This window comes from Salvelinus namaycush, chromosome 36 (genome assembly GCF_016432855.1).
Source record: "Salvelinus namaycush isolate Seneca chromosome 36, SaNama_1.0, whole genome shotgun sequence".
Taxonomy (NCBI): Eukaryota; Metazoa; Chordata; class Actinopteri; order Salmoniformes; family Salmonidae; genus Salvelinus; species Salvelinus namaycush.
In genome coordinates this window covers 14319721-14592358 of record NC_052342.1, presented here as the reverse complement: position 1 = coordinate 14592358, position 272638 = coordinate 14319721, and the positions used below count along the sequence as shown (strand labels likewise).

The following is a 272638-nucleotide window of genomic DNA, read 5'->3' as shown; positions in this document are numbered from 1 at the left end:
GAAAACAACCTCGGCCTGAGGTCAGTGTCACACTCGCTGCTATGAACAGGGATGGAAAACAACTCGGCCTGTGGTCCTGTGTCACATCGCTGCTATGAACAGGGGTGGATAACAACTCGGCCTGGGTCTATGGTCCAGTGTCACCTCGCTGGTATGAACAGGGATGGATAACAACTCGGCCTGAGGTTCAGTGTCACCTCGCTGCTATGAACAGGGATGGAAAACAACTCGGCCTGTGGTCCTGTGTCACCTCGCTGCTATGAACAGGGGTGGATAACAACTCGGCCTGTGGTCAGTGTCACCTCGCTGGTATGAACAGGGATGGATAACAACTCGGCCTATGGTCAGTGTCACCTCGCTGATATGAACAGGGGTGGATAACAACTCGGCCTGTGGTCAGTGTCACCTCGCTGGTATGAACAGGGGTGGAAAACAACTCGGCCTGTGGTCAGTGTCACCTCGCTGCTATGAACAGGGATGGAAAACAACTCGGCCTGTGGTCAGTGTCACCTCGCTGCTATGAACAGGGATGGAAAACAACTCGGCCTGTGGTCAGTGTCACCTCGCTGGTATGAACAGGGATGGAAAACAACTCGGCCTGTGGTCAGTGTCACCTCGCTGCTATGAACAGGGATGGAAAACAACTCGGCCTGTGGTCAGTGTCACCTCGCTGGTATGAACAGGGATGGAAAACAACTCGGCCTGTGGTCAGTTGTCACCTCGCTGCTATGAACAAGGATGGATAACAACTCGGCCTGTGGTCAGTGTCACCTCGCTGGTATGAACAGTGATGGATAACAACTCGGCCTGTGGTCAGTGTCACCTCGCTGCTATGAACAGGGATGGATAACAACTCGGCCTGTGGTCAGTGTCACCTCGCTGCTATGAACAGGGATGGAAAACAACTCGGCCTGTGGTCAGTTGCACCTCGCTGGTATGAACAGGGATGGATAACAACTCGGCCTGTGGTCAGTGTCACCTCGCTGGTATGAACAGGGATGGAAAACAACTCGGCCTGTGGTCAGTGTCACCTCGCTGGTATGAACAGGGATGGAAAACAACTCGGCCTGTGGCCAGTGTCACCTCACTGCTATGAACAGGGATGGAAAACAACTCGGCCTGTGGTCAGTGTCACCTCGCTGCTATGAACAGGGATGGAAAACAACTCGGCCTGTGGTCAGTGTCACCTCGCTGCTATGAACAGAGATGGAAAAGAACTCGGCCTGTGGTCAGTGTCACCTCGCTGCTATGAACAGGGATGGAAAACAACTCGGCCTGTGGCCAGTGTCACCTCGCTGCTATGAACAGGGGTGGAAAAGAACTCGGCCTGTGGTCAGTGTCACCTCGCTGCTATGAACAGGGATGGAAAACGACTCGGCCTGTGGTCAGTGTCACCTCGCTGCTATGAACAGGGGTGGATAACAACTCGGCCTGTGGTCAGTGTCACCTCGCTGCTATGAACAGGGATGGAAAACAACTCGGCCTGTGGCCAGTGTCACCTCGCTGGTATGAACAGGGGTGGAAAACAACTCGGCCTGTGGTCAGTGTCACCTCGCTGGTATGAACAGGGATGGAAAACAACTCGGCCTGTGGTCAGTGTCACCTCGCTGCTATGAACAGGGGTGGATAACAACTCGGCCTGTGGTCAGTGTCACCTCGCTGCTATGAACAGGGATGGATAACAACTCGGCCTGTGGCCAGTGTCACCTCGCTGCTATGAACAGGGATGGAAAACAAATCGGCCTGTGGTCAGTGTCACCTCGCTGCTATGAACAAGGATGGAAAACAACTCGGCCTGTGGTCAGTGTCACCTCGCTGCTATGAACAGGGATGGATAACACCTCGGCCTGTGGTCAGTGTCACCTCGCTGGTATGAACAGGGATGGAAAACAACTCGGCCTGTGGTCAGTGTCACCTCGCTGCTATGAACAGGGGTGGATAACAACTCGGCCTGTGGTCAGTGTCACCTCGCTGCTATGAACAGGGATGGAAAACAACTCGGCCTGTGGTCAGTGTCACCTCGCTGGTATGAACAGGGGTGGAAAACAACTCGGCCTGTGGTCAGTGTCACCTCGCTGGTATGAACAGGGGTGGAAAACAACTCGGCCTGTGGTCAGTGTCACCTCGCTGGTATGAACAGGGATGGATAACAACTCGGCCTGTGGTCAGTGTCACCTCGCTGCTATGAACCGGGCTGGATAACAACTCGGCCTGTGGTCAGTGTCACCTCGCTGCTATGAACAGAGATGGAAAACAACTCGGCCTGTGGTCAGTGTCACCTCGCTGCTATGAACAGGGGTGGAAAACAACTCGGCCTGTGGTCAGTGTCACCTCGCTGCTATGAACAGGGATGGAAAACAACTCGGCCTGTGGTCAGTCACCTCGCTGCTATGAACAGGGATGGAAAACAACTCGGCCTGTGGTCAGTGTCACCTCGCTGGTATGAACAGGGATGGAAAACAACTCGGCCTGTGGTCAGTGTCACCTCGCTGCTATGAACAGGGATGGAAAACAACTCGGCCTGTGGTCAGTGTCACCTCGCTGGTATGAACAGGGATGGATAACAACTCGGCCTGTGGTCAGTGTCACCTCGCTGCTATGAACAGGGATGGAAAACAACTCGGCCTGTGGTCAGTGTCACCTCGCTGCTATGAACAGGGGTGGAAAACAACTCGGCCTGTGGTCAGTGTCACCTCGCTGCTATGAACAGGGGTGGAAAACAACTCGGCCTGTGGTCAGTGTCACCTCGCTGCTATGAACAGGGATGGATAACAACTCGGCCTGTGGTCAGTGTCACCTCGCTGATATGAACAGGGATGGATAACAACTCGGCCTGTGGTCAGTGTCACCTCGCTGCTATGAACAGGGATGGATAACAACTCGGCCTGTGGTCAGTGTCACCTCGCTGGTATGAACAGGGATGGATAACAACTCGGCCTGTGGTCAGTGTCACCTCGCTGGTATGAAAAGGGATGGAAAACAACTCGGCCTGTGGTCAGTGTCACCTCACTGCTATGAACAGGGATGGAAAACAACTCGGCCTGTGGTCAGTGTCACCTCGCTGCTATGAACAGGGATGGATAACAACTCGGCCTGTGGTCAGTGTCACCTCGCTGGTATGAACAGGGGTGGAAAACAACTCGGCCTGTGGTCAGTGTCACCTCGCTGCTAAGAACAGGGATGGATAACAACTCGGCCTGTGGTCAGTGTCACCTCGCTGGTATGAACAGGGATGGAAAACAACTCGGCCTGTGGTCAGTGTCACCTCGCTGCTAAGAACAGGGATGGATAACAACTCGGCCTGTGGTCAGTGTCACCTCGCTGCTAAGAACAGGGATGGATAACAACTCGGCCTGTGGTCAGTGTCACCTCGCTGGTATGAACAGGGATGGAAAACAACTCGGCCTGTGGTCAGTGTCACCTCGCTGGTATGAACAGGGGTGGAAAACAACTCGGCCTGTGGTCAGTGTCACCTCGCTGGTATGAACAGGGATGGATAACAACTCGGCCTGTGGTCAGTGTCACCTCGCTGCTATGAACAGGGCTGGAAAACAACTCGGCCTGTGGTCAGTGTCACCTCGCTGCTATGAACAGGGATGGAAAACAACTCGGCCTGTGGTCAGTGTCACCTCGCTGCTATGAACAGGGATGGAAAACAACTCGGCCTGTGGTCAGTGTCACCTCGCTGCTATGAACAGGGATGGATAACAACTCGGCCTGTGGTCAGTGTCACCTCGCTGCTATGAACAGGGGTGGAAAACAACTCGGCCTGTGGTCAGTGTCACCTCGCTGCTATGAACAGGAATGGATAACAACTCGGCCTGTGGTCAGTGTCACCTCGCTGCTATGAACAGGGATGGAAAACAACTCGGCCTGTGGTCAGTGTCACCTCGCTGGTATGAACAGGGATGGATAACAACTCGGCCTGTGGTCAGTGTCACCTCGCTGCTATGAACAGGGATGGAAAACAACTCGGCCTGTGGTCAGTGTCACCTCGCTGCTATGAACAGGGATGGAAAACAACTCGGCCTGTGGTCAGTGTCACCTCGCTGCTATGAACAGGGGTGGAAAACAACTCGGCCTGTGGTCAGTGTCACCTCGCTGCTATGAACAGGGATGGATAACAACTCGGCCTGTGGTCAGTGTCACCTCGCTGATATGAACAGGGATGGATAACAACTCGGCCTGTGGTCAGTGTCACCTCGCTGCTATGAACAGGGATGGATAACAACTCGGCCTGTGGTCAGTGTCACCTCGCTGGTATGAACAGGGATGGATAACAACTCGGCCTGTGGTCAGTGTCACCTCGCTGGTATGAAAAGGGATGGAAAACAAGTCGGCCTGTGGTCAGTGTCACCTCACTGCTATGAACAGGGATGGAAAACAACTCGGCCTGTGGTCAGTGTCACCTCGCTGCTATGAACAGGGATGGATAACAACTCGGACTGTGGTCAGTGTCACCTCGCTGGTATGAACAGGGGTGGAAAACAACTCGGCCTGTGGTCAGTGTCACCTCGCTGCTAAGAACAGGGATGGATAACAACTCGGCCTGTGGTCAGTGTCACCTCGCTGGTATGAACAGGGATGGAAAACAACTCGGCCTGTGGTCAGTGTCACCTCGCTGCTAAGAACAGGGATGGATAACAACTCGGCCTGTGGTCAGTGTCACCTCGCTGGTATGAACAGGGATGGAAAACAACTCGGCCTGTGGTCAGTGTCACCTCGCTGGTATGAACAGGGGTGGAAAACAACTCGGCCTGTGGTCAGTGTCACCTCGCTGGTATGAACAGGGATGGATAACAACTCGGCCTGTGGTCAGTGTCACCTCGCTGCTATGAACAGGGCTGGAAAACAACTCGGCCTGTGGTCAGTGTCACCTCGCTGCTATGAACAGGGATGGAAAACAACTCGGCCTGTGGTCAGTGTCACCTCGCTGGTATGAACAGGGGTGGAAAACAACTCGGCCTGTGGTCAGTGTCACCTCGCTGCTATGAACAGGGATGGAAAACAACTCGGCCTGTGGCCAGTGTCACCTCGCTGGTATGAACAGGGATGGAAAACAACTCGGCCTGTGGTCAGTGTCACCTCGCTGCTATGAACAGGGATGGAAAACAACTCGGCCTGTGGTCAGTGTCACCTCGCTGGTATGAACAGGGGTGGAAAACAACTCGGCCTGTGGTCAGTGTCACCTCGCTGCTATGAACAGGGGTGGAAAACAACTCGGCCTGTGGTCAGTGTCACCTCGCTGCTATGAACAGGGATGGAAAACAACTCGGCCTGTGGTCAGTGTCACCTCGCTGCTATGAACAGGGATGGATAACAACTCGGCCTGTGGTCAGTGTCACCTCGCTGCTATGAACAGGGGTGGAAAACAACTCGGCCTGTGGTCAGTGTCACCTCGCTGCTATGAACAGGGGTGGAAAATAACTCGGCCTGTGGTCAGTGTCACCTCGCTGGTATGAACAGGGATGGATAACAACTCGGCCTGTGGTCAGTGTCACCTCGCTGCTATGAACAGGGATGGAAAACAACTCGGCCTGTGGTCAGTGTCACCTCGCTGGTATCAACAGGGATGGAAAACAACTCGGCCTGTGGTCAGTGTCACCTCGCTGGTATGAACAGGGATGGATAACAACTCGGCCTGTGGTCAGTGTCACCTCGCTGCTATGAACAGGGATGGATAACATCTCGGCCTGTGGTCAGTGTCACCTCGCTGGTATGAACAGGGATGGATAACAACTCGGCCTGTGGTCAGTGTCACCTCGCTGGTATGAAAAGGGATGGAAAACAACTCGGCCTGTGGTCAGTGTCACCTCACTGCTATGAACAGGGATGGAAAACAACTCGGCCTGTGGTCAGTGTCACCTCGCTGCTATGAACAGGGATGGAAAACAACTCGGCCTGTGGTCAGTGTCACCTCGCTGGTATGAACAGGGATGGAAAACAACTCGGCCTGTGGTCAGTGTCACCTCGCTGCTATGAACAGGGATGGAAAACAACTCGGCCTGTGGTCAGTGTCACCTCGCTGGTATGAACAGGGATGGAAAACAACTCGGCCTGTGGTCAGTGTCACCTCGCTGGTATGAACAGGGATGGAAAACAACTCGGCCTGTGGTCAGTGTCACCTCGCTGCTATGAACAGGGATGGATAACAACTCGGCCTGTGGTCAGTGTCACCTCGCTGCTATGAACAGGGATGGATAACAACTCGGCCTGTGGTCAGTGTCACCTCGCTGCTATGAACAGGGATGGAAAACAACTCGGCCTGTGGTCAGTGTCACCTCGCTGGTATGAACAGGGGTGGAAAACAACTCGGCCTGTGGTCAGTGTCACCTCGCTGGTATGAACAGGGGTGGAAAACAACTCGGCCTGTGGTCAGTGTCACCTCGCTGGTATGAACAGGGATGGATAACAACTCGGCCTGTGGTCAGTGTCACCTCGCTGCTATGAACAGGGCTGGATAACAACTCGGCCTGTGGTCAGTGTCACCTCGCTGCTATGAACAGGGATGGAAAACAACTCGGCCTGTGGTCAGTGTCACCTCGCTGCTATGAACAGGGGTGGAAAACAACTCGGCCTGTGGTCAGTGTCACCTCGCTGCTATGAACAGGGATGGAAAACAACTCGGCCTGTGGTCAGTCACCTCGCTGCTATGAACAGGGATGGAAAACAACTCGGCCTGTGGTCAGTGTCACCTCGCTGGTATGAACAGGGATGGAAAACAACTCGGCCTGTGGTCAGTGTCACCTCGCTGGTATGAACAGGGATGGAAAACAACTCGGCCTGTGGTCAGTGTCACCTCGCTGGTATGAACAGGGATGGATAACAACTCGGCCTGTGGTCAGTGTCACCTCGCTGCTATGAACAGGGATGGAAAACAACTCGGCCTGTGGTCAGTGTCACCTCGCTGCTATGAACAGGGATGGAAAACAACTCGGCCTGTGGTCAGTGTCACCTCGCTGCTATGAACAGGGGTGGAAAACAACTCGGCCTGTGGTCAGTGTCACCTCGCTGCTATGAACAGGGATGGATAACAACTCGGCCTGTGGTCAGTGTCACCTCGCTGATATGAACAGGGATGGATAACAACTCGGCCTGTGGTCAGTGTCACCTCGCTGCTATGAACAGGGATGGATAACAACTCGGCCTGTGGTCAGTGTCACCTCGCTGGTATGAACAGGGATGGATAACAACTCGGCCTGTGGTCAGTGTCACCTCGCTGGTATGAAAAGGGATGGAAAACAACTCGGCCTGTGGTCAGTGTCACCTCACTGCTATGAACAGAGATGGAAAACAACTCGGCCTGTGGTCAGTGTCACCTCGCTGCTATGAACAGGGATGGATAACAACTCGGCCTGTGGTCAGTGTCACCTCGCTGGTATGAACAGGGGTGGAAAACAACTCGGCCTGTGGTCAGTGTCACCTCGCTGCTAAGAACAGGGATGGATAACAACTCGGCCTGTGGTCAGTGTCACCTCGCTGGTATGAACAGGGATGGAAAACAACTCGGCCTGTGGTCAGTGTCACCTCGCTGCTAAGAACAGGGATGGATAACAACTCGGCCTGTGGTCAGTGTCACCTCGCTGCTAAGAACAGGGATGGATAACAACTCGGCCTGTGGTCAGTGTCACCTCGCTGGTATGAACAGGGATGGAAAACAACTCGGCCTGTGGTCAGTGTCACCTCGCTGGTATGAACAGGGGTGGATAACAACTCGGCCTGTGGTCAGTGTCACCTCGCTGCTATGAACAGGGATGGATAACAACTCGGCCTGTGGTCAGTGTCACCTCGCTGCTATGAACAGGGCTGGAAAACAACTCGGCCTGTGGTCAGTGTCACCTCGCTGCTATGAACAGGGATGGAAAACAACTCGGCCTGTGGTCAGTGTCACCTCGCTGGTATGAACAGGGGTGGAAAACAACTCGGCCTGTGGTCAGTGTCACCTCGCTGCTATGAACAGGGATGGAAAACAACTCGGCCTGTGGCCAGTGTCACCTCGCTGGTATGAACAGGGATGGAAAACAACTCGGCCTGTGGTCAGTGTCACCTCGCTGCTATGAACAGGGGTGGAAAACAACTCGGCCTGTGGTCAGTGTCACCTCGCTGCTATGAACAGGGATGGAAAACAACTCGGCCTGTGGTCAGTGTCACCTCGCTGCTATGAACAGGGATGGATAACAACTCGGCCTGTGGTCAGTGTCACCTCGCTGCTATGAACAGGGGTGGAAAACAACTCGGCCTGTGGTCAGTGTCACCTCGCTGCTATGAACAGGAATGGATAACAACTCGGCCTGTGGTCAGTGTCACCTCGCTGCTATGAACAGGGATGGAAAACAACTCGGCCTGTGGTCAGTGTCACCTCGCTGCTATGAACAGGGGTGGAAAACAACTCGGCCTGTGGTCAGTGTCACCTCGCTGCTATGAACAGGGGTGGAAAACAACTCGGCCTGTGGTCAGTGTCACCTCGCTGCTATGAACAGGGGTGGAAAACAACTCGGCCTGTGGTCAGTGTCACCTCGCTGGTATGAACAGGGATGGATAACAACTCGGCCTGTGGTCAGTGTCACCTCGCTGCTATGAACAGGGATGGAAAACAACTCGGCCTGTGGTCAGTGTCACCTCGCTGGTATCAACAGGGATGGAAAACAACTCGGCCTGTGGTCAGTGTCACCTCGCTGGTATGAACAGGGATGGATAACAACTCGGCCTGTGGTCAGTGTCACCTCGCTGCTATGAACAGGGATGGAAAACAACTCGGCCTGTGGTCAGTGTCACCTCGCTGCTATGAACAGGGATGGAAAACAACTCGGCCTGTGGTCAGTGTCACCTCGCTGCTATGAACAGGGATGGATAACAACTCGGCCTGTGGTCAGTGTCACCTCGCTGCTATGAACAGGGATGGATAACAACTCGGCCTGTGGTCAGTGTCACCTCGCTGATATGAACAGGGATGGATAACAACTCGGCCTGTGGTCAGTGTCACCTCGCTGCTATGAATAGGGATGGATAACATCTCGGCCTGTGGTCAGTGTCACCTCGCTGGTATGAACAGGGATGGATAACAACTCGGCCTGTGGTCAGTGTCACCTCGCTGGTATGAAAAGGGATGGAAAACAACTCGGCCTGTGGTCAGTGTCACCTCACTGCTATGAACAGGGATGGAAAACAACTCGGCCTGTGGTCAGTGTCACCTCGCTGCTATGAACAGGGATGGATAACAACTCGGCCTGTGGTCAGTGTCACCTCGCTGGTATGAACAGGGATGGAAAACAACTCGGCCTGTGGTCAGTGTCACCTCGCTGCTATGAACAGGGGTGGAAAACAACTCGGCCTGTGGTCAGTGTCACCTCGCTGGTATGAACAGGGATGGATAACAACAAACACCTCATTCAAAGATCTCTGTGGTCAGAAGTTTCCACTGTCGTGACTTGACTTACATTAATCTGATGACATATTTATTTAATCAACTAACTATGTTTAATTGTTACCCGATTAAACAATTACAACAAGATCGTAATTTACAAGTTAATGGCGAGCTAATTACAGAAAATCGCTTAAGGTTGTGAGTGTGACTAAATAAAAGCAAGGCATTATACTAAAGAATTTTAGAACTTGGTCACTGTCTCGCTGGCCTAAAGTTATATCCTAATTTGACTTTGGTGCAGGTCATGTTGTTCTTCACATTGCTGTCTCCGGTTAACACACACTATATCAAATAAAATGGAGGTTTATTTGTCACATGCACAGGATACAGAAGGTGTAAACTGTACAGTGAAATGGTTACTTGCATAGTGGAGTCTTTCATTTACACATGTAGCCAGCTAGATAGCTAAACAATGTACCATAATCCCAACTCATAATGTTACTACCCTGCATGAATCTAGGTAGCTAAAGCTAACCAACTAGATTCAATGTTATCTAGCTAGCTAACATTAGGCTATAACTAGCAATGGAAATCGCTCTGAATAATATTACTACACAGATCATATACGTAACGTTAGCTAGCTAACAGTATGCTTTAACTTGCGATGAAAACTACTTTCTGACAAAATTAGAAATGTATAATATCTGAAAATGTAGCTAGCCAGACTTTCTTACCCGTATGCATGGATGAAAGCTTCTCCCTCCCTGTCATGGATGTCAAGGTTGCCCGTAGTTATAAGACATAATCCGGAGACAAGTGTTTTATACAACAGTCTTTGTGTTTTCTCTTTTCAACTCCCTCTGCATTATCAAACGCCTGAAATTTCTCCATCTCCTGAGCTATCATACTCTGCTTCCACCAGGCATTCCACTGATTCCAAGGCTCGTTCCTCCAGAAAGTGGAGACTGGAGAGCATTAGCAACAATATCAAAGTTGTTTGTTATATAGTAAAAAAAAAAAATGTGTTAGAAAAGATTACCTACACATACTGAGCAGCTCAAATTATAGACAGAAGTCTGCTACATGGCAGACCAATCCAAAATCATCTCTCGGCAGGTCCAGCCCATCCATTATCTCAGACGAATCATGGCTAGTGGGAAGATTACAGTCTTTTTCCGTGGCTAAACAAACTCGACTCGTAATGTAACCATTTTATTTCGTATTTACAGATGGCATACAAGTTTGTTATTAAGGCACATGAAAGTTCTCATGTTCCAGAAGACATTTCCGCCCAAAAAAAGCATTTTGATGTAAAAAATGGTTTACTTTCATATGCTTCTATTGTGAAGTAGTAAGGTGCGACATGCACCTAGTTTCCCTAAACGAGTCACATTTTTACAAAAACGTATGGAAACTTCTGCCTTTCTTGAAGGCCGTCAAGTCTCTACGCAATAGCGAGCAGTAGTTTTCCCACAGTCTAAGCTAGCTAGTTTTTGTTGTAGGATAGTTTGTGGCGGTTGCTCCTTTAGCATGTGTTATCAAAGAGGATGTTGATGCTAAATCGTTTTTCAAGATGAACTTTGAACAAGAAGTTGTTTCAAAATGATCATCACCTGGTGCTTGGAACAGTTATTTTATTGCAGCCAGCTTGCTGTTGTTAGCTAATTGTTTGAAAATAATGTGCTATGAGTTTGAAACATTGTTGCATTTAACCATTAGATCGCTTGTTAGTGTGTTTGCTTAATGTGATAACGATGTTTGCAATGGGAAGTAATAGTTGTACATTTCGATTGGGAAATGCTTAGCCTAATGGTTGTGTTTTTGTGATCTTATGATTGGGACCTACTGGCTTATTATGTCCTAATGAATGGACTGCTTATTCTATAACATCATGCTGTGTGTGACTGCTGTCTTTCTATCAGTCTATGTGTTTTACAGAAAGTGTGCGCTCTCCTACATGGAGTGAGCTGGTAGGAATTATGGTCGCTGTCGTTTCAGCATCCCGAGCCTGTCAAACTCACACCCTTTGATGTGAGTTTGACTGGCTATCAAAGGGTCCTACCATGGGTTGTCACAGTGAGCCAGCCCACCAGCCTACCCAGCCTTCCGCCCAGGTCAGCGATGCCCGACTGTCCCTTACAGATAAATATGACGGTACTCCATCAAAATGATGTGGCTTCCTACTCCAGTGCTCCCTCTATTTCGACTATCAGACAGGAGTCCCCACTACCGAGAAGTCCAAGGTTGCCACGCTCATTTCCCTGCTGACCGGACAGACTCTGGATTGGGCTACGGCTGTCTGGGAGAGAAGAGAGGAGGAACTGGGTTCCTATAAGAGATTCATGGCTCTGTTCAGGGTGGTCTTCAACCATCCTCCAGAGAGCAGAGAGGGAGGTGAGCAACTTTTCCATCTCCAGCAGTGTGCCAAGACCACTGCGGAGTACGCAATCACCTTTCGGACTGTGGCAGCTTCCAGCGGATGGAATGAGCCGGCCCACCGCACTCTATTCCGCAGTGGACTGCGCGAGGAGGTCCAGACACAGATGACGAGATGACAACATATCCTTGGACGGTCTCATCTATTTGGCCATCTGTCTGGATAACCTTCTCCAGGAGCGCCGGTGTCCACCTCGCCACTCAACCCTGGATACACGACCATTGGGATCCGGCACAATTACGCACATAACCGCACCACTCACCCTCACCGTGGGACTCATGAACCAGGAAAGCCTTCTTCTTCATCACCACCGCACCCGTACACAAGGTAATCCTTGGCGTCCCGGGGCTCCAACATCACAACCCCACCATATAATGGACGAGCATGAAAATCACCGCCCGGGGACCAGGATGTCGGACGACCTGCTTCCCCATACCCTGTGGTTCTACGCTGGTTGAGAGGCCTGTAAGTGCCCACCAGCCCATCAATCGGTCCTCCCGTATTATTGGCCCAGTGTTTTAGGATGTAGATGTGGACATCCTCCAAGCTCTGGAGAGGGAACCCGCTCCTACTACCTGCCCTCCAGAATGCATCTACGTCCCCATGGGGGGGAAAGATCGGCTGTTAACCTGGGTATTTACATCCCTCGCCGCTGGACACCCAGGTATCATCCGCACTATCCAATCCCTCTCAGAGAATTACTGGTGGCCACCTTGGCGCAGGATGTTGCTATATATCAACTCATGGTCCCTATGTACCCAATCCAAATCTCCCCGGCATGCTTCAGCAGGGAAACTGCTTACCCTTCCTGTGCCTCAGCCGCCTTGGTCACATCTGTCCATAGATTTTGTTACTGATCTTCCCTCGTCTGATGGTTTCACCACTGCTCTGGTTGTTGTGGACAGATTCTCTAAATCCTGGCATTTTATTCCTCCTCTCTGGTCTCCCTACCGCTCTCCAGGTTGCTGAGGCATTGTTCCAGCAGGTTTCCTGACACTATGGTCTTCCGAAGGACATCGTCTCCGACCGTGGCCCCAAATTCACGTCACGGGTATGGAGAGCCTTCATGGGGAAGCTGGGGGTCACGGTCAGCCATACAACCGGGTACCGGCCTCAGTCCAACGGGCAAGTGGAGAGGACCAACCAGGAACTGGGGAAGCAGGGGGGGTGGTTCGGTTCCTTCCTTGGACGGAGTACGCTGAGAACTCATGTCGTCACTCCTCCACCGGGCTGTCTCCCTTAGTAAACTGTTGCCGGTTAACTAACCACCAGCCCTGGCAACCCTTCAATAAGCACACCTAGCAACCATCATTACGCACACCTGAGCATTAGGCACACCTAGACTTTATCAATACCCTGATTACTCCCCCTTTATTTAGTCTTCAGTTGTCATCAGTCGTTAGGTGTTGTTTGTTTTGTCTCACGTTCAGTAAGCTTCCTATGTCTGTTCTTTTGTGTCTATTCAGTATTAAACTCACCTTCTGTACCTGCTTTCTGACCCCAGACGTATACGTTACAGGTATACTATGGGTGAACAACAAGTCACTGCTCCTGCCAATCGCAAGAGTTCCTAAATTCAGTGATCTATTGGTGTAGTCAAAAGAGTGCCCCCTATTGGCAAACCACCACCAATTCCAGCCAATAGTTAGCCACTCTAGGAGGTCCTTCTGCCCACGACAATAAATAAACCCAACCGTGAGGAGAATATCACAGTGGGAACATATTTAGATTTATAATATTTACTGAAGTCCAGACCCTTATCAAATGTTATTACTTTAAAATGGACTAAATATGTTTGACCAAATGGTCTGTTGGAATACATTTGATCAATTCTGACTATTTAAAATTCTGAGAACATCTATGATGATAAACTACAGTCTATAATTAAAATGTCTTATCATTCTCTCTATCAAACCAAATGCCTCCCGGGTGGCGCAGTGGTCTAGGGCACTGCATCGCAGTGCTAACTGCGCCACCAGAGTCTCTGGGTTCGCGCCCAGGCTCTGTCGCAGCCGGCCGCGACCGGGAGGTCCGTGGGGCGACGCACAATTGGCATAGCGTCGCCCGGGTTAGGGAGGGTTTGGCCGGTAGGGATATCCTTGTCTCATCGCGCTCCAGCGACTCCTGTGGCGGGCCGGGCGCAGTGCGCGCCAGCCAAGGGGGCCAGGTACACGGTGTTTCCTCCGACACATTGGTGCGGCTGGCTTCCGGGTTGGAGGCGCGCTGTGTTAAGAAGCAGTACGGCTGGTTGGGTTGTGCATGGCTTTCGACCTTCGTCTCTCCCGAGCCCGTACGGGAGTTGTAGCGATGAGACAAGGTAGTAATTACTAGCGATTGGATACCACGAAAATTGGGGAGAAAGTGGGATAAAATTTAAAAAAAAAATAAAAAATAAAAAATAAAAAAAATGCAAGAGTGGAATGTCAGTAATATTTATTTGTGGTCATTATAGTCGGCTATGGTTGTCATATTATGTCCCGCCCATAATCACAAATTACTTTGATCTCTCTTATTTGAAGATTCGGTCCTTCCTTCATGGTCTGGCAGTGCAGATCTTAACACAGAATGGAACGCATGTATATACCAGCTCTCGTCCTCTGCGGATTCTGTAAGTGACTGTATCTTCAGTTCAGATTTTGTGATTCATCAATAGATTTGGTCTCTCACATAGTTGTTCCTGTGTTTAGGTGTGTATGTCATGTGCATGAAGAATACGTTTTACTCAAAACTCTCCCGTAACTTTTGTTCTCTTTCAGATCTGACCCATGTTGTGTCTGTCTCTCCGCCACACTTAGTGGTGGTCAATTCAGGGGAAAAGGTCACCCTGCAGTGCGTCAATGTCCTTAAAACCCCGGGACAAGTTGGCTGGTTCAAGCAAGTCAACAGCTCAGAACCCCTGTGCATCACATCTATGTGGAGCTCTCTGCCAACTGTTCATCATCAAACTGAATTGCAGAGCAAGCGTATGAAAATGTTCATGACCAATATAACTATCATTCTCAAAATCACAGAGGTGGATGTACCATGAAAGTACCCCAGAATATAAATAACGTATAACAGCATCTGATAGCGACCTGGTAATTCTCCATTGGTAGCAAATGGGGTAAAAGTTTTTATAGTTCTGATTCTAATTTAAATCTGTTTTGTAGGAGAGGAAGATGGAACCATGAAGCTCTTCCTATTGGTTGTGATCCTGGGTGTTGTAACTGCTGTTCTATTGAAAATCATCCTCATCCTGGTCCTCAAGGTCAGAAGAGATGCAAACAGACTAAAACACAGGTATGGAGTCCATTTCATATGGGGCCGGCTATTAACTACACTTACATAGTGAAAATGTTTCCCATGACATACTGCAGGGGTAGGCAACCCTGGTCCTGTAGTGCTGCTGCACCTCATGTTTTTGATGTAACTAACCTGTGTTCAATTTAGGCAATCACTGAACTGATCAATTAGCTCATTTGGGCAGGTATGGTGATTATTTGGAACAAAATTCTGCAATACCTGTGGCACTGCAGGAACAGGGTTGCCTACCCCTAACATACTATATACTGAGAATTGAAAAAGTCATTAAAAGTTATATTGTGAACCCTACAATGGAATCAGTTGATATCTTCTCTCATCTCTGTTTTATATCATATCAGGACCTGACTCGCAACGACAACCACAAAATGATCAGGTAAGTGCTATTTGTTCAGTGACATTATTTTGAAAATATGAGCAATATGAGCAACAAGTATTTCATGTTGTTTCCAAATGTACAGAACCAAGATCCTGATGCACTGAATTATGCCACCCTGAATTTCACCTCCAAGAAAAAGAAGAGGGAGAGAAGAAGAGAGAAGGAGCTAGACACCCATGTAGTGTGTGCTGCTACAAGATGACAAAGTGGAGGATGGAGAGGTGGACAAGTGGTTTGCCATATCTTTGAATACAAGTTTAAATCTTCCTATATTGAATGTGTAGTTAAATCAAATGTATTGAAATGTAGATCAGTAAATATCTCTGTAGTTTCTGTACATTGTACCTCAGGGCCTCTGTAGCCCTCTTCCACTCTGTAAAGGACAAAGTACCCAGCATAGAACAATTGTATTACATTGATTACTCAAAAAACTAGAGAGTTTAATCAAACTGTCACATTGTTGTTTGTCATGATGTTATTCGCCGCTTAGTATTTCCTGTCTTCACTGCACTGATCACAGCCCCCTTTTCTGAAAAGCAGCTAGTTGCCTTATAAGGAGAATATGATTGGAGTCTGAGGTAGAGGAGGGGCCAGAGAGGAACTCATCACTTCCTGTGGTGTGAGTGACAGGGAGGAGCAGCTCCGTGATGAGCGAGACCTGCTGAGATAAACATCTCTGGGCCTCTCAGACTAACACTGGGGGATGAGACTATCTCTCTCTCTCCTCACCAATCAGGCATTACATCTATTTCCATCCATACCGCCAGACTATACAGTTGAAGTCGGAAGTTTACATATACCTTAGCCAAATACATTTAAACTCAGTTTTTCACAATTACTGACATTTAATCCTAGTAAAAAGTCCCTGTCTTAGGTCAGTTAGGATCACCACATTATTTTAAGAATGTCAAATCTCAGAATAATAGTAGAGAGAATGATTTATTTCAGCTTTTATTTCTTTCATCACATTCCCAGTGGGTCAGATGTTTACATACACTCAATTAATATTTGGTAGCATTGCCTTTAAATTGTTTAACTTGGGTCAAATGTTTCGGGTAGCCTTCCACAAGCTTCCCACAATAAGTTGGGTGAATTTTGGCCCATTCCTCCTGACAGAGCTGGTGTAACTCAGTCAGGTTTGTGGGCCTCCTTGCTCGCACACGCTTTTTCAGTTCTGCCCCAATCAAATCAAATCAAATTGGTCACATACACGTGGTCAGCAGATGTAAATGCGAGTGTAGCGAAATGCTTTTGCTTCTAGTTCCGACCGTGCAGTAATATAGTTCCGACCACACATTTTCTATAGGATTGAGGTCAGGGCTTTGTGATGGCCACTCCAATACCTTGACTTTGTTGTCCTTAAGCCATTTTGCCACAACTTTGGAAGTATGCTTGGGGTCACTGTCCATTTAGAAGACCCATTTACGACCAAGCTTTAACTTCCTGACTGATGTCTTGAGATGTTGCTTCAATATATCCACATAATTTTTCTACCTCATGACGCCATCTATTTTGTGAAGCGCACCAGTTCCTACTGCAAAAAAGCCCCCCACAACATGATCCTGCCACCCCCGTGCTTCACGGTTAGGATGGTGTTCTTCGGCTTGCAAGCACCACCTTTTTTCCTCCAAACATAACGATGGTCATTATGGCCAAACAGTTCTATTTTTGTTTCATCAGACCAGAGGACATTTCTCTATAATGTACGATCTTTGTCTGGCTTTTTTATGGCGGGTTTGGAGCAGTGGCTTCTTCCTTGCTGAGCGGCCTTTCAGGTTATGTCGATACAGGACTCGTTTTACTGTGGATATAGATACTTTTGTACCTGTTTCCTCCAGCATCTTCACAAGGTCCTTTGCTGTTGTCCTGGGATTGATTTGCACTTTTCGCACCAAAGTACGTTCATCTCTAGGAGAAAGAACGCGTCTCCTTCCTGAGCGGTATGACAGCTGCGTGGTCCCATGGTGTTTATACTTGCGTACCATAGTTTGTACAGATGAACGTGGTACCTTCAGGCGTTTGGAAATTGCTCCCAAAGATGAACCAGACTTGTGGAACTCTACAATTTTTTTTCTGAGGTCTTGGCTGATTTCTTTTGATTTTCCCATGATGTCAAGCAAAGACGCACTGAGTTTGAAGGTAGGCCTTGAAATACATCCCGGGTACACCTCCAGTTGACACAAATTATGTCAATTAGCCTATCAGAAGCTTCTAAAGCCATGACATCATTTTCTGGAATTTTCCAAGCTGTTTAAAGGCACAGTCAACTTAGTGTATGTAAACTTCTGACCCACTGGAATTGTGATATAGTGAAATAATCTGCCTGTAAACAATTGTTGGAAAAATGACTTGTATCATGCACAAAGTAGATGTCCTAACCGACTTGCCCAAACTATAGTTTGTTAACAAGAAATGTGTGGAGTGGTTGAAAAACTAGTTTTAATGACTCCAACCTAAGTGTATGTACACTTCCGACTTCAACTGTTTATACCTGACCAAAACCAACCTACATCTAGACTAGACTTGTGCCGTCTGCTGTTTAGTACAATAACAATACTTTAGTGGGCTATGTTCAAAAATACCATAAATGTGTTGTTTTCAACATCTTCAACACTTTGGAGCACTTGTAGTCCTACTTCAGTCATAGTGCATCCATGATGTATTTGCATGCACAGTGAATTCACCATAAACAATAGACCTGCTGCTCTGCAGACTCTCATCTGTTGCATTCGCTGCCTACGTTACCTCGGCCTGTGGTCAGTGTCACCTCGCTTGTATGTATAGGGATGGAAAACAACAAACACCTCATACAAAGATCTCTGTGGTCAGAAGTTTCCACTCAACAACTAAACAAACAGACATTATGCTTTCACACATTTGGTATAAACTTTTCTTTCTTAGGTACTTTTGAGTTGCGGTGACTGTATTACTGCCACACAGGTAGTCACGAGTCATGAAGGCAGTCAAATTCCACATGACCATTTAGTCACGGTAATTAGGCTTCTCCAAGCTCTGATGCTGCTGCTGTTCATTAGTAGCCTACCAAACTTGTTAACTGGCAATCAGGACTCTGTTGTCCCTCTAATCACTCTGACATCAATGCAAACGTGTTCGAAAATCGAATCAAACACTTCATGAGAGCCCATGACCTCATTTTGCGCAGCATTTCTATAGGCTATGCAATTGCAGGAGAAAACAGAGTGGTGGCCCGGATAAAAATACAAAGATCCCATCAGCTTTCTATAGGCTAGGCCTACTATATTTATTTAAGCCCATTGCTCATATTTACAACAGGAGTATAGCCTACCTGGCTGGCATGAAAATAAACCACAGGAAGAAGCGTCCTCCATGCGCTATTTAAGTGCATAGATGACATGTCGTTTTTTCCCGTTGCCCCTGTTTCCATACAGGTGCATGTTGATGGTCCTATCTAAATCAAAACAAATGTCACACATACAGTACCAGTTAAAAGTTTGGACACACCTACTCATTCAAGGGTTTATCTTTATTTGTACTATTTTCTACATTGTAAAATTATAGTGAAAACATCAAAACTATGAAATAACACATATGGAATCATGTAGTCACCAAAAAAGTGTTGGAACAAAACCAACATTTATTAGAACCTTGGTTTAATTGTGTAAAAGTTGCAGATTGCAGGAACCAGCATCTTCATTTCTGCAAAGTAGTTTAAACGGTGTAAGTTCCACGTTAAGTTGTAGGGATGAACAGTTTTTTTCTCTTCTCATGCCACTAACACCCCCTCACATACACAGCAACCAATTATCAGGTACTCTGTGGTCTGTAGCTACGCTGTGTTAGGGCCTGCTGGCCTATTGCACACAGGACACTTGTCTCTCTCTCTCTCTGTTTTTTCTCCCTCTTTCTCCCCATCTCTTTCTCTATCTCTCTCTCTCTCTGTTTCTTTCTGTGGTTTTCAGCTGGCTGTCTCAGAGCTGTTACCTCTCTCATACTGAACTTGGTCTATATTCCACTTGCTCTTCAAGTTAACCATTTTAGTAACCAACAGTAAACCAACTCTTGATGAGGCAGCTTTATCTATTCATAGTCGCCTGAAATCTGTGAAAATACACAAATAGATATTTATTAGGTAATTTGACTTAGTGATCATTAGTTCTTAGTCAAACACAAACCCTGATTTTAAGTGTGATGTTAGACTACTAGAACCATGGACCTACTCAATAACAATATCATGGGAGGGTATTCTATCCATCTATTCTACTGAGTGTAAATCCTGAATGAGAGATCACTAAAAGAAGACTACTGTATTGTGTTTGCTGTGTGTTCTCCATATATGTTTTTAGTGAGGTGAAGTGGCTGTGTGGTGATAGAAGCCTTAGTGAATGACAGTGTCCTAGCATGCATGTTTCAAAAAGGTCACAATCTCTTATCACAGCTACTGTAGTAAACAGAATAAGGGATGCCAAACTTCAATAATAAGTACTTAAATTGTAATAAATCTATAACGATCAGAATCTACCTATAAAACAACTATTCTGAGTCAGTCCAGCCAGGATGATCTGTGAGACAGAGGTGTACTATACACATGAGAAGGACATGGGCGCGCCTGAATGAGAAGTGCGGTACATAGGGTCTTTCCACTCAAGACCCAAGTTGTGAAGTGGATGACTACTTTAAAGATGATCACACTGTGTCTGATATTTCCACTTCTCGTAGAGATGGGTAAGTCAATCTTTTATATTTCTCTGCTTGCAGTATGTGATGTCCAATGATTGTTCTACAGACACTTTGACAATCTAAAGTTTTATTTGGGGTAACTTATAGCATACTTAATATGTTTTCATGTTCTCTAGTTGATGTGCTAGCTGGAACTGAGTCTTCATCCATACGTCAAGAGAGTGTTCTCATGTCAGCCAACGTTGAAGACATAGTGATTTTCCACTGCTTTCATGAAAGTGACAAGGCAGTATTGTTCTCTTGGTACAAGCAAACCTTGGGAGATAAACTTCAGTTCTCCTCAACTGTCAATAAGTTTGAAAGGAACGCAACATTCTACCATGAGTTTAAGGATAACCCTCGCTTCTCGGTGGAAAATGGCCAAGAAAAGAATCACCTAAGGATCTCAGACATGCAGCTGTCAGATTCAGGCACATACTACTGTGGGAGCTTTTATAGCAGTAAGATGGAGTTTGGAGAACGGGCAATTCTCATTGTAGAGGTTAAAGAGAAAGTTTGTTTTTTAAATCTGAATATAGAGATATATGGTGTAAATATGAGGTATTCTCTAAATCAGATGAGATTTTATTTTAACAAATCATCAGTTAAAACACTTGCTGCCGTGATATTCTAGAAATTCTATGGGTTAATGGACCTTTTTGTCAGTTTCAGGTTCCAGAAACATGACTGTGCTCTAGCAATCTGTGTCTGAGTCAGTCCAGCCAGGAGACTCTGTTACTCTGAACTGTACACACCGAGACGTGTGCAGGAGAACACCGTGTCTATTGGTCTATCAGACATGGCTCAGGAGAATCCCCTCCAGGAATCATTTACACCAATGGAGACAGGAGTGATCAGTGTGAGAAGAGCCCTGAGGCTGGGTCTCCTACACAGAGCTGTGTCTACAACCTCCCCAAGAGGAACCTCAGCATCTCTGATGTTTGGATTTACTAATGTGCGGTGGTCACATGTTGGGAGATACTGTTTGGGAATGGGACCAAGCTGGATTGTTAGTGATATTTCTGACATTTCTAAAATGTTCTAACATTTTATGCCTGCTTGAACAAAATGTCCTGAGTCTCCTCTATCACTGTCTGTATTTCTACAGATGGTTGTAAGGAGGTCCATGTTCTCTTGGTGTACTGTCTGGGTGTAGCGTTGGCTCTTTGTGTCATCCTCATCATTGTCCTTGGTTGTGTTATGTATAAGATGACCAAGAAAACCTCTCTGCTGTCCAGAGGTAAGCGTTATCATTGCCCACAATATATGCTTAATCTGTAGGTGCAGTATACATTACATGTTTTAGTAATGAAACTGGGTTGATTCATTGTATACTGATGATGATCATGATGATGTTTATGATTCCTTCATGTTTATCGAAAAGGAATGCATCCTCAGCCAAGTGGTCCGGTAGTCCCCAGTTCTCATAAACAGGTATGCAGACCTTATAGTGAACCATTCTATGACTTTGATTAAGTGTGAACAATTCCTTTTATAGAATTATCAGGTCATTTCCTGATGTCTTTGGAATTTGTTTTGCTATTCCTCTTAGGATCAAGAAGATGATGACACAGTCACATCGGTCCATTACGCTGCTCTGAATGTCATCCACAAGAAGCCAAAGACCAGAGACAGAGTATCGCCATGGAGAGAGACACTGAGTACTCTGGGCTGAGGTGCCAAAACATGGACTGAAACATAGATTTACCTCCTTAAAGACTTGCATTGATTTTCTGTTACACACTGTGTTTTTATCATTATAATTGTGTTACAATTGCTTGTATTCTGTCAAACTCCTTTTAACATTACTGGTGTGATACTGTGGTACATTTTAGATCACATAAAACATGAATTCACTGTAATTTAGATGTATTGTTTGAATTTTGCTCATATTCTTAAGTTATACTGGTAAGTTTGCATGGATGGACAATGCAACCTGATTACATGATGTGCATAGTACTTTACAGTTAAAGACGGAAGTTTACATACAGTTGAGTTGAAGTCATTAAAACTTGTTTTTCAACCACTCCACAAATTTCTTGTTGACAAACTATAGTTCTGGCAAGTCGGTTAGGACATCTACTTTGTGCATGACACAAGTAATCATTCCAACAATTGTTTACAGACAGATTACTTCACTTATAATTCACTGTATCACAATTCCAGTGGGTCAGAAGTTTACATACACTAAGTTGACTGTGCCTTTAAACAGCTTGGAAAACTCCAGAAAATGATGTCATGGCTTTATAAGCTTCTGATAGGCTAATTGACATCATTTGAGTCAATTGGAGGTGTACCTGTGGATGTATTTCAAGGCCTACCTTCAAACTCAGTGCCTCTTTGCTTGACATCATGGGAAAATCAAAAGAAATCAGTCTGGTTCATCTTTGGGAGCAATTTCCAAACGCCTGAAGGTACCACGTTCATCTGTACAAACAATAGTACGCAAGTATAAACACCATGGGACCACGCAGCCGTCATACCGCTCAGGAAGGAGACGCGTTCTGTCTCCTAGAGATGAACGTACTTTGGTGCAAAAAGTGCAAATCAATTCCAGAACAACAGCAAAGGACCTTGTGAAGATGCTGGAGGAAACAGGTACAAAAGTATCTATATCCACAGTAAAACGAGTCCTGTATAGACATAACCTGAAAGGCCACTCAGCAAGGAAGAAGCCACTGCTCCAAAACTGCCATAAAAAAGCCAGACTACGGTTTGCAACTGCACATGGGGAAAAAGATCGTACTTTTTGGAGAAATGTCCTCTGGTCTGATGAAACAAAAATGGAACTGTTTGACCATAATGACCATCATTATGATGGAGGAAAAAGGGGGAGGCTTGGAATCCGAAGAACACCATCCCATCCGTGAAGCACGGGGGTGGCAGCATCGTGTTGTGGGGGTGCTTTGCTGCAGGAGGGACTGGTGCACTTCACACAATAGATGGCGTCATGAGGTAGAAAAATTATGTGGATATATTGAAGCAACATCTCAAGACATCAGTCAGGAAATTAAAGCTTGGTCGCAAATGGGTCTTCCAAATGGACAGTGACCCCAAGCATACTTCCAAAGTTGTGGCAAAATGACTTAAGGACAACAAAGTCAAGGGATTGGAGTGGCCATCACAAAGCCCTGACCTCAATCCTATAGAAAATGTGTGGGTAGAACTGAAAAAGCATGTGCAAGCAAGGAGGCCTACAAACCTGACTCAGTTACACCAGTTCTGTCACTAGGAATGGGACAAATTCACCCAACTTATTGTGGGAAGCTTGTAGAAGTCTACCTGAAACGTTTGACCCAAGTTAAACAATTTAAAGGCAATGCTACCAAATACTAATTGAGTGTCTGTAAACTTCTGACCCACTGGGAATGTGATGAAAGAAACAAAATCTGAAATAAATCCTCTCTCTAATATTATTTTGACATTTCACATTCTTAAAATAAAGTGGTGATCCTAACTGACCTAAGACACTACTAGGATTAAATGTCAGGAATTGTGAAAAACTGAGTTGAAATGTATTTGGCTATGGTGTTTGTAAACTTCCGACTTCAACTGTATATTGACTAGCACTTCAGTTGTCTCAAACTCTCCTTTTTAAGCTGTATCCTGTATCAGATCTCTGTGATGTTCTGACGTCCCTAAACTAATCTCTAACCCCCAGCCATGACCATCAGTCCTCACCTCACACTGTCTTCACACACCTCAGTGCATCAAAACCACAACACACCCATGTCACTAAGATCACAACTCAATCTCTTCATGAGAAAAGCCTGAACTAAAAATAGACTTCTTAGCTGAGTAGATTTTGAAGAGAGCTGATATTGTTGAAAATACACTGCTCAAAAAAATAAGGGGAACACTAAAATAACACATCCTAGATCTGAATGAATGAAATATTCTTATTAAATACTTTTTTCTTTACATAGTTGAATGTGCTGACAACAAAATCACACAAAAATTATCAATGGAAATCAAATTTATCAACCCATGGAGGTCTGGATTTGGAGTCACACTCAAAATTAAAGTGGAAAACCACACTACAGGCTGATCCAACTTTGATGTAATGTCCTTAAAACAAGTCAAAATGAGGCTCAGTAGTGTGTGTGGCCTCCACGTGCCTGTATGACCTCCCTACAACGCCTGGGCATGCTCCTGATGAGGTGGCGGATGGTCTGCTGAGGGATCTCCTCCCAGACCTTGACTAAAGCATCCGCCAACTCCTGGACAGTCTGTGGTGCAACGTGGCTTTGGTGGATGGAGCGAGACATGATGTCCCAGATGTGCTCAATTGGATTCAGGTCTGGGGAACAGGCGGGCCAGTCCATAGCATCAATGCCTTCCTCTTGCAGGAACTGCTGACACACTCCAGCCACATGAGGTCTAACATTGTCTTGCATTAGGAGGAACCCTAATGCTACCACTAGAGTGAAAGCACCGCCAGCATTCAAAAGTGACCAAAATATCAGCCAGGAAGCATAGGAACTGAGAAGTGGTCTTTGGTCACCACCTGCAGAACCACTCCTTTATTGGGGGTGTCTTGCTAATTGCCTATAATTTCCACCTGTTGTCTATTCCATTTGCACAACAGCATGTGAAATGTATTGTCAATCAGTGTTGCTTCCTAAGTGGACAGTTTGATTTCACAGAAGTGTGATTGACTTGGAGTTACATTGTGTTGTTTAAGTGTTCCCTTTATTTTTTTGAGCAGTGTATAATCTGAATATGACAATGTACATTGTAATTAAGACGTGTTCACAAACAATACAAAATGTGAATATGTATATGTACTGCACTTCATTTCTCTTTGAATAGGGTACATGGAAGTCCCCATAACTGCTTTAACTTTAGAGTTGGCAGAAACTTTTAGAATTGACAAAATGTTCAAATTGTTCACTAAGAATCGTAGAAAAAGGACTTTCCTATGATAGCTCATGTGTGTAGTCATATTATCTGTCAATAAAGGCACAACAAAGACACTGTGTGGCTGTGAAGAATCTATAACAAGGTAATATATACATTTATTACATACATATTACACATCTGTATCATGTTATAAATCCATTTCAGAATAATAGAGTCACTTGTATCAAACAGGCTAGGTAGTCATCATCACTGGATCATTACTACTAACATCAACTAAGTTATTATTAAGTGTAGCTTAGTTACCAGGAGGAGCCACACAATCATTCTAAATTAAATGGGTAGCAGAGTGATCTCTATATGACGAAGACAATGACTCATGTTTGTCTGTAGTTTTGTATTGAGTTCCAGTGTGTAGTTGAACAAGTATGGGAAACAACCTATTTATTCAAGTCCTCTCTCTGCACTGTGTTGTCTTCTTTTAGTTGTGTTGATAGCATGTCATTCACACCCACCCCCACACAGTGAACAAGTTCACAGGTACTCTGTAGTCTTCTGTAAGCCTCAGACAAGGCCATATCTACGCTTTGGTCAGGTGGGCCTCCTGGCTTTGTGCACACAGGACCCTCCTACCTGCTCTCTGTGTTTCTGTGTGTGTGTGGTTTTCAACAGGATGTCTATGTAGTGTCACTGTTGTTTTCACTATCTTTACATAGAGGGAATGTAAGACTGACTAAAATGTACTTGTTTCATTCTGTAGGTGTATCCCCCACATATACTCATGACGCTCCACCCCTGTTCACTCGTATACTGTAGATGACAAGACAAGACATGCTCTGTGCACTACAGACCTCCTATTGGTCGTCTGGAGTATTGTAACTGTTGAATGACATGGTCAAAATAGTGTTAGTTTCCTTTCCAATTCTTTAGGTACACTTGTTTAGCTTGACCGGCGCAATGGAGGCCAGATAAATCAAGTGCACCTAAAGTAAGTGTGAGAAAACAAACCGTCTACTATTTAACCCAGGTCTATCCAAAGTGGTGAGACAACCACAAACCACCAAACAAGTAAAACCTTCAAGATAATTACTTACAAGACCATTCTACAGCATCCTGTGTCAACAACTTAAACAACTGATACCAATTGAAATTGAATTCTTCCTGTTCTTGTGTTCTGTACATACAGTATGCCTCTATGCAGTGTCGTTTTTGGGGGGTGTCGTTTTTACTTTTACTTCACTACATTCCTAAAGACAATTATGTACATTTTACTCCATTCATTTTTCCTGACAGCCAAAAGTATTTGTTCCATTTTTTCTGTTTAGCAGGACATGTCACGCCCTGATCGGTTTCACCTGTCTCGTTATTGTGTCCACCCCCTCCAGGTGTCGCTTGTTTTCTCCTGTGTATTTATCCCTGTGTTTCCTGTCTCTCTGTGCCAGTTCGTCTTGTTCGTTTTCAAGTCTACCAGCATGTTTTTCCCTTGCTCCTGCTTTCTATTTTTCTTTGCTAGTCCTCCCGGTTTTGACCCTTGCCTGTTTTCTGGATTCTGTGCCCGCCTGCCTGCCCCTGAGCCTGCCCGCCGACCTGTACCTCTGCCTGCCCGCCGACCTGTACCTCTGCCTTCCTCTGCCTGCCCGCCGACCTGTACCTCTGCCTGCCCGCCGACCTGTACCTCTGCCTTCCTCTGCCTGCCCGCCGACCTGTACCTCTGCCTGCCCCCGAGCCTGCCCGCCGACCTGTACCTCTGCCTTCCTCTGCCTGCCCGCCGACCTGTACCTCTGCCTTCCTCTGCCTGCCCGCCGACCTGTACCTCTGCCTTCCTCTGCCTGCCTTGACCTGTCTTCTGCTTGTCCCTGTTGGAACATTAAATGTTGTTACTGCATCTGGCTTTGATTCCTGATAGGACAGGAACATGGTCATCCCTATTGCCTATGATCTGTTGGAATCACGGACTCACAGAACATAAATTCTTTGTTTGTAAATTATGTTGGAGTGTGCCCCTGGCTATCCGTAAATTAAAAATATTTGCTTAATATAAGGAATTTGAAACGATTTATGCTTTTAATTTTACTTTTGGTACTTAAGTATATTTTAGCAAATACATTTAATAATGATACTTAAGAATATTAAAACCAAATGCTTTTAGACTTTTACTCAATTAGTATTTTACTGGGTGACTTTAACTTGAGTCATTTTCTATTTAGGTATCTTTACTTTTACTCAAGTATGACAATTGGGTACTTTTTCCACCACTGCCTGTATGAATGTTTGTCCAGAGGGCTTCTGCAGAGACAACCTACTGTTACCATGCTAAACACACCCTCACATCATGCACTCAGTGAGCTGTTCACAGGTATCTGAACACTTTGGTCTGCTGTGAGCTCAAAATGACGCTGTATCTACGCTTTGGACAGGCCTGCTGGCCTACTACACACTCTGTGGTTTTCAGCAGGATGTCTATGTGGTGTCAGTCAGTTGCTGTCATTCTTCGTTGTTCACGTCCATCACAATTAAAAACATAGACCACTGCCATGCAGACCCACACAGTATCTTATTACTTATAAAATCATAGGTTTAATTAATTATTGAATGGTAATTATTAGTTTACAGAGTTTAGAGAAGAAGGTGTATCCAGGCTACAGCCAAGAGCCCTACCCAGCCAGGTAAATGCCTGACCCCTACTAAACTCTATGGTGACACACTTCAGTTAGTAATGGATATTTATGTGAATGATAGGGAATGAGACTGATATACAATAGACTTGTTCATTCTGTAGGAATTTCCACCATATACACGAATGATGCTCTCAACCCCTTTCCACCTCTATGCACAACAGACCTCCTATGGGTCATCTGGAGTATTGTAACTGTTACGAATTCCCTGCAGGTGACTCTTAGCACACCACCTCATTCTCAGAGACCTCTCTCAGGGACAAACTCTGTAACTCTCTAACTCCTCGTAAACTGGCCCCTCACACCTCTGGCCAAAGCCAAACTGATTGGTTGCCCTGGGCCTTATCACACTGTGGGGTCAGCCAATCACAATGTGTCATCTTGGGTCCCAGATCCCACACTCCTGCCTCCCCCTCTCAGTCTCCTTCAAGCAGTCACAGAAAGAGCAGCAAGATCATCTCTGTCCTTCAAAACAAAAGCTGGACTCAATCATGTCTTTTGACATGTGGGATGGTGTGCATGCACAAAGTGAGTTGTAGGACATGACTATATTTTAATTTAGCTATTGTTGCATTATGTATGCTGCCTCTGTACAGCTTGTAACCTGTAAACATGTTCAGGGATTATATGCCATTTATATATTCCTGTATTACTGTTATTACAGCTCTTGTGATATCGTATGTTCAGTATACTCATTACCTTTCATTTCCTTCTACTAAAGAACCACTGCCACTTTCCCACTTTCCAACCCCATGTACATCTCCTGTGTGTGTGAATAAAGCTCCTGTGTGTGTCAACTCTTGGACTGCCTTATTCCCCTCTAACTGGGAGCGCTGTCAGATGGTCACAGACCAACACATAAAGCCGGTTGTTCTTTTTCAGTAACTGTTGAATGTTCTGGTCAAAATGTCCTGGTTTTCTTTTAAATACGTAGGGTACACTTGTAGGGTACACAAGGGGTTGTGTGTGGCTGTCCATGCGGGTGTTTGACTGGGAAAGAGAGAACCTACCAGTAAAAATCACAGCCCCCTTCATTATTGACGCATTGTGTCGACATCATGAAACAGCCTCCAGACTCTGAAGTCAGGAGGTTTTCTAGTTAGGTGTAAAAAGGAGGTAGCCTAGCATGAGCCTTGGCTTTTGCGAGCCGGAACGGAGCAGCAGCCTATATCCTGTTTCTGTAGCTGGAGGCAACTTGATGTCCAAGTACAACCCCTGAACAGGACTCTAGCCCTGGACAGGACTCTAGTCTCTCACAGGTCCTTATCCCCAATCTATCTCCATAATGCTGAGTGCATAATGCTGATGTTGATGTGGAATGTCGTTGGAGGGAATAGCGGACATTATACGGGCTCCTTACCAATTGTGCTATTTTTTGTATTATTTGGAGCTGATCTTAATATTTTTTTAGATTATGTTTCCACCACGGTTTCCTATGACGAAAAGAGCTTCTGGACATCAGAACAGCTATCACTAACCTGGACAAGGACTTCTACTTCAATGAGGTTAACATTCATAAGGCCGCAGATCCATACAGATGACCAGAAAATGTGCTGACCAGCTGACAGGTGTCTTCACTGACATTTTCAACCTCTCCCTGACCCAGTCTGTAATAGCTACATGTTTCAAGCAGGCCACCATAGACCCTGTGCCCAAGAACGCCAAGGTAACCTGTCTAAATCACTATGGTCCGTCACTATGGATCACATCAACACCATCATCCCAGACACCCCGTACCCACTCCAATTCACAGATCTACACATGATGCAATCTCTATTGCACTCCACATTTCCCTTTCCCACCTGGACAAAAGGAACACCTACATGAGTATGCTGTTCATTGACTACAGCTCAATGTTCAACACCATATTGACCTTCAAACTCATCATTAAGCTAAGGACCCTCCCTATGCAACTGGATCCCTGGCATCCTGACGGGCAGCCCCCATGTGGTGAAGGTAGGCAAGAACACATCCGCCACGCTGACACTCAACACGGGAGCCCCTCAGGGGCGTGTGCTTAGTCCCCTCCTGTACATCTTGTTCACCCATGCCAGTGTGGCTGCGCATGACTCCAACACCAAGTTTACTGACGACATGACCGTGGTAGGCCTGATCACCAAAGACTATGATACAGCCTACAGCAGGGCTGCCCAACCCTCTTCCTGGAGATCTACCATCCTGTGGGTTTTCAGTCCAACGCTAATTTAACACACCTGATTCTACTAATTAGCTGCTCAACAAGACCTTAACTAGCTGAATCAGATATGCTAAATTTGGGTTGGACTGAAAACCTACAGGACAGTAGATCTCCAGGAAGAGGGTTGGGCAGCCCTGGCATACAGGGAGGAGATCAGAGACTTGGCAGTGTGGTGCCAGGACATCAACCTCTCCCTCAACGTCAGGAAGACAAAGGAGATGATTGTGGACTACAGGAAACGGAAGGCCAATTACGCCCCCATCCACATTGATGGGGCTGTAGTGGAGCAGGTCAAGAGCTTCAAGTTCCTGTGTGTCCACATCAATAAGGAATTATCATTGTCCACACATACCAACACAGTCGTGAAGAGGGCATGACCACGTCTCTTCCCCCTCAGGAGGCTGAAAAGTTATGGCATGTGCCCTCCGATCCTCAAAACGTTCTACAGCTGCACCATTGAGAGCATCTTGACTGGCTGCATCACTGCTTGGTATGGCAACTGCTTGGCATCCGACTGCAAGGCGCTACAGATGGTTGTGAGTACGGCGCAGTACATCACTGTGGCAGAGCTCCCTGCCATCCAGGACCTCTAAACCAGGCGGTGTCAGAGGAAGGCCCTAAAAATTGTCAAAGACTCCAGTCACCCAAGTCATTGACTGTTCTCTCTGCTACCGCACGGCAAGCTGGTACCGGTGCACCAAATCTGGAACTAACAGGACTCTGAACAGCTTCTACCCCGAAATCAATAGTTTAACAATAGATACCCAGACTTGACCCATGCTTGACCCTTTTTGCACTAACTCTTTTGACTTATCACATACGCTGCTGTCACAGTTTATTATCTATCCGGTTGCCAAGTCACTTTATCCCAACCTTTACGTACATATCTACCTCAATGACCTCGTACCCCTGCACATCAACTCGGTACTGGTACCTCATGTATATAGCCAAGGTATCGTTACTCATTGTGTATTTATTCCTCATGGTATTATTTTTCTACTTTTTTATTATTTTATTTTATTTCCCCCATCTTGTCCTCAGGGGTCCACCACCCTGAAGCGCCCCAAACCAACACACCCCACTCAACTTTAGGATCTTAGTTAAACATTAATTATTGGTTTTGTGTGTTAGGGCAAGGCCAGAGTGGCAACCCACTGGACGGCAGACCCTCAGGGCCAGGACTGAGCAGCCCAGCAGCTAGGAATTGCCTAAATAGATATTTCTCCTGACGTGGGCATGTTTTCAATACAGACTCCTTAATTCGTACCGTATTACACATAAGGCATACCTTATGGAAGTTGCTCAGTATACCCTTAACATGGTAATAAAATTAAAGCTAGTGATATATAACTTCACATTTTGGGATGATAACCAACCCTCCAATTAATGGCAATGCATTTGTTAGCCGCTATAAATGCTTGGTTACACAGTTTCTTCTGATACAGTATCCAGTATCAACAATTCCAAGCAAGTAAAAACAGGGAGAAGGGAGAAGCTGTAGACATACTATGATAAAAGAACATACTCTTTGCCAGAATTCATCCAGCCTTCACAAGAGCATAACAAATGAAAATATGTCCCCTTTTGTGTTTTACACCTCCAGCAGAGGAATAACATTTCTAAGTGCCTGATATTCAGTTTCACTGGCATATAGTACGTTCTATGGATGGTCTTAAACTGCAGTAATTTATGTCTGAGATGATATGAACATGACTGGGCATTCTAACATATCTGTGTCCATACATCATCATCAATAGCTTCTTCCAGGTCTACCTCACATTTTTGTTTTACATGTTTTGTGTAATTGGAAAAAGTCTCTATCAACCCTTGATACAGTTTGGAAATCAACTTTGGAGGTTTGTCAGACTGCCTTAATATAGCATCTGGCTTGTCCAGTGTTTGTTGCACAGAGAAAATATACTGTTGAATCTGGCAAAAAAATCCTCAGCTCTGTCACAGACTGGTCTTCCCTGGCAGCCTGACCCTCCTCACGTCTGTCACCATCTGATCCTTGTAAGATGAAGCATGACAAATAATTACCTTGATGTACATTTATACATTATTTTTATTTTATTCACAGATCCCAGGCTCTAATTTTAAGCTTACACTGCTGTTATATTATTTTATTTTATTTCACCTTTATTGAACCAGGTAGGCTAGTTGAGAACAAGTTCTCATTTACAACTGCGACCTGGCCAAGATAAAGCAAAGCAGTGCGACAGAAGCAACCACACAGAGTTACACATGGAATAAACAAGCGTACAGTTAATAACACAATAGAGAAAAAAAGAAAGTCTGTATACAGTGTGCGCAAATGGCGTGAGGAGGTAAGGCAATAAATAGGCCATAGTAGCGAAGTAATTACAATTTAACAAATTAACACTGGAGTGATAGATGAGCAGAGGGTGATGAGCAGATGATGGTGTGTAAGTAGTGATACTGGTGTGCAAAAGAGCAGCAAAGTAAATAAAAACAATGTGGGGATGAGGTAGGTAGATTGGGTGGGCTATTTACAGATGGACTTTGTACAGCTGCATCGATCGGTTAGCTGCTCAGATAGCTGATGTTTAAAGTTAGTGAGGGAAATGTAAGTCTCCAGCTTCAGCGATTTTTGCAATTCTGTCTTGTAACTACTGTAGGTCTACCCATGAATTCAAGATGGAACTTTGCATCATCACATTGCTAATATATTGCAAAATTCACCTGAGCTCAGTAGACTGGTCTTCCCTGGCTGTCTGACCCTGCTGGGACACCTGTCACCATCTGATCCTGCTAAGACATGATGAGCATAGTGTTGTCTACTGACTGTGCACTAGAGGGCTGCATTCTAGCGGGATGCCACAAGGCACTTCACATACTCAGAATTTGCTGCTTCAACAGTAGCCTTCCTCTCCTAGCTGGGCATGAGAGTGCAAGTGCGCTTAGTGTGTGTTCTCATTGAAATAGAGCCGGCTGCCTACGTGGGTGTAGAATCACGTTGCAGTTCACTTATATGAAATTAACTTAAATATGATTAGATTGTAGTTTACTACAGTGTCTATAAATAAATATTGACAATGGAAAGAAGTGGAGGGTGCTTAACCAACGTGAGTCGCAAATTGTTCTCCTAAAAGGTAGGCTATGTCCTATAGGCCTATGGAAAAAAGGAGCAAGTGTCACTGTCGTTATTCTTGCTGCTTCAAGTCATACCTGCACGATCAGGTGTGTGTGTGGTCTCATTTAAATAGAGTAGGCTATAGCCCAAGCATGGGTGGAGAAGCACGGGGCAGTTATCTTTCCAAGGAAATGCACTTCTTAAATAAACCTATGATTAGGCTATAGTTTACTATAAGGCCTAAATATTGATCACCCATATTTCTCCATCGGAAAATCTTCCCACTCCTAAAAGGTAGGCTATAAAAAAGTATTTCCAACTCTGGTATTTTCCAACTAAATCTAGCATATTGGCAATTTGGGGGTGGCTGGTAGCTTAGTGGTTAGAGCATGGGGCCAGTAACCAAAAGGTTGCTACATTGAATCCCTGAGCTGACAAAGGTAAAAATCTGTCATTCTACCCCTGAACAAGGCAGTTAACCCACTGTTCCCCGGTAGGCTGTCATTGTAAATAAGAATTTGTTCTTAATTGACTTGCATAGTTAAATAAAGGTTGAAAAAATTCAGATAGCCTAATATAAGGGCCATGTGAGAATCTCTGGTAAATTAACCTATTTCTGAAGTTATTTTTGTGCATTTGTTATTGACTATAGAGCGCCAAATTGCTGAGACCATGGTTGACAAGTGAGCTGCATCACATACACCAAAATTAACATTGAGGGACTGCAGTTGGGTTTGGGACAAGATTTTGCAGTAGCGGGTGGGAGTCGGACAGAAAGCCAGCAGGTGCTTGTATGAAAAGCAGCTGAAAAGCTGTGGGTGCAGGCAGGAGCAGGATTAAGAAATCGGTCTGGCAGGAGCGGGATGAAGAAATCGGTTCCCCTACTATGCACCATGACAGTGAAGCCTGTAACATTAAAGCTGTTTATTACTGTGTCAGTGTGAAGAGTAGGGAATTAGCTAGGGAAACTGACAGATCAATAACATTACATTGCCATACTGACTAAGAAAAACTCACATTGCACTGTAAAAACAATATCAATCTACAATCATTTGGCTGATGGTTTCATCATTTGATTCAGGTCTAGTGTGATTGAGGCAAAAATAATAGCTAATGTTAGCCAGCTTTTGGCCAGGTCTCTTTCCAACGGTACATCAACTGGCGAAATCTTGCCAAGTTCATTTACTTCTGAAACGGGGCAAAACAAAGGCTATAAAACAATTCCATACAACAACAGCTGTTTGGTAGTAATAATAGCCACCTCATATTGCTATTTGACAGATAACTAGAGTCCAGAGCTGACCTGGCTGTGGTAGCTACTCGCTAGCGTAGCTTATTCATTCACCTCAGTCGAGAGGGGATGAAACATTAGCTAACATTACACGTCAGTTACAATACTAGCTCAGCACTGCGAATAAACACTATTTTTGTTTTTTTCTCTTAAGTTAAACAGCAGTTACCTTGCCAGCTACATCAGTAAACTAAAGAGTAACCAGTTTCTGCTCTGCTTGCTTTTACAACTCGGTGAAAGAGTGCAACAAATACACTCTGAACTATGCTCAATGCTCCCATGCTTTTCCTTTACACAGCCTGTGAGCCCGCTCTGTGGTGTCCATGCTCCTAAATCCGTTCTAAATCCGGTCCTAAATCAAAAGACTGAACACTCCACACAGCCTACCCCAACGCTCTGAGGCGTCCACATGGTCCTAAAGCACAAAGTCATTGGTTTTGTATCACATTGTAATTTCAGAATGTGGGCGGGCTATGGCCCCCCGTCCCCCCATCCCCAGTGAAAGTTGCACCCCTACCCATCATGAGGTTGCTACAACCTAGCCTATGAATGAAAGTTTACAATGTAGGGGCACACAGGTCGAGATAACATTTTAAGTTGACAGACCGTGACAGATGGACACAGTGACACATTCAATACCGCCTTAAACACTTCTTGCCTGCATCTAGCTGAATTAGGGTGTAATCATCAGTACAACAGTTGCAAACTAGAGTTTCTATTGGACAAATTCAGGTATGTTTATCCCTGTTTCATTGCATTTACTTCCGTTTAACAAACGATTTTCAACAGAATCCGCGAAATGAATACACCTGTCACGTTCTGACCATAGTTCATGTGTGTTTTGCTTGTTTTAGTGTTGGTCAGGACGTGAGCTGGGTGGGCATTCTATGTTGTGTGTCTAGTTTGTCTGTTTGTATGTTTGGCCTAATATGGTTCTCAATCAGAGGCAGGTGTTTTGCGTTGTCTCTGATTGGGAATCATATATAAGTGGCTTGTTTTGTGTTGGGGTTTTGTGGGTGGTGGTTTCCTGTCTTTGTGTTTTCTCTGCACCAGATAGGGCTGTATCGGTTTGCCACATTTTGTTATTTTATATCATTGTAAGGGTTCTCTGTTTAGTTTTATTAACTTCTTGTCAATAGGGGGTGCTGTTAGCACTTTGTAATCGTACTCAATTCTTGCTCGTACAATATGCATATTATTATTACTATTGGATAGAAAACACTCTCTAGTTTCTAAAACCGTTTGAATTATATCTGTGAGTGAAACAGAACTGGACTTGAAGCAATTTTCCTATGTGGATGTGAGAATGCATAATTCTGCAAGCTGTTCTGAGATCTGTTTATAAATCTGCCTGTCTTCTATTGGTTGAGATGCACTGCATACGCCTTCCCCTGGATGTCAGCGAATAGTGAGACTTGAAATGGAGTCTCTAGGCAGATCTGAAAGGTTATAAATGGCTTGGGAAGGAAAGGTCCGGTCTTTGCCCTCTTCGCTCTGACGCAGGAAGGAGCTTGGCATATCGTACTAGAAGCTCCGGTTATAGCTCTTAGATAATTCCAGCTGTGTTTTTATTCGATATAGGCGTTAAAGACATCATAATGTTGTTATTTTAAACCGAATTATATCAGTTTATGTCAGTATATTGCGATTTTCGGGTATTTCTTTTTGTGGCGTTCTAGGGACTTGGTGATGTCTGGCCCACATGCTAATGTTTACTGCTAATTGCAACGTTGAAGACGACATTCTACAACCGAGCAACGATTCTTTTGGACAAAGGACACCTTTCCCAAGATTCTGATGGGAGTTCATCAAAAAGTAAGAACTATTTATGCTGTTAATTCGTTGTTCTGTTGAAAAATGTAAAATGCATAAGCCGCCTTTAATTTCAGTGCAGCCTCGCTTTAACGCACGCTGTATGTTGTAGTAACGTTAATTTTAAAAATGTAACACGGCGATTGCATTAAGAACTAATTTATCTTTCTTTTGCTGTCCAACCTGTATTTTTTAGTCAAGTTTATGATTATTTATCGATTAGAATAGGTGCCTCTCCCAAGATTTCTCCCGACATTTTCTTGGCAGCTTGGCTACTTTTCTCATTGTATAACCACGATTTGTGCCGCTAAATATGCACATTTTCGAACAAACTCTATATGCATTGTGTAATATGATGTTATAGGACTGTCATCTGAAGAATTCTGAGCAGGTCAGTGAAAAAATTAATATATTTTGGTGGTTTATACGTTATCGCTATTTTTGGCTTGAATCAATGCTGTTGTGTGGTTTGCTATTGTGGTAAGCTAATATAACGCTATATTGTGTTTTCGCTGTAAAACACTTAAAAAATCTGAAATATTGACTGGATTCACAAGATGTTTGTCTTTCATTTGCTGTACGCTGTGTATTTTTCAGAAACGTTTTATGATGAGTATTTAGGTAATTCACGTTGCTCTCTGTAGTTATTCTAGTCGCTTTGGTGAGAGTTGTGATGGTGGCTGCAATGGTAAACTATGATTTATACCTGAAATATGCACATTTTTCTAACAAAACATATGCTATACAATAAATATGTTATCAGACTGTCATCTGATGAAGTTGTTTCTTGGTTAGTGGCTATTTATATCTTTATTTGGTCGAATTTGTGATAGCTACTGATGCAGTAAAAAAATGGTGGAGTAAAAAAAGTGGTGTCTTTTGCTAACGTGGTTAGCTAATAGATTTACATATTGTGTCTTCCCTGTAAAACATTTTAAAAATCAGAAATGATGGCTGGATTCACAAGATGTGTATCTTTCATCTGGTGTCTTGGACTTGTGATTTAATGATATTTAGATGCTAGTATTTACTTGTGACGCTATGCTAGGCTATGATAGTCAGCTTTTTTACTGATGGGGGTGCTCCCGGATCCGGGTTTGGGAGGAATTAGAGGTTAAACATGTTGAGCACTGGCTACGCTGTGTGTTGGTCCGATCCCTGTTACACCCTCTCTTCTCGTGAAGAGGAGGAAGGCTGCCGTTACAGAACCACCCACCAATCTCAGACCAAGCAGCGTAGCAACGGGCAGCAGCGGCAGCAGCAGCGGCAGCGGCAGCAGCAGCAGCAGTGGTACCAGGAGGAATGGACTTGGGAAGAGGTGTTGGACAGAAAGGGTTGCTACACATGGGAGGAGATCCTGGCTGGTAAGGATCGCCTTCCATGGGAACAGGTGGAGGCAGCTAGGAGAGCGGAAGCAGCCGCGAAGGGGAACCGGTGTTATGAGGGAACACGGCTAGCCAGGAAGCCCGAGAAGAAACCCCAAAACATTCTTGGGGGGTGGGCTAAAGGGGAGTGTGGCGAAGTCAGGTAGGAGACCTGCGCCAACTTCCCGGGCTTGCCGTGGAGAGCGAGAGTACGGGCAGACACCGTGTTGTGCGGAAAGGCGCACTGTGTCTCCTGTACGTGTGTATAGCCCGGTGCGGTACATCCCAGCTCCACGTATCGGCCGGGCTAGAGTGGGCATCGAGCCAGGTGCCATGAAGCCGGCTCAACATATCTGGTCTCCAGTACATCTCCTCGGGCCGGTGTACACGGTACCAGCCTTACGCATGGTGTCCCCGGTTCGCCAGCACAGCCCAGTGCGGGCTATTCCACCTCGCCGCACTGGCCTGGCTACGGGGAGCATTAAACCAGGTAAGGTTGGGCAGGCTCAGAGCTTAAGAGCTCCTGTACGCCTTCACGGTCCGGTATATCCGGCGCCACCTCCTCGCCCCAGCCCAGTAACACCAGTGCCTACACCACGCACCAGGCTTCCTGTGCGTCTCCAGAACTCTGTTCCTCCTCCACGCACTCTCCCTGTGGTGCGTGTCTCCAGCCCGGTACCACCAGTTCCGGCAAAACGCACCAAGCTTACTGTGCGTATCCAGAGCCCTGTACGCACTGTTCCTTCTCCCCGCACTCGCCCTGAGGTGCGTGCTCTCAGCCCGGTAGCACCACTGCCGGTACCACGCACCAGGTGTATAGTGCGCCTCGAGAGTCCAGTGTGCCCTGTTCCTGCTCCCCGCACTAGCCTTGAGGTGCGTGTCTACAAACCGGTACCACCAGTTCCGGCAACACGCACCAGGCCTACTGTGCGCCTCAGCAGGTCTGAGCTGCCTGCCTGCCCAGCGCCGTCTGAGCTGCCTGCCTACCCAGCGCCGTCTGAGCTGCCTGCCTGCCCTGCGCCGTCTGAGCTGCCTGCCTGCCCAGCGCCGTCTGAGCTGCCTGCCTGCCCAGCGCCATCTGAGCTGCCTGCCTGCCCAGCGCCATCTGAGCTATCCGTCTGCCCAGCGCCATCTGAGCCATCCATCTGCCCAGCGCCATCTGAGCCATCCGTCTGCCCAGCGCCTTCTGAGCCGCCCGTTTGTCCCGAGCCGTCAGAGCCGCCCGTCTGTCCCGAGCCATTAGAGCCGTCCGTCAGTCAGGAGCCACTAGAGCCGTCCGTCAGTCAGGAGCCCGCAGAGCCGCCAGCCAGTCAGGGGCTGCCAGAGCCGCCAGCCAGTCAGGAGCTGCCAGAGCCGCCAGCCAGTCAGGAGCTGCCAGAGCCGCCAGCCAGTCAGGAGCTGCCAGAGCCGCCAGTCAGGAGCTGCCAGAGCCGCCAGCCAGTCAGGAGCTGCCAGAGCCGCCCGCCAGTCATGAGCCGCCTTCCAGTCATGACCGCCTTCCAGTCATGAGCCGCCCTCCAGTCATGAGCCGCCCTCCAGTCATGAGCCGCCCTCCAGTCATGAGCCGCCCTCCAGTCATGAGCTGCCCTCCAGTCATGAGCTGCCCTCCAGTCATGAGCTGCCACTCAGTCCGGAGCTGCCACTCAGTCCGGAGCTGCCATTCAGTCCGGAGCTGCCATTCGTCCGGAGCTACCTCTCTGTCCTGAGCTACCTCTCTGTCCTGAGCTACCTCTCTGTCCTAAGCTACCTCTCTGTCCTAAGCTACCTCTCGGTTCGGAGCTGTCTCCTCAGTCTGATGGGGCCCTTTGTGAGGGTTCCTAGGCCAAGGTCGGCGGCGAGGGTCGCCACTCAAAGGACGCTAAGGAGGGGGACAAAGACAATGGTGGAGTGGTGTCCTCGTCCAGCGCCGGAGCCGCCACCGCGGACAGATGCCCACCCAGACCCTCCCCTAGAGTTTTAGGGGGTGCGTTCGGAGTCCGCACCTCAGGAGGGGGGTACTGTCACGTTCTGACCATAGTTCTTGTGTGTTTTGCTTGTTTTAGTGTTGGTCAGGACGTGAGCTGGGTGGGCATTCTATGTTGTGTGTCTAGTTTGTCTGTTTCTATGTTTGGCCTAATATGGTTCTCAATCAGAGGCAGGTGTTTTGTGTTGTCTCTGATTGGGAATCATATATAAGTGGCTTGTTTTGTGTTGGGGTTTGTGGGTGGTTGTTTCCTGTCTTTGTGTTTTCTCTGCACCAGATAGGGCTGTATCGGTTTGCCACATTTTGTTATTTTATATCATTGTAAGTGTTCACTGTTTCGTTTTATTAAACATGTTGAGCACTGGCTACGCTGCGTGTTGGTCCGATCCCTGTTACACCCTCTCTTCCCGTGAAGAGGAGGAAGGCTGCCGTTACAACACCCCTGGTCAGGCGTAAAAACAGTTCAGTTTCATAGCATCTATGCGCTCTCCTCGTCTCACATTTTTCCTTCACTTGTGGACTTCAATGCACAACACATCAGCTGTATGTGACAGGCGAAAAAACCTGTCCAAGCCAAACCATATCATAACCGCCACACACAGCCTACATTGTTGTCACCATATTAGCTAAATTAACATCATAGTCAACATAGCTAATAGAACTAAAGTGTTTGTAAACCTGCTACAATCATGCAGTAAAGCTACAGTGTGCAGACAGTAAGCAGTATAGCACGTACACCAGCGGGCCCCGGTGGCAATACATTAGTAAAACCAAAAGCTTACCTTGACTTGGAAGAGATCCAGTGTTGTGTTGGATAGTCATAGCCAGCTAGCTAACATACCATACCTCTGTTTGAGCAGTGTGTTTGAGTAGGCTAAACTAGCTAGCTGCATTTGCTAGCTAAGTAAGTGAAACTGAAAGTGAAAAAAAAGGACAAATCTCTATCTCTCTCTTGCTTCTCCTTCATTTTGGAATAAATGTATTTGTTCAAAACTGTTAAACCATTGTCTTTCTCTCTCTTTGAATCAACTACTCACAACATTTTATGCACTGCAGTGCTAGCTAGCTGTAGCTTATGCTTTCAGTACTAGATTCATTCTCTGATCCTTTGATTGGGTTGACAACATGTCAGTTCATGCTGCAAGAGCTCTGATAGGTTGGAAGAGTCCTCCGGGAGTTGTCAGTTACTGTGTAAGTCTATTGAAGGGGGTGAGAACCATGAGCCTCCTAGGTTTTGTATTGAAGTCAATGTACCCAGAGGAGGACGGAAGCTAGCTGTCCTACGTCTACACCATGTTGCTACCCTACAGAGTGCTGTTGAGGCTACGGTAGACCTTCATTGCAAAATAGTGTGTTTTAATCAATTACTTGGTGATGTGATTATATTTAGTATAGTTTTATATAAAAATGATACTTTTTAAATGTTTTAACATTTTTATTTTTATGAAATTGACTAAGGAGGATGTATTTTCCTTCCTCTTCTGAGTAGCCTCCACTGGTAGCTCTGAATTTGAGTAACAAGAAAAACAGGTCGAGAAGACATTGAAGCAACATGAAAGAAGATGAATGTGACTAGATGAATAAAGCGTTCAACAATAATCAATTATTTAGGCCATACTCAGGCATCTTTAGGTTGTAGTGTTGAAAAGTGTTTTCTATTCTCATGCCACTAACACCCCCTTACACACACAGGAACCTATTTCCAGGTACTCTGTGGTCTGTGATGAAAACAAGATGAGGATATGTCTACCCGTTGTTAGGGCCTGCTGGCCTATTGCACGCATGACCCTTCTCTCGCTCTTTTTCTATTTCTGTGGTTTTCAGCCAGATGTCTCAAAACTCTTAGCTCACTCATGCTGTAGGCTATACTAGTTACTCTTCCAGTTGACAATTTTAGCTACAATTAACCAACTATTTTAATGAGGCAGCATATCTATACCAAGTCAACTGAAATCTGTGAAAAAACACAATGAGTTTTGTATTAGGTAATTTGACGTAGAGATCAATACAGTATGCTCAATCAAACACAAACCCTGATTTTCAGTGTGATGTTAGATGACTAGAACCATGGACCTATTCAATAACAATGTCATAGGAGGGCATTCAAACTATCTTGTCCTTTGAGTGTAAATCCTGAAGGGGAGATCACAAAAATAAAACTACTGTATTGTATTTGCCGTGTTTGTCATGTTTTTTATTTTTTTATTTAGTGAGGTGAAGTGACTGATAGAAGCCCTAGTGGATGACAGTGTCATAGCATGCATGTTAGAAACCAGGTCACAAATGAGTCTCTTCGACAACAGTAGCTGCAGTGATAAAGATTGAGGGAAACCTTGCTTCAGAAATCAGTGCTCAATTTGTACATATCTAATTTATGAGACTCTACATCTAGGACAATTCTGGGACTCTGAACTGTAAAAAATACACATAAAGACCACAGTCATGCCTGAGTGAGGCGTTAACAAAAATTATGCGGTCCAGTCCGACCAATCATCTGTAACTCCATTGTTGAAGCGTTGTCTACATGGGTGGACTCTTTCCACTCAAGACCCAAGTTGTGAAGAGCTGACAACTTTAAAGATGATCTCACTGTGTCTGATATTTACACTTCTTGTAGAGATGGGTAAGTCAATCTTATACATTTTACATTTCTTAATTTGGAGACACAAAGTATCCCATTATTGTTCTACAGACACTATGACAATCCAAAGTTGTAATTGAGGTATGTAACAGCTAACATATTTTCTTGTTCTCTAGTTCATGGGGTAGTTAGGACTGAGTCCTCATCCATCAGTCAGAAGAATGGTCTCATGTCAGCCAACGTTGGAGACACAGTGGTTTTGCTCTGCTTCAACAAAGGCGACGTGGGAGTAATGTTCTCTTGGTACAAGCAAACTTTTGAAAATATTCCTCAGCTCATCTCAACCATCTATAAGTTGGACAAGAATGCAACATTTTACCAGGAGTTTAAGAATAACCCTCGCTTCTCAGTGGAAGGTGGCCAAGGGAAAAATAATCTAATGATCGCAGACGTGGAACTCTCTGATTCAGGCACATACTACTGTGGAAGTTCTTATGGAAACAATTTGGAATTTGGAAAAGGAGTCATTCTCATCATAAAAGGTAAAGAGAAAGTCATTATTATTTTTTACTTTTTGTAAATCTGAATTTACAGATATACAGTGTAAATATGATGTATTCTCAGATGAGATCTTTATTGAATAAATATTGAGTTACAACACTTGCCACAGGGATATTCTAGAGAGATGAAATTGGTTTATTGGCCTTCTTGTCAGGATCAGACTCCAGAAATATGACTATACTTCAGCAGCCTGTGTCTGAGTCAATCCAGCCAGGAGACTCTGTGACTCTGAACTGTACAATACACACGGAGACATGTGCAGGAGAACACAGTGTCTATTGGTTCAGACATGGCTCAGGAGAATCCCACCCAGGAGTCATTTACAGGAGCCATGGAGACAGGAGTGATCAGTGTGAGAAGAGCCCTGAGGCTGGGTCTCTTACACAGAGCTGTGTCTACAACCTCCGCAAGAGGAACCTCAGCCTTTCTGATGCTGGGACTTACTACTGTGCTGTGGCCTCATGTGGGGAGATACTGTTTGGGAATGGGACCAAGCTGGATGTTGTCCGTAAGTGATAATTCTGATATGTTCTGATATTCTTTCATGGTGCTGTGAATAAACTCAATGACTGGTGGAGCAAAATGTCCTGAATCTCCTCTATCACTGTCTGTAATTCCACAGATGGTTGTAAGGAGGACCAGGTTCTCTTGGTGTACTGTCTGGGTGTAGCGTTGGGTCTGTGTGTCATCCTCGTCATTGTCCTTGGTTACGTTATGTATAAGATCAGCAGGGGAGAATGTGAACAGTGCAGAGGTAAGTGTTATCAATGTGCACAATATGCTGAAACTGTTGGTACAGGAAACATGACATGTTTTTGATCATAAAACTTTACTAATTTATTGGTTGATGATGATGATGTTGAGGCGGATGTCATTGATGTTGATGATAACGATGATGATGATGATGTTATTGATGATGATGGATGATGATGATGTTGTTTTTGTTGATGATGATGATGATAATGTTTGATTAAAAGGGACGCCCCCTCAGCCAAGTACTCCAGAGGTCCCCAGTCATGACCAGGTACACACACCTGGCATTTGTTGAGCTGTTGCTGAATCAATGTTTTTTTTTATTTAATCAAAATATTAAAATATTCACGTAAATTATTTTGCTTCACTAGCAATGTTTTAGTCTAATACCAAATATTTGGATTTTATTCGTGTTATTCCTCTCAGGATCAAGATGTTGACACACTCCATTACGCTGCTCTGAACGTCGTCCACAAGAAAGTGAAGACCGGGAGACAGAGGAGCGCCATGGAGAGAGACACTGTTTACTCTGGTGTGAGATGACAAAACATGGACTGAAACGTAGACTTTAATAACTTGCATTGATGTTATGTGTTTCCCACTTCATAAAGCTTAATATCAGTGAAGTTTCCATTGTAAGTGTCTTACAAGAAAACATGGACTGAAATGTAGACTTTAATAACTTGCATTGATGTTATGTGTTTCCCACTGCATAAAGCTTAATATATCAGTGAAGTTGTCATTGTAAGTGTCTTACAAGAAAATATGGACTGAAACGTCAGCTTTGCCTCTTTATTAACTTGAACTGCTTGTATGTGTTTCTCACTGTATATAGCTTTATATATCAGTGAAGTGTGTTACAATGCCTTGTATTCTGTCAAATTCCTTTTTACATTGGTAATGTTGTGCAGATTAAATAAAGTACTAAACTGCTGTCATACAGAGGTATTGTGTGATTTTCTCTCTGATTTTTCCCTTCATCTTAAATTTCTACAGCAGTTTCACTGGTAGGTTTGCAGGGAAGAACAATAACCCCACAACTGATTTTGGGCAACAACATCAGAGTAGATTGAGGTTTATGCTCAATGTAACATTAGCTCATCATGATGACAATATGTGCATATATGCATGCATAGAGTCCATTCTATTGACTAACTCTTTCAGTCATCTCTCCTGTTTAGCTGTATCCTATATCACATCTCTCTGTGGTGTTCTGAATACCCTAAATAGATTTTCCACTCATGTAAACTCATCTCTAACCCCAAGCAATGACCGTCAGTCCTCATCACACGCTCTCTACACACACCTCAGTGCATTGTAACCACAACACACCCGTGTCACTGAGGGCCCATTTCAGGAAATACACACCTCTCCAACACATTCCTTTCTTACGTACTTCCCAGTAGTTGGTATTCAGACTTACCTATGCAGGTGTGTAACGGGCTTTGCAGATCCCTTGTGTTTGTTGAATAAATAAAATGTAACCGCTGAAAACCCTCCCACTTACTGGCCAAGTGAATTTCTCATGGTTTTCATTCAATCAGGTATTAAGTACATTTGTTTACAGCTATCCCTAAATTTGGTGTACCTTTAATTTGAATATCTTGCCAGACTCACTAAAATATAGAGAGGAAATGGTTCAGAATATTAGGGATTTAAGATAGCCATGTAAATACACACATATTTGTCTCCTTTTCAGCACCACTTGGTAGATAAAACATTTTATCTGATCTTGTATATTATTTAGGGTTAGGAAAGTATTCATTAATAAAATAAAACTGGTTTGGAGAGCCTTTACACTCTAAATATATTGGTGAATCAAAATACAGTAGTTTGATTCATCCTGAAAGTTGCCATGTTCATTTGTTCAATCCATGAAATATTGGAAGGTGAGAGAAGTGTACAATAGGGGTTGACCAGTAGTCCTATAAATCTACCCTAATAATCCTCACTTATCATGGAACTGTGATGACAGCGGTCCAGTCGTCTCCAGGCTCCAGGTCTAAACTGCTACACGTAGTCTGTGTTCCATAATTATTCAAATAGGTTAAATGTTCCAGACTATTTCCAAACTTGTCATACATTAGCCTAATATGATCCACTATTGCTAGCGATCCTCAGGAACAACCACACGAACGTGACAGAGGAAAGAAAGGTAAACTAACGATGTAATGGAATGATGCAAAAAGTAAGGAAACTGACATTAAAGTGACAGTTATAAATGTATGCTTGTATAACACGATACAAATTGTAAAAAATACAGGGAACAATTTGGGCATCTAATTAAAACACTCTAGAAATCATGAATCAACTCGGTAAGTTTGGCACTATACTGTCATTTGCACATGACTACAGAAGCCTATAACTTGACATTTCATATTTGCAAGTTATAAGTCCAGCATTTCATAAACTTCACTGTGGAAAAGGTGATATGTGACTGGTTTCGTATTTGTCTCAAGCGATCAAAAGGTAAAATAGATATAAAACAATTGTAATGTATATTTACAATCCCCTTATCCAAAAATATTACTAATTTATCTAGCTCTTTAAATACTCTTATCAATATGTAAATTACAGTACATGGGAAATTGTATTTCTATCAGAAAAAAAGTAGATGTTGTTCCACTTGGAACTGATAGGTTGCTAGACCTTATTAAACTTTTCATTGTGCATAAAGTTGGTGAAATTATGAGGTCAGAATACGGCGTGTCTGTAGACACACCTTAATTTCTTTGAACTCCACCCAAAACTAATAGTGGAGGAATAGCATGCTTTTCTCAAGCTTAAGTTCAAGGTCAGAATACGGTTCGAGAGAAAGGTGCATAAAAAGGGAATTATGTTCCATATACCCGAGCTTAAGTTGGGTCGGAATCGGCCCCTAAAACCACGACTCTCTTTTACTAAGACAAGACTGAAATAAAAAGAAATATCTTATCTGGGGCTTCCGGGTGGCACAGTGGTCTAAGACACTGCATCTCAGTGCGAGAGGCGTCACTGCAGTATCTGGTTTGAATCCAGGCTGCATCACATCCGGCAGTGATTGGGAGTCCCATATGGTGGTGCACATTTGGTCCAGCACTGTCTGGGTTTGGCTGGGGTAGGCTGTCATTGTAAATAAGAATTTGTTCTTAAATGACTTGCCTGGTTAAATAAAATATAAGCATGTTTTATATTGTTGAGAGACTGGTTTCAAATATGACAATGTGCACATTGTGACTGAGCAGTTTTAACAGGACTTCACATAACCTTGCGGTTAAGTGTGTTAAGCTTTGGGCAGGTTACTGAGCCAAATTTGTGAAAACATCTGTTGATGTGCCTTCGAGCAAGGCAGTTAACCCTAATTGCTTCTGTAAGTCTTTCTGAATAAAAGCATCTGCTATATTACTCAAATGTAAAATGTTAACTATTGACAGAATGTGAATATATAAGTCCACCTTGCAGGACTGCAATTCATTTATCTTTCAATAGGGAGCAGCAGTGCATATACAAGTCCCTGTCACTGCTTTACCAGTAGAGTCGCAGCAACTTTAAGAAGTTGTCAAAAGGTTCAAATTGTTCACTAACTTGATGAAGTATCTTTGAAAACTTGCTTTCCTGTGATGGTTCATGTGCGTAGTCGAAATAGCTGTCAAACAAATGCAAATGCCCAACAAAGACAATGTATGTTAGACTCTATAACATGGGTGATATAGTTCTTACATTCTTATTACACATCTATAACATGTTATAAACCCCTTTTCAGTGTCATAGAGTCACATGCATCAAACAGCCTAGGTAGTCATCATCGCTAGATTATTTCTACTGTTGGGTTCTGAGAATATGAAATACACTTATTCATGTCACTGAGGGAGAGAGGGTAATGTATAACGTTTACATTATATCAGGTATCCTACTGAAATATTGAGTGCAGGGAAGCAATCACATTTGGCAGGCATTGATAAGGGGAGAGAGCCATGGATTAGTGATGAAGGGGGGTCGAGTTCAGGTCAGGTCACGTTAAGGGAGAAATAACTTAGTGTCCTGCCTAGCAATAAAATATACAATGTTTGTACAGATGTGTAGGAGGAGACTCAGCCTAGGAGGAAGGGTTAACTACTAGTGCTTGTGTGAAAATGTGCTTTTCTAATGCAGCTGTATTGATCCTCTGGGAAGAATAAACTTGGTTAAGCTTTCATAGTGTCCGTTGAGTTTTTTACTCTGAGAATTAGAACCTAACACTACTAACATCAGCTAATTAATTATAAGTTTAGTAACAAGGAGTCACAATTACTCAAAATAAAATGGGTAGCAGAGTGATCTTTATAATGACTCATGTTTGTGTGTAGTTTTGTATTGAGTTCCAGGGAGTAGTTGAATAAGTATGGGAGACAACCTATTTATTCAAGTCATCTCTCCTCTGTAATGTGTTGTCCTCTTTTAGTAGTGTTGATAGCATGTCACTCACACCCACCCCCACACAGTGAACAAGTTCAGAAGCACTCTGCGGTCTTCTGTTAGCACAAAACAAGGTCGTATCTACGCTTTGGTCAGGTGGGCCTGCTGGGTTTGCGCAGACAGGACCCTCCTACCTGCTGTCTGTGTCTCTGTGTCTCTATGTGGTTTTCAGCAGGATGTCTATGTGGTGTCACTGTTGTTCTCACAATCTTTACATCTCACAATTTTTTACACAATCTTTGCCTCAGACCGCTTGCAGCCACAACAAATTTGCTCTTTATAAAGTGACACTGATATATATACAGTATTAGTTATCTGATACCAGTTACAAACCACAAAGAACTGCTGATTAACCCTATTTGAACTCTCTGAGTTAACAGTCTAATGTGTGACACCATCTATTCTAGATCTATGGACAAGGGGGGAGGGGCCAGTTTATGATGATGTCGTCTGAGAACTTTCAGTATATTCACAATCAGACAATCCTTATAAGACTACTGCAGGATGTTCTGCCAGAAGGAGACCAATAGAGGAGGATCCTCATTCTGATAGATTGCTATCTATGAGAATCAAATCAAATTTTAAAACACTAAACAGAGAGTGAAACAGACTAGATGAAGTGTGTCATGTATTGGTTGGCTGGTTGACTGGTTGACTGGTGTCCAATCAGACATGCACTCTCGGGTGTTACACATCAGCCAGTGCATGTTTCTGTGAAGGATATAGAGGGAATGAGACTGACATACAATAGACTTGTTTCATTAAGCTGGTGTTTTCCCATACGCACTCTGCTCTACCCCCCTTCACCTTTATACTGTACATGACAAGACATGTTCTAGACACAACATACCTCATATGGGAAATCTGTTGAATTACCAGCTGGACAAAATAATATTTATTTTCTTTAGAATACTTAAGGTACACTTGTATCAAAGAAAGACATGTATTACAAAGACAAAGTATTACAGAGATGTAATACACTTATAAGGGGCATGCAAAGTGCAGTGGCACTACTGAGGTTAGAGTATATGGGCTGACATATAAAAAACGGGCAAAAATGGAGCCATGACATATTTAAAAGGGCATTGGTAATCAACAAAGATCTGAAATTAATAGACCATATTATTGCCACAACTAATAATAATATTTCATGTTGGAGGCCTCAGATGAAAGCCAAGAGCCAAAAATGCAGGGTGTACAGTATATGCTGTGGTGGAGAAACATACTACGTTATGGAATCAATTAACCTCTGAGCTGGGCTGGGTTGGGATGGGCTCAGTATCAGAGGCACTAGAGAGGGGAATGGGATCCTTTACTGTTTGTCCAAACATCAAAAGAAAAATAGTCTTAATAAGTTTCATTTCCCTGACTTGATTGTCTTCTTCAAAGTCTGTCTGGGCTTCTCAAACTGTTGTAAACACACTTGCTAGACTGTAGCTTTTATTCCTGTTCAGACAGCCAATAAAGTCTCTCAGTTCAGTGTTCCCTCCTACTGTATGACGGCTACATGAAAAGTGTCATCATAAAAGAGGTTTCCTGTTGTCAGACCTTCACACTATACAATGCTTAAAGGATTGACATTACAATGAAGATCAGACATTGGTCAATGTTTTTGTTTTACACCAACTTTGGTAAGAACTAATTTTAAATGTAGATGCTTTTTCAAATAATTTAATGTAATAGTCTTTTGAATCCATTTAAATGACTTGCGAAAAGTATAATGAGATGTACTGTCTCTATAATGGGTAGAAATCATTTTTGATCAGATCTTTTACAGTTTGTGCATTGTCTAAGGACATTATTCAACCAGACCCTGGGATTTGTGCTGGGATGGGAGGTAGGGTGTTTCTCCCTTACTTTTGTTAATCTGATATGGTGACCTACCCTACATGGCCAAAAGTATCTGGACACATGCTCGTCGAATATCTCATTCCTAAATCATGGGCATTAATATATTAATATGGAGTTGGGCCCCCCTTTCCTGCTATAACAGCGTCCAATCTTCTGGGAATGCTTTCTACTAGATTAGACCTGGCTCCAATTCAAAGTTACAATTCAACCCAAAGGTGTTTGATGGGGTTGAGGTCAGGGCTCTGAGAAAGCCAGTCAAGTTCTTCCACAACAAAATTGACAAACCATTCCTGTAAGTGCACAGGGAAATTGTTATGCTGAAACAGGAAAGGGCCTTCCCCAAACTGTTTCCACAAAGTTGGAAGCCCAGAATCGTCTAGAATGTCATTGTATGCAGTACCATTAAGATTCCCTTTCACTGGAACTAAGGGGCCTAGCCCGCACCTTGAAAGACAGCCCCAGATGGCACTATGCATTGGGGCAAGTAGCGTTCTCCTGGCATCCGCCAAACCCAGATTTGTCCGTCGGCCTGTCAGATGGTGAAGCGAGATTCAACACTCCAGAGAACACATTTCCACTGCTCCAGAGTCCAATGGCGTGGAGCTTTACACCACTCCATATAAAGCTTGGCAATGCACATGGTGATCTTAGGCTTGTGTGCAGCAGTACCAGCAATGGAAACCCATTTCAGCTCCAGACGAACAGGTATTGTGCTGATATTGCTTCCAGAGGCAGTTTGGAACTCGGTAGTTGCAACCGAGGACATACAATTTTTACGTGCTAAGCGCTTCAGCACTCGGTGAGAAGAAAATATAGAAAATATGACACACATGGTATGTTTACAGTACCATTCAAAAGTATGGACACACCTACTCATTCAAGGGTTTTTCTTTATTTTTACTATGTTATACATTGTATAATAATAGTGAAGACATTAAAACTATAAAATAAGACATGGGATCATGTAGTAACCAAAAATGTGTTAAACAAATCAAAATATATTTTATATTTGAGATTCTTCAAAGTAGCCACCCTTTGCCTTGATGACAGCTTTTCACACTCTTGGCATTCTCTCAACCTGCTTCATGAGGTAGTCACCTGGAATGCATTTCAATTAACAGGTGTGCTTTGTTAAAAGTTAATTTGTGGAATTTCTTTCCTTAGTAATGTGTTTGAGCGAATCAGTTGTGTTGTGACAAGGTAGCCCTATTTGGTAAAAGACCAAGTCCATATTATGACAAGAACAGCACAAATAAGCAAAGAGAAACGACAGTCCGTTATTACTTTAAGACCTGAAGGTCAGTCAATCCGGAAAATGTTAAGAACTTTGAAAGTTTCTTCAAGTGCAGTCGCAAAAACCATCAAGCGCTATGATGAAACTGGCTCTCATGAGGACTGCCACAGGAAAGGAAGACCCAGAGTTACCTCTGCTGCAGAGGATAAGTTCATTAGAGTTACAAGCCTCAGAAATTGCAGCCCAAATAAATGCTTCACAGAGTCCAAGTAACAGACACATCTCAACATAAACTGTTCAGAGGAGACTGCGTGAATCAGGCCATCATGGTCGAATTGCTGCAAAGAAAACACAAACAATGGACATTAGACCGGTGGAAATCTGTCCTGTGGTTTGATGAGTCCAAATTTGAGATTTTTGGTTCCAACGCTGTGTCGTTGTGAGACGCAGTGGAGGTGAACGGATGATCTCTGCATGCGTGGTTCCTACCGTGAAGCATGGAGGAGGAGGTGTGAGGTGAATTCAAGGCATACTTAACCAGCATGGCTACCACATTCTGAAGCGATACGCCATCCCATCTGGTTTGCACTTAATGGGCCTATAATTTGTTTATCAACAGGATAATGACCCAACACACCTCCCGGCAGTGTAAGGGCTATTTGACCAAGAAGGAGTGATGGAGTGCTGCATCAGATGACCTGACCTCCACAATCACCCAACCTCAACCCAATTGAGATGGTTGGGGATGAGGTTGACCGCAGAGTGAAGGAAAAGCAGCCAACAAGTGCTCAACATACAGTGGTTCCCAGCGTTACAGCTTCATTGCTCCAGACCACCGCAATGGGGAGTTAGAGCACTCATTATGCATTTGTGTCCCAAGGTTTATATATGACCAATCATATCGAGTGGTTCCAATGACGAATTAGACGCGAGCCATCCTTTGCTGGTGACTTTCTTCAGCAAAGATGGCTGACAAAATTTTATTGTGGAAGCAAATGTAAATAATTATAACGTCATTATGAGTCAAGCAAAACATGTACAATTGAGAGGAATATGTGAGTTAATGTAGAGACAAACGAATGTGGATATTATTTTGTCATAAAGTTAATTTACAAAAATAGTTATTTAGCAAATTAGCTGACTGGCTAACATTAGCCAGCTAGCTAGCTAGTGTTATGACATGAGTATGAATTTGTAATTTGTGTTGTTTAATGTTTTAGTGACTCCTGAGAAAACCAGCAAACCAGGCTGTCGTCTTGTGAAACAATGGATGTAAAGAACCTTGCTTATATTTGCCATGCAATGCAGCTGATGTAACATAGCTAGCTAACTATTTATTTGCTTAATGTGTAGTGGAGGATAAAAATAACTATATGCCTATGGATGTGGAGCTAGCTACAGTATGTAGACGATCTGTGTATGGACCCTAAAACATTTGGTATGAATATTAGTTCAGAACCTAGTGAACCTCAGCTATCATAGTTGTTGTATATGATTAATGAATTACAGTGCTACCCTAATATTCTCTCAGTTCATCACAATTACATAGTGTCTTTAGCGGTGTCTCCTAACCAGCCGTGGGCTCCCAGTCGGCCCAAAGGTTATCTTAAGAGCGGGTGAGGTGGCGATGACGGGACTGGCTTCCTCTCTCACATCAAAACATACCTGCAGACAAGAGACAAATGGATAGAGAGAGAGCATGATAAAGCTTTGTTTTTTTTATTCTAACACAGTCAGTCATCATAATCATCAAGAGGTGAAATGCAAAACTGACCTAGGATCATTAACTCTGGGACTACTACATCTCTATTCCAACTCTCTGTGAAATGCTGCAGATCTGCTCGCAGATGAGGTAGGAACACATATCCCACACAGAAGAGGTGGATAGAATTTGACAGGTCAAGGTAGCCTTCTTCCTCCAAACTGTGCAGCAAGTTGTAGTACTGACATGTCACAGCACTCCAAACATCTCTCCATAAGCGTTCCACTCTAACAGAGAGAAAGAAAAGGTTTTGTGGGTTGGGAGGAACCTAATCTCGGTGATCCTGTGGTTTTCCTCCATGAATAGTGAACACTGAGGTGGGTCCTAGGTTATAGAAATGCAAGTTGTTTGTGCCTCTGAGTGGTTACTGACTGTATGTGACGCAGACACCTATCTGAGTGTACCTGAAACATTTAAATATAGAGGGCTATGTGTCTCACCACTTGGTGATTGCAAGGCTAACCCCCATGGAAATCATGACTTGCAGCAACAGGGCCCTGATAGTCCACTGAAAATGGATGAGTGTTTATGTGGAGTAAATCTGAAAATTAGCAGCTGACATCTTAAGGATTTTTTCATTAATGCATGTGAGACAGGTTCCCATGTACAACAAGGCAGGCAGAGAGGAAGAGAGAAAAAGAACACAGAACAGTTTAATTACCTCTGGTTATGGACACTTTTGCCAGCAATAAAGCTTCCACGGCCTGTTCCTCGGACAGTGAACATACATATGGCAATATCTACATTTTCGACCCCTTGATCAGCTCGCACTCTGAAAGTAAAGAAAATAGCTTATTTTTTGTAGATATGAAAACAATAACTGAGATATGACCATTCAATTTAAAGCAGCAGATGTCATTTTCAGGATACGTCAATACAGCACAGAAAGCAATCTTACAAGGTTTGATGAGGAAGATGTCAAGTTTTTTTTTACAGAAAGTAACTGTCACAGCCGTGAAAAGAAGAGGACCAAGGTGCAGCGTGGTCAGCAAACATTTTCTCTTTATTTGGAAAAAAGACGCCGAACTAAACAACAAACACTACAAAAACAAACCGTGAAGCTAAAGGCTATGTGCCCTAAACAAAAGTCAACTTCCCATAACCACAGGTGGGAAAAAGGGCAGCCTAAGTATGGTTCTCAATCAGAGACAACGATAGACAGCTGTCCCTGATTGAGAACCCTACCCGGCCAAAACATAGAACTACAAAACATAGAACATAAAATACCCACCCCAACTCACGTGACAGTAACTCCTCACAAGATGTTACAATATGCATAATACAAGTATGTGTACGAATAAGTAAGAATAAAACAATTTAAATAACTTCTTAGATTTGATGGAGACATTAGTACCTTATCAATTTATGATTTGTATCAATGTGGATGAGAGACAGGGGAGCAGGAACAGAGTATTTTTGCCGAGCAATGCAACGAAGCTGGATCATTCTGGCAATGATACCTGCACACGCTGCAAAGACTCCCTAACTCTTCACCATTGTACACGATGGCCCATTGCTTGGAGACTTCCTTTGACCATTCTAAAGCTTGCATGGGGCATCCTTGCCTTAATGGCCCTGACTTTACGGTCTATCTCTTCATCTGACATATCTGAATAGCATTCCCTGACAGACATATTGTGTTCTTTCATCCTTCTGTAAAAAAAGTTAACCGTTACACTGTCATGAAATATGATTATATATTGACTATGAAACAAATATGACATGGCCTGCTTATGAGTTGCCATGAAAGAAAGTTAGATTAATTCAACTGAAAATGGTGAGAACAGGCGTTCGTAGCTAAATGCTTTTGGTTAGCTTGAGAATAATAATTGCATGATTTATCATTTTATGGTATGTACAGTGGTGCAAACAAGTATTTAGTCAGCCACCAATTGTGCAAGTTCTCCCACTTAAAAAGATGAGAGAGGCCTGTAATTTTCATCATAGATACACTTCAACTATGACAGACAAAATGAGAAAAAAAATCCAGAAAATCACATTGTAGGATTTTTAATGAATTTATTTGCAAATTATGGTGGAAAATAAGTATTTGGTCAATAACAAAAGTTTATCTCAATACTTTGTTATATACCCTTTGTTGGCAAAGACAGAGGTCAAACGTTTTCTGTAAGTCTTCACAAGGTTTTCACACACTGTTGCTGGTATTTTGGCCCATTCCTCCATGCAGATCTCCTCTAGAGCAGTGATGTTTTGGGGCTGTTGCTGGGCAACACGGACTTTTAACTCCCTCCAAAGATTTTCTATGGGGTTGAGATCTGTAGACTGGCTAGGCCACTCCAGGACCTTGAAATGCTTCTTACGAAGCCACTCCTTCGTTGCCCGGGCGGTGTGTTTGGGATCATTGTCATGCTGAAAGACCCAGCCACGTTTCATCTTCAATGCCCTTGCTGATGGAAGGAGGTTTTCACTCAAAATCTCACGATACATGGCCCCATTCATTCTGTCCTTTACACGGATCAGTCGTCCTGGTCCCTTTGCAGAAAAACAGCCCCAAAGCATGATGTTTCCACCCCCATGCTTCACAGTAGGTATGGTGTTCTTTGGATGCAACTCAGCATTCTTTGTCCTCCAAACGCGACGAGTTGAGTTTTTACCAAAGAATTCTATTTTGGTTTCATCTGACCATATGACATTCTCCCAATCTTCTTCTGGATCATCCAAATGCTCTCTAGCAAACTTCAGACGGGCCTGGACATGTACTGGCTTAAGCAGGGGGACACGTCTGGCACTGCAGGATTTGAGTCCCTGGCGGCGTAGTGTGTTACTGATGGTATGCTTTGTTACTTTGGTCCCAGCTCTCTGCAGGTCATTCACTAGGTCCCCCCGTGTGGTTCTGGGATTTTTGCTCACCGTTCTTGTGATCATTTTGACCCCACGGGGTGAGATCTTGCGTGGAGCCCCAGATCGAGGGAGATTATCAGTGGTCTTGTATGTCTTCCTGTTCCTAATAATTGCTCCCACAGTTGATTTCTTCAAACCAAGCTGCTTACCTATTGCAGATTCAATCTTCCCAGCCTGGTGCAGGTCTACAATTCTGTTTCTGGTGTCCTTTGACAGCTCTTTGGTCTTGGCCATAGTGGAGTTTGGAGTGTGACTGTTTGAGGTTGTGGACAGGTGTCTTTTATACTGATAACAATTTCAAACAGGTGCCATTAATACAGGTAACGAGTGGAGGACAGAGGAGCCTCTTAAAGAAGAAGTTACAAGTCTGTGAGAGCCAGAAATCTTGCTTGTTTGTAGGTGACCAAATACTTATTTTCCACCATAATTTGCAAATAAATTCATTAAAAATCCTACAATGTGATTTTCTGGATTTTTTTTTCTTATTTTGTCTGTCATAGTTGAAGTGTACCTATGATGAAAATTACAGGCCTCTCTCATCTTTTTAAGTGGGAGAACTTGCACAATTGGTGGCTGACTAAATACTTTTTTGCCCCACTGTGTATATATATATATATATATATATATATATAGGAAGACACGAAAAACATTGAGTAGAAAAATGTGTTTCCATTTTTTTTTTCTCACTAAGAATGTCTACATGTTGTGTGGTTCTCTTTAGCCAATGTATCTACTCAAGTGAAAGGAACCAAGCCTGACATTGAAGGTAAGACATTTGAAAAGATGGTCTCTAAAAAATTTTACATGAAATGTTAAAAATATTCTAAACGGGGCTCCACATGGAGGTACAGTATTGTAAATGATATGTCTCGAGAATCAACCTGAATTGCTGAACTACATAACATTTGTTCTGGTTGTTATCATTATTATCCTGATAGTAACAAACATTCTCCTGACAATCTTGCAGAGGAGAGCGCTGCAAGTATGTAAGTAGTGTTCTAAAGTTTATCTTTAAAAAAAATGTATTTAACCTTTATTTAACCAGAAAGGGTACATTGAGATTTGAAATCTCTTATTTTCAAGAGCATCCTGGCCAAGATAGGCAGCACAGTCATTACACAATTACAGACAGACAACATGAAAAACTATAAGTAATCTAGTAAAAACCATAGAATTCACAAGAGTATAACAAAATCATAAAACAGCAAATTAAAAACATTGACAGGTCAGGGAATCAGTCTCAAAATCCTTAATCAGTGACTTAAAAACACCAAGTGTGACAAGTGACAAGTTCTTCCAGTTTAAAAGTATTTTGTAAGGCGTTCCAAGACGATGGCGCAGAGTACATAAAAGTCCTTTTACCAAATTCAGCTCGGACATTTGGAACAGTCAGCAGGATAAGGTCCTACTAACGAAGAGAGTATCCACCACATTTCTGAACAATAAAAATGCCCAAATAAAATGGTAGTAAACCCAAAATGGCTTTGTAAATAAAAGTATACCAGTGACTGAGCCTACGAGTGACTAGAGAAGGCCAGCCAACCCTGGTATACAAAGTGCAGTGGTGCGTAAGGGTTTTGCAGTTTAAAATAAATCTCAAAGCGCCATGGTAAAGGGTGTCAATTGATCTCAAACACTGAGCGGAAGCATTCATATATAAAAGTAGCTGATACTAGCCTCCTTCTGGCTTCAAAAGAAAAACAGAATTTATTCCTAAAATAATCCCAACTTCAGCTTAAACTTTTTTGTAATTTAAATATGCAATTTAAAAGAGAACGTCATCAATTAAAATTCCAAGATATTTAAGTGAGGTTACAGTCTCAATCTCATTGCCCTGACAGGTAGTAATAGGTGAAAGGTTCAGCGATCTGTTTCTTGCTTTAGAAAACACCATAAGTTTAGTTTTGTCAGTATTGAGGATCAGCTTCAATTGACACAAGGTATGTTGAACAATATAAAAAGCAGTTTGCAAATTATGGAAAGCTTTTGAGAGAGACTTTGTCATGCGTTATACAAAATATATGATATATGAATGCCATATATTAATAGCATAAATTAATATAATGTATGAATGGTAAACAATAATATACAAAGAGTATATGTTTTGTTTTTTAATTAAGAGTGACCAAGCACACTTCACCCACAGTCCAAGTGAGTAATTTAGTAATTGTGGATGAAGCATGTATCTCTCTGTCTTTATTTTAGAATCTGAACATGACACCGAGAATTACGCTGCACTGAGCTTCTCAATGAACAGATCTGAGCGTGGAAGAGGGAGAGGGCAGGGTGGAGACGTTTCTGAGAAGCTCATTGTGTATGCTCCCTTAAAGCAACAGCTGTGAAATAGTCTTGTTTGAATATATTATCCCATCATACTGTATCCACTGTAGAATTGTCAGTATTGAATAAAAATGTGCATATTATTTCAATAAAGATGATTTCATTTATTGAAAATCTGAACAGCAATATCTGCATCTTCAACGTGTCGAAAGGCTGAAATATGGACATTTAACTTTACATTATGTTACCAAAGCTGACGAGCACTGAAACATTTGAAAAGACAGTAAACCACGTTTGCATTTGTAACAGCTAAAGGACTGAGAAACTGAATTATTGATTTAATCTATTTCCTGATGAGGTAGATGATGAAGAAGATGGTCAGACAGCAGAGGAGAAATCCAGTTCTTATGATGGAGAAGAGGACAAGGATCCTCATATCCGCTTCAGTCGCCACCTGGATATCACCCCCTGAAAGAATGTCATATTTTCTATTATACAGTAGAGGCTATTACAGTGTAATAGCATGTATTTTATTTTGCCTTTAATTGATCAGGTAAGTCATTGGGAACACATTGTGTTTTACAATAACTACCTGTATAACTAGAGTAAATATAACGTTTATGTCATTTTATTAACAAAGAAGCATAAGAGGTTTACCTTGAATGTCCAGCTTGGTCCCTTTCCCAAAGAGTATCTCCCCACATAAGGCCACAGCACAGTAGTAAGTCCCAGCATCAGAGAGGCTGAGGTTCCTCTTGGGGAGGTTGTAGACACAGCTCTGTGTAGGAGACCCAGCCTCAGGGCTCTTCTCACACTGATCACTCCTGTCTCCATGGGTGTAAATGATTCCTGGACGGGATTCTCCCGAGCCACGTCTGAACCAATAGACACTGTGTTCTCCTGCACAGGTCTCCATGTGTATTGTACAGTTCAGAGTCACAGAGTCTCCTGGCTGGACTGACTCAGACACAGACTGCTCTACAGCTGTCTCGCTGTTGGAGCCTGAATCTGAAAAGAGGGTTTAAATATGTCAGCAAATCTGTGTTAACTATCTATAACTTCCCGTAGCAAGTGTTCTTACTCATTGAGAGAATCATCTGAATGAGAGAACACCTGATATTAACTGTAAGACGCTTTTACAGAAAGTTTTTTTAATTTTTATTCTTAGGCTATCTAAGTACTACTCTTTATCTACAAATTCAGACTTCGTCTGAAAATATTTAAGGATTACTGGGGAAAATAAATTCTCAGTACTGTACCTTTTATATTGAGAAAGGTTCCTTTTCCAAATTCCAACACATTCGAGTGTGCGCTCCCACAGTAGTACAAGGCTGAATCCGAGCTATTTATGTCTGAGATGCTGAGGTGATTTATTCCTTGGCCGCTTTGCACTGAAAATCGAGGGTTACCCTTGAATTCATGGTAAAATGTAGGAGCCTCGTCATACCTATAGACTGTTGAGATGACCTGAGGTTTTTCTCCCAAGGGTTGCTTGTACCAAGAGAAATGCATGGCCACGTCGCCTTCATAGAAGCACTGCAAAGTCACTGTGTCCCCAACATTGGCTGACGTGAGACCACTCGACTGTTGTATGGCTGAGGGCTCAGTCCCAGCTCGTGCATGAGCTACAACAAAAGAAAATACAACATCTTACAAATATATTAACTGTTATATATTTATTAAAATACAATATTGGAATGCCTCAAAGTGTCAATCAAAATAAATGATATCATTGTACTCACTGATGAAGGCAATCGCTAAACGTGGCTGAGTAAAAAATTATATGTAGAAACTGAACATGCCATCATAATAAAAGTAAATAGAACATACCCATCTCTCCAAGAAGCAAACATGTGTACAGTGGTGCGAACATCTTAATAGCTGTCATCTTGTGTCTTGAGTGGAAAAATCTACCTCTGTAGAACAACACTTCTCAAATGAGGTTATTTCGTTTCTGAGACGCATTGAATAGTCTGCGGTATCTTATTTAGCATTTCAGCAGATTACAGGGTTTCCACAGTGAGCAGCGAGGATATGCTGAAGATAAACTGAGTGCTCCTGTGGTGACTTGACCTAACCCAGATTACAAGAGACCGGATGGACAGAGCTGAGCATCCTGTTGGGCTGGCACTACTGTGTTTATCTTCTATGATATATGCTTTAAAATTGAATGCAGCAAAGGTCAGAATTTCACTTTTTGAATGAAGAACCAAGTTTAGCAAAATCCTGGCCTTCATTTTCTGAGGACAGATATTGTTGTCTTAACAACCCACTCCCCTTTAAGGACTGGGGAATGATCAAGGCCTTTTACGACTTGAGAAGGCCCAAGGATTTATAAAGTAATTGTTGTATACTTTAAATATCAATGTAGTTTTAATTTCTATTTCATCTTTTCAATAATATCTCAATGATATTCTGATTATATTCTTCTTTTCAATGACATTCTGATTTAATCTCTTCAGTTTGCATTTAAAAGGAAAGGTTTAAAACTGAGGAGATAAAATATCCAAACATAATTTTTCTTTGGTAGTCTCTGGGGAGAAATGTAGCTAGATAGCTCATCATTGGCTAGGCCCTCAGAAGCTCGATAGAAGGCATCTGCCATTCAACCATATTAGAGCAGAATTTTGGAGTGACAGTAGAATCAACCAATCACATTTTGACTTGTAATGGATGGGACCATTTTGACAAAAACGTATGGGAACTCCCGCCATTCTCAAAGACCGACAGGTCACCACGCAATAACGAGCAGTAGTTTTTCCAGTCTAAGCTAGCTAGTTTTTTGTAGGCTACTGTGCGGCGGCTGCTGTAGAATTTGTTATTGAAGATGATGTTGATGCTAATTTGTTAACGTGACCCTTTTTGAGATTAAGTTTCAACAAGAAGTTGTTTCAAATGATCATCATCTGGTGCGTGGAACTGTTTTTTTTATTGCAGCTTGCTTGCTGTTGCTGGCTATCTGTTTGAAAATAATGTGTTATGCGTGTGAAACATTGTTGTATTTAACCTTTAGATCACTGGTTAGTGCGTGTGTTTAATGTGATAACGATGTTTGCAATGGGAAGTAATAGTTGTACATTTCGATTGGTAAATGTTTAGCCTAATGGTTGTGTTTTTTTGTTCTTATGATTGGGACCTACTGGCTTATTATGTCCTCATGAATGGACTGCTTATTCTATAACATCATGCTGTGTGTGACTGCTGTCTTTCTATCAGTCTATGTGTTTTTTACAGAAAGTGCACTCTCCTACTGCTATTGCAGTCGAGAAAACAGTTTCAGCTGTTTTCTCTTTTGGTGATAGTGTGATAGTGATGGTGTTAGGCTACCATACTGTAGGTTGTGTAAGCAATGTGGTTGTTGTTGGTAACATTAGTGCAGGTTCTGTGTCAGTTTTTCTGGATCTTTGAGTTCAGTACAACTTTGTGGAAGATTTTCCCCCTCTGAAGGGCTAGGTCCAGTAGCCACGGTTTGCCACTGCCTTCAGTAAGGTATACTTTGCATGAATTACAAGCCACTGCTCCTGCCAATCGCTACAGTTAAACAAACAACTCAGAAAATAGAGCATGCTGGGAAATATGATATATTGTTCTATGTAGAACACACCTTGCTTTCCAAAGAATCATCAAAAAACGGTTCTTAGGATAATAAAGTGCAACGATTCTCGTCCTGGGAAGATGAGGAGGAAGGATCGGACCAATACCCAGCGTGGTATGTATCCATAATACTTTTAATAAAGATGAACACGCGAACAAAAACGACAAACGAACAGTCCTGTAAGGTGAACACACAAAACAGAAAACAACCACCCACCAACACAGGTGGGAACAGGCTACCTAAGTATGGTTCTCAATCAGAGACAACGATAGACAGCTGCCTCTGATTGGGAACCATACCAGGCCAAACACATAGAAATACAAAACAAGGACAACATAGAACACCAGACATAGAATGCCCACCCAAACTCACGCCCTGACCAACCAAAATAGAGACATAAAAAGGATCTCTACGGTCAGGGCGTGACATAAAGGTTCTAGCTATAGTCTTTTAAGTTACAAAGAACCCTTGTCTTTCAAAAATAGATATTCTAATCAAAATTGGTCTTGTTAGAATCCTATTCCTCCGCAAAGAGCCCTTTCGAAAATGTTTTTTCTAAGAGTGTAGAATATATAAACTCATCCGTTGGGGGTGTCTTACAATGAGAACAGATTTAGATCCCTTTTAAAACGCTGTTATTTTAAAATGAACTAAATATGTTTGACCAACTGGTCTGTTGAAATACGTTCGATCAATTAAGAGCATTTACAATTCTGGGAACCTCTATGATGATAAACTACAGTCTACATCTCAAATACCTTATCATTCTCTCTATCAAACCAAATGCAAGAGTTGAAAATCAGTGGTTGGTGGTAATTTAAAAAATGTATCTGTGGTCATTGTATGCAGCTATGGTTGTCACACTATGTCCCGCCCATAATCACAAATTACTTTCATCTCTCTTATTTGAAGATTCAGTCCTGGTCTGGTCTGGCATGGTCTGGCAGTGCAGATCTTAACACAGAATGGAACACATAAATATACCAGCTCTCGTCCTCTACTGCTTATTGTATCTTCAGTTCACATTTTGTGATTCACCAATAGATTTGGTCTATCACATAGTTGTGACTGTGTTTACAGTGCCTTCGGAAAGTAATCAGACCCCTTGATTTTTTTCTCCACATTTTGTTACGTTACAGCCCTATTCTAAAATGGATTAAATTGTTTTTTTAATCATCTACACACAATATCCCATAATAACCAAGCAAAAACATGTTTTTAGAAATGTTTGCTATTGTATTAAATATAAAAAACTGAAATATTACATTTACATAAATATTCAGACCCTTTCCTCAGTACTTTGTTGAAGCACCTTTGGCAGCGATTACAGCATCAAGTCTTCTTGGGTATGATGCTACAAGCTTGGCACATCTGTATTTGGGGAGTTTCTCCCTTTCTTCTCTGCAGATCCTCTCAAGCTCTGTCAGGTTGGATGTGGGGCATTGCTGCACAGCTATTTTCAGGTCTCTCCAGAGATGTTCGATCGGGTTCAAGTCCAGTCTCTTGCTGGAAATTCAGAGACTCGTCCTGAAGCCACTCCTGCATTGTCTTGGCTGTGTGCTTAGGGTCGCTGTCCTGTCGGAAAGTGAACCTTTGCACCAGTCTGAGGTCCTGAGCACTCTTGAGAAGGTTTTCATCAAGGATCTCTCTGTACTTTGCTCCATTAATCTTTGCCTCGATCCTGACTTGTCCTTGCTGCTGAAAAACATCCCCACAGCATGATGCTGCCAACACCATACTTCACCGTAGGGATGGTGCCAGGTTTCCTCCAGATGTGACGCTTGGCATTCAGAGAATCTTGCTTCTCATGGTCTGAGAGTCTTTAGGTGCCTTTTGGCAAACTCCAAGTGGGCTGTCTTGTGCCTTTTACTGAGAAGTGGCTTCCGTCTGGACACTCTACCAGAGAGGCCTGATTGGTGGAGTGCTGCGGAGATGGTTGTCCTTCTGGAAGTTTCTCCCTTCTCCACAGAGGAAATCTAGAGGTCTGTCAGAGTGACCATCGGGTTCTTGGTCACCTCCCTGACCAAGGACCTTCTCCCGATTGCTCAGTTTGGCCGGGTGTCCAGCTCTAGCAAGAGTCTTGGTGGTTCCAAACTTCTTCCATTTAAGAATGTTGGAAGCCACTCTGTTCTTGGGCACCTTCAATTCTGCAGACATTTTTTGGTACCATTCTGCAGATCTATGCCTCGACACAATCCTGTCTCGGAGCTATACCGACAATTCCTTTGACCTCATGTGTTGGTTTTTGCTCTGACATGCACTGTCAACTGTGGGAACTTATATAGACAGGTCTGTGCCTTTCCAAATCATGTTCAATCAATTGAATTTACCACAAGTGGACTCCAAACAAGTTGTAGAAACTTCTCAAGCATTTTGGGGTGGCAGGTAGCCTAGTGGTTAGAGCATTGGGCCAGTAACTGAAAGGTTGCTAGTTCGACTCCCCGAACTGACAAGCTCGTTCTGCCCCTGAACAAGGCAGTTAACCCCCAGTTCCTAAGCCGTCAATGTAAGTAAGAATTTGTCTTAAAATTTCTTAAGGATAGGGGGCAGTATTTTGACGTCCGGATAAAAAGCGTGCCCAAAGTAAACTGCCTGTTACTCAGGCACAGAAGCTAAAATATGGATATAATTTCTAGATTTGGATAGAAAACACTCTAAAGTTTCAAAAACTGTTAAAATAATGTCTGTGAGTATAACATAACTGATTTGGCAGGCGAAACCCCATGGACAAACCATCCAGGGGGAAAAAAATTGAGGTCATAGGATTTCCCAATGGTTTTCCATGGGAAGCCCTATTTATGAGGAACCTGGTTGCAGTTCCTATGGCTTCCACTAGATGTCAACAGTCTTTAGAAATTGTTCAATAAATTAATCATTTAAATGATCAATGGAACCAGGATGCACCGGAGCTCAATTTCAATGCTCATAGCAAAGGGTCTGAATACTTATGTAAATAAGGTATTTCTGTTTTTATTTTTAATAAATTAGCAAACATTTCTAAAAAACTGTTTTCGCTTTGTCATTATGGGGTATTTTGTGTAGATTGTTGAGGAAATTGTGTTATTTAATCCTTTTTAGAATAAGGCTGTAACATAACAAAATGTGGAAAAAGTCAAGGGGTCAGAATATCTTCCGATGGCCCTGTAGGTGTTTATATCATGTGCATGAAGAACACTTTTTATTCACAACTGTTTCTAAACCTTTGTTTTCTCTCTTTCAGATCGGACCCATGCTGTGTCTGTCTCTCCGTCACCGTTAGTGGTGGTCCATCCAGGGGATAATGTCACCCTCAGTGGTGGTCCAGCCAGGCAGTGGTGGTTCTAGCGTGTATGGCTCCCTGGGCGAACCCCCTTTTCAGCTCCCCCCCACGCAAAAAAAAGCACCATTCTGCACTAACTGTCATTTTTATTCAGACATTTGGAACAACACAAATAAATAATCATAACATTTAAAACTATATAAAAATATATACAAAAATAAGACTCATAAATATCAAAAATAAATAAATATAATATAAATAATATAAATATCAAAAAGAAGTAACAAAGACAAATAGAAACAAATTTTAGTATATAAATACAAATAAAAAAGAGAATTTAATTATTACACTATTACCCTATTGCTAATAAAAAACACACAAATAAAGCTAAACTGCACAAATCCTATATCACACAAATACACAAATAGAATAACACATGTCATGACGTTGGCCTGGGGGTAGGTTTATGACAGTCATAAATACCTCTTCCCCCCCCTTTCCTCTCCCTACTCTACTGATGTGACATTAGAAAACCCCTTGGGTTAACATAGAGATTCTGGGAACATCAGAAGTTGGGGGAAATGAACTATATTCTGGTAATCCGACCAAGTGAACATATGCGGTGGTACTTAAGGTATATTATGTCAGTTCGGTTGTCATCTGACACATTCTCATCAATGATAGAATGACATAAACTCTACTGTGGAAAGTCTGCACATCAGAGGTATCGGATTCACATGGAATTGTTGTTTAATTCAAATGTTTGAATATGAAATTATTTGTGAAGAGATTAAATGTAATTTTAGCTTCCAAATGAGAGATTTGGGTTTTCATAAGTTTAGGGCTCTGTTCAACCAGTGGCCCGCCCGTGTGAAGAGACATGGGTTATAAACTTTTCAGACACACCCTTCTCCCTCCACTATATAAGCCATTGACAAAAATGTAACTTCCTGTTCCGAGGATGTGAGGACGACGGTCCTATGTCAGAATGGTTCAGATAATAACTACAGAACGAAGCCAACATCAGCATGAGCTTTGGTTGCGAATGGTATGAACTTTGAACTCTTATTCACTACAGAAGTGATATCTCCTAGCCGTTGAGTTAGCAACAGCTGCTGCAAACGCAGGTTAGGAAGGACAGACAGAGTATCCCGTCTACTACACAACGCCGTTACTACAACGTATCCAATTTACCAGCAGAGACATTCTTCAAAGGACAAAGGACTCGGTTGGGCAACACGGCCTTCCATCTACCACCAACCTACCGAAGCGCAGCTCAGAGGGAATATTTATTGCATTTTCCTTTTCCAAATGGGCGGTAATTTAGAATGCATAAGATATTGTATTTATGAAAACACAGCTTCGCCCTTTGTTCCTCAGTCTTCCTGCTCTTTCACTCAAACCCAGCCCCTTTTCTTTTGTGTAACAAGCTGTCATATCTGTTCCGCCCGCTAGGGACGTTTTCCTTTATGACGTAATTTGTAATCAAGGTATGATTTATTCTGTGTATATGTAATTCTGTGTGATTTAGTTAGGTATTTAGTAAATAAATAATTAACCCCAATTTTGTATTGCTGATTCAACTTGTTAGCCAGGGTTCGTGAAGATGACCAAGAATTTACAACTTTCAGATGAGACTGAAATAAGGTAACGATTAATATTGACTGCTATTGATGTAAAATATTACTAGGTCTTTAAGAGTTTTTTCGGAAGATAACAGCTCTATAAATATTATTTCGTGGTGCCCCTCCTCTCTAGTTAATTACATTTACATGATTAGTTCAATCAGGTAATATTAATTACGGAGAAAGTGTTTTATAGAATAGCATGTCATAACACTTAATCCGGCATAGCCAAAGACACGACGCACACATATAAAGAAGATACCTGATTATTACACTACTGCACTTCAAACAAGAAACACCAGACCCCTACCAAGTTTAAGTTTTGTCACATGCACAAGTACAGTGAAATGCTTAACTTGCAGGCTCTACCCAACAGTGCAGTAATCAATATCAAAATAGTACAAATAATAAACAATTATATATAATGATAAAGAAAACACAAGAAATAAGAAATAAAAGAGGGACAAAACGAACTATACTACTACACTAACTATATACAGGGTCAGTGCATATACCAAATGTACAATGTGTAGGGTTTCTGGAGTAATTTGAGGTAGATACACTATGTACACGTAGGTGAGGGATTAGGAGAAAGTTACTGGTAGCAGGATAAATAATAATAATAATAGTAAACATTATGGCAGCAGCATAAGTGGTGGGTGGGGGTGTGCGTGGTGGTGAGTGTGTGCATGGTGGTGAGTGTAAGTGTTTGGGTGTTAGTGTGATGTGAGTGTGTATTTGTGCCAGAGTGTCAGTGTAGGCGTGATCTACTCGTGGTAATATATGCATGTGAACAGGAGTAATAGTGACCAGTAGCAGGATAAAATATATACTAATGTTAATGCCAATAAATAATCAATGAACAGCAGTGTAGTGGTGGTAATATAAATCTAATCAATAATCATTTTAGCAGCAGCGTGGGTGTGAGGGGGAGCAGTAGTTGTTAGTTATTTAACAGTCTTATCGCCAGGGGATGGAAGCTTTTTAGGTGTCTGTTGGTCTGAGCCTTGATGCACCAGTATCATCTGCCGGACAGGAGCATGGAAAACAGTCCATATCTCGGGTGGCTGGAGTCTTTGGCAATTTTTCAGATCTTTCTCAGATAATGTGCAACATTTTCCGGGCCTTTCTCAGTTTGATGTGCAAAGTATGTGTAGAATACAAACAAGGTAAAAGCATTTCCATAAACCTAAAGCAGAGATTATCAACGAGATTCAGCTGCAGGCAAAAACAAATCTTAAGGGAATGGTCAGGGGGTTGGAACAAAATTACAAATCATTTGTAGATTGCAAATTGAATGCAAGAAGCCCAAACACTAAAACATAATTATCACTTTGAGCTGATTTGCTGGTGTTTTTACAGTATTTTATGTCCAACAATAACAAAATTGATGCAGCATCCTGTAAAGACACATGACTAACTGGTGTGAGGAAGTAGTCCTTGAGGTTGTTGCGCACGTCTGTAGCAACTCCAGATGCCCTGTCTGCTGACATGTTTCTTTGGTCCAGGAAGCTGGATATAGGTGCGTGCGGTGGATGTACCGTGTTGATGACTGAATTGTCAGTTTCTGTGGTGCAAAGGAAGTTGTGGAGGGCCACGCCGACATTCACAATGGACTCTGCTTTCTCTGGGGCAACATCAACGGCTCGTCCCAGGAGCCTCCATCTTGCAACAAGAATCCCAAAGCGGGTTTCTGAAATTATTTTTGCTTGAGTGGCAGTAGTTGTAGATATTCTTGGCTTCATCAAGGGCAGAGGAACCTGAAGAAAATGTCTATTAGTATTGCACAGGAACATGAAGGCTATCAAATGTGTAGTGTAACAACTATAGCCTATGCTTTGGACATAGGCACCCATCCTCTTACTGGGATGCCAGATACATTTTATGTGAAGCATATAATTACCACGTCTATATTGGTATAATTTTCACATCATATGTAGTCACATGTATTTAGCCTATCTTACCTGGATATGGTCGCATCAGGTTTACCCTCAGAGGGAATGCCTCATCTCCCACTAAGACATAGGGGTTTGGTGTTTGGGTCCCCGGCAAGCATGCTGGCCTTAGCGGGAGTGGGCCTGCAATGAGTTGAGAGCTGAACTTGCTTCTTGAGAAGATTCCCGCATCTCTCTCCTGACCATATGCACCCCGTCGATCATGGTGGAGCGGTAATTTGCATCGCAGACTGCACTACACAAGGCGGACTTCCTCTCTGGGTGGAATGCAATGACAATGTGGACAAAAGTGCGCGCTGCCCCAAAAAACATGACTCTGCCCTTGCACTTGCACACACGTCGATCGACGGAGGGTGGACAGGAGTGGAGCATTATGTTATGGGGGAAACACCAACAGAATGAAACAAGTAAATTATATGTGAGTCTCATTCACTATCATTCACACAAACATGCTCTAACTGACGTGTAACACCTGACAGTTTAGTATGGATCACATGAGACACTCCAATTAGATTGATATGTTACGTTTTGTATGGTATGTATTAATTTGTGGGTGTCCATCATCCATGGTGTATGTTACAAATTGCAATTCGTACAATATGTTACAAATTGTAATTCGTACAATATGTAAACAATTAGCTAAATGTATGATATGTTGCGAATTCCCATTTGTTGTGGCTAATGTTAGCTAACGAGCTGGGTGACTATCGCTAATGTTAGCTAGGTGGTTAAGTTGCTAAAATGCTAAAGTTGTCCGTGATGAGATTCAAAAACGCAACCTTTGGGACGCGAGACGTTCAAGTTATACGCCTACCCATCCAAATCGACCAACCACCCTACTTTTGTTTTTCCTTTAAGTATCCTTCTTATGTAACCATACCAAATGTTACATATCATACTAATTTGAGTGTTACGGATTTACAATGACTATGTTACATCTAGTCTATGAGACCAGGTTGACCTGGGTGGGTAGGCCTCTTAGCTGTAAACATTGATACAAATTATGTTATAAACTGTAAACAAATTAGTGTAGTTCAAGAATGAACATGTCATTTTAGTCCAGGACTAGGCATAATCTGTGTCTGGGAAACTGGCCCATGTGATAAGATAGAGGCTATATAGCATGCAGTATGTCAGTGGACTGTGTTTCTAATTGTCATGGTCATGATCAACAATGTAAACATGAGAGAAAACACACTGACACCACATAGACATCCTGCTGAAACTACGTAGTGAGTGAAATGCCAACCAGGCCTGTCCAAAGCAAAGAGATGGCCTCATCTTGATGTCACAACAGACCAGTGTTCAGGTACTGGTGAACAGCTCACTGAGTGAATACTGTGTGGGTGGGTTTAGCATGGTATCAGTAGGTTGTGTCTGCAAAAGCCCTCTGCATACACATTCATACAGACATACTGTATATACAGAACACAAGAGAAGGAAGATATTTATTAATGCAAGAAGAAGGCACATTCTGTATACAGGGATTTCAGGAGAGCAGTTCAATCAATTAACACATACAGCATAATGAAGGATGCTGATGATCAATTGAATTAGAAGTCGCAGGCTAATATTTTTAAATGCAATACGAGCAACAAAGCAATCTCAATGAATCATCATTTACAATGCATAGTGATGATACAGTATCTCCTACTTTACTCCAAAACCCATCTCTAGTCTATTGACACTGTCCTTAGCTTTATCTATTTCCTGGTGAGGTAGATGATGATGAAGATGATCAGACAGCAGAGGAGAATTCCAGTTCGTATGATGGAGAGAAGTACCAGGATTGTCATCTGTGGATCAACGTCACAATATGAAAGAATAAAATATACTGTACCACTCCAACATAGTGCTGTGGGCAGTAGTTGATACAGCGAATCACTCATTAACTGTAATGTCTGTCTTTTTAAAATAGCATACGGATTAGGAAAGGGAGTCTACCTTCAACATCCAGCTTGGTCCCTTTCCCAAAAAGTATCTCCCCACATGAGGCCACAGCACAGTAGTAAGTCCCAGCATCAGAGAGGCTGAGGTTCCTCTTGGGGATGTTGTAGACACAGCTCTATGTAGGAGACCCAGCCTCAGGAATCTTCTGACACGGATCACTCCTGTCTCCATGGGTGTAAATGATTCCTGGATGGGATTCTCCTGAGCCATGTCTGAACCAATAGACACTGTGTTCTCCTGCACAGGTCTCAGTGTGTATTGTACAGTTCAGAGTCACAGAATCTCCTGGATGGACTGACTCAGTCACAGGCTGCTGGAGCTAGACACAACCTGAACATCCTTCAACGTCTCTCTCTCTGGTCTGGTGTAACAGAACAACTGAGATGAGGGTCAAGAGACAAAGTGAAGTGACAGAAATGTGTATCTACATTTCTACATAAAAAGGTGCGTTATTAATCTTTAAATGGTGGAAAGTCAGAGTTACTGGTTTGTATTTTTTCATCATTTGGGTCGGTGGTTGAGACTACTGGTACATATGTCCTCTTTGACATACACAGGGTGTTTACATTGTATTTCTCACTTCAGGTCTGTAGAAGGCAGTTCAAGCTTTCAGGAGGAAGTGAACTGGTGAGGTTGGCACCTTTTTGACAAAATAAAGATGTGATCCTTTGATACCTGGTGCAAATAAGTGGTAAGAATTGGGCAAGTCATTACACTAGGAAACAAACAAGCATAAAGGCAGGTTACAGACTTCCATGTAACAACTATTATCATGAAAAGGACGAATTCAGACATTTGCAAAATCATTATATACATTTTGTTGTACACTTCTACAAAACAAATGTATCCAGTCAGTCAACCTCAGCCGCTATTGATGAGGATTTGAGACTTCTGAAACCATCCTAGTATCAGCTTTCATACTTGCTGGACATTTATGGGAAAGGGATAACCTAATCAGTTGTACAACTGAATGTATTCAACCGAAATGTGTACTCCGCATTTAACCCAACCCCTCTGAATCAGAGAGGTGCGGGGGCTGCCTTAATTGACGTCATTGGTAGCCGGGGAGCAGTTGTGGGGGTTAACTGCCTTGCTCAAGGGCAGAACGGCAGATTTTTCTACCCTGCTGGCTCAGAGATTCAAACAAGCAACCTTTTGGTTACTGTCCCAATGCTCTAACCACTAGGCTACTTGCCACCCGTGCTCTGCACCTGAGTGATTCTTCGTTGATATTAGGAAAATATGCCAATGCAGTGACAGTCTCTTCAGCTAGGCCCCTGCAAAGGCATCTTACAGAAATGAGAAATGTGCAAAATACTGACACAGTCAAGCTGAAAGTGGAGGTCAGAAGAGGGGTGGGGCTTAACTTAGAATGATGCTGATTGGAGGACTGTCACATCCTGTCTATATGACACACCAGAGTAGATGGTTTCTTCCTCTCTCTGTTCTCTCCTCTGTCTCCTGAGCTAGTACTGTTCTTTTCAGTGAACATCAGCGCAGCGTAGTTCAGGCCATCATCGTCACCGTGGAACTATGGGGATGAAACACAGACTCACTCAATTCAGACTCTGGGTTAAATCTAATGCTGTAATAGTTTGCTTTAATACTATTATCCAGTCTCACTCTTGATACAGCAATTCTGCTAACCTGTTGGTCTGACGTGTTGGCATGAGGATTCCCATACTGGCTGTGCTGAGAAGGGGTCCCTGCTAAAAGATGAATGACAAAACATTCAAAACACTTGAAACATACTACGTATGTCATATTTTCTGCTTCAAAATGAAGTAGCTATGAAAGATTATTAATTTAAAATCTACTATGAAAGAAAGGTGATAGATTTACATATTGATATTTCCTACCATTTGAGAGAAAATGTGTGGTGAATTTTGATTATGCACAGCTTACCTTCGATGTCCAGCTTGGTCCCGTTCTCAAACAGTATCTCCCCACATGAGGCCACAGCACAGTAGTAAGTCCCAGCATCAGAGATGCTGAGGTTCCTCTTGGGGAGATTGTAGACACAGCTCTGTGTAGGAGACTCGGCCTCAGGGCTCTTCTCACACTGATCACTCCTGTCTCCATGGGTGTAAATGATTCCTGGATGGGATTCTCCTGAGCCATGTCTGAACCAATAGACACTGTAATGTACAGTTCAGAGTTACAGAGTCTCCAGTCTGGACTGACTCAGACACAGGCTGCTGGACTCTAAACCGCAAGAGAGTGATGGAGTAAGATCATAGTGTGTAAATTGTATTGGTCTGGTATATTCATTCAGCGCCAAAGTCTAAAGTATATTTCTAATTTAATGGTGCAAAATTTAAAATCCAAAATTAGGGAAGGAAGTTAAGTTGCCTTTGACAATCAAAACAGTTCCTTCTCCAAATTTGACTTCACCCACTAACATAGCACCACAGTAGTATGTCCCATGGCTTTGTCTTGGAGATGGTCAGGTTAAAGCTGTCAACTCCTCTCTTCACACTCAGATGTTTAGTCTCAGTAAAGTCATTGTTAAAGTAAAAACTACTTTGGCCACTGTAAAGTGATGATGCCATGAGAAGTGGTTTCTGTCCAAGAGTCTGCTTGTACCAAAACAACATTGGTATTCACGTCAGTCGGCCAAAAGGAAGTGATATTCCCACTACCTCCCATCTCAGTAACCATAACAGCGTCTGGTTGAACAACGTTCTTGGTAAATGCAAAAACTGTCAAAGCAAACAAACAATATAGATCATCAAGATGAAGATTGAAAAACATCTAAAATACTTGCTACAAAGTCATTCAAATGGTTTATAAACGCCAATAATATGTAGATTTAAAAAAATATATATATGAATTCAAATTTCTTACCAGAGTTGGCATAAAACAAAAAGATGTCCCAATGTCTGATCATCATTGTAACGTCAACCTTGCTGCACTGTATAGAATGAGGGTCTGACAACGGGGCACCTGTTATATTCACAAGCATTTCACTACACTCGCATTAACATCTGCTAACCATGTGTATGTGACCAATAAAATTTGATTTGATTTGATATGATGACACTTTACATAGCCTTTATGAAATGTAGGAGGGAACACTGAAACGAGAGATTGTATTGGCTGTCTGAACAAGAAAAAAAAGTACTGTGTAGCAAATAGGTCATCTGGTTTAACACAGTTTGAGCAGCCTAGATATTTTGTTTTAAGATGACTATGTAAAGCAACTCAGAGTTATTGGATCAAGGCAATAAAATATTGGTTTGATACGTCTGGTTATACTGTATATAAAAACCTTTACTTCAATCAGTTCTCTTTGGATGTTTGGACAGGAAACAGTGAAGTATCTCTACTGAGTATATCTACTGCCTCTAATACTACAGACCCCAACCCAGCCCAGCTCAAGGGTTAACGTTTTCCGTAATGTAAATAAGCCCCCCCACTGCATAAAAGCTGCATTTCTGGCTCTTGGTTTTCGTCATAGGCCTCCAACATTAAATACTGTTATTAGTTGTCATAGCATTAGCATTGAATAATATTTTTGTTGGCCTAATTTCAAACCTGTGTTTGTTACCAATATATTTTTTGTTACTCATGTAAAACCAAATCCTCTAACTAGCCTCACTAGTGCCACTCTGCATGTCCCCTATACATTTCCTACGAGTGTAATGCAAGGCTTTGAAAACTTAGCAGATGTCTTTTTTGATAATTGCAAGACACCAGAATGGTTTACAGTTCACTTACCAGGTATTGTGTTGGGAGAATTCCGTTGGACCTCTCACAGTGGAGGTTCTCATCACCTTACCAATGCCTCACTGCTTATGACCCGGTGGCTGTATAAGGCACTACTGCCATCTGGAACAACACAACACAGAGAAGATTGACATTTACATCTCCAATGTTTTTTATTTATTTGAGCAAATACATGGTATGGGTAGGCCTTCTATACCCCTATTGGTACAATTAATCCTCAAACACATTCAGCCCACAGATATAAATAGTTGGATGATGACAAGGCATAGTGGCATCAGTGCCATTAGGATGTGGCTCACATACTTCTCTGAATCACGTTATCCAGAAACGAACTGTTTGTCTCTTGGTTGCCTTGACTTTAATGGCTTATGTGGCTAATCGGAAGCAGGCAAACTTAGCACTCAGAACAACAGGCCTTGTGTTCTGGAATCTAATCTGATTACTAGAGAGCATGTGGTATGACCTCTTATGAGAGTAATGTAATTAAATACCATTATTAAATAGGCTACATGTACACTATTAACTATTAGTTGTTATGAGTGCAAATCAATTTAACTTTTTTTGTAATCATTCGGGGTCTGAAAGAAGGAAAATATAAATAGTTTAAACCCTACAGAATTTGAACTGTATGACTGCTGTGGTTCTCATCTTTGTCCACTAAAGAGCGACATTCTCTCATATATAATCTATGAACAGATGATGATTTTCTCACTTTTTATGCCCGGGTTGGTGTATAGATAATACGAATTTACTCCTGCAACCTACCCAAAAATACCAATACGATAATCTCCAATGAAAAGGAGGCAAACACATACCATTATAGTATTACAATAATGACCTAAACTTTTCCATCCAAAAAATACAATTCAACTGTGAATGTATCCTGAATATTAGTACAGGTGATCATGCAATTTGTAGTTGACCATTTCTCACAGTGGTTAGTCAGGTAGTTGAGGTGTGCACCAATGGTGTATACCTATCCGTCTCAGGGAGGAGAGAAGGGAACAGGCAGAAGGAGGCGCACGAGATGCTCTAGAGCCTGTTCGGTCCACCACCAGCCCCGCCTCACAACGCCACCGCTGCCTGACCCACCCGCCCCATCTGTCAGTTATACCGGGACTTAGGTGGTGGTTTTCACGGGAAAGATAGCTATGTCGGAGGTACGGAGATTTACCAAAAGGTTGAGTAAACCTGGAACGGCGGCGGAACTCAGGCAAAGTGTCTCGGAGGCTGTGAGGACATCGGTGATTGTGGTTAGTATGGTGGCTTATTATCTCAACTTCAGTTAGCTGGTAGCTAAGGTACCTTGCTGTCCATACCCGCTCACTTTACTACGGAACCATAGCGCCAGAGTCCGGTCCGGTTTCATCCAGAAAAGTCTTTGTATACGTTTAGTTTATAACGTTACTTTAATGTCCGAACGACATTGTTTCCAGTTTTATCGAAGACGCGTGTCAGCGAGTCTCACCATTCCCCATATGTCACCCACTGAGCAGAGCTTGACACATTTGATTACAAGTGGCAATTTAAACTTGCGTATAATGTCGTAATTATCTGGAAATTAATACATTTCGTTAGGCAGAAAATGACGATATTTTAAAAAGGATCATGTGTATATATAAAGTAAATATCGTATTGCGATATATGTGTCATTTTTCTGTGGCTATGGTGTGTAGAGCACAAGAGAGAACACATGGTATCCCATGCCTCTTGGCATCAGGTCTTGGCTGCAGCGCCTTTTGTGCGCTCGCAGAATGTGCAGTGCCAATTCTGAGTTGGCCAGCGACACTGCATGGTTACCCAAGATCCCATTCCCTTTTCTTGCATCCTGCTCCTTTCTATGCTGGGTGGGTGGAATTCATATTTTTAATGCCCCAAGCATGTACAGGATTATTGATCCTGATGGTCTTTGATGATATACCTACAATAACAGTTCAGTCTTTACAGGAGCTTTTTCCCTTTCTTTGTTGAAAGGACAATAGTGCTGTAGGCTATATCATGGATCGTGATTTGAGCACTAGTTGTGGTTTGTAGTTTGGTTGGCTGCTTGTAGCATTGGCTTAAACCCTGCTATGATGCAGGGAATTGGCTTGAGATAAATTGCACACAAAACTGATGAAGCACTTCAGATGTAATCATTCACAGAGGGCTTCTTTGGGTTCTGTGTGTGTGTGTTTCTTTCTGATGTCAGTGTTTTTGCAAGAGATTGCTCTCTGACATCAAAAGACGCATGACCTTTCGGGGTGACTCATGACCTCGTGATTTGTCATCATGGGATTTCTCCACTGTAAAATCTCCCACACTGTCGATGTCATCTGATTCACCAGGTCTCTTTCTCATATGTGACACAACCAACACACAAACCCAGCCAAGACAATGCCAAGACAACATTCAGTGGACTTTTGTAAACCTGCCTTCGCCCAGACCTTTTTTTTATTAACAAACATCTCCAGTCAAGTCTTATGACAATGACGCAGTGAAGGCAACAGGCGAAGTCATCTTGTGATGAGATTTGATGCTGCCTGATGTGTGCTAGGCAACACAGGTTCCCGGAGTGTGTGTTGTGTCTGGTTAAGCGGATGATCCTCGGGGTAACGGTCGACGTGGTAACAGAGAACAAGCGCTGTTTTGTGGAGGTTGCCTAGCCAGCAGTGATTCTCTGGAGGCATGCTCCAATCATGCTTCGTGTGTGTGTGTGTTTGGTCTGTCTTTATCTGTCACATTTGTCAATGGGGTTTCTTGTTTTATTCTTCTTCCTGGCAATCCACGTTTTCTGCTCTTTCCATACTTTCCACTCTCCTTTTTTAAACTGCCCAGCTGGTGCGTCTAGGAACAACTTTTCCTACGTTCAGTTGGGAGGGCTAGGTAGCCTATTCCTTTTATTATGGGGTCTGTTCTCTGTGATCTGAAAAGGAGTGGATTGGCTCAAGTAACAGCTTAACATAAGCCTAGTAGTAGTATATTACTGAGGCCCACCAGCTTCAACTCGCAGTCCTTTCAGATCATAAGACATTGGGACGTTTCGAACAGTAGCTGAAGTGAAACTACTGTACGTGTCTGAGGTCGCAAGAAGGCTCTTGGCGAATCACAAGGTGTTGTTTTGATCAAATATACAGTGCCTTCAGAAAGTAGACTTTTTCCACATTTAGTTGTGTTACAGCCTGAATTTAAAATTGATTAAATGTAGATTTTTTTTTTGGGGGGGGGGGGGGGGGGTCACTCGGCTACACACAATACACCATAATGTTATAGTGGAATTAAGTTCTTTGAAAATGTTGCACATTCATAAAAAATTAAAAGCTGAGATGTACTGAGTTAATAAGTATTCAACCCCTTTGTTAAGGCAAGCCTAAATAGGTTCAGGAGTAAATATTTGCGTAACAAGTCACATAATAAGTTGCATGGACTCACTCTGTGTAATAATAGTGTTTAACATGACTACCTCATCTCTGTACCCCACAAATACAATTATATGTAAGGTCTCTCAGTGAATTTCAAACACAGATTCAACCACAAAGACCAGGGAGGTTTTCCAATTCGACACAAAGAAGGGCACCTATTGGTAGATGGGTAAAAAATAAATGAAATAAAGCAGACATTGAATGTCCCTTTGAGCATGGTGAAGTTATTAATTACACTTTGGATGGTGTATTCACTACAAAGATGCAGGCGTCCTTCCTAACTTGCCGGAGAGGAAGGAAACCGCTCAAGGATTTTACCATGAGGCCAATGGTGACTTGTTACAGAGTTTAATGGCTGTGAAAGGAGAAAACTGAGGATGGATCGACAACATTGTAGTTACTCCACAATACTAACATAATTGACAGCATGAAAAGAAGGAAGCCTGTACATGATAACAAATATTTTTTTCAAAACATCCTGTTTGCAAAAAGGCACTAAAGTAATTCTGGCAAAGCAATTAACTTTTTGTCTTGAATACAAGGTGTTAGTTATGTTTGGGGCAAATCTAATACAACACATTACTGAGTACCACTCTCTATATTTTCAAGCATACTGGTTGCTGCATCATGCTATGCTTGTAGTCGTTAAGGACTGGGGAGTTTTTCAGGATAAAACATAATAGATCTAAATGGAATGGAGCTAAACACAGAGAAAATCTTAGAGGAAAACCTGTTTGTCTGCTTTCCACCCGACACTGGGAGATTAATTCACCTTTCAGCAGGACAATAACCTAAAACACAAGGCCAAATCTACACTGGAGTTGCTTACCAAGAAGACAGTGAATTTTCCTGAGTGCCGAGTTACAGTTTTGACTTAAATCTACTTGAAAATCTATGGCAAGACCTGAACATGTTTTTCTAGCAATGATCAACAACCAATGTGACAGAGCTTGAAGAATTTAGAAAATAATAATGGGCAAATGTTGCACAATCCAGGTGTGGCAAGCTCTTAGGGACTTACCCAGAAAGACACAGCTGTAATCGCTGCAAATGGTGCTTCTACAAAGTGTAGACTCGGGGTTGAATACTTATGTAAATTAGAAAATGTCTGTATTTCATTTTCAATACGTTTGCAAAAATGTCTAAAAACATGTTTTCATTGTGTGTAGATGGGTGAGAGAAAAAATGTGAATTAAACCATTTTAAATTCAGGCTGTAAGACAAAATGTGGATAAGTCAAGGGGTATGAATACTTTCTGAAGGCACTGTATCTATATGAGAGTGTGTATTAGTGCTGAGCGATTAACCAAAATGTTATTTATTTTCTTGTTTTTTAAAACTAATTGACCAACTCGGTTCAGTTATTTGAATTCCATTTAGTTTTTTTTTCTTTTCGTGAGGGCAATGCATAGTGTTTCTAGAGATTAATCAAATCAAGCCTGAACTGTGCGATGTAGTAGGCAGTTGTAGTTTCCAACAGGTCAATATTTTACATAGTTTAGCGCAGAAAACATGCTAATTATCTACAATTAACTTAATCCATTGTGTACCTACTTGTTCGGTCTGAGACGGAGAGAAGAGAGTGTGCGATGGGGAGGGAGTTGTGCGATGGGGAGGGAGTTGCTTCGTGAGGTATCTCTACCTGAAAATACATGATCTAAGATTGATAGTTGCTTTTCAGCAGTCATATTCCTTATTTACTTTGAAGAACTGCTAAAATAGTGATTTTTGTCAGACAGCATTATCACGTTTTAAGGTATCCCAGGTGCAGACAGTGTTGAAGAAACAGAAGTTTATTCTTTAAACAGGGGCAGGCAAACGACAGGTCCAGGAAGGCAGGGGTCAATAATCCAGAGAGGGTGTAAGGCACCGGAACAGCAGGCGGGCTCAGGGTCAGGTCAGGCAGAGGTTGGTAATCCAGAGTAGAGGCAAAGGTACAGGATGACAGGCAGGCTCAGGGCAGGCAGGAAATGTCAAAACCAGGAAACTAGAAAACTGGGACTATAGCAAAGACAGGCAAGGGAAACCGCTGGTAGGTTTGAACGAACAAAACGAACTGGCACACACAGACAGACAGAAAACACCGGTATAAGTACCCAGGAGATAATGGGGAAGATGGGCGACACCTGGAGTGGGGTGGAGGCAAGCACAAGGACAGGTGAAACAGATCAGGGCGTGACAAGCACAGGCAGCAGCTCTATAGAGATGGAATGAAATAATAAAGTCATCAATAAAACAAATGTAATATACAACAACTGAAGTATTTTATTAAAGTGAATAAATGATAGTTAATAAGTGATAAGCAGTAATGGACAGTCACTACCATCATGGGACTTTTATTCATTGTTTTATTCTGTGCTGTTACAGCCTTCAACCCAAATAATCTGAAACCGAAATCAAAAAGCACTAATCGCTCAGCACTAGTTTGTATATACAAATTGAAGTCAGGTCAATGGATGTGGGACATGGGGAGTATCTGTGTTCACTATTGATGGGGAACTGTTGAGGTCGATGAGGACGCTAAAGGTGAGGTGAGTGGGACTTGATCTAGAATAGTAAACAAACAAAAAGTTGACCAACTGGGGACATTTTGTTAGTCCCCACAAGGTCAAATGTTATCTCTAGGGGGTTTAGGGTTAAGGTTAGAATTAGTGTTAGGATTAGAATTAGGGTTAGGAGCTAGGGTTAGTTTTAGGGTTAAGGTTAGGTTTTCAGGTTAGGGTTGGTTAGGGAAAATAGTATTTTGGATGGGACTGAATTGTTTCCCCCACAAGGTTAGTTGTACAAGACTGTGTGTCTTTGTGAACAAATAAACACCAGTACTAAAGCTCCCATCTGCTAGAGTTAGACTTCTCCTCTGTCTTTCCACTGAACCGTAAGAGACAGACACCTGGAAAGTACTCTCTCTCTCACTGACATTGTAGCCAAAGACCCCTGAGGCATGTTGGAGTGACGGTTTATGTACGGTGATGGTGTTTGGAGTGTCCAGGGCCAGATTGATTGCCAAACCCCTTCCTTCGTTCCTTTGTGTGTTTCTCTCTCTCTCAGGCTGTGGTTTAGTTTCACAGGGGCCTGTGAAACTACTATGTTGTTTACCGTGTTTGTGTGACAGAGAACAATGAATGGGGGGAGGGGAGGAGTGAGAAAGAGAGAGGGAGAATCACTGTGCACCAGCTGAAAGGGAAGTAGTTGACCTAGTTGGTCTCCTCTCCACTCACTCACTAACTCCCTCAACAGAAGTACAAAGACCCTCTGCTCCAGCTGTGCTGCCTTTAATGGAATTATAAATGTGTGCCAGGTGGGACACACACACACACACACACACACACAGCTGTACACGTTGGCTGAATCCTTCCCTCCCTTGAAGTTCTCCCAATGTCTTTGGTCACTGACGGGTAGCCACTGCAGAATGGGTAGTTCCATACCACAGGCTGCCTCTGCATGAAACTGCCCTGAGGCCCAGGAGTTTATTACTGTAACATAGAGATGATGACATATTATTCAAAATAAGCTTATCCTATATGCCTATTACCATTATCAGTAAATTATTACGGTAGCTTCTGCTGAGTCTTGCACTATTATTAGAATTAACGATTGACTTTGCCTAGTTGCTTCTCCTTGCCTGAGTTGCTTTGTCCCGGACTGACTCACATGTCTTAGTTCTAGTATAGTGGGTTTTTGTAGTGTTTATTTTATCTGATAATTCCTCAGAATATAGGATTTGAAATCATCCACTTCTCTATGAAACTCTCAACAGGATGTAGTGACTTTATAGCAGATATGTGGTGGAGGTGGAGCCGCCATCTTTGTTTTGTGGTTGTGTTGCCTTGGTAACATGTCAGACTGAGTCACTACTCAATGGCTGATGAAGTTACAACTCCTGCTATAACTTGTGCCCTGCTGCAAGCAACCTAAAGTCAAACGAGAAACAGTAGCCAGGAACTTAGACCCAAAGGTTAAAAGGTTATAAGGAATTATTCAAACCCTGTCCGGTGCCTAACCCTTCTGCAGAGGACTCCTCTGTAGGGGGCCATGTAACATTGCAACCTCTGGGGCCAGAGTGTTGGACATCAACCCCTAAAGGACATTCTGTTGAACTAGATTACTAAACCCTGTGTTCACAGTGGTATAAGAAGATATGTTTTAAACTCTCCTCCAGTCCAGCAGTCACTCTAATATTTCTCTGTTCTTTCCTTCTATGTTTGTCATTTGTTTTTCCCTCCTTTCTCTCTCTCTTTCTTTCTTTCTTTCTTTCTTTCTCTCGCTCACTGTCGCTCTCTAGCTCTCTCTCGCTCTCTTCCTGGGGTCCAATAAACATAAAAATACTGTTTGTGTGAATGGGCAGGTGAGGGTTTGTGCCTCTGTTTCTGTGTCTGTCCGAATGTATAGCACCAGTCAAATTGTTAGACAAACCTACTCATTCAAGGGTTTTGCTTTATTTTTTACTATTTTCTACATTGTAGAATGATAGTGAAGAAATCAAAACTAGCATATGGAATCATGTAGTAACCAAAAAGTGTTAAACAAATCAAAATATATTTTATATTTGAGATTCTTCAAAGTAGCCACCCTTTGCCTTGATGACAGCTTTGCACAATCTTGGCATTTTCTCAACCAGCTTCACCTGCAATGCTTTTCCAACAGTCTTGAAGGAGTTCCCACATATGCTGAACACTTGTTGGCTAATTTTCATTCACTCTGCGGTCCAACTCATCCCAAACCATCTCAATTGGGTTGAGGTTGGGTGATTGTGGAGACCAGGTCATCTGATGCAGCACTCCATCACTCTCCTTCTTGGTCAAATAGCCCTTACACAGAGTGGAGGTGTGTTGGGTCATTGTCCTGTTGAAAAACAAATGATAGTCCCACTAAGCGCAAAGCAGATGGGATGGCATAAGTGTGCATTGCATTCTAAATAAATCATTGACAGTGTCAACAGCAAAGCAACCCCACACCAGCACGCCTCCTCCTCCATGCTTCACGGTGGGAACTACACATGCGTAGATCATCCGTTCACCTACTCTGCGTCTCACAAAGACATGGCGGTTGGAACCAAAAGTCTCACATTTGGACTCATCAGACCAAAGAACAGGTTTCCACTGGTCTAATGTCCATTGCTCGTGTTTCTTGGCCCAAGCAAGTCTCTTCTTATTGGTGTCCTTTAGTAGTTGTCTTTGCAGCAATTTGACCATGAAGGCCTGATTCACACAATCTTCTCTGAACAGTTGATGTTGAGATGTGTCTGTTACTTGAACTCTGTAAAACATTTATTTGGGCTGCAATTTCTGAGGCTGGTAACTCTAATGAACATATCCTTTGCAGCAGAGGTAACTCTGGGTCTTCCATTCCTGTGGCGGTCCTCATGAGAGCCAGTTTCATCATAGCGCTTGATGGTTTTTGTGACTGCACTTGAAGAAACTTTCAAAGTTCTTGACATTTTCAGTATTGACTGACCTTCATGTCTTAACCTTTTCACACGTACCAACACATGGGTGTGATCATTCTACAGTGTTCCCTGCAGCGTACAATCAAACCGGTGTGGTTAGAACGCTGATTTAGAACGTCCATTTTCAATTGACGCAACAATCAGCATTTGAGCTGGCAACACTGTTTTTTTTCAGAAACATTTTGCACAAACACAGTCCTTACAAAGTGTCCAGAATGTCCAGAATGTGAGCAGTTTTATTTTTGGATGCAATGTTCAGACATTCACAGAAGTAGCTACAGCATAACACAATCATCCAAACAGGAAAATGTAGGCTACATTTGTCCTAGTGCTAACAGAGGAAAGATTGACATAACACAAGCGGTCATATTTTTATAACTCTCGACTGACAGAAACGACAATAGGAATTAGCTAATAGCAATTACTATTTATAATTAATCACATAACGGGAGAGCTCACCATGGATTGAAATAATTGAGTAAAACACGTTCTAGAAATTGAAAGTAATCCGACGATGGGTAGTTTCTGCGCTCCACCATGTTTGTTTTTTCACAGAAACCAAAGATAATAAGAGGAGACCAGATGCGTTTGGTCTGTTTATAGTATGCATGTTGAAGGGGGTGTGTCGTCTACCATCGTTCACATCCCACCATTCACTTCCAGAAGGTCTGAAACCCAGAATGCATTGTATGTCAACAAACATGGCTCCACACATAGCTGGAATTAGCTTAGCTTATCATAATCAGTACATACTTCAAAAAAGTATTTTACACACAATGTGTTCATTACTGTCTATGCAAGAATCGGAATGGATGTTTTGTCACCAGTACTTGAAAACATGTGAATAAAACAGTAAATATATAAATAATTACCACACCAAACATTTTCTGATAGTGATTTAATGATACAAGTGGCGCGTGCCGTCAGTCAATCAAATCAAATCAAATTTATTTATATAGCCCTTCTTACATCAGCTGATATCTCAAAGTGCTGTACAGAAACCCAGCCTAAAACCACGTAACAATCACGTAACATCACACTCCCACTCTAAGAGATTCAGTGGTGTTGTTTATGTATGTAGCTAGTGAGCTGAGCTGTAGCATTAGCAATGTCTTTCAAAAGGAGACAACTCACAAATGCGGAAATTCTGGAGTTTTTATAAAATTCTGACAATGAGTCTGAGTATGAAAGTCAGGAATCCGATTCTGACCGTGACAGTGAGGAGCTGCCCCCCAACCTTGTAGCTAGTGGGAACCCTGAATCTGTGTCTGTCTGAATGTATATGGTAACCTCTGTGTCTTTGACTCGCAGAGCTGTCTATTTATTTCTGGAGCAGCTTATTTCAATGTTTCTCCCCTGTGTGAAGGAGTGGGTGAGGGTGTGTGTACATTATCTTCGTGTCTCTTGATAACTTGACTACAGATGTAGGATCTTAATTTGAGCCAGTTTGCTACAGCAGGAAAATAATCCTGCAGCAACAGGATATATGGATTCTAATTCATTTAATTTTCCGTTGGAGAAAGTCACATCTGAAATTACAAAATGCAAATTACAAACTTCAGAAGCCTTTTTAAACCTCAAATACTCTCCAAGTTAGAAATTTCCCCTGCAACAGGGTGATTAAATTAAGATCCTACATCTGTCTGTGCGCCTACAGGAGCAGCCTAAGGTAATTGAGCCTTTGGACTATGAGAACGTGGTGTTCCAGAGGAAAGCCCAAATCCACAGTGACCCTCAGCGAGACCTCCTGCTGTGTCCTGTCGACGACGTCTCGGTACACACGCGCGCACACACACACACACATGGAAAAGGGCACATGTAGCGCTAAATAGGGTGTTGCAGCACTGGAAAGAAACACTGCTTGTTTTGTTTGTTAAAATTCCCACAAATGTTTTATTAGAGAACATTTATACAAGTGACACACTCTTTCAAATATGCTTCTAGAGTCACTGGATACCAGACCCACATTTGAAGAGTTTCATTCCAAAACGATATATATCAATTTTCAGAAATGTTGGTAAATTAGCTTTTATTTTTCAAATAAATTATGAAAGATATAGTGGGAAAAAACACAATCTAATCATGGCATGGGGTTGTTCAATGACAGACATGTATTTGTTTCAAATCTATCACTTGATGGTTTAATTTCAGAGAAAAATAATAATGTTTCTGCTATATACAGTATCCACTTCACTCTCAGAGAGAAAAGTAGTATTGCTAGGTTTTACACCATCAAATGTAACAAATAACTATACTTAATTTTTATAAAGAAATTTATAAATGATACATTTGTGACATCAATATTTAATTTTATAATTATTCAATACAGTAATATGAGAGCTGTATGTAAATAAAACATTTACATTTTTTAATTTTTTTTATTTATTAGATGAACTTGTCCAGAGTTAAAGTTAGTGCATTCACCTTTAGATAGCTAGGTGAGACAACCACATATCAAAAACATAAAAACTAATTTTCATACACATTCAAAATCTATGAATTCAAAATCTAAGAACAGTAATATTTTAACCCCACATTAAGGTGCCCATAAGCAATAATTTCTGGTGAATATAGCGTTTTGGAAACACAGTTGTTACTGCAATGGAACCTGTGGTATGAATATGAGGAAAAACTGCAGAAATGGTGATTAGTTTAAAACCGCAACATCAGCAAATTCTAGAAGAAGTGGCTCAAGGTGGGCATTTTTATAGATTTCCCTTTCTATAATTAATGTTTCCCTTTAAATTACTACTTCAAGTCCTAACACACAGCCTTGCTTCCCCCTTCAAAACCAATGTATTTATTGCTGAAAACAAAGCGAACAAACTACAGTAGTCCAATCCAGTCTAACCAAACTCATTCACAGACATTATTGGGACTCATTCAAATACAGATTATTGGGACACTTTCAAACATGTAGTTCTGCTCAGAAATCATAAAGCAGCATGACTTTTCCCATTCTAAGAGACTGTTCTCCATCATCTCTCTCACTCTGTCTCTCTTTCTCTCTCTAGGAGTCTCAGATCTCTCGTCAGAGGAGGACCGTGGTTCCCTCAGTGCCCCAGAATGCAGAAAGGGACGCCAAGAGGCTGTTTGCCAAAGAGGTACTCATTCAGTCTACACTAGTACACAACACATGCCTATAGACTTGACAAGGATATATGGTAACCTGAAGTTAGATCACCTTTTCTGTCACTATGTGCACTCTCTATTTACCTGCTTCCCTGGTGTTGAACTCTAATGTTGACCTGTTGGGCAGTGCATCAAGACGTACAACATGGACTGGCACGTCATAAACTACAAATATGAAGCCTACTCTGGTGATTTCCGCATGCTCCCAAGGTAAGTCTTTAATAGAAAGCCATCATTAGAAACATGCTTCCAAGGTGCTGTATATCAGGAATAGAAAGAAGCCACTGATAGAAAGAAACGGCATAGGACTGACCATGTGGAAGACCTGAAGCAAGAAGTAGATGTGTTGACGATATACCGTAGACCTAGCTTTTGATACATTGAAGATAAAGGAGTTACTGTGAATTTGACGGTAGCTTACAGGCAGCTTGGTGGCAAGTGAAATTTGGGGTCACCAAAGCAGAAAGAAACTTAACTGTTTTGTCAATCACTAAACGATTATCACATTGAAATGAATTGCCCGAGAGGGGGGAGATGAGGTTGCACGTCCTTTTAAAACTAACACCGCTCAAAAACCACATGGAATCTGGGAATAATGTGTACATCACTAGATAGAGGACAATTTTGTACATTTTGTAGTGTTGCATTTTGAGTAGAAAGTGGTCCGCCAACATGGTAATTGTAATGCAACACTTTTCTTGATAACGGGGGGCAAACGATTGGGGTGTAGTGCTGTTTAAACTAACACTATTCAAAGGCCACATGTATAGGTTATTCCAAGTTTCCATGGTTGGTTAGTTAAGATCTTATAAAAGGCTTCTATCTATATTTTGGATGTTGATTTTGGGAGGCTGCCATCATGGAAAAGGTAACAAACAACTTTTTCTGTTAACTTGAAAGTGACAACGGTTGGCTGCTATTTAAATGATAGTGTATTGTTGTGTGGCCAGCGACTTTTATAGCGAGACCACCCCGAATTATCAGTGCCATTTGAGAAAGAAACTGCATGGCTGCGTTCTAAGTCCTGCGACCCCAGCGCGTATGACAAAATCAACCGTACAAAACCAACAATATTGATCTGTTTTAAGCAATTGATCTTGTGTCATCGTGTTGACTATAAACTTTTATACTAACATCACCAATCTGAGGTCAAAATTATGTGTGATTTTCCCCCCCCCCAATTCGATGTGGTCATGGAAAGTAGTGTAATATACATGAATGAATTATGACAAAATATCTAAATGTCTTAATTTAGGATGATAGTAAATACAGCAAACTCAACAACAACAAAATGTCTCACTTGTTTAACTATTTAGATTTTTTTTTTAAATCCGAAGCACAATTTAACCAGGTGCTCTAGACTTGAGCGTTCATATGGTCTGTGCAGCAGGCTGAACGTTTGACGTTCCTAATTTTAAATTGATGGGCCAATATAACCACAAAGGAGTTAAGTTGGTACAGCATTCTCACTCATGGGTACAACAAATATAGCCTCTCACAAGGCCCTGCCTCAAAATATGTTATGAACCAGAAACAACAATACCATTCACCCACTACGGTCAAAAAGATTTTGGCGCACCAAAGATATGATACGGTACTGTATTCTGTGGTGTGGAATTACAGTACCATTCGGGAAAATAGCAATTATTTCCCCGCCCACAACATTTTCCCACAATGCACCATCATTTACAGTATGCTGCAGTAAAATGTTGAAAATACATAAAAAGCTGTTGGTCCGTTGAGGATATGGACTGGCTGTTGGTCCGTTGAGGATATGGACTGGCTGTTGGTCCGTTGAGGATATGGACTGGCTGTTGGTCCGTTGAGGATATAGACTAGCTGTTGGTCCGTTGAGCATATAGACTGGCTGTTGGTCCGTTGAGGATATGGACTGGCTGTTGGTCCGTTGAGGATATGGACTGGCTGTTGGTCCGTTGAGGATATGGACTGGCTGTTGGTCCGTTGAGGATATAGACTAGCTGTTGGTCCGTTGAGGATATAGACTAGCTGTTGGTCCGTTGAGGATATAGACTGGCTGTTGGTCCGTTGAGGATATGGACTGGCTGTTGGTCCGTTGAGGATATGGACTGGCTGTTGGTTCGTTGAGGATATGGACTGGCTGTTGGTCCGTTGAGGATATGGACTGGCTGTTGGTCCGTTGAGGATATGGACTGGCTGTTGGTCCGTTGAGGATATGGACTGGCTGTTGGTCCGTTGAGGATATGGACTGGCTGTTGGTCCGTTGAGGATATGGACTGGCTGTTGGTCCGTTGGTCCGTTGAGGATATAGACTGGCTGTTGGTCCGTTGAGGATATGGACTGGCTGTTGGTCCGTTGAGGATATGGACTAGCTGTTGGTCCGTTGAGGATATGGACTGGCTGTTGGTCCGTTGAGGATATGGACTGGCTGTTGGTCCGTTGAGGATATGGACTAGCTGTTGGTCCGTTGAGGATATAGACTAGCTGTTGGTCCGTTGAGGATATAGACTAGCTGTTGGTCCGTTGAGGATATGGACTAGCTGTTGGTCCGTTGAGGATATGGACTAGCTGTTGGTCCGTTGAGGATATGGACTAGCTGTTGGTCCGTTGAGGATATAGACTAGCTGTTGGTCCGTTGAGGATATGGACTAGCTGTTGGTCCGTTGAGGATATAGACTAGCTGTTGGTCCGTTGAGGATATAGACTAGCTGTTGGTCCGTTGAGGATATGGACTAGCTGTTGGTCCGTTGAGGATATGGACTAGCTGTTGGTCCGTTGAGGATATGGACTGGCTGTTGGTCCGTTGAAGATATGGACTAGCTGTTGGTCCGTTGAGGATATGGACTAGCTGTTGGTCCGTTGAGGATATGGACTGGCTGTTGGTCCGTTGAGGATATGGACTGGCTGTTGGTCCGTTGAGGATATGGACTAGCTGTTGGTCCGTTGAGGATATAGACTAGCTGTTGGTCCGTTGAGGATATAGACTAGCTGTTGGTCCGTTGAGGATATGGACTAGCTGTTGGTCCGTTGAGGATATGGACTAGCTGTTGGTCCGTTGAGGATATGGACTAGCTGTTGGTCCGTTGAGGATATGGACTGGCTGTTGGTCCGTTGAGGATATGGACTGGCTGTTGGTCCGTTGAGGATATGGACTGGCTGTTGGTCCGTTGAGGATATGGACTGGCTGTTGGTCCGTTGAGGATATGGACTGGCTGTTGGTCCGTTGAGGATATGGACTAGCTGTTGGTCCATTGAGGATATGGACTGGCTGTTGGTCCGTTGAGGATATGGACTGGCTGTTGGTCCGTTGAGGATATGGACTGGCTGTTGGTCCGTTGAGGATATGGACTGGCTGTTGGTCCGTTGAGGATATGGACTGGCTGTTGGTCCGTTGGTCCGTTGAGGATATAGACTGGCTGTTGGTCCGTTGAGGATATAGACTAGCTGTTGGTCCGTTGAGGATATAGACTAGCTGTTGGTCCGTTGAGGATATAGACTAGCTGTTGGTCCGTTGAGGATATGGACTGGCTGTTGGTCCGTTGAGGATATGGACTGGCTGTTGGTCCGTTGAGGATATGGACTGGCTGTTGGTCCGTTGAGGATATGGACTGGCTGTTGGTCCGTTGAGGATATGGACTGGCTGTTGGTCCGTTGAGTATATAGACTAGCTGTTGGTCCGTTGAGGATATGGACTAGCTGTTGGTCCGTTGAGGATATGGACTAGCTGTTGGTCCGTTGAGGATATGGACTAGCTGTTGGTCCGTTGAGGATATGGACTGGCTGTTGGTCCGTTGAGGATATGGACTAGCTGTTGGTCCGTTGAGGATATGGACTGGCTGTTGGTCCATTGAGGATATGGACTGGCTGTTGGTCCGTTGAGGATATGGACTGGCTGTTGGTCCGTTGAGGATATGGACTAGCTGTTGGTCCATTGAGGATATGGACTGGCTGTTGGTCAGTTGAGGATATGGACTGGCTGTTGGTCCGTTGAGGATATGGACTGGCTGTTGGTCCGTTGAGGATATGGACTGGCTGTTGGTCCGTTGAGGATATGGACTGGCTGTTGGTCCGTTGAGGATATGGACTAGCTGTTGGTCCGTTGAGGATATGGACTGGCTGTTGGTCCGTTGAGGATATGGACTGGCTGTTGGTCCGTTGAGGATATAGACTAGCTGTTGGTCCGTTGAGGATATGGACTAGCTGTTGGTCCGTTGAGGATATAGACTAGCTGTTGGTCCGTTGAGGATATAGACTAGCTGTTGGTCCGTTGAGGATATAGACTAGCTGTTGGTCCGTTGAGGATATGGACTGGCTGTTGGTCCGTTGAGGATATGGACTGGCTGTTGGTCCGTTGAGGATATAGACTAGCTGTTGGTCCGTTGAGGATATGGACTGGCTGTTGGTCCGTTGAGGATATGGACTAGCTGTTGGTCCATTGAGGATATGGACTGGCTGTTGGTCCGTTGAGGATATGGACTGGCTGTTGGTCCGTTGAGGATATGGACTGGCTGTTGGTCCGTTGGTCCGTTGAGGATATAGACTGGCTGTTGGTCCGTTGAGGATATAGACTAGCTGTTGGTCCGTTGAGGATATAGACTAGCTGTTGGTCCGTTGAGGATATAGACTAGCTGTTGGTCCGTTGAGGATATGGACTGGCTGTTGGTCCGTTGAGGATATGGACTGGCTGTTGGTCCGTTGAGGATATGGACTGGCTGTTGGTCCGTTGAGGATATGGACTGGCTGTTGGTCCGTTGAGGATATGGACTGGCTGTTGGTCCGTTGAGGATATGGACTGGCTGTTGGTCCGTTGAGGATATAGACTAGCTGTTGGTCCGTTGAGGATATGGACTAGCTGTTGGTCCGTTGAGGATATAGACTAGCTGTTGGTCCGTTGAGGATATAGACTAGCTGTTGGTCCGTTGAGGATATGGACTAGCTGTTGGTCCGTTGAGGATATGGACTGGCTGTTGGTCCGTTGAGGATATGGACTGGCTGTTGGTCCGTTGAGGATATAGACTAGCTGTTGGTCCGTTGAGGATATGGACTGGCTGTTGGTCCGTTGAGGATATGGACTAGCTGTTGGTCCATTGAGGATATGGACTGGCTGTTGGTCCGTTGAGGATATGGACTGGCTGTTGGTCCGTTGAGGATATGGACTGGCTGTTGGTCCGTTGGTCCGTTGAGGATATAGACTGGCTGTTGGTCCGTTGAGGATATGGACTGGCTGTTAGTCCGTTGAGGATATGGACTGGCTGTTGGTCCGTTGAGGATATGGACTGGCTGTTGGTCCGTTGAGGATATGGACTGGCTGTTGGTCCGTTGAGGATATGGACTGGCTGTTGGTCCGTTGAGGATATGGACTGGCTGTTGGTCCGTTGAGGATATGGACTGGCTGTTGGTCCGTTGAGGATATGGACTGGCTGTTGGTCCGTTGGTCCGTTGAGGATATAGACTGGCTGTTGGTCCGTTGAGGATATAGACTAGCTGTTGGTCCGTTGAGGATATAGACTAGCTGTTGGTCCGTTGAGGATATAGACTAGCTGTTGGTCCGTTGAGGATATGGACTGGCTGTTGGTCCGTTGAGGATATGGACTGGCTGTTGGTCCGTTGAGGATATGGACTGGCTGTTGGTCCGTTGAGGATATGGACTGGCTGTTGGTCCGTTGAGGATATGGACTGGCTGTTGGTCCGTTGAGTATATAGACTAGCTGTTGGTCCGTTGAGGATATGGACTAGCTGTTGGTCCGTTGAGGATATGGACTAGCTGTTGGTCCGTTGAGGATATGGACTAGCTGTTGGTCCGTTGAGGATATGGACTGGCTGTTGGTCCGTTGAGGATATGGACTAGCTGTTGGTCCGTTGAGGATATGGACTGGCTGTTGGTCCATTGAGGATATGGACTGGCTGTTGGTCCGTTGAGGATATGGACTGGCTGTTGGTCCGTTGAGGATATGGACTAGCTGTTGGTCCATTGAGGATATGGACTGGCTGTTGGTCCGTTGAGGATATGGACTGGCTGTTGGTCCGTTGAGGATATGGACTGGCTGTTGGTCCGTTGAGGATATGGACTGGCTGTTGGTCCGTTGAGGATATGGACTGGCTGTTGGTCCGTTGAGGATATGGACTAGCTGTTGGTCCGTTGAGGATATGGACTGGCTGTTGGTCCGTTGAGGATATGGACTGGCTGTTGGTCCGTTGAGGATATAGACTAGCTGTTGGTCCGTTGAGGATATGGACTAGCTGTTGGTCCGTTGAGGATATAGACTAGCTGTTGGTCCGTTGAGGATATAGACTAGCTGTTGGTCCGTTGAGGATATGGACTAGCTGTTGGTCCGTTGAGGATATGGACTGGCTGTTGGTCCGTTGAGGATATGGACTGGCTGTTGGTCCGTTGAGGATATAGACTAGCTGTTGGTCCGTTGAGGATATGGACTGGCTGTTGGTCCGTTGAGGATATGGACTAGCTGTTGGTCCATTGAGGATATGGACTGGCTGTTGGTCCGTTGAGGATATGGACTGGCTGTTGGTCCGTTGAGGATATGGACTGGCTGTTGGTCCGTTGGTCCGTTGAGGATATAGACTGGCTGTTGGTCCGTTGAGGATATAGACTAGCTGTTGGTCCGTTGAGGATATAGACTAGCTGTTGGTCCGTTGAGGATATAGACTAGCTGTTGGTCCGTTGAGGATATGGACTGGCTGTTGGTCCGTTGAGGATATGGACTGGCTGTTGGTCCGTTGAGGATATGGACTGGCTGTTGGTCCGTTGAGGATATGGACTGGCTGTTGGTCCGTTGAGGATATGGACTGGCTGTTGGTCCGTTGAGGATATGGACTAGCTGTTGGTCCGTTGAGGATATGGACTGGCTGTTGGTCCGTTGAGGATATGGACTGGCTGTTGGTCCGTTGAGGATATAGACTAGCTGTTGGTCCGTTGAGGATATGGACTGGCTGTTGGTCCGTTGGTCCGTTGAGGATATAGACTGGCTGTTGGTCCGTTGAGGATATGGACTGGCTGTTGGTCCGTTGAGGATATGGACTAGCTGTTGGTCCGTTGAGGATATGGACTGGCTGTTGGTCCGTTGAGGATATGGACTGGCTGTTGGTCCGTTGAGGATATGGACTAGCTGTTGGTCCGTTGAGGATATAGACTAGCTGTTGGTCCGTTGAGGATATAGACTAGCTGTTGGTCCGTTGAGGATATGGACTAGCTGTTGGTCCGTTGAGGATATGGACTAGCTGTTGGTCCGTTGAGGATATGGACTAGCTGTTGGTCCGTTGAGGATATAGACTAGCTGTTGGTCCGTTGAGGATATGGACTAGCTGTTGGTCCGTTGAGGATATAGACTAGCTGTTGGTCCGTTGAGGATATAGACTAGCTGTTGGTCCGTTGAGGATATGGACTAGCTGTTGGTCCGTTGAGGATATGGACTAGCTGTTGGTCCGTTGAGGATATGGACTGGCTGTTGGTCCGTTGAAGATATGGACTAGCTGTTGGTCCGTTGAGGATATGGACTAGCTGTTGGTCCGTTGAGGATATGGACTGGCTGTTGGTCCGTTGAGGATATGGACTGGCTGTTGGTCCGTTGAGGATATGGACTAGCTGTTGGTCCGTTGAGGATATAGACTAGCTGTTGGTCCGTTGAGGATATAGACTAGCTGTTGGTCCGTTGAGGATATGGACTAGCTGTTGGTCCGTTGAGGATATGGACTAGCTGTTGGTCCGTTGAGGATATGGACTAGCTGTTGGTCCGTTGAGGATATGGACTGGCTGTTGGTCCGTTGAGGATATGGACTGGCTGTTGGTCCGTTGAGGATATGGACTGGCTGTTGGTCCGTTGAGGATATGGACTGGCTGTTGGTCCGTTGAGGATATGGACTGGCTGTTGGTCCGTTGAGGATATGGACTAGCTGTTGGTCCATTGAGGATATGGACTGGCTGTTGGTCCGTTGAGGATATGGACTGGCTGTTGGTCCGTTGAGGATATGGACTGGCTGTTGGTCCGTTGAGGATATGGACTGGCTGTTGGTCCGTTGGTCCGTTGAGGATATAGACTGGCTGTTGGTCCGTTGAGGATATAGACTAGCTGTTGGTCCGTTGAGGATATAGACTAGCTGTTGGTCCGTTGAGGATATAGACTAGCTGTTGGTCCGTTGAGGATATGGACTGGCTGTTGGTCCGTTGAGGATATGGACTGGCTGTTGGTCCGTTGAGGATATGGACTGGCTGTTGGTCCGTTGAGGATATGGACTGGCTGTTGGTCCGTTGAGTATATAGACTAGCTGTTGGTCCGTTGAGGATATGGACTAGCTGTTGGTCCGTTGAGGATATGGACTAGCTGTTGGTCCGTTGAGGATATGGACTAGCTGTTGGTCCGTTGAGGATATGGACTGGCTGTTGGTCCGTTGAGGATATGGACTAGCTGTTGGTCCGTTGAGGATATGGACTGGCTGTTGGTCCATTGAGGATATGGACTGGCTGTTGGTCCGTTGAGGATATGGACTGGCTGTTGGTCCGTTGAGGATATGGACTAGCTGTTGGTCCATTGAGGATATGGACTGGCTGTTGGTCCGTTGAGGATATGGACTGGCTGTTGGTCCGTTGAGGATATGGACTGGCTGTTGGTCCGTTGAGGATATGGACTGGCTGTTGGTCCGTTGAGGATATGGACTGGCTGTTGGTCCGTTGAGGATATGGACTAGCTGTTGGTCCGTTGAGGATATGGACTGGCTGTTGGTCCGTTGAGGATATGGACTGGCTGTTGGTCCGTTGAGGATATAGACTAGCTGTTGGTCCGTTGAGGATATGGACTAGCTGTTGGTCCGTTGAGGATATAGACTAGCTGTTGGTCCGTTGAGGATATAGACTAGCTGTTGGTCCGTTGAGGATATGGACTAGCTGTTGGTCCGTTGAGGATATGGACTGGCTGTTGGTCCGTTGAGGATATGGACTGGCTGTTGGTCCGTTGAGGATATAGACTAGCTGTTGGTCCGTTGAGGATATGGACTGGCTGTTGGTCCGTTGAGGATATGGACTAGCTGTTGGTCCATTGAGGATATGGACTGGCTGTTGGTCCGTTTAGGATATGGACTGGCTGTTGGTCCGTTGAGGATATGGACTGGCTGTTGGTCCGTTGGTCCGTTGAGGATATAGACTGGCTGTTGGTCCGTTGAGGATATAGACTAGCTGTTGGTCCGTTGAGGATATAGACTAGCTGTTGGTCCGTTGAGGATATAGACTAGCTGTTGGTCCGTTGAGGATATGGACTGGCTGTTGGTCCGTTGAGGATATGGACTGGCTGTTGGTCCGTTGAGGATATGGACTGGCTGTTGGTCCGTTGAGGATATGGACTGGCTGTTGGTCCGTTGAGGATATGGACTGGCTGTTGGTCCGTTGAGGATATGGACTAGCTGTTGGTCCGTTGAGGATATGGACTGGCTGTTGGTCCGTTGAGGATATGGACTGGCTGTTGGTCCGTTGAGGATATAGACTAGCTGTTGGTCCGTTGAGGATATGGACTAGCTGTTGGTCCGTTGAGGATATGGACTGGCTGTTGGTCCGTTGAGGATATGGACTGGCTGTTGATTCGTTGAGGATATGGACTGGCTGTTGGTCCGTTGAGGATATGGACTGGCTGTTGGTCCGTTGAGGATATGGACTGGCTGTTGGTCCGTTGAGGATATAGACTAGCTGTTGGTCCGTTGAGGATATGGACTAGCTGTTGGTCCGTTGAGGATATGGACTGGCTGTTGGTCCGTTGAGGATATGGACTGGCTGTTGATTCGTTGAGGATATGGACTGGCTGTTGGTCCGTTGAGGATATGGACTGGCTGTTGGTCCGTTGAGGATATGGACTGGCTGTTGGTCCGTTGAGGATATGGACAGGCTGTTGGTCCGTTGAGGATATGGACTGGCTGTTGGTCCGTTGAGGATATGGACTGGCTGTTGGTCCGTTGAGGATATGGACTGGCTGTTGGTCCGTTGAGGATATGGACTGGCTGTTGGTCCGTTGAGGATATGGACTGGCTGTTGGTCCGTTGAGGATATGGACTGGCTGTTGGTCCGTTGAGGATATGGACTGGCTGTTAGTCCGTTGAGGATATGGACTGGCTGTTGGTCCGTTGAGGATATGGACTGGCTGTTGGTCCGTTGAGGATATGGACTGGCTGTTGGTCCGTTGAGGATATGGACTGGCTGTTGGTCCGTTGAGGATATGGACTGGCTGTTGGTCCGTTGAGGATATGGACTGTCTTTTGATACTGTACAAAGACACGATATGGAAATGACCAGAAGCGAGATACAGTAGGAAAGAGTTGATGTATTGAGTGTGTGTTGTCAGAAACCCAGGAATACAATCACCCTTTCTCACACATCTCACTCTTGTTTTGACAGTAAAGGCCTGAAGACAGACAAGCTTCCAGCTCACGTGTTTGAGATCGATGAAGACGCTAAAGATGAGGTGAGTGGGAGTTGATCTCTCTCTTTGTGTGTGTGTGTGTGTGTGTGTGTGTGTGTGTGTGTGTGTGTGTGTGTGTGTGTGTGTGTGTGTGTGTGTGTGTGTGTGTGTGTGTGTGTGTGTGTGTGTGTGTGTGTGTGTGTGTGTGAGAGAGAGAGAGAGAAGAGAGAGAGAGAGAGAGAGAGAGAAGAGAGAGAGAGAGAGAGAGAGAGAGAGAGAGAGAGAGAGAGAGAGAGAGAGAGAGAGAGAGAGAGAGAGAGAGAGAGAGAGAGAGAGAGAGAGAGAGAGACATTGATTATCAGATGATGTTGAGTGGTCTAGTATTGACCTAAGGTCTTCTGTGTGGTCAGTTCACTCACGCCTTCTGGCCTTGTTGGCTTGGTGGTGGTCCTGTTTGAAATACCCTTTTGACATAATGGGGCCAAGGATTGGTTGATAAAGAGAAGGACTTTGATAGTCAACTCATCCATTTGATACTGTATTGGCTATAACCCCCACCCAAAGTATTTAAGAAAATATGCCTACAACGAGAATGCAGTACATCAAATAACAGCAATTCAATACAGACACCGTAGCTTACATCCAGACAACCCTAACCCCCCACTGTGCCACTACGATGTGGGTTTGTGGTGAGAAAGGACAGCTGTGACCAGTAGTAAGGTCTACAAGCATGGCCTGGTCCCAGATCTCTTTTTTTTCTCGGTCTTGCCTACTTCTATGGTCATTGTGACATTAGGAGGAGGCAAGACGGCTCAAACCTATCTGGGACCAGATCCAGACCTCGCTGGACTTAGAAACCAGAGCTCGTCTCCTCTATAAATTGCTCTCCCCCCCAAAACACCCAATCCCCACCTCTCAACGGCCCAGCCGGATGTGAATATTCTTGGCATTAAAAAGGTTTGTAATTGAAGGAAAATAAATGGCTGCCAGCCATGGTCCTCTGATGGAGGGAGCAGAGAGCACGGAGCCGAGGCTACCACTGAATCATTCCAGGGCTATGTCTGTGACGACACCCTATTCCCTATATAGTGCATTACTTTTGACCAGAGCTCTATGGGGTAGTGCAGCATGCAGGGAAATTGGCTGCCGTTTGGATACAGCCCCAGTACTCAAGAGAGAGGGAGAAATTGAGCATAGCAGAGGCTATCAGTCCAGGCAGCTCTAAAAGAGGCTGGCTAATGTTACATGACTTAGTGTCCTTCATAGCTGCAACACAGGCTGTTGACTCATCTCAGAGGGAGGGAGCAGCCATGGTGTATCGCTGGTAGCGCTACAGTATATGTCTATATGTAGTCTATTCCTTTTGTCTCAGCGTGCAGGCTTCTATAACCACTAGAGAGAGAGAGAGAGAGAGCTAGAGGGTGGTGTATAGCGATGGAGGGCGGTAGAGAGAGAGACTGAGATGGAGGGTGGTGTAGAGAGACCGAGAGATAGAGGGTGGTAGAGAGAGAGGGAGGGAGGGAAAGCGAGAGGAGAGCAATGACCATAAGAATTAATCAATGATAATGCAATCTGGGAGATTGGTGAGCGGTGGAGGGGGGTCTCAGAGGAACACTCAGAGTGAGGGAGGGGGGGGGGGGGGGGGGGAGTGATGAGGGCGGAGAGCAGAGAACCCAGCCAATTGGATTACAGGACGGCGCTGGAGCGAGGCATATGTACGATCGGACGAGCGCAGAGGACAGAGTACCACTTCAATGTGATTAGAGCTAGGACACACATGCGCGCACACACACACACCTGTTAACTGAGCTGTGTGTGATAGCTATGGGATTTCTCTGTATGAATTTCTCTGTATTTCCCAGCAGAAGTAAGTGAATTAGGTTATTTATTTGCCCAGTCATAGTCAGAATGTCCTGTGCTGTGGGATGGGATACGTCTTTGCTGTGACTATGTTCATTGAGTTGCCATGTCCTCCTCCTCGTGATGGATATCAGTGTTGTGATGAACGGTCCCATGGGTATTCTCTCTGCAGATGAGATGAGTGGTTGAACTGTGATGGTGGGGGTTAAATGGTTGGGGTTTAATGGGTTAAATGACTCCCACCTGTTCATGGGAAGCCATATCTTTCTGTATGAATTGGGTGAGCATTGTGTGTGTCTATTTGACTGACTGACACAGGTACGTTTGTTTGTGAATGTGTGGTTATTATTTCTGTGTGCGTTGTGCGTCTGTGTGTTTGCATATGTGTCTGTGTTAGCCTATAGATATATCCACGCTTATCATCAATATTAACCCTTCCTGTGTGTGTGTGCCAGGACTCGTCCTCTCTGTGCTCTCAGAGAGGGGGTATCATGAAGCAGGGCTGGCTGCAGAAAGCCAACATCAACAGCAGCCTGTCTGTCTCCATGAGGGTGAGTCAGAACAGCTCACCCATCAGCCTTGTCTACTGCCTATAGACGGGTTGGCTGACAACATCAGGAAAATGTGGCCGGAGGACGTGCGTTATGATTCTGAACGGTCAGATATCTAGCAGCAATGACAAGAAGCTGCCGTGTGGGGAATCATTGGTGGCTCGTTTCAGCTTGTTGTGTCTTGTTATTGATACCGTGTCTTGTTTTGAGGTGTTTTGACGGATGTCATGTCTATGCTATATACACAACACTTCCTCAACACAACAGATTTACTAGGATAGATCATCCCAACTACTAATATACACAACACTTCCTCAACACAACAGATTTACTAGGATAGATCATCCCAACTACTAATATACACAACACTTCCTCAACACAACAGATTTACTAGGATAGATCATCGCAACTACTAATATACACAACACTTCCTCAACACAACAGATTTACTAGGATAGATCATCGCAACTACTAATATACACAACACTTCCTCAACACAACAGATTTACTAGGATAGATCATCCCAACTACTAATATACACAACATATCTGTACTATAATTGATCAGCCCAACTACTAATATACACAACACTTCCTCATCACTGTGGATTGTACACAACTGGCGACCAACTGCGGTACTGTGCAGGCTCTTGTTCAAGACTAACATAGAGTACCTGATTGAGCTAATACAAAAAGATATCTACGCAATGCCACAACAATAGATTTAATAACCAACCTCCTCTACCTCTGTACACACGCATCGTTCAGCACCAGCCTATACAGCAGATATGAGAGAGGCTAAAGACGGCGTTGCTATTGGATTGATTTTTGAATTGAACCTCTCTACCTCTGGCCCTCAGGTGTTTAAGAGGAGGTATTTCTACCTGTCCCAGCTGCCGGACGGCTCCTACATCCTCAACTCCTACAAGGATGAGAAGAAGTGCAAGGACACCAAAGGGTCCATCTACTTGGACTCCTGTATAGATGTCATTCAGGTCATTATCCCATCTGGACATTACCAATACCATGAAGTGTATCTGCTGTTCTGTGTTTTTGTGTTGTTGCTTGCTCCTAATGTTATCGGAATAGATAGTTTGAAAATGTTATTGTAGAAGTACACCCTGACTCAGGGCTTTATACAGATGTAGGATCTTCATTTGAGCCAGTTTGGTACAGCAGGAAAATAATCCTGCGGCGACAGGAAATGTGAATTATTATGTGGATTATATAATTAATGGACATTTTTCTAGGGGTTGATCCATTTTATTCATAAGGGTAAATCAAGTCTGAAATGTAAAACTCAAATACAGTACAAGTTTGCATTTCCTGCTTTGCAGGAACATTCTAAGCAACAAATGAGTGATCAAATTAAGATCCTACATCTGTAGATTGACCATTTGCTTACAGAGGCACATCATGTGCTCTGGGCTTTGTGTAGACCAACACATCTAGATATATTGTCTTGCCTGTCCTAGACGCTAGACTTCCTTTATTCCTGCCAGCCATAAAAGGACGTCTGTGATAGTCAAATATATAATTCTATGCTAATACATTGAATAGGTCATCTCTGGTCTCTAAAGAGGCAAAGACGACAGCAGCACACTCAGAATCAGGCTTGTAACACAACAATAGTTGCTGAGAAAGAGGGATCCCCAAAAAACATGAAATATTTAGCTCTTTTTAATGCTGGAACACAGTGCTGGAACAACAGTGGAAAAATGCTGTCTCAGGAAAGCTACAGTATGTATAACTCATAACTGGAAGGAAGTCTGCTGGTTTTGTGTCTCAACATTCCAGTAAAAGGGAACTCCTTTGGGATCGGAAAACCACCACTGTGACCACATGAACAAGTCCGTTTTCAGCTCTCGCAACACTCGTGAAAGTTAGGTCAGGATTCCTCTCCTCCACCTTTGCCATCCTTCAGGAACTGATTGGATTTTTTGAACTGCATTCCAGTTGCTGGGCAGAAAAAAATGGGTGCTTGCATTTTTTTCTCCTAAAAATGAGAGAATCTTCTGAGTGTTGGCACTGTGTGGTACAGTAGACTGGAGAGGCTGCCAGGAAGCTTTCCATTGGTTAAAAGTATTTAGGAGCTATGAGTGTTTTTAGATGACTTTGTTTAGATGCCTACAACCAAACTTCAATATTTTCACCCCAGTGCCCTAAAATACGTCGTAACGGCTTTGAGCTAAAGATGCAGGAGCGCTTCAGCCACTTCCTGGCTGCGGACAGCGAGGCGGAGATGGAGGAGTGGGTGATCACCCTGAAACAGGCCCTGCAGAGCAGCACTGAGGGAGGAGACCGGAAGAACGGAGGAGACAGCCTAGACTGTGCCCTGGGTGAGGAGGGAGGGGACTGGACTGGACACACACACATATACTTATAATACACATACACACTCTGATATACATACAGTGTATGCTGTACTCTCCTACTCCTACACACTTGCATTACAAACAGACATGTTATTTAGCTACTCCACTCCTGTCATTATTCTCATAGCAAAGTTTCACCTGTCTTTCAACGCAGTAATCTCTAGGAGATTCAAATCCCTGCTACTGACCTGTAAACACACTGAAAACCTTAACAGTCAGTTACAGGATGATACACAGTTGGTACCAGAACGCAGCACTGTTTCACTTGGTTTCTCCAGTAATTTGATCTGACTCAAATTCAGTTCCCCTTTCACAATTCTTTGGAATTGTTTGTTGACATAGAAGGAAGTTATTGTGAACTATTGAACTCAGCGTATTACGGCTGTTACATTAGTGGAGGAATGCCAACATTATGCGGCTGTGTGTGTGTGTGGAAGTGCGTTGGAGGAATTTCACAGTTGGGGGAATGTATTTTCCAATTAGGAAATTGTCCTTTTGAAAACATTATGTTCTCATATGCCCCTGAAATGCAGAGAGATCTGGAAGGCTTGTACAGCAGAAAGCTGTGGGATTCAGCCTGGCTACTCTCCAGTTTCCCCTGCAACACAGTGAAGGGAGTTAGAAAGACAGCAGAGTTAGTAAGAAAAGCTGCATTTAAAAGGAAATGCCTCCCTCAGCTCATTAGGACATTGCTCAAGTTGGAAGAGTGGAACATAAAGTACACTCATCCAAGGTTTTTGTGCAGTTGCGGAATAGCCAAGTACATAACTCTAGGAGTATCAGATATCACAGAATTTCCACTAATATCAGATGTCATTATACTCATCCGAATCATACAGTACGCTATATGGTAAGTACTCGTTTCGACTGACACCTCTCTCGCCCAATCAGATGAGGACAGCAGCAGCCAGGGGAAGGGAGAGAGCCTATTGGAGAGTCTGGGGAGGAGCCTACACCCTGAACTCATAAAGGTCAGTGTTATCAGAGTAGAGATGTGATGTAAGGCTACTGTCAGCTATGCTTATAGCTGCTTGCATAAAAAATTAACAGTATGCATGTATCCTTTTTGCCTTATTTTTGTACTAAGCACCAGGGCCCGTATTCACAAAGGGCTGATCTAGGATCAGGTTTTGCCGTATAAGAAGGGGGACATGATCCAAGATTGGCACTCCTACTCTTGAGAAGCTTGATGCATGCGGGCCCTGATAAATAATCAATGTTTGGCACTCCACTAAGACATAGCCTCCAGTGCTAAAAGATTCAGTCTGGTGTGTGTTGGTAGTGTGTTTTAGTCTGACTTGCTCTCTTCACCTCTGGTTTCATTAGTGGCTGTGCTGTATTGTAGTAGTAGTGAATATGTATTGCCCCTCATCTACTACACACAAGGTAGTGAACCTAGCCAGGTACATGGTGGAAAAGGTTTTATAGGGTTATTCAGACTCAGAGCACACAGATGTAGGATCTTTAATTTGAGTTAGTTTGCTACAGCAGGAAAGCGAACAACTATCCTGCAGCAGCAGGAAATGTGGATTATAAATCATGGACATTTTTGTAGGGGTTGATACGTTTTTTCATAAGGGAAAATCAAGTCTGAAATGTCAAAGTGGAAATGACAGACTTCAGAAGCCTTTTTAAACCTCAAATACACTACACATTTTAAATGTCCTGCAACAGATCAAATTAAGGTCCTACATCTGTATCCTGTTTCTCTTGGACAAAAAAGAAAAGCCCTCTTAAATAGTTGTATTCAAATACTGTATGTGTAAGCAGTAATATAAGCAGTAATGATTATTGATAAGGCATGTGTACTAGATAATTCATTCTCTAGTCAATTAGAGAAACACAATACCTCCACCTGACATATATAGGCTATAGTATGCCTAGTCATTTATGTGACGCTCACTGAGCTTTGATACCGTTACACTATCAGGGAACCACAGTTTACAAGCTCCCTTTATCTGTAGCAGGTCCCTAATGTAACCTACATCCTGTAACCCTGGACATAACAACAGTACAGTATCTTTATCCCATAGAGACCTCACTGCTTTAATGTATCTATAAACCCAGAGCAGCACACGGAGAACAAAGAGAGCTGTAATCTCTGTATGATGAGGCTTTTAACTGGCTCCTCTGAGATGTCCCAGCTCTCCTCTTCATAGAAGGCCTGGTTATCTCTACTGTCTGTCTGGGGCTGGGTGGTGTGAGAGGAGGAGAGTAAAGGAGAGAGGGATTTAGGACAAGAGGGGGGGGTGGCGGAGTTCTCTGTTGAGCTCAGCTGTGACCTGAAGCTGTTATTTGTCTGTTCTTTCTGTCTCTCTGCAGTATGCTAGGGAAACCGACCAGCTCAATAAATTCAACAGGAATGAAGGGAGACTAAAGCTGTTCTCTCTGGACCCTGAAACACAGGTTAGTACTGTTTGTTTTACTCTATTCATTTCCAATAGGACTGGCGCCGATACATAGGGCAGCCGTGCTTCTAGCCCCAAGGCAACTTTTTTATGTGTTATATCTTACATTATTAGCCCAGAAAATGTTTTGTGTTATTACATACAGCCGGGAAGAACTTTTGGATATCAGAGCCGCGGTAACTCACCAGCATTACGACCAGGAATACGACTTTCCTGAATCGGTTCCTTTGTTCGTACCCTCCAGGGCAATTGAACTGATTCCAGAGGCTGATCCAAAACACCACCGACAGAGAAGGGATATTCAGAGTGGACTTCTAGTCCGACTCAGGAGGCGCACACAACACCCACCGCTTCCGATTATATTCCCTTCCTATAGGCAGGAACTCAAACCGGAAGTACCCATCCTAAGGACTATTCAACGCTGGTCTGACCAATTGGAATCCACACTGTTTTGATCACCCGTACTGGCATATGTTACGGGTAGCCTCCGAGAATAACATACACTGATACGATGACTGAGTTTTTTTGTCTATCAGGAAGTGTATAGGAGATCTTGTACCCACTGTGCCTATTAAAACCTACCCTAACCAGAAACCGTGGATAGATAGCAGCATTTTCACAAAACTGAAAGCGCGAACCACCGCATTTAACCATGACAAGGTGACTAGGAATATGGACGAATACAAACAATGTAGTTATTCCCTCCGTAAGGCAATCAAACAAGCGAAATGTCAGTATATAACAAGCGAAATGTCGCCCGCTTTGAGGATACGACGCGGCCCGCTACCAAGGACTGAGAGCCCTCTCCTTCTCTGTGGCCGACGTGAGTAAGACATTTAAGCGTGTTAACCCTTGCAAGGCTGCCGGCCCAGACGGCATCCCTAGCCGCGTCCTCAGAGCATGCGCAGACCAGCTGGCTGGAGTGTTTATGGACATACTGTATTCAATCTCTCCCTATCCCAGTCTGCTGTCCCCACATGCTTCAGATGGCCACCGTTGTTCCTGTACCCAAGAGCGCAAAGGTAACTGAACTAAATGACTATCACTCCGTATCACTCACTTCTGTCATCATGAAGTGCTTTGAGAGACTAGTCAAGGATCATATCACCTCTACCTTACCTGACACTCTAGACCCACTTCAATGTTCTTACCTTCCCAATAGATCCACAGACGATGCAATCGCCATCACACTGCACACTGCCCTATCCCATCTGGACAAGAGAAATACCTATGTAAGAATGATGTTCATTGACTTTAGCTCAGCATTCAACACCATAGTACCCTCCAAGCTCATCATTAAGTTTGAGGCCCTGGGTCTGAACCCCGCCCTGTGCAACTGGGTCATGGACTTCCTGACGGGCCGCCCCCAGGTGGTGAAGGTAGGAAACAACACCTCTACTTCGCTGATCCTCAACACTGGGGCCCAACAAGGGTGCGTGCAAAGCCCCCTCCTGTACTCCCTGTTCACCCATGTGTGGCAAAGCACGCCTCCAACTCAATCATCAAATTTGCAGATGACGCAACAGTAGTAGGTCTGATTACCAACAATGACGAGACAAACTACAGGGAGGAGGTGAGGGCCCTGGGAGTGCAGTGCCAGGAAAATAACCTCTCACTCAACGTCAACAAAACAAAGGAGCTGATCGTGGACTTCAGGAAACAGCAGAGGATGGCACCCCCCTATCCACATCGACGGGACTGCAGTGGAGAAGGTGGAAAGCTTCAAGTTCCTTGGCGTACACATCACTGACAAACTGAAATGGTCCACCCACACAGACAGTGTGGTGAAGAAGGCTTCAATTTCAGGAGGCTGAAGAAATTTGGCTTGGCACCTAAAACCCTCACAAACTTTTACCAATGCACAATTGAGAGCATCCTGTTGGGCTGTAATCACCCCCTGGTACGGCAACTGCACCGCCAGCATCCGCAGGGCACTCCAGAGGGTGGTGCCGTCTGCCCAACACATCACTGGGGGAAAACTACCTGCCCTCCAGGACACCTACAGCACCCGATGTCACAGGAAGGCCAAAAAGATCATCAAGGACAACAACCACCCGAGCCACGGACTGTTCACCCCGCTATCATCTAGAAGGTGATGTCAGTACAGGTGCATCAAAGCTGGGACCGAGAGACTGAAAAACAGCTTTGATCTCATGGCTATCAGACTGTTAAATAGCCATCACTTGCATATTAGAGGCTGCTGCCTATAGGCATAGATTTGAAATCACTGGCCACTTTAATAAAGGAATACTAGTCACTTTAATAATGTTTACATATTTTGCATTACTCATCATGTATATACTGTATTCTATTCTACTGTATCTTAGTCTATGCCGCTCTGACATTGCTTGCCCAAATATTTATATATTCTTAATTCCATTCCTTTACTTAGGTTTGTGTGTATTGTGTGAAATTGTTAGATATTACTGCACTGTTGGAGCTAGAAACGCAAGCATTTCGCTACACCCACAATAATATCTGCTAAACACGTGTATGTGACCAATAAAATTTGATTTGATTTAATGTTTGAGTCTATTAAAGCAGACCTATGGTATGATGAGTATAGATGTGTATACCTGTAGATGAACAACATGTCATGTCTGTCTGGGCAGTCCCAGGGCCCTGATGGCTTCACTGGCATCAAGTGAACGTCTCAATTAGAGAATGTCTGTGTATGTACATTGGATGTGTTTCCATGGAAACCAGAAGCTAACCAACATTCCCTATTTAATCTTTCTTCCTGACCTCCTTCCCCTCCACATCCTCCTCTCCTCTCTCTCTTCCCGCCTCTCCACTTCTTCCTCCCCTCCCCCCCAGAGGTTGGTCTTCTCGGGTATAGAGCCTGACGTGAAGCCATTTGAGGAGCGTTTCGGCCGACGCATCGCCGTCAGCTGCCATGACCTCACCTTCAGCCTGCAGGGTTGTGTCAACGAGAGGGGGGACGGGGTTCTCACCAATGTAAGGTCACATAGACACACACCCTTCTGCTCCAGCGTAGGTCACCGCTACAGCTCGACACTCCGTCTGAGAGAGGGACATTTGTGTGCTACATGAATTATGCATAACAGAGAACACCAGATACAAAATTAACATCAGGCTCTTTGTGTTTCATGCTGTATATTCATCTTATGTTGATATCATTATTTGATATAAAAAGTATTATCCTAAAATAGTACATATTTTAATGTAAATACTTGTAAATGTAAATACAAATTACACTACAGAGACCTATGTCATGATCCACATTCACATTTCCTGATGACTGTAGTTAGTGCGCAATCTGCTATGAGTGTGAGATGAATGCAGTGCCTCTTTGGCGTCAGCCAGCAGTATAGAGAGCACACTAGTGAGTACTCCCTCTCCCTCCTTCAGAGTGGATTATCGTAGACATGAAACACAGTGATGAATAACTTCATGCCCACTAGAACATTTATAGAGCTGGGGGGGTTGCGGATGTTGGCTGACCGACATTTGCGTGGTTAGGAAATAGTTCTACTCTCCTCCTCCCATCTTAAACTCAAACTTAGATAGGCTTAATGGTTCCTGAAAGGAATGGCCATCATTCAATATGCTTATATCTACATAAGTGCACATACACTCATACACACACGCTCTTTGTTTTTACCTTGTAAATACACACAGACACGCTCTACCCCACACACATACTCCCTTTCCCATCTCTGTTATCCAGGTGGAGCCGTTCTTCATCAGCCTGGCTCTGTTTGATGTGTCTAAGAGCTGTAAGATCTCCTCTGACTTCCATGTGGACCTCAACCCCCCCTGTGTACGAGAGATGCTGAACGACACCTCTCAACTCTCCCCTACATCAGAGGGAGGAGGTGGTGGTGGTGGTGGAGGAGGAGGAGTGAACAGTGATGCAGGGAATGGGAATGGTCTGCCCATTCTACAGAGGGTGTCTGAGTCTCTGCTGCGTTTCCCTACTCAGGTAGGACCATAGTGACCTTACCTGCCCTATACCCTGTGTGTTGGCTTGTGTTGAGGTTTGTTTAAACACACACATACACACATGAGTAGGCTAAATCATGCTTGTGTTTCTGTAGAAATTATGGTGGGATCACAGAATCCCAAGATTAGAAACTTAGTCTGTCTCTCCCTTATTTGATATAAATACTTTAAGGTAAAATTCTTAATTAGTGAAACTGCCACGACAGTTTGGTATATTACAACAACAAAGAAGTTACTGCAAACAACGAACACTATTTTTTCCCCCTCTGACATCATTACAGGCTTGATAGAACAACAGAATATATGCTGCAATTAGTTTTCACCATGCTGCCGGAGGCTCCTCTCCTCCGTTTCTCCTCCCTTTCAACAACAAGACAAAAACAATAACTGTAACATAGACACAGGTAGTCAGGAAGCAGGTGCAGTTAGTGAGTTTGATAATAGCGAACATGGAGCGATACAAAACAAGAGAAGCGTCTGACATAGAAACATTAACAATACTACCTGATGACTGATAACAAAAGAGTGCTATACAAAGGGTAAATAATCAAGTGAGTAATGAAGGCCAGGTGTGACTGATGATGAGACGCAGGTGTGCGTAATGATGGTTGCCAGGTGTACATAAAGATGGGTTGCTAGGACTAGTGCTTAAACAGGTGACGTCAAACGCCTGAGCGGGAGTAGACGTGACGATAACAAAGGCGCTGGGGCGAACAGTGGGCTGTTTCACTTAATACAGATTCCATCTTTTAGATGTTCAGTTGATGAGACAGGGAAGAGGCTCCCCTTTTGAAGACCCTCTGATAAACTCAGTCGGAGTCTCAACTTACTGTTACAAGGTAGAATACACAAGGTGCAATTTCGAAACTTGGTTGTGCATCAGCATGATAGTCACTTAATTAGTACATGTCAGCAAAACACATTTTGATTAGTAAGTTAGTCTAGCGGCCAGCTATCTAATCCTGTGGTAATTACGGTCGATTAGAGCCTGGGGGGCCCCCATTTTTTTGGGTCATTCTCACTCAGGTGTCATGTTAAAAACTGCAAACATTTCTCGCCACCGTGCAGGACATAAGCTGTAAAACTGCTCATTTTCTTCTCCGCCACATGGCAAAATGAGTAGAATTACATGATATGAACACTAAAACTGCTGACTGAAGACGGAACGGCCAGGCATCCGTGCGATTGAGTCCGTTTCTGCGTGATGAAACTTTCTTGCTCCTTTCTGAAACAAGGGAGAGGGTAGTCGAGTGGATTTGGTTCAGTCAGTCATCTTAATGAACCCTTCCCAGCTAGCTAGTTTACTGCTTGTGGCTAGAAACTTGAGCGAGGAAAAAGTTGTGACTTGGGAGTGTTCAGAATCATATTTTTTTTCAGTAATTGTTTCAATTTTTTAAACTAAAATATAACATTAGACGTTAATGCCGTAGTGAAGGTTACTACGACACAGTGCTGTTGTGTTGTCGGCTTGCAGCACAAACTCTACCCATTGAGTAGTGTAGACTGTATCACAGTGACATCCAGATGGTTACTTCCAATATTACAAGTTATTTATCGTGTAGACTGCTATCCTACTCAACATAAAATCAAGTAGGATGGAACAAATTGGCGATGGTGACACGGACCAGGCCCAAATCCCTGACATATGACGAAGGAAGAGGTGGCGTTATAGAGGCCGGCGTGCGGGATACCTGACAAGACTACGGCGAGTGGACAGACCGCCTCTACCCTCTGTTCTATTGGCCAACGTGTAATCACTGGAGAATAAGCTGGACGAGCTCTGTTTGAGACTATCCTATCAAAGGGACATGAAGAACTGTACTATACTATGCTTCTCGGAGTGATGGCTGAACAAGGACATGGATAAAATACAGTTAGCTGGGTTTCCTGTGCATCGGCAGGACAGAACGGTAGCGTCCGGTAAGCTCTGAGGGGGAGGGGTGTCTCTTTGTTAACAACAGCTGGTGCTCAATCTCTAATATTAAGGAATGTCTCTGGGTTCTGCTCGTTTAAGTTAGGATACCTCATGATAAGCTATAGACCATGCTATTTACCAAAACAGTTTTCAGGTCATAGCACACACACACACACACACTCCTGCTGGGCCCATTAACAGGATTACCCAGCAGCATTACTGACGGTGCCCAGCAGTAAATCACAGTACACAATCAGACCACTGCAGTTCTGAACCTCCCACCCCTAGACTTGAAACATAACAGCAAGAACATAGGCAAGGGAGAGTGGAACACGGCTGCAGAATACCCTGTGAAATGGAAATAATGGAAAATAACTGTGGATAACATCTAGACCCAGAAACAGAATGAAGAACAGAGCATCAAACAATAGAATCAATCAAGATGATGGTCATTCTCACTCTCATTGGTCAAACAATGCATGCTGATGACACAAAAAATGGAACTTGATTAAGCTCTTGCCCAGTGTGTGTGTTTGTGCGTGGACCTAGCAAAGACTAGCAGGACACAGAGAAATAGATGGCCTACTTCTGCGATTACTGTCTGATTATAGACAAGGAGGCCAGCAGATCACAGTGTAATTGAGGTGCTGTGTGGGTGTAGTCCAAGGACAGCCTCCTTCAGCCCTCAACTCTCTCTACTGCATCGGTCAGTAGCAGCAGCACAACGGTAGTCAAGGTGTGGTACTGGTACTGGTACAGGTACTGATACTGGCAGGCTCGCCTTAGTCAGGTCCCTTATTAATGTCCCATCTCTCTGGTACTGGAATTGGCAGACTTACTTCAGCCAGCTTTAGACATATTTATATTGTGAATAAAGTGTCGTTTTAAGGGTATCGCCCATGTAACTGTGTTGTGGTAGCAGACATTAGCTAGGCCACGCCATTCTGTCATTAGCCAAGCCACAGCTAGAGCATTTTAATGGAACTCATTATGTCACAGCTGATGTATATTTACTGATTCAAATGTCCCATTCATGTCTCAAGAACTCCACTCTTACTGTCCTGCCACTCCCAGGAATATCATGGATTTGTGTGTGTGTGTGTGTGTGTGTGTGTGTGTGTGTGTGTGTGTGTGTGTGTGTGTGTGTGTGTGTGTGTGTGTGTGTGTGTGTGTGTGTGTGTGTGTGTGTGTGTGTGTGTGTGTGTGTGTGTGTGTGTGTGTGTGTGTGTGTGTGTACATGACACTGTGAGAGCCACGGTTGGCTTCATATCACTGACCCCATAATAGTTTGAGTTCTGTTTGGGTTTCCTCTAACTTCAACCACAAACGACAGCCAGCCAGCCACTTCCCTGCCCCAGGCCCTGTATAGGAGACAGTGGATAAACTCTCACTATGACTAGGACCTACTATACGTATAACAGATGTCACATTCTCAAACTGTAAAAAGAATACTGAAGTTTAATAGCAATGTTTTCCACCACTAAGGTCTGCATCATGTTTAACAGCCTCATCCTCCTCCCTCCATCTGTCTTCTCCTCTAGGGTATATTAGATACACAGTCTTAAACCCTTATCCCTCCTTCTGTCTTCTCTTCTAGGGTATATTAGATACACAGTCTTAAACCCTCATCCCTCCTTCTGTCTTCTCCTCTAGGGTATATTAGATACACAGTCTTAAACCCTCATCCCTCCTTCTGTCTTCTCCTCTAGGGTATATTAGATACACAGTCTTAAACCCTCATCCCGCCATCTGTCTTCTCCTCTAGGGTATATTAGATACACAGTATTAAACCCTCATCCCTCTGTCCCTCTCCTCCCCTCCAGGGTATCTTCTCAGTGACCAACCCCCATGCTGATATTTTCCTGGTGGCCAGAGTGGAGAAGGTCCTACAGAATGGCATTACACACTGTGCTGAGCCCTACATCAAGACCTCAGACATCAACAAGGTTTGTCTGTGTGCGTGTGGTGCGCGTGTGTGTCTGCGCGTGTGTCTACGTGTGTGTGCATGTGGTCAACAAGGTCCTTTCCTTCGCGCCTCTCTCACCCATATTACTGCTATTGCTATTATTAGACCATGTGTCAGAGACAGGACTTACATAACCCCCCCCAAAACCAATGGTTCGAGAGCTACTTTTAAAGTGTCTTTTTAAATTGAATTGCTTCCTATTTTGGTCTTAGTTCCATCATGATCAATTGAGTAGCTGTTCCACTGTTATAAATCATAAAGCCTGTGTTATTACCTATACATTGGACTCATTCTGTGTTCCCCTCCAGACTGCCCAGAAGGTTCTGAAAGCTGCCAAGCAGACGTGTCAGCGCCTGGGCCAGTATAGGATGCCCTTCGCCTGGGCTGCCAAGTAAGACACAGCTTTTACACACCAGTAACTCATACACACTACCGACTCACGTTGTGCTATCATACGGCAGATTAATGGAATGTACATACCACAATCTCAATGTGCTCTCCTACACTAAATGTAATGTATCCAATATAATAAGAAGTGAAACAAATCAATTAAAATGTTATTATTCACATGCCCCGAATACAACAGGTGAAGACCTTACAGTGAAATGTTTACTTACGAGCCCCTAACCAACAATGCAGCTTAAAAAATATATATATTCGTAATAATAAGAAATAAAAGTAACAAGTAATTAAAGAGCAGCAGTAAAATAACAATAGCGAGACTATATACAGGGGGGTACTGGTACAGAGTCAGTGTGCGGGGGCACCGGTTAGTTGAGGTAATATATACATGTAGGTAGAGTTATTAAAGTGACTATGAATAGATGATAACAACAGAGAGTAGCAGCAGTGTAAAAGCAATGCAATGCAAATAGTCTGGGTAGCCATTTGATTAGATGTTCAGGAGTTTTATGGCTTTGGGGTAGAAGCTGTTCTAAAGCCTCTTGGACCTAGACTTGGCGCTCCGGCACCGCATGCCGTGCAATAGCAGAGAGAGCAGTCTATGACTAGGGTGGCTGAGTCTTTGACAATTTTTTAGAGCCTTCCTCTGACACCGCCTGGTATAGAGGTCCTGGATGGCAGGAAGATTTGCCCCAGTGATATACTGGGCCGTACTCACTACCCTCTGTAGTGTCTTGCAGTTGGAGGCCGAGCAGTTTCCATACCAGGCAGTCATGCAACCAGTCAGGATGCTCTCGATGATACAGCTGGATAACCTTTTGAGGATCTGAGGACCCATGCCAAATCTTTTCAGTCTCCTGAGGGGGGAATAGGTTGTCGTGCCCTCTTCACAACTGTCTTGGTGTGCTTGGACCATGTTTGTTTGTTGGTGATGTGGTACCAAGGAACTTGAAGCTCTCAACCTGTTCCACTACAGCCCCGTCGATGAGAATGGGTGTGTGCTCATCTCCTTTGTCTTGATCACGTTGAGGGAGAGGTTGTGGTCCTGGCACCACACGGTCAGTTCTCTGACCTCTTCCCTATAGGCTGTCTCATCGTTGTCGGTGATCAGGCCTACCACTGTTGTGTCATCGGCAAACTTAATGATGGTGTTGGAGTCGTGCCTGGCCGTGCAGTCATGAGTGAACAGGAAGTACAGGAGGGGACTGAGCACGCCCCCCTGAGGGGCCCCTGTGTTGAGGATCAGTATGGTGGATGTGTTGTTATCTACCCTTACCACCAGGGTGCGGCCCGTCAGGAAGTCTAGGATGCAGTTGCAGAGAGAGGTGATTAGTCCCAGGATCCTTAGCTTAGTGATGAGCTTTGAGGGCACTATGTTGTTGAACGCTGAGCTGTAGTCAATGAATAGCATTCTCACATAGGTGTTCCTTTTGTCCCGGTGGGAAAGGGTAGTGTGGAGTGCAATAGAGATTGCATCATCTGTGGATCTGTTGGGGTGGTATGCAAATTGAGTGGGTCTAGGGTTTCTGGGATAATGGTGTTGATGTGAGCCATGACCAGCCTTTCAAAGCACTTTGTGGCTACAGACGTGAGTGCTACGAGTCGGTAGTAATTTAGGCAGGTCACCTTAGTGTTCTTGGGCACAGGGACTATGGTAGTCAGCTTAAAACATGTTGGTATTACAGACTCAGACAGGGATGGGTTGAAAATGTCAGTGAAGACACTTGCCAGTTGGTCAGGGCATGCTCGCAGTACATGTCCTTGTAATCCGTCTGGCCCTGCGGCCTTGTGAATGTTGACCTGTTTAAAGGTCTTACTCACATCGGCTGCGGAGAACGTGATCACACAGTCGTCCGGAACATCTAGTGCTCTCATGTATGTGTCAGTGTTATTTGCCTCGAAGCGGGCATAGAAGTAGTTTAGCTCGTCAATGTGTTTACTTTGAGACAGTGTGATGATCATTTATTTGCATCTAAGGTGTTCCTGTACGGTGCACATCCTCTTCACACCAAGGTAAATATGAGTGTGTTTTACACAGTGGAGGCTGCTGAGGGGAGGACGGCTCATAATTAAGGCTGGAACGGAGCGAATGAAATGGCATCAAACACATGGAAATCGTGTGTTTTGATGAATTTGACACCATTCCACTCTATTCCGCCTCAGCTATTACCACGAGCCCTTTAAGGTGGCACCAGCCTCCTGTGCTTCTACACAGTAAATATGATCCTGTCTGTGTGTGTTGTTCTCCAGGCAGGTGTTTAATGATGCCCAGGGCAGTCTGGACATGGACGGGAAGTTCTCTCCTCTCTATCGCCAGGACAGCAGCAAGACCTCCACCGATGACCTCATCAAGATGCTGGCTGACATCAGGAAGTGAGTCATCAATAAGACCTATGATGGCTGTGACAGAACACTGTAGGGGGTTTGGCGTGCTGGCTGTGCTATATGTCAGTCGGTATCCTAGTGTCTGTTTACACTGCAGGCGTACTCTGGTGTTCTAGTGCTTTGACTGTTTCATGCACGTTCACCCTTTAGGCCAGAGAAGAACAAGCTGCAGATGATCCCTGGACAACTAAATGTCACCATCGAATGTGTGCCTCCAGACTTCTCAAGTGGGTAGTTTTATTCAGATATGTGCACCATCCATATTCAAACATTTGCCTTAACTAGTGTTGTTTCAGCCTGTCGTTTACATTAGATTGAATGATAAGTCAAAGTGTTAGTGTTTTCATTTAATTAGTTGATGACGAGTTATATTGATTAGTTGCACTAATGAACTCTTTACTCTTGCCCCCCCCCCCCGTATGTATGCATTTATAAAGCCTTTATAACAGCTACTTAAGACGTTCTAACATCGATTGCTCTAATGTCCTCCCTTCTTCTCCCTCAGACACGGTGACCTCGTCCTACATTCCAGTCAAGCCCTTTGAGGAGGAGTGTGAGAGGGTCTCTGTGGAGATGGAGGAGTTTCTCCCTGAGGAGGCCAAGTACAACTACCCCTTCACTGTCTTCAAGAACCACCTGTATGTCTATCCCCTGCAGCTGAAATACGACAACCAGAAGACCTTCACCAAGGTGGGGGAGAAGAGGGAGGGAGGGAGGGAGTGAGAGAGAGGGAGGAAGGGGAGAGGGAAAGCGAGAGAGAGAGAGGGAGATGGTTTTAGTCATCAGTGTGGAAATAGCAACACCAGACTGACTTGCAAGCATTGAGTGCAGTTGGTTATTGTGTTTACAGCTCACATGACTACTTATTGACTGTCCTTCTTCCTGGGGGAGTTATTGTGTTTACAGCTCACATGACTACTTATTGACTGTCCTTCTTCCTGGGGGAGTTATTGTATATACAGCTCACATGACTACTTATTGACTGTCCTCCTTCCTGGGGGAGTTATTGTGTATACAGCTCACATGACTACTTATTGACTGTCCTTCTTCCTGGGGGAGTTATTGTATATACAGCTCACATGACTACTTATTGACTGTCCTTCTTCCTGGGGGAGTTATTGTGTATACAGCTCACATGACTACTTATTGACTGTCCTTCTTCCTGGGGGAGTTATTGTGTTTACAGCTCACATGACTACTTATTGACTGTCCTTCTTCCTGGGGGAGTTATTGTATATACAGCTCACATGACTACTTATTGACTGTCCTCCTTCCTGGGGGAGTTATTGTGTTTACAGCTCAAATGACTACTTATTGACTGTCCTCCTTCCTGGGGGAGTTATTGTGTTGACTGAAGTGTCTTTTATCCTTGCAGGCAAGAAACGTAGCGGTGTGTGTGCAGTTCAGAGACTCGGACGAAGAAGGCGCGGCCCCTCTAAAGGTGAGCGTTTGTTTTGAATGAGAGGTGTGTGAGGTTGTGAAAATAACTGGGAGTCCCTAGGAAAGAAGACACACTGTTGAAAAAGTCCAACTCAAACTGCAGTGGAGTGGCAGAGTGGTCGCCAAAAAATAGAGGAGAGAAAAAAACTCTTACGTAAGCCAGTTATTACAGCTGACAAGGAGAGATAATGAGATCACTTACTCACTCACTCACACATTGAGCAACATCCACACACGTTGAATATTTCTGGGTGGAAACCTCCATCAAACGGCTAAAGAATTGTTTTTAGATGGACTGATAGCCAATGGTTTAGGTAGCTAGCATTTACAGTACCATACTGTAGACCTAAGTTCTGCCTGTTTTAGTTGTTTGTTGCTGTGCTGGTCTTTTCTGTACTCTCCCCCCACTCTGGAGATAAGACTCCATGCTGGAGATTCCAGTCCTTCTAGCCAGGGAACGGGTCCTCAGCCTCACTGTGTAATCACCACACTTTCACATGTTGTTGCCGCAGGAACAGGGCTTCTAAATGCACAACTTTTTCCATGCTGGTACACAACCCATAATCATATGATCTGAAACTGTCTCTTCTTCGACTGAGCTGTTGATTTGAGCTCTGCTCACTCTGTTCTTTCAGAGGACCTCCACCGCTCTCATAGGCTGTGTCGCAAATGGCACCCTATTCCCAGGGTAGTGCCCTACTTCTGACACTACTTTTCACCAGAGCTGCTCAAACGCTGTGCACTACTTAGGGAATAGGATGCCATTTGGGACCGAGCCCGAGGCTCTGCCTCTCCTCTCTGCAGTAATGAGGAATGACCAAAGTAATCAATGTCCTAATTACCGTTCCAAACGGATCCCCCTCTCCTCCTCACTGTGTCTGCCATATCAGGGTCAATTATCTAGACCTCTGCCTGGACTTCCAAACAGGTTGACTTCAGGGCATGTATTCACAAAGCCACATCACATGCATGGGCTTAGGCAACTCAGCCTGCCCCTCCTCCTTCCTTCCCCTGGTTCTGCTTGGTCAGTTTAGCCTGGCGTGAGAGACGTCTCCTCTCATTAACTCAAATCTCACCTCTAACTGACACTGGTGAACAGCTCGTTTTCACCATTGTTCTTACAGATGTTGTTTGTTTGTGTTGCAAGTTCTGCCATGAGAGGCTAGCGTTGTATTTTAGATGTGATTGTACAGTTCTTTGAAACCATTTCTGTCTAGTTATTATCAATGCTCACAGATTGCTGTAGACTTACTCACTGGCATACCCTAACATTGAAGGATGAGCAGTAGATGACTAATAATGTATGTGTGTGTGTGTGTTTCAGTGTATCTACGGAAAGCCAGGGGAGACACTCTTCACCACCAGTGCCTGTGCGGCCGTCCTCCACCACAACCAGAACCCTGAGTTCTATGACGAGGTGAGTAAATAAACCTGACCTGCCAAGCCCCCCCTCCCATGGTTCACGTCTACAAAACAGTTAAACAGTTGAGTTTGAACAATGCATCATGTCTGGTCAAAGTTTCACTATAGGTGAAGGAGTTGAAAAGTTGGTGTTTTTAAAGCCTATTTAAAACATGGTCGGTCTACAGTACAGTATTCTACTGAAGTCCAGTCCACCAGTTATTTCCGGATTAATCCTGTAACTCTGCCTCACACTGGGCTAGTCAGACACCCACCAGAGCCTCCCTGGCCAGGGAAAAGGGAGGGAGAGGTGAGGACAGGAGACTATCTCAGACCCACGGGAGCGGGGGCATCTTGTGTTAGGTATATGGATTAGACTCCACACACACTCACCATCCAAGCCCCCCCTTTTCTTTACTCTCCAGTGACCAATTCCTGGACCAATACCTCATGCCTTGCTGAATAGTTAACTAAATGAGTTCAAGTGAGTTATGAGGAAGACCAGCTTCAACAAGTGAAAGGACAGCACTATTGATGTTGACACATGATCAAGTCATACTGAGAATTATGGTTTAATTGACGTTAGTTTAATACTATGCCATGGGCTGTCTGTTATTTCCTGTGAAGCAGAGCGCACGTGCAGGCAGACTGAACATTATTCTACTCACTGTTACTGCCCCCTTGTGGGGAGAGTAGGAAGAATTGAGCTTTTTGACCAAATTGTTAAAATTTAATAAAAAAAATACATTTTTGTCATTTAGCAGATGCTCTTATCCAGAGTGAGTGCATACATTTTCATACTTTTTTCCATACTGTTTTGTGTGTTGCAGTTTCACCTTTTAATCACTGTGCTGCATAAAGGCTAGACACATCATTTATGACAATGTTATGACTTATATTAAAGTAGTTCCATTACAGCTAAAGTAGCGTAGATAGGTCAGGTAAGGTGCATTTCTTATGAACATTAATATTAATGGTTGATTGGGTTCCTATGAACATTATCACTAATATTAATGATTGATTGGGTTCCTATGAACATTATTAATGATTGATTGGGTTCCTATGAACATTATCACTAATATTAATGATTGATTGGGTTCCTATGAACATTATTAATGATTGATTGGGTTCCTATGAACATTATCACTAATATTAATGATTGTTTCCCTACCTGTACAGGTGAAGATTGAGCTGCCAGTCCATGTTCATGAGAAACACCACATCCTCTTTACCTTCTACCACATCAGCTGTGAGATAAGTACCAAGACCAGCACCAAGAAGAGAGAGGGAGTCCAGTCCCTGGGTAAGACTAGGAGCGGTTTGTGTGTCTGTGTGTGCGTGTGTGTGTTTTTTTGAGGGTGTGCGTGTGTCTGTTAGTGTATTTGTCTTGAGTGTGTGTATCTACCATCTACCTCCATTACCTTAGCCGTCCATCTCTCTCTGTAACAGTGGGCTACTCCTGGGCCCCTCTGTTGGAAGATGGCAGGATGCAGTCTATAGAGCTACAGCTGCCTGTGTCTGCCACCCTGCCCCCTGGATACCTGTATGACAAGACCCAGGACGCCAAGAAGGTACAACCCTCTGGGTACTAGAGAGAACCTGGGGTCAGGGCAGAGGTTTCTCCTGCTTGTATGCTAGTGGCATATGACTGAGATGACATTGATTAAAACATTTGGAGAACGATATTATGAAAAACTATTAGGGGTATAATGGTACACGTATTTGGTACGGGGACCTCGGTTTTGTCCGCACTGAACCCGAATGAATATGTCTACACTGCGTTGTAGGCCGATATGCTATGTCTACACTGCGTCGTAGGCCTATAGGCTATGTCTACACTGCGTTGTAGGCCGATAGGCTATGTCTACACTGCGTTGTAGGCCTATAGGCTATGTCTACACTGCGTTGTAGGCCTATAGGCTATGTCTACACTGCGTTGTAGGCTGATAGGCTATGTCTACACTGCGTTGTAGGCCGATAGGCTATGTCTACACTGCGTTGTAGGCCTATAGGCTATGTCTACACTGCGTTGTAGGCCGATAGGCTATGTCTACACTGCGTTGTAGGCCGATAGGCTATGTCTACACTGCGTTGTAGGCTGATAGGCTATGTCTACACTGCGTCGTAGGCCTATATGCTATGTCTACACTGCGTTGTAGGCCTATAGGCTATGTCTACACTGCGTTGTAGGCCTATAGGCTATGTCTACACTGCGTTGTAGGCCGATAGGCTATGTCTACACTGCGTCGTAGGCCTATATGCTATGTCTACACTGCGTTGTAGGCCAATAGGCTATGTCTACACTGCGTTGTAGGCCGATAGGCTATGTCTACACTGCGTTGTAGGTCGATAGGCTATGTCTACACTGCGTTGTAGGCCTATAGGCTATGTCTACACTGCGTTGTAGGCCGATAGGCTATGTCTACACTGCGTTGTAGGCCTATAGGCTATGTCTACACTGCGTTGTAGGCCTATAGGCTATGTTTACACTGCGTTGTAGGCCTATATGCTATGTCTACACTGCGTTGTAGGCCTATATGCTATGTCTACACTGCGTTGTAGGCCTATATGCTATGTCTACACTGCGTTGTAGGCCTATAGGCTATGTCTACACTGCGTTGTAGGCTGATAGGCTATGTCTACACTGCGTTGTAGGCCGATAGGCTATGTCTACACTGCGTTGTAGGCCTATAGGCTATGTCTACACTGCGTTGTAGGCCTATAGGCTATGTCTACACTGCGTTGTAGGCCTATAGGCTATGTCTACACTGCGTTGTAGGCCTATAGGCTATGTCTACACTGCGTTGTAGGCCTATAGGCTATGTCTACACTGCGTTGTAGGCCGATAGGCTATGTCTACACTGCGTTGTAGGCCTATAGGCTATGTCTACACTGCGTTGTAGGCCGATAGGCTATGTCTACACTGCGTTGTAGGCTGATAGGCTATGTCTACACTGCGTCGTAGGCCTATATGCTATGTCTACACTGCGTTGTAGGCCTATATGCTATGTCTACACTGCGTTGTAGGCCTATAGGCTATGTCTACACTGCGTTGTAGGCCGATAGGCTATGTCTACACTGCGTCGTAGGCCTATATGCTATGTCTACACTGCGTTGTAGGCCGATAGGCTATGTCTACACTGCGTTGTAGGCCGATAGGCTATGTCTACACTGCGTTGTAGGCCGATAGGCTATGTCTACACTGCGTCGTAGGCCGATAGGCTATGTCTACACTGCGTCGTAGGCCTATAGGCTATGTCTACACTGCGTTGTAGGCCGATAGGCTATGTCTACACTGCGTTGTAGGCCTATAGGCTATGTCTACACTGCGTTGTAGGCCTATAGGCTATGTCTACACTGCGTTGTAGGCCTATAGGCTATGTCTACACTGCGTTGTAGGCCTATAGGCTATGTCTACACTGCGTTGTAGGCCGATAGGCTATGTCTACACTGCGTTGTAGGCCTATATGCTATGTCTACACTGCGTTGTAGGCCTATAGGCTATGTCTACACTGCGTTGTAGGCCGATAGGCTATGTCTACACTGCGTTGTAGGCCTATATGCTATGTCTACACTGCGTTGTAGGCCTATAGGCTATGTCTACACTGTGTTGTAGGCCTATGCCTCTGAGTAAGTCTGAGCTGAAACAATAACATTTCAGGCTATTCCATTAAAACGACTGCAGCATATTTGCACGTTGTAATAAAAAGTCTAATCTTAATTGATGCATTTCAAATTGTCCTTTTGTGAGGCGCAGCCGGGAACTAAACTCAGCAAAAAAAGAAACGGGATGAGCCTGCAGGAAGGGTACCACATGAGGGAGGAGGATGTCTTCCCTGTAACGCACAGCATTGAGATCGCCTCAGTCCGATGATGCTGTGACACACCACCCCAGACCATGACGGACGCTCCACCACCAAATCGATCCCGCTCCAGAGTACAGACCTCGGTGTAACGCTCATTCCTTCGACGATAACCGCAAATCCGACCATCACCCCTGATGAGACAAAACCGTGACTCGTCAGTGAAGAGCACTTTTTGCCAGTCCTGTCTGGTCCAGCGACGGTGGGTTTGTGCCCATAGGCGACGTTGTTGCCGGTGATGTCTGGTGAGGACCTGCCTTACAACAGGCCTACAAGCCCTCAGTCCAGCCTCTCTCAGCCTATTGCGGACAGTCTGAGCACTGATGGAGGGATTGTGCGTTCCTGGTGTAACTCGGGCAGTTGTTGTTGCCATCCTGTACCTGTCCCCCAGGTGTGATGTTCGGATGTACCGATCCTCTACAGGTGTTGTTACACGTGGTCTGCCACTGCGAGGACAATCAGCTGTCCGCCCTGTCTCCCTGTAGCGCTGTCTTCAGTGTCTCACAGTACGTACATTGCAATTTATTGCCCTGGCCACATCTGCAGTCCTCATGCCTCCTTGCAGCATGCCTAAGGCACGTTCACGCAGATGAGCAGGGACCCTGGGCATCTTTCTTTTGTTTTTTTTCAGAGCCAGTAGAAAGGCCTCTTTAGTGTCCTAAGTTTTCATAACTGTGACCTTAATTGCCTACCGCCTGTAAGCTGTTAGTGTCTTAACGACCGTTCCACAGGTGCATGTTGTTTATGTTTCATTGAACAAGCATGGGAAACAGTGTTTAAACCCTTTACAATGAAGATCTGTGAAGTTATTTGGATTTTTACAAATTATCTTTGAAAGACAGTGTCCTGAAAAAGGGACGTTTCTTTTAGTTCTGTACAATGTCGAGTGGTGGGGTTGATAAACCAGAATTGGAGGATCCTCCATCGAGAAACATTTTGGCTTCCCAGTAGATTACTACGGCGATGGACAGAGAGTGGTGGATAAAACATTAAAAGTATGTCGCCATGCTCAAAGAGAATAGCCTATGCAGCTGCCAACACCTCAAATATGTTGACACATTTACACCGACATCACCCTCTGCATTCAAGCAGCCCTTGGCAGCTGATTCTGACCTGGCCAAAGAAATTACAGGAGCGATAGGTAGGCTATTTTATACAGTCTTTGGTTTATAGCCATTCTCTGTGGTTGAGAATAGGGGGTTTCAGCACCTCATGAAAGTGCTCGAGCGACGTTAAGAACCTCCCTCTTTCACCCATTTCAGCAAACAGGTAGTACCCTCTCTATATAAGCAATGCAAAAGTTTTAAATTAATTGGCCAATGCACCATTGGGCGCTTACTTAAAGACCCAATGCAGTGAAAATACATATTTTCCTGTGTTTAATATATATTTTCACACTGAGGTTGGAATAATTCTGTGAAATTGTGAAAATGATGCTAATGGCCTTTTAGTGTAAGAGCTGTTTGAAAATACTGCCTAAAATTTCAGCTTGTTTTGGTGGGATGGAGTTTTGGCCTCCCTGGTGACATCTGAAGGAGGCAGTGTCATGGTGCATTCGTAACCAAGTGGGAATTAGGAATTTACCACATACGACTGGGATCTTTATGACCGGTCATCACACTCGGAATTCCATCTTTTTAGCGAGCCGACTTTCCGACCTGAAGATCACAGTCGTGATTTGACCTCGTTTTTTTCAGAGTTCCCAGTTGTTTTGAATGCACCATAACATTCCAAGCACCCGCTTTCCCACATGGTGACCTCTGACCTCACCTACTAAGGAAATGGCCTCTATTACAGTATTTTCGTCAGTTAAATGCAACAACAAAACATTATTTATGAAGAGCAATTTATGAATGTGTTTTTTTAAACTCTATATTTGATAGATGTACTTTTGGTTCATAGTTGACACAGCTTGTTGGCCATTAGCCTGTCTGCATTTCTCAACAAATTTCAAATTAGATGAATGCATCCAACTGGTATTTATGACTTCACAACTGCTAAATTCCCACCTCCCACGTGGTTACAAACACAGCATCAGAATGGAATGCCAGGAACATTATGAATGGCATTTAATTTTCCCGCTGTACCGAATCCAAACCGTGACTCCAAAACCGCAATACGTACCGAACCGTGGGTTTGGTGAACCATTACACCCCTGCAAACTATGAGTTATTTAAAAATGCAGGATACTAAAATCACTTCATTGTATTTGTTTTTTTCTCCTTACAGCCAGCGCCAGATATAAAATGGGTAGAAAACTGCAAGCCCCTTTTCAAAGTGAAGACCAATGTAGCTTCAACAATATACCCTGAAGTATGTCTTCTACCTTCCAACATTAAAACAACTTGTTAAAGCTATTGTAACAAACACCATAAGACATCTGTGTTCTGTATTTCTCTGTCTAGGATCTGCACCTCCACAAGTTCTTCCAGCACTGCCAGCTGATAAGGTCCTCCTCAGAGGGCAACCCAGCAGAACTCATCAAGTATCTTAAGGTGAGAGAGACACTTCTGTCTCATTTACACTATCACTTGGTATTGCTGTCTCTCTCTGACTTCAACCCTCATATATTTTAACTAAATGTCCTGCTGGTCATGCTCTCTCTCTCTCTTTGTCTCTCTCTCTCTCACTCAACAACCCTTTCTCTCTTTCTCGCCATCTCTCTCCCTCCTTCCCTCCCTTCCCTAGTGCCTGCATGCCATGGAGGCTCAGGTGATCATTAAGTTCCTCCCCACTGTGCTGATGCAGCTGTTTGAGGTGCTCACCACGGCAACCAAAGAAGCTCAAGAAATCGCTGTCAACTCCACCCGGTGAGTCTTGACCCCTGACCCTATGACGGTATCATGATCTGACCCCATGAAATAGTGACCTAGACATAGTCATAGTTGTGAATGTGAGTTATAAGTCAATTGATTTGAAAGGCCTTTTTTGTTGTCAAATATAACACAAAAGTCACTGTACAGGAGTTTGCTAAACGGCACAAACAGATTTGGGACGAGGTTATTTTAAATGCTTTTTTGGAAGCGTTAATGGATGTAGGTTGAGGAAAGTAACCATAATATTCTAATTCTTCAGTGTGATTATACACGTCGTTTCCCGGTGCCATGAGGAAGGACTGGAAAACTACCTGCGCTCTTTTCTGAAGGTAAAACGTCAGGCATCATACACACGACAGTCGATAATCATTTTGAGACTCCCGAATGGCGCTGCGGTCTAAGGCACTGCATCACTACAGACACCCAGGTTCGAATCCAGGCTGTATCACAACTGGCTGTGATTTGAAGTCCTGTAGGGCGGCGCACAATTGGCCCAGTGTTGTCTGGGGTAGGCTGTCATTGTAAATAAGAATTTGTTCTAAACTGATTTTCCTAGTTAAATAAAGGTTACATTTAATGAGCAGAATCAAGGCCTGGTCCTTGCCTTACTGATGAATGTAAAGATGGGTAATGCATTTTCAGTTGAAAGTTACTTGAAGTTCATTAATTTCTCATTTGGGATAATGTTCAACATACCATGGAAAGTGATAATGTGAAGGTTGTGTATTAATGCCTATTTCTGTGTTGTGTCCCCAGTATGTGTTTGTGTCTGGGAACTCTGGGACCACTCATGAAGTCCTGGCCACTGCAGTTACAGCCATCCTCAAACAGACAGCAGATTTCAACACCAGCAACAAGCTGCTCAAGGTGTGTGTGTGTGTGTGTGTGTGTGTGTGTGTGTGTGTGTGTGTGTGTGTGTGTGTGTGTGTGTGTGTGTGTGTGTGTGTGTGTGTGTGTGTGTGTGTGTGTGTGTGTGTGTGTGTGTGTGTGTGTGTGTGTATTTGGATCCCCATTAGCTTTTGCAGGAACAGCAGCATGCACACACTTTTTTACTTGTCACGTTCAAGCATAAAATGTAAATTCCCATACTGACCAGCAGGTATCACTGCAGCACATGCAGCTGAACCAGCCACTTGTTCCTTGTAAGGGAAAGTGGATTCCTTACATTCTTGTGTCACTAATAAGCATGTTTTGACAACCCACCATGTTTTCGAAACAATTACTTTTGCGCAGTTTTCTATTGTCAGTACACCTAGGATTCCTGCACAAGAAGCCGGTATTATAAAGCCCATATTATAGAACCCATTGATGTTTTTTGTTGTTGTCAGACTGTTGATATGATCTTTCTTAGGAAGGGTGCATCCCTAATGGCATCGCATTCCCTTTATAGTGCACTACTTTTGACAAGGGCATTATGCAGGCCTCTGGCCCAAGGTAGTGCACTATGAAGTAATAGGGTGGCAATCGGGACGCTATCTAAATGTTTCACAATTGAGCAGTAGGTCCAACTTCTTCTGTCCCTCTTCCTCTTTTCTAGTATTCTTGGTTCTTCTTTGAGACAATGGCCAAGTCCATGGCCCAGTACCTCCAGGAGGGCAACAGGATCAAGGTTGGTGCATGTTCTATTCTGATTAGGGGTTTATCTTGTGTCCCACATCGAAGATAGTGCACTCCCACATGCACGCGTGCACACACCCACACAAAACAGCCATCCCTGACAAGCCCTCAGGTGGAGGGGAACAGTTAGCATTCTTGCTATGCAAATATGTATCATGTGGCGCTGCAGTGTTACATTTCACACACTCTTTCCTCACTGCAAAAATGTGGCAATGAACACTTCCTCATTCTACAGATATGCAAAGTTCAGTTGGTGATAAGGATATTCCTGTTTGTACTCTTATCTTGGCAACAGTTTAGAAACAGGCCCAGTAAAATCCAGACTGAAGCATCTACTGAAAATAAACTAAGGTTGCTGAAATTGACCACAATTCTAATATAATATTCACTAGTACATTTGAGGATTTTACAAGCTGTGCACATTTTAGTGAGTCATGTTTCATCTCTTAGGCTGTTGTGAAAGAAATCTATTTCTCAATGACCAGAAGAGCACACTTGTAACGGTCGTCCTCCTCCTCTTCGGATGAAGAGGAGGAGTAGGGATTGGACCAAAGCGCAGCGTGATAGTTTGCCATAACGAAGTTTATTAAAGTAAAGACAAAAACCGAAAACACTTCAACAAACTACAAAATAACAAAACGACGTAGACATACCTGAACATGGAACTTACATAAATACACGAAGAACTCACGAACAGGAACAGACTACATACACGAACGACAACGAAACAGTCCCGTATGGTGCAACATACACAGACACGGAAGACAACCACCCACAAACAAACAGTGTGAACAGCCTACCTTTATATGGTTCTCAATCAGAGGAAAAGTCAAACACTTGTCTCTGATTGAGAACCATATAAGGCTAATTACAAATGACCTAAACATAGAAACACAAAACATAGAATGCCCACCCCAACTCACGCCCTGACCAACTAAACACATACAAAAATAACAGAAAACAGGTCAGGAACGTGACAGAACCCCCCCCTCAAGGTGCGAACTCCGGACGCACCACCAAAAGTCTAGGGGAGGGTCTGGGTGGGCATCTGTCCACGGTGGCGGCTCAGGCTCTGGGCGTGGTCCCCATCCCACCATAATAAATCCCCGCTTCTTTAACCTCCTCCCAATGACCACCCTCCAAATTAACCCCACTGGATTAAGGGGCAGCACCGGAATGAGGGGCAACACCAGAATGACTGGCGGATCCTGGCTGGCTGGCTCTGGCGGATCCTGGCTGGCTGGCTCTGGCGGATCCTGGCTGGCTGGCTCTGGCGGATCCTGGCTGGATGACGGCTCTGGCTGGATGACGGCTCTGGCGGATCCTGGCTGGCTGGCTCTGGCGGATCCTGGCTGGATGACGGCTCTGGCTGGTCATGGCTGGATGACGGCTCTGGCTGGTCATGGCTGGATGACGGCTCTGGCTGGTCATGGCTGGATGACGGCTCTGGCTGGTCATGGCTGGATGACGGCTCTGGCTGGTCATGGCTGGATGACGGCTCTGGCTGGTCATGGCTGGATGACGGCTCTGGCTGGTCATGGCTCGCTGACGGCTCTGGCTGGTCATGTCTGGCGGAAGGCTTTGGCTGCTCCTGTCTGGCGGAAGGCTTTGGCTGCTCCTGTCTGGCGGAAGGCTCTAGCGGCTCCTGTCTGGCGGACGGCTCTAGCGGCTCCTGTCTGGCGGACGGCTCTGAAGGCTCATGGCAGACGGGCGGCTTTGCAGGCTCATGGCAGACGGGCGGCTTTGAAGGCTCAGTACAGACGGGCAGTTCATGCGACGCTTGGCAGACGGACAGTTCAGACGCGTTGGGCAGACGGGCAGTTCAGGCGCCGTTGGGCAGACGGGCAGTTCAGGCGCCGCTTGGCAGACGGGCAGTTCAGGCGCCGCTTGGCAGACGGGCAGTTCAGGCGCCGTTGGGCAGACGGGCCGTTCAGGCGCCGCTGGGCAGACGGCAGATTCTGGCCTGCTGAGACGCACTGTCAGCCTGGTGCGTGGTGCCGGAACTGGAGGTACCGGGCTAAAGACACGCACCTTCAGGCTAGTGCGGGGAGTAACAACAGGGCACACTGGACTCTCAAGGCGTACTATAGGCCTGGTGCGTGGTACCGGCACTGGTGGTACCGGGCTGAGGGCACGCACATCAGGGCGAGTACGGGAAGAAGGTACAGTGCGTACAGGGTTCTGGAGACGCACAGGAGGCTTGATGCGTGGTGCCGGAACTGGAGGCACTGGGCTGGATACACGCACCACAGCGAGAGTGCGTGGAGGAGGAACAGGGCTCTGGAGACGCACTGGAAGCCTGGTGCGTGGTGTAGGCACTGGTGGTACTGGGCTGGAGCGGGGAGGTGGCGTTGGAAATACCGGACCGTGCAGGCGTACTGGCTCCCTTGAGCATTGAGCCTGCCCAACCTTACCTGGTTGTATGCTCCCCGTCGCCCGACCAGTGCGGGGAGGTGGAATAACCCGCACCGGGCTATGTAGGCGAACCGGGAACACCATGCGTAAGGCTGGTGCCATGTAAGCCGGCCCGAGGAGACGTACTGGTGGCCAAATATGTAGGGCCGGCTTCATGACATCCGGCTCAATACTCAATCTAGCCCTGCCAGTGCGGGGAGGTGGAATAACCCACACCGGGCTATGCACACGTACAGGAGACACCATGCGCTCTACTGCGTAACACGGTGTCTGCCCGTACTCTCGCTCTCCACGGTAAGTACAGGGAGTGGGCGCAGGTCTCCTACCTGACTTCGCCACTCTCCCTCTTAGCCCCCCCCCCAAGACATTTTTGGGGTTTACTCACAGGCTTCCTACCGCGTCGTCGTGCTGCCTCCATTCGCCGGTATCCCTCCTCGCACAGCGCCAGAGAATCCCAGGCGGGCTCCGGCACTCGCCCTGGGTCGATCGCCCACCTGTCGATCTCCTCCCACGTAGTGTAGCCCAGATCCTTCTCCTGCTTCCGAGCTAGCTCCTCGAAACGCCGCCTCTCTGCTTTCGCTGCCTCCAGCTCAGCTTTGGGACGGCGATTTTCTCCTGCCTTAGCCCAGGGACCTTCTCCATTCATTATTTGCTCCCATGTCCACGAGTCCTGGTTTTTAGGTCGCTGCTGCTGGTCCCTCTCACGCTGCTTGATCCATGGATGGTGGGTGGTTCTGTAACGGTCGTCCTCCTCCTCTTCGGATGAAGAGGAGGAGTAGGGATTGGACCAAAGCGCAGCGTGATAGTTTGCCATAACAAAGTTTGTTAAAGTAAAGACGAAAACCGAAAACACTTCAACAAACTACAAAATAACAAAACGACGTAGACATACCTGAACATGGAACTTACATAAATACACGAAGAACTCACGAACAGGAACAGACTACATACACGAACGACAACGAAACAGTCCCGTATGGTGCAACATACACAGACACGGAAGACAACCACCCACAAACAAACAGTGTGAACAGCCTACCTTTATATGGTTCTCAATCAGAGGAAAAGTCAAACACCTGTCTCTGATTGAGAACCATATAAGGCTAATTACAAATGACCTAAACATAGAAACACAAAACATAGAATGCCCACCCCAACTCACGCCCTGACCAACTAAACACATACAAAAATAACAGAAAACAGGTCAGGAACGTGACAACACTTGTTCCTTCCTCCCATGCTATTAGTTAATATAAGATTAGTTTATCTGTAGTTGGGGCGAATCAGAACCACAAATCCACACACTTTATACCATAGAACAGGGGTGTCAAACTCATTCCACGGAGGGCCTAGTGTCTGCAGGTTTTTGGTTTTTCCTTTCAATAAAGCCCTAGACAACCAGGTGTGGGGAGTTCCTAACTAATTAGTGATGTTAATTCATCAATCAAGTACAAGGGAGGAGCGAAAACCCGCAGACACTCGGCCCCCCGTGGAATGAGTTTGACACCTGTGCCATAGAACATCCATTGAGCTCAATTGGAAAATTGCCTTACCCAAGTTAATTGTCGCTCGGCCCCGAGGTTCACATGAGGTCACCATCTTGTCGACATCTATAAATGAGTGTGTTGTGTCCTACCAGATGCCCCGTGCCCAGAGGTTTCCAGACAGTTTCCACCAGGTGCTCCAGTCCTTGCTGTTGTCCATCATGCCTCACATCACCATCCGCCATGTTGAGATCCCAGAGGAGGCCCGCTGTGTCAACCTCAGCCTGGCTGGCTTCATCAAGGTCAGGCCCCCATACAGTGCCTGAACCATACATTACAGTGCCTGAACCATACACTAAAGGACGGACATAATACAAAATACATTATCCCTGCTCTGAAAAAGGAATACTGTTGATATTGAGGTCTTCATTAAAGACCAAACTCCCTTCTGAAACTAGCGATAATGTGTGGTGAATTCAGTGTACTGTAAGTCAGGTGCTGTATATGAAAGATGTTCTTGGTGTGCTTAGTTGGTTAGTCCTGGTCTTCTTAATGCCCTGATCTGGGCTTGTCTCCACAGCGCTGTCTGACCTTCATGAACAGAGGCTTTGCCTTCAGCCTGGTCAACGACTACATGTGTGCCTTCACACTCAAAGACCCCAAGGTACTCGACACCAACCACAGTACCAACCACAGTACCAACCACAGTACCTCTTCAATTGTTGATCATTTTATTATATACACATGTATATTTATATTATATAGGTACTGTACAATAACAATAACCCTCCTGCTATTGTTGATCATGTATCATTAATGCAACGGGAACTAAAACAGCCTGCTGTACAGGCTTCTATAGACAGTAGATGCACATTGACTGTGGGAAATGTGCCCTACATAGAAAATACGAGCGTGCTATAAGGGATCATGAATGATAATAGTATAATTATACAGGCTATACAGCTGACTACCATAACACAGTATGACCCTGGCAGGTAGAATAAAAAGCCTTTAGCGTGTGGCCTCTAGCAGTCTTTCAACATGCCGACACATTTGATCAACACTATTATCAGCCTTACTATATTTGACTAACAAATATAAATCAACATGTACATCCATTTTTTTATTAACCCTCCGATTGCCGGTGGCTCTACAATGTTTTGTCTCAGAGATTATTTTCAATCCCAATCTCAATTCTTTTCATTTGTAGGATGAAAATAAACAATTTGTTTCTAGTCATCTTGAGTTCCAGTACGTGTGTTGTCTTAGGAGTTGTTTTGTAATGCTAGAGCGGTTTGTTGACTGACAGGTCTTGACGGAGATGAAGTTTGACTTCTTGATGACGGTGTGTAACCACGAGCACTACATCCCGCTCAACCTGCCCATGGCCTTCGGCCGCACCAAGCTGCAGAGAGTACAGGGTAGGGAGCTCCTAATCTCACGCCATGCTTCTCTGTTCTATCAGCTACCTACCTGCATTTGCTCCATGCCGGTGCCACCATAGAAATAAGAGTGAATAGAGTGAGTGTTTTGAGTGTACCCATGCCAAGAAGTCAAGTCACGAAGTGTACCCTTTAATCTGTGCTGTGATTTGTTGAGACAATTCAACTGGCATTAGAAAAAGCCACATCAGTTAGCATCATTTGAATAAACATTCTACATTACCATGGCAATCCAGCATTAGTTGATTGCATCCCAATACCAGACAGCCATTGTGAGTATACAGTACCAGTCTATTGCCAGGGTTAGAGCTTCCAAGTCCGTTCTATTCATTCATATTTCTAGGAGTGCCACACACAACCATCTATTACTGAGGTGCATAATTCAGGCCTTGTTCTGCAGTTTATGCTGGTTTTCCTTTCTCCCTGGTCACATAAAGGGAAACTTCACCACTTTTCAACCTCATATTCATCCTCAATATTAGTTTGAAAAGTGGTGAAATTTCCCTTTAATGTATCAATTAATGTAACTGATGGAAAAAACCTACTTGCAATACAAGGACCCTTGAGGACCAAGTCTAATACAAAGCAGACCATGTGGAGTCTAGCAAAAGGAGGGTTGTTAAATTAATTCTGTGAATGATATTTACCACAGCCACAGTATATTCTGGTAATAGTACTGCATGCTATGTTCATTTATTTTACTCATTTGTTTCTCCTCCCTCTTGTTTTGCTTGTGGTTGTCAGATTTTATTTCGTACGCGACGGAGCTTTTTGGCGTAGTAGGTAGGTGATGCCTCCATAACATCAACCGCCACGTTTGCAGTTTGAACGCCAACTGAGTCGGCATGCAACTAACCCACTTCTGCTACCTCCGTCTATCCAGGAAACTCCTAAACTCTTCATGATTGCTAAAATCCGTACCGCCTGCTTGGACCAATGTTTTGTTGTGGCCTGGAGATTGTCACACTTGCTGTCTTTGAACGTGGAAATCTAATTACTTTTCTCTCCCTGATGTTTTGACTGATGATTTCAGACGAGGGGAGAGTATTTCTTGCTGCCGCTGCATGAGGGACTGCTACCGTACATTCTCTCTCTATTCCTCTCTTCCATTTTCTCTCTCTCTCGTTCTCTCTCTCTTCCTCTCTTCCATTTTCTCTCGTTCTCGCTCTCTATTCAACTCTTCCATTTTCTCTCTCCCTTCATCTCTTGTTGGCTGCTTTTCCTTCACTCTGTAGTCCAACTCATCCCAAACCATCTCAATTGGGTTGAGGTCGTGCGATTGTGGAGGCCATCTGATGCAGCACTCCATCACTCTCCTTCTTGGTCAAATAGCCCTTACACAGCCTGGAGGTGTGTTGGGTCATTGTCCTGTTGAAAAACAAATGATAGTCCCACTAAGCGCAAACAAGTAGGACAATGTATTGCTGCAGAATGCTGTGGTAGCCATGCTGGTTAAGTGTGCCTTGAATTCTAAATAAATCACAGATAGTGTCACCAGCAAAGCAACCCCACACCATCACACCACCACCTCCATGCTTCACGGTGGGAACCACACATGCGGAGATCATCCGTTCACCTACTCTGCGTCTCACAAAGACACGGCGGTTGGAACCAAAAATCTCAAATTTGGACTCATCAGACCAAAGAACAGATTTCCACTGGTCTAATGTCCATTGCTCGTGTTTCTTGGCCCAAGCAAGTCTCTTCTTATTCATGCCTTTAATAGTGGTTTCTTTGCAGCAGTTCGACCATGAAGGCCTGATTCACGCGGTCTCCTCTGAACAGTTGATGTTGAGATGTGTCTGTTACTTGAATTCTGTGAAGCATTTATTTGGTCTGCAATCTGAGGCTGGTAACTCTAATGAACTTATCCTCTGCAGCAGAGGTAACTCTGGGTCTTCCTTTCCTAATGTGAGCCAGTTTCATCATAGCGCTTGATGGTTTTTGTGACTGCGCTTGTTCTTGAAATTTTATGGATTGTCTTAAAATAATGATGGACTGTCATTTCTCTTTGCTTATTTGAGCTGTTCTTGCCATGATATGGACTTGGTCTTTTACCAAATAGGGCTATCTTCTGTATACCACCCCTACCTTGTCACAACACAACTGATTGGCTCAAATGCATTAAGAAGGAATTATATTCCACAAATGAACTCTTAACAAGGCACACCTGTTAACTGAAATGCATTCCATTTGACTACCTCATGAAGCTGGTTGAAAGAATGCCAAGAGTGTGCAAAGCTGTCATCAAGGCAAAGCGTGGCTACTTTTAAGAATCTCAAATATAAAATATATTTTATTACATGATTCCATAAGTGTTATTTCATAGTTTTGATTTATTCACTATTATTCTACACTATTATTCTACACTATTATTCTACAATGTAGAAAATAGTTCAAATAAAGAAAAACCCGTGTGCCCAAACTTTTGACTGTTACTGTACATCAAAACATATTATACAATTACATGTAGAAAGTGTTCATGCTCTCATAGGTGTTTCTCTGATTTCCCTGGTTAGGTGGTGGTGTTTCCCTGGTTAGAAGGTGGTGGTGTTTCTCTGATTTCCCTGTTTAGAAGGTGGTGGTGTTTCTCTGATTTCCCTGGTTAGAAGGTGGTGGTGTTTCTCTGATTTCCCTGGTTAGAAGGTGGTGGTGTTTCCCTGGTTAGAAGGTGGTGGTGTTTCTCTGATTTCCCTGGTTAGGTGGTGGTGGTGTTTCTCTGATTTCCCTGGTTAGAAGGTGGTGGTGTTTCCCTGGTTAGAAGGTGGTGGTGTTTCTCTGATTTCCCTGGTTAGAAGGTGGTGGTGTTTCCCTGGTTAGAAGGTGGTGGTGTTTCCCTGGTTAGAAGGTGGTGGTGTTTCTCTGATTTCCCTGGTTAGGTGGTGGTGGTGGTGTTTCTCTGATTTCCCTGGTTAGAAGGTGGTGGTGTTTCCCTGGTTAGAAGGTGGTGGTGTTTCTCTGATTTCCCTGGTTAGAAGGTGGTGGTGTTTCTCTGATTTCCCTGGTTACAAGGTGGTGGTGTTTCTCTGATTTCCCTGGTTACAAGGTGGTGGTGTTTCCCTGGTTAGAAGGTGGTGGTGTTTCTCTGATTTCCCTGGTTAGGTGGTGGTGGTGTTTCTCTGATTTCCCTGTTTAGAAGGTGGTGGTGTTTCTCTGATTTCCCTGGTTAGGTGGTGGTGGTGTTTCTCTGATTTCCCTGTTTAGAAGGTGGTGGTGTTTCTCTGATTTCCCTGGTTAGAAGGTGGTGGTGTTTCTCTGATTTCCCTGGTTAGAAGGTGGTGGTGTTTCTCTGATTTCCCTGGTTAGAAGGTGGTGGTGTTTCTCTGATTTCCCTGGTTAGAAGGTGGTGGTGTTTCCCTGGTTAGAAGGTGGTGGTGTTTCTCTGATTTCCCTGGTTAGAAGGTGGTGGTGTTTCCCTGGTTAGAAGGTGGTGGTGTTTCTCTGATTTCCCTGGTTAGAAGGTGGTGGTGTTTCTCTGATTTCCCTGGTTAGAAGGTGGTGGTGTTTCCCTGGTTAGAAGGTGGTGGTGTTTCTCTGATTTCCCTGGTTAGAAGGTGGTGGTGTTTCCCTGGTTAGAAGGTGGTGGTGTTTCTCTGATTTCCCTGGTTAGAAGGTGGTGGTGTTTCTCTGATTTCCCTGGTTAGAAGGTGGTGGTGTTTTGCATTGGAGAAAAATGTTGCAGAGTGAGTGTGTTCAGCATGTGATGTTGTCACATTTCTCCCTGTAATTTGTCAGGCATGTCATTCCATGAGTGAAACAGGATATCTACCATGTCACTTGAATGCTACCATTCAGTCCCATGTTAAAGAGATTGGTTAATTGAAATCATAGATGCACCCCTATATATTAAAGCAGGGTAGACTGCACCCGTTGCTAGTACCCGTGTGTATTTCCTATGTAGTGCACCTCTTTTCACATTGGGTATTGGGACGGTGACATATTTTTTGTTTTGGCTCTGTATTTTGGATTTGATATTATACAATTACTATGAGGTTAAAGTGCAGCTTTAATTTGAAGGCATTTTCATCCATATCAGGTGAGCTGTTTAGAAATCACAGCTCTTTTTTTTTTACATAGACCCCCATTTTAGCGGACTAAAAGTATGCGGACAAATTCACTTATGTTTATTAAAGTAGTCAAAAGTGTAGTGCTTGGTCACATACTTATAGCACGCAGTGACTACATCAAGCTTGTGAATCTACAAATTAGTTGGATGCATTTACTGTTTGTTTTGGTTGTGTTTCAGATTATTTTGTGGTCAATAGAAATTAATGGCAAAGAATTTATTGTGTCATGTTGGGGTCATTTTTTTGTGTAAATAAGAATAGAATATGTTTCTGAACACTTCTGCATTCATGTGTATTCTACCATGATTACAGATAGTTCTGAATATATCGTGAATAATGATGAGTGAGAAAGATACAGACGCACATAGATCATACCCCCAAGACATTCTAACCTCTCATCATTTCAATAACAGGGGAGGTACCTGCCAGGGTCATACTGTGTTATGGTAGTCAGCTGTATAGCTTGTATAATTATACTATTATCATTCATGATCCCTTATAGCACTCTCTTCTTTGGGGGGTATGATATTTATGCCTCTAACTTTCTCACTCATCATTATTGACAATTTATTCAGGATTATCTGTAATCATGGTAGCATCCACAATAATGTAGAAGTATTTAGAAACATATTATATTCTTATTTACAATAAAAATAGCTCCAAAATGACACAATACTTTATTTTCTATTGACCACAAAATAATGTGAAACACAACCAAAACAAACAAAATCGAACTAGTTTCTAGATTCACAAGCTTGATGTAATCATTGCGTGCTATGAGTAGTGGACCAAATACTACACGCTTTACTACTTTAATACACATGTAAGTGAATTTGTCCCAATATTTTTGCTTCCCTAAAATGGGGGGGGATCGTGTACAAAATGTGCTGTAATTTCTAAACAGTTCATAAATATGGATGAAAGTCTGCGATTTTAAATTAAGCTGACAGTCTGCACTTTAACTTTATAGTCAATGTATAATTTCAAATCCAAAGTGCTGGAGTACAGAGCCAAAACAACAAAACATGTGTCCCAATACTTTTGGAGCTCACTGTAGTGCACTGCTTTTGGCCAGGAAATAGGTTGTGATTAAGGACATGACCTAACCATGTTGACCATTGACCCCAGACCATAGCCTGGAGTCTGCGCTGACGGAGGAGTACTGTAAGAACCACTTCCTGGTGGGTCTGCTGCTGAGGGAGGTGGCGGAGGCCCTGCAGGGGTCACCAGAGGTCAGACAGCTGGCAGTGGCCGTGCTGAAGAACCTGCTTATCAAACACTCCATGGATGACCGTTACACCCAGAACAAGGTGAGGAGGAAGGGGAGACAGACAGGCAGACAGGCAGGCAGGCAGGCAGGCAGGCAGGCAGGCAGGCAGGCAGGCAGGCAGACAGACAGACAGACAGACAGACAGACAGACAGACAGACAGACAGACAGACAGACAGACAGACAGACAGACAGACAGACAGACAGACAGACAGACAGACAGACAGACGAGAGAGAGATTGAGATCACGATCGAGAGACTGACAGACAGAGATTAAAAAAAACAGACAGACAGAGACAAGAAAGACTGACAGACAGAGACAAGAGAGACTGACAGACAGAGAGAAAGCCACACAGACAGACAGAGAGAAAGCCACACAGACAGACAGAGAGAAAGCCACACAGACAGACAGAGAGAAAGCCACACAGACAGACAGACAGACAGACAGACAGACAGACAGACAGACAGACAGAGTCAGGTAGCCACACAGACAGACAGACAGACAGACAGACAGACAGACAGACAGACAGACAGACAGACAGACAGACAGACAGACAGACAGACAGACAGACAGACAGACAGACAGACAGACAGACAGAGAGAAAGCCACACAGACAGACAGACAGACAGACAGACAGACAGACAGACAGACAGACAGACAGACAGACAGACAGACAGACAGACAGACAGACAGACAGACAGACAGACAGACAGACAGACAGACCGACCCACCCACCCACCCAGAATGAGGTGAGGGGGTGACAGCAAACCTGCCAACCTGCACGCATTTTGCGTACCATACATGCAATTTGACGTCAAAGTACGCCTGTATGAAAAACAACCTAAATTACACAACAGTAGGATTCTAGTTTGCACATTGTGGTTTTTGACTCATCCATCTGAAGTTGGAGCTGAGCCAATCAGACAACTTGGGCAAGGAGAAAAATCTCTAGCTCTCTGCACCAGCCTGCCCCCCCTGTAGTCGTACTATTTTCCTCCCTCGAGCTGGATGGTAGCTCTCCACTTCGTTCATTAATACACTGATGTGTAAGGAAAAAGGGTATAGAAAAAAAGGGGAACGAACTGTTTTCCAAATACATTTTCCTCAATTGTATGTGTTAGTCAAGCACATTGCCACTATTATTTTGTAGTTAGCTCCTAGAGTAAGGAGTGTTCACTGTCTCTCCTGAATCAAGATAAGAAAGTAGTCTGTTATGCAAATCCATACTGTATCAGCCTTGTAGATGCAAATAGTCACTGGTAGCCAAGCATTGCGTTTACGATAAAGGCCGATAAAGGCCAGCTTTCGAATAGTGTTCCTCTCATCGTACAGTAGATGCGTTTTGGTTGACATGGGCTGTGATAGTGTCAGATGGTAGTGTTGACCAGTATGTTATGTGTAGTGCTGAGCGATTAGTGCTTATTGAGGTCAGTTCGATTTCGGTTAGATTATTAAAAAACAATCACCGTTTTCGATTTCGGTTTAGATTATTTGGGTTGAAGGCTGTAACGGCACAGAATAAAACAATGAATGAATGTCCCGTGATGGTAGTGACTGTCCATTACTGCTTATCACTTATTAACTATCATTTATTCACTTTAATAAAATACTTCAGTTGTTGTGTATATTACATTTGTTTTATTGATGACTTTATTATTTCATTCCAAGTCATCGTCTCATCTCTATAGAGCTGCTTCCTATGCTTTCTGACAAAAACACTATTTTGTAGGTCTTCAAAGTAAATAATGCATATTTTTATAACTGCTGAATACCACCTATCAATCACTTAGATCATGTATATTGGCCTGTTGGAAACTACAACGCCCTACTAAATTGCACAGTTCATGTGTTAGTCAAGCACATTGCCACTTATTTTGTAGTTAGCTCCTTAGCTTAGGCATCATTACGACAAAGGTAGTTAGCTACAGTGTTTATCCGACGTCTGCATTGGCCGTGCGGCGTTTACGGTGATACGGCCTCTGCAGAAGTCACGGGATGTATACAGTTAATGACAGCTATAACTTGAGATTGTTGGAAAACCTGTAAAATTATAATAACTTAATTATTAACTTGATGTTACTCTATTCATCCCCCTTCTGCATGTCAGAACCAGCAGGCCCGGATCTGTCTGCTGTACCTTCCACTGCTTGAGCTGCTCTACCAGAACCTCAAGCAGCTGTCTGCCCAGCAACACACCTCCAGCCCTGGCCTGGGCTTCACCGTGAGTTCCCCTCTACCCTCCATCCCTGGAGGTCCTGACTTACTCTAGCTAGTCTCATGATATATCAATCATATATTGACGTTTTGGAGTTTTAACATCATTTTTTATTGGTATTTCAGTTAGTTTCCTGAATTTACTGAAATGAAATTGATCCCACCCCTATGGTTGTTCCTTGCTTTTACAGGGTTCCAGAGATGACTTGAGATCAACCAGCTCGATGGACAGCCGCAGGACCAGCACGGCCATCGATAAAGACCACGGTCAGTGGGACATCTGTCCTCAATGTGTTAACCCCTCATCGCTGTGCGTTTGCCTGTACGGTAGAGCAGGTGAGCAGACCCGTTAGAACGGCATCATGTCCCATCAAAAAGTTGCTCTGACGTTTTTGAACCATAACATCAGAGCAATAATACGTTATTGTCCATTTGGTTAGAACAGAAATGATCCCTCTGCTTTTTTCCCCCAAACCCACACACCACAGGAGGCTGGTGAGGGGAGGATGTGTGGAATGGAGTAAGTAAATGGAACAGTATTAAATACATGGAAACCAGAGGATCTCTTGAAACCATCTGTTTGATACAATTCCATCCATCCCGTCCTCCCCAATTAAGGTGCCACACACATCAAGAGGCACAGGGTCAACCACAGTGCAGCGCCTCTGGATATACACTGCTCAAAAAAATAAAGGGAACACTTAAACAACACAATGTAACTCCAAGTCAATCACACTTCTGTGAAATCAAACTGTCCACTTAGGAAGCAACACTGATTGACAATAAATTTCACATGCTGTTGTGCAAATGGAATAGACAAAAGGTGGAAATTATAGGCAATTAGCAAGACACCCCCAATAAAGGAGTGATTCTACAGGTGGTGACCACAGACCACTTCTCAGTTGCTATGCTTCCTGGCTGATGTTTTGGTCACTTTTGAATGCTGGCGGTCCTTTCACTCTAGTGGTAGCATGAGACGGAGTCTACAACCCACACAAGTGGCTCAGGTAGTGCAGGTCATCCAGGATGGCATATCAATGCGAGCTGTGGCAAGAAGGTTTGCTGTGTCTGTCAGCGTAGTGTCCAGAGCATGGAGGCGCTACCAGGAGACAGGCCAGTACATCAGGAGACGTGGAGGAGGCCGTAGGAGGGCAACAACCCAGCAGCAGGACCGCTACCTCCGCCTTTGTGCAAGGAGGAGCACTGCCAGAGCCCTCATGGAATCTGTTTCTGACCGTTTGAGCAGACACATGCACATTTGTGGCCTGCTGGAGGTCATTTTGCAGGGCTCTGGCAGTGCTGAGAGCAAACCTTCTTGCCACAGCTCGCATTGATGTGCCATCCTGGATGAGCTGCACTACCTGAGCCACTTGTGTTGGTTGTAGACTCCGTCTCATGCTACCACTAGAGTGAAAGGACCGCCAGCATTCAAAAGTGACCAAAACATCAGCCAGGAAGCATAGCAACTGAGAAGTGGTCTGTGGTCACCACCTGTAGAATCACTCCTTTATTGGGGGTGTCTTGCTAATTGCCTATAATTTCCACCTTTTGTCTATTCCATTTGCACAACAGCATGTGAAATTTATTGTCAATCAGTGTTGCTTCCTAAGTGGACAGTTTGATTTCACAGAAGTGTGATTGACTTGGAGTTACATTGTGTTGTTTAAGTGTTCCCTTTATTCTTTTGAGCAGTGTAGATTTTTGCTGTTAAATGGCTTGCTCGAGGGCACAATGGTAGTGTTAGTAATGACACAAGATGCCCGTTCAATCCCCACTTCTTCTGTATCACCTGGCCTGGGGCTTAAACCAGCAACCTTTCTAACCAGTCAGCCTCTATAACCTCTGGGCTACCTACTGCTACCTACCGCCCACAAAATTAATTTGAGAAGCTATGTAAACATGTTTCTTTGTTCTCCCCAGGTCCAGGAGATCAGAATGGCCACCTGGTGAGGAGGGAGGACTCCAGAGGATCTCTGTTCATAGACCCTGGCACTCCAGACAGCTTTGAGGTAAGAGACAGAGGGAGGGTGGTGGATTGGCAAATACAAATCAAACAGAAACAGAGGCTGTTTCCTAAATGGCACCCTATTCCCTATATAGTGCACTACTTTTGACCAGGGCCCATAGGGTAGTGCACTATGAAGGGACTCGGATGCCATTTGGGACACAACCAGAGAGAATGCCCTGGGTCATGTTCAGTAGGGAACATCGTAGCAACAGCCAAATATTGAATTTGATGTTTCACATCCTGCTCAATTTAAAAATAAACATGGTTCTTATACCATGTTTTCTCACTCTGTGATCAAACAGACAGAGAGAGAGAGACACACAGAGAGACAGCAGCCTCATTTCCGTTGTTGTTTTCCAGTCACATATTGACGCTTGGGTCTTTCTCAAACACTTGAAGGCCGTTATATACTATAACTGTCGGTTCACATAGTTAAAAAGATACTATCCAGTGTCTTGGCTCTCTGCCAGCATTCTAGAAACAACATGTTGGATTGAGATCAGATGAAGAAAACCAGTCATGTAATAAGACAAGAGCAGATGTCAATCTGCTTTCAATCATCCTTTTCCTTACTCATGGTATGACTGAGTGCCACAGCTTCTACATGATTCTATTTCTTACTCTGTGGTATGAATTAAACCACTGGTTCTCAATTGTGTTTTTTCTTCCTCTGTGGTGTTTTTCACTCAGCTTCACAGAAGGGGCTCTGAGGTGAGACAAACAGACAGAGAGACCCTGATCTCATGTTTTTTCCCCGACAGATAATGATGTCAGATTTTGTATTCAAAATGTAACGTTTGATTTTAGTTAAAAGTTTACATTTAGGATTGTATTTAAGAGAGAGGAAGGTTGATACTGCCATGTTTTCTTCCTCTGTGGTGTCCCTCCCTGCCACTGTTTCTGACACCATGTTTCTTCCTCTTTGGTGTATTGTCCTCCAGCTTCACCGGCGGGGCTCCACTATGAGCAGCAGTACTGCTCTCCCTCCCATAGGCAGACTGGGCCACTATGAAATCAAAGGACTGCTGCTGTGTTTCCTTCACATCGTCAGGACCATCTCAGAAGGTCAGCCAACACAACATTACATACACCTATAGCACTGTATTATACTATAGGATTATCCAGAGATCCTATGAAATTATTTATTGTTAAAGAATTATTATTGAGTTGTATATGTAATGTATGTATCTCTATGGACAGCAACAGTCGCTTTTTTTAGTACTGTGTAGATCTGTACCTGCAATGGTTTTATGATACATACCTAGATATTGTATGAATACTTTATATCATATGTTGTGTTTTTTCCTATATTATACATATTCTATTATTATGCCTGTATCTAAGCATTTTCATTGGCTCCCTCATTTGTAGAATTTCTGACTGTTATGTTGTTTGAGCGGACATGGGTAACATTCCAAATGTCACTGGCCTGGTCATTGTGTAATTGTCTGGTTATTGTTTCCTGTTGGCCTGCTAGGTGACTCAGTGTGTGTCTCTCTCCTGTTGTGTCTCTGTCTCTAGACACCCTGCTGGCCTACTGGAACAAGATCAACCCTCAGGACATCATCAACTTCCTCAGTCTACTGGAGTGAGTACACAACCTCTGGGTGAATGCAGGATCACAATAGAATAGGTTCTATTCTACAGTGCCTTCGGAAAGTATTCAGACCCCTTGACTTTGTCCACATTTTCTTACCTTACAGCCTTATTCTAAAATGGATTAAATAAAACATTTTCCTCAATCTACACAAAAATACCCCATAGTGTCAAAGCGAAAACAGTTTATTTTTTAAATGTTTGCACATTTATTAAAAATAAGTTCACAAGTATTCAGACCCTTTGCTCGACTTGAAATTGAGCTCAGGTGCATCCTGTTACCATTGATCATCCTTGAGATGTTTCTATAACTTGGAGTCCACCTGTGGTAAATTAATTTGATTGGACATGATTTGGAAAGGCACACACCTGTTTATATAAGGTCCCACAGTTGACATTGCATGTCAGAGCAAAAATCAAGCCATGAGATCGAAGGAATTGTCTGTAGAGCTCCGAGACAGGATTATGTCGAGGCACAGATCTGGGGAAGGGTACCAAAACATTTCTGCAGCATTGAAGATTCCCAGGAACACAGTGGCCTCCAACATTCTTAAATGGAAGAGATTTGGAACCACCAAGACTCTTCTTAGATCTGGCCCCCTGGCCAAACTGAACAATTGGGGGAGAAGGGCCTTGGTCAGGGTGGTGACCAAGAATCCAATGGTCACTCTCCTCTGTGGAGATGGGAGAACCTTCCAGAAGGACAACCATCTCTGCAGCACTCCACCAATAAGGCCTTATGGTAGAGTGGCCAGACGGAAGCCACGTCTCACTAAAAGGCACATGACAGCCTGCTTGGAGTTTGCCAAAAGGCACCTAAAGACTCTCAGACCATGCAAAACAAAATTCTTTGGCCTGAATGCCAAGCGTCACATCTGGAGGAAACCTAGCTCCATCCCTACGGTAAAGCAAGCATGGTAGTGGCAGCATCATGCTGTGTGGATGTTTTTCAGAGGCAGGAACTGGGAGACTAGTCAGGATCGAGGGAAAGCTGAACGGAACAAAGTACAGAGATCCTTGATGAAAACCTGCTCAGGACCTCAGACTGGGGCGAAGGTTCACCTTCCAACAGGACAACGACCCTAAGCACACAGCCAAGACAACGCAGGAGTGGCTTTGGGACAAGTCCTTGAGTGCCCCAGCCAGAGCCTGATCTTGAACCCAATCGAACATCTCTGGAGAGACCTGAAAATAGCTGTGCGGCAACACTCCCCATCCAACCTGAATGGGAGAAACTCCCCAAATACAGGTGTGCCAAGCTTGTAGCGTCATACCAAAGGAAAAAAAAACAGTTTAAAAACCTTTTGCTTTTTTATTATGGGGAATTGTGTGTAGATTGACAAGGGGGAAAAACCATTTATTTTTAGAGTAAGTCTGTAACTTAACGAAAAAAGTCAAGGGGTCTGATTACTTTCCGAATGCACTGTATTTAGGGTGTGTTCATAAATTCACTCTGGAGTTCCAGAGTGCGCTCAGAGCGTGCTCTCGTCATTCGTAAATTCAGTGTTGTCAGATTGTGCATTCGTAAATTCAGTGTTGTCAGATTGTGCATTCGTAAATTCAGTGTTGTCAGATTGTGCATTCGTAAATTCAAAGCGTTTCGATCTTGGAGCGTTCAGAGCGCACACTGGACACTGGCCAAGGAGTAGGGTTGATCCGAGCGTTCTGACCTCACAACAGCAGTCAAGCATTTCGCTACACCCGCAATAGCATCTGCTAAACACGTGTATGTGACCAATCTGATTTGATTTGATTGGCAGCACCCAAGCTAACTGGCTAAAGTTGGCTAGCTTGCTAGCTACTTCCAGACACAAATGAGAGAATACCTCACTCTGACCATTTTACTCGCCCTAGAAGAGCTGGTTAGGCTGTTTTCATGTTATCTAGAGCATTGGTGACTGTGTTACGTCAACCATTTCATTCAGTTTTTTGGCCGATGTTTACTTTCACCTGTCATTACAACCGAGTTTAAGGTGTTCGTAAATTCCTTAAATATTCTGCACTCTGCCACTCTCAAACCAGAGTGCGATGAAATCGGAGTAGATAGCCAGAGTGAATTTACGATCACACCCTTAGTCTACTGGAGTGAGTACAGCACAGGAGGTTGGTGGCACCTTAATTAGGTAGGATGGCTTTGTGGTAATGGCTGGAGAAGAATAAATAGAATGGTATCAAATACATCAAAGACATGGTTTGATGTCGTTCCATTCCCCCCGTTCCAGACATTATGAGCCCTCCCCTCAGAAGCCTCCACTGGAGTACAGAAAACAGCCGTGGTTCTCCTCTCCTGTGTGAATGTAGGATTAGAGTCAGTACATTTTCCTGATTACACACCCTGAGCTGTAGTCACAGTGAAGCCCTAAAAACTTGTCAATTGTCACATTAAAAAGTCTGTGTTTGTGAACAGGCAGTCATTTGTCTACAAAGACATATTATTAATGGAAAGTTCGATAGAATTACAGCCTTAGGACATACAGTTGAAGTCGGAAGTTTACATACACCAGCAAAATACATTTAAACTCAGTTTTTCATATTTCCTGACATTTAATCCTAGTAGACTTCTACAAGGTTCCCACAATAAATTGGATGAATTTTGGTCCATTCCTCCTGACAGAGCTGGTGTAACCGAGTCAGGTTTGTAGGCCTCCTTGCCCCCACACGCTTTCTCTGTTCTGCCCACAAATGTTCTATAGGATTTAGGACAGGGCTTTGTGATGGCCACTCCAATACCTTGACTTTGTTGTCCTTAAGCCATTTTGCCACAACTTTGGAAGTATGCTTGGGGTCATTGTCCATTTGGAAGACCCATTTGCGACCAAGCTTTAACTTCCTGACTGATGTCTTGAGATGTTGCTTCAATATATCCACATAATTGTCCTTACTCATGAAGCCATCTGTTTTGTGAAGTGCACCAGTCCCTCCTGCAGCAAAGCACCCCCACAACATGATGCTGCCTCCCCTGTGCTTCACGGTTGGGACGGTGTTCCCCCTTTTTCTTCCTCATTATGGCCAAACAGTTCTATTTTATTTTTCAGTTCTATATCAGACCAGAGGACATTTCTCCAAAAAGTACGATCTTTGTCCCCATGTGCAGTTGCAAACCGTAGTCTGGCTTTTTTTATGGTGGTTTTGGAGCAGTGGCTTCTTCCTTGCTGAGCGGCCTTTCAGGTTATGCCGATATAGGACTTGTTTTACTGTGGATATAGATACTTTCATACCTGTTTCCTCCAGCATCTTCACAAGGTCCTTTGCTGTTACTCTGGGATTGATTAGCACTTTCGCATCAAAGTACGTTCATCTCTAGGAGACAGAATGCGTCTCCTTCCTGAGCGGTATGACGGCTGCGTGGTCCCATGGTGTTCATGCTTGCGTACTATTGTTTGTACAGACAAATGTGGTACCTTCAGGCATTTGGAAATTTCTCCCAAGGATGAACCAGACTTGTGGTGGTTCTATACTTTTTTTCCCACAGGTACACCTCCAATTGACTCAAATTATGTCAATTAGCCTATCAGAAGCTTCTAAAGCCATGACATAATTTTCTGGAATTTTCCAAACTGTTTAAAGGCACAGTCAACTTAGTGTATGTAAACTTTTGACCCACTGGAATTGTGATACAGTGAATTATAAGTGAAATAATCTGTCTGTAAACAACTGTTGGAAAATCTACATGTCATGCACAAAGTAGATGTCCTAAACGTCTTGTCAAAACTATAGTTTGTTAACAAGAAATTTGTGGGGTGGTTGAAAAACAAGTTTTAATGACTCCAACCTAAGTGTATCTAAACTTTCGACGTCAACTGTATTTGTCCCTCTGAGGAACCCTCTGAACTTAAAATGCTCTGTTGGGTTGATGATTGGCACTTTATAGCTGAGGGTTTTCATTCTGAAGTTTTTTTCTCCGTCATACAGTAGGCTAACCTATAACTGAATTATATTGTTGTCCTATTTGCACACCGCTAAGTTAACTATGTAATGAACAAGACTACTATTAATAACATTATTCTGACCCTCTTAAATCTCTTTCAGGACGTGCCTGGTGCAGTTCCGCTATGTTGGAAAGAGGAACATTGGGAGGTAGGATGATGCTTGGATTCTGTACTGCACTAATAGGTAGGGTTACTAATTCTGTCCTAAACAGGTACGTGGTACATGTGTCTCTGTGGGTTCCTTGCTAGTCCAATAAATGATATAATAGTCATTGTCCCACACCCATCTTGAGACTTGGACGTCAAAGCTTATTAATCCTTTTTCTTTTTTGTTCCTTGTTCCTTGCTAATATATTATGTCATTGTTTATGCGCCTACTCTTGTCTTTAGGTATGTCTCTAAGTCTGACTTATCAAGTTTTAATGTCATGTGTACAAGTACAATGAAATGCCTTTCTTGCAAGCTCCAAACCCAACAATGCAGTAATCACTATCAATGTTAGTTGAAAATAACATAAAGTAGAGCAAAAACACACAAACAGTAAGAACTAAGAGCATGAGAAAGTAAGAAGATACAGTGCCTTCAGAAAGTATTCATACCCCTTGACTTTTTCCACATTTTGTTATAGCCTGAATTTAAAATTGACTGGCCTACACAATACCCCATAATGTCGAAGTGTAATTATGTTTTTCAAAATTGTAACAAAATAATTCATGAATGAAAAGCTTAAATGTCTTGATTCAATAAGTATTCAATCCCTTTGTTATGTCAAGCCTAAGTAAGTTCAGGAGTACAAATGTGCTTAACAAGTCACATAATAAGTTGCATGGACTCATTCTGTGTGCAATAGTGTTTAACATGATTTTTGAATGACTACCTCATCTCTGTACCCCCCACATACAATTATCTGTAAGGTCCCTCAGTCAAGCAGTGAATTTCAAACACAGATTCAACCACAAAGACCAGGGAGGTTTTCCAATTCTTCACAAAGATGATCACCTATTGGTAGATTTTTAAAAAAGCAGACATTGAACATCCCTTTGAGCATGGTGAAGTTATTAATTACTCTTTGGATGTTGGGTCAATACACCCAGTCACTACAAAGATACAGCTGTGCTTCCAAACTCAATCTCGTCATTCGCATGAAGAAAAGAAGGAGATACAGGGGACGCAGATCCGGCTTCCTTGTGAGAATTTGTCGCCTCTACCATTTGTTATATTGGCCAACGTGCAATCACTGGAGAATAAACTGGATGAGGTCCGTTTGAGACAATCTTACCAACGGGACATTAAAAACTGTAATATCTTACGTTTCACCGAGTCATAGCTGATCGACGACACAGATAATATACAGTTGGCTGGGTTTTCCGTGATTCGGCAGGACAGAACAGCTACGTCCGGTAAGTTGAGGGTGGTGGTGTGTGTCTATTTGTCAATAACAGCTGGTACGCGATGTCTACATTATCTACCAAGAGAGTTTTCATCTCTTTTTTTCATGGCCGTCTATTTACCACCACAAACCGATGCTGGCACTTAGACTGCACTCAATGAGCTGTATAAGGCCATAAGCTAACAAACCTCCAGACGAGCTTCAATGCCATACAACACTTCTTCCGAGGCCTCCAACTGCTTTTAAATGCAAGTAAAACTAAGTGCATGCTCTTCAACCGATTGCTGCCCGCATCCTCCCGCCCAACTAGCATCACTAATCTGGACGGTTCTGACCTAGAATATGTGAACAGCTTTCTATTTCGCAACAAAGCCTCCTTCACTCATGCTGCCAAAAATACTCTCGTAAAACTGACTATCCTACGATCTTTCGGCGATGTCATTTACAAAATAGCCTCCAACACTCTACTCAGCAAATTGGATGTAGTCTATCACAGTGCCATCCGTTTTGTCACCAAAGCCTCATATACTACCCACCACTGCGACCTGTATGCTCTCGTTGGCTGGCCCTCACTACATATTCGTCGCCAAACCCACTGGCTCTAGGCCATCTAAGTCTATGCTAGGTAAAGCCCCGGCTTATTTCAGATCACTGGTCACCATAGCAACACCCACCCGTAGCACGCGCTCCAGCAGGTATATTTCACTGGTCTCCCCCAAAGCCAACACTTACTTTCGCCGCCTTTCCTTCCAGTTCTCTGCTGACAAAAATCACTGAAGCTGGAGTCTTATATCTCCCTCTCTCTTTAAGCATTAGCTGTCCGAGCAGCTTACCGATCACCATACCAGTACTGAGCCAATCTGTAAATAGCACACCTAACTACCACATCCCCATATTGTTACTTATCCTCTTGCTCTTTTGCACCCTAGTATCTCTACTTGCACATCATCATCTGCACATCTATCACTCCAGTGTTAATGCTAAACTGGAATTATTTCGCCTCCATGGCCTATTTATTGCCTTACCTCCCTACTCTTCTACATTTGCACACACTGTACATAGATTTATCTCTTGTATTATTGACTGTACATTTGTTTGTGTAACTCTGTGTCGTTTTGTCGCACTGCTTTTCTTTATCTTGGCCAGGTCGCAGTTGTAAATGAGAACTTGTTCTCAGCAATAAAGGTGAAATAAGCAAACTAGAAAATTATCATCCAGAAGTGGCGTTCCTAGTAACCAGGGACTTTAATGCAGGCAAACTTAAATTTGTTTTACCAAATTTCTACCAGCATGTCACATGTGCATTCGGAGGGGAAAAAATTATAGACCAGCTTTACTCCACACACGGAGACGTGTACAAAGCTCTCCCTCGCCCTCCATTTGGCAAATCTGACCATAATTCAATCCTCCTGATTCCTGCTCACAAGAGAAAACTAAAGAAATACCAGTGATTCAATCAATATGGAAGTAGCCAGATGACGCTGATGCTACGCTACAGGACTGTTTTTCTAGCACAGACTGGAATATGTTCCGGGATTCATCCAATAGCATTGAGGAGTATACCACCTCAGTCACCTGCTTCATCAATAAATGCATCGACGACATCGTCCCCACAGTGACCGTAGGTACATTTACCAAACAGAATCCATGGATTACAGGCAACATCCGCACCGAGCTAAAGGCTAGAGCTGCCTCTTTCAAGGAGCGGGACACTAATCCGGATGCTTATGAGAAATCCCGCTATGCTCTCAGACGAACCTTCAAACAGGCAACACATCAATACAGGACAACGATGGAATGCTACTACACTGGCTGTGAGGCTCGTCGGATGTGGCAGGGCTTGCAATCTATTACAGCCTACAAAGGGAAACCCAGCCGCGAGCTGCCCAGTGATGCGAGCCTACCAGATGGGCTAAATACATTTTTTATGCTTGCTTCAAGGCAAGCAGCACACTGATCCTCAACATGGGGGCCCCTCAGGGGGTGCATGCTTAGTCCCATCCTGTACTCCCTGTTTACCCACGACTGCGTGGCCAAGCACGACTCAAACACCATCATTAAGTTTGCTGATGACACAACAGTGGTAGGCCTGATCAACGATGAGACAGCCTATAGGGAGGAGGTCAGAGACCTGGCAGTGTGATGCCAGGACAACAACCTCAATGTGAGCAAGACAAAGGAGCTAACCGTGGACTACAAGAAAAGGAGGGCCTAACATGCCTCCATTCACATCGACAGGGCTGTAGTGGAGCGGTCGTGAGTTTCAAGTTCCTTGGTGTCCACATCCCCAACAAGCTATCATGGTCCAAACACACCAAGACAGTCGTGAAGAGGGCATGACAACGGCTTTTCCACCTCAGGAGACTGAAAAGATATGGCATGGGTCCCCAAATCCTCAAGAAGTTCTACAGCTGCACCATTGAGATATGGTGTGATATGAGAAAGCTGAGGATGGATCAACAACATTGTAGTTACTCCATAAAACGAACCTAACTGACAGAGTGAAAAGACGGAACAGTACAGAATAAAAATATTACAAAACATGCATCCTGTTTGCATCAAGTCACTGAAGTAATACCGCAAAAAAAAGTGGCAAAGCAATTCACTTTTTGTCCTGAATACAGTCTTATGTTCGGGGCAAATCTTATTACAACACATTACTGAGTACCACTCTCCATATTTTCAAGCATAGTGGTAGCTGCATCATGTTATGGGTATGCTTGTAATTGTTAAGGACTGGGGAGTTTTTCAGGATAGAAAAAGAAATGGAATGGAGCTAAGCACAGACATAATGCAAGAGAAAAACCTGGTTCAGTATGCTTTCCACCAGACACTGGAAGATTCATTTACCTTTCGGCAGGACAATAACCTACAGGGCCAAACACAAGGCCAAATCTACACTGGTCGCTTTCCCAGAAGACACTGAAAGTTCCAGAAGTGGCCGAGTTACATTTTTTTACTTAAATCTGCTACAAAATCTATGGCATGACTTAAATGGCTGTCTAGCAATGATCAACAACCAATTTGACAGAGCTTGAAGAATGTTGAAAATAATAATGAGCAAATGTTGCACAATCCAGGGGTGGAAAGTTCTTAGAAACTTACCCATAACGACTCACAGCTGTAATCACTGCCAAAGGTCATTCTAACATGTATTGACTCATGGGGTTGAATACTTATCTAATCACTATATTAGTGTTTTAAAATGTTATTTGTTTGTACAAATGTTTGTCATTTAAAAGTGGAAGAAAAATGTTGAGTATTTTGTGTCGATCATTGTCAGAAAATGACATTTAAATTCATTTTAATCCCACTTTGTAACACATCACAATTTGGAAAAGGTCAAGGGGAATACTTTCTGATGGCACTGTATATACAGTACAGGGTCAGTTCCAATACCATATTTACAATGTGCAGGGATACTGGAGTTAGAGGTAGAAACTGTACCACCTGGTGTCAGTTGCAGAGTGAGGTGTTCAGTCACAGTGTCTTAAGCTTGGTGACGAGCTTGGAACAGGCTATCGTGTTGAACGCTGAGCTCTAGTGAATGAACAGCATTCTCACATCGAGTTTTGATTTCCTGCTACTCCATTAAATGTGTCATGGACTCCCCATGTTTAGTGTACTCTATGGGTAAATTTTTGTATGTTTGTTAGTGGGAGTCAAGACACCTGAGTGTCCCCTGTCAATAGATTAAATCAGTCATAGTCTCTCAACACCCATCTTATATCTGTAATAATGTTTGGTCTGTGTGTGTGTACTGTATCTATCTGTGTCTGTAGGAGTCAGGATGCCTGGGTATCCAAGCTGTTCTCGTCAGACATGAAGAAGCAGACCATGCCTGTGATGCGCTGCAGAGCCGGCCTCATGCAGGTCAAACTGCAGCAGTTTAGCACCATAGAGACCGCTCTCACACTCAACATAGGTACAGTAGAAGTCGGAAGTTTATATACACCTTAGCCAAATACATTTAAACTCAGTTTTTCACAATTCACAGGTCCTAGTAAGAATTCCCTGTCTTAGGTCCCTTAGGATCACCACTTTATTTTAAGAATGTAAAATGTCAGAATAATAGTAGAGAGAATGATTTATTTCAGCTTTTATTTCTTTCATCACATTCCCAGTGGGTCAGAAGTTTACATACACTCAATTAGTATTTGGTAGCATTGACTTTAAATTGTTTAACTTGGGTCAAACGTTTCGGGTAGCCTTCCACAAGGTTCCCACAATAAGTTGGGTGAATTTTGACCCATTCCTCCTGACAGAGCTGGTGTAACTTAGTCAGGTTTGTAGGCCTCCTTGCCCGCACACACTTTCTCAGTTCTGCCCACAAATGTTCTATAGGATTTAGGACAGGTCTTTGTGATGGCCACTCCAATACCTTGACTTTGTTGTCCTTAAGCCATTTTGCCACAACTTTGGAAGTATGCTTGGGGTCGTTGTCCATTTGGAAGACCCATTTGCGACCAAGCTTTAACTTCCTGACGGATGTCTTGAGATGTTGCTTCAATATATCCACATAATTGTCCTTACTCATGAAGCCATCTGTTTTGTGAAGTGCACCAGTCCCTCCTGCAGCACCCGCACAACATGATGCTGCCTCCCCCGTGCTTCACGGTTGGGATGGTGTTCTTCGGCTTGCAAGCCTCCCCCTTTTTCCTCCAAACATAACGATTGTCATTATGGCCAAACAGTTCTATTTTTGTTTCATCAGACCAGAGGACATTTCTCCAAAAAGTACGATCTTTTTCCCCATGTGCAGTTGCAAACGGTAGTCTGGCTTTTTTATGGCGGTTTTGGAACAATGGCTTTGTCCTTGCTGAGCCGCCTTTCAGGTTATGTCGATATAGGACTCATTTTACTGTGGATATAGATACTTTTGTATCCGTTTCCTCCAGCATCTTCACAAGGTCCTTTGCTGTTGTTCTGGGATTGATTCGCACTTTTCGCATCAAAGTATGTTCATCTCTAGGAGACAGAATGCGTCTCCTTCCTGAGCGGTATGACAGCTGCGTGGTCCCATGGTGTTTATACTTGCATACTATTGTTTGTACAGATGAACGTGGTACCTTCAGGCGTTTGGAAATCGCTCCCAAGGATGAACCAAACTTGTGGAGGTCTACAGTTTTTTTCCTGAGGTCTTGGCTGATTTCTTTTGATTTTCCCATGATGTCAAGCAAAGAGGCACTGAAGCTAGGCCTTGAAGTACATCCACAGGTACACCTCCAATTGACTTAAATGATGTCAGTCAGAAGCTTATCAGAAGCTATCAGAAGCGTCTAAAGACATGACATAATTTCCCAAGCTGTTTAAAGGCACAGTCAATTCAGTGTATGTTAACTTCTGACCCACTGGAATTGTGAATCAGTGAAATAATCTGTCTGTAAACAATTGTTGGAAAAATTACATGTGTCATGCACAAAGTAATGTCCTAAACTGACTTGTCAAAACTATAGTTTGTTAACAAGAAATTTGTGGAGTGGTTGAAAAACAAGTTTTAATGAGTTCAACCTAAGTGTATGTAAACTTCCGACTTCAACTGTATATGAACATGTTGCTATCCCTTCCCACTTCCCTCTCTCACACATATAATGTTATACCTTGAATACAGTGCATTCAGAAAGTTTTCAGACCCCTTCACTTTTTCCACATTTTGTTACGTTACATCCTTATTCTAAAATGGATTAAATAAATAAATAAAAATCCTCATCAATCTACACACAATCCCCCATAATGACAAAGGGAAAACAGGTTTTTAGAAATGTATTACAAATAAAAAGCAGAAATACCTTATTTGCATAAGTATTCAGACCCTTTGTTATGAGACTTGAAATTGAGCTCTGGTGCATCCTGTTTCCATTGATCATCCTTGAGATGTTTATACAACTTGATTGGACATGATTTGGAAAGGCACACACCTGTCTATATACGGTCCCACAGTTGACATTGCATTTCAGAGCAAAAACCAAGCCATGAGGTCGAAGGAATTGTCCGTGGAGCTCTGGGACAGGATTGTGTCGAGGCACAGACCTGGGGAAGGGTACCAAAAAAATTCTGCAGCATTGAAGGTACCCAAGAACACAGTAGCCTCCATCATTCTTAAATGGAAGACGTTTGGAACCACCAAGACTCTTCCTAGAGCTGGCCGCTTTGCCAAACTGAACAATCAGGGGAGAAGGGCCTTGGTCACCGAGGTGACGAAGAACCCGATGGTCACTCTGACAGAGCTCCAGAGTTCCTATGTGGAGATGGGAGAACCGTCCAGATGGACAACCATGTCTGCAGCACTCCACCAATCAGGCCTATATGGTAGAGTGGCCATACGGAAGCTACTCCTCAGTAAAAGGGACATGACAGCCCGCTTGGACTTTGCCAAAAGGCACTTAAAGGACTCTCAGACCATGAGAAACAATATTCTCTGGTCTGATGAAACCAAGATTGAACTCTTTGCCCTGAATACCAAGCGTCACGTCTGGCAGTATCATGCTGTGGGGATGTTTTTCAGAGGAAGGGACTGGGAAACTAGTCAGGCGCGAGGGAAAGATGACCTGAGCAAAGTACAGAGTTCCTTGATGAAAACCTGCTCCAGAGCGCTCAGGACCTCAGACTGCAGCGAAGGTTCACCTTCCAACAGGACAACGACCCTAAGCACACAGCCAAGACAACGCGGGAGTGGCTTCAGGACAAGTCTTTGAATGTACTTGAGTGGCCCAGCCAGAGCCCGGACTTGAACCGATCGAGCATCTCTGGAGAGACCTGAAAATAGCTGTGCAGTGACGCTCCCCATCCACCCTGACAGAGCTTGAGAGGTTCTTGCGTGATGAAAATAGATTTAATTGTAGTTTTTCTGTCAACGATCTACACAAAATACTCTGTCAAAATAGATGAAAAAATATATATATATATTAATATAAAATAATACACATGTACATTTTGATTAGATAAGGATTAAACCCCTTGGGTAAATACATGTTAATCAACTTTGGCAGTGATTACAGCTGTGAGTCTTTCTGGGTAAGTCTATAAAAGCTCTGCAAACCTGGATTGTACAATATTTACCCATTATCCTTTTAACATTTATTCAAGCTCTATCAAGTTGGTTGTTGATAATTGCTCGACAGCCATTTTCAAGTATTGCCATAGATTTTCAAGTCGATTTAAGTCAAAACTGTAACTTGGCCATTTTTTGCAGTATTACTTTAGTGCGTTATTGCAAACAGAATGCATGTTCTAACATTTTTCCATGTACAGGCATCCAACTTTTCACTTTGTCATTTAGGTTATTATTGTGGAGTAAACCTCATCGTTTTCCTCATCCTCGGTTTTCTCCTATCACAGCCATTAAACTCTGTATCTGTTTTAAATCACCATCACCATAGTGAAATCCCTGCTCAGTTTTCTTTCTCTCTGGCAACTGAGTTAGAAAGAGTGCCTGAATCCTTGTAGTCACTGCGTGTATTGATACACCATCCAAAGTGTAATTAATAACTTCACCATGCTCAAAGGGATATTCAATTCGTGCTTTTTTTATCCATCTTCCAATAGGTGCCCTTCTTTGTGAAGAATTGAAAACCTCCCTGGTCTTTGTGGTTGAGTCTTTGTTTGACATTCACTGCTTGACTGAAGGACATTACAGATAATTGTATGTGTGGGGTACAGAGATGAGGTAGTCATTCAACAATCATGTTAAACACTATTATTGTGTGAGTCCATGCAACTTATTATGTGATGTATTAAGCGCATTCTGATTCCTGAACGTATTTAGGCTTTCCATAACAAATGGGTTGACTCAAAACATTTCCGATTTTCATGAATAATTAATGTGTTACAATTTCGAAAAAATCATGATTACCCTTTGCATTATGGGGTATTGTGGAGCTTGCAAGAAAGGCATTTCACTGTACTTGTGCACTTGACATTAAACCGTTAAACTTGATAAGCCATTCTCAGAGAACCACCTAATGATAAGAGTAGCTGCATAATCAAATCAAATGTATTTATAAAGCCCTTTTTACATCAGCAGATGTCACACATTGCCTATACAGAAACCCAGCCTAAAACCCCAAACGGCAACCAATGCAGATGTAGAAGCGCGGTGGCTAGGAAAATATCCCTTGAAAGGCTGGAACCTAGGATGAAACCTAGAGGAACCAGACTTTGAGGTGTGGCCAGTTCTCTTATAAGAGTACATGGCAATTAAGGCTAGATCGCTCTTCAAAATGTGGCCAGTACTCTTATAAGAGTATATGGCAATTAAGGCTAGATCGCTCTTCAAAATCTTCGAACATTCATAGATGACCAGCAGGGTCAAATAATAATCAGGGGTTTTAGAGGGTACAACCTCAGGAGTAGATGTCAGTTGGCTTTTCATAACCAAGCTTTCAGAGGTCAAGACAGCAGGTGCGGTAGAGAGAAAGGGAGAGAGGGGGTCGAAAACAGCAGGTCCGGTACAAGGAAGCATGTCCGGTGAACCGGTCAGGGTTCCATAGCCGCAGGCAGAACAATTGAAACTGGATCAGCAGCACGACCAGGTGGGCTGGGGACAGCCAGGAGTCATCAGGCCAGGTAGTCCTGAGGCATGGTCCTAAGACTACCTCAGGTCCTCAGAGAGAGAGAGCGAAGGGAGCATACTTAAGTTCACACAGGACACCAGATAAGACAGACTGACCTTAGCTCCCCGGCACATAAACTATTGCAGCATAGATACTGGAGGCGGCGGGTCGGGGGACACTGTGGCCCTGTCCGACAGGCAGGATATAACTCCACCCACTTTGCCGAAGCACAGCCCCCACACCACTAGAGGGTTATCAACAGACCACCAATTTACTACCCTGAGACAAGGCTGAGTATAGCCCACGAAGATCTCTTCCACTGCACAAGCCCAAGGGGGCGCAAGACCGGACAGGAAGATCACGTCACTCAAGTCAAGTATAGCATAAAGAAAGACAATGATATTTATTAGCAAGGAGCAAAAAAGAAAAAGGAATAACTAGCTTTGACAACCAAGTCTCAAGATGGGTGGAGGGCGTGGAACCTTAGCTTGGACATCCAAGCATGCTGATTCCTACAAATACACAGAGACACATGTACCTGTTTAGGACAGAGTTAGTAGCCCTACCTATTAGTGCAGTACAGAATCCAAACATCATCCTAACTCTCACTGTAAGGTCTACAGTCGTGGCCAAAAGTTTTGAGAATGACACAAATATTAATTTCCACAAAGTTTGCTGCTTCAGTGACTTTAGATATTTTTGTCAGATGCTACTATGGAATACTGAAGTATAATTATAAACATTTCATAAGTGTCAAAGGCTTTTATTGACAATTACATGAAGTTGATGCAAAGAGTCAATATTTGCAGTGTTGACCCTTCTTTTTCAAGACCTCTGCAATCCGCCCTGGCATGCTGTCAATTAACTTCTGGGCCACATCCTGACTGATGGCAGCCCATTCTTGCATATTCAATGCTTGGAGTTTGTCCGAATTTGTGGGTTTTTGTTTGTCCAACCGGGAGTTTCCTGGCCATGGACCCAAAATATCGATGTTTTGTTCCCCGAGCCACTTAGTTATCACTTTTGCCTTATGGCAAGGTGCTCCATCATGCTGGAAAAGGCATTGTTCTTCATCAAACTGTTCCTGGATGGTTGGGAGAAGTTGCTCTCGGAGGATGTGTTGGTACCATTCTTTATTCATGGCTGTGTTCTTAGGCAAAATTGTGAGTGAGCCCACTCCCTTCGCTGAGAAGCAACCCCACACATGAATGGTCTTAGGATTTACTGTTGGCATGACACAGGACTGATTTTAGCGCTCATCTTGTCTTCTCCGGACAAGCTTTTTTCCGGATGCCCCAAACAATCGGAAAGGGGATTCATCAGAGAAAATTACTTTACCCCAGTCCTCAGCAGTCCAATCCCTGTACCTTTTGCAGAAAATCAGTCTGTCCCTGATGTTTTTTCTGGAGAGAAGTGGCTTCTTTGCTGCCCCTCTTGACACCAGGCCATCCTCCAAAAGTCTTCGCCTCACTGCGTGCAGATGCACTCACACCTACCTGCTGCCATTCCTGAGCAAGCTCTGTACTGGTGGTGCCCCGATCCCGCAGCTGAATCAACTTTAGGAGACGGTCCTGGCACTTGCTGGACTTTCTTGGGTGCCCTGAAGCCTTCTTCACAACAATTGAACCACTCTCCTTGAAGTTCTTGATGATCCGATAAATGGTTGATTTAGGTGCAATCTTACTGGCAGCAATATCCTTGCCTGTGAAGCCCTTTTTGTGCAAAGCAATGATTATGGCATTATGGATTATGGATTATTCCTTGCAGGTAACCATGGTTGACAGAGGAAGAACAATGATTCCAAGCTCCACCCTCCTTTTGAAGCTTCCAGTCTGTTATACGAAACTCAATCAGCATGACAGCGTTATCTCCAGCCTTGTCCTCATCAACACTCACACCTGTGTTAACGAGAGAATCACTGACATGATGTCAGCTGGTCATTTTGTGGCAGGGCTGAAATGCAGTGGAAATGTTTTGGGGGGGATTCAGTTCATTTGCATGGCAAAGAGGGACTTTGCAATTAATTGCAATTCATCTGATCACTCTTCATAACATTCTGGAGTATATGCAAATTGCCATCATACATTCTGAGGCAGCAGACTTTGTGAAAATGAATGTGTCATTCTCAAAACTTTTGACCACGACTGTACACCTGTTGTATTCGGCGCACGTGACAAATAAACTTTGATTTAATGTTCCTCTTTCCAACATAGTAGAACTGCACCAGGCACGTCCTGAAAGAGATTTAAGAGGGTCAGAATAATGTTATTAATAGTAGTCTTGTTCATTAGATAGTTAACTTAGTGGTGTGCAAATAGGACAACAATATAACTCAGTTATAGGTTAGCCTACTGTATGACGGAGAAAAAAACTTGAGAACAAAAACCCTCAGCTATAAAGTATAATCATCAACCCAACAGAGCATTTTTTTACCCATCGACCAATAGGTGCCCTTCTTTGCAAGGCATTGGACTTTGTCATTGAATCTATGCTTGAAATTCCCTTCTCGACTACGGGACCTTTCAGATAATTGTGTGGGATATAGAGACAGGGCAGTCATTCAAAAATCATGTTAAACTTAAGTACATTTTTACTCATTAAGTAATTTAGGCTTGCCATAACAAAGGGGTTGAATGCTTATTGACTCAAGACATTTAACTTACATTTTCTATTCATTTTGTTTAAAAAATATATATATATAAAAAATACATAATTACACTTTGACTTTTATAGGGGTATTGTTTGTAAATCAGTGACACAATCTAAATGTAATCTATTTTAAATTCAGGCTGTAACACAACAAAATGTGGAAACATTCAAGGGTTGGAAATACTTTCTGTAGGTGTAGTAAAATGATAAACAATTTAGTGGAAAAAAGTCAGAATTGGGCTCCCTGTGTACAGTAACCATAGCCATGTAGGTGCTACTCTGATGAAATACAATCCACTGTCACCATATCAATACTGAGCCATCACAATATTCCACTGTGGTACATGGTCCGTATATGTCCTCTGACTCTCTCTCTCTCTCTCTACTGCCTGGTGTGTGTGGTCCAGGGGCTGGTCCGTCAGAGGCAGAGGTCCATCACCAGGCTCTGTTAGAGGGTAGTATCTCTACAGAGGCCTGTCTCAGCGTACTGGATGTCCTATCACTCTTCATTCAGTGCTTCAAGGTTAGCACTAGACATTTTACTATGGGTCTAGCTAAGTTTTTCCCTGCTCCATGCCCTAGTGATGGACTAGTTCAAGTTTGTATGAAGACACCGAATTAAAGGAATGAACCAGTTTGTTTCACTGTCTCAATTGCAGTGGTGGAAAAAGTACCCAATTGTCATACTTGAGTAAAAGTAAAAAATACCTTCATAGAAAATGACTAATTGTCCTGTCCTGCTAAGCATTCAAAATGTAACAAGTACTTTTGAGTGTTAGGGGAAATGTATGGGGTAAAAAGTATATTATTTTCCTTAGTAATGTAGTGGAGTAAAAGTTGTCAAAAATATATATAGTAAAGTACAGATTCCCCCAAAGAGCTTCTTAAGTAGTACTTTCAATTATTTTTACTTAAGTCCTTTACACCACTACTCAATTGGAACTTCAATAATTGTTTAGTCAATTTGGTTTTAACACATTGATTTGAAAAATATTTGGATTTCTGCATTGGTTAACTGATCAGGTATGTGATTGATTGTCCTCAGAACCAGCTGCTGGACAGTGATGGCCACAACCCCCTGATGAAGAAAGTGTTTGATGTTTATCTCAAATTCCTGAAGGTTGGGCAATCAGAGGCTGCCCTCAAACACGTCTTTGCCTCCCTCAGGGCTTTCATTAACAAGGTGGGACTAAGAAATATAATTTTGCATTGGAAAAATAGGAACAAAATTACTCATTCATTTGGAGTTTAATATCTACAATGAGGGCATTATTTATCAAAGTGCGGTCATATTCATTATGGATTATTAATACTTTATCACAGTGTTTTGATTCATTATTTGTTTCAATGTTTTACATTTCGTTGTTCAACACTGTATATTTACATATGGGGATTTTGTTGTTGTTGTCAGTTCCCGGTGGCGTTGTTTAAGGGCCGTGTGACTCTGTGTGCGGCTCTGTGCAATGAGGTTCTGAAGTGCTGTGTATCTAAGATGGGTCTGCTGCGGGCCGAGGCCTCCACTCTACTCTACCTGCTGATGAGGAACAACTATGAGTACACCAAGAGGAAGACCTTCCTACGCACTCACCTGCAGGTCAGCTATTGTAACATGGGTGGGTGGATGGATGGATGGATGGATGGATGGATGGATGGATGGATGGATGGATGGATGGATGGATGGATGGATGGATGGATGGATGGATGGATGGATGGATGGATGGATGGATGGATGGATGGATGGATGGATGGATGGATGGATGGATGGATGGATGGATGGATGGATGGATGGATGGATGGGTGGTTGGGTGGTTGGGTGGGTGGGAGGGTTGGATAGATGAATACATAAATGAATACACCAAGAGGATAACCTTCCTATGCACTCACCTACAGGTCATATACAACATCCCCCTGAACGTCAAGGAACTGCCAGCTGTCACTGATTGTTTATTTAACTGCACAATGCAATACTGGTTCTGTTATTGCATCATCAGCAGTCCATCACAGGTGTGCCTATGAACATCTAACTAAGTTTCAAAGCACTTCTTCATGTTATGTCAAAGTAACACTATACCCAACCCATGAGTCCTCTCTGTGCGGTCTCAACCATTTAGCATGCACAAACTCCCCTCACACAAATAGATTTAAGTCACTAAGAATGGCTATGAACCAGTTGGAAACTCATTTGAAGTCCAAGCAGATTTAACATCACAGCACTGACATTGCTTTGATCATCTGACCAAAGAATGTGAATTAAAGTTCAAATACAGACCAGCTGTTTAGTTTCCCAACCTCCTCTAACAATCGGCTGTGTCAGAAACCATTCTCAATGCTTCCATAAGCCTTCAAGGGACATATTCATTAATTTCATTATCCATGGTGAAAATGGGCTCCAATTTCCATCTCATAACTCATCCAGTTGGACAGACAGAGCGCTGTGTGTGTGTGGTGTGGTGTGTGTGTGTGTGTGTGTGTGTGTGTGTGTGTGTGTGTGTGTGTGTGTGTGTGTGTGTGTGTGTGTGTGTGTGTGTGTGTGTGTGTGTGTGTGTGTGTGTGTGTGTGTGTGTGTGTGTGTTTTTGTTTCTTTTATTTTGGATTGGAACAGTCCCACTCCTTTTGAATTTTATATTTTTATTGGACAGGACAGTGAGAAAGGAAGGAGCAAATAGAGAGTGCATGTGCAGTAGGTCGGATTTGGTCGATTTCATATTACATGTGATTGAGGCAGCACCCCAGGCCAGGGGTGTGTTGTGTTTACATCGGTTCCCCCTTCATCTATCTTTCTACCTTCTCCCACATTTAATAAAATACCATATTAGGCCAAACAACAAACCCAACATAGAAACACAAAACATAGAATGCCCACCCAGCTCACGTCCTGACCAACTAAACACAGACTAAACAAAGGAAATAAGGTCAGGAACGTGACAGCAAAAATGAAAACTCAAAGCAGACCAAACTCTTTGGTCCTTTAAAAACCTGATGTATGTAAAATATTGTGTGCTAGAGCATGGAAAATAAATACATGTGACTCTGGATGACAACATAATGATGCTTGTTTCCAATATTAGGGCTGTTTTCCTAAAGAAGTTAAATCCACTTTGTAATTAATGTAGTGTTTTTGCGGATTGTAGTATACTGTAGTATTTACTGTTGTTTTTTTGCAGACATTACTATAGTATTTACTATAGTTTTTTTGTTGTATTATCTTTGACATTGAAGTGGAGGCTTTCTCCTTGAGGAAACCTACTGGAGAAAAGAGAACATTTTCCATAACCTGTAGGTAGGACTGGGTTCTGAATGGATAGTTCAGAGCTTCTGCTCTTTTCTATAACCTGTAGGGAAAAACAATATTTGGCACAATGTGTGGCACAAATTGGGATATGGGGGAGGGGAATGGGCAGGGTATATGCAACTTAAACACTTTAGTATTTACTTTAGTTATTAAAGTGTAGTGTTTTTGTGGACTGTGGTGTTTTTGCGGACATTACTGTAGTGTTTACTACAGTGTTTTTTTGTGGATAATACTGCAGTATTTACTATAATATCCTACAGTATACTACACATGATCGAGGGATACTACAGTGTGTAGTATTCTACAGTATTCTTCAGTTTACTACAGAATTCAATAGAAAGTACTGTAAACTGTAGTCTTTTTTCATGTGGGCTGGTGTAGATCATCATCGCAGTGAGCCAGCTGATCTCAGATGTGGCGCTGACCGGTAGCTCCCGCTTCCAGGAGTCCCTCTCTATCATCAACAACTTTGCCAACAGCGACAAAGCCATGAAGGTAACAGTTAGGAAAAGCTTGTAATGCATATTTGCTGTAGGTGGTTACGAATTAGCTCCCAGGGTTACGTAATTGCTAGGCTTTATCTCGTAAGGCTAACACTGTCTTGAGTCTCCATCGTCAACAACTTTGACAACAGCGACAAAACCAAGGTAACCCTCCACTCTTAGAAAAAATAATTACAAAAGGGTTCTTCGGCTGTCCCCATAGAAGAACCCTTTTTAGTTCCAGCTAGAACCCTTTTGGGTCCGTGTAGAACCCCCCTGTAAGCAGAGGTTTGCTTTATGCCCTTTCTATGCCCTTCAAATACTGTTTGTTTTCCTTCAAACACCTAAGTTAACTGGTTATTTCATCCCCTCGGGTCTGTTGTTCACCCGGTAGACATCATCATCATCATAAAACAACAACTAGTTCTCCAACAGTGACAAAGCAGCTGTGTAGCTAACCTAGGGTAGAGTACAGAAACCACCACAATCTCTCCATATCCCAGTCTTTTGGACGACGCAATCGCCATTGCATTGCACACTACCCTATCTCACCTGGACAAGTGAAATACCTATGTAAGAATGCTGTTCATCGACTCCAGCTCAGCTTTCAACAAAATAGTGCCCTCCAAGCTCATCACTAAGCTCAGGGCCCTGGGTCTGAACCCCCCCTTGTGCAACTGCGTCCTGGATGTACTGACGAGCCGACCCCAAGTGGTGAAGGTAGGCAACAACACCTCCGCCACAGGGGTGCATGCTCAGCCCCCTTCTGTACTCCCTGTTCACCCATGACTGTGTGGCCATGCACGTCTCCAACTCAATCATCAAATTTGCTGACGACACAACAGTGGAAGTCCTGATTACCAACAATGACGAGACAGCCTACAGGGAGGAGGTGAGAGCCCTGGCAGAGTGGTACCAGGAAAATAACCTCTCCCTCATCTTCAACAAAAAGAAGGAGCTGATCGTGGACTACAGGAGACAGCAGACAGAGAACGCCCCCCATCCACATTGACAGAGCCGCAGCGGAGAGGGTCTAAAGCTTCAAGTTCCTTGACGTGCACATCACTGACGACCTGAAATGGTCCCGTCACTCAGACAGTGTGGTGAAGAGGGTGCAACAGGACCTCTTCAACCTCAGGAGGCTGAAGAAATTTGGCTTAGCCCCTAAGACCCTCACAAACTTCTACAGATGCACCATTGAGAGCATCCTGACAGGCTGTATCACCGCCTGGTACAGCAATTGCACCGTCCGCAACCGCAGGGCTCTCCAGAGGTGGTCAGCCCAACGCATCACCGGGGGCACACTGCCTGCCCTCCAGGACATCTACAACACCCGATGTCACAGGAAGGCCAAAAAGATAATCAAGGTCCTCAGCCACCCGAGCCACAGCCTGTTCACCCCGTTACCATCTAGAAGGAGCAAGACAGTACAGGTGCATTAAAGCTGGAACTGAGAGACTGACAAACGGCTTCTTTCAGACTGTTAAACAGTCACCGCTAGCCGGCCTCCACCCAGTACCCTACCCTGAACGTTAGTCACTGTTACTAGCCGACTACCACCTGGTACTCTATTCTGCACCTTAGAGACTGCTTTGCCCTATGTACAGTACATAGTCATTGAACACTGGTCACTTTAATAATGTTTACATACTGTTTTAACCACTTTATATCTATATACTGAATTCTAGTCATGGCTCATCCTATATAACTACTGCTGTACACACCTTTTCTATTCATATACTATCTATAATGTCTATAGACACCATTATTATATATATATATTTATATTCCAGACTGACTGCTCGTTCTGATATTTCTTAATTTCGTTCTTTTTACTTTTTGGATTATGTGCGATTGATTTGTATTGCTAGGTATCATTACTGCACTAGAAAGACAATTTTGCGATAACATTGGAAATCTGTGTACATGACCAATATACTTTGATTTGAAACAGTCCTGCTGTAATGAGTTCAACAAAAGTGTCAAAGGGACATACAGTGCATTCGGAAAGTATTCAGACCCCTTGACTTTTTCCATATTTTGTTACGTTACATTTGGGGAGTTTCTCCCATTCTTCTATGCAGACCCTCTAAAGCTCTGTCAGGTTGGCTTGGAAGCGTCGCTGCACAGCTTATTTCAGGTCTCTTCAGAGATGTTCGAATGGGTTCAAGTCCGGGCTCTGGCTGGGCTACTCAAGGACATTCAGAGACTTGTCCCAAAGCCACTCCTGCCTTGTCTTGGCTGTGTGCTTAGGTTCATTGCCCTTCGTTGTCCTTCGACCCAGTCTGAGGTCTTGAGCACTCTGGAGCAGGTTTTCATCAAGGATCTCTCTGTACTTTTCTCCGTTCATCTTTCCCTCGATCCTGACTAGTCTCCCAGTCCCTGCCGCTGAAAAACATTCCCACAACATGATGCTGCCACCACCATGCTTCACCGTAGGGATGGTGACAGGTTTCCTCCATACATGACGCTTGGCTTTTAGGCCAAAGAGTTCATTCTTGGTTTCATCAGACCAGAGAATCTTGTTTCTCATGGTCTGAGAGTCCTTTAGATGCCTTTTGGCAAACTTCAAGCGCACTGTCATGTGCCTTTTACTGAGGAGTGGCTTCCACCTGGCCTCTCTACCATAAAGGCCTGGTTGGTTGAGTGCTGCAGAGATGGTTGTCCTTCTGGAAGGTTCTCCCATCTCTACAGTGAAACTCTGGAGCTCTGTCAGAGTGACCATCGGTTCCTGGTCACCTCCCTGACCAAGGTCTTTCTCCCGATTGCTCAGTTTGGCCGGGCAGCCAGCTCTCAGAAGAGTCTTGGCAGTTCCAAACTTCTTCCATTTAAGAATGATGCAGGCCACTGTGTTCTTGAGGACCTTCAATGCTGCAGAAATGTTTTGGTACCCTTTCCCAGATCTGTGCCTCGACACAATCCTGTCTTGGAGCTCTACAGACAATTCCTTTGAACTCATGGCTTGGTTTTTGCACTGACATGCATTGTCAACTGTGGGACCTTATATAGACAGGTGTGTGGCTTTCCAAATCATGTCCAACCATTTGAATTTACCACAGGTGGACTCCAATCAAGTTGTAGAAACATCTGATGATCAATGGATACAGGATGAACCTGAGCTCAAATTCGAGTGTCATGGCAAAGGGTCTGAAAACTTATGTAAATAAGGTATTTCTGTTTTTAATTTTAATACATTTGCAGAACATTGACAAAAACTTGTTCTCGCTTTGTCATTATGGGGTAATCCATTTTAGTATAAGGCTGTAAATTAACAAAATGTGGAAAAAGTCAAAGGGTCTGAGTACTTTCTGAATGCACTGTATATACTGCCTTGGCTGTGCTCTTTTAATGAGTGATACAGTTGTTTGTTCCCCGGTCAGATATTAACCATGCTGTTGTCTTGGAGTAGGATATGCGGCTTGGAAAGGGAGATTTTTTCAAAAGATGTGTAAAGTATCAAGGTCTTGCTCCATTCTGTAATAGCTTGAAATGTAAATATGTCTGAGGTGGTTAAGATGCGTGTTAGCTCCCAGAGCTAGCCTAATGCCAAGGCTTTAGCTCATTGGGCTAATACAGTCTTGAGTCGAGCAGATGACCAGGATGCTTTCTGACTTTGCCTGTGAATACACTTAAGTCTTACTAGATACGAGTACCTGCTATATTACTCAGATGCAGATCCACTGTGAAGGATGGGAAATGTGTTCTGCTAATGTTTTGTAAATTACCAACTGTCTGTGCTGTTCCAGTTATGTTGATCTGAGGATGAATAAATTAGCACACTCCCTAGTACAGAATGGTTACCAGTAACCCTCAGGCTGTGCTGTGCTGTGCTTCGTGTGTGTTTGTGTGAGTGTAGTCGACAGCGTTCCCTGGGGAGGTGAAGGGACTGACGAAGCGTATCCGGACGGTGCTGATGGCCACGGCCCAAATGAGGGAGCATGAAAAGGACCCAGAGATGCTGCTGGACCTGCAGTACAGCCTGGCTCGCTCCTACGCCTCCACCCCCGAGCTGCGACGCACCTGGCTGGATAGCATGGCCCGGGCACACATCAAGAACGGAGACCTCTCTGAGGTACAGTCAATTATGTACAGAAACATGTACAGTACCAGTCTAAAGTTGACAAACCTACACATTCAATGTTTTTTCTTTATTTTTACTATTTTCTACATTATAGAATCATAAGTTAACACATCAAAACTATGAAATAACACATATGGAATCATGTAGTAAATAGAAAAGTGTTAAACAAATCAAAATATATTTGAGATTTGAGATTCTTCAAAGCAACCACCCTTTGCCTTGATGACAGCTTTGCACACTCTTGGCATTCTCTCAACCAGCTTCATGAGGTAGTCAAATGGAATGCATTTCAGTTAACATGTGTGCCTTGTTAATTTGTGGAATTTTTTCCCTTAATGCATTTCAGCCAATCAGTTGTGTTGTGACAAGGTAGGGGTGGTATACAGAAGATAGCCTTATTTGGTAAAATACCAAGTCCATATTATGGCAAGAACACCTCAAATAAGCAAAGAGAAACGACAGTGCATCATTACTATAAGGCATGAAGGTCAGTCAATCTGGAACATTTCAAGTCGCAAAAACCATCAAGCGCTATGATGTAACTGGCTCGCTTGAGGACCGCCACAGGAAAGGAAGACCCAGAATTACCTCTGCTCCAAAGGTTAAGACCAAGTAAATGCTTCACAGAGTTCAAGTAGCAGACGCATCTCAACATGTGAAATGCTGTTCAGAGGAGACTGTGTGAATCAGGCCTTCGTGGTCAAATTGCAGCAAAGAAACCTCTACTAAAGGACAATAATAATAAGAAGAGACTTGCTTGGGACAAGAAACACGAGAAGTAGCCATTAGAACGGTGGAAATCTGTCCTTTGGTCTGATGAGTCCAAATTTGAGATTTTTGGTTCCAACCGCTGTGTCTTTGTGAGACGCAGAGTTGGTGAACGGATGATCGCCGCATGTGTGGTTCCCACTGTGAAGCATGGAGGAGGAGTTGGGATGGTATGGGAGTGCTTTGCTGGTGATACTGTCAGTGATTTATTTAGAATTCAAGGCACACTTAACCAGCATGGTGCCAGACGTGATGCTTGGCATTCAGGCCAATAAGTTCAATCTTGGTTTCATCAGACCAGAACATATTGTTTCCTCATGGTATGAGAGTCCTTTAGGTGCCTTTTGGCAAACTCCACGTGGGCTGTCATGTGCCATTTTCTGAGGAGTGGCTTCCATCTGGGCACTCTACCATAAATAGGCCTGATTGGTGGAGTGCTGCAGTGCTGCAGAGATGGTTGTCCTTCTGGAAGATTCTCCCATCTCCAAAGAGGAACTCTGGAGCTCTGTCAGAGTGACCATCAGCTTCTTGCTAACCTCCCTGACCAAGGCCCTTCTAACCTGATTGCTCAGTTTTGCCGGGCGGCCAGTTCTAGGAAGAGTCTTGGTGGTAAAACATTTCTTCCATTTAAGAATGCCACTGTGTTCTTGGGGACCTTCAACTGCTGCAGATATGTTTTTCTACCCTTCCCCAGATCTGTGCCTTGACACAATCCTGTCTCGGAGCTCTACAGACAATTCCTTCATCCTCATGGTTTTCATCCTTGGTTTTTGCTCTGACGTGCACTGTCAACTGTGGGACCATATATAGACAGGTGTGTGCCTTTCCAAATCATGTCCAATCAATTGAATTTACCACAGGTGGACTCCAATCGAGATGTAGAAATATCTCAAGGATGACTAATGGAAACAGGATGCACCTGAGCTAATTTAAGTCTCATAGCAAAGGGTCTGAATACTTATGTAAATGTTTTATCAATTGGAAAAAATTCTAAAAACCTGTTTTTGCTTTGTCATTATCAGGTATTGTGTGTAGTTTGTTATTTAATCCATTTCATAATAAGGCTGTAACGTATTTTTGGTCATAGGATATGATGCGGGAAACATTATGTACCAAAAAAGTTAAGATCAGCGTGAAAAAAAATTGCAGAATTGGTCAGGAGCCTGTAAAACAGCAGCTATCCATTGCAGCGGCATTCTTTCCTGTCTGTCTGTCTGTCTGTCTGTCTGTCTGTCTGTCTGTCTGTCTGTCTGTCTGTCTGTCTGTCTGTCTGTCTGTCTGTCTGTCTGTCTGTCGTCATATAATTGGTCTGGGCTTCCTAATACACTGCTTAAACACACAGGCTGCGTATTAAGTGGGTACCTTATTCCCTATAGAGTGCACAACTTTTGACCGGAGCCCATAGGGAGTAGGGTGCCATTTTAGACACAGCCATAGAGTTAGTCTGAGCTTCCTCATACACTGACAACTAAACAGTAACTGTAAACACACACTCATACTTCTAAGTCCTAGAACTTCATTGTGACCTCACGCAAGCCTCTTGTTTGTCTCTATTTTTTAATGCCTGCACCCCAGATGTCAGGCCAGGGCCAAAGTCAAAGTTAGTGCACTATATAGGAAATAGGGTGCATTTTTGGACACAAACCAATATGTTTTCCCAGTGACCTAGATGTGAAAGTAGATTTAATTTCTTCCCAGTACTGGACCTCCTGTGTGGATGCTACATTAAGGTGGATGCTACCATGATTACAGATAATCCTGAATGAATTGTGAATAATGATGAGAAAGTTAGATGCACAAATACCATACCCCCAAAAATCCACATTAATGTAGAAGTGTTTAGAAACATATTCTATTCTTATTTACAATAAAAGTGACTCCAAAATGACATAATTCATTATTTATCATTAATTTCTATTGGGAACAAAATAATCAACAAAAAACAATACAAAATCTGCCACTCCCCCAATACTTTTGGAGCTCACTATATTTCAACATATACATATGTTTTCTGGGTTTGTATCGGTGTAGAATTCTCGAAAAACACCAACCACATACATGTTGCAATCAGCACCGGATATCTCAGCACTCTGCTTCAACTGTCTTTCAAAGTCTGTGTGCTGTGCTGAAGTTGTGCTATAAAGGAATCTTCTATATCTGGAAATGTGTACAGTTCTGAACTTGCGCTGTAGAGGAATCTGATATGTATGTAAATATGTTCAGTTCTGAACACACTCTCTAGTTCAGGGCTCTCCAACCCTGTTCCTGGAGACCTACCGTCCTGTAGGTTTTCACTCCAACCCTAATCTAACTCACCTAATTCTAATAATTAGTTGGTTGATAAGCAGAATCATTTTAGTTACAACTGGGGTTGGAGTGAAAACCTACAGGAGGGTAGTTCTTTAGGAACTGTGTTGGAGAGCCCTGCTATAGAGGAATCTAATACCATACTGTATGTAAATATGTGTAACCGAGACTTCCAGCCACTGACCTTTTTAGAGATATGTATTCAAATGGCCTGGGAAGGTAGCCTGATCCAGATCTGTGTGTGCTCTAGCCAACTCCTCTTATATGTTGTCATGTTCGGGCCAGGCAATCCTGGGAAACTGATTAGTCAGGGAGGAATGCCGGGAACACTGGGAGGAAGGGGGTTGGAGTAAACAGGAAATCTCCCTCAGTCTTGGAGGTAACACACACAAACACTCAGCTTTCCTTTCTAATTGATGCCGTTTCCCACAATATGATACAGTGGACTGGTGGTGAGGCATTTAGGAATTAAGGGCCGGTTTCACAGACAAGGCTGAAGCCTAGTCCCAGACTAAAACGCCTGTTTGAGCTGTCTTAACTCAAGGCGACTTATTTCAAAATAGTCATAGCTTTAGCCTGTTCTAGATTAAACAAAGCTGATTGCAAGAGGGAGGATTAGAGCTACTCTAGGACTAAATTGAATCTTAAATGAATCCTTCAAAGAGGCAGGTTTAACTTCTGCTTAGTACTGTTTGTGAGGGAGCAGGGACTATTTTGAATATCTAAATCAAGACCAACATGCACTACAGAGGCCAGCCAGACAAGTATTTAGGAGGATGGATAGGAGTAATCCATTAAATTACTTTGAAATAGCTTTTTGAGACCACTGTCGTATGTACAAATAAAATGCATTGGAGATAATATCTTTCTTGAGCCTAGACGTTCCTCTCTGTCTCAGAGAGGAAGGCCTCTATCCGATTCTTTCCAAGTTCTGATCACTTTGAGGTTTTTGGCATCTAGAATCTTTTATCGTGAAACTGGTGATTTTGTATGGTGCCGGTGACGCAACTGTGTGTAGAATAGTTCAGTCTGCAGCGCCATTTGTGAACTGAGGAGTCTTTACATCAAGTTTCCTGATTCTGCTTGCCAAGCCAACTATAAAGTGCAATTCTATGAATATGGGCACTTCCCAGGAGTGATTGGCTGTATAGATGGATGTCATGTTCCCATCAAGTGTCCATCAACTCCTGATGTTGAGGAGTACAGGAACCGTAAGAACTGGTTTTCCATCAATGTTCAGGGTGTATGCACTCCTAATTTAGAGTTTTCAAACATTGTTGCACGTTGGAAAGGTGCAACTCACGATTGAAGGATTTCTCAACTCTTCATTGTGTGCTCAGTTTCAGAAAGGACAACATGGTGGACTACTACTTGGTGAGAGTGGATATAGTCAGAGTAACTTTTTTTATTCACTCCATACATAAATCCCACAACAGCTGAGCAGCAGATGCAACCGAGCTCATATCCGCACGAGAAGGATGCTCATATCCGCACGAGAAGGATGGTCGAGCGTATGTTTTGGAGAATGGAAAAATTAATTCCAGTGTTGACGCAATACACTTCGTTTCAAGCCAAGATGCTGCAAGGTGATCATTGCTACAGCTGTGCTGCACAACTACCTAATCCTCCAATGGAAGATCAGGATCAAGCAGATGTGCCCATGGCTGAGGCAGGCAATGACCAACGAGGACTTGCACACAGAGTTGCTTTCACATTGCAGCACTTCAACTAGATGAGATGCATTTAATTATGGAATGTATTCATTATGGCTTATGTTTGCTTTGATAATGTTTGTTCTGTACAGCAAAATTAAATGAGTGACTAAACCAAGGCTGGTTTAAAATGTAGTTTGTGGTGATTAAAATACTCACTCATGAATATCCAAATGACAAAACATGAATTTTTAACATATCATATTGTTCACCATGGCTGATAATCCCAATTGTCTCATTACTGTATCTTGTTTGGATCATACCTCTCTCTTCCAACTTCATATCCAATTCAACCTGTAGAATTCTCATTTTCATGTCATACTCTTCCTTCAGATATTTAATTTTATGTTCATGAAATTCTCTGGCTAACTTTTCATGCATGGTCATCTTTTTTGTTCTCTGCTGAAAGGTGGTGGCAGCATCTTCTCTCAGGGATGCTATAGCAGATGTAGAGGGTACACTCACTGTGCACTGGCTCTTCCAACCTGTTCAGATCCCGTTCTTCTGGAAAAATAACACCGTTAGAAGCACAAATAAACTCATATGGTCCTTAGAATGAAAGAAGAATAAAGATTGACACGGACATTGGAATATATTTACTAAAGGAAGTAACCAATTTACTTCCTTTGGTATATGTACCGTTTGTGCTCAGTTCTTCATCTGAACTGTCCAAATGGTCGTCGTCTGATATACCATCCAGAGGTTGGTCATCGTTTGGTATACCATCCAGAGGTTGCTGGTGCTCAATTATTCCAGACAGCAAGTCACTCAATTCATCGGTCTTGTCTTTTTAGTAAATCGCTCTCTTCTGATCTCTGCATTCTCTTTTTTCTTAAGCCATTTTAAGGTTCTTCCACACTCTATAAAAGGCAGATGTCATTCAATTTAAGTGATGTCACAAAAATATGAATATGAGAAATGTGAAATACTGATAATAATGAAGATATCTCACCTGAAGTTGTTGTACGCTCCTTGTGGTTACATTTTCATTTGCATTGAATTCACAGCAAATTGCAGCGCAACCACAATTTTTATTTTGCTCGGTAGCAGTAGTATGGTTTTTACTTTCAATAACTGGATGGTTTGACAAAATTTGTTTTTTTTCATACAAATAATTTTTGCTTCTGCCATTGTTTTGTCTCAAGATTCACACCAGTAATGTTGTTTTCTATTCGATTCCGGGTTTTTATGAGCACCATTAGACAGCATGTGCTCAAACTTAACCTTATCAGGCTTAACCCAGGTGTTCTCGTTTAGGGTTACTTACCTTTCTCCAGAACTCCATAGTCTTGACTAACTAAGCCAAATTGAAGCCACGTTCATGAAAGCTACTTAAATGTCCTAGTTTAACTAGTACACATTAAGGCCTACTCCTGGCTTAATCTAAACCCTGTCTGTGAAACCAGCCCATAATGTCTTTCTAGATCTGGGTCTAAAAAACTGTAGGTTTAGGACTCCTGTAGCCAGTCAGCATGACAGTGATCTGTTGCCCCTGCTGCCAGAGATTCGGCAGGTCCATGGTTGAGGGAAACCAAGTCTTCCTCCTGTTCAGTGTTTCAGTGGATTGTGAAACAGGATTGTGTGTGTGTGTGTGTGGGTTGGTTCTTCTATCCTTGTGGGGACCTAGAATAGATTTTGTCGTGCCCTCTTCACGACTGTCTTGGTGTGCTTGGACCATGTTAGTTTGTTAGTGATGTTGACGCCAAGGAACTTGACGCTCTCAACCTGCTCCACTACAGCCCTGTCGATGAGATTGGGGGTGTGCTCGGTCCTCCTTTTGCTGTAGTCTACAATCATCTTTGTCTTGATCACGTTGAGGGAGAGGTTGTTGTCCTTGCACCACACAGTCAGATCTCTGACCTACTCCCTATGTCTCATCGCATTTCATGGCTACAGACGTGAGTGCTACGGGTCGGTAGTCATTTAGTGTTAGTGGAATTAAATGATTCCTACAATATACTAATTAATTAAATTCAATCTGTCTATTTATAAGAATTTGTAAGATACTTATTAACATAAAATAGACAGGATACAGTCATATTAAAAGTAGATAATAGTGTTTATTCTCGGAGCAAGCTCCCATTTGATCATAAACACAGACTTATATACAATATATGACGTCATAGGTTACAGAATGCGTCTCATTGTCCTAATCAAATAGAAAACAGGTTCAAAAGTTCATTCTAACCTCACAGGGCACTCACATGACACACCATATAATCATTTATCCTGAAGGCTCACTATAATTGATTACCACTTTAGCAGACAACTCAAGATAATGAAAGACCTAAAAAGTGACCCACAGCCTTATCTAAACATCTCAGGCTAAGTTGGGTCAGTTCAACCAGAGTTGAATGACCCTTTCTGCTTACTTTATAACCCACAACACAAATCTCTTTTCACCGGGCATGCAGAGTTCAATTTGTTATATTTTTATTTAAAGCTAGAATTTGTTTTAACTATTTATTAACAAAATTCCTAACATTTAGGCAGGTTACCTTAGTGTTCTTGGGCACAGGGACTATGGTGGTCTGCTTGAAACATGTTGGTATTACAGACTCGGACAGGGAGAGTTGAAAATGTCAGTGAAGATACTTGTCAGTTGTTCAGCGCATGCTCGGGGTACATGTCCTGGTAATCTGTCTGGCCCTGCGGCCTTGTGAATGTTGACCTGTTTAAAGGTCTTACTCACATCGGCTGCGGGAGAGCGTGATCACACAGTCGTCTGGAACAGCTGTTGCTCTCATGCATGTTTCAGTGTTACTTGCCTCGAAGCAAGCGTAGAAGTTATTTAGCTCGTCTGGTAGGCTCGTGTCACTGGGCTGCTCTCGGCTGTGCTTCCCTTTGTAGTCTGTAATAGTTTGCAAGCCCTGCCACATCCGACGAGCCTCGGAGCCGGTGTACAATTCGATCTTAGTCCTGTATTGACGCTTTGCCTTTTTGATGGTTTGTCAGAGGACTTTGCAGGATTTCTTATAAGCTTTCGGGTTAGAGTCCCGCTCCTTGAAAGAGGCAGCTCTACCTTTTTAGGTTAGATCGAATGTTGCCTGTAATCATGGCTTCTGGTTGGGGCATGTACGTACAGTCACTGTGGGGACGACGTCCTCCATGCACTTATTGATAAAGCCAGTGACTGATGTGGTGTACTCCTCAATGCCATCGGAAGAATCCCGGAACATATTCCAGTCTGTGCTAGCAAAACAGTTCTGTAGTTTAGCATCTGCTTCATCTGACCACTTTTTTTATAGACCGAGTCACTGGTGCTTCCTACTTAAATTTTTGCTTGTAAGCAGGAATCAGGAGGATAGAGTTATGGTCAGATTTGCCAAATGGAGGGCGAGGGAGAGCTTCTGTGTGTGTGTAGTAAAGGTAGTCTAAAAAAAAAAATCCTCTGGTTGCACGTTTAACATGCTGATAGAAATTAGGCTTATGATAAGATACTCTACCTCAGAGCAAAACCTTGAGACTTCCTAAGATATTGTGCACCAGCTATTGTTTACAAATATGCATAGGACCCTGCCTTGTGTCTTACCAGAGGCTGCTGTTCTGTCCTGCTGATAGAGTCTATAACCCGCCAGTTGTATGTTCATAATGTCGTCGTTCAGCCACGACTCTGAAACATAAGATATTACCATTTTGAATGTCCTGTTGGTTGGATATACGTGCTTTCAGTTTGTCCCATTTTATTTTCCAGCGATTGAACGTTAGCTAGCAGGGTGGAAGGCAATGGCAGATTAGCCACTCGTCGCCTGATCCTCACAAGGCACCCTGATTTCTTTCCGCAAAACCTCTGTTTCCTTTTCCAGTGAATCACGGGGACTTAAGTCCCCACAAAGATAGAAAAACAAAACGTGTGTGTGTGTGTGTGTGTGTGTGTGTGTGTGTGTGTGTGTGTGTGTGTGTGTGTGTGTGTGTGTGTGTGTGTGTGTGTGTGTGTGTGTGTGTGTGTGTGTGTGTGTGTGTGTGTGTGGCATGCACACATGCGCAATGCACATACTGTATGGGTTTTGACTGTGGTGGTTGAGTGTTTGCCAACCCTCCCAGCATTGACCAATACTGTGTTGTTTTTCCACAGGCTGCTATGTGTTACGTCCACATTGCTGCACTGGTGGCAGAATATCTCCACAGGAAAAGTAAGACTGTCTTTCCCCATTTATTCATTCACCTTCACTTACAGTACTTTGAAGTATTGTTACATTATTTTTTACTTTACATTATTGTCACTTCACATTATCTTTTTACATTATTGTTAGACGAAGTATTACTTTTATTGTTAGAACTTTATCATATATTTTTTTTTTATAGAACAGCACACTGGCGTTCTGTTTACCCCACAATGGACTAAAGCCGTGGCACCAGGCTGTATTATCTTACTATAAGGGTCTTTATTTTGTCAAGCCAGGATGCTTAATACTTAACTCTGTCCACGGGCAAATCCTATTGTCTGTCTGTGTTCCACAAAACAAATAGGTTAAGCCCACGTACCCATTAAGCCACACAAAAACTACAGTTATGCATATTATGCATTTAGCCATGGTGCCTTTACCAAGATTAGGAACAATTGAAACCTCTGTACTCTTTCCAAGACTTGTGGAGTGGACAGGTAGTTGTCGATGCAGAGAGAGAAGAAGATCAGAGTTCAGGGATAGAAGGCCTACAAGTGGTGGACAAACATGCAAACAAATGAGGGACAAGATGACTACTCATGCAGTTTTGGCTGGGGACATTGTCATATTGTTGTCCTTTATTCATCCATGTGATTCTATTATGGCCATTGAACTGTTAGCTTTAAAAATCTAATCTAATGATAACATTAAGGGGCACATACATTTCTCCAGTTTCTCTGGACTAAAACCCAACTATGATAAGTGTACTATATTATGGATTAGGTCTCTAAAAGATCAACTTTAAATTGCCATGTGGTCTACCGATTGAATGGGCAGATGGAGAACATTGGTGTACATATCCCGGAAAAGTTTAGGGATCTAGCAACTATTAACTTTGATTGAAACTTAGCGAAAATAGATAGAATCTTGAAACGTGGAGAGGGAAACGCCTATCCTTTTATGGGAAGATTGCCTTGATTACGTCTGCTCATACATACAATATTTGGAACCCAATGGTCTGGGGTATAAATATACACTATTTCGTAGTTTACATATTTATTCCTAGCTCTACCGGCTCCGGGATAATCTTTTTTCAAATCATGCGAGAACATAATATTTCACTTTACATGGAATTGCAAACCAGAAAGTTAATTGAGCATATTTGTATAATGAAAAGGAGTTTGAAGGGTTAAAACAATTAAATATTAGGGCATTAAACCTTTCTCTTAACGCCTCCATTTTACAGAAATTGTATCTAAATCCAAACACTTTTTCTAGGAAGGTACTAAGAGATGCCCATCCTTTGTTTAAGAGGGAGCTCTTAAAACCTTAGATTTTTGGTGGATTAACAATGGATCTCTGTTTTAAAGTATAAAAAAATATATTTAACCTTTAACTAGGCAAGTCAGTTAAGGACAAATTCTTATTTACAATGACAACCTACCGGGGAATAGTGGGTTAACTGCCTTGTTCAGGGGCAGCTCGGGGATTTGATCAAGCAACCTTTCGGTTACTGGCCCAACACCATTAGGCTACCTGCCGCCCTTCCTTTTTAAATGAATTCATGGGTACAATGTCAATTTCATCCTCCAAAAAAAGGCAGATCTAATATTACAGCAAATAATATGGCTAAACTCCAATGTACTGATAGAGAAAATACATTTTCTTGGAAAAAATATACAAGGGTATAATATTTATGAAGGACATTGTAAACAAGGATTGTCAAATGATGTCACACAAGCAACTAAAAACAGTGTATGGAGGTGAATGCTCAATACAAAATCATAAATGGCTTAAAAGTATTAGTATACATCGAAAAATGAATCAGTTTCACTTAAAGACACAAGGGAATGCCGTATAAAATTCTAATTAGTTGGGAACAGGTCTTTGATGTCCCAATACCTTGGCATCGGGTCTATGAACTCATATATACTGTAAAACAATTGACAGATCAATACTTGCTACAAAAAGAATGCTCAATATATGGGGCATTGAACAGTCAGCCTTTTGCAGACTCTACCACTAGGAATCAGAATCAAAAGAGCATATTTTATGGTAGTGTCCATCGGTGGATCACATTTGGAGTCAGGTCCAGGAATGGTTGATATGTCATAATATCGGGATTTCGATGGACCTGCAAACTGTATTGTTAAGGGATCTGAAAAACCACGGTCAATGGGAAATATCAATATACTGGGAAGATGGGTTAATCTGTGGACATCGGAGGGTTGGAGTTAAAATCAAAATGAATGGCCCAGCACTTGCAGGAAGAGGAAATTAGGAAAATACACTTCCTGCAGAAAGTATTCACACCCCTTGACTTTTTCCACATTTTGTTGTTACAGCTAGGGCTGGGCAATACAACAAATTAATTGTATTAATCTGAAATTATGTTTTTGCGCAACATTCCAAAAGCCTGTATTGCAAGAATCTGTAATTCTTTGTATTTATGAGCGTTTAGTCCGCTTGTTCTCATGTTATATTTTTGGTCTTGTCTCCTTCACTCCTCTGTGCTGTGTGCACCTTCCAATTTACACCATAGATCTGTATATAATGATGAGATGCACGTCTCCACCCTGACAATGGGAATCATTGTCCCAAAGGCAGGAGGCAAACTTTGGTACAAAATAAGCCCATTGGGCATATTTTGGACAGATTTTGGTGAGAGTGAAATCTCTGGCTTCGCCTCTTCCTTTATGGTTTACACACACACCAAGCCCCTCCCCCTGCCTCTCTTTCCAATAAAGTTGAGTTCACATCCTGATAACCAGGACAAGATGGCCTGCTAGCTAGTCATCACGTCCGATGAGCAGGCTGATAAAAAGCAGTCTCAACTTTTTGAATAAAAAATTAATATGAAAGTAATTGGTTAAACATTGGTTAAGCAATCGTAACAAATTATTCCTTATTCCGCAGAAAATTCTCCCCCAAGCGCAGACTTAAATCCGCTGATAATTCAGCAGTTTTGGGAATTTTCACTACATCGCAAGGTGTTAAGATAGCCTTCCCACGAAGGGAACAAAAAAGTATGCTCTCATGCATGCTTTGTTTTCCAGACCTCCCAAGTTCGCTTACAGAACTTCGTGTAAACTTAGTACATACTTGCCATTGCGCGTTTTTATGTTTGAAATCGCACTTGAAAAAGTGACAGGTGACTTCTGTACTATACGCTCTAGAATGAACACACGTATGCATTTTGGAACACAGCCCGTGACTGACATAACAGAAAAACAACCACATTTTGAAATGTCACCTTCTGTATCCTACTATTTTACATTAAATTCGTGGTCCTTGAGTTGTTGAGTTTGTTTTATTTTTACAGGGACAGTGCATATTAATCAACGTTTCAGTAAAAGTGCCGGTTTTAGCCAGCCGGCTAATTTTCAACCGTAGGCCCTGGGCAGGATATTAAAAACATTTGTGGCTCAGTTGGTAGAGCATGGCGCTTGTTTGATTCCCAGGACCACCCTTACATAAAATGTATGCACGCATGACTATAGGTCTCTTTGGAGAAAAGCGTCTGCTAAATAGCATATATTATATTCTAACTCTCAACATTAAGTTAATACCCCGACTGAGTTCCAAAAAACATGTCCGCAACCCACAAATACCCCCCAAAAATACCAAATATGTTACAACATTCCCCAGTCTCCCCTTACTAAACTGAGGTTTTTACTCCGCTGGTCTCGGGAAGAAATTACGAGTCCTTGTTGTCCAAAACCGAGTCAAGACCGAGTAAAAATGTATCCGACACCTAGACAAGACCCTGACACGCAATATGTGGTCTCGAGACCGGACTCGAGTACTACAACACTGACAGCAACCACTGACTGGTTTTACAATAGTAAAGAGCGCCACTTGGAACAGCAACAGCTTTACAAAGTCTGAGAATGCATCATCCAAGATGTGCTGGACCTCGTTTCATGTTGTCTGAAGTGCTGTCTACTCTCCTTCACCCAATCTTGGGTGAAAGAATGAAGTATTTATAGACTGCCTCTGTCTTTTGTTGTTATTGTTCTTTCAGAGATGTTCCCCAGTGGCCTGGCTGCATTCAAGAGGATCACTCTGAACATTGAAGAGGAGGCTGCCATGAAGGAGGACACAGGCATGCAGGATGTCTACTACACTGAGGTGTGTGTGTGTGCATTTATGCATGCTTGTGTGCAGTTGTGATGATATCATGACAATGATTTCATCATGTCATATTTGCTTTTAATATTAGACACCACTATTTTTCTTCTTCTATAAATCATACCTCATTAACCACAGTTAATGAACTGCCAATAGAAGGCTCTGGTGGTTAATATTGCATGGAGTCATCTCTCAATGTTTATAAGTCTTTGATGTGACTGATAACAGCTTGACCTGTTTTTCCTGAACTGGTCCCAGATCTGTTTGTACCATCTTGCCAAGTCCTATGGCCAAGTTGTTAGAATAATAGCAGTTGGACAAGACAAGCCTGTGGGCGGGTGCATGTGTGTGTTCAAGCGCATGTTGAACAAATTCTGTATTTTTATGTGCGTCTGATAATGTTGGCCTGCTGTCGTAGAATATTCTAATCAAGTGAGAGAGACTTTGTCATTTCTTCAAACAATCATCTCTATTCAATATCGATTAATTATTGCAATAATGAAGCTGATCAACCCCACACCCTTGTGTTGGACCGAGTAACTTAACCTTTACACAAATGCAGAGTACTTGTTACGAATCCCTTTGGCCCTGCAGTCTAGGGGGGATGGAAACGAGACCCGTAACATAACTCATGCAAATTATAATAGTGAAAAGGAACAGTGAGAACAAAAACCACAGACCACTTAAATCTACCGTCAAACACTCATGGTTTATTTGGTAAACACACAGTAAAGGGGGCGGGAAAAGGGGCTGAGCTGGACCCAAGGAAAGAAATAATAAGTATCCAAAAACACCCCTAAGCTAGACTACCTGCTTCAACAACAGCTAGCTCACTAACCAATAAAATACAGTGGGTCGTCCGACCAGTTCTAACTAGTGTTCTTTAGACAATATTTACCTACGGGTAGTGTATGCCCATGGGCGACTTGTCTTGGTACCTCCTATTCCCACCATCAAACAAACAGTCAAACAACATAACAAAACAATTCTCACAGGATAAAGGACAAAGTGACATGTAGTTGCAAAAACAAAAGAGAGATCTGGGGAGAGAACTGATTGGGATACTTTTAAGCCAAGGGAAAGGGGATGTGGTTGGGTAAGGAAAAAGGAGCAGGTGTCTTCTGATTAGCGACTGATTGGTGACAGATTGGCGGCACCTGTAAATAGGGCAGAAGGAAAGAAAATACACACACAGGATACACACACAGGATACCTGTATCCGTAACAGTACTATAGAGTTGAAGTCGGAAGTTTACATACACTTAGGTTGGAGTCATTAAAACTTGTTTTTCAACCACTCCACAACTTTCTTGTTAACAAACTATAGTTTTGGCAAATTATAGTTTTGGAAAATTCCAGAAAATGATGTAATGGAGGAAGCTTCTGATAGGCTAATTGATATCATTTGAGTCAATTGGAGGTGTACTGGGGGATGTATTTCAAGGCCTACCTTCAAACTCAGGGCCTCTTTGCCTGTGAAAATCATGGGAAAGTCAAAAGAAATCAGCCAATTGTAGACCTCCACAAGTCTGGTTCATCCTTTGGAGCAAACGCCTGAAGGTACCACGTTCATCTGTACAAACAATAGTACGCAAGTATAAACACCATGGGACCACGCAGCTGTCATACCGCTCAGGAAGAAGACGCGTTCTGTCTCCTAGAGATAAACGTACTTTGATGCGAAAAGTTCAAATCAATCCCAGAACAACAGCAAAGGACCTTGTGAAGATGCTGGAGGAAACAGGTACAAAAGTGTCTATATCCACAGTTAAACGAGTCCTATATCGACGTAACCTGAAAGGCCGCTCAGCAAGGAAGAAGCCATTGCTCCAAAACCGCCATAAAGCCAGACTACCATTTGTAACTGCACATGGGGACAAAGATTGTTCTTTTTGGAGAAATGTCCTCTGGTCTGATGAAACAAAAATAGAACAGTTTGGCCATAATGACCATCGTTATGTTTGGGGGAGAAAGGGGGAGGGCTTGCAAGCCGAAGAACACCATCCCAACCGTGAAGCACGGGGGTGGCAGCATCATGTTGTGGGGTGCTTTGCTGCAGGAGGGACTGGTGCACTTCACAAAATAGATGGCATCATGAGTAAGGGGAAAATTATGTGGATATATTGAGGCAACATCTCAAGACATCAGTCAGGAAGTTAAAGCTTAGTCGCAAATGGGTCTTCCAAATGGACAATGACCCCAAGCATACTAACAATGTTGTGGCAAAATGGCTTAAGGACAACAAAGTCAAGGTATTGGAGTGGCAATCACAAAGCCCTGTCCTCAATTCTATAGAAAATTTGTGTGCAGAATTGAAGAAGCTTGTGTAAGCAAGGAGGCCTACAAACCTGACTCAGTTACACCAGCTCTGTCAGGAGGAATGGGCCAAAATTCACCCAACTTATTGTGGGAAGCTTGTGGAAGGCTACCCCAAAATGTTTTACCCAAGTTAAACAATTTAAAGGCAATGGTACCAAATACTAATTGAGAGTATGTAAACGTCTGACCCACTGGGAATGTGATGAAAGAAATAAAAGCTGAAATGAATCATTCTCTCTACTATTATTGTCACGATCCTCTTCCTGGAAATGACTGGACCAAAGCGCAGCGTGATACGTGTTCATGATATTTTATTTAATCAGAACACTTGAACAAAAATAACAAAGAGAAAAACGAACAGTTCTGTAACTAAACTATACAGAAAACAACTACCCACAAAACACAGGTGGGAAAAGGCTGCCTAAGTATGATTCCCAATCAGAGACAATGATAGACAGCTGCCTCTGAGAATAACACCCCGCCAAACACAAAGAAATAGAAAAACATAGAAATAAAGAAACTAGAATGCCCACCCTAGTCACACCCTGGCCTAACCAAAATAGAGAGTAAAAGCCTCTCTATGGCCAGGGCGTGACAATTATTCTGACATTTCACGTTCTTATAATAAAGTGGTGATCCTAACTGACCTAAGACAGGGAATTTTTAATAGGACCAAATGTCAGGAATTGTGAAACTGAGTTTAAATGTATTTGGCTAAAGTGTATGTAAACTTCTGACTTCAACTGTATATATTGTAAATATACTGTAAATATTTTTAGCTGACACTAACAATGCTCAGCCATGGTTGGTTCAACCCCTCCCATGCAGACCAAGGAGCATCATAAGCCACTCTGGGTTCATCCTGTTGTTATCTGCACGGGTTGTTGTCTTAACCCCACCCTGGCTTAGTTTCCTAGTTGCAAGGATGATTTTGAGACAATGAGGGATTGTTCTAAACTCCTAAGCTATCCCTAGTAAAACACATTATTGTCTATGTAATGTAGTCTTTAACTCATTTGTCAGCTCAAGCCATCTCTGGTGACCATATGCCCAGATTAGATGCAGGGAACTACAGTGGAGACCATAAAAACACAGACACTAGCAGGACAGAAATGTCTTACTATTAGTTAAATATCAATTGTTAACCATTAATATCAAATAAATCAGGTAAATACGTAATTTCTCTCACACTGTGCTGACTGTTGTTACTGGCCCACACTTGCATGTCCTGGCTTTTCCAGGAGGTCCTAGTGGAACACCTGGAGCTGTGTGTGGAGGGGCTGTGGAAGGCAGAGCGATACGAACTGATCACACACATCGCCAAGCTCATCATCCCTGTCTACGAGAAACGGCATGACTTTGAGGTACGAGCCAAACACATGCACGCACACACACACACACACACACACACAAACAAGGCTGAAATGTAAATTGAATCCTTGTGAGCAATATTTACACAGCATCTTTGTTTACAAACAACAACCCACATACAGATGTGGCTGTATTCGTTTTTAAAATACCCAAAACCATTCTAGGATTGACTGTAGGAAAATATATACTGTGTGAATCCCATAATGAGTATTCGATTGTAAGGTTGAGACAATGTCATTCAACAACTGAGACAATATTAACTATGTCCTGCTTGTCCGTGTATTGCACTATCCATTGCGCTGTCCCCTGTGTTTATAAAGCAGAAATAAGCAAGGCTCATTCAGTCCTTCCTCAGCTTATGGAATAAGGTCTCACACATAAATACTGTCCATGAGAAGTTTACCCTAAGAATGTCCCACTCTCCATCTTCTCATGCTGAGACTCTCTCCTCTTCTTAGCTTGAATGGAAGCTTTGGCTCTGGCTTTAAAAAGCCCTTTGGCCGAGTCTCAAATGTCACCTTATTCCCTATCTCTATTAAATAGAGAATAGGGTGCCATTTGGACAACAGTCTCTGTGTTGTCTTTTGGCAGTGGCATGTTCCTGTAGCCTCTCTCAGTTCTCTCTCTCTCTGTGAGGAGTCACTCACACCCATCGTCCTGAAGCTGTCGTATTGTATTGTTTTAATATGGGGTACATTGTCCACTTGTTGTGTGATTTACAGTATAGTTTGTTATCAATAAAACATCACGATAAGGTGCAGAGCGTTCCATTTTCCTGCTGGGGGACAAGGAGACCCTCAGCTCCACTAAAAGCATTGAAAACTGCGTGCCGTTTTCAAGGGATTGGTAAATAAATGTTAACTATTTGGTTGTAATATCATCACCTCTTGAAGAGCATAGTCAGAACTACACATTTCTGATTATTCCATGCAAAACAATTGTGCATATTTAGCTATTTCATTAGGCTTATACAACAAGTAACTGAATGTTTTTCATGATCAGTAAACATCATTTGATCTTGTAATTTCAGATACGTGAGGGTTGCCTGACAATATCTCACAAGATTGGCCATCATTAATTGCATATTTGAGTATGTAAAATCAAAGTTAACTATACCTGAGAAGTATGAGTGGTTTAGGTTAATTTCCCATCCAGTGTGGGCTCTGCCTGTCAAGCAGCAGAAGGGCGCATTTGCCGATGTACTGATAATGTTTGTTGGCTAACATTATCCCTTTTTTAACATTGTTTTTAAGTGTCCCGATTACTGTTGACAGACATGATAGCTAGTCTACATTGATTGATGGACCATGTCAAATTGGCTAGCTATCTAATAACAGATCACATCAATAATGGCCAATTAACAAGCTAACTTTCAGGGGATAACCTAGATGGTTATATCCAAATATTGTTTGAGTTGCTTGCCATCTATAGTGGTGATGACAGAAGTACGAGGACTTGCCATTGTCAGGATCTTTCCAAAAGCCTAATCTCTGATGAAGCAAGTTAAATGACATGTTTGCTCAGCTAGCTAGCTAGTTACATGCTAAGTGGATAGGCTACCCTCACTTGTGAAATTACACGATCAATTGATGTGTACTCAACATGAAAGCATGCAGATACATGCTGTATAACGGATGATAGAGCTAAATGTGGAATAATCAGAAATGCGTCATTCGGACTATGCTCTTCAAGAGGTGATGACATTAAAACCAAATAGTTCTGAAATGTATTTAACAATCCCTTGAAGACTGCACGTATTTGTCAATGGTTTTAGCAGAGCTGGGGTCTCCTTGCCCCCCAGAAGCCAAACCAAACTCTCTGTACAATATTGTGACATTTTATTGATAACAACCCATATGCAGTGCAGTGTAGTCGTTCTCAAAAATATCACACACACACAGAGAGAGAGTCAGACTGTCACGTTCCTGACCTGTTTTCTGTTGTTTTGTATGTGTTTAGTTGGTCAGGACGTGAGCTGGGTGGGAATTCTATGTTGTGTGTCTAGTTTGTCTGTTTCTATGTCAGCCTGGTGTGGGTTCTCAATCAGAGACAGATGGTAGTCGTTGTCTCTGATTGAGACTCATATATAGGAGGCTTGTTTTGTGTTGGGATTTTGTGGGTGTTTGTTACCTGTCTCTGTGTTTGTGTTCTGCACCAGATAGGTCTGTATCGGTTTTGCACATTTGTTATTTTGTATGTTTGTAGTGTTTCACTTGTTCTTGTATTAAACATGTTTAACACTAGCCGCGCTGCACTTTGGTCCTCTCCTTCACCCCTGGAAGAAAGCCTTTACAGAAACACCCACCAAACCCGGACCAAGCAGCGTGGCAACGGGCAGCAGCAACAGCAGCAGCGGTACCAGGAGGAATGGTCATGGGAGGAAATCATGAACGGAAAAGGACCCTGGGCCAAGGTGGGAGAGAATCGCTGCTCTCGGGAGGAGAAGGAGGCAGCCACAGCCCAGGAGCGGTGGATTGAGGAGGCAGCACGTAAGAGAGGCTGGAAGCCCGAGAGGCTCACCCAAAAATTTCTTGGGGGGGGGCTAAAGGGGAGTGTGGCGAAGCCAGGTTGGATACCTGAGCCAACTCCCCGGGCTTACCGTGGAGTGAGAGGGCGTCGTACTGGTCAGACACCGTGTAATGCGGTAAAGCGCACGGTGTCCCCAGTACGGCTATTCCACCTTGCCGCACTGGGAGGGCTAGGTTGGGCATCGAGCCGGATGTCATGAAGCCGGCCCAACATATCTGGCCTCCAGTACGTCTCCTCGGGCCGGCGTACATGGCACCAGCCTTACAGGTGGTGTCCCCGGTTCGCCTGCATAGCCCAGTGCGGGTTGTTCCACCTCGCCGCACTGGCAGGGCTACGGGGACCATTCAACCTGGTAAGGTTGGAGAGGCTCGGTGCTCAAGAGCGCGTGTCCTCCTTCACGGTCCGGTATATCCGGCGCCACCTTCCCGCCCCAGCCCAGTACCACCAGTGCCTACACCACGCACCAGGCTTCCAGTGCATCGCCAGAGCCCTGTTCCTCCTCCCCGCACTCGCCCTGAGGTGCGTGCCCTCAGCCCGGTACCTCCAGTTCCGGCACCACGCATCAGGCCTATAGTGCGTCTCAGCCGGCCAGAGTCTGCCGTCTGCCCAGCGGTGCCTGAACTGCCCGTCTGCCCAGCGGCGCCTGAACTGCCCGTCTGCCCAACGCCGTCTGAACTGTCCGTCTGCCCAGCGCCGTCTGAGCCGTCCGTCTGCCCAGCGCCGTCTGAGCCGTCCGTCTGCCCAGCGCCGTCTGAGCCATCCGTCTGCCCAGCGCCGTCTGAGCCATCCGTCTGCCCAGCGCCATCTGAGCCATCCGTCTGCCCAGCGCCATCTGAGCCATCCGTCTGCCCAGCGCCATCTGAGCCATCCGTCTGCCCAGCGCCATCTGAGCCATCCGTCTGCCCAGCGCCATCTGAGCCGCCCGTCTGCCCAACGCCATTAGAGCCGTCCGTCAGTCAGGAGCCGCTAGAGCCGTCCGTCAGTCAGGAGCCGCTAGAGCCGTCCGTCAGTCAGGAGCCGCCAGAGCCGTCCGTCAGTCAGGAGCCGCCAGAGCCGCCAGCCAGTCAGTAGCCGCCAGAGACGCCAGCCAGTCAGGAGCTGCCAGAGACGCCAGCCAGTCAGGAGCTGCCAGAGACGCCAGCCAGTCAGGAGCTGCCAGAGACGCCAGCCAGTCAGGAGCTGCCAGAGACGCCAGCCAGTCAGGAGCAACCAGAGCCGCCAGCCAGTCAGGAGCTGCATGAGCTGCCTTACAGTCATGAGCTGCCCTACAGTCATGAGCTGCCTTACGGTCATGAGCTGCCCTACGGTCATGAGCTGCCCTACGGTCATGAGCTGCCCTACGGTCATGAGCTGCCCTACAGTCATGAGCTGCCCTACAGTCATGAGCTGCCCTACAGTCATGAGCTGCCCTACAGTCATGAGCTGCCCTACAGTCATGAGCTGCCCTACAGTCATGAGCTGCCCTCCAGTCATGAGCTGCCCTCCAGTCATGAGCTGCCCTCCAGTCATGAGCTGCCCTCCAGTCATGAGCTGCCACCCAGTCCGGAGCTGCCACCCAGTCCGGAGCTGCCACCCAGTCCGGAGCTGCCACCCAGTCCGGAGCTGCCATTAGTACAGAGTTGTCCCTCTGTCCGGAGCTACCTCTCTGTCCGGAGCTACCTCTCTGTCCGGAGCTACCTCTCTGTCCGGAGCTACCTCTCTGTCCGGAGCTACCTCTCTGTCCGGAGCTACCTCTCTGTCCGGAGCTACCTCTCTGTCCGGAGCTACCTCTCTGTCCGGAGCTACCTCTCTGTCCTGAGCTACCTCTTTGTCCTGAACTACCTCTTTGTCCTGAACTACCTCTTTTTCCTGAACTACCTCTCTGTCCTGAGTTGTCTCCTCTATTGTAGAGGGGAGTTGGTGAAGGTTCCTGGACCATGGTCGGGGGCGAGGGTCGCCACTCAAGGGACGCTAAGGAGGTGGACAAAGACAATGGTGGAGTGGTGCCCTCGTCCACCGCCGGAGCCGCCACCGCGGACAGATGCCCACCCAGACCCTCCCCTTGAGTTGTTAGGGGTGCGCCCGGAGTTCACACCTTGAGGGGGGGGTTCTGTCACGTTCCTGACCTGTTTTCTGTTGTTTTGTATGTGTTTAGTTGGTCAGGACGTGAGCTGGGTGGGAATTCTATGTTGTGTGTCTAGTTTGTCTGTTTCTATGTCAGCCTGGTGTGGGTTCTCAATCAGAGACAGATGGTAGTCGTTGTCTCTGATTGAGACTCATATATAGGAGGCTTGTTTTGTGTTGGGATTTTGTGGGTGTTTGTTACCTGTCTCTGTGTTTGTGTTCTGCACCAGATAGGTCTGTATCGGTTTTGCACATTTGTTATTTTGTATGTTTGTAGTGTTTCACTTGTTCTTGTATTAAACATGTTTAACACTAGCCGCGCTGCACTTTGGTCCTCTCCTTCACCCCTGGAAGAAAGCCTTTACACAGACACACAATAGCGTGCACAATCATAAGTGAATACACACACACACACACACATCAAATACCCAGTGGTATGTTGTTTTTTTCAGAAACTGAGCCGTCTGTATGACACGCTGCACAGAGCTTACAATAAGATCCTGGAGGTGATGCATACAGGCCGGAGACTGCTGGGGACCTACTTCAGAGTGGCCTTCTATGGACAGGTGGGTGGATATGGAATAAAAGATACAAGATCACCTTCTATTTGCCTCCCAGTCTTTTTTAAAAATGTGATTTTATGCCCTTTGAGACAGCATACCTGTGAAGCGCTGCACCCACAGACTCAGACAGACAGACACTGGGGAGGAACTGTAGTCAATGGCTCCTTTCCAATATCCCCACTAGCATACCACTTCTAAGGAAACAATGGATTGAGCATGCATTCGTAGCGCTAGGCTGGTATGTTTAGCTAATCATTGTTTAGTATGCTGGCTCAACCAATTGTTCTTCTCTGTCAAGGATGGAGTGCCCATTACTTACGCCATCCTTATTTTACCCAGCTAGTTCCGGAGGGCCGGAACTGATTGAATCGGCCCGGAATCAAAATTAATGAATGCCCAGAGTCGGCCCAAGTACATCAGGCCGTTTCTGTCTACCGGAATTCATACGACTTTGCTGGCATCTTACCAGAATCCCCCCAGAAGCGGCACGATGCAAATTTAAATAAATGTCTACAAAATTACCAGATTTAGTCATTTTAAATATGACTATTTTATACATACAAATTTTACCCATCCACAAAAAAAACATTTGTCAGAGGAAACACCATACACCTGGTGACCGTGTCAGTGTGCATGCGCCCGGCCTGCCACAGTAGTCGCTACAGCGTTATGGGACAAGGACATCCCGACCGGCCAAACCCTCCCCTAACTCGGATGACGCTGGGCCAATTGTGGGTCACCTCATTGGTCTCCCGGTTGCGGCCGGCACGGGTCTCGAACCACGTCTGTAGCAACGCAGTTCATACTGCGACGCATTGTCTTAGACCGCTGTGCCATTGGGGAGGCTCCATCCACAAAGTTTTTAATGCTTATCAACTGCTTGCACAAAGTATGAAAATACTAAAATACTACGCAGATTTCTTAAAGATTTTCATTTAAATGTTAATTGTATTTTTTTTTTATCACAGAAACATTGAAAAAATATGGAAAATAAGTAATGAAATGTTAACTATTTAAAGCAGCCCGTGTAATCATCTGCCATAGAGAAGGCCCAATCGGCCCGATCCCCAAGTAATACATTTGGGCCAGATAACTCACACCGGAATCGGCCCCAGCTCAATCCCCACATCCTAGCCATAAGTAATACTGCCGAAGAGTATCTTCCAGCCCTTCTTCCATTTGTTTGGGGAGAAAATAAACTTGTCTCTCTCTGTTAATTACTATAGAAAAATAACAACAGTGCTCATCTGTCATAGTCTAGCTAGTGTAGCATCATTGAGGTACTTGTGGTTGGATCTTGTAAGCTTACTTTAACCACGTCTGATATCATTATCTATCGACCATCTGGGATCCCTAAAATATGGTGTTCTTTCTTGGTTACTTTCCTAACTGATAGAGAGATATTAGATTATAGTGAAATTACACCAATCCCCTAAAGACTAGTGACCTCTGAGGAGGATAGTTGTGAGAGGGCTAAAAATGCTACAACACTAAGGCTTAGGTTAAGTTTCACTTCTCTCTTCAGATAGATAGGGGATGGTTTGTATCTCAGTCTGTGTGATACTGTGCCTTCAGAATGTATTCACAACCCTTTACTTTTTACACATTTTGCTGTGTTACAGCCTGAATTTAAAATAGATTACATTTAGATTTTTTGTCACTGGCCTACACACACAATACCCCATTTATGTTAAAGTGGAATTATGTAGGGTTTTTTTCAATTTATTTGACAAATTCATTAAAATTGAAAATCTGAAATGTATTGAGTCAATAAGTATTCAACCCCTTTGTTAAGGCAAGCCTAAATAGGTTCAGGAGTAAATATTTGCCTAACAAGTCAGATAATAAGTTGCATGGACTCACTCTGTGTGTAATAATAGTTTTAACATGATTTTTGAATGACTACCTCATTACTGTAACCCACACAGACAATTATCTGTAAGGTCCCTCAGTCGAGCAGTGAATTTCAAACACAGATTCCACGACAAAGACCAGGGAGGATTTCTGTGGTCGGTAAATGGGTAAAAAAAACATTGAATATCCCGTTGAGCATGGTTAACTTATTAATTACACTTTGGATGGTGTATCAATACACCCTGTCACTAAAAAGATACAGGCGTCCTTCTTAACTCAGTTGCCGGAGAGGAAGGAAACTGCTCAGGGATTTCATGAGGCCAATGGTGACTTGTTACAGATTTTAATGGCTGTGGTAGGAGAAAACTGAGGATTGATCAACAACATTGTAGTTACTCCACAATACTAACCTAATTGACATAGTGAAAAGAAGGAAGCCTGTACAGAATACAAATATTACAAAACATGCATCCTGTTTGCAACAAGGCACTAAAGTAACACTGCAAAAAATGTGGCAAAGCAATTAACATTGTCCTGAATACAAAGTGTTATGTTTGGGTCAAATCCAATTTAACACATCACTGAGTACCACTCTCCATATTTTCAAGCATAGTGGTGGCTGCATGTTATGGGTATGCTTGTAATGATTAAGAATTGGGGAGTTTTTCAGGATAAAAAAAATAAACTTAATGAAGCTAATCAAAGGCAAAATCCTAGAGGGAAACCTGGTTCTGTCTGCCTTCCACCAGACACTGGGAGATGAATTCACCATTCAGCAGGCCAATAACCTAAAAGGCCAAATCTACACTGGAGTTGCTTACCAAGAAGACAGTGAATGTTCATGAGTGGCCGACTTACAGTTTTGACTTAAATCTGCATGAAAATCTATGGCAAGACCTGAAAATGGTTGACTAGTAATGATCAACAACCAATTTGGCAGAGCTTGAAGAATTTTGAAAAGAATAGCGGGCAAATGTTGCACAATCCAGGTGTGGAAAGCTCCTAGGGACTTACCCAGAAAGACTCACAGCTGTAAATTGCTGCCAAAGGTGATTCTAACATGTATTGACATGTAAATCTTGGTGGGACAAAAAAAGTAATGTTTTAGATGCATGCCAGCAAAGCCACAACACTAAACAATACATTAATTGCACTATAACGGTGACAAACGGTGCGCACAATTTGTTAGGGCCTACATAAAGCTGAACTAACATCAGATTTTCTTTTCAGCACCATGCCTGTTTTGCATATTTTGTCATCAAACTTTCATCAAAGTCTTGTCATTCTCTGAGCTAGGCTGAAACACCTGCATTTTGGAGCTGCCTTACTCGAGAAAGCCCAAAAAAAGGCCATGTTTGTATGCGGCTTAATTAATGCAATGATTTTTTTTTACATTGTTTGTAAACTGATATGTGACACGTATTAATGCCAAAATAACATGCAAAACAGGTGGGGCTCAAAACAGGTGGGGGTCTTCCCCACCTGTCCTGAATGACGGGTTGCCACTGTACTTATCTAGTCAAGATACACTGAACAAATATATAAAACGCAACATGCAATCATTTCTAAGATTTTACTGTGAATACAGATATGCATCTGTCGGGCACAGATACCTTTAAAAAAAAGTAGGGGCATGGATCAGAAAACCAGTCAGTATCTGGTGTGACCACCATTTGCCTCATGCAGCTCGACACATCTCCTTCGCATAGAGTTGATCAGGCTGTTGATTGTGGCCTGTTGAATGTTGTCCCACTCCTTTTCAATGGCTGTGCGAAGTGGCTGGATATTGTCGGGAACTGGAACACGCTGTCGTACATGTCGATCCAGAGCATCCCAACCTTGCTCAATGAGTGACATGTCTGGTTAGAATGCTGGCCATGGAATGCAGGCCATTTTCTGCTTCCAGGAATTGTCTACAGATCCTTGTGACATGGGGCTGCTGTGAATTATCATGCTGAAACATGAGGTGATGGCGGCGGATGAATGGCACAACAATGGGCCTCAGGATCTCGTCATGGTATCTCTCTGCATTCAAATTGCCATCGATAAAATGCAATTGTGTTCGTTGTCCGTAGTTTATTCCTGCCCATACCATAACCCCACCGCAACCATGGGGCACTCTGTTCACAACGTTGACATCAGCAAACCGCTCGCCCACACGATGCCATACACGCTGTCTGCCATCTGCCCGGTACAGTTGAAACCAGGATTCATCCGTGAAGAGCACACTTCTCCAGTGTGCCAGTGGCCATCGAAGGTGAGCATTTGCCCCCTGAAGTTGGTTACGACGCAGAACTGCAGTCAGGTCAAGACCCTGGGGGGAGGACGAGCACGCCGATGAGCTTTCATGAGTCGGTTTCTGACCGTTTGTGCAGAAATGTTTTGGTTGTGTAAACCCAGAATTTCATCAACAATCCTGGTGGCTGGTCTCAGATGATCCCACAGGTGAAGAAGCCGGATATGGAGGTCCTGGGCTGGCGTGGATACACGTGGTCTGCGGTTTTGAGGCCGGTTGGACGTACTCCTAAAATTTCGCCGTCGTTTTAGAGAATAACATTAAATTCTCTGGCAACAGCTCTGGAGCACATTCCTACAGTCAGTGTGACAATTGCATGCTCCCTCAATACTTGAGACATCTGTGGCATTCTGTTGTGTGACAAAACTGCACAGTTTAGAGTGCCTTTTTATTGTCCCCAGCACAAGGTGCACCTGTGTGATGATCATGCTGTTTAATCAGCTTCTTAATAAGCCATACCTGTCAGGTGTATGGATTATCTTGGCAAAGCAGAAATGCTCACTAACAGGGATTTTTTTTAAATGGTGCAAAACATTTGAGAGAAATAAGGTTTTTGTGCGTATGGAACATTTCTGGGATCTTCTCAGCTCATGAAACATGGGAGCAACACTTTACATGTTGCATTGGACATTTTGTTCAGTGTGTTTTACAAATGTTCAAATTTTTCTTCCACTTTGACATTACAGAGTATTTTGTGTAGATCGTTGACAAAAATGACAATTAAATCCATTTTAATCCCACTTTGTCACACAACAAAATATGGAAAAGTTCAAGGGGTGTGAATACTTTCTGGAGGCAGAGTATTTTATATTTTGAGATGTTTAGAGTTTCCTAAGGCGGCTAACTCAAGTACTTTACAGTATCACAAAAAGGACAACCTTGTTTTATATAGGTGGATTGTTAGAATATTATTAATTCATGTTTCATTGTCATGTTTTTTATGCTTGTATACATTCAAAAATCCCAATAAATACACTGCTCAAAAAAATAAAGGGAACACTTAAACAACACAATGTAACTCCAAGTCAATCACACTTCTGTGAAATCAAACTGTCCACTTAGGAAGCACCACTGATTGACAATAAATTTCACATGCTGTTGTGCAAATGGAATAGACAACAGGTGGAAATTATAGGCAATTAGCAAGACACCCCCAATAAAGGAGTGGTTCTGCAGGTGGTGACCACAGACCACTTCTCAGTTCCTATGCTTCCTGGCTGATGTTTTGGTCACTTTTGAATGCTGGCGGTGCTTTCACTCTAGTGGTAGCATGAGACGGAGTCTACAACCCACACAAGTGGCTCAGGTAGTGCAGCTCATCCAGGATGGCACATCAATGCGAGCTGTGGCAAGAAGGTTTGCTGTGTCTGTCAGCGTAGTGTCCAGAGCATGGAGGCGCTACCAGGAGACAGGCCAGTACATCAGGAGACGTGGAGGAGGCCGTAGGAGGGCAACAACCCAGCAGCAGGACCGCTACCTCCGCCTTTGTGCAAGGAGGAGCAGGAGGAGCACTGCCAGAGCCCTGCAAAATGACCTCCAGCAGGCCACAAATGTGCATGTGTCTGCTCAAACGGTCAGAAACAGACTCCATGAGGGTGGTATGAGGGCCCGACATCCACAGGTGGGGGTTGTGCTTACAGCCCAACACCGTGCAGGACGTTTGGCATTTGCCAGAGAACACCAAGATTGGCAAATTCGCCACTGGCGCCCTGTGCCAGGTTCACACTGAGCACATGTGACAGACGTGACAGAGTCTGGAGACGCCGTGGAGAACGTTCTGCTGCCTGCAACATCCTCCAGCATGACCGGTTTGGCGGTGGGTCAGTCATGGTGTGGGGTGGCATTTCTTTGGGGGGCCGCACAGCCCCCCATGTGCTCTCCAGAGGTAGCCTGACTGCCATTAGGTACCGAGATGAGATCCTCAGACCCCTTGTGAGACCATATGCTGGTGCGGTTGGCCCTGGGTTCCTCCTAATGCAAGACAGTGCTAGACCTCATGTGGCTGGAGTGTGTCAGCAGTTCCTGCAAGAGGAAGGCATTGATGCTATGGACTGGCCCGCCCGTTCCCCAGACCTGAATCCAATTGAGCACATCTGGGACATCATGTCTCGCTCCATCCACCAACGCCACATTGCACCACAGACTGTCCAGGAGTTGGCGGATGCTTTAGTCCAGGTCTGGGAGGAGATCCCTCAGGAGACCATCCGCCACCTCATCAGGAGCATGCCCAGGCGTTGTAGGGAGGTCATACAGGCACGTGGAGGCCACACACACTACTGAGCCTCATTTTGACTTGTTCTAAGGACATTACATCAAAGTTGGATCAGCCTGTAGTGTGGTTTTCCACTTTAATTTTGAGTGTGACTCCAAATCCAGACCTCCATGGGTTGATAAATTTGATTTCCATTGATAATTTTTGTGTGATTTTGTTGTCAGCACATTCAACTATGTAAAGAAAAAAGTATTTAATAAGAATATTTCATTCATTCAGATCTAGGATGTGTTATTTTAGTGTTCCCTTTATTTTTTTGAGCAGTGTATATTGAAATATCCGACACAGAACTTTATTTCACATTTGAGAGTTGTGAATATTTTCCTCCCGAGTCTGCACCTGTTTTGCAGCATGAACATCCGCACCACAATTGGCCAGTTGGAATTTGGAACACTCTCAGTTTTCTAAGATTGCTAATATGTCTTGTTGACAGGGCTACTTTGAGGAGGAGGATGGGAAGGAGTATGTTTACAAGGAGCCCAAACTCACAGGTCTGTCGGAGATCTCTCAGCGCCTTCTATGGCTCTACGGGTACAAATTTGGAGCTGAAAACGTCAAAATCATCCAGGACTCCAGCAAGGTAATAACTATGGGTGCGTCCCAAATGGCATCATATTCCCTATGCAGTGCACTACTTTTGAGTAGTTCCTAGAAATAAGGAAATAGGCTGCTTCCTTTATTGGAGTTGGAAACTTTCCAGTAGTTTCAAATGAATTTAATTTGCAGCCAGAAATAAAAACGTATTTTCATCTTATTTTCTTGTTTCCTGAGAAGAGAGGATGGTCCAACTATGAACCATCTAGAAATTCCTGTAGTACTATACATACTGAAGGAGTCCAGGACAAGGTTTCGTCACCCACTGATATAAAGGATGCTATACCAAAAGCCAGGAGCTCTTCCTGACCACCTGATCAGGAAAAACTATTGGCCTTGTGGATTTTTCATGTGGATTTTGCCTAGAAGGGATACAGTTTTTGTAAATATGTACTTTTTGTAACAGGTTTAGAAGAACTTACGCAGCAGGTTAGGAGATTAGGTTAAGGTTAGGAAATGGGTTAGGGTTATCTACTTTTGACGTCAAATTTGACAAAATCTGTATCCCATCTAGACATGTGGCCTTTTTACAGGAACGTGTCTCGCATTCAAGAGCACTGATTCAAAGACGACATAAATAATTTACCTTTTCTAGGTAATACATTATCTAGGTTCTACCTAACACCCCTCCTGTCTCCAACAGGTCAACCCCAAAGACCTGGACATCAAGTTTGCTTACATCCAGGTCACCTTCGTCAAGGCTTACTTTGACGAGAAGGACTGTCCGGAGAAGAAGACAGACTTCGAGAAGTGCCACAACATCAACCGCTTCATGTTCGAGACGCCGTACACGCTGATGGGGAAGACACATGGCGGTGTGGAGGAGCAGTGCAAGAGGAGGACAGTGCTCACAAGTAAGCTTCATGACCTCATTACAACCTCTTTAAAACCACTAGTTAGCTTTACAACTTTGTTACAACCATTCACACACTTTACACCAGTTAGTTAGCTTAACAACCTCTTTGTGCACCTTTTAGGTTGTAATCTTAGTTTGACCCCACTTCTCACAGCAGAAAAATAATATAACCAGAAATATGTGGGGGGGGTGTCTTCTACTAAGCTATATGGAATTGTTTTGAGGTCATACTAAAGATCATTTAGCTATATTGATTTTACATTTTGACCCCTTGAAGTATCCCAAAAATATATAAAACATGTGAAAATGTATATTTGGCCTTACTACTATTAGCCCATACCAACGCATTGAAAACAGATTCACTACATGGGTGTCACGGATCCCCCCGGAACTGTGTCATTACGCACACCTGGTCCCCATTCCCACTGATTGTAATTGTTTAAATGTGCCCTTTGGTTTCCATTGGGCTGTCGATTATTGTTCCAATGTCCGTTGGTCGTGTGACTACCTGTGTTGTTTTGGCTTTCGTGCCACTTGTATTGTGTAGATGATTACGGGTCTCGTCCCATGTGGAATCATTATGTAAGTGTATGTTACTGGTCTCGCCCCGGTGTATTTATTCGAGGTACTCCTCACTCTTTTGTTTGGGTTTCAACCCTGTGTTTTGTATACGTGTTTGTTTTTACATGGCACGCTGTAATTTGGGTAAATAAAAAACCCTATTACGCATTCCTGCGCCTGTCTCCCGATCCCGTTAGACCAACGTAACAATGGAACAACAGATTCATGTATTTAGCCCCTTATTTTTGGCAATAAACAGTCTCCATATATACAGTACCAGTCAAACGTTTGGACAAACCTACTCATTCCTGGGTTTTTCTTTATTTAAACTTTTTTCTACATTATACAATATTAGTGAAGATGTCAAAACTATGAAATAACACATATGGAATCATGTAGGAACCAGAAAAGTGTTAAACAAATCAAAATACATTTTAGATTCTTCAAAGTAGCCACCCTTTGCCTTGATGACAGCTTTGCACACTCTTGGCATTCTCTCAACCAGCTTCACCTGGAATGCTTTTCCAACAGTCTTGAAGGAGTTCCCAAATATGCTGAGCACTTGTTGGCTGCTTTTCCTTCACTCTGCGGTCCAACTCATCCCAAACCATCTCAATTGATTTGAGGTCGGGTGATTGTGGAGGCCAGGTCACCTGATGCAGCACTCGATCACTCTCCTTCTTTGTCAAATAGCCCTTACACAGTCTGGAGGTGTGTTTTGGGTCATTGTCCTGTTGAAAAACAAATGATAGTCCCACTAAGCACAAACCAGATGGGATGGCGTATCACTGCAGAATGCTGTGGTAGCCATGCTGGTTAAGTGTGCCTTGAATTCAAAATGTTTTACCAGCAAAGCACCATCACACCTCCTCCTCCATGCTTCACGGTGGGAAACACACATGCGGAGATCAAAGACACGGCGGTTGGAACCAAAAATCTCAAATTTGGACTCATCAGACCAAAGGACAGATTTCCACCGGTCTAAAGTCCATTGCCCATGTTTCTTGGCCCAAGCAAATCTCTTCTTATTGGTGTCCTTTAGTAGTGGTTTCATTGCAGCAATTCAACCTCGAAAGCCTGATTCACGCAGTCTCCTCTGAGCAGTTGATGTTGAGATATGTCTGTTACTTGAGCTCTGTGAAGCATTTATTTGGGCTGCAATCTGAGGTGCAGTTAACTCGAATTAACTTATCCTCTGCAGCAGAGGTAACTCTGGGTCTTCTTTTCCTGTGGTGGTCCTCATGAGAGCCAGTTCCATCATAGCATCCTCAGGTACACCTCCAATTGACTCAAATGATATCAATTAGCCTCAGAAGCTTCTAAAGCCATGACATAATTTTTGGGAATTTTCCAAGCTGTTTAAAGGCACAGTTAACTTAGTGTATGCAAACTTCTGACCTACTGGAATTGTGATACAGTGAATTATAAGTGAAATCATCTGTCTGTAAACAATGGTGTGAAAAATGACTTGTGTCATGCACAAAGTAGATGTCCTAACCAACTTGCCAAAACTATAGTTTGTTAACAAGACATTTGTGGAGTGGTTGAAAAACGAGTTTTAATGACTCCACCCTAAGTAAATTTAAACTTCCCACTTCAACTGTATATATAAGTTGCCCATCCCTGCTATAAACCAATACAAGAGTTTTGTTATGTGTGGCTTGTTTGTTCAGGGATGTTTACTTTTTGTTGTTGCAATAACATTGTTGCACGACATGACCTGTTTGTATAGTTGGACCAAGGACTACCAGTTAGGTCAGTGTTACATTAGCTTCAGCATTTCAATTGTCTGCTTCTCAGACAGGCTGTTTCAGAATGATCATTTCCCACAATTTAAGAACAATGGAAGGAGACAGAAGGTTCTGTGAAAAATGACTCCAAGACCAATACCAGACAATGCTGTTATGACTTATTATAATTTGTTACAATGTTATAAAATGTTGTTAGGGTTTATAGGTTAGGGTGTAGGGGTTAGGGTGTAGTGATTTGGGCTAAGGAGTGTATAATTGTCTATGAGGCCTGACTGTGTGCTGTATCTCTCCTGTCCAGCAGCCAACACGTTTCCGTATGTGAAGAAGCGTGTGGAGGTGTTGGGGGAGAAGCAGGTAGAGCTGAAGCCTGTGGACGTGGCCATCGACGAGATGCAGGCGCGCACCGCCGAGCTGACCAAACTCTGCTCCTCCCAGGAGGTGGACATGATCCAGCTGCAGCTCAAATTGCAGGGCTGTGTCTCTGTACAGGTAGACTAGACCCTACTGTGACTACATCACTTTGTGCATGCAGCTAGTGCATGCAGCTAACACCACAGACATTAGACCTTATCACAGTGGTATTCAACATTTGCCAGCGGGGACCTCATTTTTTTCCACCAAAATGCCTCTTGACGCCACCCATAATCTAATGACACAACCTTAAAGGAGCAGTTTGTTTTTTACAACCAAATGTCCGTTTTTTATGACATGTTATAGAAGGGTCCAGACACCTTTTTGTGTGTTTTTCCTATTTTCATTTTTTACTTGCCCCAAACAGCAAATCACTTCCTCATCATCGTTGTGTAATATGGGGGCCCCCCAAAAAAACATGAAAGGCTCCAAAAACACCCAAATAGGTCATTTTAGAAACGGCAAAGCTCTCAGTATAGTGATGCAGGTCTATAGATGTTGTACACGTGAAATTGGTTCATTCCGAACTTGATCATCCATTTTGTTGCGACTCGAGCGATACCTCTCCATCCATTCTATAGGTAACTTCCAAAATAAACAATTGAGGGATACAAAGTATATTGAAAGCACACAGGAAGTTCCAGACACTTGTCGATTCTACGCCAAGGCGCATTGAAGCTGTTCTGGCGGCTCGTGGTAGCCCAACACCCTCTTAAGAAAGGGAAAGGGGGATACCTAGTCAGTTGTCCAACTGAATGTATTCAACTGAAATGTGTCTTCCGCATTTAACCCCTTCCCCTCTGAATCAGAGAGATGCGGGGGGCTGCCTTAATCGACATCCACGTCTTCAGCGCCCGGGGAACAGTGACACTTTATGTTGGTGTTTCCTTTATTTTGGCAGTTACCTGTAGCAGCAGGCGATACTGAGAATAGAACAGCTGGATCGGAGAAATGTCTTGTCGCGCAAAAGGAAATATAACATTCCAGATAAAGCATGCAGCATGTTGCTGTTTGTTACTCTACCACGCTAGTCCAGGGCTGCTCAACCATGCTACTGGAGAGATACCGTCCTGTAGGTTTTTGCTCCAACCCTAATCTAACACCTGATTCTAGTAATTTGCTGGTTGGTGGATAAATTGGCTTAACCAATGATGTTATTTCTGTGCTGCGTGTTGATAAGGATTTCATTGGCTGTGGATAGGCAGCATAGGAGTTCCCATGCACTACCTGAGGGTGAAGCTGAATGCCTTAGATATTCATTACTTTTAAAGATTGTTACTCATGCCCTTGTCTTGTGCGCCACAGGTCAATGCAGGTCCTATGGCGTACGCCAGAGCCTTTCTGGACGACTCCAAAACCAGCAAGTCCAACAATAAGAAAGCCATAGAGCTGAAGGAGGTGTTCAGGTATGTGTAGAAAGCCATAGAGCTGAAGGAGGTGTTCAGGTATGTGTAGAAAGCCATAGAGCTGAAGGAGGTGTTCAGGTATGTGTAGAAAGCCATAGAGCTGAAGGAGGTGTTCAGGTATGTGTAGAAAGCCATAGAGCTGAAGGAGGTGTTCAGGTATGTGTAGAAAGCCATAGAGCTGAAGGAGGTGTTCAGGTATGTGTAGAAAGCCATAGAGCTGAAGGAGGTGTTCAGGTATGTGTAGAAAGCCATAGAGCTGAAGGAGGTGTTCAGGTATGTGTAGAAAGCCATAGAGCTGAAGGAGGTGTTCAGGTATGTGTAGAAAGCCATAGAGCTGAAGGAGGTGTTCAGGTATGTGTAGAAAGCCATAGAGCTGAAGGAGGTGTTCAGGTATGTGTAGAAAGCCATAGAGCTGAAGGAGGTGTTCAGGTATGTGTAGAAAGCCATAGAGCTGAAGGAGGTGTTCAGGTTTGTGTAGAAAGCCATAGAGCTGAAGGAGGTGTTCAGGTATGTGTAGAAAGCCATAGAGCTGAAGGAGGTGTTCAGGTATGTGTAGAAAGCCATAGAGCTGAAGGAGGTGTTCAGGTATGTGTAGAAAGCCATAGAGCTGAAGGAGGTGTTCAGGTATGTGTAGAAAGCCATAGAGCTGAAGGAGGTGTTCAGGTATGTGTAGAAAGCCATAGAGCTGAAGGAGGTGTTCAGGTATGTGTAGAAAGCCATAGAGCTGAAGGAGGTGTTCAGGTTTGTGTAGAAAGCCATAGAGCTGAAGGAGGTGTTCAGGTTTGTGTAGAAAGCCATAGAGCTGAAGGAGGTGTTCAGGTATGTGTAGAAAGCCATAGAGCTGAAGGAGGTGTTCGGGTATGTGTAGAAAGCCATAGAGCTGAAGGAGGTGTTCGGGTATGTGTAGAAAGCCATAGAGCTGAAGGAGGTGTTCGGGTATGTGTAGAAAGCCATAGAGCTGAAGGAGGTGTTCGGGTATGTGTAGAAAGCCATAGAGCTGAAGGAGGTGTTCGGGTATGTGTAGAAAGCCATAGAGCTGAAGGAGGTGTTCGGGTATGTGTAGAAAGCCATAGAGCTGAAGGAGGTGTTCAGGTATGTGTAGAAAGCCATAGAGCTGAAGGAGGTGTTCAGGTATGTGTAGAAAGCCATAGAGCTGAAGGAGGTGTTCAGGTATGTGTAGAAAGCCATAGAGCTGAAGGAGGTGTTCAGGTATGTGTAGAAAGCCATAGAGCTGAAGGAGGTGTTAAGGTATCTGTAGATTCAGCTCCGGGCATAGTTACCCACCCTACCAAATATCATCTACACCCAAAAGTTCAAACTCAAGTTTTGGAGCAAATAATGAAATATGTCATTGTCTTGATGGAAAACCATGCATTTAGAATTGTATGTCTTATGACACCTGCTGAGTACCATCCTTTGTACCCATTTAACTTGTGTGTGTTTTCGTGGGTGTCTTGTCTATGCAGGAGGTTTGTGGAGGCCTGTAGTATGGCGCTGGACATAAATGAGCTTCTGATCAAGGAGGACCAGTTTGAGTACCATGAGGGCCTGAAGGGCAACTTCAAAGACATTGTTAAGGAGCTGTCAGACATCATCCATGAACAGGTGACATGGGGGAGGTGGCTGTCAGACATCATCCATAAACAGGTGACATGGGGGAAGGGAGAGGTGGCTGTCAGACATCATCCATAAACAGGTGACATGGGGGAAGGGGGAGGTGGCTGTCAGACATCATCCATAAACAGATGACATGGGGGGAGGGGGAGGTGGCTGTCAGACATCATCCATGAACAGGTGACATGGGGGAGGGGGAGGTGGCTGTCAGACATCATCCATAAACAGGTGACATGGGGGAGGGGGAGGTGGCTGTCAGACATCATCCATAAACAGGTGACATGGAGGGAGGGGGAGGTGTTTGTCAGACATCATCCATAAACAGGTGACATGGGGGGAGGGGGAGGTGGCTGTCAGACATCATCCATAAACAGGTGACATGGAGGGAGGGGGAGGTGTTTGTCAGACATCATCCATAAACAGGTGACATGGGGGGAAGGGGAGGTGGCTGTCAGACATCATCCATAAACAGGTGACATAGGGGGAGGGGGAGGTGGCTGTCAGACATCATCCATAAACAGGTGACATGGGGGGAGGGGGAGGTGGCTGTCAGACATCATCCATAAACAGGTGACATGGAGGGAGGGGGAGGTGGTTGTCAGACATCATCCATAAACAGGTGACATGGGGGGAGGGGGAGGTGGCTGTCAGACATCATCCATAAACAGGTGACATGGGGTGAGGGGGAGGTGGCTGTCAGACATCATCCATAAACAGGTGACATGGGGGGAGGGGGAGGTGGCTGTCAGACATCATCCATAAACAGGTGACATGGGTGGAGGGGTAAGTGGCTGTCAGACATCATCCATAAACAGGTGACATGGGGGGAGGGGGAGGTAGCTGTCAGACATCATCCATAAACAGGTGACATGGGGGGAGGGGGAGGTGGCTGTCAGACATCATCCATAAACAGGTGACATGGGGGAGGGGGGGGTGGCTGTCAGACATCATCCATAAACAGGTGACATGGGGGAGGGGGAGGTGGCTGTCAGACATCATCCATAAACAGGTGACATGGGGGGAGGGGGAGGTGGCTGTCAGACATCATCCATAAACAGGTGACATGGGGGGAGGGGGAGGTGGCTGTCAGACATCATCCATAAACAGGTGACATGGGGGGAGGGGGAGGTGGCTCTCAGACATCATCCATAAACAGGTGACATGGGGGGAGGGGGAGGTGGCTGTCAGACATCATCCATAAACAGGTGACATGGGGGGAGGGGGAGGTGGCTGTCAGACATCATCCATAAACAGGTGACATGGGGGAGGTGGAGGGCTCCCCTTAATCATAACCGCTGTATACACAGTCAGCCTTACCAATGCACACAAGATGACTTCTGACCACACTCTCTCTAGAGGTCTCACGTCTGTGTTTCTCCTACTCTCATCCTCCTCTCCTCCCCCTACTTCTTTTGATCAAACACCAGATTTAGGGGTGGTTTGTGTAATCTTAAAAGTTGACAGAGAAGTTTCATTTTCACTGTAAGAAGCCACCTCATTGTGACAGAGTTGCTAGAGTGTCAACCAGTGTTGCAACCAGCTGGTTCTACAAAGACAGTTTCTATTATGAGTTATGTTTACCCTGGATCCTGCTATGATAAGAAGGAACAGGTCTGGTCGCATCCTTACTTCGCATCAACAGCTCAATCCAAAATAGTTCTCCCCCTTTTGAACTGAAAGAGAGGCTCCTTTTGTAGGGGAAGCCCCTCCCATCAGAACATACCAAACACAAATTAATTAAGCAATTACCATCGTCAAAGCCTACATTTTCCACTCAGCTAAACATATTGAATCATATACCTTTGCAATCTGTTTCTCATGATACAATATAACACATTTACAAAATCTCATCCCTACTGACATGGTGTCTTCCAAAATGCCCATTCACGTGAACGAGCCATTCGGGACAGACACTACAAAGCCAGCCCGATTACCGTAGCTCTGGTCCTTATCCCAGCCCGATTACCCTAGCTCTGGTCCTTATCCCAGCCCGATTACCGTAGCTCTGGTCCTTATCCCAGCCCGATTACCGTAGCTCTGGTCCTTATCCCAGCCGGAAGCTACCGATCGGAGAGGAACAGAACCAAACAAACAGCGCGCTCATCAATAACATTGATAAGTACAATAAACGTTGCTTAATTAAATTAAACATGAACGCTTGTCTGTATATTATTTTTACCATAACAAACTGTTACTGATGGGAGGTAAGAATAAAGTGTGTAATGTATGTAATAAGATAGCGAAATTAACTTGTGTGTCGACCCACATTGCTAACGTGTAGCTGATAACAGAGCCGGGAGGGGGCGATGAGTGTGTGTGAGTGTACCAAAGGCTGCCCGCGGGCCAGTGACGAACTTCTCCGAAACACACACACACACACTACCCTGCCCTATTCCAAGCAACAGTATTTATCACCACTCCTCCTTGTGCAAGACCTGTCAAAAATTCCTAATATGTGCCGCATCTACTGTATTTCCTACTCTGTATTTACTACTGTTTTTACTCTGCAGTCCGTAATGTAAACAACAACAAAACGACCGCCACTTATTTAGCTATACAGTTGAGGGATGGGGCTAGGGAAGTGTAGGCTAATCCCTCTCAAATAGACAAGGACTGAAAGTCCATGGCATCCACATGAACGTTATAACCATATTGTGAAGCTCTACATTGTTAAAATAACCTTTTATATTTAAGCTTATGTGGTACTAAGCTCATGAGGCATTTGTAGGTTATATTCTTGAAGGATCATTGGCTGCCGTATATATCATTAATTCAAAAGTCCAACAATGAATGTACAAATAAGACTAACTTTAAGCGGAGTATATAATGGTGCTCTTTGTTCTGTCTTTTACTTTCCTTTTGTGTCTATAACGATAACTTTTCCCTTTCTTCTGTCTATGCTGTCCCTTGCTGCGCCTTAGATTTAAGGAGTGCCAGGTAATTTGATGCCCTCTGTGGGGTAACTTTAAATATTCATTTCTACATGGTTGATGAAATACAAACCTGTTATCTCCCGTTTATCACGGTCAGTGAGAGAAGCAGTCAGTGGGTTGATACACTGTTTGTGGCAACAAATGAAATGAAATTGTATTTGTCACATGCACCGAATACAAACCTTACAGTGAAATGCTTACTTACAAGCCCAATACTTGATTTATTGTAGAGGGAAACAATGGCCTCTATTTTAATAAACTCCATTATATGTGGGTGCGTGCATGGTGTGTGTAGATAGTTGAGGAAATTGTTTTGTTTAATTTATTTTAGAATAAGACTAATGTAACAAAATGTGGGAAAAGTCAAGGGGTCTGAATGCTTTCCGAAGGCACTGTAAGTGTCTGTGGCGGTTTGACCAATGATGGTAACGATGTATGTTGTTGTCTACTCTGTCACCATAGATCGTCCAGGAGGATATGATGCAGTCACTGCTCCAGAACTCCTTACATGTATTCCGTGCTATCAGTGGGACGACTACAGACCTGGGCTAAAGTCTACAGACCACACATTTTTCACACAGAGTATAGCTATTTTTCACACACACACACGCACACATGCATTCTCCGCCAGCTGAACCTAAACCGGATCTGTCAGCTTCCTGGTAATGGCTGTCTTTTGTTATGATCAATGCAAAGCTGTTGTTGCCTTGCACACTGCATCAAATGGCTTGGTTGCTTGAGAGAAGTGGAAACACAACATTACACTTAAGTGCTGGAGTCTATTCTGCTATGCTCTAAGGTTGCTTATGTTATAGGAAAAAACAAACAGTAACCAACCCATCTGTCTGTACACTCTTAGAAAAAAGGGTTCCAATAGGGTTCCATGTGGAAACAGTTCTACATGGAACCAAAATAGTTGTACCTGGAACCAAATAGTGTTATTCAAAGGGTTCTCCAATGGGGACTGCCGACGAACCCTTTTAGGTTCTAGATATAGATGGGTTGGCTGACAACATCACGCAAATGATGTGTGCGCATCGATGTGGCCGGAAGGCGTGTGTTGATATGATTCTGAACGGTCAGATAGCTAGCAGCAATGACGAGAAGCTGCCATGTGGGGAATCATAGGTTGCCCGTTTCAGCTCGTTGTGTCTTGTTATTGATACCATGTATTTGAGAGACAAGTGCTCATTGTGCAAATGTATTTATGTTTTCAATAAACATTTAGAGACTAAATACAGTTTACATGTTATCAACAGTCTAAGCCCACCCTGTCTGTTTTGTCCCATAGTTGCGCACGCGTCGGTTTTGTCGCTAAACAACCAACCCATCTATTAGATGTAAGGAAAATGTACAGTAAGGAAAGGAGATTTAATGAAGTATACTCTGATGTCAAATTGTCAGTCACTCTGTAATAACCCAATGCTCAGACAGTTACTTTAGTTGTTGAGCTGTGTTGTGTGTTCTGATATGGGGCCCCTGCTCTTTGACCGTAAGATTGATTAGCCTGGTCCCAGATCTCTTAGTGCTGTCTTGAGAACTCATAGGCTGCGTTGACACAGACAGCCCAATTCTGAACTTTTGACCAATTATGGGGAAAAGATCTGATCTGATTGGTCAAAAGACCAATTATTGTGGGACCAGGCTAATGGTTGTGATTTTATGCCTCTATCACAGGGGTATTCAAATCCTACCCTTCAAGGTCCGGAATACTGCTGTTTTTCCTCTTCTACCTGATAATTAGTTGCATACATCTGGTGTCCCAGATCTAAATCAGTCCCTGATTTAAAGGGGAAGAATTGAAAAAGTCTTTGAGGTCCAGGTTTGAATTTGAGGGCTGTATAAGCTAGCTGGTTCTAGTGATCTAGTAGTGCCTACATCTCTCCTCAGAAAAGTCTCCTGTTCAAGTAATAATAAAACTTCCAACACATGCTGATTGTACAGTATTTCACAAGTGCTACACTGAAATTAGTAGACTGCTGATGATAATAATTTGCAGATGTATATAATATATTGTTATGCTGTAAAAGAAGAAAAATGTGTATGTATGTAATGTATGTATTTATATTTGTACTGTTTTTGGAAAAATGCATGGTTGCATCAGGTCTGGGAGAGAGGTGTTATTTCTCTGATTGTGTCTGACTTATTTGCCATTTTTAATTACACTATATATGTGTAAGTACAGGTGCTTGTTCAACATATTGCATGTTTGTAAAGCCATTTTTCAATAAAAACATATTTTAAAAAGTGGGTTGTATTGACCTCATTATTTTGTATTTATTTTAATGTTTATGTATTAACGTTATTAATGGATTTATTAACTTTTATTATGGTGCTTAAATTATACACGGGGCTCATAGCCTAAGCAGGGGTGGTGTATTACGGGTGTTATTATGACTTTTTTTTTCTTGCGCTTTTTACAAACAGCTTTTATCCAATGAAGAAAACGAATGACTGACACTGTCAAATTGATGACATCCTACTGTCCTGTACTCTAGTAGGCCTAACATTGAGCTACAGTATGGCTCTTTCCCTCAAGCTCAACTCTGGACCTCGAAGCCAGCTCCACTGCTTATGTTTATTGTTTCCTCTAATTAGGGATTGATTTAGACCTGGCACACCAGGTTTGTGCAATTAATTATCAGGTATAATAGAAAACCAGCAGGCTCCGACCTCGTAGGGTAAGAGTTGAATACTCCTAGCATGCAAACTCCGCCCAATTTGCCAGTCCGGTGCACACTGTCACACGACATGGAATTATAACTCACTCGCTGGAGTAAATCCTGTGTTTGCTTTTGTTTTGTTTATCTGAACGTGAGGCACATGTATTGTTTTCTCAGGTATGGAGACAACTGCTCGACAATTCTGGTGAACGTACCTTTGGAATTCAGTGCGAGTTTTGGGGAGGCGCGCTCCATCAGAATTACGCAATGGACAACATGATTTTGAAACGTATGGAATTTCTCTTGGTTCTACAATACTTTATTCCTTTGATCACTCCAGAGGTTGCAGTTGAGAAAGGTATGCATGCGTTTATTTTTTCCCGATCTTTAATAGTCATATATGTAACCAGTTTGGTCATTTTCGGTAGGCAAGCATGACCTTGTTTGGAAAGCTAGAATTCCATGTTCATTTCCTGAAACCGACGTCAGCGACTGTGAAATTCGTGTTTTTTAATTCTCTGTTTTAATCAAAGTGCATGTTGGATCCCATGTAAATTCTGCATCCATTAAAATATATTTTGTTCATTTGACATGGACAAAGCCAGTGGTGTGAAGTACTTAAGTAAAAATACTTTAAAGTACTACTTAAGTAGCTTTGGGGGGTATCTGTACTTTCCTATTTTTTTGGACAACTTTTACTTCACTACATTCCTAAAGAAAATAATGTACTTTTTACTCTACATTTTCCCTGTCACCCAAAGGTACTCATTACATTTTCAATGCTAAGCAGGACAGGAAAATGGTCCACTTCTAGCACTTATCACTGAATACGAATGCAGAATTTCAAATCAAATACTTTATTAGTCACAGGTGTAGACCTTACAGTGTTATGCTTACTTACAAGCCCCTAACCAACAATGTATTTAAAAAATATATATACACACAGTTGAAGTTTACATATACTTCATGTTGGAGTCATTAAAACTTGTTTTTCAACCACTCCACAAATTTAACTAACTATAGTTTTGGCAAGTCGGTTAGGACATCTACTTTGTGCATGACACAAGTAATTTTTCCAACAATTGTTAACAGACAAATTATTTCACTTCTAATTCACTGTATCACAATTCCAGTGGGTCAGAAGTTTACATACACTAAGTTGACTGTGCCTTTAAACAGTTTGGAAAAATTCCAGAAAATGATGTCATGGCTTTAGAAGCTTCTGATAGGCTAATTGACATAATTTGAGTCAATTGGAGGTGTACCTGTGGATGTATTTCAAGGCATACCTTCAAACTCTGTGCCTCTTTGCTTGACCTCATAGGAAAATCAAAAGAAATCAGCCAAGACCTCAGAAAAAAAATGTAAACCTCCACAAGTCTAGTTCATCATTGGGAGCAATTTCCAAACGCCTGAAAGTACCACGTTCATCTGTACAAACAAATGTACGCAGGTATAAACACCATGGGACCACGCAGCCATCATACTGCTCAGGAAGGAGATGCGTTCTGTCTCCTAGAGATGAACGTACTTTGGTGCGAAAAGTGCAAATCAATCCCAGAACAACAGCAAAGGACCTTGTGAAGATGCTGGAGGAAACGGGTACAAAATTATCTATATCCACAGTAAAACGAGTCCTATATTGACATAACCTGAAAGGCCACTCAGCAAGGAAGAAGCCACTGCTCCAAAACCGCCATAAAAAAGCCAGACTACGGTTTGTAACTGCACATGGGGAAAAAGATCGTACTTTTTGGAGAAATGTCCTCTGGTCTGATGAAACAAAAATAGAACTGTTTGGCCATAATGACCATTGTTATGTTTGGCGGAAAAAGGGGGAGGCTTGCAAGCTGAGGAACACCATCCCAACTATGAAGCATGGGGGTTTCAGCATCATGTTGTGGGGGTGCTTTGCTGCAGGAGGGACTGCTGCACTTCACAAAACAGATGGCTTCATGAGTAAGGACAATTATGTGGATATATTGAAGCAACATCTCAAGACATCAGTCAGGAAATTAAAGCTTGGTCGCAAATGGGTCTTCCAAATGGACAATGACCCCAAGCATACTTCCAAAGTTGTGGCAATTAAGGACAACAAAGTCAATGTATTGGAGTGGCCATCACAAAGCCCTGACTTCAATCCTATAGAAAATTTGTAGGCAGAACTGAAAAGCGTGTGCGAGCAAGGAGAACTATAAACCTGACTCAGTTACACCAGCTCTGTCAGGAGGAATGGGCCAGAATTCACCCAACTTGTTGTGGGATGCTTGTGGAAGGCTACCCCAAAATGTTTTACCCAAGTTAAACAATTTAAAAGCAATGCTACCAAACACTAATTGAGTGTATGTAAACTTCTGACCCACTGGGAATGTGATGAAAGAAATAAAAGCTGAAATGAATCATTCTCTCTACTATTATTCTGACATTTCAAATTCGTATGTGGTGATCCTAAGTGACCTACGACAGGGAATTTGTACTAGGATTAAATGTCAGGAATTGTGAAAAACGGAGTTTAAATGTATTTGGGTTAAGTGTATGTGAACTTCCGACTTCAACTGTATATTTTTAGCTGACACTAACAATGCTTAGTCATGGTTGGTTCAACCCCTCCCATGCAGACCAAGGAGCATCATAAGCCACTCTGGGTTCATCGTGTTATCTGCACGGGTTGTTGTCTTAACCCCACCCTGGCTTAGTTTCCAAGTTGCAAGGATAATTTTGAGACCATGAGGGATTACAGTAGGGGACTGAGCACGCACCCAAGGGGCCCGTGTGTTGAGTATCAGCGTGGCGGATGTGTTGTTACCTACCCTTACCACCTGGGGGCTGCCCATCAGGAAGTCCAGGATGCAATTGCAGTGGGAAGGGTTTGGTCCCATGATCCTTCGCTTATTTATGAGCTTTGAGGGCACTACAGTGTTGAACGCTGAGCTGTAGTCAATGAATAGCATTCTCACATACGTGTTCCTTTTGTCCAGGTGGGACAGGGCAGTGTGGAGTGACATAGAGACTGCATCATCTGTTGATCTGTTGGGGCGGTATGCAAATTGGAGTGGGTCTAGGGTTTCTGGGGTAATGATGTTGTGAGCCATGACCAGCCTTTCAAAGTTCATGGCTACAGACGTGAGTGCTACTGGTCGGTAGTCATTTAGGCAGGTTACCTTAGTGTTCTTGGGCACAGGCAGTATGGTGGTCTGCTTAGAACATGTTGGTATTACAGACTCCGACAGGGAGAGGTTGAAAATGTCAGTGAAGACACTTGCCAGTTGGTCAGCGCATGCTCACAGTACACGTCCTGGTAATCTGTCTGGCCCTGCGGCCTTGTGAATGTTGACCTGTTTAAAGGTCTTACTCACATCAACTGCGGAAAAAGTGATCACACAGTCTCCCTGAATAGTTGGTGCTCTCATGCATGTTTCGGAGTTATTTACCTCAAAGCGAGCATAGAAGTAGTTTAGCTCGTGTCACTGGGCAGCTCTCGGCTGTGCTTCCCTTTGTATTGACGCTTTGCCTGTTTGATGGTTCGTCGGAGGGCATAGCGGGATTTCTTATAAGCTTTCGGGTTAGAGTCCCGCCTGTTTGAAAGCGGCAGCTCTAGCCTTTAGCTCAGTGCGGATGTTGCTTGTTTGTAAATGATGTCTGAGTATTGGAGTCTGCCCTTGGCTATCCATCAATTTTTTTAAACAAGAAAATGGTGCCATCTGCTTTGCTTAATATATGGAATTTGAAATTATTTATACTTTTGATACTTAAATTACATTTAATTTTGATACTTAAATATATTTAGAACCAAATACTTTTAGACTTTTACTTAAGTACTATTTTACTGGGTGACTTTTACTTGAGTACATTTCTATTAAGGTATGTGTGTGGTGTGTGTATACTGTTGCTCAAGTATCACAGTTCGATACTTTTTCCCACCACTGGACATAGCCTAATATGATTAGGTTTGTTCATTTTAGGGCTGTCGGAGAGAATCAGTTAAGTCAGTTAACTTTTGCACAAAACATTTTTATTGTGATTATTGCGGTGTCTGAAAGCTTTCAAAATACACAGAAAACATCCCAGATACATAATCTATAGCTACAGCTAAAAACTATTTTAAAGTAAAAAGAAGTTGACATTGAGGTTAAAGTGTGCTTTTTCAATTTACCAACATTTGCTTACTTTAGACAAAATCAGGACTTCAATGTTTTTTGTATAAAAATGTTAAAGTACATAATTTAATTTAACCTTTATTTAACTAGGCAAGTCGGTTAAGTACAAATTCTTATTTACAATGACGGCCTACCCCGGCCAAACCTGGACGATGCTGGGCCAATTGTGTGCTGCCCTATGGGCCTCCCAATCTCTACCGGATGTGATACAGCCTGAATTTGAGCAAATTTGGAAGCAAATCCTGCGATTAACGATATTAATCATTTGCCAGACCAAATTATTTTTTGATGTAGCCTAATTATAAAGCATAATTGTGCTTATTGAGTGCATAGCCACGGGAAGTAGGGGTGCTGAGGGTACTGCAGCACCCACCAGATATCGCTACACTATTTCCTGGATGCTAAAATTCTAATATAAACTGAAATTAGGTGAACTGTGTCAAAACAAGCAAAGTATAGTGTAGAAAATCATTGTACCATCAAACCGCTGTTAAATATTTTCCATAACCATAAATATTGCTGTGGTGCAAACAAACCCCATAAACTGCAGAGAGAACCATAACCAAACCTGTCCGCATCTATCGCTAAACCCACATGTAGGTAACAATCACTGTGGGGCGAATTCTAATTTAGAGTTTTCACTTCACCCATGGAAATTAGGATTTGCCCCTTTTATGAAATGGGAATAGTGAACTCCTCTGAACGTCATCCAGCAGTCGATAAGGACACAGTCTACAATACAAACAATGTGCTGCTATTAATCTTGTTTTACGAGTTTCAAATGGTCATTTGAGTTTTGAAATAATGTTTGAAAGAATAATCAGGACAACATTCAGATCATCTTCAGTCTTTGTCAGATTCTATTTTTGTAGTCAAGATTAATGGCAATGCTTTGTTTCGCTCTCTCAGAGTTGGTGAAGAACTTCCAGTGTTCCCTCTACTCCTCTAAGGCCATGAACTGCAGCTGGCTTCCTGCCAATCAGACCGGAGATGACCTCCAGCTCTACTACTGGTGAGAAATATTTTACTTCAAATTCCTAATCACTCCCTACCCAAAGCAACGGACTGACAGTAAAGGTGTGTGGGTTAAATCACTGGGGAAGCCAGAAAAATATATATTTCAACTTGTGTTGTGATAATTGTGTTCTCTATAACCTGTTAGTTCATATGCCTTGCGACCATTATATAAACTCAGCAAAAAAAGAAACGTCCTCACTGTCAACTGCATTTATTTTCGGCAAACTTAACATGTGTAAATATTTGTATGAGCATAGCAAGATTCAACAACTGAGACATAAACTGAACCAGTTCTACAGACATGTGACTAACAAAAATGTAATGTGTCCCTGAACAAAGGGGGGGGGGGGGGGGTCAAAATCAAAAGTAACAGTCAGTATCTGGTGTGGCCACCAGCTGCATTAAGTACTGCAGTGCATCTCCTCCTCATGGACTGCACCAGATTTGCCCGTTCTTGCTGTGAGATGTTACCCCACTCTTTCACCAAGGCACCTGCAAGTTCCTGGACATTTCTGGGGGGAATGGCCCGAGCCCTCACCCCGAGCCCTCCGATCCAACAGGTCCCAGACGTGATCAATGGGATTGAGATCTGGGCTCTTCGCTGGCCATGGCAGAACGCTGACATTCCTGTCTTGCAGGAAATCACGCACAGAACGAGCAGTATGGCTGGTGGCATTGTCATGCTGGAGGGTCATGTCAGGATGAGCCTGCAGGAAGAGTGCCACATGAGGAAGGAGGATGTCTTCCCTGTAACGCACAGCATTGAGATTGCCTGCAATGACAACAAGCTCAGTCCGATGATGCTGTGACACACCGCCCCAGACCATGACGGACCCTCCACCAAATCAATCCCGCTCCAGAGTACAGGCCTCGGTGTAACGCTCATTCCTTTGACGATAACCGGGAATCCGACCATCAACCATGGTGAGACAAAACCGCGACTCGTCAGTGAAGATCACTTTTTGCCAGTCCTGTCTGGTCCAGGGACAGAGGGTTTGTGCCCATAGACAACGTTATTGCCGGTGATGTCTGGTGAGGACCTACCTTACAACAGGCCTACAAGCCCTTAGTCCAGCCTCTCTGTCTATTGCGGACAGTCTGAGCACTGATGGTGGGATTGTGCATTCCTGGTGTAACTCGGGCAATGGTTGTTACCATCCTGTACCTGTCCCGCAGGTGTGATGTTCGGATGTACCGATCCTGTGCAGGTGTTGTTACACGTGGTCTGCCACTGCGAGGACGATCCGCTGTCCTTCCTGTAGCGCTGTCTTAGGCGTCTCACAGTACAGACATTGCAATTTATTGCCCTAGTCACATCTGCAGTCCTCATGCCTCCTTGCAGCATGCCTAAGGCATGTTCACGCAGATGAGCAGGGGCCCTGGGTATCTTTCTTTTGTTGTTTTTCAGAGTCAGTAGAAAGGCCTCTTTAGTGTCCTAAGTTTTCATAACTGTGACCTTAATTGCCTACCAGCTATCTGTAAGCTGTTAGTGTCTTAACGACTGTTCCACAGGTGCATGTTTATGGTTCATTGAACAAGCATGGGAAACAGTGTTTAAACCCTTTACAATGAAGATCTGTGAAGTTATTTGGATGTTTACGAATTATCTATGAAAGACATGGTCAGGAAAAAGGGATGCTTTTTTGCTTATATATATGCAATATATATACAGTGAGGGAAAAAAGTATTTGATCCCCTGCTGATTTTGTACGTTTGCCCACTGACAAAGAAATGATCAGTCTATAATTTTAATGTTAGGTTTATTTGAACAGTGTGAGACAGAATAACAACAAAAAAATTCAGAAATGCATGTCAAAAATGTTATAAATTGATTTGCATTTTAGTGAGGGAAATAAGTATTTGACCCCTCTGCAAAACATGACTTAGTACTTGGTGGCAAAACCCTTGTTGGCAATCAGAGGTCAGACGTTTCTTGTAGTTGGCCACCAGGTTTGCACACATCTCAGGAGGGATTTTGTCCCACTCCTCTTTGCAGATCTTCTCCAAGTCATTAAGGTTTCGAGGCTGACGTTTGGCAACTCGACCCTTCAGCTCCCTCCACAGATTTTCTATGGGATTAAGGTCTGGAAACTGGCTAGGCCACTCCAGGACCTTAATGTGCTTCTTCTTGAGCCACTCCTTTGTTGCCTTGGCCGTGTGTTTTGGGTCATTGTCGTGCTGGAATACCCATTTTCAATGCCCTGGCTGAGGGAAGGAGGTTCTCACCCAATATTTGACGGTACCTGGCCCTGTCCATCATCCCTTTGATGCGGTGAAGTTGTCCTGTCCCCCCCAAAGCATAATGTTTCCACCTCCATGTTTGACGGTGGGGATGGTGTTCTTGGGGTCATAGGCAGCATTCCTCCTCCTCCAAACACGGTGAGTTGAGTTGATGCCAAAGAGCTCCATTTTGGTCTCATCTGACCACAACACTTTCACCCAGTTGTCCTCTGAATCATTCAGATGTTCATTGGCAAACTTCAGACGGGCATGTATATGTGCTTTCTGGAGCAGGGGAACCTTGCTGCCGCTGCATGATTTCAGTCCTTCACGGTGTAGTGTGTTACCAATTGTTTTCTTGGTGACTATGGTCCCAGCAGCCTTGAGATCATTGACAAGATCCTCCGGTGTAGTTCTGGGCTGATTCCTCACCGTTCTCATGATCATTGCAACTCTACGAGGTGAGATCTTGCATGGAGCCCCAGGCCGTGGGAGATTGACAGTTATTTTTTTGTTTCTTCCATTTGCGAATAATCGCACCAACTGTTGTCACCTTCTCACAAAGCTGCTTGGCAATGGTCTTGTAGCCCATTCCAGCCTTGTGTAGGTCTACAATCTTGTCCCTGACATCCTTGGAGAGCTCTTTGGTCTTGGCCATGGTGGAGAGTTTGGGATCTGATTGATTGATTGCTTCTGTGGACAGTTGTCTTTTATACAGGTAACGAGCTGAGATTAGGAGCACTCCCTTTAAGAGTGTGCTCCTAATCTCAGCTCGTTACCTGTATAAAAGACACCTGGGAGCCAGAAATCTTTCTGATTGAGAGGGGGTCAAATACTTATTTCCCTCATTAAAATGCAAATCAATTTATAACATTTTTTACATGCGATTTTCTGGATTTTTTTGTTATTCTGTCTCTCACTGTTCAAATAAACCTACCATTAAAATTATAGACGGATAATTTCTTTATCAGTGGGCAAACGTACAAAATCAGCAGGGGATCAAATACATTTTTTCCCTCACTGTGTGTGCATATATATATATATATATATATAATATATATATATAATATATATATATAATATATATATATATAATATATATATATATAATATATATATATATAATATATATAATATATATATAATATATATAATATATATATAATATATATTATATATATATATATATATATATATATATATATATATAATATATATATATATATATATATATATAATATATATAATATATATATATATATATATATATGCGCAACTTTGGTTTTAGAACTGGGGAGGAATATTTTTTTTTATCCGGTCGGATAAACACTCCAAACAGCCCACCCAACCGCTCAGAGATGTCCGCATGGTCCTTAAGCACATTGTTGCCTCGTTTTGTTACACCTTCCAATGACAAAACTGGGGGGGACAGTGGAAGTTGCGTCCCTATATACAGTTCAAGTCAGAGGTTTACATACACTTAGGTTGGTGTTATTAAAACTCGTTTTTTAACCACTCGACAAATTTCTTGTTAACTATAGTTTTGGCAAGTTGGTTAGGACTAGATTATGATTTTTCAACACCGATACCGATTATTGGAGGACCAAAAAGCCGATACCAATTAATCGGCCGATTTTTTATTTTTATTTATTTTATTTTTTTTTTTATTTGTAATAATGACAATTACAACAATACTGAATGAACACTTATTTTAACTTAATATATAACATAAATAAAATCAATTTAGCCTCAAATAAATAATGAGACATGTTCAATTTGGTTTAAATAATGTAAAAACAAAGTGCTTGAGAAGAAAGTAAAAGTGCAATATATGCCATGTAAGAAAGCTAACGTTTAATTTCCTTGCTCAGAACATATGAAAGCTGGTGGTTCCTTTTTTAATATGAGTCTTCAATATTCCCAGGTAAGAAGTTTTAGGTTGTAGTTATTATAGGAATTATAGGACTATTTCTCTCTATACGATTTGTATTTCATATACCTTTGCCTATTCGATGTTCTTATAGGCACTTTAGTATTGCCAGTGTAACAGTATAGCTTCCATCCCTCTCCTCGCCGCTACCTTGGCTCGAACCAGGAACACATCGACAACAACCACCCTCGAAGCAGTGTTACCCATGCAGAGCAAGGGGAACAACTACTCCAAGTCTCAGAGCGAGTGACGTTTGAAACGCTATTAGCTAGCCATTTCACATCGGTTACACCAGCCTAATCTCGGGAGTTGATAGGGCTTGAAGCATTGCGAAGAGCTGCTGGCAAAACGCACGAAAGTGCCGTTTGAATGAATGCTTACGAGCCAGCTGGTGCCTACCATCGCTCAGTCAGACTGCTCTATCAAATCATAGACTTAATTATAACATAATAACACACAGAAATACGAGCCTGAAATGTTTATTCTTTCAGTGAAATACGGACCCGTTCCGTATTTTATCTAACAGGTGGCATCCATAAGTCTCTAAATATTCCTGTTACATTGCACAACCTTCAATGCTATGTCATAATTGCGTAAAATTCTGGCAAATTAGTTCGCAATGAGCCAGGCGGCCCAAACTGTTGCATATATCCTGACTCTGCGTGCAATGAACGCAAGAGAAGTGACACAATTTCACCTGGTTAATATTGCCTGCTAACCTGGATTTCTTTTAGCTAAATATGCAGGTTTAAAAATATATACTTCTGTGTATTGATTTTAAGAAAGGCATTGATGTTTATGGTTAGGTACACGTTGGAGCAACGACAGTCCTTTTTCGCGAATGCGCACTGCATCGATTATATGCAACGCAGGACACGCTAGATAAACTAGTAATATCATCAACCATGTGTAGTTATAACTAGTGATTATGATTGTTTTAGTTTTTTATAAGATAAGTTTAATGCTAGCTAGCAACTTAACTTGGCTTCTTACTGCATCCGCGTAACAGGCGGGCTCCTCGTGAGACAGGTGGTTAGAGCATTGGACTAGTTAACCGTAAGGTTGCAAGATTGAATCCCTGAGCTGACAAGGTAAAAATCTGTCGTCCTGCCCCTGAACAAGGAAGTTAACCCACCGTTCCTAGGCCGTCATTGAAAATAAGAATGTGTTCTTAACTGACTTGCCTAGTTAAATAAAGGTGTGTAAAAAAAAAAAAAAAAATCTGCAAAATCGGCGTCCAAAATTACAGATTTCCAATTGTTATGAAAACTTGAAATTGGCCCTAATTAATCTTCCATTCCGATTAATCGGTCGACATCTAGTTAGGACATCTACTTGGTGCATGACACAAGTCGTTTTTCCAACAATTGTTTATAGACAGATTATTTCACTTATAATTCACTGTATCACAATTCCAGTGGGTCAGAAGTTTACATGCACTAAGTTGACTGTGCCTTTAAACAGCTTGATGTCCAGAAAATGTCATGGTTTAGAAGCTTCTGATTGACTCAAATGATGTCAATTAGCCTATTGGAGGTGTACCTGTGGATGTATTTCAAGGGCTACCTTCAAACGCAGTGCCTCTTTTTGCTTGTGTGAGAGCAAAACTCATACATTTCCATTATTTGCAGTATCTACACTATCCACGTTGAAGTGCTGAGACAGAATGGCCATATAAGGAATGGAACATATATGATCAGGGCCCCGCCACCATTATAACTTAGACAGCTGTCTGATGTGGGCGTTAACAAGAAAGAACTGAGACGGCAAGATAATGGTGGAGAAAGGTCAAGGAGTTATTTTCATATAGGGGGAGGGGACTCTATACGTTATGCAAAGACAGAATACTATAAAGGCAGGGCTCTGTGATAAGCTGTTCAGTTGTTCCATGGAATCGCTCGGCTCTGTTACTTTGTAATAAAGTCTAACTGAATCTACAAGTTCCGGAATCTGCAAATATTTGACTCAATATTTTCCACAACACTTGACATCACGGGAAAATCTAAATAAATCAGCCTAGCCCTCAGGAAAAAAAATTGACCTCCACACGTCTGGTTCATCCTTGGGAGCAATTTCCAAACGCCTGAAGGTACTACATTCATCTGTACAAACAATAGTACGCAAGTATAAACACCATGGGACCACACAGCCATCATACCGCTCAGGAAGGAGACTCATTCTGTCTCCTAGAGATGAATGTACTTTGGTGCGAAAAGTGCAAATCAATCCCAGAACAACAGTAAAGGACCTTGTGAAGATGCTGGATGAAACGGGTCCAAAAGTGTCTATATCCACAGTAAAACGAGTCCTATATCGACATAACCTGAAAGGCCGCTCAGCAAGGAAGAAGCCAATGCTCCAAAACCGCCATAAAAAAGCCAGACTACGGTTTGCAACTGCACATGCGGACAAAGATCGTACTTTTTGGAGAAATGTTCTCTGGTCTGATGAAACAAAAATAGAACTGTTTGGACATAATGACCATTGTTATGTTTGGAGGAAAAAGGGGGAGGCTTGCAAGCCGAAGAACACCATCCCAACCGTGAAGCACGGAGGTGGCAGCATCATGTTGTGGGGGTGTTTTGCTGCAAGAGGGATTGGTGCACTTCACAAAATAGATGGCTTCATGAGGAAAGAAAATTCTGTGGATATATTGAAGCAACATCTCAAGACATCAGTCAGGAAGTTAAAGCTTGGTCGCAAATGGGTCTTCCAAATGGACAATGACCCCAAGCATACTTCCAAAGTTGTGACAAAATGACTTCAGGACAACAAATTCAATGTATTGGATTGGCCATCACAAAGCCCTGAACTCAATCCTATAGAAAACTTGTGTGCAGAACTGAAAAAGCGTGTGCGAGTAAGGAGTCCTACAAAACTGACTCGATTACACCAGCTCTGTCAGGAGGAATGGGCCAAAATTCAACATTAGCCTTCTACATCTAGATCCATTTCGAACTTCCATCGTCTGATCCAATTTATGGTTGGATCAGAATCGGCGTTATAATCATTGAGAATTCAGTAAAAACACAAGTCCAAATCTCCATCCATGGCTAATTTAGGAAAGAGACCATTTTAGCTAGCTAGCCACCGGACGACAACACAACAACGAGATGCAACAATTCAAGTTGTTTCTGTCAATGACGTTTGCTCTCAATGCGATTTGATAGGAGTGATGCAAAATCAAAACTGGTTTCCCTTGTCACCCGTGTTTTGGTGTGCCAGGACCATTCACAGTTGAGCTCACTCGGTTTAGCTCAACGCTGATTGGCTATTTTATATATTTTTATCAAGGGAGGCCAAATGCTCGCTGGCTTCCCGTGCATTCAATGCTACGGGCAGCAACAATGTCAGTCTCTGTTGGACCAGACCGCTTCAGATAGATGGACTAAACATACAGAGACATAGGGATGCTATTTTGCTCGCTTTCTCCTGTGAGATACACTATATGCACAAAAGTATGTGGACACCCCTTCAAATGAGTGGATTCGGCTATTTCAGCCACACCGTTGCTGACAGGTGTATAAAATCAAGCAGACAGCCATGCGATCGCCATAGACAAACATTGGAAGTAGAATTGTCTTGCTGAAGAGCTCAGTGATTTTCAACGTGGCACCGTCATAGGATGCCACCTTTCCAACAAGACAGTATATCAAATTTCTTTCCTGCTAGAGCTGCCCCGGTCAACTATAAGTGATGTTATTGAGAGGTGGAAACATCTAGGAGCAACAATGGCTCAACCGCTAAGTGGAAGGCCACACAAGCTCACAGAACGGGAGTGCTGAAGCGTGTAGTGCGTAAAAAATCGTCTGTCCTCGGTTGCAATACTTACTACCGAGTTCCAAACTGCCTCTGGAAGCAATGTCAGAACAATAACTGTTCATCTGGAGCTTCATGAAATGGGTTTCCGTGGCCGAGCAGCCGCACACAAGCCTAAGAGCACCATGCGCAAATGCCAAGCGTCGGCTGGAGTGGTGTAAAGCTCACCGCAATTGGACTCTGGAGCAGTGGAAACGCGTTCTCTGGAGTGATGAATCACGCTTCACCATCTGGCATTCCGACAAACGAATCTGGGTTTGGCGGATGCCAGGAGAACACTACTTGCCCGATTGCATAGTGCCAACTGTAAAGTTTGCTGGAGGAAAAAAGGTCTGGGGCTGTTTTTCATGGTTTGGGCTATCCCCTTAGTTCCAGTGAAGGGAAATCTTAACTCTACATTATTCAATGACATTCTAGAATATTCTGTGCTTCCAACTTTTTTGGGAAGGCCCTTTCCTGTTTCAGCATGACAATGCCCCCGTGCACAAGGTGAGGTCCATACAAAATGGTTTGTCGAGATAGGCGTGGAAGATCTTGACTGGCCTGCACAGAGCCCTGACCTTAAACCCATCAAACAACTTCTGGATGAATTAGAACACCGACTGTGAGCCAGGTCTAATCGCCAAACATCAGTGCCCTACCTCACTAATGCTCTTGTGGCTGAATAGAAGCAAGTCCCTGCAGCAATGTTCAACATCTAGTGGAAAGCCTTCCCAGAACTCCATATTAATGCACATGATTTTGAAATTAGATGTTTGACGAGAAGGCGTACACATACTTTTGGTCATGTAGTGTACATTCAGCCTCTTGTGAATTGAAGGACAATTATGAAACCCAAAGAGACGAAAGATTTTTTTATTTTATTTACAGGTACGTTTTTTGGGGAAGCCTTACTTCCCTTGGCATCCATTAGTACATGCCACTGCAGACTGAACTGGTAAAATAGCTCCTGGCACACTGAATATTTGCAAGTGAAACATGAATTGCCAATGGTCACATAGGCCTAGAGACCTTTGCCAAGGCTTCTTCTACCAATTCACTTCATATTTTGTTTCTCCTACACATCCTACCCATCATCTTAGACGTCATTAAGCTTCAGGAGTGCAAAGGTTCTTCTATCAATTCAACTGACAAGCAATGGCACTGAGCCCAACCTAGATGTAAGTGTCAGTTGAGCTGAGCAGTGACAGATTCTCATCCCTAATGTTTCAGGTACCCTGGTGAATCCCACAAAACAGCATGCAGTGACTACAAGGACAGAGCTGGTGAGAAGACAGGATGTCGCCTGAGAGGAGACTTCCTTGAACATGATGTCTACTTCCACTTCAATGGGACTCTCAATGGTGTGTCTGTACAGAAAACCTTCCGGGTGTGTCCTGTACATTATGGTAAGAAGAACTACTTTTTTAACAGTTAAAAATACACGTTTGCGATATATCCTCATAGTATGACCGGAAAACCATGAATTCTAAAACTATTTATTGAGGTATACCAACTAATCAGTAATTACATGACACTACCCAACTCTCAAGTAATATTCAATATTGTTGATATTACCAATACTCTCATTTATCTAATGGTCTACTGTATGTCCGATTCTCTTCAGTCAAGCCCCCGGCCCCTAGGGTTAAGATCACAGAGGAAGGAAAGGATCTCATTCTGAGCTGGGACCCTCCGGACTTAGCCGCTCACCACTGCTGGGTTTACATCTTAAACTACAGCAAGTGTCAAGAGTTTCTGGTAAGCAATGGATGTGTGGATATTTTTATTTATTTATATAACCTTTTACTTATCCAAGCAAGCTAGTTCTGAACAAATTCTTATTTACAATGACAACCTGGTAAGTGCAGACAATTTCTTCTGTTGCACTTCAGAAGAGTTTTCAATAGTTTCATTTTTAATTTAACCTTTGGTTATTTATGGTTCACTCGGCCATTGTTGGACAGATTAGTTTCACTGAGAAAATCTATTTTGCAACAGAGACCTGATGTTCAAAACCTGTGGATGTAATAATGCAGAATGATTCCTTAACCGATAACGAGGCCTAAGTTTATTTGTTTATCTGGCTACAGACAGTATATAGGTCAGATGAAGGGTTGGGCGTTCTGGTAGTGTCACCATGAGATGGGCTACTAATCTGAATTACACCAATAAAAGTACAGCTTTAGTCACTGGAACATGTTTACACTGCTTTTACGGACATAAAGGGTCGTGTGTGTGTGCACATATCCTTGCACGTTTTAGTGAAATGGTACCATTATCGGAGTTCCAGTCAATGTGTTGTGTGTGTGTTTCCTCCAGAGTAAGGAGATACGATACGAATATGATAATGTAGCTGTGTACGTGCCGTACGACCTGAGATGCCAATACAGAGTCCAGGTTAAAGCAGTATATCAGGAGTCATGTGGGGCAGGAGGGAGCGACTGGAGCCATGTTGAACTTTATGGTACTTACTCCACTTTCTTTCTCCACACTCTCTCTGGCAGGACACAGTCAGTGATATAATAATATTAACATTGAAATATTTTAAACTTTCCCTGTATCAAATAAAATGGAGGATGAATAAAAAGTGTATATTATACCATTAGTCTATGAAAATATTATAAACTGGGTGGTTCGAGCCCTGAATACTGATCAGACCGTATACCACGGGTATGACAAAACATGTATTTTTATTCCTCTAATTACGTTGGTAGCCAGTTTATAATAACAATAATGCACCTTGGGGGGTTTGTGGTATATGGCCAATATGCTAAAGGCTGTATCCAGGCAAATCAAAGTTTATTTGTCACGTGCGCCGAATACAACCTTACATTGAAATGCTTACTTACAGGCTCTAACCAACAAAGCAAAAAAGGTATTAGGTGAACAATGGGTAAGTAAAGAAATAAAAACAACAGTAAAAATTAACAGTAGCGAGGCTATAACAGTAGTGAGGCTACATACAGGCACCAGTTCGTCGGGCTGATTGAGGTAGTATGTACATGTAGATATGGTTAAAGTGACTATGCATATATGATAAACAGAGAGTAGCAGTAGCGTAAAAGAGGCGTTGTGTTGTGCGTAAGAGCCCTTAGCTGTGGTATATTGGCCATATACCACACCCCCTCATGCCTTATTGCTTAAGTATATGACATTATAATAGAATTGTGTACTGTTGGCTAAATGTAATAGACTTCTAATCTAATAGACATGACTAGAATTAGACCCAGTCACTGATGTTTTGCTTGTGTTCCTTTCAGGTGTGGAGGATCTTCATGTTGATTGGTCGATGACTGTGTTTGCCATCCTCATTCCAGCTGCAGTTGGCCTATTCATCATCCTGTTTCTTTGTTGTTTCATGAAGTAAGTCAACCTACATCATGGGTCTACATTCTGTCGTGGGGGGGGTTGTCTAAATAGCATTCTATCTTGTGTTTTCACTTAAGCAATTTACATTTTAGTGATTAGGGTTTTAATTGTGGCCTCTTTGGTTCTTTTCCAGGCACAGAGAGAAGCTTTTCCCCAAAATTCCACAGCCTTCCTGGATTTTGAAGGACATGCTGATCAGCAATAAGGAACAGAAGGTGAGAACAGCAACAGCATCTTGTATTATTAGCAGTGGTCTAACAGTAAGGGGCTAGCTGATGTTATAGGACTTCACTAACTAGAAATGCTAACTTCCTCTTTACAATTCATCCACGTTGCCCCATGACCCTCACACACACTAACACCCCCCCCTGCCTTCCAGAGCTCCATAGGGAATCTCTATGTCCCGGTAGAGGAGGAGGTGGAATGTAAGATCAGCCTAGAGAAAGACCCTCCTCTTCTCATGATGCAGCCTGACCCCTGAGAGACTACACACTGACCCAGTTGTGATTACTACAGTACAGACAGATGCATCCGGTATGACCTGGGAGCCAGGTGATTTCAGTGTCATTGACCGACACTCAGAGCAAGCCATGTTAAGGTGGACCCCAACTGCATTGCTGAAGAATGACAGGACTTGGAGCTCCGCAGTCGATGGACCACTTTAACGAGTTGGACACAGACGGAGAGTGTGTGGAGTATGGACTGTGGAGAGTAAACTCCGGAGAGTAGACTCCTTTTCCTGTGTTTTTCCTAGGACTGTTTTGAGGCGTTGACGCAATGACTCCTGTATTGTTCTGAGTAACGTATGTTGAGGGGTGGGGGGGGGGGGGGGGGGGGGTGGTGTGTGTCTTGTTTGTTTGGGAAGATACTAACAACTGTTCTCATGAACATCATGCATCCCACGGCTTGGGGTCGTAGGTCAGACGTTATCAGAAAGCCAGTGCAGGAAACGAGGAGGCGCTGGGCTCATAACCCTCACTCCTCGACCAAATGGAACATTAGTAGGCAGTGCCCAAAGATATGCCCAGGCAGCATTGCAGGCTTTATCTGACTGATCAACCCTGTTCATCATGTAGTGATTTAGGGGACACCTACAAAGAGGACTGGAACCAGGGATCCTCTGTGGAATGAGTTTACTATATGTGCCATAAAAGTCAGGACCTCTTGGCAGGTGCTTTATTAAAGGAATACTACACTAAAAAACGATTTTGTATTTTTTCCATTAGTTCACCATAATATAATCACCCCCAAAATATGCATATATCAGCAATTACATTTTTCAAGAAAGCACATTCAGTAGAGCAAAAACAATCCTTGATGCAAAACGCAACAACACTAAAATATGTTTTTTGAGGATTCCTTTAATGAATTTGATTACAGGGAAGCTACAATAACATGATCTCGTAGTGAGAGGTGCTATACAATACATATCAAAGGCAAGAGGCTATATGCCAATGTGAGCTAGCTTGTCAACCTACTGCAGTTTATCTACCACATCTCTTGCTATTAAAGGGATAGCTTCTGTGTACATAGTAGCTATGTGTAGAATAGGTGGTACAGATGTGTGTGTGTGTGTATATTGTAAAATGTATAATGTAATGGGGGCTGTTGTGGGGAGGACAGCTCATAATAATGGCATGAAACACATGGAAACCATTTTTGATGTATTTTATACTATTCTGCTCCAGCCATTACCAAGAGCCTGTCCTCCCCAATTAAGGTGCAAACGACCTCCTGTGGTATAATGTATATTTTGCATGTCAAGGAAATATTTGGTGCAGTTATTTTTTTTTAATAAATTGTACGTGTTCTATATGTTTCCAGGTGGAACCTTGTTGGTCTTCTACGTGCCTGATTGAAATGAATCTCCACACACTCACTCATCTGGTATCATTCACATCAAATCTAAATACATGCAGAGACTGTTACGCCATGTCATTAAATGTTAATGAAAACAATTACTTTTAGGAGGCCCTGAACAGGTTCAGACTTATCTGTTCTGAAGTACACTTGGCAATTGTAAAACATTCTGACAGAGCAAGCAATGGGAAAGTCAGTAAAGGCCTAGTGCACTCGAGCTGTTTTATGAAAATCAATCTAGTGTGTTCAAATAATATCCCAATAAACATTCATTTTCACAGAGGGATTGCCTCTTGGAATATGTAGTTCCATCCATATAATTAAGCACTAATGCCTGAGGAGGTGTGGTATATGGCCAATATACAATGGCTAAGAGCTGTTCTTAAGCAACACGGAGTGCCTGGATACAGTCATTAACTGTGGTATATTGGCCATATACCTCAAACCCCCAATGTGCCTTGTTGCTATTGTAAACTGGTTAATAACATAATTATACCAGGAAAAAGTCATTTTACCTGTGGTATAAGGTCTGAGATGGCTCAAGCCACCCAGTTTATAATAATAATTGTAAAATGTGGATCCTGGATGCTGATTTGACGAGCAGCATTCCAAGTCGTGCTGTATTGGCCGTTACAGACTATCAGTTCCATCTGAAAATGATCACTGCGCCTCAATAAGACTATCATGTTCATGTTGCTTTCTGAATCAGCTCCTTTATTTATCTCAACTCACACATTTCCCCTTGCTTCCAGCCTAGCATTTAGTTTGGTGCAGCGGGGATTAATATAAGCATAGCTTTCTGCCTGTCCGACCTCGGAAACAATGTTTCACATTTGAATTTCAATCTCTGTAGTACCATACATAGAGTGACCGGTGCCGAGACGAGACAACTTTTTCTGAGCAAAGTCATTGTCATGGACATATCCAAGTAGCCTAGTGGTTAGAGCGTTGGGCCAGTAACTGAAAGGCTGCGAGATCAAATCCCCGAGCTGACAAGGTAAAAATGTTCTGCCCCTGAACAACGCAGTTAACCCACTGTTCCAAGGCTGTCATTGTAAATAAGAATTTGTTCTTAACTGACTTAACGAGTTAATTAAGTAAAGTTTATATTCATTTATAATTTTTTTAATCCAAGATGCAAAAAAAATGAAAAAATATCTAATTAACAAAACTTCAGCTAGTGTACTGTCATTCCAGGTTACCTGTGACTGTATTCATGATACAGCACTGTCTGAAATCAAATGTATTTATAAAGCCCTTCTTACATCAGCTGATATCTCAAAGTGCTGTACAGAAACCCAGCCTAAAACCCCAAACAGCAAGCAATGCAGGTGTAGAAACATGGTGGCTAGGAAAAACTCCCTAGAAAGGCCAGAACCTAGGAAGAAACCTAGAGAAGAACCAGGCTATGAGGGGTGGCCAGTCCTCGTCTGGCTGTGCCGGGTGGAGATTATAACAGAACATGGCCAAGATGTTTAAATGTTCATAGATGACCACCAGGGTCAAATAATAATAATCATAGTGGTTGTAGAGGGTGCAACAGGTCAGCACCTCAGGAGTAAATGTCAGTTGGCTTTTCATAGCCGATCATTCAGAGTATCGCTACCGCTCCTGCTGTTTTCAACTCTAGAAAGTTGAAAACAGCAGGTCTGGGACAGGTAGCACGTCCGGTGAACAGGTCAGGGTTCCATAGCCGCAGGCAGAACATTTGAAACTGGAGCAGCAGCACGGCCAGGTGGACTGGGGACAGCAAGGAGTATTCAGGCCAGGTAGTCCTGAGGCATGGTGCTAGGGCTCAGGTCCTCCAAGAGAGAGAAAGAAAGATAGAGAGAGCAAGAGAGAGCATACTTAAATTCACACAGGACACCGGATAAGACAGGAGAAATACTCCAGATATGACAGACTGACCCTAGCCCCCCGACACATGAACTACTGCAGCATAAATACTGGAGGCTGAGACAGGAGGGGTCGGGAGACACTGTGGCCCCATCCGACGATACCCACGGACAGGGCCAAACAGGCAGGATATAACCCCACCCACTTTGCCAAAGCACAGCCCCCACACCACTAGAGGGATATCTTCAACCACCAACTTACCATCCTGAGACAAGGCCGAGGATAGCCCACAAAGATCTGCGCCACGGCACAACTTGGCACAATGGAGGGGGGCGCCAACCCAGACAGGAAGATCATGTCAGAGACTCAACCCACTCAGTTGACGCATCCCTCCTAGGGACGGCATGGAAGAGCACCAGTAAGCCAGTGACTCAGCCCCTGTAATAGGGTTAGAGGCAGAGAATCTCAGTGGAGAGAGGGGAACCGGCCAGGCACAGACAGGAAGGGTTGTTCGTTGCTCCAGTGCCTTTCCGTTCACCTTCACACTCCTGGGCCAGACTACACTCAATCATAGGACCTACTGAAGAGATGAGTCTTCAATAAAGACTTAAAGGTTGAGACCGAGTCTGCGTCTCTCACATGGATAGGCAGACCATTGCATAAAAATTGCCTCCAGCTGTTTGCTTAGAAATTCTAGGGACAGTTAGGAGGCCTGCGTCTTGTAACTGTAGCGTACATGTAGGTATGTACGGCAGGACCAAATCGTGAAGATAGGTAGGAGCAAGCCCATGTAATGCTTTGTAGGTTAGCAGTAAAACCTTGAAATCAGCCCTTGCCTTAACAGGAAGCCAGTGTAGAGAGGCTAGCACTGGAGTAAAATGATCAAATTTTTGGTTTCTAGTCAAGATTCTAGCATCCGTGTTTAGCACTAACTGAAGTTTATTTAGTGCTTTATCCGGGTAGCCGGAAAGTAGAGCATTGCAGTAGTCTAACCTAGAAGTGACAAAAGCATGGATTCATTTTTCTGCATAATTTTTGGAAAGTTTCTGATTTTTTCAATGTTATGTAGATGGAAAAAAGCTGTCCTTGAAACAGTCTTGATATGTTCGTCAAAAGAGAGATCAGGGTCCAGAGTAACACCGAGGTCCTTATTTGAGACGACTGTACAACCATCCAGATTAACTGTCAGATTCAACAGAAGAACTCTTTGTTTGTTGGGACCTAAAACAAGCATCTCTGTTTTGTCCGAGTTTAAAAGTAGAACATTTGCAGCCATCCACTTCCTTATGTCTGATACACAGGCTTCCAGCGAGGGCAATTTTGGGGCTTCACCATGTTTCATCGAAATGTACAGCTGTGTGTCATCCACATAGCAGTGAAAGTTTACATTATGTTTCCGAATGACATCACCAAGAGGTAAAATATATAGTGAAAACAATAGTGGTCTTAAAACGGAACCTTGAAGAACACCGAAATGTACAGTTGATTTGTCAGAGGACAAACCATTCACAGAGACAAACTGATATCTTTCCGACAGATAAGATCTAAACCAGGCCAGAACTTGTCCGTGTAGACCAATCTGGGTTTCCAATCTCTCCAAAAGAATGTGTTGATCGAGGACAGATGCAGAGCCTCGATCTGACGCCATTAAAAGGTAATTTACCACCTTCACAAGTGCAGTCTCAGGACTATGATGGGGTCTAAAACCAGACTGAAGCGTTTCGTATACATTGTTTGTCTTCAGGAAGGCAGTGAGTTGCCGTGCAACAACCTTTTTGAGAGAGAGAAAGGAATGGGAGATTCGATATAGGCCGACAGTTTGTTATATTGTCTGGGCCAAGGTTTGGCTTTTTCAAGAGAGGCTTTATTACTGCCACTTTTAGTGAGTTTGGTACACATCCGGTGGATAGAGAGCAATTTATTATGTTCAACATAGGAGGGCCAAGCACAGGAAGCAGCTCTTTCAGTAGTTTAGTTGGAATAGGGTCCAGTATGCAGCTTGAAGGTTTAGAGGCCATGATTATTTTCATCATTGTGTCAAGAGATATAGTACTAAAACACTTGAGTGTCTCTCTTGATCCTAGGTCCTGGCAGAGTTGTGCAGACTCGGGACAGCTGAGCTTTGGAGGAATACGCAGATTTAAAGAGGAGTCCGTAATTTGCTTTCTAATGATCATGATCTTTTCCTCAAAGAAGTTCATGAATTTATTACTGCTGAAGTGAAAGCCATCCTCACTTGGGGAATGCTGCTTTTTAGTTAGCTTTGCGACAGTATCAAAAATAAATGTTGGATTGTTCTTTTTTTCCTCAATTAAGTTGGAAAAATAGGATGATCGAGCAGCAGTGAGGGCTCTTTGATACTGCACGGTACTGTCTTTCCAAGCTAGTCGGAAGACTTCCAGTTTGGTGTGGCGCCATTTCCGTTCCAATTTTCTGGAAGCTTGCTTCAGAGCTCGGGTATTTTCTGTATACCAGCGAGCTAGTTTCTTATGACAAATGTTTTTTGTTTTTAGGAGTGCGACTGCATCTAGGGTATTACAAGGTTAAATTGAGTTCCTCAGTTAGGTGGTTAACTGATTTTTGTACTCTGACGTCCTTGTGTAGGCGGAGGGAGTCTGGAAGGGCATCTAGGAATCTTTGGGTTGTCCGAGAATTTATAGCTCTACTTTTGATGATCCTTGGTTAGGGTCTGAGCAGATTATTTGTTGCGATTGCAAACGTAATAAAATGGTGGTCAGATAGTCCATGATTATGACGAAACATATGGTGGTCCGATATTAAGATCCACAACATTTATTCCACGGGACAAAACTAGGTCCAGAATATGACTGTGGCAGTGAGTAGGTCCGGGGACATGTTGGACAAAACCAACTGAGTCGATGATGGCTCCGAAGGCCTTTTGGAGTGGGTCTGTGGACTTTTCCATGTGAATATTAAAGTCACCAAAAATTTGAATATTATCTGCCATGACTACAAGGTCCGATAGGAATTCAGGGAACTCATTGGGGAACGCTGTACATGGCCCATGAGGCCTGTAAACAGTAGCTATAAAAAGTGATTGAGTAGGCTGCATAGATTTCATGACTAGAAGCTCAGAAGGTGAAAATGTCTGGGGGGTTTTTCTAAATTTAAATTTGCTATCGTAAATGTTAGCAACACCTCCGCCTTTGCGGGATGCGCAGGGGATATGGTCACTAGTGTAACCAAGAAGTGAGGCCTCATTTAAAAACAGTAAATTCATCAGGCTTAAGCCATGTTTCAGTCAGGCCTATCACATCAAGATTATGATCAGTGATTAGTTAATTGACTATAACTGCCTTGGAAGTGGGGGATCTAACATTAAGTATCCCTATTTTGAGATGTAAGGTATCACAATCTCGTTCAATAATGGTAGGAATGGAGGAGGTCTTTATTCCAGTGAGATTGCTAAGGCGAACACCGCCATGTTTAGTTTTGCCCAACCTAGGTCGAGGCACAGACACGGTCTCAATGGGGATAGCTGAGCTGACTACACTGACTGTGCTAGTGGCAGACTCCACTAAGCTGGCAGGCTGGCTGGCACCCTATTTCATTGTGGAGCTAGGGGAGTTAGAGCCCTGTCTATGTTCGTTGATAAGATGAGAGCACCCCTCCAGCTAGGATGGAGTCCGTCACTCATCAGTAGGCCAGGCTTGGTCCTGTTTGTGGGTGAGTCTCAGAAAGAGGGCCAATTATCTACAAATTCTATCTTTTGGGAGGGGCAGAAAACAGTTTTCAACCAGCGATTGAGTTGTGAGACTGCTGTAGAGCTCATCACTCCCCCTAACTGGGAGGGGGCCAGAGACAATTACTCGATGCCGACACATCTTTCTAGCTGATTTACACGCTGAAGCTATGTTGCGCTTGGTGACCTCTGACTGTTTCATCCTAACATCGTGGATAACAATATCCCTATACTCTCTATACTCGCCCGTTTTAGCTTTAGCCAGCACCATCTTCAGATTAGCCTTAATGTCGGTAGCCCTGCCCCCTGGTAAACAGTGTATGATCGCTGGATGATTAGTTTTTAGCCTAATAATACGGGTAATGGAGTCGCCAAAGACTAGGGTTTTCAATTTGTCAGAGCTAATGGTGGGAGGCTTCGGCGTCTCAGACCCCGTAACGGGAGGAGTAGAGACCAGACAAGGCTCGGCCTCTGACTCCGACTCGCTGCTTAATGAGGAGAACTGGTTGAACATTTCTGTCGGCTGAATGAGCGACACCGGTTGAGCATTCCTACAGCATTTCCCTCCAGAAGCCATCACAAAGTTGTCCGGCTGCGGGGACTGTGGGAGGGAATTTATACAAACGTTACTATCTGTACTTACTGGTGGCACAGACGCTGTTTCATCCTTTCCTACACTGAAATTACCCTTGCCTAACGATTGCGTCTGAAGCTGGGCTTGCAGCACAGCTATCCTCGCCATAAGGCGATCGTTCTCCTGTATATTATGAGTACAGCGACTGCAATTAGAAGGCATCATGTTAATGTTACTACTTAGCTTCGGCTGGTGGAGTTCCTGACGAACCACGTCCAGATAAAGCGTCTGGAGTGAAAAAGCTTAATGAAAAAAAGTTGAGCGAGGGAAAAACTAAAAATATAAACGGTAATTAAGAAGTAAAAAACGTAAAGTTGTCAGGTAGCAAAGTAAGGTTAGCAACAAAACGCACAGCAGCACGTAAACAAGTCTCTTGTGCCTTACTGCTTAATTATACAGTATAATATGTGATGTACAGTGCCGTGAAAACGGATTTTGCCCCCTTTATACTTTTCTCTATTTTTGCATTTTTTTTAATACTGAATGTTATCAGATCTTCAACCAAAACCTAATATTAGATAAAGGGAACCTGAGTTTAAAAATAACCCCAAAAAATGATTATATTTATTTAGTTAACAAAGTTATGCAACACCCAATTACACTACCACCACCACCACCATGCTTGACCGTTGGAATAAGGTACATGTGGAATGCAGTGTTTGGTTTTTGCCAGGCATAATGGGACCCATGTCATCCAAAAAGTTATACTTTTGACTCATCTGTCCATAGAACAGTGTTGGTGATCATCCAGGTGCTTACAAGTGCTTTTTGGCAAACTTGAGTCAACTTTTTGGACGAGATGGGTCCCATTATGTCTGGTGAAAACCAAGCACTGCATTTCACAGTAAGAACCGCATACCAACGGTCAAGCATGGTGGTAGTAGTGTCATGGTTTGGGGATACTTTGCTGCCTCAGGACCTGGATGACTTGCCTTAACAGAAGGAACCATGAATTCTGCTCTGCATCAGAGAATTCTATGGGAGAATGGCAGGCCATCCATCTGTGAGCTGAAGCTGGAGCACAGCTGGGTCAGGCAGCAAGACAATGACCCCAAAAACACAATCAAGTCTACATGAAAATGGTTAAAAAGCAACACATTTTAAGGTTTTTACTGGCCTATTCAAAGCCCAGACACAATCCCAATTGAGGTGTTGTGGCAGGACTTGAAACGAGCAGTTCGTGCTTGAAAACCCACAAATGTCGCTTAGTTAAACCAGTTCCGCATGAAAGAGTGGGCCCAAATTCCTCCACAGCGACATGAGACTGATCAACAACTACAGGAAGGATTTGGTTGCAGTCATTGCAGCTAAAGGTGGCACAACCAGTTATTGAGTGTAAGGTGGCAATTACTTGTTCACACAGGAGTATTGGGCGTTACATAACTTTGTTTATGAAATAAATACAATAAGTATGTAATTGGTGTGTTTTTTGTTCATTCATGTTCCCTTTATCAAATATTAGGTTTTGGTTGAAGGTCTGATAACATTCAGTATAAAATAATATGCATAAGTAGAGAAAATTTGAAAGGGGGCAAATACTTTTCACAGCACTGTATACCATTTAGACATCGAATCTGATCAATCTATCCCATCAATCAATCTGATCAATCTATCCCATCAATCAATCAAATGTAGTTTATACATAAGCAGCCCTTTTTACATAAGCAGTTATCACAACTACTTATAAATATCCAGCCTAAAACCCCAAAGAGCAAGCAATGCAGAGCCAGAAGCACCGTGGCAGATAGGGGGTAAGGAAAAAGGGAATGTGTTATGAAGTCCTTATGTGGGTACTCTTCAAATACTGTTACCAATCTACACCCACCCACCCGTAGCACGCGCTCCAGCAGGTATATCTCACTTGTCACCCCCAAAGCCAATTCCTCCTTTGGCCGCCTCTCCTTCCAGTTCTCTGCCGCCAATGACTGGAACGAACTACAAAAATCTCTGAAACTGGAAACACTTATCTCCCTCACTAGCTTTAAGCACCAGCTGTCAGAGCAGCTCACAGATCACTGCACCTGTACATAGCCCATCTATAAATAGGCCAAACAACTACCGCTTCCCCTACTGTATTTATTTCTTTATTTAGCTCCTTTGCACCCCAGTATTTCTACTTTGCACACTCATCTACTGTCAAATCTACCATTCCAGTGTTTTAATTGCTATATTGTATTTACTTCGCCACCATGGCCTATTTATTGCCTTTACCTCCCTTATCTCACCTCATTTGCTCACATTGTATATAGACTTATTTTTTCTACTGTATTATTGACTGTATGTTTGTTTACTCCATGTGTAACTCTGTGTTGTTATATGTGTCGAACTGCTTGCTTTACCTTGGCCAGGTCGCAGTTGTAAATGAGAACTTGTTCTCAACTTGCCTACCTGGTTAAATAAAGGTGGGGAGGAAAAAAAATATATATAAAAAAAAAAAAAAAGTGGCCTATTTAATATCCACGTCTTTACTCAGGCACAATGAGTTATGCATCATTAATTTATCCATCTGTCCATTATTTATACAGATGATCCCATGGTAAGGTCAAATCTAACCAAACTTTTTGGACGAGATGGGTCCCATTATGTCTGGTGAAAACCAAGCACTGCATTCCACAGTAAGAACCGCATACCAACGGTCAAGCATGGTGGTAGTAGTGTCATGGTTTGGGGATACTTTGCTGCCTCAGGACCTGGATGACTTGCCTTAACAGAAGGAACCATGAATTCTGCTCTGCATCAGAGAATTCTATGGGAGAATGGCAGGCCATCCATCTGTGAGCTACACCTGCATTGCTTGCTGTTTGGGGTTTTAGGCTGGGTTTCTGTACAGCACTTTGAGATATTAGCTGATGTACGAAGGGCTATATGAAATATATTTGATTTGATTTGATTTGAGCTGAAGCTGAAGCACAGCTGGGTCAGGCAGCAAGACAATGACCCCAAAAACACAATCAGGTCTACATGAAAATGGTTAAAAAGCAACACATTTTAAGTTTTGTAATGGCCTATTCAAAGTCCAGACATAATCCCAATTGAAGTGTTGTGGCAGGACTTGAAACGAGCAGTTCATGCTTGAAAACCCACAAATGTCGCTTAGTTAAACCAGTTCCGCATGAAAGAGTGGGTCCAAATTCCTCCACAGCGACATGAGACTGATCAACAACTACAGGAAGGATTTGGTTGCAGTCATTGCAGCTAAAGGTGGCATAACCAGTTATTGCGTGTAAGGTGGCAATTACTTTTTCACACAGGGGTATTGGGCGTTACATAACTTTGTTTATGAAATAAATACAATAAGTATGTAATTGGTGTGTTTTTTGTTCATTCATGTTCCCTTTATCAAATATTAGGTTTTGGTTGAAGGTCTGATAACATTCAGTATAAAATAATATGCATAAGTAGAGAAAATTTGAAAGGGGGCAAATACTTTTCACAGCACTGTATACCATTTAGACATCGAATCTGATCAATCTATTCCATCAATCAATCAAATGTAGTTTATACATAAGCAGCCCATTTTACATAAGCAGTTATCACAACTACTTATAAATATCCAGCCTAAAACCCCAAAGAGCAAGCAATGCAGAGCCAGAAGCACCGTGGTTGATATGGTGGCAGATGCTTTGCTTTGCTTTATCTTGGCCAGGTCGCAGTTGTAAATGAGAACTTGTTCTCAACTTGCCTACCTGGTTAAATAAAGGTGAAATAAAAAAATGAATTTCAAAAATAAAGTGGCCTATTTAATATCCACGTCTTCATTCGGGCACAATGGTATAATGGTATCTATCTATTATTTATTGTCACGTTCCTGACCTGTTTTCTCTTGTTTTTGTATGTGTTTAGTTGGTCAGGGCGTGAGTTGGGGTGGGCATTCTATGTATTGTGTTTCTATGTTGGGTTTAACGTGTTGCCTGATATGGTTCTCAATTAGAGGCAGGTGTTTGACGTTTCCTCTGATTGAGAACCATATTAAGGTAGGCTGTTCTCACTGTTTGTTTGTGGGTGATTGTCTTCTGTGTCTGTATGTATGTATGTTCGTACCACACGGGACTGTTGCGTTTGTTTGTAGTCTGTACCTGTTCGTGCGTTCTTCGTGTATTTGTAAGTTCTCATGTTTTAGGTCAGTCTACGTCGTTTATTTGTTTTGTAGTTTGTTTAAGAGTTTTCGTGTTTCGTCGTTCTGTTAATAAATATTCATTATGTCTTCATCACCCGCTGCGCCTTGGTCCGCTCATTCACCACAAGACGACTGTTACAGAATCACCCACCAACAAAGGATCAAGCAGCGGTGTAACGGGAGAAAGCAACAGCGCACGAAGGAGGAATGGACATGGGAGGATGTTTTGGACGGCAAGGGTTGCTACACATGGGAGGAGATCCTGACTGGAAAGGATCGCCCTCCCATGGGAACAGCTGGAGGCGATTAGGAGAGCAGAGGCAACCGGAGAGAGGAACCGGTGTTATGAGGGTACCGACTAGCACGGAAGCCTGTGAGTCAAGCCCAAAAATTTCTTGGGGGGGGCTACAAGGGAGTGTTGCGAAGTCAGGTAGGAGACCTGCGCCAACTCCCCGAGCTTACTGTGGAGAGCGAGAGTACGGGCAGACACCGTGTTACGCAGTAGAGCGCATGGTGTCTTCTGTACATGGTGTCTCCTGTACGTGTGCATAGCCCGGTGCGGGTTATTCCACCTCCCCGCACTGGCAGGGCTAGATTGGGCATTGAGCCAGGTGCCATGAAGCCGGCTCAACGCGTCTGGTCTCCAGTGCGTCTCCTCGGGCCGGCATACATGGCACCAGCCTTACGCATGGTGTCCCCGGTTCGCCTACATAGCCCAGTGCGGGTTATTCCACCTCCCCGCACTGGTCGGGCTACGGGGAGCATACAACCAAGGTTGGTAAGGTTGGGCAGGCTCAGTGCTCAAGGGAGCCAGTACGCCTGCACGGTCCGGTATATCCGGCGCCACCTCCCCGCCCCAGCCCAGTACCACCAGTGCTTACACCACGCACCAGGCTTCCTGTGCGTCTCCAGAGCCCTGTTCCTCCTCCACGCACTAGCCCTGTGGTGCGTGTCTCCAGCCCATTACCACCAGTACCGGCACCACGCACCAAGCCTCCTGTGCGTCTCCAGAGCCCTGTTCCTCCTCCACGCACTAGCCCTGTGGTGCGTGTCTCCAGCCCATTACCACCAGTGCCTACACCACGCACCAAGCCTCCTGTGCGCCTCCAGAGTCCTGTGCGTCCTGTTGCTGCTCCCCGCACTAGCCTGAAGGTGCGTGTCCTTAGCCCGGTACCTCCAGTTCCGGCACCACGCACCAGGCCTACAGTGCGTCTCAGCCGGCCAGAGTCTGCCGTCTGCCCAGCGGCGCCTGAACTGCCCGTCTGCCCAACGCCGTCTGAACTGCCCGTCTGCCCAACGCCGTCTGAACTGCCCGTCTGCCCAACGCCGTCTGAACTGCCCGTCTGCCCAACGCCGTCTGAACTGCCCGTCTGCCCAACGCCGTCTGAACTGCCCGTCTGCCCAACGGCGCCTGAACTGCCCGTCTGCCCAACGGCGCCTGAACTGCCCGTCTGCCCAACGCCGTCTGAACTGTCCGTCTGCCAAGCGCCGCATGAACTGCCCGTCTGTACTGAGCCTTCAAAGCCGCCCGTCTGTACTGAGCCTGCAAAGCCGCCCGTCTGCCATGAGCCTTCAGAGCCGTCCACCAGACAGGAGCCGCCAGAGCCGTCCGCCAGACAGGAGCCGCCAGAGCCGTCCGCCAGACAGGAGCCGCCAGAGCCGTCCGCCAGACAGGAGCCGCCAGAGCCGTCCGCCAGACAGGAGCCGCCAGAGCCGTCCGCCAGACAGGAGCCGCCTGAGCCGTCCGCCAGACAGGAGCCGCCAGAGCCGTCCGCCAGACAGGAGCCGCCAGAGCCGCCCGTCTGCCATGAGCCTTCAGAGCCGTCCGCCAGACAGGAGCCGCCAGAGCCTTCCGCCAGACAAGAGCCGCCAGAGCCTTCCGCCAGACAGGAGCCGCCAGAGCCTTCCGCCAGACAGGAGCCGCCAGAGCCTTCCGACAGACAGGAGCAGCCAGAGCCTTCCGCCAGACAGGAGCAGCCAGAGCCTTCCGCCAGACAGGAGCAGCCAGAGCCTTCCGCCAGACAGGAGCAGCCAGAGCCTTCCGCCAGACAGGAGCAGCCAGAGCCTTCCGCCAGACAGGAGCAGCCAGAGCCTTCCGCCAGACAGGAGCAGCCAGAGCCTTCCGCCAGACAGGAGCAGCCAGAGCCTTCCGCCAGACAGGAGCAGCCAGAGCCTTCCGCCAGACAGGAGCAGCCAGAGCCTTCCGCCAGACAGGAGCAGCCAGAGCCGTCCGCCAGACAGGAGCAGCCAGAGCCGTCCGCCAGACAGGAGCCGCCAGAGCCGTCCGCCAGACAGGAGCCGCCAGAGCCGTCCGCCAGACAGGAGCCGCCAGAGCCTTCCGCCAGACAGGAGCCGCCAGAGCCTTTCGCCAGACAGGAGCCGCCAGAGCCTTCCGCCAGACAGGAGCCGCCAGAGCCTTCCGCCAGACAGGAGCCGCCAGAGCCTTCCGCCAGACAGGAGCAGCCAGAGCCTTCCGCCAGACAGGAGCCGCCAGAGCCTTCCGACAGACAGGAGCAGCCAGAGCCTTCCGCCAGACAGGAGCAGCCAGAGCCTTCCGCCAGACATGAGCAGCCAGAGCCTTCCGCCAGACAGGAGCAGCCAGAGCCTTCCGCCAGACAGGAGCAGCCAGAGCCTTCCGCCAGACAGGAGCAGCCAGAGCCTTCCGCCAGACAGGAGCAGCCAGAGCCTTCCGCCAGACAGGAGCAGCCAGAGCCTTCCGCCAGACAGGAGCAGCCAGAGCCTTCCGCCAGACAGGAGCAGCCAGAGCCTTCCGCCAGACAGGAGCAGCCAGAGCCGTCCGCCAGACAGGAGCAGCCAGAGCCGTCCGCCAGACAGGAGCAGCCAGAGCCGTCCGCCAGCCATGACCAGCCAGAGCCGTCCGCCAGCCATGACCAGCCAGAGCCGTCCGCCAGCCATGACCGGCCAGAGCCGTCCGCCAGCCATGACCAGCCAGAGCCGTCCGCCAGCCATGACCAGCCAGAGCCATCCGCCAGCCATGACCAGCCAGTCCGGAGCTGCCCCTCAGTCCAGTGGTGTTAATTTGGAGGGTGGTCATTGGGAGGAGGCTACAAAAGCGGGGATTGACTATGGTGGGATGGGGGCCACGCCCAGAGCCTGAGCCGCCACCGTGGACAGATGCCCACCCAGACCCTCCCCTAGACTTTTGGTGGTGCGCCCGGAGTTCGCACCTGTAGGGGGGGGGTTATGTCACGTTCCTGACCTGTTTTCTCTTGTTTTTGTATGTGTTTAGTTGGTCAGGGCGTGAGTTGGGGTGGGCATTCTATGTATTGTGTTTCTATGTTGGGTTTAATGTGTTGCCTGATATGGTTCTCAATTAGAGGCAGGTGTTTGACGTTTCCTCTGATTGAGAACCATATTAAGGTAGGCTGTTCTCACTGTTTGTTTGTGGGTGATTGTCTTCCGTGTCTGTATGTATGTTCGTACCACACGGGACTGTAGCGTTTGTTTGTAGTCTGTACCTGTTCGTGCGTTCTTCGTGTATTTGTAAGTTCTCATGTTTTAGGTCAGTCTACGTCGTTTATTTGTTTTGTAGTTTGTTTAAGAGTTTTCGTGTTTTGTCGTTCTGTTAATAAATATTCATTATGTCTTCATCACCCGCTGCGCCTTGGTCCGCTCATTCACCACAAGACGACCGCATTGTAAGGTCAAATCTATCTTCTTAAAGGGCAATTCTGCCACTTTTTAACCTCATATTCATGATTTCCAGCACCCTACCAGTGTCTACATATGTGGAAACGGTGGGTTTCTATGATCTGTGGTTAAAACAATAAGAAGAAAGAAATGTTCTCTGAGACATCACAGGGTAGGATTAAAAGTTAGAAAAAACTGGGATTTCCAAAACCTGGGTATTTTCATGATTCCCATGTCAAAGCGAATTTCATTGTGTTTGAAGATCATTGTTTTTCAAATGTTTTAACTTGATGATGTCATCGAGTAGAACTTTATATTTTTTTTGTAGAAATGCAACATTTTCACATATCCCATTCACGTTCTTGTACTATATCTAGTACAATAACAAAATACGCCACTGAACAAATTCTGTTTTCTGGAAATGAATGACATTTGGTGTCAACATAGTACAAGTGTTTAGACAGGCCACATTGACATTTTAAAATTTTCATTATCTATCATACTTCCAGTGTGAACCAAAGTTGGGATTTTGAGAAATTTGAAAAAATTATTAAAATGACTTCAGCATTTGTTTTTTGAAATACATTTAAGAAATAAATAGTTTAAAAGCATAACATATTGTTATATCACCTGTTCTAAGCCCAAATATGCTAAATGTATGATTCAATTTATTGACATTTGTGAACTACAGCTGTTTCTGTATCGTACTCTATTTACTCTTTGGATAAATAGGGTTACTGTTTTTTTTTACACATTTCACAAATCAAGTCATGTGAATACTGTACATGTTCAAAGGATCAGATCTTAATAATTTTTGGTAACATACAGTACCAGTCAAAGGTTTGGACACACCTACTCATTCAAGTGTTTTCTTTATTTGTTATACTATTGTCTACATTGTCGAATAATAGTGATGACATCAAAACTATGAAATACCACATATGGAATCATGTAATAACCAAAAAAAAGAGTTAAACAAATCCAAATATATTTAGGATTTTAGATTCTTCAAAGTAGCCACCCTTTGCCTTTATAACAGCTTTGCTTTGTGTTGGGTCATTATCCTGCTGAAAAACAAATGATAGTCCCACTAAGCGCAAACCAGAGGAGATGGCGTATCACTGCAGAATGCTGTGGTAGCCATGCTGGTTTAGTGTGCCATGGATTCTAAATAAATTAGATACAGTGTCACCAGCAAAGCACCCACCCACACCATCACACATCCTGCCCCAAACTTCACTGTGGTAACCACACTTACAGAGATCATCCGTTCATCTACTGCGTCTTACAAAGACACGGCGGTTGGAACCAAAAATCTCAAATTTGGACTCATCAGACCAAAGGACAGATTTCCGCCAGTCTAATGTCCATTGCTCGTGTTTCTTGGCCCAAGCAACTCTCTTATTTTTATTGGTGTCCTTTAGTATTCTTTGCAGCAATTCGACTATGAAGACCTGATTCACACAGTCTCTTCTGAACAGTTGATTTTGAGATGTGTCTGTTACTTGAACACTGTGAAGCATTTATTTGGGCTGCAATTTCTGAGGCTGGTAATTCTAATGAACTTATCCTCTGCAGTAGAGGTAACTCTTGTTTTTCAACACTCACTCACACCCCGTAGAACTCACTTCTGTCATCATGAAGTGCTTTGAGAGACTAGTCAAGGATCATATCTCCTCTATCTTACCTGTCACCCTAGACTCACTTGAATTTGCATACCACCCCAATAGATTCACGTACGATGCAAATACCATCACACTGCACACTGCCCTATCCCATCTGGATAAGAGGAATACCTATGTAAGAATGCAGTTCATTGACTATAGCTCAGCATTCAACACCATAGTACCCTCCAAGCTCATCATTAAGCTTGATGCACTGGGTCTGAACCCCGACCTGTGCAACTGGGTCCTGGACTTCCTGACGGGCCGCCCCCAGGTGGTGAAGGTAGGAAACAACACCTCCACTTCGCTGATCCTCAACAGCTGAACACTGGGGCCCCACAAGGGTGCGTGCTCAGCCCCCTCCTGTACTCCCTCTTCAGCCATGACTGCGTGGCCAAGCACGCCTCCAACTCAATCATCAAGTTCGCACATGACACAACAGTAGTTACCAACAATGATGAGACAGCCTACAGGGAGGAGGTGAGGGCTCTGGGAGTGTGGTGCCAGGAAAATAACCTCTCACTCAATGTCAACAAAACAAAGGAGATGGTCGTGGACTTCAGGAAACAGCAGAGGGAGCACCGCCCTATCCACATTGATGGGACTACAGTGGAAAGCTTCAAGTTCCTAGGCGAACACATCACTGACAAACTGAAATGGTCCACCCACACAGAGTGGGTTGAAGAACGCGCAACAGCGCCTCTTCAACCTCAGTAGGCTAAAGAAATTTGGCTTGGCACCTAAAACCCTCACATACTTTTACAGATAAACAATTGAGAGCATCCTATCGGGCTGTCAAACCGCTTGGTACAGCAACTGCACTGCCTGCAACCTCCAGTCTCTACAGTAGGTGGTGTGATCTGCCCAACGCATCCCCGGGGACAAACTACTACGATCATCAAGGACAACAACCACCCAAGCCACTGCCTGTTCATCCCGCTATCATCCAGAAGGCGAGGTCAGTACAGGTGCATCAAAGCTGAGACCAAGAGATTGAAAAACAGCTTCTATCCCAAGGCCATCAGACTGTTAAATAGCCATCACTGGCACATAGAGGCTGCTGCCTATATACATTTACTTGAAATCACTGGCCACTTTAATAAACAGAACACTAGTCACTTTCATAATGTTAACATATCTTGCATTACTCATCTCATATGTATATACTGTATTCTATACTATTCTACTGTATCTTAGTCTATGCTGCTCTGCCATTGCTCGTCTATACAGTGGCTTGCAAAAGTATTCACCCCCTTGGCATTTTCCTATTTTGTTGCCTTACAACCTGGAATTAAAATGGATTGTTTGGGGGTTTGTATCATTTGATTTACACAACATGCCTACCACTTTGAAGATGCTAAATATTTTTTTATTGTGGAACAAACAAGCAATAAGACCAAAAAACTGAAAACTTGAGTGTGCATAACTATTCACCCCCCCAAAAGTCAATACTTTGTAGATCCACCTTTCGCAGCAATTACAGCTGCAAGTCTCTTGGGGCATGTCTCTATCAGCTTGGCACATCTAGCCACTGGGATTTTTGCCCATTCTCCAAGGCAAAACTTCTCCAGCTCCTTCAATTTGGATAGGTTCTGCTGGTGTACAGCAATCTTTAAGGCATACCACAGATTCTCAATTGGATTGAGGTCTGGGCTTTGACTAGGCCATTACAAGACATTTAAATGTTTCCCCTTAAACCACTCGAGTGTTGCTTTAGCAGTATGCTTAGGGTCATTGTCCTGCTGGAAGGTGAACCTCCATCCCAGTCTCAAATCTCTGGAAGACAGAAACAGGTTTCCCTCAAGAATTTCTCTGTATTTAGTGCCATCCATCATTCCTTCAACTCTGACGAGTTTCCCAGTCCCTGCCGATGAAAAACATCCCCACAGCATGATGCTGCCACCACCATGCTTCACTGTGTGGATGGTGTTCTCAGGGTGATGAGAGGTGTTGGGTTTGCGCCAGACAGAGTTTTTCTTGATGGCCAAAAAGCTCAATTTTAGCCTCATCTGACCAGAGTACCTTCTTCCATATGTTTGGGGAATCTCCCACATGACTTTTGGAAAACACCAAACATGTTTGCTTATTTATTTCTTTAAGCAATGTTTTTTTTCTGGCCACTCTTCCGTAAAGCCCAGCTCTGTAGAGTGTACGGCTTAATGTGGTCCTATGGACAGATACACCAATCTCCGCTGTGGAGCTTTACAGCTCCTTCAGGATTATCTTTGGTCTCTTTGTTGCCTCACTGATTAATGCCCTCCTTGCCTGGTCTGTGAGTTTTGTTGGGCGGCCCTCTCTTGGGGTGGCCCTGTCAGGTTTGTTGTGGTGCCATATTCTTTCAAATTTTTTATAATTGATTTAATGGTGCTCTGTGGGATGTTCAAAGTTTCTGATATATTTTTATAACCCAACCCTGATCTGTACATCTCCACAACTTTGTCCCTGACCTGTTCATGGTGCCGCTTGCTTGGTGGTGCCCCTTGCTTAGTGGTATTGCAAACTCTGGGGCCTTTCAGAACAGGTGTATATTACTGAGATCATGTGAAAGATCATGTGACACTTAGATAGCACACAGGTGGACTTTATTTAACTAATAATGTGACTTCTGAAGATAATTGGTTGCACCAGATCTTATTTTGGGGCTTCATAGCAAAGGGGGTGAATACATATGCACGCACCACTTTTCCGGTTTTTATTTTTTATAATTTTTTTAAACAAGTATTATTATTTTTTCACTTCACCAATTTGGACTATTTTGTGTATGTCCATTACATGAAATACAAATAAAAAACAATTTAAATTACAGGTTGTAATGCAACAAAATAGGAGGGGGGATGAATACTTTTGCAAGGCACTGTATATTTATATATTCTTAATATATGTATATGTTGTGAAATTGTTAGATATTACTTGTTAGATATTACTGCACTGACGGAGCTAGAAACGCAAGCATTTCGCTACACCAGCAATAACATCTGCTGAACACGTGTATGTGACCAATAAAAATGTATCTATTTAATTTTATTTGGGTCTTCCTTTCCTGTGGCGGTCCTCATGAGAGCCAGTTTCATCATAACGCTTGATGGTTTTTGCGACTGCACTTGAAGAAACTTTCAAAGTGTCACGTTCTGACCTTAGTTCCTTTTTTATGTCTTTGTGTTAGGTTGGTCAGGGCATGAGTTGGGTTGGGTAGTCTATGTTCTTTTTTCTATGTTATTGTATTTCTGTGTTTGGCCTGGTATGGTTCTCAATCAGAGGCAGCTGTCGATCATTGTCTCTGATTGAGAATCATACTTAGGTAGCCTATTTTCCCCATTTTGGTTGTGGGTGTTTATTTTCTGTGTAGTGTCTGTTCACCTTGCAGAATTGTTTCGTTTTCTCCTCGTTGTTATTTTGTGTAGTGTTCTGTTTTCAATTAAATTATGACGAACACTTACCACGCTGCATTTTGGTCCTCTTCTCCTTCACCAGACGAGAATCGTTACACAAAGCTCTTCAAATTTTCCGGATTGACTGACCTTCATGTCTTAAAGTAATGATGGACTGTTGTTTCTCTTTGTTTCTCTTTCCAAAAATTAACTTTTAGCAAGGCACACCTGTTAATTGAAATGCATTCTAGGTGACTACCTCATGAAGCTGGTTGAGAGAATGCCAAGAGTGCGCAAAGCTGTCATCAAGGCAAAAGGTGGCTACTTTAAAAATCTCAAATATAAAATATATTTTGATTTGTTTAATACATTTTTTTTACTACATGATCCCATATGTGTTATTTTATTGTTTTAATGTCTTCACTATTATTCTACAATGTATAACATAGTAAAAATAAAGAAAAACCCTGGAATGAGTTGGTGTGTCCAAATATAATTTTTTTCACATTGTAAACAAACGCTTTGGCCGATTTAAAACATGTTTTCAGATTTGTCCATCAGTAAGCTCAGAGAACAAATGTACTAAAGGCAATTATACATTTCTGTTATGGACATGAATGGGATATGTAGATTTGTATTGGGCCGGATATAATAAAAATTTGGTTGAAAAGTGGTGGAATTGCCCTTTAACTGCTGTCTGTGTGTCATCATCAGTTTTAATTGACTGAAGAACTTCATCACATCCTCCAGTCATAAAACAAAAACCTTGTATAGTATTCACACCGCATTTGTTTGCCATTGGCAAGAATTCAAGCCTGGCAATGCAACAGAAAGATGGGGTCTCCCGAGTGACGCAGTGGTCTAAGGCACTGCATCGCAGAGCGAGCTCTGCCACTAGAGATTCTGGGTTTGAGTCCAGGCTCTGTCGCAGCCGGCCGCGACCCGGGAGACCCGTGGTGCGGCGCACAATTGGCCCAGCGTCGCCCGGGTTAGGGGAGGGTTTGGCTGGCAGGGGTATCCTTGTCCCATCGCGCACTGGTGACTCCACTAGCAATTCTGTTGACACGGTCGCCAGGTGTACGGTGTTTCCTCCGACACATTGGTGCGACTGGCTTCTGGGGTAAGTGGGCATTGTGTCAAGAAGCAGTGCGGCTTGGTTGGGTTGTGTTTCGTAGGACACACGGCTCTCAACCTTCGCCTCTCCCGAGTCCGTACGGGAGTTGCAGCGATGAGACAAGACTGTAACTACAAATTGGATACCACGAAATTGGGGAGAAAAAGGGGTAAAAGCAAAATAATAAAAAATGTAAAAGAAAAAAAAAAAGATGGGGCGGCAGGTAGCCTAGCAGTCAAGTGCATTGGGCCAGTAACCGAAAGGTTGCTGGTTTGAATCCCTGAGCTGACTAGGTGAAAAATCTGCTGCTGCACTTTACCCTAACTGGCTCTGGAGAAGAGTTTCTGCTAAATGACTTAAATGTAGATACAGAAGATCTCACATCACTCACCTATTGAAAGCAAACTCCTAAGAACAGCCACAACAACAGTTTCCTAAATGTAGGCCTATGTTGCATGTATGCATTTTTGTTTGTTTTCTATTAGTATCTTATTTTTTTATTTATCATGCAATTCAGAGTTCAATTGAAGGAATTAAAGTTGAACTTGAAACATCTGGAAGTGGAAGAAAATAGGGATCCATTCTTGAATTAAAGAGATCATTAGTTAAAGTTTTATCTCCTATTTTTCATCCTACTTTAAAGTTGAATCTTAGAAATAGAGTAGGCCTATATACAGACATTATGAAAAAGTAGTTCATATTTCTAATGGTAAAATAATGTACTTCCAGTCCATGTGAAGATGTTGAACAATGGATGTCAATGGATCCATAACAACTGCTTATTTAGAGGTGAAAACCCAATTAGGCTTTGTTTCGGCTACAGCTACACAGTAACTATAAACTGAGTTGATGATACAACCACTGCTCAAACTCCGCCCACTTTAACTTCAGAGTAGGATCGGGAGAAATGTAATAGCCTTCTTTCTTAGCACGACAAAACAGCTGTTTTCCATGTTTCGTTTCGGTTTTGTTGGATCTCTGGTTTTCTCCATCCGTTTTAACTGAACAGTGGAACATCTGTTGATAACTTTATTTTGGATAGAATTCGGTCGAAACGGGACAGACAGGTCTTGACAGAGATCACACAATGTACACATGCTGGGGAGTCTTCGTCTTGTACTATTTTGTTTCATTCGTGGCTACACGGCCTGAAACAGGTAATATCATATTTTTTATACTGTTTTTTTTATAACATGGTCGTAGGCTATCTGGTCGTATCTTTTGATATGTTTAGTTTATGTCTTTATTAAACTTGGTTTGCTACTCAGGACGTTTACCGTTAATGACGTCAGAGTGACAAGTTGCGCAAATATTTTCACCACTAAATGTGTCCATACGCACAAGTGCATACTGAGATGATATAGAGTGAACAGATTACTGTGTAATAAATGAGGCAGATACACGTATTGTGTCTTTAATTAAAATGGGAATGCTATACTGTTGACCACATTTAAAATTCCCAAATGCAGGACAAATTGATGATTTCGCGGGACATTCGCTGGACAGTGTAGCCTACATTATATATTTGTTTTTTGGGCATTTAACGTTAGATCTTCTGGGCAATTCAATTACTGTTTCGTGAGAAAATTAGAGCAGAGAGTGTTAAAACTATATAGCCTTGCTGTATTTTGTTTCAATCAAAGCACATTCTGCCTAGTAGCCTACATTTGGCAACATGAGATTTACTGTTGTTGGACTATTCAGCTAACCATCCTAAAATCCCATAAGAATTGATGTGGTGTTTTTGTTATAATAGTAACGTTATTCTATGCTGTTATAGACATATTTGTTTATGTTATGTATGATGCTAATTAATCATTATGTGATCTTCCAAGACATTGATTCAGCTTTGATCTAACTTTAGCAAATAAGCACCACTGTGAGAAGTGACGCTCCGGCGCTACACTGAACGAGCTCATTTAAGCGCACCAGCCACACCTAGCCTATTCATTTTTCTCGCGCAAATTGTGTTTTATGAAAGCCTGGGAGTATTTGACCAATTAAACATTTCTGGTTGGTCTCGGGGAATGTAAATCAGTTAGGAAGCTAGACTTTTAAAACGGGACTGTGAAGTAGCGACAAATATGTTGAATGACAACTAATGAGCATGGAGACTGGAGAGCCTCACACGTTTGACGAAATGACCTTATATCTTTCAGTCTAATAGGGCTATTTACTTACTTTTGTAGCTCTTCATCAGAAGCACGCGTTTTGTAAGTAGTGAGGCCTAACTGTCATCTCCGAGTTTACCTGGAATTTTGCGCGAAACGATTTCAGAAACATGATTGGTTGAAGATAGGCTTATAACATTGGCCTACATTTCGTCCTGCGCTGCACAGAATATCAGATCTCAACAACGAACCTCTTAAGGATCGGCCCCTTTTTTCAATTTTCGCCTAAAATGACATACCCAAATCTAACTGCCTGTAGCTCAGGCCCTGAAGCAAAGATATGCATATTCTTGGTACCATTTGAAAGGAAACACTTTGAAGTTTGTGGAAATGTGAAAGGAATATAGGAGAATATAACACAATAGATCTGGTAAAAGATAATACAAAGAAAAAATACCATCATCTTTGAAATGCAAGAGAAAGGCCATAAGGTATTTTTCCAGCCCAGGTGCGATTTAGATTTTGGCCACTAGATGGCAGCAGTGGATGTGCAAAGTTTTAGACTGATCCAATGAACCATTGTATTTCTGTTAAAAATGTATCAAGACTGCCCAAATGTGCTAATTTGTTTATTAATAACTTTTCATGTTCAAAATTGTACACTCTCCTCAAACAATAGCATGGTATTCTTTCACTGTAATAGCTACTGTAAATTGGACAGTGCAGTTAGATTAACAAGAATTTAAGCTTTCTGACAATATCAGATATGTCTATGTCCTGGGAATTTTCTGGTTACTTACAACCTCATGCTTATCGCACTAGCCTATGTTAGCTCAACCATCCGGTGGATAGGACACCGATCATCACCAGTCCCTCATCATTATTTATGTATATATATATATATATGTATATGTATATATTTTTTTCTTAAGCGCAAAGTGACTGCAAGAGACAGGTTGGAATGTCTGACTGAAATACGGGACAAATCAACCTTTTTTTATTTGTGGTGTTTGAATTTGTTGATAAAAAGCGCGACATGATTGTTTGGTGGACTAGCTATACCAGCTTAATGATCTGTTATTACCTACATTGTTAGGCCTACACAGGGGCGGATTGGCTATCTGGCAATTCTGTCAAATGCCAGATGGTTTCAACCATTTTTTTGTTGGGTGGGCTGGTTGAAATTGACACACACACAAATATGTTTTTTATATAATAATAAATGAAATGAAAAAGGTGACATGGTCCTGGTAAATAAATAAAAAGTTTTCTCTCACAATTTCTCTGTTATACTAATGTTATACTAATCTATAATTAGCCTTTGGCTGATCAGTGGGAAACTGTTTTCTGATAGGCTGAGCTGAGGTCATGCAAACTCACATTCAAAGTCAAAAGCGGCATCAGCAAAGAGACCTGCGCCGACTCTGTCAAAGCCAAGATCACGGATCGTAAAAAACGTAAAGGGTGCCTATAAACGTAGAAAGAGCACATTCTACATTCTCACCTCAATCAAAATGTTCTATTTTTTGGGAGGGTAAAACCATGATTTAGTAAAACAGTAAAGTGCATTATCCCTAGCTGGGTCCTGCTGTTGTGATGAGCACTCTCATCTCCCCCATGCGCTGGATAGAAAATGTGTTCTGATTGTATAGCATTTAAAAATGCAATTGCAGGAAAAACATAGCTTGGGAAGTTTCGTCCCCTTGTCGCTGTCGAAGAGAGGAGGGTCTCAGCTTTCTGTAGGTATAATTTTTAACTATCAATTCAACTCAATAGCAACTATTTTACGACCAAGATATGTAAAATGGTTTTGAGATATGGAGTGACATGCAAAATGTGCACTGACCATAGCAAGGGCAAAGACCTACAGTATAGGTCTCATGGATAGTAGCCTACATTTGCAATTGTTTTTTTAGGACACAATTTACTGTTGAATGAATACAGCAGTGGGTATTATATTTAGAGTTATCTATCTAGTTAATGTGTTTTGAGTTTCCACTTCCTCAGGTGTTGAACCCCAAATTAATTGGCAGCACGCGCAGTGATGTGAGCTAGAGTGGATAAAATGCCTGGGCCAAATTCTAGTCCCAGTCCGCCTTTGGGCCTAAACACATATTATCTGCTTTACTGCTTTGTGTGAGAATAGCGCTAGAGGGGATGGTTGCCGTTTTACGGGCTCCTAAACAATTGTGCTATTTCGTGTGTTTTTTTGCATTGTTTGAAATGTATTTTGAACATAATGTTGATGCTACCGTCTCTTATGACCGGAAAGAGCTTCTGGATATTAGAACAGCGATTACACACCTCGAACTGGACAAATATTTTTTCTTTAATGAATCTGATGCGAAGGATATAATGTTGCACCGAGACAAGGCCCAAATCCCCATCATTCACATTAAGGAAATACAGGGGGCGCAGATCAGGGTGCCTTGTGAGAATTTGTCGGCGAGTGGGTAATGCACCTCTGCCATCTGTTCTATTGACCAACGTGCAATCACTGGAGAATAAACTGGATGAGCTCTGTTCGAGACTATCCTACCAATGGGACATTTAAACTGTAATATCTTATGTTTCACCAAGTCGTGGCTGATCGACGACACAGATAATATACCGTTGCTGGGTTTTCCGTGCATCGGCAGGACAGAACAGCTACGTCCGGTAAGACGAGGGGTGGGGGTGTGTGTCTATTTATCAATAACAGCTAGTGCGCAATGTCTAATATTAAGGTAGTCTCGAGGTATTGCGCGCCTGAGGTAGAATACCTCATGATAAGCTGTAGACCACACTCTCTACCAAGAGAGTTTTCATCTATATTTTTTGTAGCCGTCTATTTACCACCAAAAACGGATGCTGGCACTAAGATTGCACTCAACAAGCTGTATAAGGCCATAAGCAAACAATAAAATACTCCTCCAGAAGTGGTGCTCTTAGTGCCCAGGGACTTTAATGCAGGCAAACTTAAATCTGTTTTACCTAATTTCTACCAGCATGTCACATGTGCAACCAGAGGGAACGAACTCTAGACCACCTTTACTCCACACACAGAGACACGTAGAAAGCTCTCCCTCGGCCTCAATTTGGCAAATCTGACCATGATTCTATCCTCCTGATTCCTGCTTACAAGCAAAAACTAAAGCAGGAAGTACCAGTGACTTGTTCAATACGGAAGTGGTCAGATGACGTGGATGCTATGCTACAGGACTGTTTTGCTGGCACAGATTGGAATATGTTCCGGGATTCATCCAATGGCATTGAGGAGTATACCACCTCAGTCACCGGCTTTATCAATAACTGCATCGCTGACAGTGAAAGTATGTACAGTTGAAGTCGGAAGTTTACATACACTTTAGCCAAATATATTTAAACTCAGTTTTTCACAATTCCTGACATTTAATCCAAGTAAAAATTCCTTGTCTTAGGTCAGTTAGGATTACCTCTTTATTTTAAGAATGTGAAATGTCAGAATAATAGTAGAGAGAATGATTTATTTCAGATTTTATTTCTTTCATCACATTCCCAGTGGGTCAGACGTTGCCTTTAAATTGTTTAGCTTGGGTCAAACATTTCGGGTAGCCTTCCAGAAGCTTCCCACAATAAGTTGGGTGAATTTTGGCCCATTCTTCCTGACAGAGCAGGTGTAACTGAGTCAGGTTTTATAGGCCTCCTTGCTCGCACACGCTTTTTCAGTTCTGCCCACAAATTGTCTATAGGATTGAAGTCAGGGCTTTGTGATGGCCACTCCAATACCTTGACTTTGTTGTCCTGAAGCCATTTTGCCACAACTTTGGAAGTATGCTTGGGGTCATTGTCCATTTGGAAGACCCATTTGCGACCAAGCTATAACTTCCTGACTGATGTCTTGAGATGTTGCTTCAATATATCCACAGAATTTTCCTCCCTCATCATCCCCACCAGTGCCTACTGCAGCAAAGCACCCCCACAACATGATGCTGCCACCCCAGTGCTTCACGGTTGGGATGGTGTTCTTCGGCTTGCAAGCGTCCCTCTTTTTCCTCCAAACATAACAATGGTCATTATGGCCAGACAGTTCTATTTTTGTTTCATCAGACCAGAGGACATTTCTCCAAAAAGTACGATCTTTGTCCCCATGTGCAGTTGCAAACCGTAGTCTTGCTTTTTTATGGCTGTTTTGGGGCAGTGGCTTCTTCCTTGCTGAGCGGCCTTTCAGGTTATGTCGATATAGGACTCGTTTTACTGTGGATAAAAATACTTTTGTACCTGTTTCCTCCAGCATCTTCACAAGGTCCTTTGCTGTTGTTCTGGGATTGATTTGCACTTTTCGCACACCAAAGTACGTTCATCTCTAGGAGACAGAACGCGTCTCCTTCCTGAGCGGTATGACGGCTGTGTGGTCCCATGGTGTTTATACTTGCTTACAATTGTTTGTACAGATGAACGTAGTACCTTCAGGCCTTTGGAAATTGCTCCCAAGGATGAACCAGACTTGTGGAGGTCCACCGTTTTTTTCTGAGGTCTTGGCTGATATCTTTTGATTTTCCCTTGATGTCAAGCAAAGAGGCACTGAGTTTGAAGGTAGGCCTTGAAATACATCCACAGGTACACCTCCAGTTGACTCAACTGATGTAAATTACCCTATCAGAAGCTTCCAAAGCCATGACATAATATTCTGGAATTTTCCAAGCTGTTTAAAGGCACAGTCAACTTAGTTTATGTTAACTTCTGACCCACTGAAATTTTTATACAGTGAATTATAAGTGAAATAATCTGTCTGTAAACAATTGTTGGAAAAATTACTTGTGTCATGCACAAAGTAGACGTCCTAACCGACTTGCTAAAACTATAGTTTGTTTACAAGATATTTGTGGAGTGGTTGAAAAACGAGTTTTAATGACTCCAACCTAAGTGTATGTAAACTTCCGACTTCTTCAACTGTATATATCCCAACCAGAACCCATGGATTACAGGCAACATCTGCACCGAGCTAAAGGCTAGAGCTGCTGCTTTCAAGGAGTGGGACACTAATCTGGACACTTATAAGAAATCCCGCTATTCCCTTAAACGAACAATCAAACAGGCAAAGCGTCAATGCAGGACTAAGACTGAATCCTACTACACCGGATCTGTTGCTCGTCGGATGTGGCAGGGCTTGCAAACTATTCAGACTACAAAGGGAAACCTAGCCTCGAGCTGCCCAGTGACGTGAGCATACCAGATGGGCTAAATGCCTTTTATGCTCGCTTCGAGGCAAGCAACACTGAAGCATGCATGAGAGCACCAGCTGTTCCAGATGACTGTGTGATCATGCTCTCCGTAGCAGATGTGAGCAAGACCTTTAAACAGGTCAACATTCAAAAGGCCGCGGGACCAGACAGATTACCAGGACGTGTACTCAGAACATGCGCGGACCAACTGGCAAGTGTATTCACTGACATTTTCAACCTCTCCTTGACCGAGTCTGTAATACCTACATGTTTCAAGCAGACCACCATAGTCCCTGTGCCCAAGAACTATTCACTGACATTTTCAACCTCTCCCTGACCTAGTATGTAATACATAAACTCAGCAAAAAAAGAAACGTCCTCTCACTGTCAACTGCGTTTATTTTCAGCAAACTTAACATGTGTAAATATTTGTATGAACATAACAAGATTCAACAACTGAGACATAAACTGAACAAGTTCCACAGATATGTGACTAACAGAAAAGTAATATGTCCCTGAACAAAGGGGGGGTCAAAAATCTAAAGTAACAGTCAGTATCTGGTGTGGCCATCAGCTGCATTAAGTACTGCAGTGCATCTCCTCCTCATGGACTGCACCAGATTTGCCAGTTCTTGCTGTGAGATGTTACCCCACTCTAACACTAAGGCACCTGCAAGTTCCCGGACATTTCTGGGAGGAATGACCCGAGCCCTCACCCTCCGATCCAACAGGTCCCAGATGTGCTCAATGGGATTGAGATCTGGGCTCTTCGCTGGTCATGGCAGAACACTGACATTCCCGCGTTCATGGTGTAACTCGGGCAGTTGTTGTTGCCATCCTGTACCTGTCCTGCAGGTGTGATGTTCGGCTGTACCGATCCTGTGCAGGTGTTGTTACACGTGGTCTGCCACCGCGAGGATGATCAGCTGTCTGTCCTGTCTCCCTGTAGCGCTGTCTTAGGCGTCTCACAGTACGGACATTGCAATTTATTGCCCTGGCAACATCTGCAGTCCTCATGCCTCCTTGCAGCATACCTAAGGCACGTTCACACAGATGAGCAGGGGCCCTGGGTATCTTTCTTTTGGTGTTTTTCAGAGTCAGTAGAAAGGCCTCTTTAGTGTCCTAAGTTTTCATAACTGCGACCTTAATTGCCTACCGTCTGTAAGCTGTTAGTGTCTTAATGACCGTTTCACAGGTGCATGTGAATTGTTTATGGTTCATTGAACAAGCATGGGAAACAGTGTTTAAACTCTTTACAATGAAGATCTGTGAAGTTATTTGGATTTTTAGGAATTATCTTTGAAAGACAGGGTCCTGAAAAAGGGACATTTCTTTTTTTGCATGTGAATTGTTTATGGTTCATTGAACAAGCATGGGAAACAGTGTTTAAACTCTTTACAATGAAGATCTGTGAAGTTATTTGGATTTTTAGGAATTCTCTTTGAAAGACAGGGTCCTGAAAAAGGGACATTTCTTTTTTTGCTGGGTTTATATGTTTCAAGCAGACCACCATAGTCCCTATGCCCAAGAAAGCAAAGGTAACCTGTCTAAATGACTACCTCCCCGTAGCACTCATGTCGGTAGCCATGAAGAGTTTGGAAGACTTGTCATCGCTCATATCAACACCATCATCCTGGAAACCCTAGACCCACTCCAATTCGCATACAGCCCCAACAGAGCCACAGATGACGCAATCTCTATCGCACTCCACACTACCCTTTCTCACCTGTACAAAAGGAACACCTATGTGAGAATGCTGTTCATTGACTACAGCTCAGCGTTCAAATTTACAGCTGCACCATCGAGAGCATCCTGACTGGTTGCATCACTGCCTGGTATGGCAACTGCTCGGTCTCCGATCGCAAGGCACTACAGAGGGTAGTGCGTACGGCCCAGTACATAACTGGGGCCAAGCTTCATGCCATCCAGGACCTCTATACCAGGCGGTGTCATAGGAAGGCCGAAAAAATGGTCAAAGACTCCAGTCACCCAAGTTATAAATTGTTCTGTCTGCTACCGCACGGCAAGCAGTACTGGAGCGCCAAGTATAGGTTCAAAATGCTCCTTAACAGCTTCTACCCCCAAGCTGTAAGACTGCTGAACAATTAGGCAAATGGCCACCCGGACTATTTGCATTGACACCAATCCCCTTTTGGTTTACACTGCTGCTACTCGCTGTTTATTATCTATGCATAGTCACTTTACCCCTACCTACATGTACAAATTACCTCGACTAACCTGTACCTCTGCACATTGACTCGGTACCCTGTATATAGCCTCATTATTGTTATTTTATTGTGTAACTTTATTTTAAAAATTCACTTTAGTTTACATAGTTTAAATATATTCTACTTTCTTAAAACTGCATTGTTGGTTTAAGCATTTCACGGTAAGGTGAATGTTGTGAAGGTGAATGTTGACTACATGACGTAGTCAGCGCATGTGACAATTAACATTTGATTTGATTTTCAACCCCTTTATACCCCTGTATGTATCCCACTTAACCCTTAATAAGAGTTGTTGTTGTGTTTCCTTTAGAGCTCCCATCACCAAGAAATGTGACTTTCTCTTGGACGAACGAGATCTGCTGGGAGCTTTCATGGAGTCTACCGGAGAATGTTGATAGTCAGAGATTTAAATACCATATAACACAGATCGGCCAGGTGAGGAAAACGTTACAGGCCGTCCTAGCTACCATCGGTCAACCGAATAGAGTTGTCTGTTGAACATGATTGACTGTCTGCCCACTGTTTTCCAATGGCTTGTAGGCCTACAGATGTGCAGTTATATAAACATGTCCTCGTACTGCTGCAGTACTTGTATTCTGGCACTAGATCAAGTTAAAAAGCTAATGTTGTACTTTACTTTGGATTATTTTTATTTTTTTAGATTACATTTATTGTCCTCTGAAGCCAAAATAATTTTTCACAGACTCATACTGAACATCTCCATAAAACACTAAACGAACAACCCATCATCACCCAGACTAAGGCTTCATCCCAAATGGCACTCTGTGCTCTATATACTGCACTACTTTTGACCAGAGCTCTATGGGCACATTAAACAGTGGTAGATAGCCCCTTATTCCTGTTAAGTTCCTAAATTCATTCCCTCTGTAATATCTTGAATTCTTCTCCTCACAGAAGAACAAAATCATGGTCAGGAAGGAAACCCGGTTAGAGAAGTGTTATCCTCTCATGGGAGGTGTGCGTTTCTTCATACAAACTCAGTGTGATCACAGTAAACGGATGAGTCAAACTGTAGTTCACACCATCCCTCCCCCCACAGGTTGGTTTTCAACAACAGAATGTTCTCCTAAACAACTTTGTCACTCTCTATTGGCTGTTTTTCCAAATCAGATTAAACCTAGTATTGGAAACAACGCATTTTTTAAGGATCTCCATAAACATACTTTTTAGGCCAGTACTAGACAATCTCTGTCCAGGGAACTGGCCATATACAGTATACTACAGAGTTAATCTCATTGACTTGGGTGTAAATCTCTCTCTCTCGCTCTCTACCCTCTCGCTCTTTCTCTCTCCTATAACAGAGTTGGTGAAGAACTTCAAATGTTTTCTCTACTCCTCTAATGCCATGAACTGCAGCTGGCTCCTATCCAATCAGGTCCCAGAAGACCTCCAGCTTTACTACGGGTGAGAACAATTCTACTTCCTGCTTCTCCACCACTCACGGTCCAATACAAGGCTAACTGTGGAAGAGTGTTTATATTCAACAAAATATAGATGAAGAGTTACAAAGATAGTCTTTGTTTGGCTGGTTTTTCAGTTGTTATATCTATGACCCAATGTTTTTCCTGATTGGGTCATGTGGTTAGGAAATATTTAGGACCGTAACTATGACAACACCTATACAATCTCAGTCCCGTCATTTCTGATGTTTCAGGTTCAAAAATATGAGTAAGGTATCAGAATGCAATGAGTACCTGTACAACGGCAATCAGAGGACAGGATGTCATCTGAGAGGAGACTTCCACATACCGATCTTCTTCCAGGTCAATGGGACTCTCAACGGTTCATCGGTACGGAATACCTTCGAGGTGAATCCTCAGGACCATGGTAAGACTAAAACTACTCTATTTTCACTCTTCGGGCTAAATCTGAGGCTAAAATCTAAATAATAAATAGTCTGAGTCATTATAGTTTCCTTATTATTTAATTAACATCATCGTAATCACGTTGCATCAACATCCCGTGGCGATTTGGCTTAATTTGTTTCTAATTTTCATCAATGTATACAGTTTTTCTCTCAAAGGTTGCTTTATTAACTCTTTCTCTGTCCATGCTTCCTGCAGTGCAGCCCATACCTCTTGAATTGAAGATCACAGAGGAAGGGAGCAATCTCAATATTAGCTGGATTTCCCCAGAAATAAGACATCCACACTGTTGGAAGTACATCATCAACTATACCAGATGTAAAACACCTGAGGTAAGGAAAGAGAAGTGTGGGCAGTGATTCTGTATGGGCAGTGATTCTGCCATTGTTTCGTTTTAGCACTTGTCTCCAAAAATGTTATTGTCTTTTACAACCAGCCACTGTATAAAGTACACTTTTATTTATCAACTTTGTTGTCTTGAATTACAGTATGTAGGTTTAGTAGAGTAAAAGCACTCAAATGTCTGTTGCTGTAATGTCGTTCCAGAGTAAGTCCTTAGAAGAGAAGACTTGGATCATGGTGAACTATGACCCTCACTGTCAGTACCGTGTTCGCATTAAACCCATCTTTTTACATGGGTGTGGTATTGGAGAGGGTGACTGGACTGAGGAGGAAATATATGGTATGGTTTCCCCGTTCTTTCTTTCTTCTTGCGCCATCCTCTCTCATAATTATAAGCTAAATAAAATGGAGCTGGTAGAATCAAATTGTATTTGTCACATGCGCCGAATACAACAGGTGTAGGTAGACCTTACAATGAAATGCTTACTTACAAACCCTTTTGAGTTAAAGTGACTGTGCATAGATAATAAACAGAGAATAGCAGCAGCGTAAAAGGGAGGGGGGGGCAATGCAAATAGTCTGGGTAGCCATTTTATTAGCTGTTAAGAAGTCTTTTGGACCTAGATTTGGCGCTCCAGTAGCTCTTGCCGTTTGGTAGCAGAGAGAACAGTCTATGACTAGGGTGGCTGGAGTCTTTGACCATTTCTAGGGCCTTCCTCTGATACCACCTGGTATAGAGGTCCTGGATGGCAGGAAGCTTGGCCCCCGTTATGTACTGGGTCGTACGCACTACCCTCTGTAGTGCCTTGCGATCTGAGGCCAAGCAGTTGCCATACCAGGCAGTGATGCAACCAGTCAGGATGCTCTCGATGGTGCAGCTGTAGAACGTTTTGAGGATCTGAGGACCCATGCAAAATATTTTCAGTCTCTTGAGGGGGAATAGGCTTTGTCATGCTCGCTTCACGACTGCCTTGGTGTGTTTAGACCATGATAGTTTGTTGTTGATGTGGACACCAAGGAACTTGAAGCTCTCAACCTGCTCCACTACAGCCCCGTCGATGAGAATGGGGGAGTGCTCGGTCCTCCTTTTCCTGTATTCCACAATCATCGCCTTTGTCTTGATCACGTTGAGGGAGAGGTTGTTGTCTAGGCACCACATGGCCAGGTCTCTGACCTCCTCCCTATAGGCTGTCTCATCGTTGTCGGTGATCAGGCTGTTGTGTCATCGGCAAACTTAATGATGGTGTTGTAGTCATGCCTGGCCATGCAGTCATAAGTGAACAGGGAGTACAGGAAGGGATTGAGCACTCCTGTGGGGCTCCCATAGTCACTTTAACCATACCTACATGTACATACTACCTCAATAAGCCTGACTAAACGGTGTCTGTATATAGCTTTGCTACTCTTATTTTCAAATGTCTTTTTACTGTTGTTTTATTTCTTTACTTACCTACACACACACACACACATACCTTTTTTTCGCACTATTGGTTAGAGCCTGTAAGTAAGCATTTCACTGTAAGGTTGTATACCTGTTGTATTCGGCGCACGTGACAAATAAACTTTAATTTGATTTGACATACACAATCCATGTCTCAATTGTCTCAAGGCTTAAACATCTTTATTTAAGCTGTCTCCTCCCATTCATGTACACTGATTGAAGTGGATTTAACATCTTATTAGCTGGTTATATGTAAACCTCTATCCTGACGTTGTTGTTTGTTTGTTTAGGTAAAGATGGGAATCGGGATTGGCACCTGCATGTTGCAGCCATCTTCATTTCAGTCATGGCGGTTATAGTTTCCATCCTGGTTTGTTTTTGTATAAGGAAGTGAGTACACATCAATCTATACACGTCTGAATTCACTCCACAAAATATGGGATACTGCAATCTCTGAATGGTGATGAATATATTGTAGGTCCTTTTTTAGATATTATACCAAATGACTGTGTCTTCTGCCTATAGATACAAGGACAAGATCCTCCCCAAAGTTCCCAAGCCAACCAACCTCATCAGTGATATGTTCAACAACAACAATGAGATGAGCGTTAATGAGAACCTCTACATCCCAGCACAAGAGGAAGTAGACTGTAAGATCACCCTAGTACAAGACCAGCAGAGAAACGACATGAATATACAGTGAACCTGTGGACAAGCTGGTAGTGGCCCAGCAGACTGGGAGGACCTCAGTGTTTTAATCTTGTGTGGTGGTGGCTTTTTGACTCAACATGGGATACTTTGAGAATTAACACCGGTAACCGGGATCCCGGGACTGTCCCAGGACCACTCTTCACATTTCCTGAAAAAATAAAATGACAAGACCCGAGAAATTACAACATTTTCCACCAATGTTGCACTAATGCAATTCCACAAAATACACATGCGCAGCAGTAAATTAGCTAAAAATAAAATAGCACATTATCCAAACAGGTAAGCCTTTACCTTAGCTTATTTACTTCACACAAAGTCTCCATAAATTCAAAGCACACACATACTTGACACTGCTTGACTGCACACGAGAAACGAATGCAGTTTAGAGTTATCGTCAGAACTGAAAATTCGATCCCGGTCCGACCCGAGCCTGGTGAGATGAAGTCGGAGTCCGACATCACAGAAATAAAATTAGCCCCAACGCGAAAAAAAGGCAGATTTCTGGAAAACAGTAGGCTATGTTGATTTAAACTGGTGTTGAGAACAACATGGCGGAGGCGGAGTGAGGAGATGAGGAAACAGACATTGGGCCAGGATAAGCACAGAGAGGAAAACTCGCCTTATTATGATCATCTGAATGATGAAAATATTGTAAAAAGGTATTCTAATGCAATTGAAGGCATGTATCAAATTCATGCTTATACTGAATCTCCCGAAGTCATATCCAACCGTTATACTAATTCAAACCAATAGTTGTGTGTGGTCACGTAGATTATAATTTCAGCACCGTTTTGACCGGGGCAGCGCCATCACGGTGCTTTGAGACAAGCTTGGGGGACTCGTCTAGATAAATCAATCAATGTCACATTTTTGTTTTCATTGAATCTCCGCTTGGATATTTGGTAACCATTAGGCTACGTTGTAGTGTGCTAATGATAATCTTTTTTGCTCTATTTTGCTCTTCACTCGCGTAGTAGCTTGTCCTACTCCCAACCAAAAGTCTGTGACATATCTGATAATCAATCAATGTGATTTTGTTTCACTGAATCTCTGTTTTGTATATTTGGTCGATTGCTCTCTGGCTGTACAAGTTGAAATGGTAGCTCATTTATTCATTTGCTCATCTATCACTGATCAGAAACATTTAGCATGCAATAATGTAGCCTAAATCAAGTGTATTATTTATCTATTGACTCACTAGCCTTTATATAAAGGCTATTTTTCTATCGTCCCAATCCCACTGAAACCCAAAATCCTTCATTGTAATCCATAGGTTGCTTTATCAGAGCACGTCTCGCCTATGCATGTCAAAATACCGCTATAACATTTCCCCCGCCTCTCTGCACTGTCTCGTATTGCTGCCCTAATGAGAGCTTCAATAGAGAATGTGTGGTCAACAAACGATATGAGAGTAGATGTGAACAGTTGGTCCCTGTTAAGATACTGTAGTGGAAATGTTAGTGTCCTCTGTGTCTCTGCATGTTGTTTCCTGATTCTTGTGTTAGGATGTTCTGTGACTGCTCTCAGGAAAAGGACTGATAGAAGAAGAACAGAAAGAAGGGAACACATTGTTACTTTGGTCCAACACCTAGAAACTATGTGTGCGCGGTCATTATCAGCTTATTGCACCCTGAGAGCTGAGACGCCTAGTTTGTGCATCAGTATAAAGAGTGCTGAAGGGAGAGCAGCCCTTCAGAGCTTCTGACAGACTTTGTTGTAACCTCTCTGGCCGATATCAATAAAGATTTGTTCATTTAACTTTGACTTGGAGTCCTTAGTGGTAATTTCCACGACAATACCTTCATATTTAAACCATTTCCTCTCTTCATCTCCCTGTTTTTCATGAGCTGATCTGCTGTATGTAAAATCATCAACTCGATTTTGCCAATTATCACTCAATCAAAATGTATTTATAAAGCCATTTTTACATCACCAGATGTCACAAAGTTCTCATACAGAAACCCAGCCTAAAATCCCAAACAGCAAGCAATGCAGATGTAGAAGTACACTGGATAGGAAAAAATCCCTAGAAAGGCAGGAACCTAGGAAGAAACCTAGAGAGGAACCAGGCCAGCACCTCAGGAGTAAATGTCAGTTGGCTTTTCATAGCCGAGCATTTAGAGGTCGAGACAGCAGGTGCGGTAGAAAAAGAGAGAGCCGAAAACAGTAGGTCCGGGACAAGGTAGCATGTCCGGTGAACAGGTCAGAGTTCCATAGCCGCAGGCAGAACAGTTGAAACTGGAGCAGCAGCAAGACCAGATGGACTGGGGACAGCCAGGAGTCATCAGGCCAGGTAGTCCTGAAGCATGGTCCTCCGGGAGGAGTGGGATAGAGAGAATTAGAGGGAGCATACTTAAGTTCACACAGGACACCAGATAAGACAGGAGAATTACACCAGATATAACAGACTGACCCTAGCCCCCCGATACATAGACTATTGCACCATAGATACGGAGGCTGAGACAGGGGGGGGGGGGGGGTTGGGGGACACTGTGGCCCTGTTCGACAATACCCCCGGATAGGGCCAGCCAGGCAGGATATAACCCCACCCACTTCGCCAAAGCATAGCCCCCACACCACTAAAGGGATATGAACAGACCACTAACTTACTTCCCTGAGACAAGGCTAAGTATAGCCTACGAAGATCTCCTCCACTGCACAAACCCAAGGGGGTGCAAGACGGGACAGGAAGATCACGTCAGTGACTCAACCCACGCAAGTCCAACCCACGCAAGTCGGGTATAGTACAAAAAAGCCTGGCACTGCGCTATACTGCCATCTATCTGTCGTCCTGGGAACAATAGATATATTCAGTGAAGTGATTCAGGCCTGCATTAAACACATTGAATTCAAATTGTATCATTATGTATTATGAATGGAAAATAGGAAATTCACCGTGAGCCGCAAATGAATGCAGCCTGCAGGCCGCACAATGAGTGCCACTGGTGTAGTCCAATTAGGGTTTCCAATCTCTCCAAAAGAATGTGGCGATCGATGGTGTCAAAAGCGGCACTAAGATCTAGGAGAACAAGGACAGAGTTAGAGCCTTGGTCTGAAGCCATTAAAAGGTCATTTGTCACCTTCACGAGTGCAGCCTCAGTACTATGATGGGGTCTAAAACCAGACTGAAGCATTTCGTATACATTATTTGTCTTCAGGAAGGCAGTGAGTTGCTGCGCAACAGCTTTTTCAAAATAAATTGAGAGGAATGGGAGATTCGATATAGGCCGATAGTTTTTTACATTTTCCGGGTCAAGGCTTGGCTTTTTCAAGAAAGGCTTTATTACTGCCACTTTTAGTGAGTTTGGTACACATCCGGAGGATAGAGAGCCGTTTATTATGTTCAACATAGGAGGGCCAAGCACAGGAAGCAGCTCTTTCAGTAGTTTAGTTGGAATAGGGTCCAGTATGTAGCTGGAAGGTTTAGAGACCATGACTATTTTCGTGAATGTGTCGAGAGATACAGGATTAAAAAACTTGAGTGTCTCCTTTGATCCTAGGTCCTAGCAGTTCTGTGCAGACTCAGAACAACTGAGCTTTGGAGGAATACACAGATTCCAAGAGGAGTCCATAATTTGCTTTTTAATGATCATGATCTTTTCGTCGAAGAAGTTCATGAATTGATCACTGCTGAAGTGAAGCCATCCTCTCTTGGGGAATGCTGCTTTTTAGTTAGCTTTGCGACACTATCAAAAATACATTTTGGATTATTCTTATTCTCCTCAATTAGGTTGGAAAATTAGGCTGATCGAGCAGGTTCTTTGATATTGCACGGCACTGTCTTTCCAAGCTAGTCGGAAGACTTCCAGTTTGATGGAGCGTCATTTCCGTGCCCATTTTCTGGGAGCTTGCTTCAGGGCTTGGGTATTTTCTGTATACCAGCGAGCTAATTTCTTGTGACAACTGTTTTTTCTTTTTAGGGATGCGACTGCATCTAGGGTATTACGCAAGGTTAAATGTAGAGCCTCAGTTAGGTGGTTAACTGATTTTTGTACTCTGACGTCCTTGGGTAGGTGGAGGGAGTCTGGCAGGGCATCTAGGAATCTTTGGGTTGTTCGAGTTTTTATAGCGCAGCTTTTGATAATCCTTGGTTGGGGTCTGAAAACGTAATAAGATTGTTGTACGACAGATCCAAAATAATTATTATGCAGGACAAAACTATATCCAGGGTATGACTGTCGCAATACGTAGGTCCAGAAACATGTTGGACAAAACCCACTAAGTTTATCATGGCTCCAAATGCCTTTTGGAATTGGTCTGTGGACATTTCCATGTGAATATTGAAGTCACCAAAAATGTGAATATTATCTGCAATGACTACAATGTCCGATAGGAATTCAGGGAACTCCGTGAGGAACGCTGTATACAGTCCAGGAGGTCTGTAAACAGTAGCTATAAAAAAGTGTTTGTGTAGGCTGCATAGATTTCATGACTAGAAGCTCAAAAGACTAAAACACAGTAATTATTTTGGGGTATATTTTCTGTCGTAAATGTTAGCAGCACCTCCGGCCTTTGCGAGATGGGCGGGGGTTATGGTTACTAGTGTAACCATGAGGAAAGGCCTCATTTAACACTGTAAATTCATCAGGCTTGAGCCATGTTTCAGTCAGGCCAATCACATCAAGGTTATGATCAGTGATTAGTTCATTGACTATGACTGCCTTGGAAGTGAGGGATCTAACATTAAGTAGTCCTATTTTGAGATGTGAGGTACCACAATCTCTTTCAATAATGACAGGAATGGAGGAGGTATTTATTCCAGTGAGATTGTTAGTTTTGCCCAGCCTAGATCGAGGCACAGACACGGACTCAATGGAGAAAGTTGAGCTGACTACACTGACTGTGTCACGTTCTGACCTTTATTTTCCTTTGTTTTGTCTTTAGTTAGTATGGTCAGGGCGTGAGTTGGGGTGGGCAGTCTATGTTATGTGTTTCTATGTTTAGGTTTGTCATTTGGCCTGATATGGTTCTCAATCAGAGGCAGGTGTTTTGCATTGTCTCTGATTGGGAACCATATTAAGGTAGCCTGTTTTCACTATTGGTTTGTGGGTGATTGTTCCTGTTCGTGTGTTCCTGGTTTGTCTATGTTCACTAGTTCGGGACTGTAGCTTCGTTGCGTTTTCGTCTGTTTATTGTTTTTGTTCATAATTGAGAAGTGTTCTAATAAATATGGATACGCACCACGCTGCGCTTTGGTCCTCCTCTCCTTCCACCGACGAGAGCCATTACAGACTGTGCTAGTGGCAGACTCCACTAAGCTGGCAGGCTGGCTAACAGCCTGGCAGTGGTGGAAAAAGTACTCAATTGTCATACTTGAGTAAAAGTTCAGATACCTTAATAGAAAAGTGACCCAGTATAAAAGTCATCCACTCAGTAAAATACTACTTGAGTCAAGGAATAAGTAAAATACTACTTGAGTCAAAGTCTAAAAGTAATTGGTTTTAAATATCAAAAGTATCAAAAGTAAATGGAATTGCTAAAATGTACAAAAGTAAAAGTATAAACCATTTCAAATTCCTTACAAGCAAACAAGACGGCACAATTTTATTTGTTTATTTATTGGCAGATAGCCAGGGGCACACTCCAACACCAAGACATAATTTGCAAACAAAGCATTTGTGTTTAGTGAGTCCACCAGATCAGAGGTAGTAGGGATGACCAGGGATGTTCTCTTGATGAGTGGGTGAATTGGACCATTTTCCTGTCAAAATGTTTGGGTGTCAGCGAAAATGAATGAAGTAAAAAGTACATTTTCTTTAGGAATGTAGTTTCGTAAAAGTAAAAGTTGGCAAAAATGTAAAGTAAAGTACAGATACCCCCCAAAAATATTTAAGTATTACTTGACAGTATTTTTACTTAAGTACTTTACACCACTGCTGCCTGGCCTTTCAACCTATCTCATTGTAGAGCTAGAGGAGTTAGAGCCCTGTCTATGTTGATAGATAAGATGAGAGCACCCCTCCAGCTTGGATGGAGTACGTCACTCCTCAGCAGGCCCAGAAAGAAGGACAGTTATCTACAAATTCTATCTTTTGGGAGGGGCAGAAAACAGTGTTCAACCTGCGTTTGAGTCTGCTGTAGAGCTCATCATTCCCCCTAACTGGGAGGGGGCCAGAGACAATTACTCGATGCCAACACGTTTCTAGTTAAGTTACACGCTAAAGTTACGTTGCGCTTGGTGACCTCTGAATGTTTCGTCCTAACATCGTTGGTGCCGACGTGGATAACAATATCCCTATATAGTGGCGACGCGTAATTCAGGGCACCAGGGCACTCATTGTCTTAATCGAAATTACGGACTTTCTCTCATCCACTCATCATTCCATTATGCCATAGTTTGTCAGTAGAAACCAGATTTGTTTAAGCAAGTCAGACAAAAAACAGTTTTTTGTGTTTTTTTTAAAGGCTGAATTAATTGTTTCGTAGCCAGCCAAGGCTCCGCTGATAGCCAGGTCTAGCAGTGGTAAGGATTCACTCCATGGTGCTGAAAAGAAAGCTCTGATGTTGGGACAGCTTTATGTAGGCCCTAACAGTTTGTGGGCACCATTTGTCACCGTTATAGTGCAATGAATGTATTGTTTTGTGTTGTGTAGTGGCTTTGCTGGCATGTATAAAAAAAAAAAAAACATTGTTTGTCCCACCAAGATGAGTAAAAGTCTAAAAGTATTTGGTTTTAAATATACTTAAGTATCAAAAGTAAATGTAATTGCTAAAATATAATTAAGTATCAAATACTTTCAAATTCTTCATATTAAGCAAACCAGAAGGCATAATTTTCTTGTTTTTTAAATTTATGGATAGCCAGGGCCACACTCCAACACTCAGACACCATTTACAAATAAGCATTTGTGTTTAGTGAGTCTGCCAGATCCGAGGCAGTAGAGATGACCAGGAATGTTCTCTTGATAAGTGTGTGAATTGGACCATTTTCCTGTCCTGCTAAGGATTCAAAATGTAAAAGTACTTTTGGGGTGTCAGGGAAAATGTATTGTGTAAAAAGTACATAATTTTCTTTTGGAATGTATTGAAGTAAAAGTAAAAGTTGTCAAAAATATAAATAGTAAAGTAAAGTACAGATACTCAAAAAACCTATTTACTGTAAATCTTTTAGATTAGCCTTTACGTCAGGAGTCCTGCCCCTTGTAAACAATGTATGATCGCTGGATGATTATTTTAAATCTAATTTTGAGTGTAATAGATACGCCAATGACTTGGGTTTTCAATTTGTCAGAGCTAATGGAGCTAATGGTGGAAGGCTTCGGCGACTGAGACCCTGTAACGGGTGGAGAGTTCTGAGAATGCTCGACCTCTTACCTCGTTGCTCATTAATGGGGAGAATGGTTAAAAGTTTTTGACGGCTGAATGAGCGACGCCAGTTGAGCATGCCGACAGCCTTTCTTTCCAGACGCATTGAGAAAATAACATGGCTGCGTGGACTGTACGGGAGGATTTATATTACTATCTGTACTTACTGGTGGCACAGACGCTTTGTCATCCTTTCCGACGCTTAAATTCCCCTTGCCTAACGATTGCATCTGAAGCTGGGCTTGCAACTCGTCTATCCTCTCCATAAGGCGATAGTTTATGGAGCCAGATACCTGCCAAAAGGTTGAACATACGTATCGTTGGGCTCGTAAGAAAAGCCATGCGTGAAACATGAACGTAAATGTAAACAATTACGGACTAACATTTTAGCCTTGAACAATATTGTGTTGCAATTCTGACTTAAAATGATACCTTGCAGAGTTTTGGCAGTTTCATCTCACCAACAAACAAAAAAAGTACAACAAATGGGCTGTGAGAAGTGCTACAAGCATAACACAGTATAAAAAAACAGAAGTCAGGCAAACTGGAAAGAGGTATCCTGCATGTTTTCAAGTTAAAAGTGTCCATTGTCTATTACTCCTCAGTTGAGTTTTCTTCACATTTAGGTAGCTAATGTCATGGATTTGTTTGCCAGCGCAAGTCTAGATAGCACTAGCTATATTATGCCTACAACAGTGAAGTTTCAGTCCGCTAGGTGTATCTACAGCATGGGCATATCTCTAAGTGACTTGAACATCCCCATGCATACACCTTATCAAAATATGACTAATTCAGTATTGCACCATCCCATTCTCTGGGCTCTGTCTGCAATCATAATCAGCATTATATACCAGGAATAATGAAACATATAATAATAATAGATATTTGGTGAATCCAGTGGCGATTTTAGCATGAAAATGTGGGGCAAAAAAGAAAACACGTGGGACGCATGCCAGCAAAGCCACTACACAACACAACATTAAACAATACATTAATTGCACAATAACGGTGACAAACAGTGCCCACAAACTGTTAGGGCCTACATAAAGCTGTCCCAACAGCAGAGTCCCAACAGCAGTCCCAACATCTTACCACTGCTACACCTGGCTATCAGCGGAGCCTTGACTGGCAGCGAAACAGTTAATTCAGTCTCATTTACTGCCTTTTTAAAAAACATAGCTGATATGACTGACTTGCTTAAACAAATGTGGTTTCTAATGACAATTGAGATGTACAAACTATGGCATAAGGGGACGACAAGCGGATAAGAGGCAATCCGAAATTTCGATTTAGACATTAATGAGCGAGCTAGGACGGATGTAGTCAATATAACTATTTGTTTAGCACTTTTGAAATGTACAGCGACAGAATTCAGAACATGTGTCGTTCTTACAGTGTTTTCCCTGTACACCAAGTCAGAACCATAGGCTAAATAAAGGGGGCATATAAGCAGACAATGAAAGCTCTTACAATATTCAATGATTACATTTCTCTAAAACAGGTTATAGGCTACATGTACACCACCAAGTTAGAACAGAAGGCAAAATTAAGAGTTGTAAATAGAACAAATGATTAGGGAGAGGCACATTGTCACGACTTCCGCCGAAGTCGGCTCCTCTCCTTGTTCGGGCGGCGTTCGGCGGTCGATGTCACCGGCTTTCTAGCCATCACCGCTCCATTTTTCATGTATCCATTTGTTTTGTCTTGTTCCCTGCATACCTGGTTTTCATTCCCCAATCAATCTACATGTATTTATTCCTCTGTTCCCCATCATGTCTTTGTGTAAGATTGTTTGTGTTAAGTGTGTATTGTTGACGCTCCAGACTGGCTTGTTTTTTCCGTGTTATTTTCATGAAGATGTTTATTGTTAAACATAATTCTTGTGACTGTTTTGCGCGTTTTGCACTTTTGCCTCAATAAAGTGTGCGCCTGTTCACAAATCTCTGCTCTCCTGCACCTGACTTCGCTACCAGTACGCACACATCTTGACACACATGGGCTATTGACATCTTACTACACAACATACACTTAGAATTACTTTCTTAGTTACAGTATACATATCTCCCTGGCATATTACATAATTTATGTAGCAGCATACAATACATTTTTGGACTCACCTTGTTGTGCTGTGCCCACTTGAACAGGAAGGTTACACAGCGGTCCTTCGTGGGCAAATTATGAATTAAAAGTATGGCATTCTCTGGATTTATGGTGCTTTCAAAACAACTGGGAACTCTGAAAAAAACAAGGTCTTCAGGTCGTAGCTCTAGAAAGAGGTCCGGATTTACAATTCCGAGTTGGATGAACGTTCAAAACGTATTTTCCCAGTTGGAGCTGGTTTATTCCCGACTTCTCAGTTGTCTTGAACTCACTGTAGTCAAGTTTTCGCAGTTCCGAGTTGTTTTATGTCCAATGGCCGATGAGCCCCGATACGCATTATCTATAATTTCTCTTCATCATTTATCTTCATATGACAAAGATTAAAAAGGATTTGCCAGTAGATTGTCGATTTGATTCAGAATGATGACTGCAAGCTAAGATTTTGAAACTATGATGTTGACATGATCAGTCCAATCAAAGCTACTGTACATATAACATGATTTGACGTCATTTTATCTGTGGCCAATGACCTTGAGCCTTCTTGGATGGGCACTTCTAATGTAACACTATGGCAGCACCCAAGGGGCTAGAATTTACCCTTAGGGAAAAGTCTACCCTTAGACTTGGCCGTGACGTAGTGTCCCCATGAGTGACAGAACACTGAGCCAATCACGGCACAATGCTCCGTATTTTCTGCTGGCTTGCCTGGTCCACCACCACAGAAAGCACTGAGCCAGGCTGAAACACCTGCATTTTGGAGCTGCCTTACTCAAGAAAACAAAAAAGAGACCATGTTTGTATGCGGCTTTATTAACTCAATGATATATTTTTTTTTTTATGTTGTTTGCAACCTGATATGTGATACGAATTGTTGTCAAAATAACATGCAAAACAGGCACTCCCCAAACATTTTTTGGCAAGAAATGTGGGGCTCAAAACAATAATTTGCCCTGAATGACGGATCGCCACTGGGTGGATCTATTAATTGAATCCACTGGAGTCTTTCCCACTCAAAATATTTTTTACATCACTCAAAACCTTGCCAAGCATATTCTGTAGAAGGGGTTCATATGAATTTTAAATAATTTGACATGATTTATATGAAACGGGCCATGAACATATGGACTTTGAAATGAACAAGGGAGAGGTTAAACATAGGCTAAATCTGGCATTAGCTTTTCCCTCACTTTACAATAACTATGTTGCAGTGGTCTTAGGTAGTCTCCGTATAGGCTATTCCCTCCATCGCGACACTGCTGCCCAGTTGAAGAGCTTGTGATGTCCATGCAACACCATAGCACCACCTTCAGAAGAGCACCCCTCAGCCTCAGAAGATGCCCTTCTGGAGGCATGCAGTCATAGTCATTATACCCTAATGTAGGCCTATTTGCCTACTAGCCAAATAAAGTGCAGAGCATGCATGATGCATGCAACTCGTCATTCCGACATATTTGAACATTTAATTCATCCTTCATTCAGTTCAGTCTGAGATGCAATAGGAAATAAATCAAAGAGAATAGAACAGTCTTATGTATTTGTTTATTGAAATGTATCTAAATTCTCCAAAGTTCTTTTGCCTATCACTTTAATAATTCAATGTTTAATTTAGGCCTATCCAAATAAAAAAATATGCCTTCAACTTATAGGCATTGCAATTTAGGAATTTAGGCTATCATTTTGGGTACTGGTGTCTTGCGGAATAATTTTAGAACTCTATTTGTGTTTTATAACTGTGTTTATTATAGGGCTCCCCATAAAAAGAGACCCTAGCTAACAGGTCTCTAAATATAGCCTCTAAATACATTTTCAACAAAATAGTTGAAGAAGCATGTGCAGTGGCTGATAGGGAAAACAGATCTGGCAATAAGAATAGGCTATAGGTAGTCTTGACCATTTGGGACCCCTTGGCTATTTTGCTCAGGACAGGGTATAGCCAAGACTTAATCAATATTTTGTTTTGTCACATTTATTGATATGGATATAGCCTCTGCGTGATGGCGTTGTGCAACGTAAATTGCTATAACAAGGGTATAGTAGTGGAATTCACTAATACAACAGTCAAAATGACTAATATTAGACCTACAGTCCAAGCTCCCAAAAACTGGAAAACATGTGATTCATTAGGTTACATGATCACCACAATTGCCCCACGCGTCTATAAAAATGTATTATGCAATTATATGGCCATTAAATAACACACAGCAGCATGACATATTAAGATAGAGGAATAGGCCTAGCATAAACAATATTTACTTCCTATTTTGCAGCTCAGGCGGTTATTCTAGACAAGGTTCTTCTATGTCTTTATCATTCTCAGGCCCAAGCCTATACTACATAATCTACTGGTATAACGTCGTTATTGAATGCAGTTCTAAAACAAGCTCAATACTTTTATTTTGGAAATTAAACCGGTAACGTTAGCTGCAAAGAAACTCTAATGTCTGGGCTAGAGTTTTTCATTGACGAGCTCAGTTCGACCAGTTAAATTCAGTTCATGTCCTTTGCAGATGCCACATTACTAACAAAAGTTTGTACGCATAAAACATGTCTGTAACCGAGTAAAGGGAGACGTAAAGTAAAAACCGAACGTGTAAATGTTAATTCATAGTCGTAACAAAGGGTTTGTACGTTTAGTGATCGTTTTTTTTTACGTTTAGTGTTTCACGCATGGCTTTTCTTACGATCCTAACAATTTACGTATGGATTTTCTTACGATCCTAACAATACATACATACAACCTTTTGGCAGGGATTTGCCTCCATAATAGTTCTCCTGCATATTATGAGTACAGTGACTGCAATTTGATGGCGTCGGCATCATGTTAACCTTACTACTTAGCTTTTTCAGCTGGTGGAACTCCTGTAGAACCATGTCCAGTTAAAGCGCCCAGTGTGAAAAAATTGAACGAACAAAGTTTTTTGTCATTCGTTGGAGGTTATCTATCAAGCTTAGCAACTTTGTTCATTTGACTTTTGTTTGACTGCCGTTGCGATATAGCCTACTCGGGGTGCGCTCTGAGCGCACTTCTGTGTCAAAATAGCCAAGGCCTACTGCTGAAATGTGCTGAATTAATTGAGGAACATGGTAACGATTAGAATTTATTAACGGCCTGGTTCGCAATTCACAACAATGTCATTGACGAACAAATTTACACTATCATTACTAAATATCAGTTTCACTAGTGCCGCAGCCAAGCCGGCAATATGGGGCAGCAACAATCTTTTGGGGGGCGAACCCTGGCATAGGGACCATATCTTGGTTTAAATGCTTTAAATGGGCATTTCTGATTTTTGTAGTATTTCCCGGGACTCTCGGGATAAATATGAATTATTCCCAGTATTGAAACGTGGTAGATTTTCTGGAAAATATTAATCCCTACTCTGCATTTCAGTTACTACAGTAAAGTGTTGGACACTGACTTGTGAACCACAACAGAGCCTTGGCATTGTTGAGTCTGTCCTAATTAAAACTGAGGAACCAGAAGAGTACGAGAAGGTCGTTCCCAGTCCTCGAGTTTAGGACATGCAGGTCAAAGATCAAATATGAGCCTATGTGAGAGGCAGCCTGGGTACCAGTTCTGTTTAGCTAACATTCCACTCCTTGTACTCTTTGCCATCGCGAAACATCTTTGACATATGACACGGAGTACAAGGAGTGAAATGTTAGCTAAACAGACTGGTACCCAGGCTGTGTGCAACACCTGTGTGAGAGGCAGGACA

At 43.5% G+C, this 272638-nt stretch overlaps 5 protein-coding genes and 1 pseudogene across 5 annotated transcripts; 5 read left to right on the top strand and 1 right to left on the bottom strand.

Annotated features, from left to right (window-relative positions):
- The first annotated feature begins 20141 nt into the window (after positions 1–20141).
- On the top strand, positions 20142–21997 carry LOC120030391 (annotated as a pseudogene).
- A 20017-nt stretch (positions 21998–42014) lies between these two features.
- Positions 42015–43872, top strand: LOC120030393. The gene is made up of 6 exons (XM_038975781.1): positions 42015–42057; positions 42192–42557; positions 42731–43084; positions 43199–43330; positions 43554–43600; positions 43756–43872. The coding sequence occupies exons 1-6, from the start codon at positions 42015–42017 to the stop codon at positions 43870–43872; spliced, it is 1059 nt and encodes a 352-aa protein (XP_038831709.1).
- A 13827-nt stretch (positions 43873–57699) lies between these two features.
- LOC120030244 lies at positions 57700–72797 on the bottom strand. Its single transcript, XM_038975593.1, has 8 exons — positions 72779–72797; positions 72042–72233; positions 71784–71845; positions 71554–71667; positions 70131–70251; positions 59012–59377; positions 58410–58760; positions 57700–57731 (listed from the first exon to the last, which is right to left on the bottom strand). The coding sequence occupies exons 1-8, from the start codon at positions 72795–72797 to the stop codon at positions 57700–57702; spliced, it is 1257 nt and encodes a 418-aa protein (XP_038831521.1).
- A 2212-nt stretch (positions 72798–75009) lies between these two features.
- Positions 75010–206896, top strand: LOC120030343 (dedicator of cytokinesis protein 11-like). Its single transcript, XM_038975717.1, has 54 exons — positions 75010–75118; positions 84370–84486; positions 85727–85816; positions 85972–86054; positions 96214–96284; positions 96580–96584; positions 98533–98628; positions 99488–99622; positions 100786–100966; positions 101894–101973; positions 103325–103408; positions 106228–106368; positions 107102–107356; positions 111115–111237; positions 111566–111648; positions 113910–114032; positions 114195–114271; positions 114550–114734; positions 115420–115485; positions 116809–116901; positions 118065–118188; positions 118335–118456; positions 122978–123061; positions 123154–123243; positions 123437–123558; positions 123824–123893; positions 124321–124431; positions 125102–125173; positions 129236–129382; positions 129661–129744; positions 130390–130501; positions 135718–135899; positions 137966–138079; positions 138264–138339; positions 139993–140081; positions 141022–141145; positions 141602–141668; positions 145706–145753; positions 150778–150920; positions 158604–158719; positions 159242–159379; positions 159608–159790; positions 161870–161983; positions 165827–166042; positions 174914–174971; positions 178969–179075; positions 182636–182758; positions 187850–187963; positions 194816–194962; positions 195620–195830; positions 198443–198633; positions 199861–199961; positions 201428–201566; positions 204971–206896. The coding sequence occupies exons 1-54, from the start codon at positions 75017–75019 to the stop codon at positions 205058–205060; spliced, it is 6219 nt and encodes a 2072-aa protein (XP_038831645.1). The 5' UTR covers positions 75010–75016; the 3' UTR covers positions 205061–206896.
- A 266-nt stretch (positions 206897–207162) lies between these two features.
- Positions 207163–224459, top strand: LOC120030561 (interleukin-13 receptor subunit alpha-2-like). The gene is made up of 8 exons (XM_038975978.1): positions 207163–207529; positions 212238–212340; positions 221527–221702; positions 221921–222054; positions 222616–222760; positions 223557–223659; positions 223799–223880; positions 224045–224459. The coding sequence occupies exons 1-8, from the start codon at positions 207439–207441 to the stop codon at positions 224144–224146; spliced, it is 936 nt and encodes a 311-aa protein (XP_038831906.1). The 5' UTR covers positions 207163–207438; the 3' UTR covers positions 224147–224459.
- Positions 224460–246497: 22038 nt separating this feature from the next.
- LOC120030593 (interleukin-5 receptor subunit alpha-like) lies at positions 246498–261278 on the top strand. The gene is made up of 9 exons (XM_038976018.1): positions 246498–246769; positions 255445–255569; positions 256050–256194; positions 256457–256559; positions 256810–256982; positions 257219–257352; positions 257567–257702; positions 259094–259193; positions 259329–261278. The coding sequence occupies exons 1-9, from the start codon at positions 246700–246702 to the stop codon at positions 259504–259506; spliced, it is 1164 nt and encodes a 387-aa protein (XP_038831946.1). The 5' UTR covers positions 246498–246699; the 3' UTR covers positions 259507–261278.
- Positions 261279–272638: the final 11360 nt, after the last annotated feature.

Bases quoted from the DNA above. Each gene is read 5' to 3' on its own strand.
- LOC120030393 (XM_038975781.1), top strand. From the start codon at position 42,015: ATGATCTCACTGTGTCTGATATTTACACTTCTTGTAGAGATGG. The intron at 42,558-42,730 runs GTAAAGAGAAAG...CCTTCTTGTCAG, and splicing joins AGTCATTCTCATCATAAAAG to GATCAGACTCCAGAAATATG. The intron at 43,085-43,198 runs GTAAGTGATAAT...GTAATTCCACAG, and splicing joins GACCAAGCTGGATGTTGTCC to ATGGTTGTAAGGAGGACCAG.
- LOC120030244 (XM_038975593.1), bottom strand. The intron at 59,378-70,130 runs GTAGACTCCCTT...CTTTTGTTGTAG, and splicing joins GACCAAGCTGGATGTTGAAG to CTCATGCACGAGCTGGGACT. The intron at 58,761-59,011 runs GTACAGTACTGA...CCCTCTTTTCAG, and splicing joins AACCTTTCTCAATATAAAAG to ATTCAGGCTCCAACAGCGAG.
- LOC120030343 (XM_038975717.1), top strand. From the start codon at position 75,017: ATGTCGGAGGTACGGAGATTTACCAAAAGGTTGAGTAAACCTGGAACG. The intron at 125,174-129,235 runs GTTGGTGCATGT...GTGTCCTACCAG, and splicing joins AGGAGGGCAACAGGATCAAG to ATGCCCCGTGCCCAGAGGTT. The intron at 195,831-198,442 runs GTAAGCTTCATG...TCTCCTGTCCAG, and splicing joins GAGGAGGACAGTGCTCACAA to CAGCCAACACGTTTCCGTAT.
- LOC120030561 (XM_038975978.1), top strand. From the start codon at position 207,439: ATGGACAACATGATTTTGAAACGTATGGAATTTCTCTTGGTTCTACAA. The intron at 212,341-221,526 runs GTGAGAAATATT...CTAATGTTTCAG, and splicing joins GACCTCCAGCTCTACTACTG to GTACCCTGGTGAATCCCACA. The intron at 221,703-221,920 runs GTAAGAAGAACT...GATTCTCTTCAG, and splicing joins GGTGTGTCCTGTACATTATG to TCAAGCCCCCGGCCCCTAGG.
- LOC120030593 (XM_038976018.1), top strand. From the start codon at position 246,700: ATGTACACATGCTGGGGAGTCTTCGTCTTGTACTATTTTGTTTCATTC. The intron at 255,570-256,049 runs GTGAGGAAAACG...TTCTCCTCACAG, and splicing joins ATATAACACAGATCGGCCAG to AAGAACAAAATCATGGTCAG. The intron at 256,983-257,218 runs GTAAGACTAAAA...TGCTTCCTGCAG, and splicing joins GGTGAATCCTCAGGACCATG to TGCAGCCCATACCTCTTGAA.